At 44.2% G+C, this 285,631-nt stretch overlaps 9 protein-coding genes, 2 long non-coding RNA genes and 1 other non-coding gene across 29 annotated transcripts in view; 6 read left to right on the top strand and 6 right to left on the bottom strand.

Moving 5' to 3' along the window:
- LOC121074501 (IQCJ-SCHIP1 readthrough transcript protein) overlaps positions 1–100,660 on the top strand; it is a 139,369-nt gene extending 38,709 nt beyond the window's left edge. The window contains 11 exon segments of the mRNA XM_040566633.1: positions 4,063–4,127; positions 5,007–5,087; positions 6,949–7,096; positions 66,338–66,808; positions 66,810–66,947; positions 93,969–94,087; positions 97,102–97,219; positions 97,898–98,095; positions 98,216–98,339; positions 99,335–99,428; positions 100,025–100,660. Of these exon segments, the coding sequence (XP_040422567.1) occupies positions 4,063–4,127; positions 5,007–5,087; positions 6,949–7,096; positions 66,338–66,808; positions 66,810–66,947; positions 93,969–94,087; positions 97,102–97,219; positions 97,898–98,095; positions 98,216–98,339; positions 99,335–99,428; positions 100,025–100,076 (1,608 nt within the window). The 3' untranslated portion in view covers positions 100,077–100,660.
- Positions 54,571–57,560, top strand: LOC121074502. The gene is made up of 2 exons (XR_005822385.1): positions 54,571–54,811; positions 54,945–57,560. It is a non-coding gene; the product is annotated as an uncharacterized LOC121074502 (long non-coding RNA).
- A 10,618-nt stretch (positions 100,661–111,278) lies between the features above and the next one.
- On the top strand, positions 111,279–114,076 carry IL12A (interleukin 12A). The gene is made up of 5 exons (XM_040567316.1): positions 111,279–111,740; positions 112,708–112,815; positions 112,924–112,965; positions 113,069–113,164; positions 113,554–114,076. Exons 1-5 carry the CDS (start codon positions 111,279–111,281, stop codon positions 113,707–113,709), a joined length of 864 nt encoding a protein of 287 aa, XP_040423250.1. The 3' UTR covers positions 113,710–114,076.
- Positions 114,077–116,507: 2,431 nt separating this feature from the next.
- Positions 116,508–128,590, bottom strand: LOC121074757. 6 transcript variants are annotated; one of them, XM_040567243.1, is made up of 17 exons: positions 128,516–128,590; positions 126,289–126,320; positions 125,989–126,076; positions 125,273–125,350; positions 124,690–124,740; positions 124,166–124,195; positions 122,918–122,968; positions 122,769–122,836; positions 122,617–122,666; positions 122,048–122,268; positions 121,718–121,968; positions 121,002–121,136; positions 120,543–120,681; positions 119,953–120,006; positions 119,748–119,831; positions 118,220–118,492; positions 116,508–117,680 (listed from the first exon to the last, which is right to left on the bottom strand). In XM_040567243.1, exons 3-17 carry the CDS (start codon positions 126,026–126,028, stop codon positions 117,664–117,666), a joined length of 1,542 nt encoding a protein of 513 aa, XP_040423177.1. In that variant the 5' UTR covers positions 126,029–126,076; positions 126,289–126,320; positions 128,516–128,590; the 3' UTR covers positions 116,508–117,663. The 6 variants fall into 6 exon arrangements, with proteins under 6 accessions (XP_040423177.1, XP_040423176.1, XP_040423175.1 ...); XM_040567242.1 differs by lacking the exon at positions 128,516–128,590 and adding an exon at positions 126,766–128,175; XM_040567241.1 differs by lacking the exon at positions 125,989–126,076 and having other exon boundaries at positions 128,516–128,587.
- Positions 128,591–132,893: 4,303 nt separating this feature from the next.
- On the bottom strand, positions 132,894–136,048 carry LOC121074582. Its single transcript, XM_040566886.1, has 2 exons — positions 133,356–136,048; positions 132,894–133,112 (listed from the first exon to the last, which is right to left on the bottom strand). Exons 1-2 carry the CDS (start codon positions 134,058–134,060, stop codon positions 132,894–132,896), a joined length of 924 nt encoding a protein of 307 aa, XP_040422820.1. The 5' UTR covers positions 134,061–136,048.
- LOC121074583 lies at positions 133,109–138,344 on the top strand. The gene is made up of 2 exons (XR_005822421.1): positions 133,109–133,311; positions 136,040–138,344. It is a non-coding gene; the product is annotated as an uncharacterized LOC121074583 (long non-coding RNA).
- A 2,648-nt stretch (positions 138,345–140,992) lies between these two features.
- IFT80 (intraflagellar transport 80) lies at positions 140,993–188,446 on the bottom strand. 4 transcript variants are annotated; one of them, XM_040566882.1, is made up of 21 exons: positions 188,291–188,446; positions 187,610–187,824; positions 186,263–186,343; positions 185,298–185,519; positions 177,615–177,725; positions 175,249–175,317; positions 170,001–170,110; positions 169,342–169,431; positions 168,376–168,513; positions 159,325–159,504; positions 156,539–156,657; positions 155,596–155,670; positions 153,838–154,001; positions 151,359–151,423; positions 150,661–150,796; positions 149,995–150,142; positions 149,058–149,229; positions 146,555–146,644; positions 146,284–146,456; positions 145,034–145,157; positions 140,993–142,222 (listed from the first exon to the last, which is right to left on the bottom strand). In XM_040566882.1, the coding sequence occupies exons 3-21, from the start codon at positions 186,297–186,299 to the stop codon at positions 142,109–142,111; spliced, it is 2,337 nt and encodes a 778-aa protein (XP_040422816.1). In that variant the 5' UTR covers positions 186,300–186,343; positions 187,610–187,824; positions 188,291–188,446; the 3' UTR covers positions 140,993–142,108. The 4 variants fall into 4 exon arrangements, with proteins under 4 accessions (XP_040422816.1, XP_040422818.1, XP_040422819.1 ...); XM_040566884.1 differs by lacking the exon at positions 187,610–187,824 and adding an exon at positions 186,906–186,912 and having other exon boundaries at positions 186,263–186,341; XM_040566885.1 differs by having other exon boundaries at positions 185,298–186,343.
- Positions 188,447–188,995: 549 nt separating this feature from the next.
- Positions 188,996–225,981, top strand: SMC4 (structural maintenance of chromosomes 4). Of its 7 annotated transcripts, none has more exons than XM_040566912.1 (25): positions 189,026–189,232; positions 190,223–190,406; positions 190,990–191,181; positions 192,323–192,498; positions 193,107–193,298; positions 195,029–195,205; positions 208,538–208,702; positions 209,750–209,877; positions 210,371–210,511; positions 211,333–211,483; positions 212,729–212,893; positions 213,115–213,348; positions 213,918–214,103; positions 214,965–215,126; positions 215,799–216,024; positions 216,123–216,202; positions 217,274–217,426; positions 217,574–217,700; positions 219,151–219,340; positions 219,669–219,813; positions 220,488–220,661; positions 221,860–222,042; positions 223,154–223,386; positions 224,059–224,242; positions 225,619–225,981. In XM_040566912.1, the coding sequence occupies exons 3-25, from the start codon at positions 191,052–191,054 to the stop codon at positions 225,790–225,792; spliced, it is 3,876 nt and encodes a 1,291-aa protein (XP_040422846.1). In that variant the 5' UTR covers positions 189,026–189,232; positions 190,223–190,406; positions 190,990–191,051; the 3' UTR covers positions 225,793–225,981. The 7 variants fall into 7 exon arrangements, with proteins under 7 accessions (XP_040422841.1, XP_040422846.1, XP_040422845.1 ...); XM_040566911.1 differs by having other exon boundaries at positions 190,985–191,181; XM_040566910.1 differs by having other exon boundaries at positions 189,027–189,232; positions 192,320–192,498.
- A 1,538-nt stretch (positions 225,982–227,519) lies between these two features.
- TRIM59 (tripartite motif containing 59) lies at positions 227,520–233,610 on the bottom strand. 2 transcript variants are annotated; one of them, XM_040566916.1, is made up of 3 exons: positions 233,546–233,610; positions 231,850–231,986; positions 227,520–230,833 (listed from the first exon to the last, which is right to left on the bottom strand). In XM_040566916.1, the coding sequence occupies exon 3, from the start codon at positions 230,828–230,830 to the stop codon at positions 229,595–229,597; it is 1,236 nt and encodes a 411-aa protein (XP_040422850.1). In that variant the 5' UTR covers positions 230,831–230,833; positions 231,850–231,986; positions 233,546–233,610; the 3' UTR covers positions 227,520–229,594. The 2 variants fall into 2 exon arrangements, with proteins under 2 accessions (XP_040422850.1, XP_040422849.1); XM_040566915.1 differs by lacking the exon at positions 233,546–233,610 and adding an exon at positions 232,999–233,224.
- LOC121074598 lies at positions 232,113–242,382 on the top strand. 3 transcript variants are annotated; one of them, XM_040566918.1, is made up of 3 exons: positions 232,113–232,792; positions 234,152–234,237; positions 235,582–242,382. In XM_040566918.1, the coding sequence occupies exon 3, from the start codon at positions 235,693–235,695 to the stop codon at positions 236,611–236,613; it is 921 nt and encodes a 306-aa protein (XP_040422852.1). In that variant the 5' UTR covers positions 232,113–232,792; positions 234,152–234,237; positions 235,582–235,692; the 3' UTR covers positions 236,614–242,382. The 3 variants fall into 3 exon arrangements, with proteins under 3 accessions (XP_040422852.1, XP_040422853.1, XP_040422851.1); XM_040566917.1 differs by lacking the exon at positions 232,113–232,792 and adding an exon at positions 233,703–233,852; XM_040566919.1 differs by lacking the exons at positions 232,113–232,792; positions 234,152–234,237 and adding an exon at positions 233,607–233,852.
- A 110-nt stretch (positions 242,383–242,492) lies between these two features.
- On the bottom strand, positions 242,493–267,750 carry KPNA4 (karyopherin subunit alpha 4). The gene is made up of 17 exons (XM_040566914.1): positions 267,408–267,750; positions 260,054–260,098; positions 259,189–259,278; positions 259,073–259,102; positions 258,939–258,991; positions 257,154–257,249; positions 256,948–257,033; positions 254,268–254,354; positions 253,226–253,395; positions 253,083–253,127; positions 251,587–251,718; positions 251,224–251,352; positions 249,502–249,606; positions 247,831–247,902; positions 246,962–247,124; positions 246,216–246,310; positions 242,493–244,404 (listed from the first exon to the last, which is right to left on the bottom strand). The coding sequence occupies exons 1-17, from the start codon at positions 267,474–267,476 to the stop codon at positions 244,306–244,308; spliced, it is 1,566 nt and encodes a 521-aa protein (XP_040422848.1). The 5' UTR covers positions 267,477–267,750; the 3' UTR covers positions 242,493–244,305.
- Positions 250,570–250,881, bottom strand: LOC121075207. Its single transcript, XR_005822810.1, has one exon.
- Positions 267,751–285,631: the final 17,881 nt, after the last annotated feature.

Genomic DNA, 285,631 nt, shown 5'->3' with positions numbered 1-285,631 from the left:
CAGCTTCTGGTGCTGGCAGCTGCCGGCGTTCAGCTCTCTCCTACCAGCCGTGTCATGCTGGGAGAGGAACCACCAGTGGGCGAGTGCTGTGGGGAAGTCACAGACGTGCTTTAAAATGCTGTGGAGTGTTGGGGTGGGGTGCCGAGCTCGCTGGCAGGAGCAGCTGAGAGCACTGGTGCTCCTCGCTGGTATTTGTGAATTAAGCTCTCTGCGTAGCGAGGTAGGCTGGTGACATGTTCTCCTTCGTGGTCGTGGTTGGGCTGAGCCTGGTGAGTAAGGGGAGGAGGAAATGTGTCTGAATAACCTCAGTCTAAAATAACCATTGGACAAAATTTCAATTAAAGTTTGGAAGCACATCAGCGAAATAGAGAGCTACCCAAAGCTGACATGTTTGAATAATTGCTGTACTTGCTCTTAATTATAAAATGGAAAAACAAACCTTTTCTGCTGCTGTTTTTGGGCTGTGGTTCTACTAAAACGGGAGCTTTCTGCTCCAATTTCCATCTCTCTGACCTCTCGGGAAGCACCATGGTACCTTGGCTCGGCAGCGATGGACAGACCTCTTAGGCAGAGATGCTCAAATAATAGCACGCGTGTCCAAAAAGGATTTTGAAAATTAATTTTTAATATGTGGCCTCTGCCCTGATTTCTCTGCGCTAGTATAAACCCACGAGTATAAATAGCTCCACTGATCTGAACGGATATTTTGGGGGCACAGCAACAACAAAGCCTTGTTGCCTGCTGTTTGAGGTAAATATGTATCCAGGCGTGATTTAATGCCTGCACATTTCTTTCCTTTGACTTTACACCAATAACAGCTTTTTTTGAAGCATGCTTCTCCAAAAGGAATTTAGGGACTAGTGCATTTAGATTGTTTGAATATTTATTTCCCAAAGGAACCCGTGGCCTAGAAACATCTGGGAAACGCGTTCCTTCCTCAGTGGCCCTGCGCACAAGTCACCGCTCTTTGCCTTGGCCGAGCAGGAAAGGAGGGCCCCGAGCACGGCGGCAGCAGGATTTGCAAACTCAGCACCGGGGGGCCTCCACACCTGGGAGGTGTCGGTGCAATGCAGCACGTGTTGTCCGTGGGCTCCTGGGCTTTATGGCTTCAGCACCTCCCAAACACACTTTTGTGCTCCTCAGCATCTGGTCCGGCCCCAAGCACCCCTCATCCGCCGTCTCCACGGCTGGTCAAACGTGAGACAGCTTCACCGTGTGAGGCTCGACAAGGAGCAAAGTCTGTGGCAGAGCTGTTTTGCTCTACCTCTAAGCTCTGGCAGCAAAGCCCAGGCAGGCTTTTGTAGCATGAGGACAGTGCTGGGGCAGCTCGGTGTGGCTCAGGACGGCTCCTCTGTGCTGGGTCCTCCCTGGTGCGAGGCTGCAGATCGAGCGCCGTGGGCTCCTCTGCCCGGTAGGGTTATGGGCTTTCCCGTCACAATGTCATTGCAAGAGCCTGGGTTCCTAAAAGTGCACATCTACAGGCTGAAAAATAATTAATGCATAAACAGAAATACACATTGAAGGCTAGAAAAGCCATTTTAGTTTGCTTTCCAAACCAGTCTTGCACTTCGGGCTTTCACTGCTTTTTCTTCCTGAGGTGCCCACGTCTGTCTGCAGCTCCCCGAGCGCCGCTAATGTCTGCATCCAACTGGAGTAGGAAAACGAAAGCCGCAGTAAATTTTACAGTATGTTTACATTATAACAAGGTTTATAGAGGCACTGTAATCCATGGTGTGTTCCAACAGAAGTATGGATCTCTTCCAGTTCAATTTTCCGAAGTCCGAGCTTGCAGCTGGGTCGCTCCTGGCGAAACGTGTGCGGCGCCGACCCGGGGCTGCGAGCCCCCAGCAGCAGCCGCCGTCCCCACAGCCACCAGGTGCCACACCGGGCCCCAGGGCACGGCGTTGGCCACGCTTTGTGAGGACTGGCTTCATAAACTTGGCTGCGAGGAGCAATAATCAATACTTCGTGTTTAATGATGCAAAACTGAAATTAGTATGGATTTTATGTCTCCTTCTCTTCCCAATTATGCAAACGCTACCGTGCCTCTTTTGTCGCTGCCTTATGCTACGGCTTTTATACAGACTGTCTGGTGATGTTTAATTGAAAGACTGAATAGTCAAAAATGTCACAACCAATTTTAGTTTTTACTTTTTTTGTTCAGTCTTCACCCTCAGGTTAATAGAAAATGATGTCAAACACAAGAAATGATTTATGTAAGTCGTGCAGCTTTCGTCACCCAGGGCTATATATAAAGTCAATTGCAAATTGTTTTCACATTCTAAATTACCTTCCATGGCTCTGGGATACACTGAAAAAATGACCAGTGGAATAATAAGGGAGAGTAAAAGGTTATCTTCTGAACTGAACTCTGCTTCAAAGAAAATAATTTTGAAAGTTGCTTATTTTTAATATGTCAGAAGATGAAGTTCCTCAGAGCAGGCAAAAAATAAAAATATATTCAAAAAGGAAGGCAAAAATAAAAAGAAATTTCACATCTGGATCATTTCCAATGGTGGATTATCGGGAAGCAGCCAGGCCCCCTGAACCGCGCGTGGTGCTTTATCAGCTTCGGCGTGTCAACAGGACGGCACTGCAATTAGAGGCCCAGAGGGCCAAAGACTGGGGCAAAGACGGAGGAGAAATCCAACTTGTCAGCTTGACAAATCTAGGTTATGCATAAAACATATTTTGCAGTAATAGCCCGTCCAAGGCTGTGAGGGAATGAAAGTTGCATTAGGAGTAAATCAGCTACCAACTGTGATCTCGTTTCATGTCGAATGGCGCAGAACCTTGTACAAGATTAAAAAGCACCAGGTAAAATTTCTCTGTTTCACAAAATCAGCTGTATTTGACAAAGCAGGCAGTAGTGCTGGCTGATCTGCTGGGCCCCTAGAGACAGCAATGGTCTCATTGGAAGCAAAAATGTTGGATTCATCCCTGGGTCCGATGAGCTATACGAGGTGAAAATACCCTCATTTTTTCCTTTTGTGGTCTCAGCCTTCCTAAGAATCCCACTTCTGCCTGCAAGCTGTTGGTCTCCTGGCATCATTTTAACACAGCTAAAAAGCGACAGTGCTGCCCCTTGGAAATTCTTGAGCAATATATTTCTTTTATGTATTATGATCAGGGCAGAGAGATGCACCTTTATGAGTAAATTGGGTGGGAATGGAGCAGGCAGCCACCTCCACCAGTGGCTTTGGGAGCGAGCCAAGCCAACGCTGCAGGAAACGGCTCTGCCATGTGGCCTGGCATTCCCCGTCCTGCTGTGAGCCACCTTGGTGGCCCACAGCTGTGTTTCAGTAACAGGAAAACAATTTAATGTGGAATACAGCCTGCTTTTAGAATTCTGTGTTTGTGCCTGCTTTCTTTAAAAAAATGCTATTTATTTTTAATTATTTTTATTACATTTCATCGGTAATTGCTTACCACATTTTTCAGTTTTAGGTCAGTTACAGATCTCCCCCATCCCTCAACTCTTACCCCTTCTGAACAGCAAAGCCAGACACAACTTAGTTTTTAAGCCCTATCTCTGTGCTGAAATTCACGGGGGGATTTGTCCCGGCCCTATAGCATGGAACCCCAGCTATGCAGTTCAGTCGGTGGCATCTCTTCTGTTGAAACAGGATCTGATGCAAATAGCCTGGTAAAGATATCAGGCTGTAAATCTCAGCCGGTGACACTCTTAATTATGCAATTGAGTACAGTTTGATTGCAGAACAAAGAGAAGTGCCTGTCAGTACGGCTGGTGCTTGCTTGCCTCGTACCAAGACCATCTCCTCCCAGATCAAAGCAGCCACACACCTAACACATGGAAGAACACTCTTCTCTTTCGCCCTGCCTGTTGTCTTTGTAGGTCTGATATTTTCTTTCAAAGTTACCTGCTGGATACGCTGATAAATGCCTTGGTTTCTGCGTAGCTGGTTTGGATGTGTGGCTTGGGAAGCGCGCCCTGCAGATGTTACCTGAGGGAACACAGCGATGGGAGCTTGAGGGAAAATCTCTGGTGTCAGACAAGGGCACTCCGCAAGCACATTGAAACCTTTTTTTCTCTTCTTGTAGGAAGAACTCAAAAGGCTCCAGAACACCCTGGAACAGGTCAATGATGGCAAATACTTGCTTCAAAGGTAACTGTGTGATTTCCGCGATATCTCGCTTGTGTTAAAGTGAAATGGCTTCTATAAGGCAACACGCCCTCTCTGAGGCCTTTTTGCTGTAATTATTTTTCACTAGGTAATATACTGAATATTCAAGATTTTGCATCTATTCCATAAACGATTCTTATTTTTAGTTACAGGAGGATAATTTCTGAAAACTGCTGCTGACTGAGTGATGTAATTAAGTGTCCAGTAAAGTCTCAAAAAAACTCCACAGGTTGGGGTCTAATCTTACAAATTTCCATGCAAAGGCCTTTCATTCATGTTTCCAGTCCCATCCTAAGCAGCGTCCCAAGGTGTTTGATTTTTATCTTCTAGAATTTTAAAATTGCTTTCTCAAAGCAATCAGTTTGCAGCACCGATTCCTTGGTCATCATTTATTACAAGGAATTTTTTCTTCATATTCTCGTATGGCTTTTGCTGATGTAATTCATTTGCTACCAGCATTACCATTGTTACCTTCCATTTTACTCTCCAGCTTTTCAAATGTAGCCCCAGGGATACAAGTTAATTTAGCAAGAATATCTACTATATTTGCCAGTGTTTTTATTTGCAGCAGCTTCTTTGCTGGGTGTGCCTGTCTCTGGAGCTGGCATCTGGAGGGTTTAGTGCAGAAATCTGCAAGGATTCAGGGAGGCTTCAATGTGAAAAGTGGGTCCAAATTCCTACTTTTTGTTAACAGCCAAGCGGGGCTGGACACGGGGACCCAGATGCCTTTCCCCAAAGACAGCAACACTTTAAAATAAGCAGCTCTTGTATGGGCCTGTCAAATTTTCTGAATTAATTCACAGTGATTGCAAAAGTGTCATGCTGAGATGCATTAAACCCATTTTCGTTTCTTTTTCATAGCCATCAGCTTGCCATGGATGAAGAAAATAATATTGAAAAGTATCACATCAACTTACAGCCCTTGGAATCAAAAGTGAAAATGTAAGTACCCGAGAATGGGGTTTCTGCATTTAAATGCAGCCGGGTTTGTCAGATTCCTGAACCTCGGAACCCAGATTGCGTCCATCCCAGATTTCTGTGTAACTCTAAGTATAAAAAAGTCTCAATTCAGGAAGGTAGTTAAGCTCTTGGCTGGAAGGTGAAGCAGCAGCTAGCACTCAGCCACAGCGCTCACCTGACGCTAAGAAGCTCCTCCAGCTTCCCAAGCGCCATCATTTTATCCTTTGTAAAACATTTCCCACGTGTTTGATAGTTTACCATGGGGTCAGTTATTCTAAAAGGCTTGTCTGTGCTGTGTCAGGACACGTGGAATACCAGGGATATAAATTAGCACGTACACAGGTATCCATCAGAGCTCTGTGCTTCTGCTGCTGGTCTTCCCAGCAGAAAGCTGGAAACAAGGCTTCACTTGCCTCAAAAATATGAATGCCTTTATGCTGAAGCCCTAAACAATTCAGTGGCAAAATTCTGAGACATCAGGCCCGGGTGTAGTGCTGCACAGAGCCGTATGCCTTGCTGCAGCGCATGCTGAAGTTCGCTTCCAGTTGAAAACTACAGCTAACTCGCTGTAAAAGTGGTTAAAATATTAATGCTGTGTTAAAATATTTAAAGGACAAGAAGTTTCAAATTAAAATCCAGCCAGTGTCTTTTAGTCATGCAAATTTAAGGCTGATGAAAGAACAAATTTTCAGAGAGTTTTTGAGAGGGGTAACTACACCTTATTCTCATGCTTTAAAATGGAAAGTGTGTGTAAATACGTAAATACCGCTTGATTATATTTTGCAGTGGAGCATGGAGCTGAGACAATGCAAAGTATAAATGCTTGAGGTGTGAAGATGTGATTTTTTATAAAAAGCAAAGTGTATTTACTGCAATACAGTTTGGCTGGGTGCTGAGCGTGCCGAGGCCATCGGGAGCACGTGGGGCAGGCGCAGGCTGGCTGGTGCCCACATTTATATTAAATATTTTCATATTTATTTTGAATAAAATCTCAACTGCTTAAGCATCCTACAAGGAGCTTTTTCAGCCCTGTTATGCTGCAGCAGCACAGCTGAGTCTGGGGTCAGAATTTAGCTCTGCGTTCCTGCCACTGCTGTTACAGGCACGGATTTGCTGGGCAGCACTTGCATCAGGAGGGTGTTGGAAATCAGCAGAAATTTCTTAGAAAGAGTGGTCAGGCACTGGGACAGGTTGCCCAGGGAGGTGGTGGAGTCACCGTCCCCGGGGGTGTTCAAGGAAAGGTTGGACGTGGTGCTTAGGGACATGGTTTAGTGGGTGACATCGGCGTTAGGGGGACGGTTGGACCAGATGATCCTGGAGGTCTTCTCCAACCCTAATGACTCTGACTCTGTGATTCCGTGATCCCGCACTGCCACCTGCCGAGCCCGGCCACGGCTCCCCGCTGGCGGCAGGTTTGGGGTCCCCAGCTACAGCAGGAGGGAGCGGGTTGTAAAGGATGCTGAAGTTCCAGCCGTGTCTATGTTGCAGTACTGAAAGCTGATGTAAATAAAAGATTTTGAAGGCTGTTCACTCTTTTAAGCAGATTGTTGCCTTTTTCTTTGCAAAGTGTAAGAGAATTGCTGAGCTAAGCATAGGCTCAGATTTAAATCACTTCTGTGAGTTTAAGGATTCGAAATAAAGAATTGCTTCCACTTAACAAGTATCTCAAGATCTGCTACTAGTGGCTAAGAAAAGGTAGCCGTGCGTCGTAATTTCCCAAATAGGAAAACAAAGTGCACAAAAGTAAAACCACCAAAAACCACCTCTTTCATTGAGAATGTGTATTTTAAATCCTTCTTGCTGCTGCGTTCTCCCTAACGCTGTGCTTTGGTGTTCGGCCCAGCATCCAGCGAGCATGGCGTGAATACCTGCAGCGCCAGGACCTGCACCACCAGCAGCTGGACAAGCGCAGCCCCTCGCCGCCCTCCCTGTCCTCGGACAAGATGAGCAGGTCCATCAGCATGAACACCTTTTCCGACAGCAGCACACCGGTGAGTGCCGCGTCTGGGCGCGTCTTCCTGTTTCCTCCTTTTTCCTGGGTTCCTGGACTTCGGATAAATGAAAGCTGAACTGTTGGCTAAGCATTAAGGAGAGACTTTTACGGCAATAGTAGTGTCTCAAATGAACATGCAAGTAATGTGCCCCTTTCAGCTACAGCTAAATGTGTGACCATGCCTTGGGCTTGCGTAACTGGAAGACAGATCTCAGCAATATGTAGCAAATTGTGGTGTTTTTCCAGCAAATCAACATGGTTTCCGGTATTGTTTTGTTTCACTAAAAGAAATGTAGAGAAGTTGATCTAGGGGTTAAAAATTAAACTTGTTTTTGGAAGAAATACAACACCTTGCATACCGGGTGGCAACTGGCTGCGGGCTGTAGTTCTCCTATTACTGTGACTCTAAACTGGAAATCCAAATATAAAGCCAATTTTTGAAAATAGTACGTGGCTTTGTGACTGTCCCAGGAGGGGGATTTTTAAGTCAATAAATCAGCAGAGAGATATAGACTCTGTAAACGTTGCTGTCAGCTTTGAGACAGAATACATCAGTTTTGAGGAAGCCGTGGACCAGAGTGCAGAAAATAGTTCAATAGTTTCCAAAAAATACAGGAGATAAAATTTGCCATGGTGTGTGCTAGACAAATAAATAAAAGAAGATAGATGGCACCATTTGACTGGGCCGTGCAGGATGGATGTGAGCGGGTGCTTTGGGTCCTTGCTACATGTGCGTGATGGTCAGTTACGTGAAGCTTTGTTGGCAGTCACGGGGCAGTGCTTGGTGGCTTCCAAATTCACTAAAAGTCTAGAAATCGTTGCTAGTGGGGTTCTCAGAGTAGCTGAAGCCTCTGCACAAGGAGGTGGTCATTGTTAGTTTAACTCTGCCTTCACTTTCAGAGTCACCCAGTTTAAAACTGAAGCTAGGTGAACTGTTTCCAGCTGCCATTGTTTTTGTGGCGCCTCGGTTAGGTGGGCTGCGCTGGATTTGAAAACATTTACTGAAATATTACTGAGCATCGTTTTATTTTTAGATGCCTCGTGTTCATAGCTGGAGGCGGGGATGATGAACTATGTCTCAATATTGGGCTATGCGCTGATGTCTCTTGTATTAAACGAGCTGAGCTGCTGTAATGAGAGAAATAGATGTGGGTCTCGTTTTTATCCGCCTCTGGAGCGGCTCGGCCACCACAAGAGGTCCCCCAAACCTAGCGCAAGAGACTCCTGGAAGCTCTCAGGGCTTCTCCATCAGCAGCCGCCTTTGGAAAACTGTTTTCGATGCTTTCAGGTCTTTCGGGAAAATGAGTACATCTGGGAGTTGCATGTTTGTGTGGAAAATGCAGCTGGAATGCCGGCGTTGCTGCTTAGTTGGCACTAGCACAGCCAATCACCTCACTTCTGCATCGCACTCGTTTAATGCAAAGGAAGACAGCAATATTGTTTTACACTTTTCTAGCGCTGAGTGCCAATAACCTTTGAAAAATCAGGGACCATTGCTGAAGGCCAAGAAAACCCAGTCCATTTAGTGCGTCCTTGACTGTTGCAATTCCTGAGGCTTTTTGACAGCCCAGGTATTGACACTGTCAGGTTTCGGGCAGGGCGGGCATAAGGCCAGAACAAAGCAGGGACAACTAACCTTGAGTTGTTGAAAAGTGGATGGGAAAGTAATTGATTGTCTTACACAAGTAAAAAGACTTGGGCTGAATTAAATGCACCATTTGGACTGTGAGCTAAGTTTTTTGCTCTATCATAAGGTAAATTGAGGAAGGAGAAAGAAACTTCTGAGCAGAAAAACCACTGCTGGAGCAGTCTGTAATTCTGCACTCTCTTGAAGTTTCATGTTTAGAAAATCCAAGCTGGAAGCAGATGAGCAGAGTAAGGAAATTACCAATCCATTTGCCAAGTCCTCAATTTGGCCTACATTCCAGAACAAGGACTTTGAGAAATGGGGCAAGCTCATTACAACTCCATTTCTTTTGCATAAGCAGTGTTGCTGGTGCACTAAGAAATATACTTATGGTTAGCTTTTTGTGTAAAAGTACACTGTGCTGAGCAGTATGGAGTCTCCCAAACAAATACTGGGAGGAGGGAGAAAGTCAAAATGAAACCTAGACCCTCTGGGGAGGTTTTCCTTCTCTTTTCCAAAAAGGCAGAAAGCAACTATGCCAAAACTAACATCCCAAAATATGTTAGCAATAAGCAGTTATACAGATGGGAGAGAGAAATTTATGAAGTATTTTGAGAAACCGCTGTCACAACAGAGCCACTTAATTCAGCTGAAATCTAATCCTGGTTTTCAATTTCCTTTCTCAGTACAAGCCTCCCAGTGCTCTGCCTTGCTGGGTCCTCAGCTGTATCTTCAATGGCAAAAAAGTAGTCAGCTACTTGAATAATGAAAGACAGAAAGGATCTCATGTCCATAAAATAAAAAATTGTTATCCTACGAGCTAACAAATGCAAATTACTGCAGCAGGATGTGTATCGAAACTGTGGACACCAAACATCTGTTTGTACCAGAACGTGGGACCAGCAGTTGTGGCAAGGTAGAATTTGCAACGCTGGCCTGAGTCTTGGCAGATGTAGTGCGGGCACGCTGGGCATTGCTAATATGCTGACACTAATTCATTTGTAATCATTAAAACTCTGTGATATTCCACAACTTCCATGTTAGCAGTTTTCATATGATGGAGATGATAGCTGGCAAGTGGGCTTTGTCTCTTGCCACTGTGAGTTGCCAGCCATGTAATCAATCCATTATGTATGGACTGATTCATCAATCTCTAATGTATGTGGCTTTGAAAAGCTGTAGCTTAGCCCTGCTGGCTGTGGTTACCACAGTTCAGCCCAGGAAGACAACATAATTGTGTGTTTCTAGGACTCAGAAGCTTGATAAATCATTAATTATGATATCATTGAATTGACGTGCTTGAACTTGTTTTGGTTTAGCTAGCTGACTCCACAATTGCAATAAACGTATTTACAGATGAAATAGTTTAAGAAACAGAAAGATTAGTACTACTTTTCTGGGATGCAGTGACTGAAAGAGCAAAATGAATGATTACTATTCTGAAAAATTACTTTAGGAGTATATATATATACATGTTATATTTTTAGCTTAAGTACACTAGATTTGATCTGATAATTTGTCACTAAAATATTTTTTCTTTGAGACTCACATCCAATCTACACGTATGTCTGTTAAAACTTAACATGCGTTCATCTGCCGTGATTCAGGGATGTAATGCAAGGCATAATAAAACAAGGCACAATGAAGGGCACTAACAATCCCCTATCAGGTATGTAGAAAAAAAAAGAATAAAATGGTGTACTTAGTGATCAAACCCACAACCAGGTAAAATGATTTTAACCCAAAAGTATCAATACTTACACATGGCTGAGAGTGGGCAGGAAATAGTGAACTTAAATATCAAAGGCATAGAAAATTTTCTACTCTTTGGTCATGCAAGGTACCATAAACCACTGAAGGGCAAATGAATGCCTTCTGTGTCATTGCTTATAACTGCCACTACAACATTTTTATATCCATTGTAGAGTTTATGAAGTCTAGAATTTCACTTTTTAGTATTTTGGAGATAAACTTAAGAGGATAAAGATCTGTAAGCATTCACAATGTGATTTCATCTCATGTTTCAAATAAATTGATTCTCTTTTTAAATGTCAGGCCAAATTACCTAAATGTCTGCTAACCTGCTCTTATGTGGATTTGACTCCACTGGTTTCACCCATATATACCAGTTATATATTAGTTAAGTCCTACCTGACAAGAACAGATCTCCCTCCTTTTTTTTTTTCTTTCCATTTGGCTTGCTCCTTTGTCGTAAACTACATTGGCCAGCCACAGCAGGACTATCACAAAGGCTGTCACTGTCTTAAAACATGTTCATGTGCTCAGTGAAAGCACTGTTAGCTCCCTAGACTCCTGCCAGAATGCTTACTAACCTCTTACTACAAGAACCTTTCAGGTAGATCAAATTATCAGGTAATGGGTCATGCTTTCTGTGTACAAATGGATAAATCATTCTTGACAGTGGGGGAAAAAAGTGATGAGGCCAACTCAGAGTGTTTGTGCCATAGTACACAGTGTTCCCTTGGGCCTGCCTCCCAGTAGAGAACAGATATAATGGGCAGAATGACAGAGATAGGACATAGCTTGAGTGGTGAGAAGGGAAACACTTTTCCTGTTAGGCTACTACTTTGTAGGCCACAAAGAAGGGATTTGCCAACAACGTGTATGTAGTACACAGTACAGGCAGTTTTCTCACTGTTGGAAAAGACCTGTTGTCAATCACTTGTTAAATTATTGTATCAGGAGTACGGAAGTAGTAACTGGACAATCTTCAGTTGCTTCTGTTTCCCTTTTGCGTTTTATTTTTAATAAGATAAATAGAAGTAACAAAAATAATAGATTTGAAAATAATGTTCTTTATTTCATACTACTGTGTAGAAAGGAAGCAAAATTTACCTTCCTGTGTGGTGTGTGGCTACGTTTCTGCTTTTTTCCCCACAAAAATAAACCGTATCTATAGTTACTAAGAAAAAATGATGATGCCAGATATGTCCTCATGAGCATGTGGTTGTGGTTATGATCTGTCTTTGTGATATCATCATTGTCTCTCTTCAAACGCTTTGGTCTCAAAGACATAATCTGTGAATGCCACAGAAAACCTGATAATCCTCAACAGACAAGCAGGAGCTGGTGTGAGACATACCTGCATCCAGACTCGTAGAGAGTTTCTGTGGGATGAAGATTTTTTTCTTAATTTTTTGCTCAGCACCATGGACAGCGGCCCCGGGCCCTTCTTCCGTCCCCGCACTCACCCTCCCATACCAGGTTCCTTCTGACGTTCCTGAGGATGGAAATTATTGACTCTGTAGAATGGTCATTTCTTACCGGAGCACAGTGCTTGGGTAGGCTGCTGTCAACTAAGAAATCCTCTTCTTAGAGGTATAAGCACGTTTCACGTGCTTTTCCAAATGTGACCATATGATTATTTTTCTAGGCTTTTTCCACTGGTTGAAGTCAAAGATAGTAATTTCCAAGGTCTTTCTCCCTCCCTCCCTCCAAGCTGGAGTAGCTGCAAATTCAACATAAAACAAACCCACATTAAGCATGAGATTCTGACTTTGTCTCACAAAATATCTCAACAATAAAAATAATATTATTGTCTTGACAATAAAAGTAATGTTTAAGTCCATTGAAGTGTCCAGTACCTAATATTCATCCTCTGATGTTCAGGACAAGAGGCAATGAGCACAAACTGTAGCACAGGAGATTGTGTCTGAACGTAAGGTAATACTTTTATACTGTGAGGGAGACTGAGCACTGGTACAGGCTGCCCAGAGACATTCTGGAGTTTCTCTTTTCTGAGATATTCAAACGCCGTCTGACATGGTCCTGGGCTACCTGCTCCACGTAGCCCTGCTTGAGCATGGGGTGGGACCAGGTGACCTCCAGAGGTGCCTTCCAACCTCAGCCGTTCTTTGAGTCTGTAAGATAATGGGAATGAAATAGTCGGACTTGGAGCATAATGTTGAATCAAAGATAATACAGACAACTGCAAACAAATGTTTGCAACTCTTTGTATTCATAATTAAGTCTCTTGTCTGGCTGAATTTATTATCTTCTAGCTTTGGGAATTTGGGCTGTAATAATAATAAAAAAAAAAAATAAAAAAATTTCCACTTAGTAAGAGTTAGGAGATAATTTATTAAGCCTACTATTGGAGGAGTAAGGGATCATTTATAAAATAAAAAGACACAGGTGTTTGATCTATGTATAAAAGTTTGTTAATATTATTTTAATACTGGTACACTTGCAGATTTGCTAGGTTCTACCACTTATCTTGTGCGTATGTCATTTTCTATACTACAGACTTGGAATAGTAAACTTTTTGTGCAGATTTACTAGTAAAATCCATAACTACTTACTGTGGGCAGAATTTAAGTTACTATTTTTCATTAAATCGTAAAATTTACAATGCGCAAGTACTCACAGTGTGTGGGCGGGTATCTCCAGAAATTCAGCAGTTCAGAACATTTTCTTCATAACTTCCAAACTTCTGTAGATGGAACGAAGAAAAAAAAAAAAAAAGAAACAGCTAGACTGTTACCACATGCTGATCACTGAAAATTATTTAACTCTTTAATAGCAGTTACCTTCCCTTTTAGCTATTTTATCATGCTATATTTAAACCCTGAGTCTCACTTGGATTAAATATATTCCCTTGTTTTAGTACTGGTTACCTCTGGTGATCTGGGACTGCAGAGTAGCCTGAGAGTTCAGAAATATGGCGTTTTCTAGAGAAAAAAAAAAGTCTTGCACAATGCTATGTGTTTTCAAATTTAATTTGCTCTATTAGAAGTTGTCGCCCTTGTGGCTTAGGAAAAAAGTGTCCTGAACAATTTATAACATCATATATTTATAAATCATGTCACCTTTAGCTAAAGTGATCTTGGCTTTGTATACTGCAATGCAGTGCTATTTAGAAGCAAGAAAAAGGTCTAGAGTAAAATGTAGCCTCCACTCACAGCAGCCTTAAAACTCCTCTTGACTTAATGTGGCCAGAGTCCAGCCCCCAGGGCCTGTATCTAGAAGATGGATGTTGGGATCTTTTTACATTAAAATTGCATATATATTTAAACCAAAACCCTTCTGGAATTTAACATACAAGATTGAAGAGATCCTTTCAGTTTATGAATTCATGCTTTTTTCTCACACTGATGGAAAATCATACATCATCCTGCCTGACATAATTTTAAACAAGACATTTTCAAAAGAAAGCTGCCTTCGATCAAAATACTGCTTTTGAGATTTAAAAGAAAGGACTTGCAATAGTGATATTTCTACCCTGAACTTTCTGATGGGGTTTGGACCCTCTGGCCTGTAGACAGATTGTCTCATTGTTCCCATCTATAGCGTGGGTTGCTTGAATGTTCATTTCACTCATTCTGGAGGCTAAAAATATTTCTGTGTGTTGCGGCCATGAGACTTTCATGTGTCCTGCTTTATCCTGTCTGAAAGGAACTTGCAACATACTGTAGTTAAAACAGAGGTATAAAAAGGGGAAGTGGCAAACCCAGATGCCACCATGTGCTTGCTTGCACAAAAGCCTTAACAGATGCTACACAAACTGCAGGGTCCTCTCATCTCTATTGCTGACTCCCCTAGTTGTCCTGCAAAGCTGTGGCTGTGCTATCCTGCTCCTTAGTGTCTTCCTGAACTTTAATTACTGCTCTGACATAGGACTCACACCCTGACACGACGACACAAACCATGGAGCTTTGTAGTTCTTACTAGATAGATCAGTGCAGGCCCCTGAGCTTAGAGTCCCTTGGATGCTTTGAAGCTCTGCTCTAATAACTGACTGAAGATGGTGCAACAAGAAAGAGGCCAGGTTAATCAAATCTGGTCTTTGGGGCTTTCCTCCACATCTACAAAAACTAACTGCTTTTTCTTAGCCACACCTCATTCCTCCACCTCCCATTTTTCCTCCCTTTCTGTTACCCCCTACCCCACTCTGCTTTCTGCAGCCGTGCAGTAACCCCCCGCTACATCCTTGCCCTGTGTGAAACTGAATGTTTTCTGTCTTTATTTGACTATAGCATAGGTACTAAATAGTCCTCTCACCACACCTTCTCCCTCTTGATTGAAATGGTGACCCTCAACTGATGCTTTCCCCCTAATTGTTTTTCTTGTGGAGTCTTTTCTGTTCTGTTCCTTCCATCTGCTTAAGCAATTCATACCGATCCTGCCCTTGTATCCTGCTCAAAAATAAACAGGAGGGTACACTCTAATGCATTAATAAATACATTGACAAAATTAGAGTTCCACACTTGTAACCAAAAATCATTCTGAATTTCCTTGTCTAACTGAAGTCAGTGACTTTCCCCAGGCGTGTGCTGAAACTGGTTACAGAAGCACATTTTACACATGTAGAAGCGATGAGAAGACAGCAGAGGTGAAAGGGAATATCAAGTTATTTAAGCGAGTGCAATCATAACAAGTAATGCCTTGTGTTTACAAAGAGAGGCATAAAAGGAAGGGGAGCATTACTATGGAGAGCAGTGTCTCGTGTCTATAAGGCTGGCATTGTGAATCTGAGAGCAGCAAGAGGGAAAAGGAGCTGTCTTTGATAAACATTTACAAAGTGATTTCTGTAGAACGTAAGAATGCAAATCTTTGCATTTGCTGTTGAATAACATAGATGGAAATGTAATTAAAGATCAGGAAGACAAATCCAGCACTGAAAAGAAAAGGGTTTAATTAGAAATCAAATATTTGATGATTTTGTGAGAAACATTAGTGCTGGTGTGGGCTATAAGATAACGTTTGAAATGAAGTGAACATGGAGACAAATGTTATTTTCGATCCGTTTAATTTGCTTCAGATAATTTTAGCCTTGAATGTAAGAGAGTCTATGTGATGCTTCTGGCCTAATATGGCATTTATCTTTTGAACAGGCATTTTATGGAGAAATAGTTCCTGCCACGTGTTGGTTTATATACGTGTACACACAGAGTCATTCCAGATTGTTATATGTACATCTAACGCTCTTACAAGTAATTTCCCCTGGGGCTTTTTAATGCTCTGATACAAAGGGACCATCTCAATCTGTTTCTGCTGGTGGTAGCAGAATGCCAATAGATTTTTTTTTCTTTGTGTGTGTATATTGAATGTTGACTATTGATGTGGTTAGTCAATTTGATACATTTCAGTTTAGTAGCAACAAAATCAATTCAAAAATGATCTCAGTTGATGACAAAATGTCTAACAAGACATTTCTGTACTACGCTTCTGCAGGAATATTCAGCAGGGGCATGCTGCTTGAGAGAATTAAAACCTGTCCCAGTGTACTGGCTGGCTTTGGTGTGACATCTAACAACAGGTTTACCGTGTTTGGTATTGATGCGTTTTAAAAATAGCAAGTTTATTTTAGAACTTGGCACTTTAGAAAGTAAGGCTGAATGCCTCATGTATGTTTTCTATGCCAAAGAATTAGAGAAAAATGCTAACTACAGTATCTGACGTATCCCCACTTACAATCCGCTGAGAGCTGAGTACTCTGGTTGTCAGTGGCAGTTTGGGAGCCAGGCAAGGATGAGGAGGGAATACAACAGAACACGCTAATCCCAGTTCTGGGGATGTGCTGGGGCAGAAGAGGCCCTGCCAAACCCCAGCCAGAGTGCCCTGGCCCTTCCCACACCTTGCGGCACAGGAGGTAGACCAGCCAGACCAATTCCCACAGACAAAAATTTATGTAACAGGCAATGCAGTTATGATTAGCAGGACCAGAAGGAATTAAATATGTAAAATACATGTAATACAAACTTATTAATATGTAGGGAGAAGCCTGTTGGAATAGACAGAGCCAGATCCAAATTAAATTAGTGGCTATATCAACACTGAAATGTGGCAGCATCACTTTAATGGTGTCTGTTACAAAAGAAGAGCGTATCTTTCCAAGTGTATTCAGCTTATAACCTCCCAAAGTAGAGAGTAGTTATTTCTGCTCATAAAATAAATTTTATATGAGATATACTGGGAAGGTGTATTTTTACCTGAATAAATACCAACAATGTTAGCTGTTTCTATCACTGTCACAAAATTAAGCAACCAAATAGCAAACACTGTCCTGGTCTTCAGGAGATTCTAAATCTATCTCAGTAACTGCATTTTTCAAGCCAGCTTTACTGCTTACACATACGAAACAACTTCTTAGGGTCAGCTAAAGTTCATTAGTACGACGTATATGACATTTTGGGAGGAAGAATGTGCTGAATGTTTCTGCCAAAGGAATATACTTAAGGAAAAAGCCCTTATTTTCTTAGGTAATTTCTCTGCAAGCACTGAATTATTTCCCACTGGAAGAAAAGCCATTGTAACGTTAGCAGGGACAAACCCAGCGCAGCGGAGAAGTGCCTCACTGCCGGTGATTCATTTCCCATCTGCTCCACACACTGCAGAGGTAAACCCAGGCCAGAAGGGCGCTGATTTTGGGGAGACGTGGCAGCTCTGCCAACTGCCGAGCAGCTCAGCGTGCCTCCAGCATCACAGCCCGAACGTGGCTCTGCTACATCCACAAGTGGCACAGAGAGCAGTGGAGGTGATCGGCCGGCCCCAGCACAGCCTAACTGAGCACAGATCGACTTTGTATGAACAGCGTTTTAGGAGCTCTCGGTACTTTTGAAAAGGTCTTAATTTTAACATTAAGATGATGCATAAACTTTCCATGCAAGAATTATCCAATCTTAGTCATAACTTGAATTTGTTAAGTGTAAATTGCTATTTGGTTGGCTGACCTCTTAATGTTATCTATCCATTTTTCCTTTGGTCAAATTCCAAGAACAAATTACTTTATAAAATCAGCTTGATCCAGACTGTCTGTCAGTTTTTCTATTAAAAATGATCATACATTATTTCTCTGTGCCACTAATGTGCAGCAGAGAATCGTTTCAAAAATGAGTTCTTGCACAACTGGGTGCCAATAGTAATAGGTTTGTGAGCAGAGCCTTTCCTGAGGTAATAACTTTTTACTTAAATGGATTAAGATACAATTTTCTGATGTATTTGGTCATTGTTTTGTTTGAGAAGTGATATTGTGGTTATAGGATATGAAATTATCACCTAATTTCCTTGGTTCACTAACACTTGTCATGGATATGCTGTCACAGATGACCTGGGTTTAAATAGCATATATTTTGGCTCTGTCCCCTCCACCCCATGCATACAGCCACTACACCACGTAGCTCCCCAACGTGGAAAGCAGCAGCACATGGGGGTAATGGGGGCACAGGGGGCCGTGACATTTTGTTGGTGATGGCCAGGCTACCTAAAACCGTACTCAGGCTGATGGCACAAACTCTTGGCTTCCTCCACAAGGAAGGAAACTTCAGGGGTGTCTTCTGATATTTTAGATTTCATTCTGCCCTTTTGGAGTGGTTTTATCCTTTTTAACATCTTACCCTTTCACTTGGATCCCATCCTTCGCATTGCTCTTTGCAGAGGCCTATGTTGCCTGCTGGGTTAGCCGTGCCAGCTCTCGGCCCACCTGCCTGTGAGACAGCTCTTACGTAGGGCAGGCCTGGATCTCTCTAATTGTCCCTTGTTGGGGACATTTAATTAAACAACATTCCTCCTGTTGGACCAGGGCATTTGCAGGGGCAGCAAAACCGAGCAGTTAACATCAGGAGATACATGGGTACAAGGTATATAAAGAGCCATAGCTAAACTCTAGAATATTGCTGTATATATTATATTTGACATTTTACTGCTCTGTCTAATAATGCATTCCTCACATCTTGTGCAGCAGTCATGTTACTTCATTATTTCAAAATTTAGAAGCTTTTGTTTTTCAAACTAAGACCCATGTTTCCAGTTCCTCATTATGGTGCTGGTTTAATTGCATTATTCCTCTCATTGTGAGATTGAATATGGCCATTCAGCTCGAAAAATGCTGCTAGAATAATGTAAATGGTCGAGCTTTGGTCTTTCCAAGGTATTTAAAATTCTATTGCTGTTCCCATAAGCCACAGACAGTGGGTTATTTTTCATGGACAGACAGTACATCCTTCTCTTGGGGCTTTTACAGACAGACTGTATAAAATGATAACGGAATGAATGGGGCACCTGCCATATTCTATCAGCTGCCTAAATCAGATGTTTCAGACAGAAATTCAATATAGTAGAATATGTTTCAAATAGATTTTCAGGTATAAGGTATAACAAGGAATTTCAGGAGTGTTCTTGATACATTTGCACCAAGATAGCTCTAAAGACATTTATGTTGCTTCAATAAAGTTGTAGTTAAGATGCTTTCAAACCATCTTCAAAATAATAAAACGACTTTGGTACTCTGAGGAGCTAAGAAGAATATCATATTATTATATTTGACTATGATAGTGTCCAGAAGTCTTAGATATTGTGCTGCCTGTTGGATAAAATATTACCATTTTAGTGAGGAGTAAAAGGAGCATATTGTTCTAAAGAGCACTTTGGGGATGGAAAGGAAATGAAGGTTTTGCATGCAGGAATAAAACCCTTCCTTGTAATTTTATTCTTAAGTAAAATAAGCGCAATGGTGGACTATAAGTAGATCAACATGTGGTAATACTTTACATGCTAACTGCATGGTATATTTCTACAATGCAGAGCTGTTTATCCTAGCTTGTAAAAACCTGCTGCCCACGTTCCTGGTAATTCAGCAGCCCAGAGTGCTCATTATTTACATTGTCTCCTGTGTTTAATTTCCAAACTTGGAGTGAAAATCCAAAGACTGAATCTTGAAGCCAAATTTCAGAAACAGCCTTCCTACCTGTAAGGAAATTGAAGTGTAATATGGATATGCTATGGAGAAATCAGAGGTTTTCCTCTGGAACTATATTTGGCATCATGCAGAGTGGTGCAAATGATGACCATGACTTCTCTACCAACGACAGGCAAAATGCTGCAGACAGCATCCCTGGAATTCCTGGTGTGGCTTCTTGCCCTCTTGGTGCCCATTGTGTTGTTTCTCTTCCTGATGGTATGATATTTTCTATACTTTGTTCTGAGATCTTTTTAAATTTTGAGTAAGTACTTCATGAGGTTGAGTTACCTTGGTTGTCAGGTGACTCTGCGTGTGTATCGGTCCTTTCCCATTTCATAGCATTCTTGAATTTGACAAAAAACACCACCAACAACAACAAACAGACCTTCACTGAGACATAAATCTTCTCTAAGACAGCATGGTAGGAACCAGTGAGGCTCAGAAAAGCTTAGATTTTGCACATACAAACCACTCACAGTTCGTGTTTTCCTTTTCCATCCAATATGTTTAATCCAAATATACTTAGTTGCTAATTATATCTGCAGTAACTTCTTCAGTCTCTTCTAATGAAGCAGATCCTTTCATGATCCTTAACCATAACGAGAGGAAACTTGGCAACTGGTACTTTGAGCACTGCTTGTGACCTTTCCGTCAGGAGAAACTCTTGCTCCCTCCTGGAGAAAGCTTTTGAGGGCACAAATCACCTGCAAATGCAAGCTTGAATCATCGTGTTACTAGACATCCCCAAACCCAACTTGAAGCAGTAAAAATATCCCAAAGTTTCTTAACTGACTTCCCTGAAGGAGGATTAATGATCCAGAAAATTAAGAATATTCACATTTTGTCAATGAAGAGATACTTTAATTTTAAATGTTCATACTTCATTTCCCTCACAGCCTTCAGCATAAGCGCAGAGCTTTATTCCTGAGTACTGTCTGTGGTATCGCTGTCCTTTCAGCCGTCCTTGTCTTTGGGAGTGTATTTCTGCATGCCCCATGCCACGGGCCTGGCTCTCACTTGGACAGAAAGGCATTATTTCATGTGTTAGGAGGCACACACAGCAGAAGAGTTGGGTTTCTGTGTAGTCATGCCAAAGAAATTGGAGGCTGTTACTGCATCCCTCTCACTGCAAAAAAAATAAAAAAATAAAAAAAAATGCCAGCCCCACTGGCCTTCAATGCATGCATTTTCTAGCATCACTGAAGGGCATTGTTTGGGCCTTCTACAGTATCACTGTCTTTTCTCTTAAGCATTTGCTGTACAGTGGAACTCTTGGGTGATCAAAGAGTTGACGTCAGCAACGTGAAATGTGCTGGGAATTGGTGGGATCTCTTTCTGGATGCTTGAGCTTCACTGCACGTACCGTGTTATTGCATCAGCACGAGCAGAGTGCGGTACTGAGAGAGGTAGGTTGGCAGGGAGCGCTCACTCAGGACATGCCAGAATTCATCACGTCTGGGCAGGCTTGTTTCAGCCTGGGTGTCTTGGTTTATTCTCAATTGTGGCTCTTCAAAGAGGGATTTATGTTTTTTTTTTTTTTACCATTACCATTTTGTGCAAGGCTAGACTCAATAGGTGGTGGGGTTAAAAGTGATTTTTATCATAATCTCATGTTTTTCTCCTGTTTTCCCCCTTGATTAGGACTAAAAAGGAACTTGAGTGTAAGTCTGATACCGCATCAGTTGTTTTATTCTGTATAGGGTGCAGTTCAGCGTGTGCCCTAGTCACTGAGCAGCAAAGTCAGCAGGGATACGCGATATTTCCAGTTCTCTCAGTGCTTTTACTGCAGCGCTGTTGACTGGGTATTATGGATTGATTGCTCTCTGAAACTGAACTCTTACTGTGCTGGCTCTTTGGCTCCTCCTGTGTGTTTTAAACATGCTGTCAGCTGTCCCCTCGAGCCCCAAACCACCACACTCCTCTGAGTTCAAGCATTTGTACTAACCGGGCATCCCTAAGGAGCTGGGAGAGTCTCTCCGTGTTTATCTCCTTTGGTAAATAACAACTTGTGCCTGAGATAAGTCTAATTTCTGTGGAACTTCATTTAAAGCATGAAAATGCATGAGTTTTTGAGAATTAACCTTGATGTAACCAATTGGAAAATGTAGCTGTATTTTAATAGAATTATTTATAGCTGAGAAGTAATTTATAATTGCATGAGCAAGATGTTTTCCTATTCCATATAACCTGCATGGAGATGTGCAAAACACAAACAAACTTTTTTTTTTTTTTTTGCATTTTCTTCCTCCTTTTCTTAGGAAGTTGGCACATAATCATGTAATCATAGAAAGGATTAGGTAAACGTACATATTAGAAGAAAGAAAATATGCTTTGCATTAAAATTCCTCGTCCCTGTGACAGAAACCCACATGACCTTTTTGTCAAAGTAAGCTCTGAACAGAACCAGTGTGAATAACATTCCCAGACAGCACTGCAGTGCGTGTGTTATTTACCTTGCTGCCATGTGGCCTTTTCTCCACGGTTACAAACATCATACTCGTATCACTGTTGGACTGAAGAGGTGTGATAGCAAGCTCCTGCCCAAGCTAAGTTTCACTCCTCCCCAAAATGTGACCAGGGCTGGTCACCTGCCTCAATACGAGCAGGGTAGGCGTGGTGGATGTGGTACGGGGGTCCCCAGCCACGCTGGAAATACAGTTTTTAGAGTCTAATGCTGTGACTTAGGGTAATAACAGGTTAAACGCTAACTTGCAAAGATGCGTCTGTGAAAATTTAGGGTTAATGCAATAGATTAAGTACCAGGAGAAAAAAATGACACTGTGCACCGACTTGCTGCACTAATTTGGCAAGCCTAAATTGCAAATAATCAGTGCTGGAGGTAGGACTGAGCGTACAAACAGCAGTGAACAGCAGAACATCAGTTCATTTTTCAGCCTCTCTTCATTGATTTCTTATAGATTTAAAACCCCAAAATCTTACAGATTTGAAAATCTAGCCAGACATTTTAGTACAAGACAGAGAAGAGGGTGTTTTTCTGAAAGAGTTCTGAAATAGTCGGAAGAGAGTGAAGTCGTTTGCAGCAGTAGGGTGTCTCGGCTTATACAATTGTGAGGAAGTTATCTATTTGGAACTAATGTAAAGAGTTTACATTTCATAGTTTTTCTTTATTGCAGAAATATTTTATGCAAATATTCGGGGTAGAAGGATGTTGCCAGATGGAAATGCAATAGTTGTGGAACTCTTCCTGGCGCTTTTGACAGAATATATAATGCCGAATGGCTTTATGCTAATGCCTTGCTCTGGAATTCATATTTTATAGCTACTTTGAAATGCAAATTTAAAAAGTTTTGAAACTGAAAACCTTGCCCTCTAAGAAATACAGTAGTATGCAAAGCAGTATTGAGCTGTGTTGGCCCCTAAGTATTGTCATGGCAGTGTGTAAGGGGATGATCTTCGTAGTATGAAATGTGACCTGGAAATCCTAAGTGCCACCTGTCCTGCAGGGACTTTCTGCTTTGCTGGGCAAGTGCCACAGGAAGCTATCGAGCTTTGGAAGAGCATCACTTCTTTCCAAGGGGGCTGCTGAATATTAAGGATCCAAGAGATGTGTAAATACCGCCAAATTAATGTGCCGGGTAGTTAGCAACGACCTGATTGTAAAACTGCCAGCGTGGGCACGTGGGGTATGCTCGCAGTGATCCAGCTTGTAGGGTCAGGGTCTCAGGTATCAACTAACCTTAGATATAGTATTGCAGTGGCAAGTATCAAGATATTGAAGATCTGTTTTCCTACGTGTTATATCTTATGTGAATTACTGCTAAGGTGAAGTTTCGGGCAGAGTCACAGCAAGAAATAACAGCTGCAGGAAAGCTAAAAGGCAACAGCACTTTACCGACTCACAGCCCGGTCCCATTCCCACATCCCTCTGTTCTCCTGCTCACACATAAAACACTAATCCCTCAACGCATGTGGTCAGATCTGTTTAAGAATTATTTACACCCTAACATAAAAACTTTTCAAGCTAGCTTGAGTTTATGTGGTGACTGCAGCGAGTTTCCCTGTAACCTAATGGTACTTAATCCTGCCCAATTCTCAAGCCCGTATTTACCAGAGCAGCAAAGGGATTTGTAGCCTCTCCAGCATTTATTGTATCCTGGCCCCTTGCTGCAGCACTGGCACCAGTTCTGGCAAGGCAATTATCTTCAATCCTCGGTGTTTAAAAAAATTATTATAATCCAAAAAGTGGAAATCTACACATGCCATCCTGCTGAGCAAAGTAGAGCCTGAAGTATGCTGAGGGTGATCCAAACTTGAGAGTTTCTGGACTGGCATTCAGCCACGGCAATAAATTGCAATTCATAATCTGCTAATACAGTGCCAAATCATGGCTGGGTTCTCAGTTTAATTTATAAAGCGACTATTTCACTGATGTGTAAGGGGTATTTTACACGCCGGAAGTATTAATGCTCATTGTGTGCATGATTTGCTGTTTCAGTATGGTGCAGTCAATTCATTCCCCATCAATGAGCATGCAAAATTAAGAGCTGACAGAAATGAAAGTATGTAAAAGTGGGAGGAGCCTTCTAATATTCACCCATATTGTAGCACAGATTTTCCAATTACTTCTTTAAAATTGTTTTGCCGGAGCTGAAGTTGTGAACTCCATGGGCCACAAGCAGAACTTGTACAAATTACTTCAAAGCAGAAACATGATATATGAGGAAATATGTTCTGTATTTATATTTTATTAAAGTCTTAACAGTGGGAAAAGCTGAAGTCACGTTTAAGTTGGTTCATTGCAATTTTTTAATGGAATATAACTAGTGTATACGCTGCCAATCTGCAGATGAGGAGAGGAAAGGACTCACAGCATCCTTAGTTGCTGAACCAGTTATTTGTCACTCCAAAAGTCTTAGGACAAAGTCAGAATTCCCATTAATTCTTAAACAGCTCAGAAAGCAATGGAAGAAAAGACCCACCTGGTCATTTCACAAGGAAGTGGTGATTTTTCAAATTATTTTTCATAGCAGAACCGTAATTTCACACATCTGACCAACCTCAGCTAATCAGGAATGAATCGTGCTGCATTCGACACATTTGAGGTAAATTAGGGATCACCATCTGGCAGACAGATTCCCTTAAAATTGTTCTCCTTTTTTAATTAAAATATGCTTTAATTAAGAGCAGACATGTCAAGAAGTGCTGTGCGTCAATTACTTTAGTGACAACAGTTTCCAGTTTTGGAGGGGCACATGCACTAGGAAAGGATTTTTTCTTGGGTAATATTGGATGAGATCAGGACAAGCATGGGAATAGCCTACTTCCCCTAATCTTATGGTACATTAGCATAATATGTAACATAATCAGTGACCGTTTACCAGAACCCAAACTAAACAGGACATTAGGGATATTACTAGTGAGAAATTGTAACTCTATGTTTTGCTATCTTGATCTCAAGTGCACGAGACTAAAAGTGCGGGTGATGGATTCCCAGTGCTCCAACTGGCTTTAAAGGGTGCAGCGTGGGGGGAAATGTGCTTTGGACACAAACTATGACCAAAATTATTAAGATAGCGTGACATTCATAGCAACCAAATGTGATTTTTTTTTTACACATTTCATTAATCATCCCACATGCACAGTGGCTGCTGCTGCCCACGCAAATAATAGCTGTACATGGAAATTAGGCAGGGATGTATGTATGTTCTGACATGCATCGCTTTCAGAAAAATTTCTGTTAGGTCTGAAGCTCTGCAGCAACATCCCCATTTCAGGCTGGCACAGGATGCTCCGTATCAACTGCAGGGAAGGTGCATAAATGTGTGCATGTGCTTCTACAAACACCAGGAATATGCCATTTTTTATACTCGTGTGTAAATTATTCTTCAACAAACCACAGAAGAGTGATCTCACCTCATCCAAACGTTAATGTTTTGCTCTCCTGCTGTGTTTTATAGCTGACTACAGCAGGCTCTAGGACACAGCGGGGCTCGTGTAATGCCATCCTTCCAGCTTTGGTCATCGTGGTGATGCCCAAGCAGTTAAGCTCAATGCATTTTCAGATGTGCCATCTCCATCTTTATCTCAACCCACCAACTGCGAGTTTCCCATGTTTTCTGTGCTGTGGTCATCACAGTGTTAATTAACCCTTTGTCACTCAGAGCAGGGAGAGGGTAAATCAAAAGGCAAGCTGAGGCTGTTGGGAAGGGAGGCTGCACACTTGCTGACGTGTTTAAGGCAAGTGCTACATGCCCTGAGCAGTTAGCAGTTTATTTCAGCAGTTCCTTTTGAGAAAGTAACCCTAAAATATCCTTAGTTGAATTAACAACCTTATTTATTGTTGGTGGCACCAGTCATGGAATAAGATGACCTAGATATCGTAGCCTGGAAGCAGATTTTTGAGAGCTGGCAACAGGATTTATTCATTCACAAAATGCTGATTTATAGCATTTGGAAAAAACATGACAGAAAATATTAAAATCCAATTGTTCATCAAGTATCCTGGTGCAAATGATCTACTGGTGAGAGCGGGGGGGATTAGGGTTGTTAAAAGCAGAGCTGTCACAGTTTAATCTTCCTCACTAGCTGAAAAGGTTTGAATGTGGAGTTATATTTATTCAAATGACCCTCAGAGCTCAGACACCTTCCCTGTTCCTCCTTGTGCAAATAGTATTTCATCTTCTCATTTTAGGAGAGTGAAGCCAATAAAAAGGAATAATTTTAGAAATATTCTATTTTAAAAAATTTTCTTACTTAATTACTTGGGATCTTCAGAGTAACAAGGTATTTAAATACCGATGAGAAACTCACTGTACGTATTCAATTTACTTCATACCTGTTGTTCTGAAAGCATTTTACATATGTAGGTATAGAAAGGGTTTGTGGAGCTCTCTTGTCTTTAATGGACTTGCATTTCTCTCCCTGATGCATTAAAGCACGAGGGTGTCTGCCTGGTTTCTTGTCTGTCAGGCAGATCTGTAGTACTGTTGTAGTAGGTCCTCCACCTGCCCGGCAGTGGCGTCTTTTCAGTTGTGGATGATTCTTTCTCGTACGTTTCATAATTCTCCAACATTTCTGCATGGATCAGAGGTAAAGAGGTGGCATTTCTAAACTCTGAGGAGTTTAAGAAAATCAATGATTTATCACCAGTGGTTCTTTGATGTTGGCATGCTCTGAGTTCTTTGCATTTTCTCTTAAAAGACAAAAAGTGCAAAGGTATTTTCATAAGAACATCAGGCCCTTTTTTCCTTTCTTTCATAAAGTTCTGAAATATAGGGCATGAATCAATGGCATTGGAAACCAGTAAAGATATCTGCCTCGTTGCGCAGGCTGACGAGATGGCTCAGACAGCAAGAAATAGTTATATCAGAACAGAGTGAACAAAAGGCATCCATCTTGTCATTATTACTCTAGGAAGTGATATTATGTGTCATCACATTACGCTTTCTGAAGAGCTCTGAAACTCATTTACCAGGTGCAGGCCTTGGAAACTTGGAAACCACCTTGGGAGCCCATTTCTCATCCCTCTTCCCTCCCTCCGTTAGGGCTCGCCTCGTCCTCTACCTCTGCACAAATTTCTTCCCTCTCTGCACCCATCGTGCACAGGTGAATTGTCAGCGGGAAAAGGGCTGCTGCATCCCTCTCCATCCTCTTCATCCCTCTGCATCCCTTGAGAGAGGTACAGGAAAGAGTTTGAATCTGTCCTGTGAGTGGATTTTCACTTAATACCTGAATGCAGCCCACGGTGTGATAGGTAAAACTGCATGGAAATTGTTAAAAACGTGAGGAGAAAAATACTGTTCTCAGAGCTGACAGCACAATGCTACTACTCTGTTACCAGAAAGTCAGTTTGATAGCCAAAATTAAAGTGTGCAGGAGAAGCAGAAATTGATGGTTGCATGGGCGTCAGGGAGGCTGGGGTTTTAACCTGCTGGAATACCTTCATTATGTGAAGATTTTTATCTTTTCTTTGGTTTCCGTCCAAAAATATTTCACTTTTTTCATTGTGATCGATGATTTTACAGTTGAAAAGTTTTGGTTTTAGTATATAAATACTATAGATAGAGCACATGAAAAAAAAAAAAAAAAAGAGGAAAGTTTGGCTCTGCTGTCCTTTCAGTAACCCAAAACGTCTTTTGCAAATGCAAAGAAAGAAAGAGCAAATCAAGAAAACCTGTATGAAATTGAGATTAATGGGAACAATGCATGAGCAGAAGAGGTTTAAGTGATTCAGACGAGAAAATCCCCTCCTTACAGGCTGGAGAGCCCAGCCGGGGGTGGTCAGCGCCCGCTGGCCTCCCACGGAGCCTTCCCAGTGCCTGGCAGCGGGATGGTGTCGGACCAGGGCTTGGGATGAGTTCTGGGATGTGCTTCCCTCCAGCATCCTCCTGCCTCTGTAACGCAGAGATCTTTCAGAGCAAGCTGACCTTGCCTGGTGGCTGGCAGGCAGCAAGACGTCCCACATTTAAGTAGCTAAATTAAACGATGTCAGAGCCCTTCTGTGTGCAGCTTGGTAACTGGGACAAAGAAACCAGAATTGGAAATCATAGCTCCTGCAGCTTTTAAAATGTTTGCTATGCTCAGTAAACTGAAAAACCTGAATTAATTAAATAAATAAATAAAAAACAGCTGGTTTCAGTGATCAGCAAGCTGGACAAGGATATGGCCATGGTGTGGAGGTGGGGAAGGTGCAGTGAACCTCTCTGATCCTAGACATGAAACCTAGAAAAATGTTTCCACAATGATACTAAAATCTTAATAACCTGTCAAACGTGCTGTTCAGAAGACATTTGGAATGAAAAATAGCTCAAAGATTTCCAGCTGAACAATGCACAGTTCATTATACATCCATCAAAAGCCAAACTGAAAGTTAATTTAGCTCAAGTCGCTCTGCTGATGAAAGCCAGAGCCTACTTTTTAATGTCAGAGACGAAAACTGGTGGCTTCAGCTGTGACTTCCTCGCTGCCCGTGTGTACAAGGAGCGTAGCAGTGATTATGCTACGTTCAGGGAGAGATAAATCTCGCTGGGAGTGGCCAAGTGCTGGAAGGTGTTGCTGTTTCTAGAAATAACTGCTACCTAAGTGCACAGATGATGGGGGGGAGAAACGAGAAAGGAGAGGAGAGCTATGTGAACTGCTCTGTTAACTGCTTCACGGACCTGACAGGTTTAGCTTCAGAATCACACTCCTCAGGCACCCCTCAGGCAATCCTTTTGGACAACCTCATTAGCAAAAACTGATCCTCTAAAATATAGTGCTGAGACTAAACAGAGGAGAAATGCGGAAAAAATTCTGCTGCCATCCAGAATGGCATTGATACGGCGGTTCTGCTGCATGCCCGTGAAGCTGGCTGGACCTTCCCGGCAGCACGAGCCCCATGGGCAGGGCAGCCAAAATTTGTGTTGTGTGTGATGGGGGGGGGGGGTTGGCCTCAGGTGCTCCAGGCTGGGCACCCGTCCTGTGGGTGCTTTTGGAGGTGCTTCAAACTATCAGGCGAATGGGGTTGTCCTCGGGGAGTTTGCCTCTGAGGATGGGAAATCCATGCCCTTCCCTCGTGTTACATTTGCACAGACACTCGAGCTTTGCATTTCTGCCTGGTGTCACTGTGTTTTACTTGCAAGTCCTTACTTTGGTTTGGGAAAGCTGATGTGGTCACGGAAATATTCTTGCTTTTCCTTAGAAGTGGCGTGTTTGTTTGTAACAGGGACTTCTTAGCAGACCTGCTGTTCAAGAAAAGAGACGTTTTAGATCCAGCTGAAAGATGGTTTTAGTGAGAAAACTAACAACAGAAGCAGACACACTCCTTGGTTATCCCATTAAGGGCAGCAGCAGATCTCTGAATGCTTCAGTGCCATAAGCCCCAAAGATAACTTTTGCAAAGGGAATCTTTAGCAAGGCGGTACGGACAAATCGGACAAATCGGTGACTTACCTTTCGTGTAATTAATAGCTGCTATCTCTAAAGTCTTTGGCAGAGAATAAATTAGGTGGGGACCTAGGAGAGGAAAGAGCCATTACTCTTTAAACAGGAGGTTACATTTCTGAAGTGCGCAAGTAGTTAATTAGGATGTGGAAGCTAATTTAACAAAACGGGAAGATTAAATGAAGGTGCTTAGCTGCAGATGAAGCCAGGAAATTTGAGCTCCTGGAAAAGTACAAATAAAATATTAACGCTGAGGTTGCACTCGCCACCCACAGTCTCCCCATGCCCAGGGGGAAAACATCCGGAGCAGGGCTTCCTCCTTCCTTCCCGCTTTTGCCTCACCAGCTTCTGAGTTTCTTTTCCCCAGATTGTTGCTGTTTGTTTGTACACATGGGACACAGAGATAGCTAAGCTTACGATGAAATCTCTTATTACAATGCTTGTAGAAAAGGTGCAAATTAAGGGTTTGTGCTACGCGTTGCGTGTGAATGACAGATAGATCCTGCCTTGGGCTCTTGCTTTATAATAAAGATATTGGAGTAAGAAGCTGATTTAGTTCCAGCGCACAGTATTAGGTACAGTACACGCTATATTTCAGGAGATAAACTACAGCTAGTGATGACTCATCCCCACCGCAGCAGTAATTATAGTTCAGCCAGAAAAGATGTAACAGAATTAATTCAGGAATGTTTAGCCTGAAGGCATCTGACAGCATTTAGAAAACGTGTGAAATGCATTTTCTTTGGGCAGCGTTTTTAGAACGAAGGCTTTTTGTAGATTGGCTAATCTGTGTGGAATGACCTGAAAAAAAAAAAAAAAAAAAAAAGGTTTCCTACCTACCCAGCCCCAAACCAACTCTTTTTGCTGTTTTTAATGGCATTTGCCATCCTCCGACCACGAGCATGAGCAGCAGCCCGGGGGGGCTGTCTGCAGCCCCTGATACAACTAAGTGTTTTATGGGCACAATTAAGTTTCTAATATCTACAAAAGCCTTACCTCTGTGCTATGTATTTTTGTGCTAGATACTTTCCCGTTTCCTACATAAATTAGTTGATGACTGTCTTAGCTTTGCTTTTCAGTAAAAGGATCTTAATTACACAACAGACGGAGCACAAAGCCTTGTCTCGGTGGCCTCCTGACAATGGAAATCGGTGATAAGATGCATTAAAGCCTTCACTGGTATTGTTTACACATTTACAGCAGCGGTTGTGGTCTCCAGCGATAGAAAAGGCAATAAATAAAAGCTGTTAGGATTGTTCTTTTCATTATCATATGATTTTATTGCCTTTGGTGCCTTAACCATCCATGCATAAAATTGACTGATATCACTCGTAATTACTGGAAATAACTACTCTTAATTCTCCTGACCGGTAGTTAAAGCTTTATCTGACTTGGGGAGCCCACCAAGCTGGGAAAAAAGAAGCCAGAAGGAGCGTGCAAGTGTGCAGGCGATGGTGGCAGGCAGGGGGGTGGGTGTGAGCCCAGGCACACTGCAGGGGGGAAGCGGGGGCATGGGCAGAGCCCCCTGCATCACACACAATCCGAAGCTCAGGGCTTGGGGCTTGCTAGCTGTGCCTGGAAAAGCAGTGGAGGATTTGGTTTTTAATGAAAAAAAATAGGTTTTCTAGGAAGAAAGCTACTTTCTATGCATAGTTTCCATTTTCTTTTGAAAGAAAATCAGGAATTGCATTTTTTTCCTAGGCTTTTTAAGGAAAACTCAGGAGTACAAATAAACCCTACCATCATCAGCTTTTCTCCAGCCCTCCCAAAGAAGTCTCCTTGCCTTGTACTTGGAGTAATTGCATTTGCAGTTGTTTCTGAAGTAAAATGTTGAGATGTTCTCACCCTGACACCGTCCCAGTTCAAGTCAGGATCATACGCTGAAATGAGGGTGAAGCCTCCATCAATTCCCTGGCAGGCCATAATTCTTCGTCATTGCAGATTCATCCTTGGATCTGTTTTATGGCTGATGAAGAAGGTCTGATCATTCTAATTCATTGATTTGTTTCCAGCTTATCTGTGACTTTGATATAATCATCGTAGCTTTCCTTCCTGATAAAATTGCAATGAATTAGCCAGATAATAAAATTGCTTAAATGCAGATTAATTTATTTAACCTATTTAACCTATTTTATATGCTGCCTTATTCTTTTCTGCAGAAGCATATTCGCAGGGAACATTGCATATGTATAAGTTACACCAGAAAGGAGGCTTAAATCTGCAAAGCTATGTAAAGTGTATTTTAGTTTTACCTTTCACACAGTCAATCACGCCTGTAAGTGCAGAAATTGTTATAGACCAGCCAGAGATAGACAGTGTCTTTTTTTTTTCTTTGCTGCTTTAAAGTCCTCTCAGTTATTCAGTATTTTGTGAAAAAGTGATGTCTCTCTAGTCAACATAAGGAATGTGGAGACATACTTTAAAGAGTTTACTTTAACAGTTATGCATTTAAATTGTTCCATTAGAGTGGACGTGCTCTCCCCTCCACCGATAAAAATCAGTCTTAAGAGAGCAATGTAGGCTCTTCAAGGAATTATTTTTGCTATTTCAAAGCGTAATCTGCTACCCGTTTTATGAAAACAATGATTTTATACAAATGAAGCAGTCTTCAGTTTAACCTTTCTGGCCACGTATTTGTTTTCTGCGATTGCCATGTGATGTTATCATCTATTATTACAGATTTACTGAATAAATGAGTTAGCAGCAACTTGATCAGGCCCTGAAGGCACCGTATGGATCCAGACTTCTCGATTACCTGCCCCTCATTGCTCTGTACCAGCCAGCAGCAGTCACCAGGATGCGAGTAGTTATTCTGAGCATTGAAAAATAGAGGTGGGATATACAACATTCTCCTGCAATGGCTTTTGTCCATATAAGATAATAACAGGAGCTGAAATAGGAGCAGGCAACAATTTAACACCTGTAGTATTCAGTATTCTAAAGAATTTAAGAGAAATTTAAAGATAAGTTGGGATATTAAAATCCTCTCACAGTAATTCATATGATCATAAAGATATTAATACCTCAAAAATACCTCTACAAAAGTCTGAAGCCAGACTCATTACAGGGAAAGGTGATGTTTGCAGGACTCTGAAGTAAATCTCTGATGCCAGAGACAGTCTGTATTCGCCGTGTTCTCCATAGGACCCAGAATCTTCTGGGCTGCTCATTGGGTAGCCCCTGGAAGACGGCTCTGGAACTCTTATTTCTGTGAGAAAAACAGCTGATATTTCCAATTACCACTTATTAAGATATTAAAATAGATTAAAACAGTTACAGACAGGATCCAGTATTTAAAAAGAAATAAATCAAACCTGCATACTTTGTATTTGCTCAGTGACAGCTAGAGCCTGCCACGGCATTTCAAGTCAGCTAGCTCAATCATATACAGAAGCCCCGAATCCGCTTTGATGGTCCCACTTCTTTGCCTTGATGTTGTTCGCAGCAATCGGTGTGAAAGCGATGTGCAAAGCCAGCTAGACCTTCAAAAAATTGTTAGTGTAAAACTCCATAGAGAAACTTCTAAATTAAGAAGGAGATCAAAGTAAGATATGGCAAAATAAGGACAAGCACATATTTTTAATCACGTTTTTCACCGGGTTTTAATTTGTATTAGCGGTCAGGACCTCATGTTCCCAGCCAGCATCAGACATAGCAGCATTGGGGCATTCCAGGCACACACAGGACACACAGCCTGCGTGCACGGGCATGGACACGTATGCTCACATCCCTGCAGTCTTCCCAACAATACCCCTTATCCCCCAGTTCTCAGAGGAATTTGTAAGGCATTTAAAACTGTCAGTGCGTGCGAAGGAGTTCATGCAGCATCAGCCAGCACGTGTTTTAAGAAATAGGTGTCTGAGCTTGTTCGTGCCCTGGAGAAGCATATTTCTGCAGAGCCAAGGGAAGCAGTACCCGATTCTTCAGACTCTGGGGCTCCAGCAACCGGAAGAATGCTAATTATGTCTCTGACTGCTGTGCGTCCAGAAAATGATCTAATTGTAGGTCCCTTTTCGAACCTCATGCTCCCTGTGTGCCTGGCAGTGCCAGCTTTCAGACAGCATCCTGGTGGGTACCTCTTGTCTTAAACCAAGTGAAGGCAAACCTGCAGGCTGCCACTTTACGAAGCTTCCCAGGAGGTTTGCTCCAGATTCGGCGGCCTTTTTTTGGAAAGCTGCTGTTTGTGGGGGTGGAAAGCAAAGCAACCTTTCCAAGGGAAGACGCTGCAGTGCTCATACCCCAGGTACCCTCCGCTGCCTCTTGGGGCTGGCTGGCCCTGGCTGGCGTGACGGGTGGCCTGCTGTCTTCTGGTGTCCCCAGACTTTCTTGCATTCATCTACGTAGCCTATTAGCATTGTAACTCTTTGAATTATCCTCATTTTCTCTTTCTACCTAGGAAGCTATTTGGAAAACAGATTTATTTTTAAGTATCTATGTCTTTTGATTTGTAGTTCTAATTACAAATAACGACTTGATGTGTCACGTTAAAATGATCGTCCTGACGAGTAAATTGCAAGGTTCAAAAACCGAAGATCTTTCTCACCAAGAGTAGCATTTTCTGGGAAAGAAAGTGTAGAATTACACTGAATGATCATTTTCATTGCTGCGAGAAGTACAGCATCATCCTCTTGTGCTCTCCCAGTAATGTATTCACGGCAAATAGCACTGACTTCACTGCTGGCACTTTCTCCATGATTTAACATAGTTCAACATCAGCCCAAAGTATTGAATGTTTTGGGGTTTTATTTTATTTTATTTTACCTTATTTTTGAAGAGCTCTCTCTTTTGAGATGAGGTGCCAGGAAATGTGCTGTCCTTCAATTAAGAAGATTTAAGACAGGGCAGCTTTGATAACTTTTGTTGGCCAGCTAAACTGAAAAATAAAACAGTCTTGTCTGTCAGGGATGACATAGTAAAGAAGCTGCAAGTCTGAGCACATGGCCATACTTTGACATGACTTGAAAACAAGAAAATTCATAATCAAGAAACAACTAGTTTTGAAAATTTTGCTCTCATTCTGTGCCAGCATGGACCTTTTAGGGTTTTCCATGCGTGGGAAGAGAAGAGGGGGAGAGGCTGCGACCCACCAGAGAGCAGGAGCCACTTGGGACTGGGGACACGTGCGTGGGGCCTACGACTCGAAGACATCATTGTGCTACTCACCGTGGTGGCTACTGTGACTCTACGGTATTTCCTCTTTACACAGCCTCTGCAAGAGCAACCTCCTACATTTTGGCCTTGGAGTTTATTTTAGCTGAACAGGTCTTCTTCCCCACTTGAACAGTAAGCTCCCTGAGTTTATCTTTTAATTATACTCGCTGAATGGTGGTGGTTTTCTTCGCGGAAATATGAACCCCAATGCGGACAATGTGTTACCCGGCGTAAAGGCCTGCCTCAGAAGCAAGGCACACTTTGCTGGCTTTTAAAGCACTTTATTTGAATCTTTTGAGATACCGGCCAGAGGAGAAATAATTTCCTATAATCTGACTCAATTTCCGTAAGAGCCAGGTTTACTGAAGCATCCCGTGCTGGGGGGAAGCGCGCAGCCAGCCCAGCCAAGCGGAGGAAAGGCAAATTCCTCCTCCTGCATGATAAGGGCCTCCTAAGGGTGCTCCGGAAGGGACTGCATCTGCCAGTGGGGGAAAATGAGGAAACTGAATGCCACACGCTTTTAAATAAACTGGGTAGTATTTCTGAGGAGGTTAGTTGGTATTAGCACTGCGATATTAGCACTGCGTTATGTGCTGGCATGTCTCAGGATGTGTCCCAAAAGACCTTCCCTCTTTGCAGTGGAGACCTAGGCATTCCCAGCAGCTCGGTGCTATCCAGTTTTATCACCTCAGCCTTTGGAGCAATGAACGCTTGCATAATTCAGCAAATAACTCTGGGCAGAGCCACTAAACAGGAGGCTATAATTTAGGCAGTGCTGTTTATAATGCATTTTGGCAAGGATCGACCCGAACCTGGTTATACAGCAGCCATTACCAATTGCAGCTTGCAGATGAATGAGAAGGCAAAATTTGAAGGTTTCAATGGGACTGTTGTGCCTGGTGCCTTCCCACCCCCAAGGATCATGTCTCAGCAATCTCCCCCCAGCAGCAGCAGCGAGCCAGCAACTCAGAGGCAAGCCCTCAGCCCGCCCTGTGCTCAGCCAAGGCGTGTCATAGTGAGCGTTTAGATTGTGAAAAAGAAAAAGGGGAAAAAAAAAAAAAAAGAAAAAAAAAAGAAGGCATATATGAAGAGTTATGACTTTTCGGTTGCCATCTACCTTTGATTTTCAGACTAATTTGTTTCTGAGGGTTATGAGTTTCACTTAGATGGAGGATATGCTCTAAATCAATCTGATGGTTTTGCCGAGATCTTTATTTAAAACCTTACCCCTTAAATTACACAGCAGTTACCTGACAGAAAGATGATTGAATTAACGAGGGATTATTACAATATTCTTGATTTGAAAAATTAGAAAACAACACCTCCCTCTGTCCTCGGGAGAGTTGGCTGTTTCATTAACAATTAATAGAAAAAATTGACACTGTGAGAGCTGCAGATCATGCTTACTGTGAGCAATATAAAATAGAGAGTGTTAGTCTCAAATATATTTAAAGTAGTTTCCCCTGAACCTGCCAGCTCTCGTTTGAAAAGGTTCTGTGTCTGCCTGCTATTTTGTCAGACAGTGTATGGAGAAATGGAAACCAGCAAAGTAAATTGCTCTTTTTTTCCCCCCCTGGTGATAAAAAAGTCATTACCGTGAAGATCATTTATCTCTCTGAACAGATATTGTATTGTTTGTTGAGTTTCTTTCCACATAACTTTCCCGGGTAGGGCTGTGGCACTTAGGGTAATCCCAGATACACCACTCTCAGCTGTTATTTATCGTTTCAATGATAGCCATCATTTTACTGAAGCCAGCTTGAAACTGGCTTCCTCCATGGGAAGCTCAAGCGATGCGGGCATCAGTCTCCCAGCCCACTGCAACCCAGGAGAGCTGGGCTGTGAATTCACTGCTCCATCATGCCCATGTGTCCACGACCCGCTAAAATCCACAGGGGTGAAGTGGGACCGAAGGGGGCTCACTGGCACCAGAGCAAATGGTGTCTGTGGAAGATGCTCTTGCCTCTACCACCCGTCAGAGCCTGAGGGGCAAAATAAGGCTACAAATTCTGTAGAGTCTGGTTTAGGGAAGAAAGCAATATACTCCAGATTTCAATATTTTTCACTATATTTAGTGTGTGTATGTGTATATATATATATAAGCCTTTTTTATTAAAAAGAAAGAAATAGATATTACATGTTGTTTGGTGCCTTGCATCATTTTGCCTTTGCCCCTGAGGATGTGATAACTCCATGACAGTGAATCCTGCCTCAGGAAGGGAGGCTTGTTGGAGGACTGCCATTTTCGGTCAGGCACTAAGGCTTGTTATTGATAGCATAAGAAAAAAAAAAAAAGAGAGAGAGAAAAAGGAGAAAAAATGGAGAAAAGTCCTGTGGTTGTGAAAAAGATGAGAAGTCGCTGATCAGGTGCGTCACTATTTTGGAGGTGTTATCCGATGTCTCTGGGCCCCATGCTGTGATCAGGCATCTGTGAGCAGGCAGGGACAACTCCTTTCGTATCTCCTGGACATCGTGTCCACGCCTGAGCACAGGCAAGTGATAGGTGCTATCATGAATTTCTTGGCTCTTTCTCTTCTTAATATTTTATCTGTTCTGCTATGCAAATAGATTCTGGTATCTGTCAGAGGAGTATTTATTGGCACAGATGTGCTGCCCACGGGCAGCTGCACTACGCACCCAGGCAAGGGCCGTGGCTGCAGTTCTTCACAAAGAAAAATCCCTTGATCTAAAGCCCTTGATCTGTGTGGAAGCTGTGCTGGTAGAAGATTTTGATGCAGGGTAGCTTTTCTGGGAAATTTGTAAAGGTGCTGGCCCGTATTTGCACTATTTCTTTTTAGTTGCAAGCACGATAGAACATATTTTGACTCAACCTTGCCAGCATAACCACCACAAATTGTAAGGATGGTGTATTTGCCTTGTCCTTGCTGCAAGCACATTTGCAGTGGCTGTTCCAGCAGCAGAAGGAAGCGGTACCATCAGATCCACAGATCTACCTTCTTTTTAACAGGGAAGGCACAAAAATGCCTGGAATTGATTTTTCTCTTCATTACTGCAAAGAGAAAGGGCTCAGCAAAGTTTCTGTGGAGAAGGGGAGGAAATTTCTTTCAGAAGTATCTCCAAATCTGTGAATAAAATGTTCTGTCGTATCAGCAAATAGTGCTGCCTGTTTATGGGAAAGACTTCTGCTTCAGCTCTGAAGAAGGATTTAAAAACATTTTCAAGGCACAGCTTTTACACTCGCTGCAAATTATTAAATTTCCATGGCCTCTGACAGTGCATTTGATCAGCGTGTTTGATGTCTGACCATAAAAGTGGCAGTCAAGGATTTTTCCAAGGGAATTTCTCATGTGGCTACACGGGTGCAGCAGTACCTGGGCCCAGCATATCGGTACCCACCTGGTCCACCTGAGATCTTTCCTTCAATCTGAACAAGAACAGGAATCCCTCAGTCGACACATCCTGCACATACGCACGCTGTTAAGGAGCAATGAACCCTGCCTGGAAAAAGAAAGGCTCACGATTAAAATGAAAGATCCGTCATGCCCTTGGGGACACCGTGCCAGAGGAACAGGTCCTGGGGGTCACCAGACTCTGATGGGCAGGAGGGCATCGGTGGGAGGTGGGAGCTGCTGGGACCCGGCCAGGGGAGAAGTGAGGGGCAAGGGGCTCGTGCCTCTGCCTGGGAGCACTGCTCCTCTGCAGTGGCTGTGCCTCTGCCCGAGCTCACTTTACATTCAAGCCAGCAGATCAGTTAAAAAGTCGCAGGCTGCTCTACTGCTATTCACATTCATTAAAATTAGGCTACTCCGTTCCTAATGTATTAATCTTAAAGGGAGTAAGTCGATGCCGTATTTTCACTTGGGCGTGATGCCGGGTAGGCTGAGCATTCGCGCTGCGTGCCCTGCACCGGGTGTGCTCACCTCTCCAGGAGGTACCTTATATCTGAGGGCCGGGGGGCTGTAAGTGCCTCCCCATGCTATTTTTTTTTAAATACATGTATAAACACACAAACACTGTTGTTAACATGTGAAATGCAGAGCAGATAAAATCACACTTCAATTTCAGCTGCCTCAAAAGACAAACAAACCCACCACCCTCGCGTGCTCTATTGCTGCGTTTTCCCTCAGAAGCTGCCGCCAGCCCAACGTGCATTTTTCAGAGCTTCCCTTCCCACCGGCCTCCCTCCAGGAGCAGAAGCACCACGTCCCAGCATCGCTGTCTTCCTGCTGAATGCATCGGCGGGCAGACGGAGCCCCCGTGCACGTCCCTGGCAGGCTCACAGGGACAGCGGCGTGCCCACAGGCACACGGCCACGGCTGCCCCCAGCGCTCCCAGTGCTCCCCATGAGGCAGCCGCTGCCTTCCCAGGCTGCTGCGCCACCGAGCCACGGACCCAGAGACCCTGCCTCAGAGCTGCCAGCTGCCAGGATTTGTACTTTACTGGCTGTAATGCCTTTGGAAAATTTCCTTTGGAGTATATATTTGCCCGGAGTTCTCTTCTTTTTCTGAAAAAACGATTAACTCATTAAGGGTTTGCAGCGAATGCTACTAGATGCCTGGCTATGAGAAGCAGATGAGGTGGGTGACAATGCTGGCTGGACTTTTGGGGTGGAGGGTGGGGGGAGCTCTGCTGTGCCTGGTTACAGTATCGTGGCTGGTGATTTCTCCTGAAATGCTGCAGAAAGGCCGTTTGCCTTCATGTTCTTGTACCAGCGAGAGCATCCCCTCCCTGGTGCGCTGTGCAGGGCCTGGAGGGAGGGCAGGCCCAGCCCCCGGGGCTGCGGTCCCTTCTGCCACACCTGCAGCTTGTAATCAGGAGACACCTAATTGCCTTCAATCAATCCTGCTGCCTTCAGTAATAGCATGGAAATAGTAAATAGGGAAGCAGAGTGCGGGTTGAACCTAGAGCTGTGACGGGGTGCGCTGGGTCCGTGCTGCACGGGCTGGTGCAGGAGCCCGCTGGCTTTAGGAGGCCAGCTGAGGGGTGAACGAGGTGGTCCTCAGCTGGGGCAGGTGCGATGGGACGGCGTCTCTCTGAGGTGTGCTGGGGGGTGGATTGCCCTAGGGGCACTGGATGGCAGGGGAAGGCCGCAGGGTTCACCTGTCAGGTACGTGCACACATCTGGAGATGTGAGGCAGGGCTTTGTGATTGTGTTTAAATCACCCTCCCTGATGGGCTTGTGTTCCAAGCCTCAGTTCCCATTTTTCCTCTTGTTTTAAAGAAGCATCTCCTACAAGGCTTTCAGACCCTGAGCGCGGCGGTGCAGGTCCTCACCTCGTGCTACCGAGGGGTTAAGGGAGGAGCAGTAAGGCACCAGAGCTGCGCCTGAAAGGCAGAGGCCTGAGGGATGAGGTTGTACTGGGGAAACTGGATTCACGGGTTGTATTTGTGCATCCAAGAGGCACGAAGCAGCTGTTGTACCAAAATCTGTTTGTTTATGCTCTGAAAATGCCTTTTTCACAATGACAGCTGGAGACTAAAGCAGCATGGGCTTCAGTATTTCTGGGGTTTTGGGGCAATGTGAGCCTGCGTGTTGCTTTACCAAGTAGACTGCCTTTCTCATAGTTGTAATGAAAACAATTAAGTCTGTTTTCCCTTTCTGTTGTTGCTCACAGTATGACGGGGAGCATTTTAACCATCCCTGCAAACGAGCTCTTCAATCACGTTTATTGTTCCCCGATGTTCCCGACAGCATCCCAAGGCTCGCAGCTGCCCCACACGTTCAGTCCCTGGCGTGCAGCGGGGCTGGGCAATGCCTGCGTTAGAGCGTGGTGGTTTAATTACTGCTGTTATAGGTTATGGCTCAGGAACTGCTCATCAAAAATGGTAATGAAATGTGTGTTTGTTTTTCCTGCTTTTACTGTTTTTCACTCCGTATTGTGGAGCTTTTCATTGTTTCCTTTTTTTTTTTTTTTTGGGAGAGAAACAAGGTTTTGACAACAAACAATTGTTGCAAACTTAAGGGGTGCAGGAGCTAGGATGAGGAAATCCGACCTGGATTATCCCTCAGGCTCTTAAGAAGGGATGTTTTTGGAACAGAAGGGTGCGAGTCAGCACTAGTTGAATATACAAGTTTTATTATTATTACTTTATTTTAGAAGCGAGCCAGGAATGAACTTGGCCTTGACTAAAAGGTTTGATGTTGAATTCCTGAGAGTTTTGCTCATCCGTAAGTCTTTTACCAGAGACAACCACACTTTGAGTGCTCGGCACGTCCCTCCGTACTGGCCCGCTCTGCCAGGGACACGGAGGAAAGCATTGGCTAATTGTTGTAAGCCTCGTGGCTGGCTGTGACGTGCTCCTATACATTTACAAGTGCACAAAGTTCTTGGAGTTTTTGCTGCGTGCACCTTGAAAATATACTCTAACAGGTACTGTAAATCTCCAGAGCAGATCAATATTATTTTGAAATCCAGTGTCTTTGATGCATTGCCGTGTGAGCGCGTGGATGTTCCCCACAATACTAATGCGCAGGCATATCTAGGTTGGGCATTGCTCCTATTGGAGTTGATGAAAAATGAACCATTGGCTTTGGAGGTATAGAGACAGTCTCACACAGACCACAGCAGATGTTATTTAAGATGCTTTGCAACGACAAGCATATGTAGAGTTGATGGTGCAATGCTGCAGAAAATGTCTGCTCTGTAGTAAAGAAGCCCCAGCAATATATCTAGTGAGGGAGATAATATAAAAACTTTTCTAAGAAAATACTATAAGAATTATAGGCCCAGATATAGTTTGTACATCAGTGTTTAAACAACGGGTGTTACAATATGGGCTGAACAAGATGTGCAGCTTCACATGATAAAGAGATTAAATAAGCAATGCTAAACAGGCTGCTGCTGTTAAAAGATCTTTACCGTTCATTAAATTATCTGATGCTCCCATCTAATGTTTTAGGATCAATGGTATTTCTGGACTGCATTTGTGCAGCCATTAGTTCTTTGTTGCTGCATTTCCTGTGAATGAAATTCATACGTGTGCCACGTCAACACCATTTCGCACGCTGCTGCTCCTGCCGCCCAGCAGCTTGGATGAACCCAGCGACAGAAGCCCTTGCTAGCTCATGGATTTTCGTGTCTCTAAGCCCATCTGTTCACCTGGTGTCCAGATACAGGACCAGTGCCTGGGCACGGTGTGTCCATGGGATAGCCTTGCTGCTGTGACCAGCTGTTAGCAATGCGTGTGTGGCTGGGAATGAACGAAAATGTGTGTGTGTGTGTTTACTTTCGTTGTTTTCATTTTATATACATAAATGAAAGTAACACTGACAGGGGTCATCCCAATTAAGAGCTTGTGCGTTCAGTTTGGAGCTCTTGCCGCTGAGAGTTTGGCTGTGCTGCTGGCAATGAAGCCGCGTGCTCTGCAGCCCTGCTCTCCACCTACTTGCTCCTTGCTGCGAATGCAGACAGCACGTTGAGGTCGGAACTGCCCCTCTGTCGTAGACTAAGGCAACTTTCGGGGTGATGCTGATCTTGCCTCTGGGATGCCCTTTGGGAAATGTAGGGCAGCTTCCCCAGCAGAAAACTTCCATCACTTTGGGGGGATGATGTGCATGGTCCAGGAGCTCCCTGGCGCACAGGCAGCTTGTCTCCCACCCCATTTGCTTTATGGGGGAGCAGGGACAAGGCCAAATCCAGGGGCTGGGGTCACAAAGGGCTGGACAAGGGGGAGACCTCCCCTTGGCTGTGGGGTTGGTGTATCATGTAAGGACTTCAGCTACCTAATGTACTTCAGCTACCTATGAAACCAAGGCAAAACTTCCCCCCCAGGAGGTAGCATTGTCATGATCATCTGATTCAACTTTTTTGTGTGTTTGTTTGTTTTTATGTTTGCGTGTTTTGTGTTTTTTTTCTCTTTTTTTTTTGAATATAAAGGAATTTGGTAAACATCTTTTTGTCTGTAGTCACTGAAAAGCAAGTGGTGCATATCTCTGGTCATAACGTTTACTCGGTGTAAGCCTCCTGCACCCCTGCAAGGCAGGAAATGGCACGCCATTAAAACAGGTCCTCGTGGAAGCGGGGGGGAGTGCGCGGTGCCCTCCAGCCCCAAAGCATTTAAGTGAGGTGATAAAACACCAGATCAAGCTGTGGCCTCCTGACATCGTGTAACCGCTCGGCATTTACTTGCAGTATCTGTTCCATTACAGCCTGTCGCTAATGTTGGGTTTATTAGGTTAGGGACCTTAAAGGGAAACCAGATTGTGTTAGTCTGTCTGGGGGAGCTGAGGGTTTGTAGGGTTTTCTTTTTTTTTTTTTTCTTTATTCTTTTTTTCTTAATGCACTCCACTGCCTCTTCCTCCTAAGCATTGAATTTCATTTGACTTTCAGGGGCACCAGCCTGGCTTTCCTAGGTCTATGTAATCCCACAAAATGGGAGCAGTGCTGGAGCTCTGCCTTGCTGGCTGTCACTGGACCTGGCATGCCAGGGGGAAAATCCAGGGGAGCAGCAGGCAGCAAGGCTCGGCCCGGGCTCGGTGGCCCTAGGTGGGGACAGCCCTGCCTGGACTCAGCCTGCGGTTCCACTGGTGTCACCCCTTGAATCTGGAGGAAGGTGCCCAAGCGCATTGTGCCTAAAATATCCGCTGGGGAGGTAAACGTGGGTGTAGGAGAGGCAGCTTGAAAAGGACCTTGGTTAAAGCTACCTAAGAAATGGTTACATTTCAATTATTTAACCAAAAAATGCCACATAACGGCATCCTAACGGCTGTAGGATTCCAGTTCTTTAATTCTGCCTGCACAGTATTTGTTTAATGTGGAAATGATTCACATGTAGGATATATTCACAGGTTTTATAGCAGATAGCCAAATATCAATCAGAAAATAACTGAAATTACTGATTGCCCCGTTCCATGTTTTTTTTTTTTTTTTTTCCATATATCAGGAAAAAGTTTCACATAGCCAATTTTTATATTCAATATTAGCAATTTTTGTTACAGCTGAGTCACGCTGGGCTTTTATTAGGGACTTTTATTAGGGATAAATCACCGGTGTGGTGGCAGTGCTTCCCATAGCGGCCGGCGTTTTGGTGGGGGGCTCCGGGGGAGCTGGTGCCGGGGCTGCAGGACAGCCTGGGCACATCCCCAGCAGCTGCTATCGCCTGTACGCTCCCTGGGGACCCCTCATGTGGACCAGTCCCTGGGCAGGGGCTGCCAGGTGAGGGATGAACATTGCGACGTTGCCATAAGGTCTGATCTCAGCACCTGCTTTTTTTTTTTTTTTTTAATTTATTTTTAGGTACAGCAGGTCTTGCTAAAGTAATTAGCAGCAGAGCTCTCACGGGCAGGCTCTTCTTGGTGCTGCTAGGGCTCTTCTTGAATTAAAAAAAAAAAAGGCAATTTGGGGCCCAAACGTGTATCTCAAGGGTCCTTTTTTTGTACACATTTATTACACTAGCTCAGCAATTATGAATTTGGGCAACATTTTAATTGCATTCCCTTCTCTGTAAGCAGCGGTGTAGAATAAGCCATAACACTGATTAATTTTACAGTTTGATTAAACCGTGAAAATGCAACATTTTATTTTAATCAGGCTGCACGTGCACTTACGTACGTTCCCATGGACCTTGCGGTGGGGGTTCAGCAACAACCCAAGCTGGGGGAGCACACACTGCAGGTTCACCTGTGACCATCCCTCATTCAGGCAAGGCTGGCTGCAGGCTCTGCGGCGTGCCCACAGGCACGTGCTCACCCCTGCAACAGAATTACGCCTCCAGAGAGGGCGAACAACGTCTCCTGCACGTTGAAATCCCTCACGCCGCACCAACGGATGGATGTGCCCCCGAGGAAATAAGCAGCGGTTCCAGAAGTTCAACGCCTGTTTTAAATTAGATCTACGTAAGCAGATCAAGCAATTAGCTTTGCCTGCAGCTTCTCTGATGTTGGCATTTTCTCACTTGCATCTTAAAAACTTTGTGCAGATAATGGTACCAAAAGCACGGGGGAAGCAAACCAGAGGCAATTAGTTTGTGTCGGCGTATGGTGGGGGGCGGCACGTGAGGGGCCGATGCTGTCGTGGGGCTGGGAAGGGGAGGTGGGGAAGTGTGGCTGGCTGAGCCACGGGGAGCAATGGCTCAGGTCAGCCAAAAGGAATGAAGTCTTAATGGGTTGTTTAACGTTTGTCCTAAAAATAAAATGCAAACCGCACCCTGCCCGGCTAATAAGGGTGAGAGGCTGCAGGACTGGGCACGGTCAAATTTCCACCGGCTTTGCCAGAGCTGGCTGGTTCGGGCTATTAAAGCCATCTGTTTGCAGCTGCGCCTTTATCAGGGTCTCTTCATGGGTTCCCTGTTAAAAGAGGGTCTTGCTGAGCTTCGGGCCCTGGATGAGCACTGCGAGCCCTCTCCCTGCCTCCATGGGTGTCCTGCTGCTGCGGTCGGTGTCCCTGTGCCCCGTCCCCTCTGGGGCTGGCTGTCAGGGGACCCACATGGGGGTTCTGTCGACGTGGGACACCCCTGCCCACCTCCACCACTCCACTCCCGCACGCCGCAGCAGCCCCAGGGGAGCACATCACACCCCATGAGGTTGGCATCGCTTTGACCAGAGCCCCGCGTGCCATTAAATGGGGCCCCAGCACTCGTGAACAGAAAGCCTAGGTTTGCTTTGTCAGTGCTGCTGAGTGATGCTGCCTAAAAAATGCAAATTAACATGTTTGCTGACTTACTTTTTATAGCTGAATTGAGCTCGCTGATTACCTGAGCTTGCTGGCAAATTAAATATGAATATTTATTTGACTGAGCTAAGAATAGGCTGTTGTAACATTAGGGCAGGAGGGAATACGCATTTACAGTACGTATTCTTTTGTCTCCTGTGTCTTACAACATGATTATCATTTAGTAAAATAGAATTATCCTATTGATTAGATTTGCATCATCTAAAACCAGGTGGCTTTTTTTTTCTGTTTAAGTAATCTGATAAATATAAAATAGGTTTTGGAATAAAATAGCTTTAGGATCAGAAGTTTATTGCCTTTAAATATTCAGCATTCCTCCAGGCTCAAGCAGAACATAACATTTCACCCGTACAAAGTCTTTAATGCTATGAATTTAAACATTATTTTGTCATTCAGTGGATATTGTGAAGTAGAGTGGGGTTTTGGTGTTGTTTTTTGTTTTAAGTTGCTCTGTTTTGATCACTGAACAGAAAAATGGTGTGAAGGGACTTAATGACAAGCCATGCGTCAGTGGCCAGGATCTGTGCAAAAGCAATCATTTGCTTGCACCAAACTGAAAATGAAGTTAACCTTTTATGCTACCTGATCTCTTTTCATTTGCAAAAAAAAGCCTAACGAACTGACCTGGGCTTGCCCTGCTTTTTAAAAATTAGCAGACACAGTTGTGTTTCTCAGTGCTATGAATTCTATAGAAATTAAAATCTCTCTCCTTTGTACAAAGCAGAATAACAAGGAGTTCATCAGAAACAGGAATGGCGAGCTCAAGTACCTCCATGCAAGTAGTTGCTGAACTTTTCCCTCTTTCCATTAAAACTTATGCAAGTGTCGATACAAATCCTGCATACGTTCCCTATTAAGTGCTTGTAAAATGGCCTTTGTCACTTTTTTTTCCAGTGATAAAGAAAAATTTAAATAATGAAAAAATCAGAGGTTTTTGTGGTGGTGGTTATTTAATTTTCAGTGGTTTTGGCCAACAACCTAGAGTTAAATTCTCTACTTTCTGCCCTTTCCCCCCACGACTACCCCGTGCACGTGCACTGGTGCAGCTCTGCAGGAAAGCAGCCCTGCTGGGTGCCATGGGGAAGGTTATGGGCAGCTGCTGTTAGAGTGCCATGGCGGCTGAATTTGAATGGATTTTCCTTACATAAAATTCTAAGAAAAATCAACCAGATGGAAAATAAGTCTTTCATAAGCGGGGCATTTGCTATTACAAACATACGACAGCAATGTTGTGCTGGCGGTCTATTAAAAACTGGCTAAAGACCTGAGTTAAAATGGTAATTATGGTAAGAAGTGATACCTGAAGCAGGGTAGATAACTTCCTGAAGGTTTCAGCATAACCGTACCGCTCCGAATTGGCTTAGGGCAGCCTTGGCTCACCCGCTGGGAGCATCAGGGCAACACCGGCTGCCAGGCAGGTGAACGAGTGCTTAACAAAAAAAAAAAAAAAGAGGGGAAATAGATCTTGTGTAAACATTTACATTTTAATTTTCTTTTAATTTCGTGAGGCCTGTTACGTGTTTATCAAGGCATGTAACAGCTTTGTGTTAACAGCGCAACAATGCATCATTAAGCGTGCGCCAGCTGCTCGCGCTCTGGTTCCTCCTTCCTGATGGCCCTCACCGGTTCCTGTCGAGGGAAGCAAATGCGTGCTTCCCTTTAATAACCAGCACCAGTGCTGCAACACAGGCAGCAACAACAGGAAGGCCCTGACACGTTTCTTGACAAAGCACAGCTCGTTAGCTGAGCGCGCTGAGGGCTGGGCAGCAGGAACGAGGTCCCCGGCCGGCGGTGCTGCTGCTGTGTCCGATGGTGGGGTTGTGGTCTTGCATATCCCAGCGCCACAGTAAGTACTTCAGATTTTGGTGAATGCTTTGAGGAGCACAAAACCGTGTTTTTATGCTAACGTCCCCCTTTGAGACTTTGCCCATACAAATCCTGTAACGACGTGGGCAGGTGCAGAGAGCCAAATAGGGCCTGAGGTCTTGTCAGGAGCTAACGGGGGAGGTTCTGTTGGAGGGCTTGTGAGGGAACCCTCGGCCTGCTTGGTGCCCGTCTCTGCCTGTTGAAAGGAGGGACCAAACCCACCAATTTAGGGCACCATTGAGCAACGTGCTGATGCTAAACTAACAGGAGGGAAAAATTACCTCGATCTCATGGCGTTTGTCTCACTTGGGTTGAGCTGTGACAGCGGGGTGCCAGACAATGTTTCAGGCCATGGGCAGGGCAGACACCGCACCAGAGGGCTTTGTTCCCCTCGGGTGGGCACCAGCGGGGTGGGATGGGTCACCTCCTCCTGCTGAGCACAAAGGGAACCGCGTGACTGGCTTAGATTGGTCATTAATGTTTGTATTAACGATGATAGCAAGAACATCATCGTTACTCACTGGTTAGGCAAGGCTAGTTCGGCAGGAGCTTAGTGTCGTGTTGTATTTCTCTGTTGTTTTCCTTCATTTTGGCAGACAGGTGAAGTTTGTTATCGCTGTCTCACCGGGTCACCTCAAGCCTTCAAACCTTTCAGCAGGGGCTCCTGGCTCCGTGCAGAAGCCGACGACGTGACTCGTTTTTTTCCAATTCTCGTGTCGTGCGGTAGCTGTGGGAAGGACAGAGAGGGAAATGAAAACTCAGAAGGGATGGCAGATGGGGAGAACCGTGGCACAGCAATAAAACTGTGTATTTGTTCAGCTGGAGGCACATGCACATCAGCTCTTGCTGTTGGATTTCTCTGCTTTGTTTTATTGTAACCCAAGTGGCGTTTGGGCCAGATACTTCAGTGCTCACACCGTGTGCAGTTCAGTGGTTGGTATTTGTTTACCATGGAGCAAATAAAGATCTGCAAAACTGTATAATGTTATCTATAAAAGCATTTTAATTAAGCTTAAGCTCCCTATAAAATAGACGTAGCATTAAACACGGGTGGACGGGGTAAAAGTCTGCATTGCTGACAGTAATTGTGCAGCGCTCCTGGGTTTGTGCAGCACTTGCTCTGAAACTTCAGTCACCTTTCCCTTAAACTTGCCATTGATTTAAAGAACTCCTGTTATTACCTGACAAGCTTCCTCATTCTCTGCATTTATTTTGATTTTGTAGAGCTTTCAGCCATGCCTTTATTGCTGCTGAGGAGTAAAATATCTGTTATAGCCAGAACCATAAATCTGCCTCTACCCGAGGACTGTATCCTCGTGACCATAGATCACTTTGGTTATTGCCAAAAAGTGCCATCATATCACATTGCAAATTAGGGGATGGGGAGACAGGGCTTTGCTGATTATGCCTATTATGTGTGTCTGAGGGAAATACTTTACTCCCCCAACTAAGAGGAGACAGTTATAAAAAGTTCAGGGAGAAAATCAGGAATTAATGGGCAGTGGTGGCTCTTTCCTCAGTTTTATCTGAAGAAGAGAACAAAAAAGCCAGTTTTGGCAGCCCTTGGAGAGTTTTAGTGAGCCAGAAGGGTAATGGATGGGGTACTGGGTTAATAACCCTCCTGCCCCCTACATCGCGTCCCCTGGCCAAAAAAAGCTGTGTGATGCTCAGCCGGGCTGGGGCACTGGCCCAATGCGGGGCTCAAACCCTAACAAACAAACAAAAACCAGCCCCAAAAGTGCAATGGCTAAAGAGCTGACTGTCGGAGGCAGCTGAGCTCCTCAGGGTGCCCTTGGGCTGCACAACGTGTGCCTGGCGGGGCGGTGGCAGACAGGGAGGGACGCCTCAACCATCCCCTTCTGTGCAAGGGACAGGGCCATTACTGACGGCTGTGAACCCGCCCCATCCTTCGGGTCCTGCTTCTCTCCATGGAACATTAGTAAAGTAAAGAAATATGAATAAATTAAATGCAACATCAATTATTTACCGATCCGAAGCGTTTCTTCGTGCTTTTTCAGAGCCCAGCATCCCTCTCAACACCCTGTGCAGCACGTCTCTATTTTATTTTTTAAATTATCTAACATTTCTTTCAATTTTTAATTCTCCCACCATTTAACAATTAATGATCTTACTTTTGCTTTAATATTTTTTCAAGCAGCACTGCAGGCCTTGGAGAGACCTCAGATAGGTCCCTTTATTTTTATTCTTATTTTATTTGGAGATTTCTGTCTCCCACTCTTTACCTTCTTTATCACCACCATCCCACATCTATTCTGACTTTTACTTCTTTCTTTCTAAGGTTTTTAAGATCCTTTCACCCCATTTTTTCCTGTTGGTTCCTTGAGCGTGGCTCTCACTCTCACTTCGCTTGGTGGGGCTTCCCACTAGCTGTCTGTGCTGGAGACACTTTGTAGCCAGAATATTTTCCTGATATTTGCATATTTTCAACAGCAGATGGACCTAGAATGCCAAATTATGTGTTGGTGGGTTTTATTTTTTTTAGTGTAGCTTATTTTTGTTTGATTGGGATACATTTTGATGCTTGAAAATGAAAAATCCTCTCTTGAATGACTTTTTCCCCACCCTTTATTAAAACCTTCGAGGAATCTTGACTTGGTTTGGTTTGGGATTTCTTTTCTTGCTTGGACAGGTAGCTACACGTCTGGGTGCCAGCGCTGTGTGAGCACCAATAATTCAAACCACGAGCAGCTGAGGGAAGGGAGAGAGCCACCGTCCTGCACAGCTAACATGCTCGAGAAATCTTCGTGCAGGGAATAGAGCGTGGCAATTTGGCTTTTGAAAAGCGGTTTTCCTGCTCGTTTTTAACACTGCTGGTGGCAGAGGCAGGGAAGGGACTTCTGGCCAAGGTCTCCCCCATCCCGTCCCGTCCCGTCCCACCCCACCCCACCCCGTCCCATCCCATCCCATCCCATCCCATCCCCACACACCTGCAGGACAGGACCAGGAAACCTGACCATGGGCCAGGAGAAATCCTGAACACACGGGCCCGGGCACTTCTCAATGCCTGCCCCGTGAGGCACCACTCAGCAGTTGTAGGAGTGGACTTGATTCATAAATTCGAATTACAGCAGTTTACATAGCAGATAGCATGTAATTGCTCTTTAATACTTTTACATCCTAATGCTGTTACAAAGGACAAAGAATTATTGGGATCTTCCTCAAACGTCTCTTTTGATGAAGGAAATACGAGCTGGGAGTGCTCGGCATTAATTCGGGAGGGCTGATATAGATGGCTTACTGTAAGCTCGGCTTCTGCTGGCAAAGAAGATATTTCAAAGCCCCAAGCAACGCAAAGACACGAAAATGAAGTGACACGGACATGCTGAAAACAGCTGGAGAATAGCTCAGAGAAATAAGACATGGCTTTACCAGTTAAGTCTTCCCAGGCCTGGAAACGCTTAGCCCCAGCGCATCTGTATTCAGCCTCCCGGGTGCCCTCAGAACTTCTCCTGCTATCAGGCAGGTGGGTTTGCTAGCAGAGGGTTATTTTGGTTGGGGACAGCCCCTGGTCAGTGCCTTAGCAGGAAGCCTGAATTTGTCTGACCACAGAGGGACACGCGTGGGGGCTTGGTGGTGCCGCAGAGCAGGAACGGAGTGTGCTGGGCACCCCTGGCCATGCCCAGTGCCTCTGGGCAGCCTCCCCACTACCTGAGCTTGCCCCCGCATCTCTCTTTCTTCCTTCCTTTTTTCCCTTCTTAGCCCCCAGCCAGCCCCGTGCGTGATCTAGGCACCTCCGTGGTGGAGGAGGTGGCCGTTGCCTGTCCCTCGCAGCCACCCCAATGGCACATCGGAGGCAGCGGCACGGCACCGAGCATCCCCAAAGCACCGGGCCAACGTCTGTTGGTGACCCGAGAAACTTTCAGCTCCTGCCCCGTCCCTGCAGGTGGCCAGGCAGTGTGGGAGCACATAGGAAGGCTTCACATCCTGGATGTAGGCTGCACTCTTTAGCTGGAGGTGAGGCTGCACCTTCACACGCACGCCTTCGCTGGGCGTGTTTGAAAGGTTGCTGCTCCACAGCCAGCCTGCTCCTGCGTTACAGCAAGCCCAGAATAAATGGAAGCAGGCAAACAGAGACTGCAGTAAATGCTAATGCATTTTAACCCGCTCCGCTACCTACCTGCCAATTAAATGTCATGATGCACTTGTGATGAGGAAATAAAACATGGAGGCACGAGAGAGGTCGGACGCAGACGAGCGCTGACCTAAGCATTATGAGCGAACTGTGCATTTTTCATTGCAAAATTATTATTACTGGATTCTGAAAGCCTGGAGCGGATGAGGAAACCTGCTAACATCAAAAACTCCAGGGAGAGGCGTAATGACTGGTCCTAATTACGTAGTGAGGCGTGAGCTGGGAGAGCAGACTGAAACGGCAAAATTTTCAGGAAATAAAAATGTCAGTGGGATTTAATTAAAACAGAAGGAACTGCATGAAACCTGTGAACTTCGGGTAGCCGGTGGCTGCCGCCCGGGCTACGTGTGATGGAGAGGCTGGGGAGGCAGCAGCAAGAGGTGGATTTTTGTCTTTCGGGCCATGCCAGCACTGCCACCTCAGCACTTTTAAAGGTGACTGGATGAAATATGCATGCGGATTCCTTCAGGGCAAGCCGGCCACGCTATCAATTTATGCCAGGTCAACTTAGCGAAGCCTTTGGATTAAAGAAACCTGAAATATGATGCGGGTTTCCTTCAGCAATCAGCCCCTGAGCGATGGCGTGGGGTCTGGGCTTGCATTTCCCAAGGTGGCTGTGCTGGTGGGTGGACGGGGGCACCCCGGGGTGCGGGCAGCACCCAGTGCCCCGGCAGGGCAGCCCCCGGGCTTTGCCCCATGTATTTAATGCTCCGTGTCCCCCGTGGTGCCGGGGACTTGCCATGCTCAGCTCAGGCTGCTGCTGGCTGTTCTGTTGTAAGGCTCATCCATTTTGGTCCGGGATGAGGTCCCACCAAGGGGGGGCTGTGTTTTGAGGCCTGCAAACGAGCCTCCTCGGAGGCACCTCTGACACATGGAGCCCGGCAAGGCTTTGTCACTTCTTCCTCGGGCTCAAATACAGCAGGTCAGGCACCAAGACGCCGTGTGTTTTATCCTATGTGTGTGCTGAACTTGTGGCACATTATGAGCCGTTCGTTAATTTTCCCTCACAGCACCGGGTGAGTCAGGCACAAACCGTTCCCAGCCAGGGGGACGGGAGGTCAGGAGCAAGAGAAACATTTTCTGAAATGCACATGGCCGGCGGGCAGGGCCCGGCTCCTCCGTGCGTCCCCCTTCCATCGCCGGATGGAAATCGGGAAGCAGCTCCCAGCCGTGCGGTTGGAAATTACCTCCTGGTTCACAACCAGTGGTTCCTGAGAGCCCACTGAAATCCGAGAAACATTTTCCCAGAGCTTTGGATCACGGCTTATGGTTGCTGCTCGAGGCTGCCTCAAAGCGTACGCTTGCACTTTCAGCTGCTCTGGACATTTGCGTAAACATTTACAGCATTCAAATCTTCTTTAAAAAAAATAAAATCAACTGCAGCACACCAAGACCTGTCCCGCTGACTTCTGCGTGTTGCTCAGGCTCCCCAGAATAGGCTGATTTTTGTGATTTGTTCTAAGACAACCGCATTCCTTCCTCCTCTCTGCTTCTGAAATGCACTGAATTAAAAGCCCTTGTCCCAGCTGGCATAAATGAGCGATTAACCTCAGAACCACCTTAGGGGCATCATGCTGAATAGCTCAGGTTCCCAATGCGTTTCTCTTACGAAGCCAGGTGTGGCTGCTACGTAAAATGGACGAAGTGGGGAATGTGACTGGAAGGGGCGAGCACATCCATTTCTTCTCACTCAGAGCTGCAGCAGCCAGCACGGGGCACTGGGGGCCAGGCTGAGCCTAGCGTCCTCCCGCACTCGCAGCCCAGGCTCCTCGCTAAGCCCACCTCCAGCACGGAAAATAATTTAAGGGAAGATGAAAGCTGTGATGCCGGGCTGGGCTTTTATTGGCAGGAGCTTCCTGCAGCTGAGATGTTGTTTAGCTCTTCAGAGAACGGGACAGGCGATTCTGCTCTGCCCGCCTGGACACGATCAGCGGGAGCTGCGGGAAGCAGCAGCCCCCCGTCGGCACGCTAATTGCTGGATCTGACTTTAAATTAATAATTGCCACCCACGGGGACAGCCAAACCACCCGACTGAGGGGAGGGCGCTCGGCTGCTCCTGCAAGCCTGGCCTGGGACCCGTGCCGGAGAGGTGAGCATCCTCAGGGCTGTTCTGCTCATCCCCAAAACACAACCTGCTCCCAGGACAGGAGTAAATCGCTGGGGAAAACCCTGCGGGCAGCTCCTGGTGTGAGCGGCAGGGACACCCCCCGGGGAGCACAGCCAGCCCTGCCACCCCTCTTTTCCATGCCTTTGAACGTTGTGTCCGTGATTTCCCACCAGCTCTGCTTAAAAAGGAGGAAAACAAGCTGTTCTACAGCACCCGGCACGGCTACCTTGTCCTCCCTTTATTCTCCTGGAAGCCTACCCCGCTTCCCATCACTAGAGCGGCTTGCGGGCTCGGGAAGTGCTGCCAAAAGAGTGAAATCCAAACATGTTTTGCACTGCTTTAGATAGAACCAGCCAGCGCTATCCCTGCTCCCGGAGCTGTTAAAGTGGTATTTCCCACAAGGAAGGACGTGCATCGGGACGGGGACGGGTCTTCTATTAGGTAGATCAGATTAATGCTAATTAATATACCCACGGTTGCGTAATTTTTAAAGAAGCGAGTCGTGTAGGAGAGAAGATAAAAGACGAAAAGATGAAAAGTCATGACATATTAATGATTCAAACCGTATGCCGGGGCTGGCAGAACAGAAAGTATTATGAATAATTCAGACGAGACGGGATTTTCCTTGCAAGGTCGGCGAACGTAACAGGGCCGGATTTGGGAGGCTCGGCTCGTGCTCTCCAGCACTGCCCAGCGAGCTCCCTCCGTCCGCAGGCTGCCGAGGAGCGAAGCCCCCCCAGGGGCTCACCGTGGAGCCCCACGGCTGCCGGGAAGAGTTAAGCCTGCGTCTCGGTGCCAAATGCATTAAGGGCTGCTTTGGAGCCCAGGTCCTGCAGGAACGAGCAGGGCGAGGAGGCAGCGATGCCGTAGGCGGCCGGCGAGCGACCGGGATTTCTCAGAAAATGGCTTGAAAGAGGAGGGCTGCTCTGGAAGATGCACGTGAGTACCCTGCACGTCAGACGCTGGCGAGCCGTGCTCTGCGCTCACGCTGCTCCTTCTCTTCTCGTAGAAATGTAGCTGGGGAGACAAATCCTGTAAATAACGTGCAAATGGCCTGAATGCCTGAGAACGTGACTGGACACCTTACAAATAGCGATGTAAGCCGGGAGGTGTCAGCAAAGTCGGGACAGGAACCCGTTTGATATACGGCGGGCGTGGGTGCAAAAAGCCCTTGCCCCGTGTGAAGGCACTGCTCCTACAGAGATGTATTCAGGCAAACCTGGCAGAGCTTTGGGAAAGATCCTAATTCATCCTAAGCCAACGTTTTTAACCTCATTTGGTCTACTGATAAATTTTGCATGGACTTTTATTTCATAAATAAATATTTTTTTTAATTTATTTCATAAATAAAAGGGGTCCATCGAGGACACGTGGCCTGAAGCCAGCCCCTGTGTCTGGCAGCCGAGATCGGGTGCAGCAAATTACTCCAGCACAGCTTTTTAAGTTGTGGTCATTTGTGTGTGTAAGGGAGACCCTTTGGGCATCTCGCTGCCTCGCAGGAGCCGTTCGGTGCTTGGATATCTCATTGTGATGGATTCTGCTTGGGCAGACGAAACCTGCCCGTGTGTGAGGGGAGCACGTTGCTGTTATTGCTGGGGTTTGGCTGCGTGGAAGTGGCCCACAGCTGCCCAGGGGAGAGCCCCGTGACTCGTGACGGGCGCTGTCACGTGTGCCTAGCGTGGCAGTGGAAGCAGGGGGAAGGGATGGCAGAAGAGAAACCAGGGGGTGAGGGGTTGAGCAACGAGTCCTGCCCAGGAGAGGGGGCTTCCGGGCAAGCGCTACAGGTGCTGGGCAGATGCTCCCCCTACCTGGGTCTCCTTCCAGCAGGTTTTGACTTCAAGGTGCAGTTCAGCTCCTTTCAGCGGGGTGTCAGTGCTAAGGGCTCTTAAATGTAAAATGAAGCTGAATCTCTGGTGTCCCGGAGGGGCTGCATGTCCCAGCCGTACGGTGAGGTCTGTCTGGGGGCAGAGTTGCAATTTCTTGGCTGTTTGTGGCTTCTTCTCTCCCAAGCTGCTTAAAAACAGAAAAATGAAGGTGCACAAGGAGGCAGCCTGCAATTCCTAGCAACCTTCCCATTTACCTGTTTTGAAGCACCACGTGCCTTTGGAGACGAGCACAATTTAATCTGGCAGCGCAGCAGAGAGCGGTGTTTGGGCCTACCAAAGCAATTCCCCGCTTAACTTCACTGCTGCCTTTTATTTTGAGTATGTTCTCATTATTTATGGGTTTTCTCTGTTAAATGGGAAAGCTGTGAGGTGTGCTAAAACTTCCAGATGAGTTTCCTGAGGACGGCAATGCTCACGCTGCTGGGGCAGGGGGCGGGATGGGAGCTGCCCTGGCTGGAGCTGGGGCGCGGGCGCTGCGGGGCTGTGTTTGGGGTGGGAGGGCAAAACCCACAGCTCCCCCCTGCTCCTCCTGCGCACGCCCGGGGGGAAGCTTCTCGCTTCTCCACGGCGTGAAAACCATTGAGAAACACCGAACTGGAGACGTGAAAAATGTCACTTCCAATTTAAATGTCCTGATGGAGCAGAAGCAACGCTTGGGGGGTATTTTCTGGAGCGTGGTACACGATGACCTGGGAAGGAACTCAGATTTGGGGGCAGAAGGAGAGCGGGCCGGCACGAGCAGCGGTGCTGGGGGCTGTGCTGACTCAGTTCTGCTTCCAAGGCGTTTTCTCCTCTGGGTTATTTTAGGGCCCTGGGTTATTTTAGGACCCCTCCCTTCTCCCAGCCCCAGCAGCCGTGCGCTAAGCTTCCTCAATCCCCGCTTCCTCCCGTAATTAATAAACCCCCAGCGAGGCTGAGCTGCCGGCGCTAATCGGAGCGCAGCGCGGGGCTGCTAAGAGGATTGCTCGCTTTCTGTGCCGCTGGTTTCCCGTGTCAATGGGGACACCTCGAGCACTGGGTCAGCAGCGGGGCAGAGCAGAGCACAGCAGCCCCGTGCCCCCTGCTTCCTCCCACCATTTGCTCGTTCAGCGCCTTCCCCACTCCTGCGGCTCTGTTTTACCTACTCAGTACCCATTTTGCGTAGGTCATGGAAGTCAGCCCCAGGCTTTTCTTTCACGGATCATAGGATCGGGCTTCGTAGTGCTGCGAGGGACCTCTGTGCCCTAGCTGCACTAACCAGCCCTCTTGCAGAGCGATGCGGGTGTTGATACCCCGCTTCCTTGCAGCACACTCAAAAATACCCAAGCTGCCTACCTTGCCGCTTGGGAACAGCTGAGGATGAAGTTTGCGCCTCGCAGGACTTCTGCAAAATAAACAGAGCTCTCAGGAGCTGGCTTCCATCTATCACTTCTGCAACGGAGCTGCCGCGCTAGGTGTGTTGTCATTAAGGCATTTAAACAGGCACAGGTGGTTTATTCAAGACGTTATCTTGGAGCAGCCGTGGGAGCATGAAGCTGCAGCCTGTCCGCTGCTCGCGTTGGACGGGGTGTCACCCCGGTGGCTGAAATTTTTGGACACGGGCGTCTGCAGCCGCCCAGGGCTGCCCACCGCTTCTGGTATTCCTCCAGGTGTTTGCGGCGCGCACAGCGCGCGCGTGTGCCGCTCTGCACTGCTGCCTTGCCGAGCCCAAATAGCAGCGCCCCTGCCTCGTTTTTCAGTCTGCGGCTTGAAGCCTTGCTGGGAATTGGATCAGGGAGCGGCGCCGCCAGCAGTGACATCTCTCTCCATCACGCTGCGAGCTTTTCTCCTCCGCTGCGTCGCGGGCTCAGGGCTGGGAACACCACCAGCTTATGCCGACGGTTATCCTCTTTGCAGCCGGGCTCTCCAAGTGCCAGTGGTCCTGCCTGCTCCCCACGAGGGGCTTGGGGGCTCACGTCCCCGCCAGCCCCTCCTGAGCGTTGCTTGTCCTCCCTGCGCCTCACCAGGCTTCGTCCCGGGCACAGAGCCGCTTTGCCCAGCGCTGGAGGGGATCTGCTCGCCCACCCTGCCGCCTGCCAGGTCTGCAGCCCGAGATCCTGGACGTTATCCGCGCCCGCCGGTAACTCAGCCGTGAAATATTTGCCGTGCTGTTACTCTCTGACAGCCCGGGTGGGCGCCGCTCCGTCCTGGTGCTGCTGAGGAGCAATCGGCAGCTGGCAGTGATGCTGCTTTTGCACGAAGCTTTGCCTAAGTGGGTTACTGTCGGAGATTAGCTGGAAATACCTCTGTTGAAATAGCGCATGGATTAGAAATAGACCTTTTCTCTGCAGTAATAGGTCATGGCAATTTGCTTTCTATTTTTTGCTGTCCTGCTCTGGCATTTGTGCGCTGATTTGAGCGTACGTCTGACCCGCAGCTTGGGCAGCGAGAGAGCTCAGGCACGGCTCTGCAGGTCTTTTCAATTCTCAATTTTCCACGTGGGGGGAAAAAAAAAAAAAAACCACCACCACCAAAAGCATGTTTCCAAGTCCCTGAGAGCCACGGGCAGGGTTTTGCCCAGCGTGAGCACTGCCGCTGCCGTGCGGTGACCCTGGCGCCCGCGAGAGCTTGTCCTTGTCCTGCCTTAAGCCGATTGCAGCCCGCGTTGGCCGGAGCTCCTGCACACCTTCACCGCTGTAAAAAAAAAATGGCTTTGCAGGACGGGGGGAAGCAGGGATGCTCCTCCCCGCGCTGCCCCCAGCCTCCTGCCCCTCTGCAGAGGTTCAGGCTGTGGGGACAGAGAGGTGGCAGCTGGCTCTGCCCGCAGCACCTGGCCTCTGTGCGGTGCCCCTGCCGAGCACAGAGGGTGTCCCGGAGAGCAGCGAAGCCAGGAGGGCTTTCCTCCCAGGGCATGGCTTTAGGACGAGTCTGCTCCCGTTAACGAAGTGCCGCAGTAATTGCTTGCTTGCTTCGTCACTTCAATTTCGAGCACGCGGATGTTAAGTGAGGCTTCTTGAGGAGAGGAAGATGATTGTCCCCGAGAGTTACGATCCTGTAGAGAAAAACAAATTCATCAGGCGCGTTTTGTAAAAAAACAATTAACAGTGATTTCACTTGACCCCAATAGCACTAAATGAGATTATGAAAAGCTGAAAAAAATGTGCTCACCGTTCAATAACGTAACTATATTCGGTACCTGCGCTTTTCCCTTTTCCGGGCGGAGGCTGCGGGGAATCCGGCCCCTGCCTGCACCCGCTGCTGCCTCCCTTGTGGCACGGGCACCGGGCGGGCTGGGGGCTGCTGCCACCCCTCCAGCTGCCCTGCGCCGACGGGGATGCTCCTGGGCCCTGTGTCCTCAGGCCCTGCTTGTCCCGGGCCGGGGCGCAGGGGAAGGTTCCCCAGCAGCGTCCCCGCGTCCCTGCAGCCTCACGCTGTGTGTTTCTGGGTGAGGGGCTTTGGGGCCGGAACGGGGACGTTCACCCCGCGTTTGTCCACTGCCGCCTGCAACAGGCTCGGGGATGCGGCAGGAATTTCCAAGCGCTACAAATTATTAAACAGCGGTGATAAATTATAAATGGCGAGTAAAGGACAGCGCGGAAGCAGACCCCGGCTGTTCCTACACCCGCACGGCGGGGAGGCAGCTCCGGGCACGCAGAGCTCAGCGTGGCACGGCATAGCATGGCGTGGCACAGCCCCTGCAGAAGCACCAGGCACTTTTGGTGCTGGAAGAGCTCCAAAGCAGGGCCATTTGCAGGAGCGAAGCCGCGCTCGGAGGCCCCAGCCCAGCACTCGAAGGCAATCAGCTAAAAAGAGCAGTGACTGATGTAACCAAGGCACGACAAAGCACATACAGTTGCTTTCAGGCTAATATGTAGATTTATGCAGAAAACAAATATAAAGAGCTGCATCTGTTGCAAGCAAAGTATAATTCATCATCAGGGAAGAGGTTTTGTTTCCTCGCATCTACATGTGCTGTAGTTACATATTTTATTTTCCTTGGGTTTTTTTGTGCCATGATGTGGTTTTTTTTTGGGTTTTTTGAAGTTGCGTTCCTTATTTGGAATACAGATTAGTAACAAAATCCTTCCCAGAGAGGGCTGAGCGGATTCCTAATGTGGTAAATCAGCCGTCCCTGGCCCTTGGCTCTTTGGTACGCTCTGCAGTCCCCGGCAGGTCCCAGGCTGGCAGGCAGCCTGCGAGCAGCTGCCCGCCGATGGCAGATAAGGCTGGCGTGGCCCTGCTGCGTTTGCAGGCTGGTTATTAGTCCCCCGGGACCCCTGGGATGAAGGAGGGAGAGGCTTTGAACTGTCCCGTAGATTTTGGAGAGCCGTTCGAGGACGGCGGGCACCGGGCAGGCGCTGCGAGGAATGGCTCGGGCTGCCCGTGGAGCTGCCGTGCCCACGCGCTGCTCCAGCAGGCTGCACGAAGCACATCATAAATCATCAGCGGAAAGCAAAGCAGCAGGCCGTGCCCCTGTGAACCTGAACTGCATCGAAACGTACGCCGGCGCGTAAAGACGCAGAGGCAAAGGAGTAACAACAGATAGCTGCCCTTGGCTGCACGCTGGGAATCGGCAGCGGTGGCGGGTTCGGAGCAGGGGTGCTCCCTGGGCCGAGCTCACCAGCAGTGTGTGACGGTGCAGGGGATATCTGAACCTTTTTTTCCCCAAACCGTGGCCTGTGTCCGTCAGTGGGTGAGTTCTCCGAGCGTCTCGCCTCGTTGTGCCCGAGGTGTGCAACCTCCGATCAGCAACAAGGACACCTCGGGAGAAATTCCCGAGCGCTGGCTCCTGCTCCCAGTGTTGTCTCCTTGAGCTTAGCCAGCTGGGCTGGAGGCAGCTGCGGCACCATGGGACCCACGCGCTGTCCTCCCTCTCCTCCACGATGCCACCAGCCCCCAGCTTTGGTGACCTCCGTGACCAGCGGAGCTGACGGAGGCAGCAGCCTCAGCTCCTCACCCACACGTCATTAAGGGGCCGGTTCCCCCCCGCCCCGTTCCCCTGCCCTCTGCTCCCCATGCACACAAAGGAGCAGGGCAGGATGGGTTTTGTCACAGCGCTGACCTTTGGCACTAAGTAACCTCCTCCGTGCACGCTGGAATTTGTGAGTTAATAGGTTTAGGGTGGCTCCAGAAATATCAAGATGTGGCGGTGCTGCTGTGGAGTCATGCAGAACTATTTCAGCTATTTCCTCAGCTGCATTCCTTACCAACGTGCCTGTGAAACCAGTTTAGGAAATGGCATTTTTTTTCCACGGCCTTGGTGATTACACCGAATTCCAGAGGTCCTTGCGGAGATAACGGGGATCCCTCCTGACCTCGCTTTGTGCTTACCAAGTGCGTTTGCTCTGAGTGCTTTGCTGGCTCCTTGTGACTGCCCGGACCGGGGGATGCAGCCCCAGCAGGAGGAATACCGGAGGAAAGGGGAATTCACCACCTCACTGAGCTTCCATTAACCCCAGCAATGTGTCCTTGCTGGAAAAGTATGTGACAGCGGGCACGGTCCTGGTTACGTTGCATGAGGAGGAAGAGGAGGAGCAGAAAGAGGAGGAAAGACCATGTTTCCCAAGGTACCAGGCACATCTGCATCACCCATCCCAGCTCCCCAAGCCCCCAGGTGCTGTGTGCCAGCCCTGGGGACAGTCGGGGTGTCACGGGGTGTCACCTCCAGGCGATGGGCAGGGCCGGAGCGGGCAGAGGGAGGCAGGCATCACACCAAAGGATGAAGGGGAAGGGGGCAGCAGAGCCACGCTCCTCGCCTGCAGAGGAGAGGGCACTAGCGGAGCACTCTGGGGGCAGCGCTGCTACTGGGCTGCTAATAACGTAATTGCAGCCCATTTAGTCCTTGAAGGGTATTTTTTTTGGTAATTGCCTTTAATGCTGTGTTTGCTTTCTACTGATTTCAGCATAATTTCACTTTGACTGTATTCAGGTGGTAATCCCTGCCTTGCCGAAGCGGTGATAAAACCTCTGGTGTGTGTATCAGCACATTTCCCACTGGCTGGGAATAAAATTAGTCATCCTGACCGGCCGCTTTGGCATCCTGAATGACAAGTCTCAAGGGTCTCAGCAGTTTTCTATTCTGCCCTATTAAAATGGCCAAGAAATAATTTTAATTGAAGGGTTTTTTTTCCTCCCTTGTTTCCTCCTTCATAACCCACCGGGAACAGAAAGGTGCGGTAAGTGCTTCTGAAAGCAGAGGTGTGCCTTTTTATTTCCTTCCCCACCGTTATCTTTTTGAGAATTTCCCAGAGGGGAGAAGGGCAATTTGCCACTGGACTTGGCCAGGGATGCATAAGAAAGGAGTCAAATAAGAAACTTAAGAGAGGCTCTCTAAAAATCTTCCTGGTCCATCTGACGTCGCCCTTTCGCTCACCCTCCTGCCTGCAGCAAATTAATTAGAGGGAAACCACTTGGGCACCATTTTTACACTCTCTGCAGGCCTGTTGTGTGGCCGTACCACCAGCCTGGCAGTGCCTGCGGAGCCAGCTCCGTGCTCTCCCTCCCCTCCACCTCTCCTCCTGCCGGCAAAGGAGCTGTAATAAGACCGCAGTCACTTAGGCTCTAGCTGCCGGGCGTGATTTCTTCCTCTCCGTTAACCCTCCCTTATCCCCGCTCTAAATTAAGCAAAGGATTAATTTGCTAAATTTGAATGCTTAAACCTGCCAACCTGCATGGAAACATCCCTGAGTGCTTCCCGTGGCCATGGGAGTGAGGCGCCCTGTGCACTGCCTCCATCCTCTGCCCGGCATCTGCCGTACTGCACGCTGCTCATTTTTAAGTGGGAAAGGCATTGTTTTGTGCTTCAGTGTTGCGGGCAGGTGGGTGGGTGGTTACCGGAGCTGCACGGAAGCACAGGGCTGCCCAGGAAATGTGAAGTAATGCAGCAACCTTGTGCTCCTCGATGAGCAAAATCATCGGGGCTGTGGCATGTGGTAGGGCTGACCCAAGTCTATGGTGACTGCAGCCTGGTATTGGTGGTTTCGAGAGGAGATGGACTTCGGTGATTGAATAAGCAGTAGTAAAACAGGAAAAAAAAAAAGTCTGGAATACCAAATGCAATGCAACCTTATATCAGGTGAGGTGAGTCAGCAGCATGCAAGGGCATTTGGCTGCTTGAGCTCTGAAAGTTCATGAAGGAGTGAGGGGCCACGAGCGGCTGGCGGAGGGCAGTGCACCTCTCTCCTGGATGTACCCGGAGATGTGTTGCAGCCGTCGCTTCAGTGTGAGTGATATGTTTCTTTCCCAGCAGCACTCAGCCTTAAATTTGACCTTTTCCATTCCCGTGCTTATTCTGATGTCTGTGTAAATCATCTGCAGCTCAGCTGTAGCTGGGACTGAGCACCCCCTGCACAAACAGGACGGCGCCCAGCACTGCCGGGCACGGGGCTGGGAGCCCTGCAGCACAGGGGATGAAGCCCCAAATCCCAAATCCTGTTAGCTGGTGGTGGGACCTTGGCAAGGCTCGTCCTCCTCAGGAGGTCCTCCAGGGCTGGCCTGTGCAGGAGTTTGCTGAATCCCTCAAAGAGAGCCCAAGCGGTACCTCCCTGTGCTGGGCGGGCTGCGGGGGATTAATCAAGCAAACGACACTAATAGGAAACAGCAGCAGATGTCAAGCATGTGCTGCTCCTATATATAATTCGGCCTTAAAACACAGATTTCTGAGTTCCTGTTTGATTTCGCAGTACTGGAAGGTGTCTGTCACCATGGTATCTGCCTGCTCCTCTCGGCGCACCAAGCATGGTGCTTTTCCCTCAGAAACGGTGCAAAAGAGCTGTGGGAAGGGGCTGGAGGGGTGGGACAGTGCCACTTGGCTTTCCATTGAAGATGGAGGTTGGATTGGTTTTAAGGAACGACCAGGACTGCTCTCCGGGCGGTCCTTTTCTTTTTTCTTGAAAGGAAATGCAGAAATTGCTGGTGCTCAGAGGAAGCGGGGCATTCCTGTCACGGCAGGGCAGGCAGGGCAGCGCCATTTCCCTGGCAAGGCCCCACCTGCAGAGGGGCAACTCTGCCCCTGCCAAAATTTAAGGTAACCACAATCCAGAAGCATTGGGTTAAGATGTCGGGTGAACGTTTGGGAGCTTCAGGAGGGGACAGGAGTGCTGAACGGGAAGTGAAAGGAAGAGCTGCCACCCGTGCCATTCCTGCCTCTGGGTCTGGGCGCACAGGCCCCGAGAGGCTGCCTGGGCCTTCGCTGTCCCTGCCTCCCTCCTTCCCCTCCCTAACAGCTTCTGCAGGTTAGCATGAGCGAGAAAGCACCTGAAATGTATCTTAGTATGAGGCTAGAATAGTGCCAAAATGGTAAAATGAAGTAAATTTAATAGCTTATGATAATAAGCAAGCTGCCTTTTAAACCGGTCCTGCACTCATTCAGGGGAAGTAGTAAGGAGACTATTTTTGTGATATATTTCTGTTTCAGAATCAACCCAACCAGCCTTGTTTGTATTAAAACCTCCTTTGCACTGAATAAAATAACTGTAAAGCACATTCTTTCATCTACAAGGGCTTGCGTTCACACCCTCCACCCCTTAAAATTCATATGAATTTCAAGTCGTTCATCGCTTTGGAGAAGCAACTTATTTGATGTAGGCTTGTAAAGGAGAAGAAATTACATGTGTGTTGTGAATAACAATAACCAGCTTCTTCTGAAGGGTCAAGTGGAAATGTAGCCCCCGTCTGTAATTAGGAATGCAGAGGGCCTACTTTACAAGGGTAAAACAACTGCATCTGTCTGCAGAGAAAGTAAAAAAAAAAAAAAAAAAAAAAAAGAGAGAGAGAGAAAAACTTAGAAAATCATCAAGCACACGTATTCTGGTTAACCTAACGAGGGAATGCCCGTGTTTGAAGGAAGGCCCGGGTGTGGGTTGGCAGGGACGGGGGACGAGGACCTGCTCCTCGTCTGCCGAACAGCAAGACCCCATTTTGTCAGGGGCCGCTTTTCTTCAGGTATCGTACTGGACACATCTTCCTCTCATGTTTTTTTTCTCTCCTTTCACCCCCACTGAGCTAGTTTCACCTGGAACGGGACCCTTGGAGTGAGACCCCTGGGGTTCTGCCGAGGGCTTGGTGTCCCTGGGACACTCCAGCGGCTGCTGGAGGCCCAGGTGGCAGCGCCACACTGCCAGGTGTTAACCTTGCATTGCGGGGCACATGGCGACTTTTTGTCATGAAACTTGAATGCACTGGAAGTGCAAAGGGAACTCAGGTGACCAGAGAAAGGACCGTGAGCATCCACGGAGTCCTGCCTGGACAGGCAGTGCCCTGAGAAGTCAGTGTGCCTCGTGGCAGGGGAGCTCCCTCCTCTTCCACGCGATGTTAGCCTTATACTTGTCGCAGGAAAGAAAAGAAATCTTCCTAATCAATCATGCGCGCCATGAGATCCTATAAATAAAGCTTTCCGCAGCCTGTGACTACCAGACTGGAACCGATCAGGCTGCTCCCCCGCCTTGCAATACAGAAATACGCTCAAATACAGAAATACGCCCCACAAAATATGTCAAACGCAACCCCCCAGCCACAGAGCTGTGCAATTGGGACAGATTTTTGCACTGTGATCCATTTCCAGGATGGAGGCTTAACTCTTGCTCCCTCCTGTCATTCGTTGGGATTATTTTTACAAGTGCACTTTGCACAGTCACTGATTTTATGAGCCCCACGGCAGGTGCCAGCAGCCGGGGGAGGGAAGCAGGACGGGGCAGGATGGGGGGAGCAGCCCTGGTCACGGCTGCTCTCGGTTAGTTGGAGTGTGCCAGGATTTACTCCGTGCTGGAGCCTGGGTAGCACCTGGTGATGTCCAGAGAGATCCTGTCTTTGTGACCAGGCTTTCACTGGTGCTGTAGCCCCCTTGCAGCGGTACTGAGCTGTGGCTGGGACTCAGGGTCTGCCACACCACCAGGCGCAGGTGTTTCCATCTGCCTAGGAGAGCTCACGGTGTAGGTTTGTCACACCCGGTGTCTATTTCTGGGATCTCTGTGTCACTTGTCCCCTGTCACCAGAGGGATGGGAGCAGAACAGGACCCCAAAATCGGCCGAGCAGATACAATCCCCTAAGCACAGCCACCTCCTTGTGTGTTGCGGATCATTGCCACTAATAAAGGGAAGGTGGTGGCTGCGTCTGAGCTGTGGAGACATGGATTTGAGATCTCTGTGCAGACACTGCTCGCCCACTGGTAGTGTGTCCTCAGCAAGCTCCCCCCAGCATTTGTCATCTAAATCTAAATCCCATCATCTAAAACCAAGTATGTCAGTGCAAGCTCTGGGACCAGCCTGTGGGCGATGCTCCCAGGGGGGGTGGCAGAACCGGGACCTCCGCGTTGGCCCCACGTTCTGTGAGGCAATCGCCCTACGCCTCCCCTGGCTGCTCCGGGAGAGCTTTGTTATCTGCTGGGGATGAATAGCTGCACAGCAAGTTCAAAAGTCATGGGACTTAAGCGGCTGCAGATGTTTTCCTGCTTCCCTTCTTCCCTTAGTGCTGCTCGGAAAAACCAGCAGGGCCGTGCCAGCCCCCCCGTGTGCGAGCAGGGCACGCGGAGCTGGCACAGGGAGCCGTGGGCACCGCCACCAGCTCCGCCAAGCCAGACGTCCCCTCCGGCCCTGTACATCTGTCCCATGTCACACGCATCGGTGTCAGGCACTAACCCCTCAATCCCATGCAAGGTGGCATTTTAAAACCCCGTGCAGCCTTAAGGATGTGCTTCTCCCTCTCTCAAAAAATAAACTCCAAATGTGATTAAATGATGAATTTTAAAACGCCACCGTGATTAAGGCGAGCTGCCCGTTCTCCCTCCACCAGCCCCGGGGGCTTCGAGAAGTTTGGTGTCCCCAGCACCCAGCACCCAGCAGGATGCGGCTCCCCGGAGCCCATTTCGGGATGGGGTTGGGGGCACCTGCGGGTGGGGCGCGCCTTCCCCCCCCCCCCCCCCCAAACATACACGGGGAGGATCCCGCTTTTGGAGCGGGGCTGTTTAGAGGCCCCTCGAGCTGCTTTTTTAAAAGGGGGGAGGGAAGAAAGCTCTTGTCCTCCCCCACCCCCCCCCTCCCCGGCCGCCCTCGGGGCCCGGCAGCCGCCGGGGGCGCTGCGATCGCGGGGCCGGCGCCGCCTCCCGGCCGCCCCGCGGCGGCGTCGGGGCGGCTCGGCGGAGGCTCCGGTGCTGGGGGGCAGCCGCCCCCCCCCCCCCCCACGTCCAAACCCCCGGCTTCTTTTCCTCCCCCCACCCCACCCCGGTGGCCTCGGGTCGGGGCCGGGCATCCCTGACGCGGAGCCTCTCGCTTCTCCCCGGCAGGACCCCCGCGAGGATGGCATGGATTTAGGGAGCGACGCCGGCAGCAGCCGCTCCAGCTCCGAGTCCAACTCGAGCAAAGTGACGCCGTGCTCCGACTGCAAGTCCTCGCCGTCCCCCAGCAGCCTGGACCTGGCGGCGCTGGGCGACTCGGAGGAGGAGGAGGAGGAGGAAGAGGAGGAGGAGGAAGAGGAGGAGGAGGAGAACGGGGGCTCCCTGCCCTCCCCGCCGCCTCCCTGCCGCTCGGCCGATGCCCTCCGCCGCTCCGCGCCCGCTCCCCGCGGCGGCTCCCCCGGCTCCTTGAAGCGCCCCCCCGCCCCCGGCGCCCCCCCCCCCCCCGGAGCCCCCCGCCCGCGGCCGCACCAGCGCCCCCCGCCGCTGCCCCCCCCCCGGCAGCAGCGGGGGGGCTCCGGGGGGGGTGCGGCGGGGCCGGGGGGGGGGCGCCGGGGGTCGCGGAGGGGCTGCGGGGGGCGAGGGGGGAGCGGGGGGAGCGGGGCGCAGCCCCCCCCGGGACCCGCAGCCACCGGCCATGGACTGGGCGGCCCTGGAGAGGCACCTGGCGGGGCTGCAGTGCCGGGAGCAGGAGCGGGGGCAGCGGGCCAGCCCCGCCTCGGTGAGTGGGGCTCGGGGGTCGGGGGGGTTTGGGGAGGGCTCCGGGGAGGGGGGGGCCCGGCGAGAATCCCCCCACCACCACCCCCCACCCGCGGCCGCTGCGGGAGCCCCGGGGTGCGGTGGCAGCGGGGAGCTGGGAGCGAGCCCCCGGCGCCCACGCCCCGCAGCCCGGGCTCGGTTCCTCCCGAGGCTGCCTCCGTCCCCTCGCATCCTGTGGAGTCATCTGGCCCCCGGGAGGTCGGGGGTTTTCCCCGAAATCCTCGGCTCGCAACTAATTGCGGAGAAATCTGGGCGGGTGCTGGCAGGGATGAATTCTCTCCCAGAGCAGCGGGAGGGCGGCCGTGCAGGGCTCTCCTTCCAAGGCCCGAATGGAGTGGCCTCGGTGCTCAGAGGAACCTAGACAGGTAACCTTCATTCCTGCCATTCGTGCAGAAACTCAGCTTTTTCTTTTTTTAAAAAAAAAAAAAAAAGTGCTTTTCTTGTGGCTCGGAGGCTTTCCTCTGCAGCGCTATCAGATAAACTCCTGCTGCCCCGGCTGCCGGAAGCAGCAGCGCTGCTGGAAACTCTTTGCCTCCAGTTACGTGCTGTGCGAGGCGAGGTGTCACCTAAGGAATCGTGCCCGTAAGGCTTTTCCTGGGCTCACCCCGCCGAGCCGGGGTGTGTGGCCGTGCCGTCAGGCCCAGCACCCGGCGCTGTGCCCACAGAAGTTCTCCTTCCCTGCCCGCAGCCCGGGTTCCCCGCTGCACAGTCTGAGCTCGCAGCCCAGGTGGAAACCCCCCCGTCCTCGGTTTTCCACCCAAAGCCCGAACAGAGTTCTCGGAGCCCCAGGAACGACAGCTCCTGTGGTTTGTGGTGCTGCGATGCTCTTGCCCCTCTCTCTGTCCGGGCACGCTCCAGTCCCACAGGAGCCCGGGATGCTCCTGGAGGCTCCGGGACCGGGATCCACCCACACCCAGGACGGGGGGAGGAGGAATCCGAGCTCTGCTGCTCTGATTTCCCCGCTGGAGAGGTGCATTTGCTCTCCACCAAAGTCCTCTCGGGCCCTGCTGGGGTGGGACACGTGGCCGGGTGGCACCTCCTAGTCCCACAGACCTCCCGTGGCTCGGGTTCGGAGTGATGGCTGATGTCAGAGGTGACGCCAGGACGGGGGGGATGCAGTGCCTTAAAGGCTCGCTGCCATCAGCTTGAAGAGAAAATCTTTCTGATTGTTTGTTTTTATTCGTGACCCTGACATTTTCCTAAGGTTCGGCATCTTGCTGTTTATAACACGATGTTGTCTTTGTCTTGCCTGATGGAAACCCCAGCGTTTGTGAGCATGGAAACCGCGAGGTGAACCTAGGCAGTAAGACGATGGGCTAGTTGGCTCCAACTGCGAGACGAATAGGTTTGAAAAAGGGAAAAAAGAGAAATTGCAGCGTTAAGGCCTTGGTCGGTGTACTCTAGAAGGATCTCGTCAACAGGGACGAGGTGGGGAACTGCTGCTGCTGGGAGCGGAAGCGTGTCTTCAGCTGGCATACGTTAACAGGAGCCCAGCGTAGATGTTTTATTAAGGAAAACGAAATCCCGAGCAACTGTGAAACTGGAGAGGAGTTGTTTCTCTGCAGGTAGCTACCTCTAGTTGGGTTTCACTGTGCTCCGCGGGGAGGCTGTGCCCTGCTGCAGCCTGGTCCCGCCGTGCCACCATCGGACGTGCGGTGGTTGCAGGGTGCTGGGGAGGGCAGCAGGCTGTGCTTCTTGGCTTCACGGCTCTGCCGTGTCTCCTTTGTGACGTTTTTCGAGAATGAGACTTTTTAAAAAAAAAAAAAAAAAGTCCTTGAAAGCTGTCAGTTCTGTTACAACGGGTGAGCGTTTCCCGTCCCTAGCCAGGCGAGGTGGAAGGGAAGGAAGGCCGGGTGGAGCTCACGGCGCCTTGCTGCAGCGGGGCTGTGCATCCTTCCCGGCTTCCCAGGGGACGGTTTCTTTTGGGATAGGCCTCGCCGACGTGGTGGGGCCACCTGCAAGCCCGGTCTGTCGAGCCAGGTCACGCTGCGTTAGACGGCTCTCCCGCCTGCTGGACCTTGGTCTGCTGGAGGAGAAATCCTGTCAGTTCTAAAAGGGGGTTGAAGGTTGGCAACGTGCTCGGACCGATCTCATCAGGCGGCTGCAGGAAGCCCGCTGCCGGGGTTTCTCTCCCTGCCCATCTCCTGCCCGTACCAGAGGCAGGAACAAATGTGCCGTGCCACGATTTGTGGCGCTTCGGGGCTGCGGAGGTGCGCAGGAAGCAGTGCCTTGTGCTCGCAGTTTCACTACTGCTTCTAACGAAGTCAAAATCAGCATTAATAGCTTTCATTTTCTTTCCATTGCATCTCCGAGGATGGTAATTACAATCAATGGCGTGTATTTTCTGAAAAATAATACCTGCACGTTCCGTAGTCAATTAAAAAAAAACCTCCCAAGGCAGGAGATGGCTCAGGTGGCTCGTCTCCGTAACGGGGCTTCAGCGCTGCGACGGCGCGGAGATGGATGGCCGTGCCGAATGAATGGTGCTGCCCGCAGAACAGGCTCCTTGCAGGCAGTGATAAAACCTTGTCCCTGCAGCCTCCAGGACTTGTGCACGGGTGGGAGTGTGTCGGAGTCTGTATTTTCCCTTCTCATCGCTGGCATGTTCCTACATAAGCTGCCGAGACAGACAGATGCCAGATACCCGGTACCTTTGGCGGTATATATAACACGTCGTGCCTCAGCACGGTCTGCCCAGGCTTGTACCTCACCCTCGGGCGTGTGGGCTCCTGCTTTCTGCAGAACATGCTCGCTGTGTTGGGAAGTTAAATTTGTTTCCTTCTGAATCACTTGGCTCTCCAGGCTGTCGTGATTTAGAGGAGATGGGCGCAGTGCTCCTGCTCCGCTCCAAGGAGCGGTTAACCGTGGCCTGCTGCCCATGGAGACGATTTCAAAGTATATATTATGGTCCAGGATTAAATCTTGGAATGATTTAATAGTTGGCCAGGGCAGGGTCTGGCTCTGGTAGAGTGTCTGGCTGTCGGTCACGGGCCGGGGTCAAATGGGAGCCGCGGTGCTGCTCGCTGCAGAGCTCTGTGTGCTGCCTGCGTGCTTCGTCTCTGGCATTTAGGGAGCAAATGTTTGCTTGGTGAGATTGGCAGTGGGTTTCTTCTCACTTAAAATACGTAGGAGCTGCTTGATGGAGCTCACTTTAAGTGTTAGGCTCTCCGTCCCTTGGTGATGTGTGATGCTGGCTGAGAGCAGGGAGCAACCGGTAGGGCTGCGATGCCCGGCAGGCGTCTTCCCCCGACGAGAACTGTCAGTGCGTTAACTTCTGACACACTCATTTTCAAAATCAAACTCGTGGCTTGCAAGAAATCGCATTTCTGTCATTCCTGCGACGTAAGAGCACTGCCAGACCTCCTGTCCCCACCTGGCAGCAGTTGCAGCAGGGCTCTTCCATTTACCAGCTTTGACCATTAATTCCTCCTACGGCGATTGGAGAGAGGAACGTGACTGTTTGGGTGAGAGAGGTGCTCCGGGGTCAGCCCATTTGTTTCGGGGCCCAGCTGACGAGGCAGGCACACCTTTCAGACAGAGGTGTAACTCGGCCAGGCAGCGGGCTGGCTGCGCACGGTGTCCCCGCGAGGTGACGTGCCGCAGCGAGGCTGTGCGTGGCGGCCGCCTCTGCATCCAACTGGCAGCGTACTTTGGCCGCCTTCCACCCAGCTCAAAGGTTAGGTGAGGCTGGCAAGATATTAATGGTTCTGCCAAAGTGTGCTGTGTCATTAAGCTGGGAAAACAGCTCCAGGTACTCTGAAGGGCTTGTTTCAGGAGGAGCGTCAGTAATTACATGGATGGGGGAGATGTATGTTTGCTGCTGCTGAGACCCGTCTGGGCAAAATGACCATGATCAATAATCCTGGGCAAAAACTCCATCTCCGTTGCTGCCGCAAAGCCTTTCATTATAGAAAGTGCTAAATACATGGGGTGACAGCATGCGGATTTCTTTCTGATGAATGATTCTCCTTTATCTGAGTATTAATATTATGGTAACTACGCTGTGTTATGGACACCAGCAAGCTGGCGGTGCTCCCTGGTCGTTTGGTAAGTGACTGTTTCATACATTATGTAGAAATCACCAAAACGAGCTGAGACGTGGGGTGAGTGAAATGCTGACAGCAGCGAAGGCAGCAGCAAACCCTCTGCCATGTGCTTGTGTGCGATGCTGAAAAGCGCCCTTCGTCATGCTGCCTGTTGTAAGGTCGATGAGCATATTTTAAGCATATTTTGGGGTATTTGGTATAGAAAATAGCAAACGCTGAAGGTTTCTAAAGAGAGAAGTCAGCTTTTTTGCAAGTCAAAATCTGGATTGCCTTAGAGCAGGGTTTTGCCAGCGTAACCCCGAGACGGAGCCGTTCTGCCGCAGGAGCTGCGTCTCCTGCCCTCCGGCGCCTCCAGCACTGCCCCAGATTTCCACTTACACAGAAGCGATACCTGGGGTTGAAACAGCAGCAGGCAGCAGGAACACTTGATAGGATAATAATTATGTACTTAGGCATTTTTTTTTTCTTGCATATTGGGTGTGCTAAGTGAAGGGGTTAGCGGTTTTCAGCTCTTGGAATTGGCCTGTGCTGTGCAAAACCCGTTATTTTACCGCTGAAGGACAGTAGTTACTGCAGGGCTGGTGCTTACCCAGGGTTGGTGAGTGTGTAATCATCGTGTATGGGAAGAGAGAAATTATAGGCGGAGTGTATTAACAGGCATATAAAGACCAAGTATTTATTCAGTGCAACTCAAAACACGTTTCGGATCTGCGGAGGAGCGCTCCAAGGCCAGGCGAGCTGCAGGCCAGGCCTCATTGCCAGGGCCGCTGCTGGCAAAGCCTTGAGCCCAAGGCGCAAGAATACAAATACAGAGCCCACCAGCCCCTCAGACTCATGTGGGAACGTGGCAAAAGAGAACCAAATAACCATGGCAAGCGGGAGGGCCGATGTCTGAGCCGGCAGAGGCTGCGGGAGCTACGTGGGCAGGGCACCGGGCACAGGGCACAGGGCAGCCGCTGCCCTTCCTGTGATCCAGCACCCATCCCGCAGCAGCCTCCTCGCTTATTTTCCAAAGTTTGTGCCCAAAGTGGAAGGAGGGCAAGGGCTGGGGGCTGCCAGCAGAAGGCCGGGCCTGGTGCGGGGCAGGGAGCCCGGCGCCCGTACCCTGCTGAGGCGGGCGGCTTCGTGGCGCTCCCACCACAACCTGGTCTGATGAACGGTGTCTGGGAGAGGTTAGCACCACTGCGTCTCCCCCAGTAGCAAAAAGGGGCATCCTGCTTTCCACGTACCTACTGCCACCGGGGGAGAGGCTTTGGTGGCTGTGCCATGGAGCACTGGGCCAGGAGCGAGGGGCGAGCGCACTGCCCGCAGCGCAGGCCGGGGGACGGACGGCAGAGCAAAGCACCACAGCACTCGGAGAAGTGTCCCGTCACAGCCGTCCCACACGATTTATTCTCCGTGTGGGCACACATGCACGCAGCGCTGCCCTTATCTGCACACAAGCACACGCTGTTTTCTCCCTCTTGGCAATGAACTTTTCTCCTCCGTGAACGCGGCCCGGGGCCAGCGCCTCTCGGGGTGGCTGCCTTGTGAAGGACGCTTGGGGTTTGCCTCTCATCCTGAGAAAGCAAAGGATAAACAGAAAGCGAGGATGGGCTCCCCTGCGCTGTGTGATCTGTTTTGTAAACGCTAATACGTGAAACAAACCATTTTCCAGTATTTTGGCTAAGCATGTAAAATAAGCTTTCTGAGCGCCCAAGCGCTTTGTGTTCAGAAGGCTGTGCGACTCCCCCTGCTGAAACAAAAGGATTTCTTTCTTGCCTTAAGAAACTTGTGTTTGGCAACTAGTTTAACAAATAAACACGTAGGTTTTGCCATGCAAATTGACCCTCCTCAGGGCCTGCTGCTTGGGATTTCCTGCAGTTGGAAACTGCTGCTCAGCCACGCGTGGTAGCTGCACCCAGGTCTTGTAGGCAGCACAGACCCAGCCATCAGTGCCCACTGCCAACACAGAGGGGCAGGAGCTGCTTTAAGTATTAAATTTAAATGAAATGGGCATTTTACCAGACAGCACGATGTATTTTAGAGGTTACTTTTAAATATGACATGCTTCTAGGAATGCTGCTTTCACAGTACCCAGTGCTCCATGTCCTGCGAACCTGGCAGTGCTAAACAGGTCTGCTGAAAACGTCGTATTTGGTCAGAAAAAAACAGGCTTTATTTCTGTTTTTCAAAGGGAAAGGCTGTTGTTAGGGTATATGCGCTTCCACGGTGTGGTTATGGAAGTCAGCTACAGCTGCCTCTGGAAGGAAGTCTGCTATCCTGGTTTCTCCCCGTGCCTCTGTATAGATATTTATTTCCTACAGCAAGTAGCTGCTCAGGATAATCACATAATTTGGTCAGTTCAGTGATTTCCAGCGTGTGCCAGTGTGGACGGTGAGTTTCTATGGCTGCAGGCTGTTGTTACAGTAAGGTCACCCAAGCCAGGCGGAGCAGGCATGAGTAGCGCAGAGAAATAATACTTCTGAGCAGCGGCTGCAATTTCTCCAGCAGTGGGGCTCAGTACGTTTTGGCCGCTAATTGTCGGATAATTCCACTTTTGCATGAGAAGCGTCCTTAGGTATAACTGAAATAAACCAGCGCCAGCTTTGGAAATATTTCTTCCAGCTAACCTTTATCCCAAATCAATCCTAATTCTGTAAGCAAAGCGTTAATGGCTTTGGTGGAAATGAGTTCCCGGGTTGCGATACCTGAGCTGCAGTTGTTGCCTGAGATGGGAGCACTCCGTAATAGCTGCTGTCTTCAAGGGTTTCCGGCTTTTTCAAGTACTTGTATCGTTTTCGTCCACTTTGTCTTTCCCTGTCACGCCTATGGAGTCATTTGCGTCACAGCAGTAGTAGATCTTATTTATATCACCAATTTCGGTTTCCTGCTCAGTGATCTATAGATCTCCTTTAAATGAGAAAATTGCACTAAAGCCATTTATTTGAACCTGTCTGTGCTTTGTTAAAATGAAATCCAAGCGTTCACTTGAGCTGGAGGACATAACTGCAATCCGAAGGGGCTGGGGAAAGGGAAGCGTGGGGATGAGATGTAATTCTCTCGGTTAGTAGGTGGCAATGCAAAACAAAGAGAGAGAGAGAGAGAGAGAACTATATTAAAGTGCTTAATTCTCTCTGCATACAAAAGCTGGTAGTATGTGCGGTCCTTAGAGGATTGAAATGCTTTTAGTGAGTTATTAAAAATTTAATCTAAACTTTTTATTTAATGTAACTCCTGTATTGAATTTATTAAAGAGGGACCTGGGGAAATACCGGGATTCTGTACCTGGGTCATGTGTGGCCATCGTGTTCCCTGTTTTCCGTGCCCGATAGGAATTTGATGATAAACTGATCTTCGCAGTTTAAAAACAAGTAATCTGTGAATCATGTTTCCTTACTGAGTTCTCTATGCGTTGCATAGAGACATTAATAGTCAATGTCCAATAGCTTGGCGTGCAGGCTGACACAAGCTGACTGGCCTTTTCTTTCTTCTGCTGCTTCCTCATCTTTTATTTGTCAGGCTGAAAACTGCAAAGCCAACTTCTAGCTGTGACTTGCGAAGATGAAAGAGGCCTTTTTTATGGGGAAGAGTTTTTATGGGGAGGGTTGGGTGTTTTTTTTCTGTGTTGGGAATATGAGGAGCTGCTCGAGCCCATTTAGTTACAGGGCTGCACAGCCGGGTGTGGGAGCGGTGTGGCCATGACACCGCAGAGGGCTGAGCACGAGTGACTGGCAGAGGACGGGTGGAAGTTTTCACCTGGACCTAGTGAAATAGGATTTTCTGTTGGGTGAAGGCTTTGTGCTCGAGCCTTAAATGCTGTTTGACTCCAACCTTCCCCTGGGCAGACAGCTCTAACGAAAAGATTGATGTCATGCCGCAGCAAAGCGGAGAACAGAAGAATGTCAAAGTGCTCGAGAAAAGACGGATGCAAATGTGCACCCTTCTTCCGCAGGGCAGCCGGCAGCTCGGCCGGCCGAGCACAGAGGTGCGAGCCCTGGTGCTTGCACGGCAGTGCTGGGCTCCTAACTTCAGTATCTCCCAGCTCGTCACTTATGGAGGCTGACCTGGGAGCTGTAACCTTGAAGAAACATCTCCAGGAGCTTCTCAGCTGCCTGGTGGTCTGCAGTGGAAAGTACATGATAATCAGGGCACGCACTGAAAGTCGTGTAAAATATGCGTTCCCTTTTGCAGTGCTGCTCCTGGGCAGTTTCCCGTTCTGGCCTCCCGTGTGGAGCTGTTTTAAGGACAAGATGCTGTCCCTGCAGAGCCACCCTGCAGCTCCAGGGTCGCTCCCAGCTCCCATCTTCTCCATCAGTTTGTTCACAGTCCCTCCTACCTTGTTAGCTGCACATTTGAATACTAATGAAATGGATTTGGATGCAGAATTAGCTGAAGGTTCATAACATTGAAACTACTGATATTAATAATAGATGCTGGTGAGCCTCTGCGGCGCCAGAAAGCTCCTGGAGAGCTTTGAGGAGGTGGCCACTGGGTTTAGTGGCCATGGTGGTGTGCACGGAGGTGTCCTAGGAGCTGGGACAGCTGGGTGGCCACGTCCCCGCCGTCACGGCTGAAGGCACGGCGTGTGAGCACCCTTCCGTGGGTTGCAGAGCTCTCGTTGCACGTCCTGGTCCTGAGGCAGAGCCTTCTGGAGCAGGGGATTTATATTTAAACTTACTGCTGATGTTGTCTGTAGGACATGACATACTGCTTACGGTATGTCTGCTAATTACTCTTATGTTTGTGTTTCGCACCAAACAAAACTGGAACCGAGCCCGGAGCTGTCCGAAATCTGGATCAGCCCCTGCCCTCCCGCGGTGCCGGAGGGACAGGATTTCAGCCCTGAGACAGGGGCAGCTGGCTCGAAGCGGTAACTGTAGCTTCATGGGAAGTTTTTTCCTTGATGAAGTAATGTGTCTGGATGAAACCTAGTGAATGAAAACATCCAAGAGCACATGTTTCATGGGGAAATAACACCCTCTGGTAAAGTGAACTTGCCAGAGTGCAGGCGACCAGAAATACCCAGCATTTTGGCCATACCGCTGCCGCTTCCCACGTTGCAGCAGAGCTGCTCTCCCTGAGCATTGGGGACTGATACCCGCCTGCTCCCAGGGCCGTTTATTTTGTAACTGCGGGTTGGCATTGCTTTGCTGTAGTAGCCAGCATTATCATCGCCTTCTCTTTTTCCTCCCACGGCTCAGGTACTTGCCCGAGAGCATCGCCAGCCGTTCCCCTTTTCCCCCATCAAAATGAAACACAAGCAGTGCCACCAGCTTCAGGCCAGGCCTGCTGCCTGCTCCAAGCTGGTGACGCGCTGGGGACAGGTCCCTGCTGCCCTGGGGGCACTTTGCTGGGCGATCCCAAAAGCCCACGCCTGCAGAGGGGCTGCCCCGTAGCCAGGGGCTGGTTTGCAGAGCCCCCAGCCTGGTGCAAGCTGCAGTGGGCAATGTAGCTTCTGCCTGGTCAGTGCACGTTAAAATGCCATTGCTTGGCCTTCTGCTCATGGCCCGTGGCTCCTGTCGGGGGTGATGGGGAGGGAAGCCGCGTGGCACAATGAGAACCTCCTGCCCTGGCCGTTTTCTTCCCACGAGCAGCTTTTCCCCCCATTCCTTTCACAGAGGTAGCCTGGTAAAACACAAAAAATACAGCCTGTCGTTTCTCTGTAGGGGGAGTCTGAGACATAGAAACAGCTTCTGATAAAGGCATATCAATAGCTGTGCTGCTGGCTGATTGCTGCGGAGCTCCAAAGGCTTTGGAAAAACACGGGTTTGTTTGCCAAAGGTGTGCACATGAGTTCCTCTGAAAAAGGGGGCTGGGGAAAGGAACGCTGCCTGCGGCTCCTCTTCTGCTCGGGGCAGCCCCCAGACAGGCAGCAGCCGGCCCCTGCCCGGAGCAGAGCGGCAATTCTCTGCTTTCTGGCCCGGGAACAAGGAGCTGCTGCCTGCCAGCCCCAGGCACGTTTCCTTCCCTCCAGCTGAGCGTCGCCGGGGGAGGCCGCAGGGCCGGGGCTGTCACCTGTGTCCCCTGCGGGCACGGCCCTGCTGGCTTTGGGCCTGGTCGGGTGGAGCCGGGCAGGCCGGGGCTGCTGCTGGGCCTGCAATTAGTGCCCTAATTGCACTAATGGGGGGAGGAGAGGGGGGTTAGGGCGCTGTCACGGCCTGGAGGGGTTAACCCGGATCATTGGTGTTTGGTTATCGATCCACCCCTCGGCTTCAGGAGGGAATTCAGGAAACACCACAAAATTCAGGAAACACCACACGGAGGAAATACCTCACGTCACACCTGGCCCTAGAAACCCGCAGGCAAGGATGCTCTGTGGTTTGTAAGAGCTGCGGGCTCCCAGAGCTCAGCCTGCTGGCAGCAGAAGCCTACGGCCAAGTGGGGGAGTGAAAAATGGGAGCTGGGAGGCGAGGAGCATCCTTCTCTTGCTCTTATATGGAGCTGCCTCGCCGCCGGCTGTGACTCCCTCTCTCCATGACTAACGAGGCTCAGCTGGGATCCACCCTTGCTTATCCTGTTATTTTTAGAGTTTTCCGTCCTCACGCTCGGCGTGCCGGCCCTGTCAGCAGCTCTCACAGCACAGCACGCCGTGCTTTCGGCCCTCTTGTGCCTGTCTGCAAGTCCTGCATGGGGAGCTGAGGTGCCAGGCCTGGGCACGGAGCTGCTGCTACCGGTGGCATTTCAGAACGTGCCCCTCTCCTAAATGTGATCCCAAGATTTATTTTGCTTTCTCAAGTCGGGAGTCCAACTCGCAGGACTGACTTTGCAGCCGTTTTCTTAAGGATCGCAAATGTGAAACAGACGGCAAGAGCTGGGTTCTGAGGGCTGAGATCTGGGTTTGCTCCCACACGGCAATCGCGGACTTCCAAAAAACCTCGATCTCAACAGTTCAGGGGGGTGAAGCTCTGTGAGGGCTTATTAATTTTTGGAAAGGTATGTGCATAGTATAAATAGACCAAAAAAAAAAAAAAAAGGTAGATTTCCGCTAGGCTTTGTCAGCAGGAGCTGAGTTACAGACACTGAACTTCAAAACGGGGCAAGAAATCCCCGCCTGTTTATTTCTGTCGTGCCCGTGACTCAGACGAGGGCTGTTCTGGTACGCTCCTGCTTGTGTTCAGGAAGCAGTTAGAGGGCACTGCTGTTATCTGCGTGTCCTCGTGCTCCGTGTTTATAGGATCTGGCTGGGTTTGAAAAAGAAACTTTTAATTTCCGAGTGACTTGGTAGCGTGGTCTGTGTATTTCTTCAGCCTCTAAGTCCCTGTTCCGGGCTTTTACCACCTGCTTGGCAATTCAAGTGAGTTCCCATATAAAGCCAGCCCCTACCCGAGCCTCCCAGACGCTCCCTGCTGGAAAGCAGGAGGGGAACAGAATGGGACAGGCAGGCTCGAGGCGACCGATACCGGAATAATCCCAGAATAATCCCAGAATAATCCCAGAACGGTGCTGGCGCCACCCACACGTGCTGCCCTCATGGTCCTCTGGGCTCAGGGCCTTCGCTGATAACTGGGGGCTGATTTTTGTTATCAGACAAGAGCAGCTACAGCCTGCTGGCATGCAGCACGCCGCAGACAAATTAATTGCCTGTGGGTATAAATGCAGGTTATACGTGTGTCTGTGCTCCTGCATGGCCGGGCTGGAGTTTCAGGGACGTTGTCACAATTTAAAGGTTTTAATCCCAAACTTGCTCCTGGCTGTCCTGGTGCCGCATCCCCAGGCCGCTGAAGGGCTGCTGGGCGCAGAGCTCAGGGTATGGGGTTTGGGTTTCTGCACCTGACTCATGAACGTCTCCATGTAACTCCTCGTGTCCCCGTCTGGGGAAGCTGAAGGCCGCACGGTTCTTCATCATCTCAGGGGAAATCTCTCTCCCTCTTCCCCTTCTTCTCATACCTTTTTTTTTTTTTTTTCCTTTTTTCTCATCATCTTTGGAAAATGCTCCAATTCTTCTCCTAGCGTGCCATCAAAATGCACATCTTAGTGCAGAAAATGGGCTTTACTGAGCAAAAACCCGAGAGTGAGAGCTGTAAATGCCCCCCTACTTTCCCCTACTCCTTCTCGCCATCCAGCTGGAGATTAGGAAAGCCCGTTTATTTTGCCTCCCTACCACTCCCCACCTTTGGGCAGGACTAATATAGCCTAGTTTTATTGGAAATCGAGCAGCAGGGCACTAAAGGGGAAAACTATGATCTTTGGTCAGTGAAGTCGTGAAATTGTCTGCAGAGAGTGCTGAGGGTGCCTTGTGCTTGGTGCTGCCCTGCATTTGTGCTGCGGGCGAGGTTTAATTTTGGTTCGGGTGAGAGGATGTAGAAATGAGGTGCTGGGACCGACTGGCCGGGGCTTGTGGCAGCTGGTCCTGAAAAGCAGCTTTCCAACATGCATCAGGTCTACATCGTGTGCGTCTGTGGGTACGGGCCAAAAGCGCTGGAAGTTATTTGTAGCCAGTGGAATTCATTACAAATCCTCTCCCAAAGAAATAGCGCTGCAGAGCAAGGTGGATTGTAGCATTTTAATTTATTTATATAAATACAAAACCTTACAGTTTTATATTGTTCTGCTGGAAAGCTCGCGTTCGCCATAGCATTTTGCATAAGGCGAATATTGCATTTCTGAAGGAACAGCTCATCGTTAAGAACATAAATAAAATTGCAGGGAGGCAGCGATAGCTTTTCTGTTGCTATCTCACCGTGCTCATTAGCAATGAGAATGGAGAAATGGTTCTCCATTCATTAGCAGTAAATAACTGGTGGGATATCATACCTACTAATCATCAGGCCATTTGTAAATTCTCTATTAAGCACGTGCGAGCCAGCTTATGAACTGCACAATTGAAAATTAAGCCCATGCAGCTGTATCAGCGCGTCTTTCCAGATCAGCTCCATGGAAAAGTCTGAGAGTTTGCTGCATGGTTCCTCACTTTTGGATCACCAGAAAGTTGTAAACACTTGGGTGGCTGAAATTAATCACTCTAATTCACCGTAAAGCATTCACCATCCCGTGCACGGGGGGGATCATAATGGGAGAGTGAAGTTTCTGCAGCCTTCTGCTCCATGTTTTGAGGGAATAGAAAGTTGTGGTTGGGTCGTGTAAAGCCACAGGTGCTGTCTGGGGCACACGTAGAAAGTTTTCCGCGTAAATCTCTTACCTCTGAAAATGGCCCACAAGAAAGTTAAGATTGCAAGATGTGCATCATAACCTCTGCATAACTTCTGCATCAAAATAAGAACACGACAGAGGATTTTGTGAAGCACAACAACACAACAGCACCTTTCCTGGTGCTCTTTAATTCCCAACTCATATGAATTCCAAAAGAATAGAAATTCACTGAAGAATGTTTTTGTTTTTGTTTTTTCCTGTATTTTCCTGATAAAGCCATATTTGGCCTTCTAAGAGGAAGAAGAAGAGTTTTATTCTGATGTTTCATTGCACAAGATTTTATCCTAAATATTTATCTTTGGCACCCCTGTGCTTTGGGAGGGTTTTGTAAAGCTTCTTGCTGTAAAAGACTGCAGAAACCTCTGTGGAAATAAAAAGTCCATGGAAGAGAGACAGGCATTGTCTGGATTTTTAAATCACCTGAGGATTACCTCCTCATAAGGAGGAGTAACATGTCCAAAATGATGGAAAACAGCTCAGCATCGTCTTCCCTCAGTAAAGAAGCAGTGGTCTAAAGCATTACACATGAATGTAATCCAAACAAATATTCCCCTTTCCAAGGAGATTTCTAGTATTAACCGATTAAAAAAATAATCTTTTTTTTTTTTTTTTTTCTTGCTAGATTTAAACCCCGGAGAAGCTTTAGCTTGGCTTAAAGAGGAGCTAAATCCATAACTCCCGGTAAATCGTCAGCAAATGTAGATGAAATCCCGTGATGCCATATGGGATTCCCAGTTGTGTGAAGGCTGGGGCAAGCCATCCTGTAGGAGCTCTGTGGGGTTTTCATCGGGGCAAAGCAACCCCAGCGCTGGCCCTGGCTCAGTGCAGGAGCGGTGCTCGCGGGGGCTCAGCACGTGGTGTGGGGCATGCATAAAAATAGATGCGTGGGGCAGGGGGAAGTTCTGAATACATAAGGAAAGGGCTGGCTGCGGCTTCCTGTGAGGTACCCGCATTTCTTCACTTCCTTCCCACGGCGGTGAGAACGTGCCCCGCTCCCTGCCCGCCCCGGCTATGCGGTCAGGAGTGCTCGGCTTTCCTGCGAGGGTGTAGCTGTATTGCAGGGTCTGCTCCCTGCGGAGCAATGGCTTTGGGAGTGCTGGGAACCTGCGTGCGCTGTCCGGCTCCATTGCCGGTGCCCTGGGGCTGACCATGGGCAGCTCCAGGCATGTGCGTGCCCCACGGGTGTGCAAGGGGCCAGGGCATGGCGATTAAGTGATGGCTTACTGGAAGGTTAAAGAAAAAATCCTGGAAGATGTGCACAGAACTGGAAATTACATATTTTCCCCCAGAACTGGGGATGCCGGGTGTTTTCTCCTTCTGTAGGGGGATAAGCAGTGAAGCCCTAACGTTTAACCACGGGGATTTCAGTGTCTGGTACAGCTGCATTTTCTTTCCACGCTGGGCAGAGGAGGAGCTGTCCCCTCTGCAGCACAGGCATCTCCCCACTCCCCAAGCCCTCTGCAGAAGAAGCCTCAGTAGGAAACCCAAAAGCAGATGGTGCAAATGCCCCCGGGCTTCTCTCCCCGCCTGGCAGGGCTGCTGGGGGTCCTGGGGTATTTGGGGGCTTCCCGCTGGGTCGTGCGTCTGCAGAGGGCAGCAGTGCTCGGTGCACCCAGGGGCATCGTGCCACGCTGACCCGCCTGGACGGCCGCCAGCAAGCTTTCCCTCCATTTAATCAGGCCTTGCATTAATTATTACCTACCCGCCTGACTCGCTGCCGAGCGGGCGATGGCAAACCGGCCCGGAGGAGAGGAGCAAACCCCTGGGCTGAGGCCGATGTCTGGCCTCTTCCGTGTGCTCCCCGTGAGGGCATCGCGGGCCTGGAGGAAAAGCCTGGCTGCAAACCAGGCTCTCTTCAAGACTTACTCACAGTATGGTTTTTTCTTTTGAATTTGTTGAAGTGAGGCCCCAATAACTAGAGCTGCCGACACTGTGGCTCACTTTATTCAAATGGAGCAGCCATCTGAGCCTGTGTTCGGGCCATTTGGGGTACTCGTCTTTCATTTTTAAACCTAATCCCAAGAGACAGAGCTTCCATGGCTCTTTTCTTTTATTAGCACCTTCCACACGTGGTGAAGCTGCCGATGGGGTGTGCGCGCTCCTGTGCTCACTTTTCCCAGGGGATTTCGGGCTCGTGGCTGGGTTGAACCCTGCTGTGGTGAGTGGGAGCAGTGGAGCTGGGGTCTCCTCTCCATCCACATCACCGAAATGCACAGGGACCAGGGCACTGCATCCGCCCACCCCTGCTCCGTCTTCTCTGGCCTGGCTGCACGAAGGAGGAGCCCAGAAAGCCAGGGCAGGGCCCTTTTCCTACAAAGGCCGATTTTTCTGGAGGCACATCTGGTGCGGGGAATCAAACCCGAGCCGCGCTGTGAGCAAGTGCAGCGTTTCTGCAGTCATTTACATTTCTAACTTGGCCACAGCTGGCTGCGGGAGGAGCAGGCGATGGCTGGTACTGCAGCACGCAGCCACCCGAGGACGGAGGGGAGGCCCTGGGGTGCCTCCAGCTGCCGGCCAGAGCAGCTCGGGGCCTGGGTCGTGGCGCCCTGTGGGTTCTGTGGGTGTTTTGGTGCTCCTGGGATGGGCCCCATCCAGCAGCAAGCAAGGCTCAGGACCTGCTGTGCCCCAGGCCTTGCGCTGGGGCTCTCGGGGTACCCAGCACCCCAGGAAGCAAGCGGCGAAGCCGAACCGGGGCTGATCCGCAGCCCAGCAGGCTGCGGGTGCAGGGATGGGGGAACACCCGCCTGGGTCCCCATTTTCCCCACTTTTAGGGGCCGTCGGAACAGAAGGCCGAGCCGGGGGTCGGATCCCTCCAGGCGCCAGCCTCCGGCCTGCGCTGGGCAGCGTGGCGAAGCCCCCGGCCCTATTTGGGGCGGCGATGGGGGGGGGGGGGGGGGGGGGGGTTGGTTCTGAGGAGGGCAGGGCCGTGGGGGCACCGGGGGTGTCCCGGGGACCCCCTCACAGCCACTGCCGTGCCCCCCGTGCCCACCCCCATCGCGAAGAGGCGGGGGCAGCGCCGCGGGGGCGTTGCTTTGCGCAGCCCCCCCCGCCTCCACCCGGCGCTCCCGGGGGAGCTTTAATTTATTTATTTTTCCCCCCATTTTCGCTCTCCCCCTTCCCCCCCCCCCCCCCCCCACCGGCGGGCTCGCTCTTTGTGTGGGAGGGAAGGAGCCGGCGGCTGGCGCTGGGCCCGGCGCCCCCTCACCCCCCCCCCCCCGAGCCCGGCAGAGCCGCGGCCGGCGCTGCGCAGGCGGGGCCGGGCGGCAGCGTCCATCTTCCCCGCGGGATGCTCCGAGATGGTCCTGCAGGAGAGCGGCCCCTACCAGGTGCCGGGGGGGCCCCGAGCCTCCGGGGGAGGGGGGGGGGACTGCGGGGCTTTCGGGGGGGTCCCGTGGGGAATGGGGGCCGGGGAGGGGCCGGGCTTTTGCGGGGGGACACCGGGAGGTGCGGGGCAGAGCAGCCGGGGGGGTTGGGGAAGGGGGGGGGGGGTTGAGGGGAGGGGAGGGGGGGGGGGGCTGCGCCTTCCCGCAGCTTTTTGGGGTGCGGGGGGGGGGGGCCGGGCTGGGCGCCGCGAGGGGGCTGCGCGGTGATGCTGCGGCCCCGCTGCTTCCCCCCCCCCCCCGCCGCCCTGCAGCGCAGCGCCCCCGGCCAAATGCAGGACCCCCCTCCCCAAATACAGGACCGCCCCCCCCCCCCCCATGCCACATGCAGGTGCTCCGGGTTAGGGCCCGCCCCAGGGAGCTGCCCCCCCCAGCGCCCTGAGCTCCCCGGGGTGGTGCTGAGGGCCAGCCCGGCGGTGCTCAGCTCCAGCAGCGGCCCCCAGCAAAGCGGGGGCGGCCCGGGGGGAGCCAGGATCCCGGCCCTGAGACCCCAACAAGGCCAATTCCAGCCCCGGGGGGGGGGGGTCAGCAGCAGAGCTGGGGGCGCAGCGGCGGTGGCTGTGTGTGCCGAGCATCCTTTGGGTGGGGAGAGGGGGCTGGGGGCTGCTGTGGCTCTGCGGCCCCTGGAATAGAGGGTCGGTGCTGGGGAGGGGGGGTGCACCTGCCTGGGGAATGGCATTTTGGGGGCTTGATCGCCTGGGGAGGTTGTTGCCCCCCCAAATATCAGCGTGCTGCGGCGGTGCCGAGAGACCAACGCGTGCGGACGTGCGGTGGAGTGCGTGCTGCAGAATGCCCCAGGGGCACGGCCGGCCGGCGGGGATGGGACCCGAGAGACCGGGCTCTGGCCAGGGCAGCATCGCAGCCTCGGTGTTCCCTCAGCTGCATTTAACCCAGTTTCAGCCCGTGTCTCAAGACAAAATGCCATCATTGTCAAATACATCACGAAGCGAAAAGATACCGCTGCGAGTGTATGTATATGTAGAGAGAAAAGGGTTCAGAAGCTTTTGCAGTGAATGTTTTCAACGTAACAAATGCTTCTGGAAATGAATTTCCCTTTTCAGCTCCTTTGGAAAAAAAAAAATAATAATCCCGTTTATTCATTCCCCGCTTGAGGGGATCTGGTTTTTCTGCAGCTCCGAGCCTGTTGCTCTCGTCCCTCAATAAATGGTGCCATTGTTTCTGCCAGCACGCTGAGACCTTGGGGCTCCCGGCTGCCTCGCTGGTCCCGGGGGAGCGGGTGCCCGGTGCCTGGTGCCCGGTGCCCGGTGCCTGGCATCCAGAGGCCGTGCCGGCCTGTTCAGCTTCCCTGCGTGCTGCTGCCCCCGGTTTTGTGGCGTGGCAGCAGCGCTGCGTTTGATCTGTTTTAATCTCCGCTTGTTTACGAACTGCTTTCTCTCCTCCGGAACGATAAATATTAGAGTGGAGGCAGGCAGAAAGAATGCGGAGCTCGCGGAAACGGTCTTTTGAATGTAATCTGTCCCAAAACACTGCGAAGAGACAGAGAAACCCTGCCCCCCAGGCCCATTAACCTACAGGCCAAGTTTTAATCCCCCTGCGGCTGATGATCCCGGGTTTGGGATCGAACTGGAGACAGAAATGATGGGATTTTGGGCACCACGGGGGGAGGAGGGTGGCGGTGTGTAGCTGCGCTCCTCGCATCCCTGCCCACATGCCTTTCCGGAGCTGCTTGGGATTTATGAGAGCTGCAAAACAAATAGAGGAACAAGCCAACGCGCTGGGAGAAGCCGAGGACATGTTTGGTTTAGAGGAATTCAGCAGAAAAGCTCTGACCTGAGCAGGGCTGGGAGGAGAGCCCCGCACCAGGAGGGCGCCAGGCTGGATGGGGTTGGGGACCCGCTCGCTTCGAGCTCAGCCTGGTTCCCCCATGGCCAGGAGGCCCCAGCGCCTTTCCTGGGCCACTGCCCGGTGTCAGCAGGTGGCCGCTGGCCTCTCTGTCCCTGGGGGCCGGGGCCGGCAGTGCCAGCTCCCATCCAGCTGCACGCTGGTGTGCCCATGGGGCTCCCAGCGACACCCATGGCCACCACCGCCTCCACCAATGGGGATTTTCTAAAAACTGATGGAAGAACGCCCCGTACAGACCGCTGTGGGATGGCTGAATGAGGACACGCAGCCTGAAGGCCACAAATAAACCCAGCGTTAGAAAAAAAAGGAAAAAAGTGATTTCCTCTTAGCTATTTCTTTCCCCATTTCGTACTGTTTAATTTTCCCGTGCCAAATATTTTGTTCAGGGCTCCATTTTTCTCCTACTGTTTGACAAGAACAATGCCAGCTCTTGCATGTTGGGTAGGGTTCAGTGAGGTCCTGAGCTTGCACAGAAGGAAAGCGCAGCGTGCAAATCCAGACTTTAACACTGCCATGAAGGTGAAGTCGTTTGCTTTTGTCCTAATGTGTGTTTGAGCAGCGCTACGCTGGCTTGCAGCCTTAGTCGGCGTTTCAGCTTGTCGTGTGAGCGCATATTTTCAGCGTTGCCCAAGAGGTGCACCGTTGCAGGCCTCAAAACCTGGCTCCTCAGGCTGTTGCTGGCCTCATCCCTGCTTCTTTGCCTTTCGGCAAAGCATTGGATGTGCTAACGCTCAGGTAGGCGTCTGCAGAGGGAGGGCACGGACGGTCTCGTCCCTCTGCTTGCAGTGCGGTGTTTTAACAAATCTCTGCAGTGCAGGGGCACGGCAGTTTGAAGGGACTCCTCACAGGAGATTTATTCAGACCTTTACGATGAAATAAATGTTCTGTGACGTGGTGCTGCTGAGATTTCTATGAACGATCCACCTCAAAAATACCTGTGGGGAGGGTGCACAAGCGGCCGGTGCTGTCTGTGTGCAGACCGCGAGGTGGAGGCCACCTTTAGATCCCAACTGGGCACCAACGCTGGCTTTGTGGGGAGAGTTTTGAGTGTTTTTCGTTGAACTTCACTGGGAATTTGGGGTTTGTATCTAGTAACTCGGTAACTGGCGGTGTTTGGAAGCTGATCCTGAGCAGCAAGGGGCTGGAGGCTTTTCTTTGAGCCTCCCCCAGTGGAGGAGGCCGACATGTGCCAGCAATGTTTAGGAGCTTCTTATTGACCCAAACAAACATTACGTATGCGTGGCCTGGTTAAATTCAGATACTCGCATGCTCCTAAGCGATCGGCATGTTTCAAGTGCATGAGACACGAAGCGGCCTGTTTCCTTGCCTTGCCCGAGCCGACTGGAAGGCTGGCCTCCCCGGCTGGCCTCATCCTTACCGCGGGGCCACCAGCAGCACCCAGCAGCACCGCTCCCGTTTGCACAGCCCCGAGCCGAACCGCTCTCGCCGTGCCCGTTGCAAGTTTTCCTTTTGTGCTATAAAAAGCAAAGCGGCCTCAGGTGGTTCTGGCAGCTTCTCCCCAGCGCTCCCATCGCACGTCGCTGAATGGAGGAGCAGCCGCTGTAACCATGGAGCCGCCTCGCAGCTGATGCAATCTGACGCGTGCTTCCCCGTACCCAGGAGGGCTCGGCAGCCAGCGATGCCCAGGCCGAGCGTACCTTGCAGCACGGCCCCGTGCCACTGCTGCTTTTGTTCGTGTGAGCCTGCGGTGGGTGCTGTGGGTGCCTCTCAAGAGGACGCCGGTTGCCGGAGGGAAGGCCGTGGGGCTGGTGCCGCGCATCCCTGGTGGCCTTTGGCGTCGCGTGGGGAAGGAGCGGAGAGCGGTGGCTGGCTCCCTGCGCTGGGACACCCACCGAGGGCCCCCATCTCGGGGCTGAGCTCTCTCCGGAGCTCAGGACGACTTTTTCTTTGGTTGTGGGCAGGCGGCTGCTCCCAGCCGCCGAGGAGGACACCCAAATCCCCCCTCAACAGGGGCGCGGGGGTGCTCCCACCACCACCTCCGGCCACGTTTGGTTTCCCTCCCGATGCCGTGCGCCAAAATGCTGGCAGATCCGGGCTTTTCCCTGGGGATCTGGGGACCCCATCTGCGGGACGCTCTCGGACGTTCCTCCTGCACCAGGCTGCTCGGGGAGGGTCCCGGGGGGCTGCCGGGGGCCGGGCAGCTGGCAGGGCCCTAACACGGGGCTGCACGGCTCTGTCACCCCAACGGCACCGCAGGCTGCGGGATCCCGGCCGTAAGCCCTTCTTCCCCTCCCTGGTGCGCTGCCTTCCCTCCCTGGGAGCTCCCAGGCCGATCGTGTCTGCAGAATCCAAAAAAAAAAAAAACCCTTTTCTTGAAGAAATGAGGGCCGGGGCCTACCGGCGCGGTGCCGGTGCCGTAGGCCTCATTGTACTCCGAACAAAGGTGCTCGGAGAAACCAAGGCACGTTATCAGAGCGGACGTCAGGGTCCCCATTGTCAGGAGAGGAAGTTAATTTTAGGAGCAGCGGGAAATGACACGGTGAGTCAGCGGTGGGGGGGCCAAAAATAGTGAAATGCCCGGATAGCAGCAATTCCCAAGCGAGGCGAGGAGCGACAAAGCACCGTCCTGGGAAAGTAGTTGGATTAAACAATCCTGCGTGGTGTTATTTTTTTTCCCTGACGCTTCAGGGCAGAGTAAGGCATAATTTGTATGTCAGCGGAGCCGGTGAACTCCGCACGATTTGCGTTTGGGGTGGGATGAAGTCCGTAGGGCCTGGCTCCGCCATTTGGGCTGTGGGGCTGTTGCAGCTGGCTGTGACAGGCCCGCAGCTGGGTCCCACCAGAAAGCAGCACCTCTGCGCCGGGAGCGCCACGTTCGGAGGCTCGCGGGGCAAACAGGACGTGAGGTCCATCCTCCGAAGGGTCCCCTGTAGAACTGCGTGTCCGGAGCTGCGCTCGCACGCACCGCTTCCGTCCAGCTCCCACGGGGCGGGTGGCGAGCCCAGGCTGCTGGGGCTCCGCTCGCTACCTCCTAGAAACCTTTTTTTTTTTTTTTTTTGCACCTGAAAGAACCGCTTTGGGCCGGGAACGCCCTGCTGGGAGCTCCCTGCTACCGGCGAGGGACCCACGCCCCGCTGCCAGCTCGTGTTGGGACGATCCCCGCGGAGAGAACCCGGGGAGAAAAACCCCATCCCCTGGCAGCACCGGGCCCTGGCTCTGACATAAGACACCGGGATTCTTCCTGCCCTTGCGCAGCCGGCGAGGGCTTGGGGCTATTTTTACCCGGCGCTGCCAGTGGCTGGAGGGAGCCCTCGGCTTTCCTCCGCCGGCTCCCGCTAATCAGCCCCGGCCGCTGCCTTTGACTTTATTAGGGCAAGCCGCGGGCAGGGAGGCGGCGAGGCCCCGGCGAGCGAGGCCCCGTTGCCGGCGGGCGGCAGCGAGCGGGGCGCCCGGGGCCACGCTGCCATGTCCCCGCGGCACGGCGGGGAGCGGCGGGGAGCGCCCGGCAGCCGGGGCCATGAGCGGGGCCGGTGATGGAATGGCTGACATCATCGGGCAGGCATCCGCGCGGGACGTGGAGGGGAATTATAAAAAGGTAGGGGACAGAAAGGAGCCTTTTGTCTGCACGCTCTGCGCGGCCGGGTGCTGCCGAGCGCCCTTCGCTGGGCACGGGGCCGCGGGGCTCGGGCGCGGGGCTCGGGCACGGGGCTCGGGCACGGGGCTTGGGAATGGGGTTCGGGCCGGAGCTGTGGGAATGGGGTTTGGGCACGGGGCTTGGGAATGGGGCTTGGGCACGGAGTTGCAGGCACGGGGCTTGGGCACGGGACTGTGGGCATGGGGTTTGGGCACGGAGCTGTGGACACGGAGCTTGGGCATGGAGCTGCAAGCCTGGGGCTTGGATATGGAGCTGTGGGCACAGGGCTTGGGCACGGAGCTACAGGCATGGGGCTTGGGCACGGGGCTTGGGCACCGGGCTATGGGGCATGAGGCTGCAGGCACGGAGCTTTGTAGCGCAAGGAGCGCAGAGCTGGGCCGCCTGTGGCATGCTGGTTTCATGTGCTCGCTGATGCCCTGTCCCCGGTTTGATGTGCTGCTTGGCGAAACTCCCCCCTCCTCTGCGTGTCCTCGTCCCAGCTTTTCCCTAAAAGAGCTTTCCAAGCACCTTCTCATACCGCAAGACCTGTGATTTTTAAGGCACCGTGCCACATGGCTTGAGAGAATGTGAAGGTTTGACCTTATTTTGTATTTACAGCAAATCCATCCATCGAAACAAGTGTTGTATAATTACAATTTCTGTTGGTAAATCCAATCATAGCCTTTGTACTTCACTGAGATAAAAAAAGGCCCCGTGTACGGGCCTGGGACTTTAAATATAGTAATTGTCCATGTCTGGTAATGACAGACCCTGGCAAAAAATAGCGTCCGTGGCGTGGCTGTGCCTGGCGCTCCCGTGGGGACCAGGCAGCCCTGGGCTGGTGGGGCAATGTCCCCCGATGTCCCCTGATGTCCCCCACCTTCACAAACCCCTTTTAACCCCTCGGTCGGACAGGAGTGGCACTGCCTTGCAGGCGTTTGCTCCTGCCTGAATATTTACAGCGTTCATCGGCTTGGTATTTGCTGCGTGGCTCTTTCCTTCTAAACATTTTGGGCAGCGTACTAACAACCCGTGCCCGTGCTTGTCCCTGGCTTGTATCGATCAGCCCAGCCCCAGAAACGTCCCTGCCAGCCGCTGCTGAAGGTGGATGGTCCCGAAGCGCGATGGTGGAGCCCGGCAAAGTGCTGCTACACCTGAATCGCGGATAAATATTTCATGTGCACTCTTGCTTGCTATTTTGGGTGACGTCTGCAATGGGGGAAGGCCGCTAATACAGTGGCCTGCGTGCTAAGTAAGCCAGCCAAGCGGGGTGGACGAACAGAGCAGCCCCGTTGCTGCTTCTCGAGGGACATAAATAATACAGCCTGGGGGATACGGGGTGGGCTTCTCTCGTCTTCCCGGAAAACACAGAAATCCTGTTAGGATCGCCTCGATGCGCCCCGAAGGACACGGCTTGTGTGGGAAGCAGGCACACGTTGGACAAATTCGGTGGCTTGGCCAAAGACGGGATTTTCTTGGTGCCTCCACATTTAAATCAACATGCCGTGCCTACGGGTAGATAGGCGTGAACGTCTGTGTAAGCCGAGTGTTGGAAATTCCCGTGCTCACCAATTGTATGTGCAGGAGAAATATATTAAAAAATGGGTCAGGAAGGGATAAAACGGGTCAGGCAGCCGTAGCGGTCTAACGCTGACGAACGGGGCAGCACTCGGCCCCTGCCACGCAGCCCTCGCCGCCTTCAGGCCCGGCCCGAGCACCGGAGGCAGCAGGGTGCTGGGACAGACACACGGCCGCGGGCAGAAAGCAGCAGAAAATCTCCCCGTGTCCCAGGCAGGATGGAGGTTGAGGCCACCAGTTGTTATAAAAGCGATTAAAATTGAAAGGGCCGAGAAGTGGCCCGCGCAGGACGGCAGGGAGGGACCCTGGCAGCATCAGGAGGGTGCCACGGTGCTGCCGGCCGCAGGGCACCCCGAGACTTGTGTCCAGATTTGTGTCCTCAGGGCACGCGTCCCACGGGACCACTCCAGGTGCCAGCTCAGAGGTGCGGAGCTCTCAGCTTTCCGACACAGCGTGAAGGTGTAAAGTCCTCATAAATTCACAACTTCCCAGATTTTTTTATCGCATCAGCTTCCTATCAGATATTTTTCCTGTTTATCAACCCAGCAACTTAAAAAAAAAAAAAAAAAAAAAAGATATATTTTTTTAAATCTTTTTCCCCACCGGCTGTCCTGAGGATGGCTCTCGCCAAGGAATGGGGGCCCCGCGATGCGTCGGGGCGGGCGCACGTGGAGCAGAGCGGAGCGGTGATTAAGAGCACAAATTGCTCTGCATCATCAGCAAACAGCGGAGAGAAAATTGCAGTAGACGTGCAAGCAGCAGTAATTGCAGCGTGCGGGGCTGGAGGAGCAGCGTCTGGCGCTGCCGAGCCCGAGCTCCTGCCTTCCTGAGCAGCCTCAGCTTCTCCTTCATCTCATTGCCTTCATCTCGGGGGGGCTGCACAGCGCCGCACCTCTCTTGGAAACGCTCCCACCTGGTTTGGGGACCTCATCCACCGGCGTGGGGAAGCAGGAATTCCGCCTTGGCCTGTAAAAACCGCAGGCTAACAGAGCAGCCTTCAGCGACACGGCAGACCCCCCTTTTGGAAACGCGTGTATTTTTCATTTCAGTGTCAAAATGCATATTTAAATAACACGGTTTTATATTTTCCTTGCTAGTACCTTTACATTTTATTCAATACGTTATTTTTTATATACAAAGTGAGTATGTTTGATAGTCAAAAAAAAAAAAAAAAAACCACGTGCAATTTTCCTTCTCGATTTCCAGTTTTCAGTGCTCAGCTCAGGATGTATAATGCAGCTGGTGGGTAATTTATCTAAAGCATAAAGTTCAGTTCCCTCAGGCATATTATATTTCTTAGTAACTGTTCCCTATTTTATAATAACAAATAGGGCTCTCGATTTCTTTATGGTCATTATCCCGTGTCTGTTTTATAAAATGGGATACGCTGAGTTCGGTACTGGGAATACTGTTATTTAGTATCCTCAATAATGGCCTGGAAGAGAAAACAAATTGCACATTGATTAAATGTACAGATGTCAAACGGGGAGCAGCTGCAGCCTCCTCGGGACACGGAGCAAAATTATAAAAGGTCTGGAGAGAGAGCACCGTCTGAAGGGGGAAACATGCGTGAGAGTGGTCCGTAGATCTGTGGGTTTTAATGCAAAACGGCGATTTTCTGTGCGTGCTGAGGGGTGGAGGGTGGGATGGGGTGGGGTGGGGTGGGATGGGATGGGATGGGATGGGGTGGGGTGGGGTGGGGTGGGGTGGGGTCCTCTGTCCACCAGCAGCCCGTGGAGGTGGCTCTGGCTCCCGGTGTCTGGGCGAGACGAGAATGTCTGGGCATGGAAAAGAGGCAGATGGGAGGGTAAGGGCGAGGATCGCCTCAGTGGCAGAAGGGGGGAGGAGGAGGAGTATCCGTGCTTTCATGAAATATTAACGTGCCTTGGGGACGTACCCGGGGATGCATCTGGCACTGGGAAGCAGCTGAGCTCAGAGCCGGGTCGTGAGTAACCTCTGTTTGAAGCAGGGAGGCTGCACGGTGTACATTTCCCGGTATTGCTTCCAGCCCTGCTCGCGTGTGGCCGGGGGCCGCGATGGGCAGCACGAGGGACACGCGTGGGCAGCCCCCGCCCTGCCCTTGCTCCACTGAAAAATCTCTTTCCCCTGCGGTACGTCTTGTTGCTTCGCCTCTCCTTGGTTGCTCCTCGAAATAGCGGCTCCTCTCCCGAGTTCCCCGAGGGCTGGCAGGCTTCCAGGCCGGGAGCATCTTCACTAAACGGTGGTTTGCATGGGGGAAAAAAAAAAAAAAATCATCTGAGGGTGTTTGCTGCGTGTTCTTCAAGCGTTGTCTCTGATCGATTGTGACTTTTGTCTCTGTGCTGCTACCGCCAGCAGGGCTGGCTGTGTTTCCTCAAAATGCAACTCAGTTCGGGATTGTTGGCTACCGAAAGCTTAAAAAACAACATAAAATATATATATATATCTAGGCGGTCTAGGTGCAACTTCCAAGAAGAGGAGCTGAACTTGGAAAATTCAGTACCCCTCGATGCCAGGGAGGTTACTTTTAATATTTTAAGTTATTTGTAGCGGTGAAAGAGGAGTTAGGTTACAAATGAAGCATGCCTTTTGGTAAGGGCTTGGCAATGTAGCGGGCAGTGTGCTGCTGTAATACAGGCGGTCAGTAGTGGGGTTACATTAAATGATCAGCTATTTTTAGTTAATAATTCGCATTTCATTCTATGTCGCTTCCTTCTGTCAGGTAAAGATACTTTGTTTTAGTTGGGTAAAATACGGGAGGCACGTCTATATTAGCAGCGTGGATTGCGGTCCGTGCCTGCCTGGTACGTTTTCTGCCGTTGGGTATCCCTGAGGAGTTGTTCTGTGTTACCTTGAAATGAAATGTTTCAGGGCTTCCAAATGTTCCTTCTGCCAATTATTTGCCTTCTTTTAAGAAGTCGTTGTCAGCATCGGCGCATAATCCGTTGCCGACAGCCACCGGCGTGGTAGTGCTGTTAATTTGGGTGTGGATCTGTGATTCTCATCTATTGCACATCGATTACTCACGCAGCCCTCTCCGTAGCCATCGATGGGTGATTCGTTGTAAATCATTTTGTAGCCTGACTTTATCCCAGATACACGCACGTGTGAATGCATTTTTAAAGCCATGGATAATTTGATGGCAAAGGTTAAAACCCCCCCTGCACATCGGTTGCCCAGAGGGCCGTGCAATTTCGGAAGGTGCCGCTGGGGGAAGTGGAGGCACTGCTGGTGCCAGCACGGCCTCGGTGGCTGTGTGTACCCCCAGATCTCGGCAGATATAAGTGCAGACGTGCATCAGGAAGGCTCCCCAGGTGCTGAGCCCCCTTGTGCACGGGCCTGGCCGCGTCCCGCTGGGCACGGTGACCCCGCCGCCCGCCTCACGCCGCCCCGCGCTCCTTCCCTCGCAGGCGCAGAAGAATGAGCGCGAGTCCATCAGGCAGAAGTTGGCGCTCGGCAGCTTCTTCGACGATGGCCCGGGACTGTACACCAGCTGCAGCAAGAGCGGCAAGCCCAGCCTCTCCTCCCGGTACGTGGGGCGCGGGTGATGGTGGGGGGAGCTGGGGCTGGGGCCGGGAGAAGGGCTGGGTAGCGGGGTTTGCCACGGGAGTCTCTGAGTTGAGCTGCAAAATCCTCAGAATTTGAATGTTGTAGTGGAAGATGCGCGTGCCCGAAGCAGGAGGGGCTTGAGAGTTATTCCTGGGTTAGCCTGGTGAAAGCTCATTAAAAAAAAAACCACACTCGGTTGTGAAAGCACGTCTTCTTTTGGCGGTTCGGGAGGTGGTGGCCTGCTGGAAGCGGATCTCTCTCTGATAATTACCCTGGTGGTAGCATATCGGTGGAGCACAGCGAGGCTTCTCCTTTGCTGAATTTACCTTCAGCTGCCTCCTGAAATACCTGCAGCGTGTGTCGTCAGTGTTGCCCATGGGAGACAGCAAGGTCTCCGGCTTTCCAGACAAGAAATTTGGGGAAACGAGCGTGCGGGGAGCAGAGCGGCAGCGTGGTCCTGGCCCGGGCAGCGGCCTTGGGGGCTTGTGAGACGTGGCGTGATGGGGACAGGCCCCAGGTGTGCCGGGGAGGGCCTGGACGTGTTCGGCTGCCGGGGGGGTGCCCACAGCACTTGGAAAGCCTCCCACGCTTGGGCCCCATGCCTTGGCACGGCCAGGAAAAAAGCTGGGAGAGGCATAAAAGCAGGAGGAATGCTGCTAGTACAGCAGAGAGGTGTGCAATTGCAAAATCAGACTGGGCTGCAAGGCATCTGAAAGGGAAAGCTGTTGTGCGCTTTGTAGTTACAGCTAAACCAGTAACCACTACCTCGTAATTATGGTGCAGGTCTAATTAACACTGCGTAGCAGGGTTTGGCAGCTGTGCCATGAGAAAATACCAGGTGTACCTGAATGCTTTGGCATTTTGTTAGTATTTATAGTCCAGGCGAAGAGCTGGTACACGCTGCACGTGTCAGGACACCTACAGGCTTCCAGAACCAGCAGAGGCTGACCTGCTCCCGGAGAAGGGGCTGGCACCGCTCGGCTTCCCGTGGGCCACGTTTCAGGTGCCACATGGACGCAGGCTGGATGTGAGGGGGGTGGCAGTCCCTGTACCTCCACATGGTGCTCCCAGTCCTTGTCCCAGTACCATGAGGCAAGCACAGGGCACAGCCACGCACTGTAGCATCCTCTTCCAGGCCGGTCGCTGCCTCCCAGCTGCTCACCGCTTTAATCCAGGCTTTTTACAACATGGCCAGCATCCTGTTTCTACCGCTCCCGTGCTCCCAGAGGTGCCTCGTCTGCCTCTCTGCTAGGAGACGTGTGGTTTGGGCATTTAGGTCACGCTCTTGACACGCGGGCATCCCGCAGGCCCCATTTTGCACTTGCTCTTCCCTTTCAGCGTGAAGCAGTTTTAAGCCAAGCCGAAGGCAGCATCCTGCTCCCCGTCCTGGGTACCCACATTTATTTAGCCTGGCTTAAAAGCTTGTGCGTAATTGTTAATGCTATCATATAGTGATAACGAATAAAAAATACCACTAAACCAAATGTAAAATTAGAGTTTGCTGCCTGTAAGTACCGATATAATCCCCCTTGTTGCAGAGCTTGTGCGTGGGCCTGCCCCATCTTAGGCACGTGATGGTGGGGCCTGGTAGTGCTGACCCCAGAAACTTCTGCTTCCTAGGGATATTTTTTAATATGAATTTGGAATAAGAGCAAAGACCGAGCGGGATCTGTAGGAGGCAAATGGGCTCGGCCCTGACGTCAGGTGCCTGGGACACGCAGCGGGAAGGCTGATAATTGCAGTCATCGGCTGCTGGGCCCCATGAACGCCAGTGTGGGGCTTCACAAATACGGTTTTGTAAAAGGAGTCGTTTCCTGGTGTGCTACGAGATGTTTATCTGACCAGAGGCACCAGATGGAGTGGTTTCACCCGGTCCTCGGTGCACCACGTCTGCTGCTCCAAACCTGCCCCGGCCAGTCGGCGGCACGGGCCTGACTGGGATGGCGACCTGAGGGAATGGCTGAACTGGGAGCAGACTGCCTGCATTCAGCAGGGCCGGTGCTGGCTCCGGAGGGGTCAGTGCTTGGCCTGAAGCTACTGAATGTGGTCATCGATGAGCTGGAAATAATTGCAATATCACAGCTCGAAACGCGAATGGTAGTGGGAGTGAAATCATCTGGGATTTGGGCGGCTGCGCTGGGTGACAGGGGTGTCTCCCCACCTCCCTCCTGCCCTTGCCTTGCTCAGCAGCAGGGGTTGGGGCTGTGCTGCTTCCCTTCTCCCTCTCACTTAGGAGCATATTGCTAACTGTGGTTATTTGGGCGAAAGCCGGGAAGGTTTCAGCTGTAGAAGCAGCCGTGCGATGCAGCAGTGCCTCTTGGCCACGAACAGCATTATTACCCTCCTAAATAAATCATTTCGGTCATCCCACGTTATTTTGTATTAAAGGCCACCCGCGATGACGAAGCTCTGCGGTATCTCAGCAGTTCTGAAGTTCATCAATAGATGGTGGTAGAGGCTTTATATCGTTGTGGAGCCGGGCGTTTTCAGTCCCTTGGGGATGCCCCTTAGAAACGCTGGCCTGGCTCAGAGGAGGCAGCCTGCCTGGGACCTGTCCCCATCAGCACCAGCATTTCGCCCTGGTCTGCTGCTGGTGGGGCTTTGGGGCTGCTCGGGGCCGAGCAGGGCATCGCTGTGCTGCTGGTCCTCCGCGGGGCATGGCCACGGGGGAGAGGCAGCTGCATCGGGCCGCAGCCTGGCACCGAGGTTGTTCCTCTCAGCGCGTGAGAGTTGAGGTGAAAGGGCATGTTTCCACATCAAATAATAGCTCTGGGACCGTCTTCGTAGGGAAAAAATGTGCAAGTGGTTATATTTTTCTTAGGTCAATGCAAAATCAGGCAAGCCGGGCCTGCAGCTTTCGGTGCTGCAGCACCTCGCCTGCAGGCCTTGTCGACACGGTGGGGAGAAGCGCAGGATCCCAGCACAGTGTCCAGCCCCATTCCTGTCCCCGTCCCTGTCCCCCTCCCCGTGTTGTCACCTCTCCTTCCCCTGCAGGCTCCAAAGCGGGATGAACCTGCAGATCTGCTTCGTGAACGACAGCGGCAGCGACAAGGACAGCGACGCCGATGACAGCAAGACAGAGACCAGCCTGGACACGCCTTTATCGCCCATGGTAGGTCTGGGAGCGCCTCTCGCAGGGGTGTAGGGCACAAAAACCTTAACGCCGTCCCTAATGGAAACCCGTGGAGAGCTGAGCCTATTAAAACAGCAGCGCTAAACCCCAGAGCAGCATCTTCAGTTGTCAATAAAAGAAATGGAAGGTGCCGAGAGGCAGATAGCACATTGCCCTTGCATAGCAGAGACTTGCTGCTGACACCAGCCGCCTCCATGGGCAGTGTCCCTTCTCTGCCCTCCTTTCTCCATGGGTCTGATAATTGCCCGGGCAGTAATGGATTCGAAGCCGTATCAGCTCCCACCAGCTTTCCTCTCTTCTTTTCCTCTGCGAATATAACACAGAGGCCCCAGACATGTGCTAGGCTTTCCTCCAGCTTAACCAGCCCGTCCTCTAAACACCTATTGATCTGCTTGGCTCTCCTTTGAATTTCATGTGCTCAAGCTGCTGCTGGTACTCAAAGGAGGCAAAATCACTGTTTGGTTTTTAAAAATAATCTTGCAGATTTAATTAAAAAAATAATAATTAAAAAAAATGTATGTTTCACCTTGTCTGTAGAAATCATACCATTTGTGAGTGTACCAAAAGGCGATAAGGTGCAAGCCAAATGCTTTGCTCTGTCCCCGCTGGCGGCGGTGGCGGTGCCGGGCTGTAACGGCTGCGTGTCTGCTTCCCTAGAGCAAGCAGAGCTCTTCCTACTCCGACAGAGACACGACCGAGGAGGAGTCCGAGTCCCTCGATGATATGGATTTTCTCACCAGGCAAAAGAAACTCCAAGCCGAAGCCAAAATGGCCTTGGCTATGGCAAAGCCCATGGCCAAAATGCAGGTGGAGGTGGAAAAGCAGAACAGGAAGAAATCTCCGGTAGCCGATCTTGTAAGTGCGGGGCTGGGACCGCTGCCCATTGCTCCTCTGGCTTTATCGTAAATAATTACAAATAAAAACAATTACAAATAATTCAGGGAAATAATTAAAGAGTTGAAACTTTATTTCCAGCTGCCACATATGCCTCATATAAGCGAATGCCTGATGAAGAGAAGCTTAAAACCCACTGATTTGAGAGACATGACTATCGGGCAGCTACAAGTGATAGTCAATGATCTCCACTCGCAGATAGAAAGTAAGTGGTATTTGTTTAATTCTTCTTTGGCGTGTCCCGTCTACTTCTGGGTGTACGTAAAAATGTTGGTAAATGTACAATAACACAAATACGAGCTGCACTGCAGAAGCTGGAGGTGGATTTTTTGCCAGATTTGGCTCCTTTTTCCCTTCTGTTTTTTTCCGCAAAGCACTCGGAGTGCTCTGTAACATAGGGATGGTGGTGGCAGCATTGCTCCAGCACCTGATGCATTGTTTGTAACTCAAAACCTTGTCAGGTAAAAATAGTCTCGGGACATCTGGAAGCTGCTGCCAGTTCTATGGCCTTATGCAGCTTTATGGCTGCGTTTTCCTATGGTGCTGTGCTGTGGCATCAGGAACATCCACAAGTGGAGAAACTCCAGTCCAGTAGGCAGCCTGGGCACGTAGACTCTGGTGAACGTGCTGCTCAGGCAGCTTGCAGCGAGTTAACATGTTTCATGGGGCCTTGCATTTGCCTCCTTGTCTGTCTTTGCTCTCTCCAAAGGATCCAGGGTTTTTCCCCCAGGCATCTCCACCTTCCAGTGCCAACAATTAATTAATCTTGGAGGAAACTTCTCTGGTGGCTGTAGGTCAAAAAAATGAAAAAAATGTTTATTGGGCTCCCTTGCTGCTCTGTAATTGCTCCCGTTCATTAATTAGCATCCCTCCTGGCAGCCCCGCAGCCCTGTGCTGGGGATGTTGAGCTGCTCGGTGACTGCCCCTGGTTTCTGCCTGCAGGCGGGCAGCAGCGGCCGCTCCTCTTCCCATGTTCACACGACAGGCAGGGATGCTGCCCGGGGTGCAAGTGGTGCCTAAATACCCCCAGGCTGGATGCTTGCTGCAGTTTTTATTGCTCAGAACTCTTCTCCATGAATACACAAAAGCTGTAGCACTGGGGCTCGAGCCCCAGAAGCACCAAGAAATTTATTCAATTACAATATTACAAGCTTGCCCCCGGGTACAGCTCCAACTCCCCACCTTTCTCTCCGGCCCCAGGCTTGAACGAGGAGCTGGTGCAGCTGCTGCTCATCCGGGACGAGCTGCACACGGAGCAGGACGCGATGCTGGTCGACATCGAGGACCTGACCAGGTGAGGGGGGGCCTGCATGTGTTTCCCTTCACTCGGGACCTGGCTCCCTGGTGGCAACATGGACGGAGCTTCTTTTAGCAGAGTTTCAGTCCTAGAGGTTTTGGGTTGGCGGTGACAAAGCACTCAGGGTTTGTGGGACAAAATCCCACACGAGCAGGAGCTGCAGGGAGACAAGCGCCAGAACAGCAGGCTTGATCCTGCATAGGTGTCTCCTGTGCTTTGGAAAACACTTTGCTTGCAAAGTGCTGTGAGCAGGGGTTCAGTAAGCAGAGTTATTTGGCAGCCCGGTCAGCGCCGTGGTGGCGGTGCCGCATCCTGGCATTGTTTGCGGCTGGGGACGCCTCAGTTCCCTGCGGAAGGGGAGGAAGTGCCCGAGGCTGAAGCAGACCCCGCGGGGAAGGTGTTTCCTGGCCGGGGAAGTGTTTCCTTCCTGACCTGGAGCAGCCGGGCCAGCCCTCCCGTGGCCTCGCTCGGGGCTGCATTTCCTCGGGAAGCGCTGCCAGAGCGGCGCGGCTGTGGCCGTGCCTCCATCGGTGTGGGTTTGCCTCCCTCCCACTGAGTACCAGTAGCAGGGCTGCTTCTTTCCCTCCTCCCAGACATGCCGAGAGCCAGCAGAAGCACATGGCAGAGAAAATGCCGGCAAAGTAAGCCGAGACGCCGTCAGAGCAGAGATGGAGCTCGCCTGTCCTTCGCTTCTGTGTCTGTACAAATGCTGATGTCCACGGTGGCGCACCAGAAAATCAGTGTTAGTCATTGGTCGTGTCCGAAGCTTTATGTCCGGTGATTGGCCTCTGCTTCTTAATTTATTTTAATTTTTTTACTCGTGCCACTAAATATCAGGCATTTTAATAATATTATTACAGAAAATGTACAGTACTTATAACATTATAAATCATGGATGAGAAGAGAGGGTAGTTTAACTTTATTTTTGTTTGCTTAGAGATTTTAAGTTGAACAATATTTTACCATTGACTACTTTTTTATCCTTCACTGTAGTTTTAAATAAAGAGACTGTACTTGACGGTGCTATACAAGTCAAAAAATACATGCCTGCCTCGTAGTGAAGTTGTAGCTTTCAGTAATATGTACATTTTAATCAGTTTTCAACATTTTGTGAATGTTGACTACCTGACATTCATTTTTAGATGTGCTATTAACATTCAGTTGGATTCAAAGAGTTACCTTGGAAGTTTTATGTATAAAGATGTAAAATAAAAATTTAAAAAATTGTTTCATATGATATGTCTTTTTGTTGACTAGTGGTTGACTTGGTGATGCACCAGTAATGTACTCGTCTAACTAAATGTGCAATTCCTAATTTGCCATCACCAGAAAGAGCCTTTTTTGCCGATCACATAAAACTATGGAGAGAAGACAGGATTTTTGTAGAGTTATTTATTTGTAAGTTCATAATGTATGTATGACATGGACTTAAGATATTCTTCTATAATAACATTCACCAGGCCCTAATAGTGTGACTATTGTTAGAATCAGCAGGCACATACAGTAGATGTTTTTATATTTTATTGTCTGGGCTAAATATTTAAATGACTCACCAGTGTCAGAAATAATAATAATAATAAAAGAAAAAAATCTATGTTAAAAATCTAAGCGGCATATTAAATGTATTATATATGGTTATTGCTCACCTCTGCCTTTGGGCTGGCCTCACGTCTGCTGTCCGTCCCCGTCACCGTGGTGTCCGTTGTGCCCCCCTCTGCTGCCCCCCGTGTTTTTAGGAGGACGGGCACTGGGCGAGCTGGGAGCTCTGTCTCCAGCCTTAATTTCTCTGTCCCAGCGCCGGAGCAGGGCCCCAGCGCCCACCCCAGGGCTGGCCGTGGCCGGGAGCAGAAAGCTCCGCTGCCTGCACTTCGATTGTTTTCCTCAGTGACAAATTCCTCTTAACCAAGTGTTGGGCTGATGACTCGTTCAGGGTGTTTGCAGCAAAGCATGAGCTGCATTAGAATTCCATCCCCTGCCATAAATGTGTTTTACAGAAATGATTTATCGCTATTTATTTTTCCCCTTCTTTCTCAGAAGCGGCGCAGGCCAGGTTGTGTGAGTGCCAGACCTGCAGGGCTGGGGTCCGGGACCCTTTGGGGCTGCCTTGCCTTGCTGAGGTGCTTTCCGAGCCCGCTCTGACGGCAAGATGCTCGCCTGCAGGCTGGCAGCGTAAAATCTGCTCATTTCACTTGCATTTTTAGAATCTATGCAGAAAAAAAAAAGATGCCTATGTTTGGGGGGTGTTTGCTTCCCTGCATCTCCTGGTTGTCTTGCTGCTGTTACCTGCATGTGGCGATAGCTGGCTGCTGGTTTTGTATTTCTGCTCTGTAAAACGTCCGTGTTTTCACCTCTGAGGCCAAAATCCCCCCCCCCCGCGGGGCGCAGAAAAGCTCGGGCTCAGCTTTAAAACCGAAAAGCCCGGAGGCGTGCCAGTGGGGTGCAGCGAGCGGGGACGGTGCAGGGTCCCCACCGCCCCCGCGCCCTCCCCGCCATCGTCCCCGGCACCCCCGGCTCGTGCTTCAGATTTTCGGGCACTTGGGTCAGGAAGCCTGGTCAGCCCGGGGTTGTGCTCACCCGATAAGTGCCTTTAACTTGCTGGAGAGAAGTGAACCGCGCGCGTTCCGCTAACCTGCTGTCGAGGACGGTCAGCGGTTTTTCCATCTTTAAGGGTTTGGTTTTTAACAAAGAAAAAGATTTTAAAAAAAGAAAAAAAGAGTATTGCTGGGTAACTGCATCTTCTTGGATCTCTGTCCAGTGTACTACGGTATCGTGCTGGTGTGTATGATGGCAATGCTGTGGAATTAATGGATTAAATTACGTTTTTGAAAGAAAAATGTGTTGTGTGGTTTCTGAGCTGCTGCCCCAGCCTCAGGATTTGCCTCCGGCTCCTGTGTGTGACCGGGGCCACCCCTGCACCAGCGGCACCAAGCCGGAGCGTGGCCAGGCAAATGCTGCTGGAGCCAAACTGCACAAACCGTGTGGTGCAGCCCGATTCGGTGACTCCAGTCTGCTGTTTATTCAACACTGAAGTAATGAAAAAGATTGGATGATTTGCCCATGCCTTTGGGAAGCCGGGGGGGGAACTGAAGTCCTTGCCTAAATTTGCATGTCAGGGTACCTATTAATTAACGTAAACCTAAAAATAGACTTCCCCAGAACATGTACTCCGTCATCCATTCCTTTCCCAATTTTTCAGTCTCCTGCGTGTTTTCAGTTCCCCTGCACTGCCTCCCTTGGGCTGTTTCTCAGCCCGGAAAGTTTATTTCTGTCCCTAGCAGCTCATTGATGCTGAGGCTGTACCGGGCTGTCCATTGCCGGAGCCTTGGCTGCCGTGATGCCCGTACGCCCACGGGGAGCTGCTGCTTCCTGCACTGGGGGAATTTGGGGTGCTTATGCGCTCCAGAAATGTGGGGATTATTTTGTTTTCTTTTTTTTTTTCTGACGTAGCTTTTTTTGATGCTTTCCTTCTATGAATGGGGCATTTACACGGTTCCACTTAGGACTCCCATTATCAGTACTCTGACCATGGAGCCAAATTCCCCAAAAGCGATTGAAAGAGCCCTTGGTCAGACGGTTTCTTTCGAGGGGGTGACATCAGCATGGGTGGTAGGAGGTGGTTTCTGTTCCGACAGCAGCAACAGTGCCCACCCGGGCTACAAGCACTCAGCATCCCACCCATGAGTGCCCAGAACAACCCCATTGTCCCCCTTGCCCACGGGGACATCATCGGGAAATCTTGATTTTTCAGGCAAGAGCCCCCAGATGGCACAAGCAACACCCAGCAAGTTATGTACAGGAGCTGCTTGGGCCACATCCTGTGCAGATAAATGCAACCCTCCGCTCAGATGTGGCCAGCACCTGCCCTTTGCACCATTGCCCCATCCCACCTCATCTTGAATGAGCAGAAGAAAACGTCCCTGGCGGTGGCTGTTGAAGGAAAAGGGGTTTGGTGATAGGCTGTAATTTATTTACTGCAAGTGGTTTAATTCCATGTGGATAAAAGCAAGCACACACTGCACAGCTGCCCTCCATTGCCTTAGGACACAGCACCCTACGAGCCCTTCACTGCTGCGGGACTTGTGTGGCCCCGGTGGGCCCTGTTGCTGCAGGGGCAGTGACACCACAGAGCGGGAAACAACTGGAGGCAATTCCAGAACTTGTTTTTAGCTATTGAAATATATATTGCCTTTATATTTGTATATATATTTGTGTTTTTTTTTTTTTTGGTTTGTTTGTTTGTTTTTTTTTTGCATGCTAGTAGAAAATCTGCTGACTTTTCATATAATCATAGAATGGTTTGGGCTGGAAGGGACCTTAAAGCCCACCTAATTCCACCCCTCTGCCAAGGACAGGGACACCTCCCACCAGCCCAGGTTGCTCAAAGCCCCATCCAACTTGGCCTTAAGCACTTCTAGGGAAGGGGCAGCCACAGCTTCTCTGGGCAACCTGTGCCAATTCCTCACCAGCCCTGGAGTGAAGAATTTCTTCCTTACATCCAATCTAATCCCTCCCTCTTTCAGTTTAAAGCCAGTACCCCTGTCCTATCACTAAACTCCCTGACAAAATTCCTTGCTTGCCTCCACCTGGTCTCACAACAGAACATTTCATTTTCTTTGTGTTTTAATTCTGTCTCTTGGTCCCAAACTCATTTGTGCTTGAAAAGCATGAAATGGTGCACTCAGTAAAATAAAATATATATTGTTTTATATTTGAGACAGCTGCAGGGATAACTTCCCTCCAAAATTAAAGCAGTCCTTTGGAATAGAGATGTGCTTCATAAGCCAGCTGCTTCCTGTCAAGCAAATATTGCCATTTAGGTTCCCCTTTTTTTTTTTTCCTTTTTTTTTTCAGCCACAAGCATCACCATGATGTGCACGCAGGCCAGGGAGGCCCGGCCCTTTCTGCACATCATCTCCCTGGGCACTGAGGTGATGTGCAGGGAGTGAGGGGAGCATGGAGAACCACAGCAGAACATGTGTGTGAGGTCTTTTGCTGCTGTTGTTTTCGTGTTCGATGGGAGAGGAGCGATGGGTGTGGAACTATCGCTGTGTGGCCCAAGAGGAGGAGCAGCCCCACGGCAGGGCTTGCGGAGGGCACCCCCAAGGAAAAGCCGTCAGGGAGCGCTTACGGTCCGAGCTCGCTTCCCTGCAGGAGCCCACGCCCAGCGCTGGGAAGTTTCTCTTCCTTCTTATTGTAAAACAAAGCGAAACCCATGCGTGCGGGACCCTGCAGCCTTCGCCTGATGCCGGTGCGGGATGCGGGGCCGGCTCCTTGTGGCTAACACCGAGCAGCACAAAGGCAGCGGGGAACACCAGCTGCAGGCCCTGCGGCTCGGTACAATGGGCTCTTCGTCTTCTACGGGCCTGCTCAGGCTGCCACCAGTCTGTCAGCACCTCTTCTTGGTCCCAAAGCTCAGCATCTGGTGGCAAACCTGGACCCTGGTGTCTTTGCCAACAGCACCGAGCTCCCCTCAGCCTCCAGGGCCTGCGGTCACTGGCTGGAGCCACGGGCAGCAGAGGCTGGCCACCGCGCCAGTCACCGCCGTACCCACCTAACCATTGGCTTCCTAATGGCAGCAATTCTGGGGAAGAAACATGCTTTCAAAAGAAAAGTGAAATACGTAGCATTTTATGAAAAAGGGAATTGCAGAGTTTCGCTTGGATCGGCTGGGCCGGCGGCCCACAGCAGCAGGCGTTTCCAGTCAGCCTGCTCAGCACTTCTCCGGCGGCCCGGCTGTGAAACCGCCTGCAGATGTGGAGGTGTGGGTGTAGGAATTTTCCCAGGTGTCAGCTCCTGGAGGTGCGAATGTCACAGAGACCATGCAGGGAAAACTCCCAGCTCCCTTCTCATTTTGGGCTAGCAGCCGTGAGGGCGGGTTGTCTGCTGCCTGCAGGTACACACAGCTATGTTTGAGCTTGGCATCACCCTGGCAGCCTGCCCTCGTCCCATCCCACACCAGAATGACCTGGCTCTTTGCAAAGCAGGTCTAGCAGCTAGATGTAAGTGTAAGCAAAAACAAAGCCTCTATGCTCTTGGTGCCTTCACAAAGGTAGAGACGTCGCCTGGAAGTGCCACCAGCCCCCTCCGCATTGCAAACTGAGGGCTTCTTATTCCCTAGGGTTGATTTTGCTCCTTGTGGTCACTGGTTTTGTGCCCCGAGACCCCCCCCCAGGACCTCCCATCCTGTCCATCATTTTCTCCTGCCACACCATTTACCTGGACTGTGCCACCATTTACCACTGTCCCCAGCCAGGCAGCTCCCCCTTGCACCACCCCAGAGGTGACACACAGGACCCGCGAGGGTCACAGACCTGCCCCACGCCGACCGCGCTCACCGAGCCTCCTTACCGGCAGCGGCTTCCTTTTCCAGCCTGCTCTGCTCAGGAAGGCTCAAAAAAGCAGCAAGAAAGGAAAAAAAAACCTCCCACCACACACATACAGCTCTCCAAGGGCTCCTGGTTTCAGGACCGTGGCCACGCAGCAAGCGGCAAAGGGCTCCCGGCCACCAGCGTCCCGGTGCCAGCCGTCACCTCCCTGCCACCGCCTCCCACTGCCGCTTCCCCCGAAACAGCCGCCGGCCGCAGCCAAAGCTGCCGGGAGCTCTGCAGCGCGGCCGGGCTCCAGCTGCACCCAGATGCTCCGTGGCAGAGCCGTGGTGACGACATGGAGTGAGTTCTGGTTTAAGTGCAGCTGCAAAGAGGTTAAACAAAGCAAACCCGGACATTCATGTTGCTTTGATTACCTTAAAGAAGTGAAACAAAACTTGGTGTGCCTACATTAAAAATAATTTCAAAATCATGTCTGTTAAATCTCTGTTCTGTGAATCCTTTTCCCCTTTTTTCAGCCATTGCTGTCCGTTCCCCCAGCACACAACTGGCAGACAAAGCTTGTTCTATGGTTTGCAAGTGTCTAAGTTGTTTATCTGAACTTATTTTTAAGCTGGAATATAAATAAGAGTAAAATGCAAAGCGCTCTGCTGCCTTGTGGTGCCAGAAGTGTAGGGTTTCTCCTACAGACAGACATTGCTTTCTTCCGATAGTTGCCTTGGTGCCAAAGCACACGGTGAGGTCCTGGGCACCCCCAGCACAAGACTGGCAGAGCATTTCGGTAAGGATCCGCATGCACTGAAACACCCCGTCCAGCCCAGCATCCAAACCACAGATACCTTCCATATTCTGCTCCTTCAGGACGAGGGCAAAGGCCTGAATTCATCACTAACATGATTTAAGCAATCCTGTTGCTTTCGGGAAATGCAAGAAGTGCCGCACCTGTGCATCACCTAGCCAACAAACCTCAGTGCCCCTTCTTACGGTTTGCTTTAACAAGCAGCACAGCCGAATGCCTGATTTTCCTTACCACCATCCCTTTATTCATTTCCAAGTTTACCTCCAAAGGGCAGAAGTTCTGCTTGAAGGACAAAACCTTGGTAAGCATGAGAATTGCTCTCAAGAGCAGGTGTGTCCGTGCTGGACACATGCAGGGCTTTTTGTGAAAAGCCCTTTTTTGTGAAAAAAAGCTGAACTGACGAACGCGGACCCCGCAAGAAGGAAGCCAGGCTGCGCTCACCCTCTCCGTGGTTACAGCCGTCCTGCGTGGCTGGCAGCTCAGAGCCACAGAGCTGAAACTGCGTGAGCTTTTGCACCCGGGGACGAAAGATAAAAGGGACAGATGAATGGAAAGAAAAAAGCACCGGGAGGGCAGAAACGCGGCAGAGAGTGGAAACAGAAAGCGAGATGTGCGGAGGAAGTGAAAGCCGTGCAGAGGCAAGCACCCAGCGCCGCGCGCTTTCTTCTTGCAAGCAGCTCACCGGACGCAGCCCCTTTTATTTCTGTTTGTGTAGCCAAACTTTAAACCAAAAGCCCCAGGGCTGGACTGGTTTCACCCACCCCACCAGCCCCGTTTCTGCAGGGAGGGCTCCTGGTGCTGCCCACGCCTTGCGGAGCCTGCACGGCCCTGCGCAAGTAGGGCAGGTGCCGCGGCTGGCACCAGGCTCCCGGCCACGGGGAGGGGCAGGGGCAACCAAAAAGTTTGAGATAGCAAGAGTCACCGTGCATCTCAGCCCCTCTGTGCTTGGCCTGTGTTTGTTTTCCACTACAGAGATCTCTCTCATTCAGCTTAATACAGATTTTTCTTCTCAACGGAGACTAAAAGAATCCAAGACCGTTCATAGCAGCGACTCAGAAAATTCTTCATTTTTTTTCCATTTTCTAGAGCACTCCTAGAACAATCCTGCCACCTGCATATGAGAAGTTACTCATCCCAAACGCGACCAGTGGTGTACCTGTGTGTCTGCACAGTGCTCACCATCAGCTCCGTGCACTGCCCCAGCCAGCCGCCCTGGGGACACAAAGCTGCCAAGAAGGAAGCTCGCTGTCAGTGAAGCCACTTTGGTAAACCACTTGAACATTAACCTTCCCCCAAAAAATACACAGGAGCAATAAAACATTGCCCACGACCCCGCATATTCCAAGAGCTGCAAAAAGTACAAAAATTAGCTTTATTTATTAGAGCATCCAGAAGTCTGGTTCCACACGAGTAGTGTCTGCCTTGGCGTTTTGCAGTTCTTTTTATGCAGCAGCGATCTACAATTAACTGCCAGCATGGCTGTGATTTATTTTTATTGCAGCTTTACTTACATATATATAATTATTGCATAATTATATACAGGCACGTAATTATTACATAATTATATATAATTATAATTACGGGAAATAGGACTTTCCTACAAACAACCCATCTCTTCCAGCTGAAGACAAGGTACAAGTCCACGTGCGACACAACCTTCACGAAGGGCTCGGGATTTGGCCTTCTAATGAAGAAAATTCACATCAGTGAGACAGAAGCAACACGACATAACTGGGAGGCCCTGTTGGGGCAGCTCAAACTCTTGCCCCTGGTGCCAAAACACTTCCCAAGCCGGTGAGGTCTCTGGGAACGGGTGGGAATTAAGCAGTAAAATGGAAGATCGGCCAACAGCCGGGACTCGCCTTCTGCCCAGAGCTCTGGAAAAAAGGTGATTTTTTGTTTAGTTAGCACTTGGGAGAGCAAGGCGGAGGCAAAGAGGAGAGTCCTGTTTGTAAGGGGAGAGAGAGCAAGCCAGGACTGACACAGAAGGTTAGTATCACAACCACTTATGTCATCGCACATTTACAGGAACTTCCTAGTTTTTTAGAACAGTGTGGCTGGAGAAGATCCTATTTCTCATCACTCGCATAGGCAGCCCTCAAAACTAAACTGAACAAAGATCCTCGGGGTTTTGGTTTTTTCTAATTGGGTTTCTTTATTATTATTATTTTTCCTTTCTTTTTCAAATAGGATTTTAAAGTATTGTTTTGATTGCATGCAGCATGGTGAAGAACACCATTTAGCCCAGTTTTGACTACAGGAGCATCCTGAAAGGCTCCTATTTTTCCCTGGAAGTTAGTTTCAGCATGAGCAACTTATGACTGAATTAAAGGCAGGGAAATTACAGTTTCTCATATAAAATCATAGATCTTTTAACAGTTTTTTGATACACAATCATTGCACTGTATTGCTAAGTGCATACGTGGTGTATCCCTATACTTGTTGCTTTAAAAACGAAAGTATTGCTCCACCTTCGTAACCCTTCTTTCACCTGACAAAATGGGTATCTGCGACCAAGACAACATATGCAATAAGAAGTACATGGATTCGTGGATTTTTCAGTTTTACAAGAACTTAGGGGTTGGACTCAAGGATCCTCGTGGCTCCCTTCCAACTTGGGATATTCTGTGAGGCTATGAGGCTATGAGTCTACAAACTTGTTTTTCTTTTTTGGATACTGGTTCCTTGCACAAGAGCACTCTGCACACAGTCGGTTGTGGCTGGGCAGGGAGCACAAACATGGCACAAATCAGGCAAAAGCAGCAGGAACTGGCCAGGCTGGACCTGCAGCCGACCCCAAGCAGCAGAACAAGAGCTGCTGCATCATGGTACCCCAAGTCAGCACCCGTGGGTCCCACAGCAATATCTGTGGGACTGGTGCTCCAGAGAGGTTTGGGTCAGCACAACATCATCGCCAGTGCTGGAGCTGCTTGGATTTAACATTTCTTACCTGCAGTAGGTGTACAGGGTCTTTGTCAGACCCACATGGCGAGGGCTTCAGGTTCAGGTGAAAAACTTCACTTGAATTTATTTTCCTGATAGGAAAATAAATGAGTGCTGACAATCACATCGGTTGGGCAAGGCTCTTTACACATACTCGAGAAACAGCTGTAAAACATCACATGCAGCAACACCTTCCATTAGTCCTTATTCTACCAAGGGAAAGAAAACATCTCTGAGCAACGCTACGGCATCCCTGTGATTAAGATATTTCCCATTTTATCAGCAACTGTTGAAGCACACCGAAGGGGTGGGCTTCTTGTGCTGGTGCAGCAAAACCAGGCGCTGCTCACCCCGCAGAGGGACTCTGAGCCCCACGAGGCAGTCGTGGCACGCTCGGTGCCATTCAGCGGTTGCATGCAGAGCCCCCGCCCGTCTTTGAGCTCAGCATCACTCCTCTCACCGATTTCCCCGTGCTGTGGAGCACTGCACGATTAAATGCAGCCCAGGAACTCCACGAACAAGAAGGTGTTGTCCGAGCCCTGTGCCAGCACCTTGGGAGAAACCTCCCCCGCCTGCTAAAAGGCAAGGCTACAGCGGAGAGCCGGGCAAGGAAACCTGGAAAGCCAAACTGGTGCCTTTTCAAGAACGTGCCTGCCTATTCCCAAAGCCTGTTTCACTTCGTGGTGAGAAAAACAAGTCTCCTACACAAGATTAAAACCACAGCCCACAGCTTAATGACTAGCACAGAAATGGAAAACACACAGTAAAACTGGAAAATCATACGGCACTGGTATGCTAGCAGGCTGGGGCTCTAGACACACCACAGCCTTCTTAGGGGAAATAAGATGTCAATTAAAATAAAAAGAATCTGAGAATTCAGTAAAAACTCTTGATTCATCCCGCTCCCTTCTAGGCTATCAGCAAAACTCCCGTGGACTTCATGGCAGTCCTGGTGGAAAACGTTTTCTGCAGCCTTGTGGCCAGGCTAAGAGCGGCCGTGTAAGCATGCACTTAAACACCAAAACATCTCGTGGTTGTGCCAAGCAGGTCAGTAAAAAACAACTTCCCTGGCAGGTTTGTATAAATCTTCATCAAAGCCATGTCATCGTTAGAATTTTTAGTAATAAAAAATGGAAATGCTTATCTACGTGTCATACGAATACTTGAAGTAATTCTGTTTTTTCCTGAAGTTTTCCTGAAAAAGATTTTTTTTTAATGTAAATTTCAGTTAGCAACCCAGGGTGCGCTGGTGGGAAGAAGCAGAACAGCAGCGGCTCGGCAGCTGTGATGCCCTGGTGGATGCAGGGAGGGCTCAGTTCTTGCTGCCCCCTTCACATACCTCACTTTTTGTGCTGTGGGAAGGGAGATGAAGACCGGCGTGGGACAGCGGGGAGCTCAGCGCCCGCTCTTTGGGTGCTGTGCAGGGACTTGTGCAGCAGGATTGTGCTGCCAGGTAAGGAGAACAAATCCCAAAATCCCAGAACGGCTGAGTTGGGACGGGCCCTCCGGAGATGCTCTGCTCCAACCCGCTGCCCAGCAGGGTCACCCGGAGCACCTTACGCAGGACAGCAGCCGGGCGGGGGCTGAGTACCTCCGAGAAGGAGACCCCACAACCCCTCTGGGCAGCGAAGGACTGTGCAGAAATCACTGGCGATCCAACAGGTGGCCTTTGAAATTCTCTTTAAAAGGGTGACACTGGGGCTGCTGTCCCGCTGCCCCTCTGAGCGTGGGTTTCGGGGGGCTCCCGCAGACCTTGCCCCACCTGCTCCCAGCGCAGAGATGCAGCGGGCGCGCTGCTACCCCCGGGCATCCCCCGGACCCCCCGCACACCCCCGGCCCCCCGCGCACCCCCGGCCGCCCACGGGGGCTCTCTGGGTGCCCTGCGGGATTCCCGGCGGCCCCGCGGCTTTCGGCTCCCCGCCTGGAAAGGAACAGCGCCCCGGGGAAGTCCTGCTCCGCCGCCCCTATAAAGGCGGCGCGGCCCCGCAGAGCAGCCGGAGAGCCCGGGGCACAGCCATGGAGCAGCGAGGCACCGCCAGGGGCACCGGCACCGCCAGGGGCACCGGTACCGGTACCGGCACCGGCAGGGGCTCGGGGCGCTGGGCGCTGCTGGCCGCGCTCTGCCTGGCGCTGCCCCTGCCCGCCCCGGCGCTGCCGCCGCCCGTCCCCAGCCCGGTCCCGGAGCTCCGCCGCTCCCGGGCGCTGCTGGACGCGGCCAGAGCCTCGCTGCTCAGCCTCAAGGTGGGCGACGGGCAGGGAACGGCCGGTGCCCGGGATGGGGCGGTGGGATGGTACTTGGGATGGACGGGTGTTAGGTGGGGGGGCCCGGGATGGAGGGATGCTCGGCAGTGGGACCCAGGCAGGTAGGGGATGCTTGGCGGTGGTACCCAGGATGGGGTGGTGGTACCTGGGATGGAGGGATGCTCGGTGGTGGTACTGGGATGGCGGGATGCTCGGTGGTGGTACTGGGATGGAGGGATGCTCGGTGGTGGTTCCCAGCTGGGAGGATGCTCTTTCTCAGCTCCCTGCCAGCCTCTCTAACTGCTCCTCGCACCTTCCCCGACTTTAGCACCTGGGTTTGGGCAGGTGCCTTTCTCAGCTCCGCCTTTCTCAGCGCAGTGGCAGCCAATTGCACCGCTCCCACTTTGGAACATAGTTTTTCTCTGGTGCTGCTACACAGCTGGCTCTGGGAGTACCTGCTCCCGACCTTGGCGTTGCGTTTGCATGCTGTCACTTTGCTGCCCCAGCACCCTCCTGCACCAAAGCCGCCTGGCAGCACCACCAGGGGGACCTTTTTTTTCTTTTTTGGCTAAAATTCCCTGCTATTGTTGCAAGCTTCATCTCAGAGAAGCCCTAAAGAAAGCCACTAAATAGGTGTAGTGTGGTTGGACAACGCTTGTGGTGTGTCACTGAGCACTGCTAAGTGTGGATGGTATTTGCTATTTCTGACTTCCTAGGAGAAAATTTTACATCTGAAATTACAGTGACACAAAGTTCTCCATGGATTCAGTGTCTGAGAGAACAATTTGTGCTGCTAAAGTAATGGAGACATGCATCCAGCAACAGCACACAGAACAAAGCTTGAGCGTGTTTAGCACAACTGCCACATTTTCCTCAACTTCAGACACTTGGTTCATTTGCCACCTTCTGGAGCTGAATCAATTACCCCATTTATTTATTTATTTATTTCTCTCTCTTTTTAACGCAGGAACATGGGACACTGGGATTTGAATGTACCCTGGAAGAGGTTGATCTCAAAGATATCACTAAGGATCAAATCAACACGATAAAAGCTTGCACATCTGAGGAGCCAAGGGTAAAAAACAAATGATCAGGATTCAGCAACCCAGTGTCATGGAACAGCCATGAGGAAACTCACATTTCCACATTTTAATGCATGTATCATTTCTTCCTTCATTTGCAGACTGGAAACTGTCCAGTGCTGGAAAGTTCTACTTTTGATAAGGTAAATTGGAGGTTTCTCAAAAGAACCACTTATTTTGCTTGGTTTGCATTTAAAGCTTTTAGCAACAAATTCCAGCATTTCTTAACAATTCTGACTTTTGCAGCGTAAATGCCTGCGGGGGATCTATGAAGATCTGAAAGCCTACAGGGCAGAGCTCAGCGATCAGAAGGTGCTGACGTCCATTGACGAGATGATGAAAGTAAGCGTTTCTGTCTCGGTCCTTTCTATTATTTCTGCCTTAAACCAGAGTTTTAACCCAGAGCGTTCTGTTCTGCAGTCAGTTGTAGAGTGAATGATCATTTCTGATAATTTGGAAAATTGTCACTGGTTTTTCTAGAAGGTAAAGGAGGCAGATATTAAGGGCTTGTTGGGTTTGCTAGCTTAACAAAAGCTGATAGAGGGGAAAAAAGAAAAAATCATTGCCTGTGCATCTTCAGAGAGGTTGGAGAGCCTCACCACCGCAGGGCTGACTGCAGAGAGCTTCTTAGGGATAGTGGGAAGAGTCCGTGTGCCCCGATGGACACCTTGGTCTGGGAGGATGTGGAATTAATCCCTGTCCCCCCTCCTAACACTGCTGCCCCCCTGCAGGCCCTGCAGCCGGGCAGCCCGGGCGCGCTGCAGCCGCCGCCCAGCGCGGCGCTGACCTCCTTCAAGGACCGCATGAGGCTCTGCGGCGTCCTGCACGCCTTCCACATCCGCGCCGTCACCATCGACAGGATGATGAACTACCTGAGCGCCCTGTGAGCGCCCCAGGCAGCGCCCGAAGCCGCCTTGGAGCGTTGCAGGAAGAAGACATGGTGCGGTGGGTGTCCTGCGGCTTGGCTGGGGGCTTTGTAGGAAGCAAGCACGTCCCATTTTACCGAGTTTCTTATAAGGCGTGTTTTAGTGAGCTATTGCCAGTGCCTTTTAAGCTATCTTGTTAAATTTCTACACTTCTAGACAATAAGCTATATCATGCGATAATGTTCTCAGACCACCGAACACTCAGCTGTTACCTGTCTTAAATGTTTTATTTATTCAGGTTTCAGAAACTGAAACGTATTTATAATATTCCTGATTTATTTATTATGAAGTTCCTTATTTATTCTATTTATTGCCTAATAAAATTACACTTTGCATAAAAAAAACACGGTGACCTTTTCTTCCTTGAGTTATGACACGAATCGATAAGACAATTGTATTGATCAGACTCTTAAAGTGCTTGCCTACTGTCCCCATCTAAGCAGTGTACCACGGTACCATCCAGCCCTGCGGGGCAAATTCAAGAATCCAATTTCCCTCTTGTTCCTTCCACCAGCTGCATTTCCTGCGGATTGTCTCTCTGGACTGAGCCATTCTTGTTCACAGCCATTTCCAGCCCCTTGCACGGTTTCCTGGGTGAAAAGCCTGGCCCCAGGGAAAACAATAGCTGCGCTGTTTAATTCAATGGTGCGAGAATTTGGGGCAGAGCTCTTAAGGGCAGAAAGGATGACTGGGTGATTATTGTCCAAGTTCTTCCTTCCAGTGCTAAAGCCAAAGCCGGCCTAAACAGAGGCGGGGTGGGAGGAGGACTGCTCTTCTCAGCTTGTCTGAGCTGATCCCAGCAATGTCACTGCTGCTCTTTGTCCCACCAGCATCAGTGTCACCTGCGTACCGCGCCGGCCCTCGCAATGGCATCCTATAACCTCCCCCAGCTTGCTAACTGGAGTAGAGCCATGGTCCTTACCCCTACAGCGTGCCCGTAATGCAGACATAAGGCAAGAGCAGCCTCACACCTGGGTGCTCTGAGGGCCCTTTTGTTGTATTGCTTCCATTCCTCCTTCCTGCAGGAAGGGCAGTCACACAGACAAAGCCAGAGCTGAAGAGCACAGAAATACATGTGTTTTCAAAAGCTTCTTGATTTTGATTTAAAGAACTGCAGTGTTGAAATATTGTATCTTTGGACCATCTGCTGCACTGCCCCCGTTCCTACAAGCAAGCATCCTACTTCCAGCTGTGTTTTACCCATTTCTGCTTTTGGCCAGGGAGTCCTATCGGAGCACTGCTTGTATCAGGTATCTTACAATTTTCAAGTGCTGTGTAACTTACAGATTTTGAGAACAAGATCTTTTAGTTAGCAAGCAAAATCAGCTAGCTTTAAAATAAGAGCCCCGTTGGAACTTTTTTTTTTCCTTGAGCCACATCAAAATTATGAGCTGAAGTTGGCTTTGTAGACAACGAAGCTTCTTGCCAAAGAAAACTTTTTTTTTTGCTTTTTTTTTTTTTTTTAAAGCAACTTACCTTTTTCTTTCTAAAGCCTGCATCTCGTCCCCTCTGCATGCCCTGGCAGCTCTCGCAGCAGCTGGGGCACACAGAAGCAGCCTTCCCCTTCCTCCTTCTCCATTACAGGCAAAGTCTTGCTCAGTTTTTGCAAGCCCCTTTATTTTGCATGCTCAGAAAGACTCATTTTTGAGAATCTAGCTAATTTGCAACAAATCACCACCAAGTACATGCAAATAGCTGTGAGCCCAATGCAGCCTGCCTAAGAGATCACCAGTGTGAGGGGCCTGTACGTTCACAAAATATACAGTGTGGGTATGCCTTACCTTTCTAAACTCACTAATATTTTCCAACAAAAGCATTTTGTGCTGTAATTTAGCATCTGCACTCAATAGAACCATTAGCTAGCAGTAAAACTAGTATTGACATTTTGGAGAATTATCCCCTTAATGTTCCCTTTTATGGGATAAATTGCTTTATTCATTAGTAGAAAAAAACAGATAATGACATCTGCATTTTTATTATTAGTGGATAAGCATTGCATATGTGGAACAGCACGTGTTTAATCACTACATAGCAAAAAAAGAAACCCCCTTGCCATTTTGAAACAAGACCTGAGGTTTAAATTGAAAACCCAGGGAGGGATGTGGGGACAAACACGCTCCCATTCCCTCTTCCAAGCTCATCACTGCTCCGCTTACTGACACGGGTTTCCCACCACAAAAACAAAAAAGAAATAAACAGTTTTCACTGCAAAAGAAGCGAAAACTGGCAACTATGATGTGAGGAACTGCAACCAGCAGGAGACTGCCCTCGGAGGGACGGGGCTGGGGACACCAGCCCCATCCCAGCTGCCCGAGGGTGGAAGGTGAGAAGTGTCCACCAAGGCACCAAGTGCCCCCAGTGGCAATTTCTGTTTGCCTGGCAGAGAAAGAGCCAAGGACAGCTCTGCATCCACATGGGGAGGTGTACAACACACCTGGCCTGGTTTTCCCTAAACCCCCCATCAGCAGAAGAGCCCACGAGGCTTGGGGCACTGCCACAGCCTCTCCCTTGACCAGCGGAAACCTCTCCGGACTCTCCGTGGAGAAATCCCTCCTGGAGAGGGATGGAGAGAGAATGCTATTGCTGCGTGACAGCTCACGAGGGCTGGCAGATGTGGACGGGAACGTGCCCTGACCTGACAGCGTTTGGCACAGCAGCACTAAGGGTGGACGAGATGGCCCATGGCAGACAACCAGCAGGTAACCTCTAAAAGAGGTGTATTTCATCAAACACTTAAAATAAAAAATGACACACAAGCAGTGTGAATGTTTCCTTTTTAATCCTGATTTTTAAAAGTATGCTTTTCCTTTCATAAACATACACAGGGGAAGATGATCCATAGAATTGCGTGTCTTTAAAAATAAGACAATCAGGTAGCTGCTCTCTTCTGCAAATGACATTATTTTCAGATCTCTTACTACTGTACTACTTACAATACTACAGGTATTGCCCACAGAGTAACACTCTTCTTGGAAAACCTGAGTTTTCCAAGTTGAGTTTTCTAAAACTCAAAATATGAGGTGGTTTTTTTTATTCTTTTTTTTTTTTCTATTTCAGTTTAAGCACCTCATTCTATTCAAGTTAAAATTGTTCATGTAAAAAAATGTATAAAAAGTTCATAATACAAAAAAATACACAACAAAAAATATAAAAATTGAGACAGACTATACAAGACAAGAGTGAACAAGAAAATCCCACAGAAAATTCAAAGCTGCCTGTGGTTAGTAGTAGTGCTACTCTGAAAATGGTCTTTTTTTTTTTTTTTTTAGAAAACAGAACCACAGCCCAACAAAGGCTGAGCATGCACGAATATATACAGTGGCTACATATATACAGCAATTATGCAAACAACTTTGTCTGCAAATTTAAGAGTATTCTTCCCTGATCGTAAGCATCTGTATGAAATGTAACTTACCTCATGATTTTGACAGTTCCATTATTTTTTAGGGGGATGAAAGTTGCTGCACAACTCTTCTCCCTGTCTTTCCCTGATGTAAAAAAAATGTTTCAAGGTAATAGTCATATACCCAATAAAGGTAAACCAATTTCTCCTAGTGTTCATTGTCTTTTAGGACTGGCTCAAACAAGACAAAATTCTGTAGCAAATTTGGGGCACGTGAAGCCTGGCACTTCCATCCTGACTCGACGGCTGCGATGACCGGCATCCAAGCGCATGAGTAATTACTCCTGAAAAAGCCACATGAGTAATCACTCCTGAAAACACTTCTTGCACTTACATCAGTGCAAAATTTCATTCACATTTCTTTCATAGACTGTCTAAACTTTCCACTGACTGATTATGACTTGCATCTTCATTACTGAGTCACAGTGAAATGCCAGGGAAACAGCTGGAGAAGTTTAACCATTTGGATGGGGAAAGTTCCCGAGCTTTTTATCAGCTTCTTCTTGAACTCATCACTGAGCCATAAAGCCTGGGGAAATGAACACACACAAGCACATTAGCATTTTAATAACTTCTAGAGATCAAATAGTATATACTTTGAATAATGTGTATAAAAACGTACAACAATGCAAGGTATGGCAATATACATGTTTGCAAGGGTCAGATGAGTGAGGAAACAGCAGCAGTTGTCTTCCTGTTGGAGGCAGGTTGCTTTTATGGATAGCAAAGTAAGAACAAAGTTTTGCCTGTTCCAAAACCATTATTTTTTGGACTTCTTTGGGCTTCCTGATACAAACCAACAACTTGCTTGGGTATATAATGCCAATTAGTCTGGTCACAGTCAAGTATTCTGAACAGTCAATACAAAAAGGTTACTCATTTTATATCAGTTTCTGAAGGGAAATATACAAATGCTACAAGAAAGCAAATCATTATTAATGTTAGAAAGGAGACAATTTTGACCCCCACAATAAAATGTGCACTAGGTATTTAGTAAACTCTGAAGTGAACTCTTAAAATACATCTGAGACACAGTGATGAAATTAAACAAATATGAGAAGTGGATACCTTCTAGTAATTGTACTATATCGTATGATACTTTTTCGCTGAGTCTGTTGTACAAATTTTGTGCGGTTCCGTTGCTTTGCTCTCTTTCTCTCCACTTGCTTAACAGCAGAAATTTTTGCATATTGACTTCCTGTTCCTTCGCCTGAATCTGCTGAATGTCTTTCATTTCCATCTGAAGGCATTCAATGGCGACTTCTTTCCACTCTGCACCAAACAACTTTGCGATCGCCATCAGCTGTTGATCGGTTAGTAAGTTCATTGTTTTAATTCCATCTGTAAACACACAGAAAAAAAAATCAGATCTATTATTGCTCTTCTGATTAGCCTTCTAACTAAATGACACTATTGGCTCTGTGCAGGGCCAGGGGACATATAATGAAGGGGACCTTATTAGTCACGCAGACAAAACTGGATTATAGAATCACCTAGAATCACTTAGGTTGGGAAAAAAATCCTACCCTCTAAGATCGTCAAGTCAAGCACTGTAGAAAATCACCTGAAGAATTAAGAAGCCTGGCTCATAAAGATGCTAAGTTCTGATTTTGTGCTGTATGCTCTAAAGGCTTTTTTTTTTCCCCTCCACTTATAAGCAGCTATTCCTATAGTAGAAAAACTGTACGAACACAAACCTCCTTCGGTATGTTATGTTATGTTACCAAGCACCCAGAGATTTTGTGATGTATAACATCAAGGCTTAGCATTAACATGCTAAGCATTCGCCATCACCTGACTACTTCAGATGACTGCTTTTCCTCAAAACCTAACAGTGCTCCAGGAGGTTGAGGTTTATTTTTCTTTTAATTACAGTAGCTAAGAAGTCTCAGCCTACATGGTTATATGGACTAAGCCGTTTTCTGTATCACCATTTAAAAATGAAGTTTTGAATGATGAAAGCTCTCCCTCTGGTGGCTACATGCACCCATAAATAAATACATACATCATACATGATTATTTTTGCTGACATGTGAAGCCTGATGCCAGCTATATTATTTGATTCAGAAAGTGACCGTGATTTTTTCTGTTTTTTTTTTTTTTTTTTTTTTTTTGAAATGACTATCAGTAAATTAGTAGTTTCTCTCTGGGAGCTCCCAGACACCAAGCATTTCTGAACATCAAGACATTATATGTCAACAGGAGATGGCAGCTGATTTTTTTCAGCCTGTTATAGCTAAGGACATATTCCGAGTACAAAATCTGAGACATGTAGTGGAAACCCCTTTTAAAACTGGGAAATAAGGGATGCTTTAAGAAGACAACACCATTTTAGATGCCCCTTATAAGTCAAGTTTCCTAGCTGTTTCTCCACATTTACCTGTTGAATGAATGGCAGTGTACAGAGGTATACAAGTGAGGCACACACAAATTCTGTAGCTACAAAAGCAGCAATTTCTCCTCCTATATTTCATGGTCAAGTTTGTGGAAGTGTATAAAAAACTCAGCTTCACTTCAAATCATGGGATTAAAAAACAGAAAACACACAAAAAACACAACCCAAACTCAGTATTTTAAATGACACAGAAATGCTTACCTGTAGTACTGTTAGACCTTTGCTTTTTGCCACGGTGTGTCTCTTCTTCGGAAAAGCTGTTGGTTGATTTCCGTCTTTTGATGCCTAAGGAGCAAGGAAGAATCGATGTTATTTCATTCATTTCACTTGCACATCAGTTGAGAAACAACAGCAACTGAGGCACACAGAAGACAAGCAACTCGGAATTATCTTCAAATGGACTTACTGACTGCATTTCGTTTTAGCTCATTTTTGTTCTGATCATAATGTATCCAGTCACCTGGAAAACAGTTTTCAAAGAAAACAATAGGTCAGGGCACAGCAATAGAAATTCCTACCTATGTCCAACCATTGCCATGCATGAAAACAAACTATTAAGTGGATTCATGTTGCTGAGCTAAGATTCAAAAGAATGAGATGATTTCTCCCATTTTACCATGCCACTTATGTAACGTATATTGCTCCTGGTACATACAGCAGAGCACCCTCTTGTCCCACCCCACAACACTGACACTTTTGCCTGCAGGCTGAAGGCACCTGCTCCAGGTGACACTTTTGCCTGCACAGGCTTCAAAGACACTACTTTGTCCATCGCCTTGACGTCTGTGCTGCGCAGGGGCTTGTGCAGGTTACTCCAAAATCAATATGCAACCTCTTGGATCTCTTCTCTTCTTATCACTTCCAGTTCCAAACCTTGCAATTTTAACAGCAGTAATTGCAGTTATTTAAAGAATTTAATCTACAGGCTGAATTGCATCCCAAACCACGCTTCTTTTCAGCGGGAACAAACTGCTACTCAAAACACAAAATACCTACTTTCTCTTAGCTTTGCTTTCCATACAACTGCTTCAGACTCCAGTTCAATCAAAGACAAGGTGAAGTCTTCATGTTTCTCCAAATAGACTTCAATGTAACTTTTTAGTTTCAAAAGAGATCCATCAACAAATTCAATTTCCTGTAAAATGTTATGTTTAAAATAAACATTTATCCAAACATAAATTAAACAGGACGTATTTGGCTGGTGGCACTGATCTGATCCAAACTCCTGTCTCCCCAGAGTTTTGCCATCAGCTTCAGCAATGTAAAGATTTCATCCCACAGTTTTATGTCTTTAAGAGGCAAACGCTTTCTGTAGCAATTGCAAATGGATGTGAAAACTGCCCTTAAAGCCAGAGCAAGCCCCGCACTCAGCAGGAGTGCAAAGGAAAAGCTATCTTCTATCATGTTTCAAATCAAAATGTGATGCACAACATGACAGTTACATGAGGAACTTACCTCCGGAGTTACTTCAGCTTCTGGTTCACAGAGTAATCTGTATCTCTTTCCTTTCTGTAGTAATTTTTGGCACACAGGGGGCTTGTCGATTTTAATGAACTTCTTTTTTGAATGTTTTACTGCTTTTGCTATATCCTGAAATTTTAAAAAGACAGTCTGTTACACCTCTCGGTGAAAGGAGTCACATTTACAATCTGCACTACTTGGGGCTCCTTGTGTTTTTTGCCACCACAGGTCTAAGAAAATGGCCACGGCCTGTGCCACACAGCGAACCTTACCAGATGCTGCGTACCAAACCCAATGCTTGTGGGGGCAGATGTCTCCATTCCTCAAAATAAATAAATAAAAATAAAAAATGAATTGTGCTACATCAGCGAAATTAGAAGGGTTCTGCAAGCCAAATGAAAGCAAGCGTTGTTAGCTGCTACCCCCTTCTCCTGCTGGGCTAAGGGGGGATTGGTGAGAGGGGACAAGTGGTGCAGATCTGAGCCCTGCTCATTTGGTGGCAAACATGTTTCTGATGTGTTGTCATTTTTTGTACTTTTCACAGCAGCATGTGAACGAGCAGGTGGGCGAATACAACTGCTTACTTATCAAACCCTAATGTGCCAGAGCCTTTTTCCATGTGGAAATGCCACCAGAGCTTCGCATGCACAGACTGCAGGGAGAGAAGGGCACCTCTTTGCCGAAGCACCACCTGGCTTGGCGAACCCCACCTTGATAAAGGATTCGTTGTTCGTGGCCACATAGACCCGGAACAGCAAGGAGGGGTCGCTGTCGACAGCCTTGTACAGGACAACAGCGCCGTGGTAGAGCAGGGGCTCCTCGCTGCGGATGAGCGGCCCGACGGGCGACAGTGAGCTGACCAGCCACCGCACGTGCGAGGCCGAGTAGTCCATGGACGGTTCGATGGCTGCGCCCGCGCCCTTGATGTGCAGCACCTTGAAGGCCGGATGGGAGTCACCATCTGTGGGGACACATGGCGTTGGTATCGGCACCCACAGCCTGGCCTGCCCCCACCACCCACACTGGAGGCCGGTACTCACCGCCAAGGCACAGGGAGTGGGGGAAGGCGATGGAGGTGAGGGCGGAGGCCGCCTTGCAATGCACGTCGAAGAGGGGGCCGCCCACCACCCACGGTGGCTTCACCAGCCCGGCGTACTTGCTCCAGGACAGCAGGGAGTAGCTGATGGTGACTGCCTCGGTCACCTCAAAAATCAGGCCCGTGACGCTGCACTGGTACGTGCCGTCCGCGTCCAGCTTCAGCCTGCCGGGACAGACCCGCCGAGTTAGCCTGGTGCCCGCTGCAGAGCAGGTGCTAATTATTATTATTAAATAAATAATGAATTATTTGTATTGTAATCATTCACAATTATTAACTAACATTAATTATTGCAACGAAACAAGACGCACAAGAAGCCACCCTGAGGGCTGTCCTGGACCGTCAGCGCTGGCAGCTGGTGCAAGTTGTTTGCTCTCAAGGACTTGGGGGCATCTCTTGTAATAGCTACAAATGCATTTGTGTAGCAAATCTTTTCCCCGCTTAATCTGAAGAAGTATCTCGATGGGAACAACAAAAATGTATACCCATTATATTAAAAGAAACAAAACATACAAATATTGTCCTCCAGCAAGTCTCCTAGGGGTCACCTGCTCCCTCTGGGCCTATATAAATAGATAAAAACATATTTTAAAAGCTCAAGAGAAAACCTGCAAGTTGTAATTCTATCTTGTGAAAAATACATGGCTTTCTTTTTCTAAACATACATTTTCATTTCTGCAATGCTCACAGTGGGGCAGACAGTTCACTCCTAGGGAGAAAACAGGAAAATCAGCTCATTAAAATCAAAGCAATTAAATGCTCAGAAAAAAAAAAAGTGGGGGGGGAGGGGGGAAGAACTCCAGAGCTCTCTTACCACCAGATTCATTGCGGTCTGGCTGTGATTCTTTCTTTTCTTGCTCTTCATCTACATAAAGAAGTTTTAAAGGCACATATTAATACACATAGTGAAAGAGCTCCCTGAGAAGGGCCATCTGTGGCTTTTACATAACAAAAGGACAGTGGGGACAGACGTCTCTGTTCCTGGTTCTGCCCACCCCAGCTTCCTGGGATTTCTAGTATTTGCACCCCTCTCAGTGGGGGCTGCAGTGATGCATGGCCTAGCAAATTCATCCATCAGCCTCCAGGCAGGTCTCTGCTCACATACTCAGCAAGGACAACCCACCAATTTCATCTGCTTACTTTAGAAAAAAACACAAAGGAAAATATTCTTAGGCCTACTGTGCCTGCACGCAGCTTGGGGATGAGGCTGGGCACCAGGATAGAAGATTTGTCCAAAGCTCACAGCTTGCCCAAAGGCCTGGAAATGTTCATGGCGAGGGGGAAACCTCTCCCCAGGACCTCTCATCCTGCCAAGTACAAACGCCAACCACCTGCATGGAAGCCGTGCACCACGCTCCCCAGCGAGAAGGGAGCCACGCTAGAGCAGCACACTTGGCCCTAAACGGGTTTTGAAACGCCTGAATCAGCCTCACCAAGCTCCAACACAAAAGCAAGCAAGCGGAGCTGACACGAGGCAAAAGTTTTTGGCCTGAAGGTTCAAATTGTGCAAACGTGACTGGCAGAGCTCACGCCACAAGGTGTGATGAAATGCAACCGCTGCTGCTGCCAGCCCAGCAACACCAGGCTGCGGGCAGGCCCTCCCTGTCATCCCGTCGTGTCAACACCTCCCAGGTAGGCATATGTGGGAGAGGAAGAAAATCTGTTATTATCCGACGCTGTGCTGAGCTGCCTGGAAGCCATCACAGAAACACCCAGGCCATGACAGCGAGCTGGACCCCATCCTGGAGCACTATTTTGGGCACGGAGCGGCCGCTGGCATTGCTCCGAGCCCTGCGCAGGAGAGGAAGCCTGGCTGAGCTCCAGCAGCGCTGCTCATTAGTTAGCAGTGCTGCCATGTTCGCACACACCACGCATGCACTCAGCCCGCGTGATAATGCCCTCCAGCAAGTGTCTGTGCCAGAAGAAGGGGCCCTGGCTGGCAGCGGCTGTGCCAGCGCTCGGTTGCTGTCTGCCTGCCCTCACGCATCCCGGTAAGAAGCCGTGTCGGCTTCTTAACACTTCCAAAGGCGGGTACAGGAAAGGAACAAAGCAGCACACTCACCTGACCGTCTTGTATCAGACTCCTCAGTATCTGATGGAAAAAATAAAAAAAAAAAGCTTTCTAATTCTTTAGTAAAGACTCTCAGTCTCGTATGAAAGCAGAATAAACTGTTCGTGGTGTAACCCGCGCAAGTGAAAACCCACACGCTTTTCATCAACGGCAAACACTTCCTTTAATTCTTTTCCTGTCCATCCTGTTTTGCCACTTGTGCTGCCAACTTTTATGCAGATTTATAGCCTCTCGGTCTTTGGACGGCTACTGCGGTGTACAAACATCTGCAGGCATTGTGTGAGCGAAGGCCAGTGCCACACGAGCAGCCGCTCCTCTATTATTGCAAGGCTCAGAACTGAGTGACTAGGAAATAATGTGCTCACAGAAATATCGTTCTGCTTTTCCACATTCAATCATTGAATTAACAGCGCTGTACAATAACTTCGAGACTATTCCCATAAAGAGCAGCATATTTAAATCAAAGTTACATTTTCCAAAGAGGGAAATGAAATAAACTGGAACACAACACTCACCTGAGTCATCTTCTGAGCTACTGCTGGAGCTGCTTTCGGAACCATTCTCTCCTGAACAAAATCACACCCCGTTAGTGGCAGGAAGGAGTAAGTAAAGCTATGCCACAGGTAAGTAAGGGATACATTAAGAAGTTTAAATACATTTGTTTGGTGGGCAAGTTAGGTAACACGACAGAGTAAGAAAACACTGAGCCGTGCTTAGGCATAGACTCACGTCCCAGCATCGGAGACTTCAGGGGTCACACAGGCCCTCCTGAAGGGTACACGTGATGTTCAACACTTCATTTTGATCTATGATGTCCTAAACAAACCGGGACTGTTCTGGGCCCTCGCTTCGCCCCGGCACATCCCACTTCCCCCAGCTGAATCACGGTTTCCCACGGCACGCACAAGAGCTGGCAGAAGCATCGGCGGGGACGGGTGCGTGCCACCAGGGAGTGCCCCGGGCTGGGGCTGTGCCACGCACGGCTCTCATAAACCACTCGTACAAACGTGAGTTGAAGAGAAACCAATATTGGAAAACAAATGATCCGGTTTCCAGCCCCACACGGCCGGGATGGCTCCTGGTCCTGGTGCTGCTCACCTGCTGGGAGCTCCTCGGCACAGCCCTCGGCACAGCCCTCGGCACAGCCTGCTCCTTCCTCGCAGGAGGCCTCCAAGTCTGGAAGAGGAAACCGGTGGGTTTTACGCGCATGTTTTGCATGAAAAAAAAAGGAACTTCTGAACACCTATAATCAAAGTCTCTGGGGTTGTCAGCGTCACATGCTTCACACATCCTCAGCCCAGAAAAGTGATGGGGCCACCGCTTCCTGTGCTGATAAAACCCAAGCAGATTTTCTTGCTTTGAATTAAACCGGCGTCTGCATCGGTGTGCAGGGCTTTGCACCGAAGGTGCAAAGGCAAGGAGGGAGCAGCACACGGTGCACTGCAGGGCAGAGGGGCTGCAAGGACAGCCACGGACCCCCCCTCCCACGCACCCACCGCAGCAGGCAGAGCAAAGCGCCAGCCCACGGCTGCCGACTCCCAACAGACACGAAAAAATGTGCCCAACACCAGACTGTCATCGCCAGCCAAGAGGAACCACAGAGATGCAGCGAGGACCGGTGTCCCACGTCCTCCGCCCCACACCAGATGTCCCAGCCAGACCGCCTCGACACGCACGCCTCCGTGCTCCGAGCAGGGGTGTTAAGAGATTTCACAGAACCATTTAGCAGGATAAAAGCTCTCTCTGCATGATCATGCACTGATTTTTTTTTGCACGAGGTCTCTGGCAGGTCCAGCTCTGCCCATGGTGCTCACCGAGTGCTCCGGCTTGGATGCACGGAGATTCGGCAGCCATCTACTGAATTTTCAGTGCAAGACTAGCTCTTCTCCTGGCATTTTTGCACTATGCAGATAAGAGGAAAAGAATAAATAACAAAATAACATGAATTTTGTAAACAAGTATAAAATCTCAAAAATCTTATCCATAAAACTAAAGCATTACATTTATTTTTTTTTTTTATAGCCAGTAGTTATCAAATTGTGATTTCTTTCAGAAGGATGGGAATTTCTAACAACAAACCCACTGAAGCCACGTCCTTCACAAAGTTACTGTACCTTGCTCATCTGCAGAGAGGGATTCGATTCCGCTGGAAGACAAAACGGGAAATGCATGAGAAGACCTGACAATCTTCTGCCACCCTTCCATACAAGCCAGGGAATTTGAGGAAACTGAGCAGGTTTTAAGGCAAGTTAAGCAGTAATGATGGGGGGGACGGTGCTTAAAAAATGGATTTTCTCAATGCAACCAGACCCTGGCTCTTGCCCTTGCTGCAGGGATGCTGGGGACGCCTGGCTCTGCCCCAGGGGTTCCCACGAGGACAAGCCCTTGATCCCCAGCCCCTTTTGCAAAGCCAGGCTCTCCAGGACACAAACAGCTGCTCTGACAAGCAGCCAAGAAGGTTATCAGCACTCCTAGTGCAGGGAAGCATCAGGGTGAGTACAGCAGAGCAAAGGCTTGCTCAGACAACAAAGGGAAATAAGAGGAGAGAGCAGGAGCAGGAGCCTGTCCACAGCCCCCGATGTTTCTGAGACCTTTGTTCAGTCTTCAGGCTGGGTGGAGCAGCAGGATGCTGACATTATTTATCTTCTTCAGCAACACATGGAGCTCAGACAGACTTGATGACCCCTAAGTGCCAAGTTACTCCAATCTGATCACCTGTTGGCGACCCACGGCAAATCCAGACCCAACTTCATTGTCCTTTTTTTGCTTGTAAAGGGGAAATTTGCTATTTTTATCTTTCATGGATCTTCATCGGATCTGGAAACCTTTCCAGGGAGCTCCACAAAGCTCTCTAGCGCCATCCCCGCTGAACCACCACCACAAAAGCATCCGATTAGGAAGGGAACCGCTCCGGGTGCAGTTACCACGAACCAGCAGGTGACATCCAGCTCTGCTTCGCTTTGGAATCGGAAGCCAACACCATCCAGTATCTCTGCTTTCCCAGCAGCCAGCCCGAAGCACGGCATTGTGCAGGCGACAACAGCAGCAGGAAAACAACCCTTAAAACTGGGGGCTGAGGAGCGAGGAAGCGACGCAAGGAGAGGTCCGGGCGAAGCGCGGCGGGGCGGGCGGCTGGGCAGGGACACTCCCACGCAGCCCGAAGCGGGAAGATTTCTCCATCAAGGCCAGGGAAAACAGAGTTAGACGCGGAGAGGAATCTGTGTGAGAGTCTCACTGCGGGCAGGAGCGGGAATCGTACCCAAGCTGCCTTGAAGAAAATACACTGGGAGTATCTGCAGCGTTGGGAAAAAGCCTGGACAGAGCCCAGCGCGCGCCTGAGCCAGGGGCTGTTTGTGCAGCCGTGCACCAAGCACTGCCCTGCTAAATAAGGCTTACAGATGGCTTCCAGCCCCGCGCTTTGCTCCTCCTAAGCTAAAAAACACGCGGCGAGGAAGAGAAACAGGCCTAGTCGGGCTAACAAATTATTGCCCACAACCAGTTAATTACTCGCGGGAAGAAATGCGCTTCCAGCCTTATCTCCTGCCGCGCGAGAGCTGCGCGGCTCTGTTGTTCGGCCCCTGCTGAACCAAAACCAAAACAGTTTAACCACGCTGGTGCCCACAGCTTTGCAGGCAGGAGATAAACACGCTCGCCTCTAGACCGCCCCAGCTGCCGCCCGTTTTGGGAAGGGCACGGGGTGCAGCGGGGTGCTGGGTGCAGGGAGGCAGAGCAGGAGCGTGGTGGGCTCGCCGAGCGCTTTTGTTTGCCGGAGGAGACGATGGCGAGTGGATTTGAGGATGGCGGGCGGCTGCACGGCCGGGCCCTGGCCTCGAGTGGGGGGCCCGGGGAGCCCCCGCTGCAGGTGGCAGGCCAGGATCCTGCACCCCACGGCCCCGCAGACGTCCTGGGGGGTGCAGGATGGGTGCCCAGCGGCCGGGCCATGCGCCAGCGCGGGATGGGGTCTCTTCGCTGGGATCCAGGCAATGGGGGGGCATTTGGGGATAGGGGGGCGTTTGGGGACGGGGGGGATAATGGGATGGGGGGGACAATGGAGAAGGGGCAATGGGGAGGCGGAAGCAATGGAGGGGGCAACGGGGAGGTGGGGACAATGGGGAGGGGATGATGGTGGGGGGGCTGCAGAGGGGGGTGAAGGAGGATGCTGGGGGGAGCTGGGGGTTGTTGGGGGATGCAGATGGGGACCACGCTGGGGAGGGGGGGGGAATGCTGGGGGAATGGGGCTGGGCTGGGTCTCGGAGTGCGGGGGGCTCGGGGGTGGGTGGAGGTTGATGCCGGGTAGCGGAGGGCTCGGGGGGGGGGGGGGGGGGTTCCGTCCCCGCTCACCTGTCGGGCTCCTGCCGGCGGCGGGACATCGCGGCGGGCGGGAAGCGAACGGGGGGGGGGGGGGGAAAGAGGGGGAGGAGAGGGAGGAGGAAGAGGGGGGAGAGGGAGGAGGGAGAGAGAAGGGACCGCCCCCGGCCCCCCCTGCCCCTCCCCGCAGCGCGGGGGGGGGGGGAAAGGGGAGCGGGGGGGGTATTTGGGCTCCCCCCCCCCCCCCACCGGAACCGGGGGGCCCTGCAGGGGGTCGTGCCTCTGCAGGTGGTGCTGGCACAGCTGCTAATGCGCCAAAAAAAAAAAAAAAAAAAAAAAAAAAAAAAAAGGAATAAAGAATAAAGCCGGCCCAAACTTGCAGCAGCACACCAGGGACGTATTAATTAAACAAGAGGGTGATAGGTAGAAGCTTCTCCACCTGGCGCGTTTTGGTGGCAGAGTGCTCCCGGAGTCCAGCAAACACCCGGAGCCTCCTGCCCTGGGTGCCAGCGGGGGGGTGCTGCGCCCAGAAAAAAGCCTCCTGGGCTCCGGTTTGTGCTCGGGGCCTCTGCTCCTGGTGCTGGGCACCGCTGAGCTCTGCTCTGGACTTGGGGGAGCTCCCCAGGTGCCACCTCCTCTCCAGGCTGAGCAGCCTCAGGTCCCGCAGCCTCTCCCCGCAGCCGAGGGCTCCAGGCCGTGCTTGGTGGCCCTGCGCTGGGCTCCAGCGGCTCCACGTCCCCCTGGCACCTGGGAGCCCAGAACAGGAGCCAGCACTCCAGGTGCGGCCTCACCGGCGCTGAACAGAGGGGCAGGATCTCCCCTCGGCCTGCCGGCCGTACGGGGCCTCGTGCCACCAGGCACCACCAGCCTTCTTTGCCTGAGGGACACACTGGTGTCCACCAGGCCCCTGGGGCCGTGGCTGAGCCCTTTGGAAGGGGTGTTACAGGAAGTGCTTCAGGCGCGTCCATTTTGAGCTGTCCCGTTTGCCAGGAGCCCCTCTGGCCCCGATCACACAACCGTCCTCCTTCCGTTGCATTGCCCCAAGCATGACAACCTCTGACCCTCTCCTCTCCTGTCTCACACAACCGTCCTCCTTCCGTTGCATTGCCCCAAGCATGACAACCTCTGACCCTCTCCTCTCCTGTCTCACACAACCGTCCTCCTTCCGTTGCATTGCCCCAAGCATGACAACCTCTGACCCTCTCCTCTCCTGTCAGCAACAGGGCACAAAGTCCTCCACGGGGCACTGCGCTGGCGTGTGCGAGCGGGTGGCGCTGTCTGGTGGCACTGTCCCCTCTCACAGGCAGCTCCTGGGCACAGATGGGTACCGCCGTGCACACCCCGCTGCTCGCGCATCTGCCCCGAGCAAAGGACAGAAAAAAAAAGATTAGCTGTATAAATAAGCACAAGTATTTAAGTAAACACAGTCTCGAAGGCTGCTTTGGCGCCTTTGAAGTGCTCAGCTCCCATGCCCTCCCATCCGGGGGTCAAATGGGCTGGAGCTGGCTTCGGGAGCCCCCCCGGCACTGCCCCTGTGCCCTCACACCCTGCCAGCCTGGCTGCTGGGTGCGGCCGTGCACGCCGCCAGTATTGTTACCCCAAGGGTCTAAATAGCTCTGGAAAATCCAAAATGCTCGTGCAGACATTGCAGGAACAAGGTGCAAGGCCTGGGCTGCGAAGACCGTTCATAAAAGTGTGATGGAAACCCGATGAAATGAAAAGCAGCTTCACATGAAACACCAGAAAAGTGACGCACAGGGGTCAGTTTGGGAAGAAGGAAAAGGATGGCTGTGTTGCCATAGGAAATCCCCTGGCAATCAGCACCGGGAAGTCAAGCCTGTAACAGAGTAAAAGAGGCAGAAGAAGTTCAGTTCCTGAGCGCAGGAGCAGGAACAATGACATGGGTGTGTAAGTGACAATAAGTGCTCACAAAATAGGATACAATGAAGAGTAAATAAGAAAAGCAAGACAGAACAGGAGAAATGAGAAACCAAAGACAGCCATATAATGCACAGCATTTGGGCTTGTGGCTTTGCCTTTCCCAGAAAGGCTGTAGGCTAGATATAATCAGCCGTTGAAGAAGAGCAGAGTGTTTATTTTACAGCGAAATTGCAGGATACTGCTGGCATGTCCTGCTGTCAGACACTCTCGGGTGGGAGAGCTGGAGGTGGTGCACGGGGCATCGGTGGTGTGGGGCTGGCGTGCTCCTGGGCCAGTCATCAGTCAACCCAACCAGTGCTGCTGGGGGGCTGCGAAGTGCTGCAGAGTTGGACAGGGGCAAAAGCAGAGCCGATGGTCCTGGCGTCATCCCTGGCTGCCGAGCAGCTTGCTGAGGGTAGCTGTCTGGAGCCATTATTTTCCCGACTTTTTCCAGGCACCCTCACACAGAGGTGAAGAAATATATCCACGCAATAAACACCCTGATAACTATGCCAACACAAAGTATTCTTAAATTATCCCAGGGCAGGCCCAGCCCAGCACACATTGTTTGTAGAGTCACAGAGCAGCTAGATCGCCTTTCAAAGTGCCAGCGCCCAGTCCAAAACACTCAAACTAAGCCTTTTCCACAGCGGGCATGATTCCCCAGCACTGGATACTATTCCAGCGTTGCATCAGCAACACTTCACCAGTTTAAACTGGAGCCACGCAGCAGCGGAGCAAGGCCTGCATTCAGTTTTGGAGGCAGAAGTCATCTTTCTTTCCAGGACAGCAGACAATTAGCGGTGATTTATGGGCAGCTGTAACGGCACTTGCTCCTTCTGAGCAGCTGGGACCGGGAACACGTGCCCGGCTGGCCGGCACTGCTTGCAGGATGGTTTTCATCCTGGAAGAGGCTTGGGGTACCCGAACCTGGGAGCTGCCATGGGCCAGAGCCCCAAGCTGCTACCTGCACCATGGGCACCTTGCGGCAGGGATCTCCTCGCCAGAAATAAATATAAAATAAATAAATACGTACTATCATATATACTACTATATAATTATTATAGTCAGTCTACACATTTTCTTTCTGAGCAACTAATGTATTTGTCAATATGCTGTAAAAAAAGAGAGGGAGAGGGAAACACAAAGAAACTGCTACAAACGCTCCCGACTAGTGAACTTGGTGGTCCCAGAGATGTTCCTGCCCAAGCCAGCCCCAGAACACCAAGTCACAGCACTGCAGGATTTTCAGAGCTCCAGTTCATTGCCTACCTCCACAGCGGGCTCATATTTTTTTAAGAAAAGCTAAGTCAGCATTTGATTCTGCTGCTGCTTTCAGCACGCTGTGCACCAGCACAAGGGTGCGTGTGTTCCAGAGATGTATGGGGGTCATTAAAATGTATGCAAAGTGGGAGAATTTGCCTGAATGTACTCAAAGAATAGTGGCTCACATATTCATTCATACAGGCGGCTGTGAACGCGTCCTGTGCCAAGCTCGAGATGTGGGCTTTATTGTTCGCCCAGGACAGTACGTTGTACTGTGCTGCTGAGCGCCTTCTGTCAGAAAATCCAGATCTTTTCGTCCCAACGACAAGTGGGGCACGCAACTTGCACAGGAGCCCTTCGCTGCTGGCTTCGGCCTGGAACGGGCTGCCTTCAGCTCGGGAGGCAGCGGCCAGGAGGCCTGCTGGAGCCTGGTGCTTCTAGATATAGGTATAGGAATAGATATAGGGGTATAGGGGTAGGTGTATGGGTATAGGTATAGGTATAGACATAGATAAAGATAGATTAGGTATAGGTATAGGTATAGGTATAAATAAAGATAGATTAGGTATAGGTATAGGAATAGGAATAGGAATAGGAATAGGAATAGGAATAGGAATAGGAATAGGAATAGGAATAGATAGATATAGGTATAGGTATAGATATAGGTATAGGTATAGGTATAGATATAGATATAGATATAGATATAGATATAAATTGATATAGGTACAGATAGCTATAGGTGTAAGTGTAGGTATAGAAATAGGAAGCCTGACAGCTGGCGTTACCAACTCACCCCTCCGCTCTGCAGCCCGCGCAAGGTCCCGAAGTTCCCCCACGAGCCCCCCCGGCCGCCCGGTACCGCTGCAGCGCCGTGGCAGGGGGCACAGCCCCGGCCCCCCCCCGACCCTCGCCTCCGAACCGCCCGCGGGCACGGCTGCAGCCGGCAGGGGGCGACGGCTCCTCGCCTGCAGCACGGCTCGGCACGGCTGGGGCCGGCACGGCACGGCTCGGCAAGGCTCGGCATGGCACGGCTCCACGGCTCGGCTCGCCACGGCACGGCACGATTTGGCTCGGCACGGTTTGTCTCGGCACGGTTTGGCACGGCTCTGCACGGTTTGGCATGGTACGGCACGGCACGGCTCTGCACGGCACGGCTCGGCACAGTACGGCATGGCTCGGCACGTCTTGGCACGGCGCAGTTTGGCATGGCTCAGCACGGCACAGCTCAGTTCGGCGCGGCTCCGCGGGGCACGGTTCGGCACGGCCTCAGCACGGCACGGCTCGGCACAGTTTGGCGTGGTTCAGCACAGCACGGCTCGGCTCTGCATGGCTCCACGCGGCACGGCACGGTTTGGCACAGCTCGGCTCGGCACAGCACGGCTCGGCACGGCTTGGCACAGCATGGCATGGCACATGTGGCAGCGGGGATCTGCAGGTTGTGCCCAGCTGTCAGCAGACCGGGGCCTTCTGGTTCCCTATTTTTTCTGTGGTTTCAGGCCCGACCCCAGGCAGCGCCGAGCCCAGACCTCCCTGGTGGGCAGGTGGCACCCGATGTGCACCGCAGGCACTGCCCTCTGTACGCCCTGGCGTTTGATAGATCAGTCCCACCCTCTCCTTTGGCGACAGCTGGACCTTTGGGAAGAGTGCTGTTTATTTATTAATTTAATGATAACAATAATTTGTATTTCAATGAAGCACCAAGGTGCTGCAGGCTCGGCTCTCCTGGCGGAGCAGGTGCTGCCGGGTGGAAATAACGGCAGCGAGCTGAGACCTTTCTGCTGCTTTTGGTGCTTTTTAAATTTATTTTCCTTAAATAAAAGGCAGGGACCGGCTGCTCCTGGCTGCTGTGGGCAGGGAGCGGGAGAGCCAGGAGGGGACAGAGGGCACGGCGAGGGGAAAGGGGGCCGGGAAGGGAGCGGGGAGCAGCAGGAAGGACGGACAGGGCCCGGCCACGGCCCGTGGCAAACAGGAAGCCGGGCCGCAAGCCAGGCCGCCTGCACACGAGGGGGAAATGAAAATGAAAAGAGGAAAAACGGAGCTCTAGCCTCAGACACATCGGTTTGATAAAACGTATAGAAAGGGGCGGCGCTGGGTTTGGGGCAGCCGTGGTCAGGGAGCAAGCGTTTCCCATCCAAATGTCATCCAGAGACCCCCAGGAGAGCAGGCAGTGGGATGAGCAAGGCCACGACAAATACCTGTGGATTTTAGCTGAAAAAATACCACTGATCACAACGAGTTCATCTGCCTGCTGCTTTATTTCTGATTCCCTGGTTGCGTACAGCCATTTGGACAATCTACAGGCGCTAGCTGTTGTGAATTTCCACCCTCTGCTCCAAAGACTGGCTTTTGTCTGGCAGGCTGCAACTGAGAGCATCACACATACATCACACATACACCACCAGCCGTGACGGTGTGCGCCCTCTTGGAGAAGAAATCACCACCAGCCATCAGCTTCTGTGAGGTGAAAAGGCCAGAATTACGTTACTCCAGTTCCCGGTACACAGAATGGGATTACGAAGTTAGCAGTGTACTGGTCAGGTGGCAAATCAATAGGAGAGACGTTTAATGATGGCTTTAAAAAGGCAGTGTAAAAAGCCGTGTAAGTAATTCAGCCAGGGGCCAAGGAGGGGATGCATCCATCCTGCCGGGACCCACACGCTCAGCCCCAGGAGGGGACACCCACTGTGTCCCTGTGCAGACCCAGCAGCTTTCCAGGGTACCAGGCCCCTGTTTTCAGCTCCTCCATGTATGTGGTGCATCACTGCAGCTGCAAACATCCGATTTCTCCTGCCCTTATAGCCCCTGCGCCCATGCATGGTGCCAGGTGAGAACAGGACCGAGCTTCACGGCAGAACCCTTTACACAGCATCCTGCAGTTTTCCTCTCTCAGCAGCAAAACCGTGATGCATTTCACATATTTTTGTCCTGACTTCCCGAACATAAATGTCAGCTGCCCCAGATGTGACTGAATTAATAAATCCGGCGTGTGCAGAAGCCCAGGGCCGGTTCAGAGGTGGAGGGAAGATGGCAAATCAGCTATTTCGGCTTCACGGGACCCACGCACCTCATTTCCCAACCCTGAACGTTTGCCCTTTCACAACAGGGGCTCAGCACCCCGTGGGCTGCCAAAAACAGCCCCGCTGGAGCCCTGCTGGGTGGTCACCGGCAGGAGCCCACGAGGACGGGGGGCCGGGGGCCACGCCGAGGCCTTTCCTGTTTTTGCGAGCCGATCGCATCCCCGCTGCGCCGCCTCCGTGCCGGCATGGTTAGTTACGGCGAATAACGCCGCGGTAAAAATAGCAGGGTCAAACCACCCCCGCCCCGCCGTCCTCCCCCGTGGAGGCCGAGCCTCCGTTCTGCCCCAGTCACCGCAGCCTCCTCGGCCTCGCTGCTGAGCTCTCCGTGGTTTTATCCAGCAGCATCGCGCAGGGATGCTTTCCGTGGGAGCGAGGTGGGATAGCCGCCAGCCCGTGCCGGGGCTGAGCACATCCCTCACCTCCCACTGAAGCCAACCGGCATTTTTTCTCCTTTTTCTGATTTTTTAACATCCTATTGACCTGCTACTCAGGTGATGCCCTGACCTGCCTCGTTTCGGGTGGATGTTGGATTTATCCCCAGCAAAAACCCCTCTGGCTGCCGCATCCCAAAGGGGATGGAGGTGGTGCTGGCAGCACTGGGGTGGGAAATGCTCTGCTCGATGAAAGCATCTTAATGCAGAAGGGAAGGGCAAGAAGGGAAAAGGAGAGGTTTTCCAGCTTGCCTGGGGCATTGCCCAGCTCCTGGTGACCCCCTCCTTGGCAGGGATAAAAACTGGGGCACCTGAAACCCCTGCACGGGGATGCAGGAGAGTACGGCCGGGACGCGGCAGGGGATGTGGAGCCGGAGGAGGACAGGACCGTCCCAGTGTCCCCGGGCTCGTGGCACCCAAGCTAACCCCCGGTTGCGAGCAGACAGACATATTTCACCTCCCGATGCTCGGGGTGACCTCGGGATGTGCGAATGCAGCCAGCGAGGGCCTGGCCAGATGGGAACGGCTCCTTCGTGTGCCTTCTGACTCATGCGATTCGTGTGGGTGGCAGAGAAACCGCTCCGAGGAGAAAAGGAATGGGAAAGAATCCGCTGCTATATTTAACCACAAATAATAGGAAGAGGCTGAGCTTTTGGACTAAGTTGTAAAAACCAGTGAGATGAAATCATCTCAGAAATTCATGACTGTATCGCTGCCGCCCCTTGAGAACCGGCGTGACTAACGAGGACGTGGCTTGGAAAAAATGTGCCCCCTGTTTAAAAAAAAAAAAAGATATTTCATTATTCCAGGCCACGGCAGCGATCCTTCCAACTGTGACAAATTGTTCTTTATTGCCCTTTTAGTTTTACCGCGCTTTAATGTATTTCAGCGTGGTGTGTTGAAGTGAACACCGCGGCCGGCAGCAGTGCCCGCCACGATGGGCTGCCAGCAGGGGCCTCGAAAACGAAACCTCTGCTCCTGGACGGTGCTGAACCCCGGCCATAATCCTGGATCATCTGCAGAAATTAATACCTTGGCTCAGAAGGAAAACAGCATGGGAGCAAATCGTGCCTATTACACAAGAGCGACTTTATTGTGCGAGAGTGTTGTGCGAGGAGCCGCTCGCTAGTTGTACCGCTGGAAGCCTCGGACAAAGCCGGTGAATGAACGGGAGCCTTCCCACAGATGGAAGGGTTCGAGTCCCAGTCGCAATGAGGTATTGCAGGGGGAGAACTGGCACGATCCAACCTTTGCTGATGCTTATTTTGAATAGAAGGAATAAAAGGAGTAAGGTAGTTAACTGCGACATGGAAACTGGGATGCCGACAGCACACTGATATCGATACAAGTTTGCTGCGATATTTCACATTTTATTTATTGAAGAAAACACATTTTGCTTCTGGAGAACATCCAGAATCGTTAAGCAGAAGAAATGACCTAGTCTGGGAAGGAATCGCAGTCATGCATGAGTGTTTGAGCCTCTCTCTCTCACTTTCCCTTTTTTTAATAGTCTAAAAAGAAAATATTTGCTGGCAGTAGAGATTTCTGGGCTGTGAGGTAATGGCTTTTTTTTTCATACATATGCAGAGTCATCTTCTTGTTTCCTAAGCCTTATTGCAGTTACAGATGTGCTCAGAAAATATGAAGTAATAGAGCCCAGCTATGTGTTTTTAATTCAAGCAATTCAGAGCTCGCCCGAACTGAGCAGCGCTTGAAAGCAAGCTGTGGCTGGGCATTTTTATGAGCTTCTGTTTTTACAGAAATTTTTAAAATACTTGTTCTTTGGCAAAACGTTTTGAACGTTGTGAAGACCTTCAAGGGTTGAGCTCGTTTCTGTCACAAACCTAGATTGTCATCCATGAGCCACGGGATATTACTTCTCACAGTGCTGCTCCCTGCGCTGAGGCTTCCAGGGTCTTGCCAAAAGGAGAAGCCCCTGCTTCGGCGTGCTTTCTCCCAATTAGTTTTCCCATATTTGGAGGAGACATAAAAGAAAAGGAAAGGCAGATGTGAAGCATCGTTCCAAAAAGAGCATTTATGCAGCAGGCTCCTGTGAAGACAGGTTTGGAGTTACACAAGTGCCAATAGTCGCTGGGAAAATTAAGCCCACTATAAAATAATTATTGTGCCTGGTCAGCTCTTTGGCACCATTTGAAAGATCTGGAGGTCAAGTATTTAATGATCTGCTGCTCCAAAGGGATCAATGCATTTCTGCAGGGGTCATTGCAGGATCGATAATTGCGCATCCCCCAAAAAACTGGAGGGAAAGCGGACTTCGGCGGCTCCTTCCCAGAAACCACTCAGCAGCCCGGGCATTTGCTGGAGCCCCGGGCACCTGCAGCTCTGGAGGACAACGATGAGCTGGCGATGAGTTACTTGTGCTCAGCTCGTTGTTCGTTGCAGCCTCTGCCCAGTGCTGTTCTGTAGGGAACCTTTTCTCACAGTCCCTGATCCTGAGCCCTGCAAAATCTGCAGCAGATACGGTCGATGTGAGACTACCCAAACGTGAGGATGACAGCAGGAGTATCGCTTACGGGTATCAGCACTGAAATCACTGCAGGTCAAGTAAACAGGACAAAGGAAGCTGACCCGGCACACGTGACAGCACGTAGGTGGCTAGCTGCTGCGTATCAGATCTGGCCTGATCGCCTAAGAGGAAGCCAAGCAGAAAAAGTGCTGGTCATTTTTTGCCATGTTTAACGTTAGTAAGTTTTTCCATGGCTGGAACAGAGCTCTCGCTCCCCTCCCGGTTGCCTGAGGAGTTTTGCAGTTGAGCTGATGGAATCAGCAAAAAACATAGCTGAGGTCCGGGGTTATGTGGAACACGTGGATGGATACAGGGGTGGAGCGGGCCCCCAGCAGCACGGGCACTCAGGGCTCAGGCACTGCTCATCCCCGTGCCCTTGGGTACCGCTCAGCCCCGCATCCTCGGGTTACATCCCCATGTCCTCAGGTACCGTTTGTCTCCACAACCCCAGGCTCATCCCCATGCCCTCGGTACCACTTGTCCCCACATCTCCAAGGCTACTGCTCATCCCAGTACCTCAGGTACCTTTTATTTCCATGCCCTTGGGTACCTTGGCAGCTCCCATCCCTGCCCCAGCCCTGTATTTAATGCCTTGAGTCAATCCTGAAATATTAATACATAAATAAATGATTTTTTAAATCTTTTTTTCCTTCTATTTCTAAATACTACCAACATTTACCAAGAGATCTGTTTTAAAAGCTGCCAGCTCTCCATTATTTGCTATTTATAGCTTTGACTATTCTGAAGTGAAATAAGGCGACTGAAAACAATGCGGCTTTAAACGAGCCAAATTGGCCTCCCAGCGTACCATGCTGTAATGTAATTGAAATTTGTCCCCTTTTCAAGCGGCAAGAACACAGTTGGGCGCTGCTGGGGCTGCCGTTGCTCACCTCGCAGAACTTCACCTCTGCTTCTGCAGCGGTTTGCCTCGCGCCCCTTGCTCAGCCTCAGTTGCGGGAACCTCAGTTGCTGGCCTCACCCAGCTGCGCAGAGACAGCCGCGTCTTGCCAGAGCGCTGCCTTCTGTTCTTACGTGGGTGAAAATTCCCAACTTCTTTCTTCTCTTTTCCGAAGAGCTAAATGGTAACGGAGGTTTATCATTTCAGTCGAGCTGGCCCAAAACAAAACACCGTGGGGGCTCACGTTAATTTTCAGGCAGGTTTGCCAGATGTGCCCCCAAAATCAATGTAACGGCTGGCACCAGGCCAGTAGGATACGGCTCTCAATTACTTCACTGCTTGAAGGAGTGGAGTTCACAGCTTTGAGGCATTTTCCATTCCTAGGACCCACTTTGTCAGTGTAACAGCAACTTTTCAGTTCCTATTTTGCTTCTTTTGGAACCCGAAGCACCGACACATCATAATTCTATGGAAGGCTCTTTTCTGTCCCCCTTCTACCATCAGTATTTCCATTCACTGTTAAATAGAAGCTACGTGCTTTCTGAAGAAATAGCAAGACCAAGTCCCACAGGATTCAGGACATTTTTTGCTATCTACAAGAGCGGAATTTTATCTTTTACCAGAGTGCAGGCTGATAGGTTTGGATGACATCCCAGTGCAGCTTAAGGCAGAGCCGGGGAGGCTCCCTGCACAGCTGTGCTAACTGTATGCATCTCACCGAAGCCCCTCGCCTCTGAAACCCGGGTCAGCTCCTTTCTGGGCAGTTTCTGTTAAATTCAGCGAGAGCTGCACAGCTGCAGCTGTACTCTGCTTTGCCAACCGATCCCTTGGCCCGTCAATGGTCCTCACCAACTCCGCCAGTTTCCAGCAGGGACGAGGATGCTCCTCTCCAGCTCTCCTGGGTAGGGCCAAGCTCAGCGGCACGGGGAGCCTGGTCCAGCTTGTGTGGATGAGCATCTGGCTGGATGAGCACAGGTGAGTGACTTCATCTGTCCATAAGGGAATAACAATACCGGCCATCTTCATCACGTGCCATGCCATTCATTAAGATTTCCTGGTTGGAGGGTTGAAATCCTTCAAAGTTATAATTTGCCAGCCTTTCCGCTGTCCAAGCACATCACACACATTAACTTCTTGGAATCCCCAAACCCACGCTGCAACAGCCAACTACAGGGCTCCCACCTGCAGACGGCAAAAGTGAGGCTGGGAGAGGCCACGGAGAAGCCACAGGTAGAGTGGAAGCCTGGAGCTCCCAGCTCCCACCTCTCGCTGCTGTTGCCTCTCACCTCCCTCAAAGCTGCTGCTACGAGACAGCTTCTGGCCCCCTGTACAAACACAAAATACCTACAGTCATCTTACCATTTGCAGCACCTGGAATAAGCGCAGCCAAGATGGTAATGAAAGCTAAACGTGATGCAAAGCAATGTTAAAGCAGTAGTTCCTTTTATATTTTTATTTATTTGGTAATCCACAAGGATGTGCCTAAAACCTCTTGTCACTGCTCTTCATCACAGTCACCACTGACGCCTACTCTTGCTTTCATATTTCCTTCCAAAACATTTAGTATATAATTTTCAGCAGTTTACCCCTTCAAGTTTGTCAGCTGGTCATAACATATAGCCCTCAAGACAGCAACACTCAATGAGCAAGTTGTTACCTACAATTTCTTTGTTTTTCTATTTAGCACAAACACGCTCAGCATAGCATTGTAGCTCAGGTCTGGAAGAGCACAGAAAAGAAATGAATCTCAGTGGTAAACACCTTTAGGTCTTCATTGTGCTTTCGTCTAGGTACAGAACCACCTTTTCCATCCCCTAAATATACAACACTTCTTCATACTAGACATGGAAAACCAGCTTGCAGTACTGCTGCATCACTGTGGACAATGCAAACATCAAGCTGAAGGGCAGACACTTTAACACAGGATCTTTGCAAGCACGACATCCATTCCCTCATTTTATCTCAGACTTTACAATTGCTAATTGTTGCACCAGGCATTTTAAGAAGCTGAACAAATTTGCTGCTTCTACTGCATTTCCAGCTGGCCCAGGAATAGAAGAGCAAGACTGAGTTGAGATACTGAACTTTTTATCACCACTAGCTGGTTTTCACAAATTGCTTACATTGCATCACAAATATAAGCCAGGCTTTATAAATCTAACATTAAACACTTGCCGTTAGTGATATTTTGGGCTCAATTCTGGAACTAGTAAGTGCTCTCTGCAAGTCAATGGAAGGTGAAGAAGGTGTTCGCTGTCACATGTACTTGATGCATTTGGGAGCTTCAAAGGAGCTACACCAAAATTGTTGTTTTATTTAGCAACAAGGCAAATCATTTAGGAGATCGCCTAATAATTTATCTACCAGCTACATTAAAAAAGCCCACACTTATTTGATTATTTTTATTAAGAAAATGATGAACTGTGCAAAAGAAGTGTCACATAGTCATTTATAAAACACAAGAAATTCACCTGATATATACTTAACATTTCGATGGTAACATTTGAAAGATTATTCTAAAACATCAGTTCTGAATAACCTGCTCACATTTTTATACTGCAAAGGGCTCCTATAAAGAGCATCTAACATATGCAGTCGCTTTCTTATGTAGAAGACAAAAAAGTATGTACTGATGAAATAGCACACATGTAAAAACAATATTTTAAAATCAAATGCTTTGGGCAGAGAAAATACGTGTAAAGCTCTTGGCTATTTTAAGTGAATATGATATTTTAACCTTTAGCTCTGAGTATCATTCTCAATTGAATGTGCTAGATGCTACAAAACCAACCCATAATGCTGTTCATTACTTCAAACAACAGTCAAAGCAACTTCCACAGTATATTGAACAGTTTACCCTACCTTAGAAAATACTCTTTATTGTGAAATTGTTTGCTAAGAGACAAACCTGAGTTGCTGAAGCAATCTGAAATCATCTATTGAAGAACTTGCTAATAGATATTAGCAGAACTATGTACTACCAGAACTGTATAACTGCAAGTGAAATATTCTGTAACTGACAAGCGCAACCTCTTTTTTTTTAATTCTCAATGCTTACAGCTCATTTCAAGGCAATTTAAACACGTCTTCTCAGAGGCTCCCTGAGGTTGCAGAAATAACCAGATTACAATACCCAGATTATTTAACTGGTTGCTTAAACAGGGAAATCAGTACTCACCTAGGGGCAACCAATGTTAAACAATTTTAATGGCAATGAAAATTTAAAAGCCAATAATGGAAAGACAAAAATTAACTTCCCCTTTTTTCTTGTATGTACTTATTATGGACTATAGTGTAACTATTCACTGGAGTTAGGGCATCAGAAAGTAAATCCAGCCCGAAGTGAGACTGTAATAAATAATTCTGCCTGTCATCCAACAATTAACAAGAACTACATCAACTCGAACTCCCGTACCCTGCAAAATGTTTGTTGATTTTTACTTGTTTGTCAAAATATGCCAGTACAAAATACTCAAGAAGCACTTACTAATATTGCCAAAAGGACAGTTATTGCTGCACAGTCACACTAGCTCTCACTGTGGCACTGGCTGCTGCTCGTTCTCTTTCTTTGGCAATTTCCATCTCTATTTTGGCTTTGATTTTATTCCAGTCAACTTCCAGCTGCAAGAACAGAAAAGTGAGTACAACAAGGTCAAATAATATGTATAGATAGGTCAGACAGCTATTCACTGGCAGGAGAATCTGAAGTTATGAAGTGACCTTACTGATCTTTATATAGCTCTTCATGGATGTCAACTTACAGTAATGGAATGTACCAAGGCACAGTTGAGTTCTAGCAAACTGAGCTTTCCACCTCTAAATTAAAAGAAAACTTGACATAATTTAAAAAATATTTACATCTTATTGTGTAAAGAAAAAAAAACACCAACAACATTAAAACAGGAAAATAACTTGGATCATCTTACATCTAACTTAAATGTAATGAAATGTGTCCTATTACTCAGATTATACCTTTATCAATAATACATGCAGTAGCATCTTTTGACTGCACCTAAAGTCCACCAAGTAAACTGTTGGCATATTACACTAGTTATTTAATATAACAGAAATCAGACTTCTGTTTGAAATTTGTCTTCTATATCAAGAAGTGTTTTAGCTTTATTTAGGCTTTTCTCCAGCAGCAGAAAATTGTTGTCTTCTGGTTGTATTCTACTTCAGTGAAACTTGAGACAATAGATACAGTACAATATCCATGGTACAGCTGGGTACAATAGTTGTCTTTGTGTCAAAAATGCCTGACAAGAAAGCATGGATCATGGTGCATTTGATGACTACAAAAACATGTCCAAAAACTGGACAAAAAAGTAACTGCAAAGTTCAGTTTCCCTGCTGGAGAATGAAGACTGTCAAAGATAGGATGGGGAAAAAATCTCAACTGCTGCACAGGGAATTTCCAGAGTAGCTGTTATCCTGTTAACTAAGTCATGAAATAAGGAAGATTCTCTGCCAGGGAAGATGTAACTGCAATACCCACATTCTCATGTGAAAAGGTTAATCCCTCAATTCAGGATGCATTTGCTGGGTCCAGGTGCTTTGGATCTGATGACTGAAATCTTTATGGAGCTCTAAGAAAGAATGTGTTTGCTTTAACAGATGTCACGCAGATGCTAAACATACCATGGAAAGGGCTAATTCTACCATCTAGCCCAGAGAGCTACTTGCCAGTGAAGCCAACAAGCCTTGCCAGTGACACCTAGTAACTGCCAAGATATGGATTCTCAGTATACATATTAGGTACATAATACCTTATATATAAAGATGTGAGATATAACAACTAAGCACATTGTTTAGATTCCGTATCTGATCGCAGATCAGTGGTCTCAGCTGCAGTATAGAAAAGACATAAAGACCTTGGTTCTTAAGCCTGGAGGAGTTTTTGGTGGTGAGAAAAAAAAGCGAGAGATCTTTCTTTTCCCAGGGATGGAATAGCAACGCAAAATCTTGATTTTTCTCTTTGTCGTCCTCATCATTTTATTCTAAATTCGCTGCTTGAGTTTGACAGGCTGCATTAGGAATTTAGTTACCACAGTAGCCAACAGCATCAAACTGACTTCATTAGGTAGGTCCCCTCCTAGCTTCAGATCCAGCAGACAAGACCTCCAGGACATGGACAGGGAATACAGCTCAAGGACTTGTTGACTCCAGGAACTTCCCACACTCTAACACCCAATCTTCAAGACCGAGTGTAAGGTGAAACCCCTGCATAGGCTCTACTCACATCACTCTGCTCACACCCTGTCACTGACAAGATGTTATTGCTTAGGAACCCTTCCAGCTCTCTTGATGATTTAAAGACAAGACAGTATTATCTAAAAAGTGTCTTTCAGAAGCATCAGGGGATTAGTATGATTTTTGCTCAGTAATGGATCTGAAGTACATAGAAGGCATACTTTTAGCTCAGCAGCTGAAAATGCTGCACAATAAGAGTGGTTGGAATCCGTTCTGTTATTTTTCTGCATTTCCTAGGTAAAGTACTGTAGAGCAGTTCATCAGGCAGCTAGATATTGTGCGGATTTTTATTCTTGTTTATGAATTGAAACATCCTCAGAAGTGCTAAAAGTTAATGACTTACATTAGAAATCAAACTTTATTGCAAGTAATGGGCACTGTCCAATTAAAGGATCTGATCTAACAGCTCAGATGCAGTTCCTGATCCATCAGCTACTGTGGCTGAAAGGATCTGTTGAAGTACACATCTCTTTTCATAGCTGCACCCTCAAAATGCTTAGAAACAGCAAGGGGAAGAGCAGGAGGGACATAAGGGCTGCTCAGTGAAATTGCCATCTAAGGTACACAAGCGGTACCTCTCATCAAGGTAACGCACTGAAGATACTCCGGTGGAATCTGAGATACTTTTAGCTTATGAAAAGTAAGATCTCTCCTCAATCTTTAAGATCTGAGGAATGCTAATATATTGAAATAACCAATTGATTATGGAGAGATTTTCCAGAGGTTTGAAGAAATATTATATATAGCTATTTATCGTATTTGACGGAACAGTTCATAATCCACTCTTAACATATATATGGATACTTTCAAAGTTTGTTATTGTTGCTATCCATAAAAGTATGTAAAAATGCTGAAGACATTTAAGAGGTCTACATTTAACCATACTAAGTTCTAGCTCCCTGTTTATAGAAAACAACTGTGCCTTCATTTGTACAATCTTTGCCAGATACTAAATATGTACATTCCATATCTGTGCCTTCAAATAAAACACACGCACAATGATGACTAGGCAAGTAGCCACACATCAAGCCATGAATTTGCACTCAATCAGATGTAAAATCTTGAGATTTGTGTCCGCATTTGAACCAAAGAAGGAAAAATGCAAAAATAACTCCACCCTCAAAATGGCTACAAAGAACAGGCTGACCTAAAGCTGTAGGAATAATCCTGAGGAATACTTACACCTTCTGCATACTGCAAAAATCTTTTGTTTGTTTCTTTTTTACCAAAGTCCTCTAGGAACTTCTGTCGATAAGCCAGGACTGTGTCAACATGTGTCTTGTGCTTTACTGCTAGCTCTAGCGCCCTGGAATAAAACAGAAACGGGCTTGTCAGGCTATATAAATGTTCTGGCACAACTACAATCACCACGGTTTTGCAAAACAATATGCTGAACAGCATTTGGGCTGCAGGCAAAGATTCTTAATCTGTAGTGCCAAGCGGTTTCACATTAGTATCAATCACGGGTTGATGGGTTAAAAGCAGTCAGTGAAATGTGACTGTCTACTTTATGATGCATGCTATGAAAAATATCCAACAATTTATTTCTGTTGACAACCTCATCACATCATTGGAGCTTGACAATAAGAATCTTTATTTCAAGGAAAAAGAATAAGAATGCTTAGAGTTCAGCACTCGATAAAAGGGGCAAAATTAATCATTTTTAATAACTTTATAATAGTCAGGAATTAACATATGTATTTACAGCATAGGCTACACAGCATTTAAGAATATTATATAGGTAGGAAAGATTAGCCATTGGACTAGGATAATTGCCTACCCTCATGTCTGCTTTCATTTGAATTGTATAAGGAATACTTAACACTTGAAAAGTTTACTTTTTACATGATGCATATTAAGCAACACGATCAAAAATACAGATATGAGGGGGAAAAAATGTTTTGCCCACAGCAAAATGCACATAATAGCAGGGCAATTAGTAATAAATAGCCTCAGAAGATTCTTTTAGAAAACGTGGGGTTCTTGTTTAAAGGAGAAATTCCTACTTTGTTTTCTCATTCCTAATTCATATTTCATCCACCTACACAGTGCTGGGAGTCTGAACAGCCACATACCTATTTTTAGCAACAAGACATTTCAAAACAGCTTTAGTTCCTTGGGGGTCACATACAATTTGAGGTATTGCTAGGGACTTTTCTGTGTTAACAATAAAAAAAAGTAAAACGTTACTTAAACATGCTTCTAAGCATGTTTCAGACTTCTTATCACAGAATAATTTTATCTTCTAAATCTGATAGAAAACAATTAATTTTACTTCTTTAGTTATTGTGATCATCTTTTTACAGCTTGGGGCAATTACAGACAGAAAATTAATGAGGAAAGCATCTGCAATAACACAGTTGAACCAAAAAAATTTACAGGTTACCTTAGTAAGACTGCTTATAAACATATTGTGTTTAAAGAAATACTACCTATCCCAGTTGTAAAGATTAATGTTGACTTGAATAGCTTGATAAATAAGGCCTGTCTGAAGAAGCAGGGTTTCAGCTTCTTGTGTGTTTCCACTGAAGAGGAGTATATGAGCCATCCTTGACTCTTTTGATGGAAGATCTTTGATGGAATTGATATACTGAACTTTGTCAATCTGTTAATGAGATTTATAATAGTTTAATAAGGGAAATCAATTAATTAAATCATTTTTGCAGCTATTTAACTCAGAAATAGTTAACTCCATTTTCTTACCTCACCAATTGATGCATAGGCAATTTCTGCTGTAGCCATATCTTTATTGGCAACTGCCATAGCTGCTAAACACGCCCACATAGTTTGATCCTGAAATTAAAAAAAAAAAAAAAAAAAAAAAAAAGTAATTCCTCAAACTTCAAATATTTAGCATTATACCAAGAATGACTTCTCAAAGCAAGTATATAAGTCCTGAAAATAGTGTAGAAAAATACAATATTCCTCCGTATGCCATTCACTGCACTGTGGTCTAAGTCTCTTATTAGAAATCCCCTATGTAATTATTTTTCAGAAATTCCTTACTATAATAACTCTGATGTTGTGATCAGCTGAGATTGACAGTGTGGCCGAATGACTCATTAGTTTTCACCATCTCAGCCAGTAATGAACTCTTGCCATAGTATTATTTTACGACCTTATCATTGGTGTCCCCATCACTACTTGTGGAACTACATTGGACACCAAGGCACTAAGGAAGGTTAAAATAATTATTTTAACTTGGTTCATACCAACCTGGCTACACAAATAACTACTGGAACCATAATGCTGACAATAGCAATAATTGTTCATATATAGTATGCTTACGATAAAGGTAAGAGAAAGGAACAAATACTTGATAGTGGAACAGATTATGAACCTGCTGAAAAGTAAATAAGAGCTTCAAAATTTCCATCTCCTTTGTGATATTTTCAGTTCATTTTATATTTAGAATTAAGAATTAGAAAAGCTTGGTAGTAATGGTAATAATATTATACCCTGTTCTCTATTTTCATGCCTTTTGCTTTTTTTTGTGCATTCTTAAGGAAACCCCACAGACTCAGAAAAACATTTAGGAAAATCCTAACATTTTCATGTCCTCCTTTTTTACATTTAACTACACTACAACAAAAGACCTACTACTTAAACATCTTAGAGTATCTTAAGATACAATATCTGAAACCAGCAGGTGGTTATATATTCAAAAATGTAATTTTGAATGCATTTGTCAGTCCATATGCACTCAGAATTAAGTTGTTTTTAATGTTTTTGTAAAGTATGTTTGATAGTAAATTTGAAAATAAATATTTTTTGTAATGTAAATATGTTTTTAAAAGCTGCAGAGAGAACTGCTGATTTAAGTAAGAATAAACAGCCACACTGAGTATGCTCTAAACATATTCCCATATCCTGACTTATAATCACTTTTGTATGAAAAACTACTGGTAAGACCCGTAAAGTCAATGAAATACAGAAAAGTTTACCTACAGCTACAGCTTCACTATCAACAGAAAGAAACAATACTATTAATATTACTACTTATACAGATGTTTTGTTTTCTATTTTTAAAGATGCTGCAATTAGATTATTGAAAAAGTTAACATTATACCATATTGAAAATCCCAGTTCCCACTCAGAAATACCAGAATAGAAGCCTACTATTAGAAGGGCAACACAAAAAATAATTATACTTCTCAATTGTTTGGATACATATTGATTTATAAAGCAAATACACGTTTAAGGTCATGATAATCATACAGAAGTGCTAAGCTCTTTTCTAGGAGTAGCAAGCAGAGTAGCTAGAATAGCTAGAGCTACTGTGCTCTCATGAGCTTCCACCTGCACTACTGCGTCCAGCTCTGGGGCTCACAGGCAAGAAAGAGACGGATGGACCTGTTAGAGCGTGTCCACGAGGATGACCAGAGGCTGGAGCACCTCTCCTATGAAGAGAGGCTGAGGGAGCTGGGGTTGTTCAGCCTAGAGAAGAGGGGACTCCGAGGAGACCTTATGGGGGCCTTCCAGTACCTAAAGGGGGCTGCAGGAATGCTGGGGAGGGACTGTCAGGGAGTGCAGTGACACGACAAGGGGTAGTGGCTTTAAACTAAACGAGAGTAGGTTTAAATTAGATATTAAGAAGAAAATCTTCACTATGAGGGAGTGAGGCATGGGAGCAGGCTGCCCTGAGAAGCTGGGGCTGCCCCATCCCTGGCAGCGCCCAAGGCCACACTGGATGGGATTTGGGCAGCCTGGGCCCCACAGCAGGGGCTTTGAGGTTCCTTTCAACCCAAACCAGTCTATGAATCTATGATTCTGTTAAATAGGGGGAAGGAGGCATGGTTTAATGGGATTTTTCTTTGTTTAAAGACTGCCAGACTCACCTCATCTGTTGCTGTTGCCTAAATATATACAAATGAAAGCGAAGGAAAAAAAAGTGAAATAGAATATGAAAAAATACTAGACAACTGTATGTGGAGATACAGAATATTTTTAATCAGTTATATTTAAGGCCTAAAACTTAAGCTTATTACTAGCTTCTGTGAGTACCTGTGCTTAATCCATTGGAGGTGAGAATAAAAATAAGATTTATATAATTTTTCACCACCAGCCCCCAGTCATCAACAACAAAGCAGAATGGAAATAAGATCTAACATCTTACATGCAATCATCATTATTAAAGTAATATTCGAAAACAAACAAAACACATCAGTGAAACTGTATCTGAATGTTGCCAATTATTAAAATTTACCTTGACGAAGCGACATAATCTGACAGCATCTTCCCACTTAGAACTACTAACATACTCATGAAGAATCACAGGGTAAGGTGAAATATTAAGGTGAATAAGTGAACCATCTGCTCTTCTAATTGTTATTTGATTTCCTACAAAATGTACAATCTGGGGATTTTTGCTAAACTCACTGTGTAGAGAAAGAAAAGTCAGTTAATATTCACTTCTTTTGTACTGAAAAGAACATTAGCAACTTAAAGGAATCTTTGTTTATAAAATTACAGCATGATTATACTTTATTTTCAAAGCATATACAAATTTAAGCACCTAGTTATTCAACAGTTATACCTATTGTAGTTCTATTGTTCTCTAAAACTAAAATGATAGCTATGCACATCCACTGGCTGTTAGGCAAATGCGAACCGTGTATTTGTGCAAAAACTAGTTTATATATATTTTTTCAGTAGAAATATATTTAGGCTCCCATAACTCTTAGAATGAAATTATGAATTCAGGCATTCTTTATGAAAAATTTCCTATCACATATACATGCTGAATTAAACATGGAAAGTAAACACGGTGAGATAGAAATAACGTTATGTGTGACCAGATGTCCTGATACTATTGATTTACAACAGATACTTTAAACTGATCAATTTTCTTTCTTTAAACAACTAAGACATCATTCTGAGATATCTGATTAAAATTTTGCTTCTGCATCAAGATGTTACTCTACTTTTAAACTGCGCATCATTATTTCAACTCCAAACTTTATGGTATACTTCATAAAACACTTTTTCCTCACTTCCTAATCAAATAACGTTAACACTGAAGTAATTCTGAAAGATGCAACCTGGCTTCTCCTCCTTCAACTGCCAAAACTAATATAATCCTTTAAGGAATGAGAAAACTAGTTAAAAAATATACTATACTTTGATCAAAAAGGATATATTACCTTGCATCTTTTTCATATAGAGTTTTTGTCAAAAGATCTTTATCTACATAGACCGTGTTGGGGTAGTACCAGACTGTAAAACGGGTATCCTGAATCCCACAAAGTATGTTAGATGTGTCATTCCAAGCCAACGTTTGAACCATTGTTCCTTAATTTAAAGGTAACAGAATAAGAATCAGTTGCACAAGAACCTTCAAAATAAATGTATACTTCTTGAAACTCTACTGGAGGAGTAAGTACTTTGTACTTACTGGATCATGCATCTGTCTACAGAATTTAGACTTTTAATTAAAAAAAATATAAACCGAAGTGTTTGCTTTTGCAAGAAAATGTCTGAAATATTCTGTATTCAAACAGCTTGAATTATTCTGAAGAATACATCCTTCTGCTATATCCTCTTAGTTGCTCACCCTGTTATGCAGTAACGAGCAATTAAATGTTAACAACTCCTTTATATGTAACTGATGAAAGAGTTACCAGAATTTAGATAAAACGTATTAAAATTGTTGCTGTCACTGTATCGTATGAAAGCCACAGAACTATTCCCAATGTTTATTTAAGTCCAATCTCACTAATAATTACAAAGCAAAATTTTGTCTCTTATACTAGATAAAATCTGTTTCCCTGGTAGCATGCTGATTAATGTTATTTAGATTTTTTTCTCACCTATTTTGACAATCTTCTGTTCTTTCCCAAACCTTTTAACTGAAGTGATATAAAGGTCTCTGTTCTTATCAATAAAAGCTATTTTTCTTTCACTTGTAAGTCCTTTCTGGTCCAAAGCAATCTCCACGATTTCTGTCTAAAAAGAAATATGAAAATATCTAATTTTTATTTTGGAATTTCATATCATGGAAAACATGATATTCAAACAAATGATTTAATAAAAACAAGACACAAAACTCTTGAAAAACTGGATTGTGCAGACACTTTTTTGTGTGTGTTTTCTCTGTTGAATGAAGCATTACATAAATTGAATTTCATGCAGAGTAGGACAGAACTGCAGCAGAGAAGAGTTCAGAGTTTAGGAATTTACTACAGAAGACTACATAAAAAGAAATGGCAGTCCAAAAGTAAAAGCAACATAAATGTTGATCCCCCCTGTAGTTTCAGTCTCTCATGTTTAGGTGAAAAACACTACAATAACTGAATACAACTAAGAGTAAATCCCTTGGTACACGAGCACTGCATAGAGAATCTAAATTTTTATTTTATTTTATAACAGTAAACTAGAGTTGTCAAGCTGCTCTGTATTAAGATCATAAATTTTAATAGGTTATTAAATATACTAATATCAGGCAAAGCATTATTGATTATTAATTTCAAAATATAACAAAAAAGAGACTTTCTAGCTTTCATCTTACCTTATGGGTTAGAGGCTTTCCATCACCCAGTGGTTTTCCAGACAAAGCATCAAATATGTAGATAACTGAAGGACAAAAATATGGTTTATTAGTTAAAATCAACAATTTTTTACAGACTTTTCAAACAGTTCCATTCGTTTTCAGAGTATGATAGAACTGTAAGTGGATACATATTACTGTGTGCTTAGTTTACCAAAAACTTTCACGCTCTGGTCAAACAAGAATCTTAGTTTGGAAAATGCAGTCATCGTAGTCTGCTGAGCACAGGCAGGAATATTCTCATTTTGCAGTCAGAGTATTCTGTGAAAATTCTCAAACATTGTTATTTTCAGGGCACTGATAGCCACTGTAATACATAATGAGAAAATTAGCACTTTACTCCCAATTTAAACTCCAATTTAAACACTTGATTCAGCATCAGTTCGTGGAAAACACAGATGTGACAGCATTTCAGATGCTTGATAACACATCCCACCTGAGGATTTGACGTGCTACCTGTAAGCACACACTATAAAATGAACATGCATGCTCACTCCAAAGGATGGCGATGTTAACATGTTAATCCTGCTGCGTCTTTCTCTCACTAGGACACAGGATGTTGCTTTGAGGTCAGTGGTTATTTAGGCAGGAAAAAAAAAGAAACTGTAAGAGCAGGTGTTCGGAAAGCATCGGTCGAGTTTGCAGAGGAGGAAAAGAAAGGGTTTTGCACAAGCATTACTCTTGGCAGCTGGTTAAATATACAAAAGAAAACGAGTTGTTCCTGAGAAGTGGTATTTTTCTCACTTTTATGCATGGCTCCCTGCATGAGGTTTATTTTGATCTTGCTGTACAAACCAATTCTGCTGCTACTATAATAGCTATAGGAAGTGAGATTAAGGGGGGGTAAGAGAAATCTGCTGTACCTAGCTGGCAAGTGAAATTGATTAACTTTTTCTAATCTACAATGCTTATTATGATATTTCAGGTAAGTGCGATTTTGTGTATGTGTGTGGTTTTTGCTTCTGTTTTTTTAAATCTTGAAATCTTAACATTACTTAGAAGCTAAATTATCTCTTTCACCAGTCCGAGAAAGAACAGCTCTTGTGTGCCTTCAACACACACGTATTTTCATGGAATAGCTGGTCACAGCTAGGGCCAGGAGCTCCTTTTTCAGAACAAGCTCTCCTCCCTCCTCCAGCTTCCCTAGAGAATGAGGAAGGGCACTAAGTGCACAGATACACGTCTTTTTTTTTCTGGATTACTGGAAGAGGGAGAGTATCCACATAACGACACTGAAGTTATGCCTGTCTGTGTTTGGGAGTAAATGGGCTTGTAAAGAGCTCCTGGCTCTGATGTGCAAACTGCTTCCTGCAGCACGCTCAGCTCTTAGATATTTCTATAATGCACTGCATTATGAAAAACAGACCTGCCCTCAAAATAGGGCAAAGAAAAAAATGCTTCTGCTAGGGTGAGTTGAGAAGAATAAACAGGCCTAGATAAGCCACAGCTTCCTGTGCCAAGAATCTGTTTTCCCATGTGCTGGCATATTGTAAGGCTTTTTACCACTACTGGTGGGATTCGTAGCAAGAATAGGGAAAAATAAAAATACAAATCCCTACTTATTAGCAGAACAGAAGCTGCTATCAGTACTTTCATTTGGTGAGCTTATTTTGAAAACATAGCCAGATACCCAAGCTCTGTAAATTACAATTTTGATGAAGATCAGCCTATGTGCAGAACTGGCTGACAAGATTTTCAGGACACTAATAGCAATGATTTGGAGCTGGAGATGCTCTTGGGTTTTATTCAGGATGATGGCCAAAGGAACAGGGCCAGAGAGTGGATTTCCCATCAAAATCCAAAGTTTGTGTAGATACAGATACAGACAGCAGTCAGTATTCTTGTATGAATTTTCCATGTTTTCTTCATTTATCCATAATACTTCTACTGTTTTTATCCTAACTGCATCAAAGGTGTCAATATGGCAATAAAGGCTGTGTTATACATACTAATATGTAAAAAACCATACATACACTTGTGCATTAGAAATACACAGAGTAAAAAAGACCAGAAAAAATCCAACTTTTCACTTACCTGTTTATAATTGTTTTGAAAACCACTTATTTCTTCTGAATACATTTCACTAAAACATATTGTTACTTATAAAAGTTCATTTTATTATTATGGAAGAGCCACCGTGCAGGTATTTACTGCAAATATTCCATGGTTTTCCAATGCATTACATGCAGCTGGAAGTTCGGAAACATATATATATTCTCATTCTTTTTTTTTCTAATCAAAGGTATACAAGACCCGTCATTTTAAGTCGTTTTTATTATATCATTATATTTGATTTATACCATCAATAAATTCTTCATGCTCTATGCTTACGTTTTATAATAATTATGCTAGGCATGGAAAACAAAGTTAAATGCACAGATGCTGAAAACTTCACAATAAATTATTAGCAAACATGGAACTATCAGAACTGAGAACTTACCCTTTTCATCAGCTTTGTCTTTTACTGCCAGAGTATCATTACTCAGAGATACTGTCTGGGCATTTAAAATGTCTGTTCTCATTCCTGGAAATTTTGGAGAGGAAATTAATCTTCCTTCATAGGAATATAAATAAAGTCCTCCACCATCTACAAGAAGAAAATGCCTAAAAAAAAAAAAAAGCTAATTGTTTAATAATATAGAAAAGAAGGATGACCATTTCAACCATTTGAAGACAATTGTCTAATATTCTGCAAATGTTTTCAGTTAAATGACATAATTTCTAAGCCTTACATAGTTGACATTCTGAAAGCTCTGAGCAGATGACTTCAGTTTTAATGTGAATGTTATCTTTTTCCATAAGAAATATTTATTATCTGGAATTACTATGATTTTATCAGTTATAGATATTTTAAGCTTTAATCTTATGATGCCTGATGACACAGCATATAACTACACAAAGTATTCCCTGCACATCACCACACGTGAAAACCCTGACCATTGGTTTGTGTACTTTGTGAATATATTTGAGAAAAAGTCCTAATATTTACAGCTAGCTTTGAAATAGTATTATCTGTATCGTTTCCTTCACTATGACTGGATTATAACGTAAAGAAAATAGAAGACACTGTTAACAAACTGCTTGCCATCTATTTAGATGTAGAGCTTCAGTGAAATAAATTATTTGCCAGAACACGTTGCAATCTTTTATATAGAATATAAATACTTCTGCATAACAATAATTGTTTGTTAAGTACAGTATCTATAGTTCATAGACACAAAATACATCCATAAAAAAAAAAAACAGTTCGTAGACTCCCAACTATTGTAAATATCATTGCCGTTGGCACCAAATGAACCACCATCTGTTTGCACACAGATCTGCCAGCATAGACATATTTTACTAAAATTTTAGGTTCAGTTCTGTGGAGTAGGGATCACCTTCACTGCCACAGAACCTGTATCGTGTTTGCAAACTATACTTTTAATTAGCAGCACAAAACTTCAAATCTAGAATTCGATCTTCAGAATCCTGGCTACTTGCTTCCCCTTCCTGTACTGCAGTCTCTCTGCAGTCCAAGACACACGTGTTTAATCTGGGGCACTCAAAAATGCAGGGAGTATTGCACTGCATTATGCTGGAAAAGTTGTCCAAGAATACTTGCCCAAGAGAATTAAGACTAAAATTGAAACTGAAGATTTTTGAATTCTGCTCCTATTTGTAGTCCTTCAAAAGACTCTCCTACAAAAGCACACGTAAAGATCTCTGACAAATGATTTTCAGGAAATACAGACTAAAACATTTTTAAACTGAGAAAAAAAAATGTAATTTCTTGTAAACATAGTACATATATGTAAGAAAAATGAAAGCATCATTTATTTTTTATTTTGCATACCTGGCAATGTTTCTAATAAAACTTGGAGGCCTAAGATAATTTCTATAAAATATATTCCACTTCAAAAAAGCAATATAGAACATAAAAAAGAGACGTTACTGTAATAGAGGAAGGTTTACTTTCTTCCATAAATAAGTATAGCCATACACATGTAATATAGGATAAGATTCATTACCACCATTACAGATGTATGTCAAATACACTGGCTATGCCTTCAGAAGCTACTTACCAATACTGTACATTTTTGTCTATTTCTAAAATCTCCTGTGTGTTATTTTGTTTTGTTTCCTAAGAACTTGGTGGCAAAGTTTTTCAGAAACACATCTTAAGAAGTATCTAATAATGAACATTACAGTAAGCTACCTTTCTGCTTGTAGAATCAAAGTGACTGTTCCTTCCTTCAGGTCAAAGATAAGTGGTGTATTCCAGTTCTTTGTACTACAGGAAAAAGAAATTCATCATTTATTAAAACCATTATCATAACATACCATTGTAAATACAAAGTTGAATTCACTAAGTAAAGCATGCACATTTTAATCATTTAACATTTTTATAAAGGGAGATTTTCAACAAGGAAAACGGCATGTAAGAAGCCAAGTAACACTGATAACTGTGCAGTATGATCCAGTAACACTTCTGCTTTCTTTTTTGCATCCCTTGACATTAGCTGTAGCTAACCTAGGAGCCTGACTGAACAGCAAAATCACGTTTATATGAAGCAAGTACACTTCTAAAGTACTTCTAAATTGCAGCTCAACTCTTAGAGTGATCTGGAGTCCGGATACACGCCCTGTTACAGGCTGGATTATTGTTCAACATCAGTCGTCTCACTGAGCTGATTAGTTACTTCAGCAGTAAACTTTAGATCTCAGCATATGAAACAGAATATCACGTTCTTAAAAAATGATGTAGGATTGAATCATTCTGATTTTATTCCAAAACAACTGGCATGCCAGAAGCAGTATTCAAATAAAGTCACTGGATGGAGTCACCTAATGGGGACAAATACATTTGCATCCAGCCATCATTACTGCTGCCTCTATCTGAAAAGAGCAGAAATTTTTGTAGCCACATGTTGGTGCACTGACTGGCTGTACAAGAAGCTAGAAGAAGCTGGAAGAAAGGATGACAGAAGGAGGGCAACTGTACTCAAATACATTTTGTTGTATATGATGCTAGACAGAATATTTCAATTAGTTTCAAAAACAAATAGGTCATGAACTACTGTACTTCAAATAAAGTTTCTGCTGCTTTCTTACAACAGTTAAATAAATTCAAAAAAGCTTCATGAATACGTATTACTTACGAAAATACGTAACACTGAAGAGAAGTTGAGACAACCAAATGCCCATAGTTCAAAGAGGCCTTGATAACCCTATCACGGAATTCCAGCAAATCAACTGCATCATTAATAACATTGTGCACCTAATTGAGAGAAATCTTTAGATGAATAAAATGGCAATAAATGAAATGAAAGTTGTTAAATATTATATTCTTTCTTATTATAAGCACATGCTGATACTATTATACCATTAGTAGAAGAACACAATTATATTGGAATAGGCACTTGCACAGTACTGGTGGAAAACTTAAAATGCAAAGGTTCTATAAACTCTGAATAAACAATGAATATGCTTTTGAAACAAATTTTGGGAAAAAAAAAAAAGAAATTTTGCTTTAAACGTAATTTTTATCTGTTAATTTTCTGTCTTTGTGAATGGATGTTCTATTCAAAAATCAAAAGCATAATCACAGCTGGGTACTCCAAGAGTCAATTGTTAAAAACAGAAAAAGCACAACAGCAGGAATGCTCAGGGAATAAAAATTACTCAAGAGCTGGATAGACTTCCTTAAAAGAAAGGAATGAATAATTAATGCTTAATTGGAACACAGAAGGTATAAGCAAAATATAATACATGGAGTTGATAAAAGCATCTGTGATCAAGGATGTCGGAAAGTTCCCATTTCAACACTCACTGTTCAGCTGGTTAAACAATTTGAAATGTAATAAATACTTCAGTGATCCCATCATGATCCCATCTGAACACTTAGCAATAACCAAGGTTTTGATAAAGATATGCTGCCTAGTTATTAAACAGTTCTGGCTATTTAACATACTTTAAGAGAAATTTAGTATATGACCTTGATAAGTAGGCCATGTCATTTCTGTGAAAATTTGCTCAGATGACAATGTTACAAGAAAATCAGTTTGCCTGTAATCATCACAGATTTTTGAGCTCAAAGATGTCTTTAGATTGTAGCTGCATGAAATCTACTAAGGTGGTAATTTCTCCTTGATTTTCTCCATTTTTCAACCGATTGCAAAACGAGGATTGAACTCAATTATTATGGAAGTCTAGAACGATTTCCAAAGGCATATTAATTTTTGTGTCCACTGCAGTGATATGTCCATAACTAACTTTCCTATTGTAATAATAAGAACAAAAGAATGCATCTAGAAAGTTTTTGTGGGTAAGATTTTTCTATATAAGTATATAGGAATAAAATAAAAATAAAAAAAAATAAATAAAAATGAAAATGAAAATGAAAATAAAAATAAAAATAAAAATAAAATAAAATAAAATAAAAATAAAATAAAAATAAAATAAAAATAAAATAAAAATAAAATAAAAATAAAATAAAAATAAAATAAAAATAAAATAAAAATAAAATAAAAATAAAATAAAAATAAAATAAAAATAAAATAAAAATAAAATAAAAATAAAATCTTGGATCAGGGTTAGCTATCCTTCCTCAGTTGTTTGCATATTCAAACTCCCTGGAGTTATTAACAGAGCCCATCTGTTACGAGTCGATGTCTGGGAATGAAAGAAGAAATATGAATTTTTACCTGCTAATTTGTCTTCTGTGTTCCCAGACACTGACTCATATTATCCCACCCACTAGACACAATTGTTATACAGCATTCCTGTTGTTACAACTTTTCCCAATTACATAGTCAACATGAAAGAATTGAGACCAAAAAAAGGGCCTAATTAGGAATTTAGGAACTTGAATTTGATATTGAAAATATTGGCCTGGTGTCTAATATCAAATGTGTAATTTGGAAAATTTGTAAGATGGAAATTTTATATTACCCCACTGTCCACTGAGCAAATGTTGTGAGTCAGTGTCTGGGAACACAGAAGACAAGTTAGAAGGTAAAATTCATATTTTCGTATTAATTCCCAGATATCTGGTAACCTAAATGTGGATCCGGGCCAAGATTTTTCAAAGGAAGGATCCTGAGCTTAAGCTCCAGAAACCACATGTAGGGCCTGCTGGCTTCCAGCAGCGCTGAGACTTGGCAGCTCCCCCGGAGCTCGGTGCCTATGGCTCGGCACTCAGGGGCTGGAAGCACCAAGCGGGTACCTGATGTGTGATATATGATGCATGACAAAGTTCTGTACCTTTGGAAGATCTGGATCTAGGCTGCAATACAGCATGTGGTGCAGATAAGCAGCTACAGCCAGCAACCAAATGTATCTGGAAATTTGCTGAGACAGCAACATTCATCACAGCTTCACTAACGACATGGGCACAGCACACCTAGCTAAAGAATCAGCTGTTACGAGGTGCATCAGTCCCTCCAGCATCTTATGAATGCAGGTAAGGCAAAGAAAGTTCCTCTGTATTGTCTACACTTAGTCAGGCAGCTTCATCTTTGCTGACAGTTACTGTAACACTATTGAAATAATACCATGCTTTGGTTTTGGCCCACATACTTGTATTGTTTTCTGCATAAACATTTTCATTACACTTGAAATTATCTCTCATAAGCTGTCTCCCACAGCTAATTTCACATGTTCTCCAAATGGGCTTTATTTTATTCTGGAGGATAAAGTACTTCTGGCTCATCTGGCAGTATGGTTTAGTTTACAGAGATCTGATCTTCTGTACAAGGGATAATTATTTATATTATTTGCTAACTCTGGCCATTTTATGATCTTAACATTTTCAGTGATATATACATGGAAATAAAGGATAGTCAATAATATTTGTTACTTGGGGATTAAAAATTCAAATCTTGTACTGAGAAAAGCCTTAGAAAGCGACTACTCGGGATGTAGAGTTCTGCATAGTTAAGATTACCTGCATGGTTCTCCTCTTAATCAATGTTATTTCAAAGTTCTTCCACTCCCAGCGCTGCTCCACAACGTGGGCAAAGATGACGTGTCCATTGCCACATGCTCCAGCTAGCTGAGTGCCGTCAACAGACCAAGCAATATTAAATATGCTGCCAGTGTTGGGCTTCTCTAAAGCATAGGACCACTTGCAGAAAAAAAGAGAAAAGAATTCTTAACCATTTTGTACTTTTTTGGAAATAATTGATTGTAACAAATAGTTACAGAGTTATTCACATTTTTTAACAGAAATGTATCAATGGCATAACTTTTTATCACAGTTTTAACAAGCAAACCAAAGAGATTAGATTCTTAAATTAGATTACTTGAAAAGCGGGGACACAAAAAAAGAAAACCATCAGATACGGCAGAAATGAAGAATGTCCCAGTGCCTGAAGTACATTAGGTAAAAGTTAACTAGACACAGTATATTTAAAGCGTACCTAGCCATCCATAAACCTAGGCAATCACTACATGAAAATTAAGGAAGCACACTTAGAAACAATGACACTGGTTACACTGGTACAGTAGGCTACAGTCCTAAGTGTGTGCATTCAGCTTATGCTGCAGTGGCGGCCGTTCCTGCACACAGAACTAGCAATGCCCAGGCAAAATCAGCTTAAAGCAGCCACTGCTGCTGCACAGAGAGCTGCCGTTGCCCCTCACCATGCTTCCAACCTAAGTGGATGAAGAGAAGCACCGAAAGCGATGCCTACGCATCGTTCTCCTCCTAGCACAGGAAGATGCTAGATACCTTGCCGGGCCTTTTCCCTAGTCTCTGTTACTGTTATTTTGAAGGGGAAAGATGTATTAACGTTTCCAGTTGCTATGCCTGCAACAAAAACAAGAAGTTGAAACATTACTGCAACCGCAGTCTGAGATCTGGCCTAGCCTTGGAGACAACTAGAGCAGCTTGCATTTAATGCTAAGCTTAATTTTATTCCTTTCCCATATTTACGCTTTCTTCAGTGAAAACCTTTATTCTCAAATTCACTCAGCCTTATGTGCAAGACTCCTCTAAATTTAGGTGGATCCTTGTCAATACACTCTTGTCAAAAACTAGAATTATCAGACCAAGACACCCGTCTTCTCTTTCTTGCATCTCAGACACGCAGTTCAAACAAGTCATCCCAAACCTGAGAACAAGCGTTTCCCTGAAAGTGGGTGACAAAAATGAAATAACCTTTTTATGGACTTCTAGGAAGAATTTAAACCAGAGTTTAAAAGGAGAAGCAAATCTCAACTATAGCCCCTTCAGAACTGTATAACAGAATATTTTTAATAGCATTTAGCTCTTGCAGAACTATCTGAATATTCAAACATATTTGAAAACTTAAGAATCAAATCATTAAGAAAAAACATGTGATCGAAGTTAAATGTAGACATTGGATTCTCGTGACTTTCAGATACATGATATTACACCAAAGGGGAGACAGCTGGAAGAAAATATTCACCTAATGTTTCTAACACATTTCATACTCTGATTTCTTTTGCAGTACCCATAAGACCAAAGAAATATGAAGTCCTTCACACAAAGTCTTTGTATGATTTATCCAAAATGAAATCACAAAAATCATATTAAAATAAAGGTGTCAGAGCAACTTTCAATAGCAAGGAAACACAATGGGATGAAATTCAAGCTCCCAGTTGTGCTAACGATGTGCAGCGTACTCTCTGAGATGACTTACTGAGTTACAGCTCTTTTACTGCCGAGGCACACAAGGGCAAGTGAAAGACAATGTCAGCACTGACTGACTTTCCAATTTCAAGCACTCAATTTTAAGGTTTCAGCTTCCATGCCTCTTGGCTCAGACACACCATTCACTGCCTATATAATCTGCAGTTGGGGAAGGTAATTGCTTTTTTACTTTTCCTTTTTTTTTTTTTCTTTTTTGGAGAAAAGTCCATAACTTACTCTTCTGCCTCAACAGGATGAGCTCTGTATGAGACACTCCGTAGTAATTAAAAGCATATCTTTAATTTGTGTCTGACATCCTTACATGGGGAATGAGTAAGCTCTTGAGTTCCAGGGCCACGCAATGATTGCAACAAGCACACTCAGAATGCTCTACAAGTCCTCCTACATCTGAGACATTTTTCACAGCTGGCCAGATGTGGTCTGAAAAGAGTGTGAAGAAGCACTATTTCAGAGCTGGGTATTAGGATCTTCTCAAGCAGACGAGTTTTTTTCTAAGGCCATTTACGTCAGATAAAGGCTTCAAGCCATCAACTAAGAACCACATCATGGAGCTTGAAGCATCTGGCTTTAGGGATAACTTTTTTATGCAGAGCAGATAGACTGCACCTCTGAAAGAGAATACATTTCCCAAATTACCTCTTTATAAGATAAAAGTCTGCTTTTCTTTCAGGTATTTCAAACACTTAGTAACATGTTTCCAGATTACAACCTAAAATATATACATTTTTAAAAATATAAAACAGTTAGAAAGTTCTATTTCCTATTCCTTTCAGAAAGCACCTGATGTAATTCAGAGCACTCCTGTGATCCATACTCCCTGAAGATGTCTGATACATCATGCACACAAAAAGCTCCAATAAATAAAGATAATTTATCTCTGCATTTGCAATACAGAAACAATTTCTACAAACTGTTATGCATCTCCTCAATACACTGAGTTAAAAAAATCAGGATATGGCTATGACTGTATGAATGACTGTACGAATGTTCTTCCAACATTGTCTGAAATGCTGCAATATTATCCTGTGGTATTACTCTTTGGCTTATACTTCTCCTGTGTCATAATTAATTCTTTATTGAATTCAATTAACTACCCTCAAGAACAAAACCAGTAGTTATAGAAGTTTCATTATACTAAATGAATACCTAAAAGCAATAACTTAAGCTTCCCTTTTCTGATTACACAATGTAGTAAAAATAGATGAAGCACTGCAGCCATTGAGTATTGTCTGACTTCCAGAAATGGAAACGGAGTAGGCTCTTGAGACATGGGTCAATTTTAATGAGCAAATTCAGAGGAACAAGGATAGCCTTTCAAATGCATAATATTGATAGATCAAGACTCAATATGAAGGATCGAGTTAGTTATTATTTCTGGACTGAGTGCAGTAAGTTAAGAATGGTTATCCACATAATACCAGTGCATAAATACATTGAAAAGAAACGTAATGAAGAAAGAGCATTCTGTTATATTTTAAATAATAAAAATAATACTAATGTCAACCGTGGATGGTTCGTTGTTCCTGGCTGGTCTCTGTTCAGGGTCTCTTTACAAGTGCGCAGAGCTTGGTGCAGGGAGCACTGACACAAGCTGAACTAAAGCTGATACTGCTGAGCCTCCCCATGAAGTCAGAATCTGCACAACATACCTAATCAGCTGGCTTTAACTATCATCTTTGCTAATTTTGCCTTTGTTTACAAAAAGAAAACACACGATCTCCCCTGCAGACCATTCCAGGATTCATAGAGCAGAAAGGACCAAGAGGAACCGCACGCTCTTGGCCCCACACAGCCCGACCGGGCTGACATCAACAAAGGCTCAGCTCCTGCTAAATAAGAACTTTTACCTGTTTATTTTAAAGTGAAGGACCAGTCTGGCTTGTGCCCTGCTGGGGAATTCACATTAGTGCACTGGTAGCTGATACCTCAAAACTTATTGCAGTCTGCATGCCCATTAAGGCTGGCAAGTGATGTTTTAGTGCAAACTGCCTGGAAGCTTCGCTTCAGAAAATGCCTATTAATTTTATCATACAACAGAAGGCACGTCAAATATTACAAGATTATAAAATCAATTATCCAAAGCAAATCTATACTCGGATGCTTTAGAAGCACCTGAATATTCATACACATACAGACCTAGCTTGTAGGATGCCTATGTCTCTATATGACTCCACCCTTATTTTACTGAGTATAAAACATGAGGCTTATTGTATCAAAAACACCCTTATCAGGCTTCCAACTCCCACCACACCAGCATCCACAGAAGATCCTACAGACCACAGACAACATGCATAACTGGTGGTAAGGAATCCAGAGCTACGGGTGGATATACAGCAATTTACTACCTGAGAAGGAGAAACTTTCCTCAACGTGTGACTTGAAGAAAGCACAGGACTAAGAAGGGTTCCTGTTGCCTTCTCAAACATTTGTTGGACTTAGCTCTAGTAATTAAAGTTAATTATCAAAAAAACGACTAAGCCAGTACCTCCAGGGGAGGTATTATGCTGCTTTCCAAAAATTCTCCTGAAATCCAAGCACGCTCTCGTAATTATTGGACCCCAGAAGAACTAAAAATAGGATGACAAACTGTCCCATATAAATTCTTAACCTTAGAAAATGAAATATTGATGTAATTCTTTATATAGATTATTACTTCCATAGATGATCCACATGTTTTCATTTTCTTCCAGAAGTCACATTAGCCAATTCTAATAAATTAAAATATGTCAGTTTGGAAAGAATTGGTCAGCAACATAACTCCATGGGAAACCCATCTGTAAATTTTTTTTATTTTATTGAGCTACAAAGAATTCAGAATCTTGATTGTTAATAAAGGTAGATGAAATAGAGACAGTGCACAAGAAAAAACACAAGAACTTTTTTTGCTACAGTGCCAAATGCATATCTGTGTGAAGCAAGACTAAATGTAATGGGATCAAAGCTCATTGTAACTCTATAGGAAAACAGATTTGCTGTGATTTCTACAGTGCTGTCTATAGGACAATTCTGAATAGTATGAAAACACGCATTGTATACAGCCACTTTCAAAATCTTGCCATCTTTTTTATATTAGTCTAATATCTAATGGTAATATAAAGGACATATTATAATGTTAATTTTACAATAGTCACACAATTCACTGTCCTGAATGGGAATCATGGTTTTAAAGATAAATCTTAAATTATTTTCAAAGCTTCTCTGTAGATACCTGCTACACTGTAGTTTTAAAATCCTTAGATGCTTTTTTTCCCCTCATTTATCAATAGTTTAAAAAATAAGGAAAAAAAGAACACCGCTAACTATTTAACATATAGCCAATTCTGGATATCAAATAATGCAACAAATAATGCAATAACTCTCATTATATTTGTCTTCTTGAGAAAAAGCTGAGAAGAACCACGTAACAACAGAGCTCAACAGAGCCATAGCACCATACTTCCACTTGCTTTAAATGGGGTGAGGAATAGCTGTTACACTTGCAGATATTTTTCCTTTATTTTCTACAGATATTAGGCAATGTTCCCTAAATTTTATTACTGTGGTTTTTATATTATTCTTCTACTCTCCAAAGCATTCACGACACAACCTGTCTTAGGAGCAGATGGGTAGGGTCCATTTTCTAAGGCACTTATGTGGGAGTGGAGTGGAGAAGGAGGAAATCAGTGAATTTCAGTCATTCTTACCATCTCTTACTGTGTAAATATTTTGACCTGATCAGTAATGTCAAGGGAAGCATGCAGAGCCACAGGAAATAGCTTACATAAATGAACTTTTTAAGCATTGCCCTCCATCCAAGTGATTAGATTCGGAAAAGCTGTGAACACCAGGAGGGTTCAAGTCTATCTATCAACACATCCAGCATTACATTTCGATATTTATGCCTTAAAATTAATCTTAGTAGCCTCTACAGGATTAATGATCACAGACACTTAGGGCAGACAACAAATTCCAACAGTAAATATATTTTGTTTGTTATTCTGTACAGCAGCCATAATAATTTATTTTAGATAAACAAAGCTATCAAGAGCAAAGGTGATTTTTAAATGAAGAAATAAAACTTTTCTAAGAGTTACTGTTATATTTTTAGTTTTCTTTCTTAACGTACAGCTGCCAGAACAAAGTATCCAGGAAGAAAAAAAGAATAGGAGAAAAGAACATACACTAACAGAATTTAATTTAATTATGTCCCAAAACTGAACACATATGCTAGAGAAGAGTTAATGATATATATATCGCCTGATGGCTCCCTAAGGAGCAATTTGCCAATATAGCTCCATTACATCAGACATAATAAAAATGTCTATGTTGACCAGTAAAAGCCAGGTCTGGTTCTCTTCAAACTCCATCACTCTGGTGGTATGTGAATCATTCCTCCTTTTCTCCCATTACTAGCAAAGCTAGTTCTTTAGTAACTATTTACATTTAATGTCAGGAAAGAAACTTTCATTAAAAGTCACGACTTTTGAAGATAATAATTTATCATTGCTAGCTGCTAAATAGAGAAAAACATCTGGCACTAGCTACTGTACATGCCTTTATTTCTTTGGGAGTTGAGAAATAAACCAGGTAACAGAGCCCTTAATTTTGTGAAAAAATAAACCTATCTACATTTTTTTAAAGTCCACAAACAGACTTATTATTATATACTGATTAAAAAATTACTCATTTTTAGTTAGTAGGAGTTTCAACTGTACTTACAATAAATTAGATTATATAATGGCTAGCAAGAAAAACAGTAATGCCCTGGGGATCAGAAACAAAAGCTATAAAAAACAGCCTACAAGATGGCAGAAAAAAAAATCTAGTATTTGTCTTCCTTTTCCAGTACATCAATCTTCGTCACATTTAAGCTTAAATCTATGTTGAGTGCAAAATGTTATTTAAATTGTTGGCATCACCCACAAAAGAGCATATGTATTTCAGTTTACCATTTGCTAATATAGCTCCGTAATCCCAGTACTCAGAAAGGAGGCAGAAAGTGGTTGTGAAAGAAGAGAGCACGGTTTAAAGTGCTCTTTGAGGAAGAATACTAGTGGTAACGGCTAGTCTGGTTGTTTAAAGCACTGTGTTACATAACATAGTCCAACACAGATGTAATTGTACTAGCATAAATATAACTTATTTGGCTGCAAAATATGCTATATGCATAGAAACACTTCTACAATGGCATATTTATATAGGGAGATGGAAAGGCAACAGAGCAGGTTACTGCTTTAATTACATTTTAAATAGAGTTATGTGGCATATTAAATGGAGACAAATCCTCTTATCCACTTTGCCTAGGAAAAAACGTTTGGGGGCAGTCAAAAAGACAATGCCACACTCTCCACGCCTAACATTAACCCGACCAGAAGGATGCCAGGGAGAAGAAATGATGTCCCCACTGGCGGTAGAGCCTGTGAACAGCTATCTGAATGTCCCACCATCTGACAGTTGAGAGGTGACCGCACAATCGTTATGATTGCATGCACAGAGTATTTATCCATTTTCTTCAGAGAGGCAGTATTTAACTCTGAACAAAACATAGGCAGAGAAATCTAACAGTAAGATATACCTTCTTTTAAAAGAATAGTTTCAATGATGAAAAACATTACACGATGGAAATTGTAATCTGTTGTAACAATGTTTGCACTGTTTAATATGCATTTTCTCTGCTTTGTATAATCCACGTGAAATGTGAGGTGATAAAAGGAAACTTCTCACAGTATATTTGTTCTCAAAACATATACCAAAAAGAGACAGGAAATATCTTTTTTACTTCTATATTTTTTATACCTACTTCAGTATCTTTTTTTTTTTTTTAAACCTATGTGAAAGTTACCTGTTCTCGTTTGCACAAGTTAATAAAGCTCCAACTCAACTTTACTCTTCTGAACTTTCTAGTGTGCTTTTAACACATAGGTGATAAAAAAAATCTCCTTAACATAAATATCTGAAAAAATCAGATATAAATGAAGCATATTAAACAAAAAATCTGCAGAGTAATGCTTTCCAGAAGAAAATTGCATGTGAGGTGTTTTCCTTCAAGACAACTATACACAAATTTTACTTATACAGATTAAGTAGCACGAGGAATTTCTCAAAGCAAGAGGGAAAGGCACAGAAAATTGAAGCAATCCCCGCTTCAAATTTAAAGGCCTCAATTACATTTATTTTTTTTAGGGAAGATTACCAAAATCAGAATCAGTACAGAAAGTGAAATACGAAGACTCAGAGATCCTACCCTGCATGCCTCTTCTCGTACAATTTTTAAAGGCTGTTCTCATGAATGTAAAGCTACCTGAAACGTGCTGTCCCAGTTCACAGCAGGGAAAAACCCAAGGTACTGAGGATGCCCCAGACACCACAGCAAACGCTGCTTTCCCAACCTGAGCAAAAGTGCAATGAATGCAACAACAAAAGAGGGGTCAATGGGTCAATGAAAGTCCCAAACCGGCAAGGTTTGATGCAATTCGAGTCTGAACAAAAAGATGCAGAACCACAGGAAATCCACAGAGACAATCAGGTCAATCTGTGCTTTGGGCTAACTTTTTTAGAATACCAGCGAAGGCAGATGAAACCACATTAATTTTAATTGGAGACCAAGTTGGAAGAAAAAAAAATACTAGGTCAGCAACAGCAAACTCGGAGTAAAGCTGCAAGTCAGAAAAAAAAAGCAAACGACAACAACAAAACGAGAGTTAGCTCCTTTAGGTGCATCTTTCTACAGTCAGGTAGTAATAGAGAAGCTCAGATGAGAGGATTAAAGTATATCTTAGCTAGAATAATTATGCCCTGTCCATCCATTAGAAACAAAATCATAAATGTTCTCTTAGCTCCTCTTTTACTACTGCTTTAGCGTTATCATTTCTGATGTCTGACAATTGCATTTTGTGATCTTATAAAATATGCCTGTCAATTCTTAGAATTTTTTAAGGAAAAATAAGCTAAATAATATATGCATAGGAAATTTTATTCTTTTTTTTTTTTCCCATGGACATTGTTCTTTTACCTCCTTTTTTAAGACAGCTCATTGTCATTCACTACTTGCTTTTTACAGTTAGTAGCATTTCATTATAGCCTTACAGGATATGCTTGTAAATTCTTACAGTTTTAAAGGAAAAATATGTAAAAAAAAGCAAGCAAACAAACAAACGAGCAAACAAAACCAGAAAAGTGTAATGTCCTGAAAGACAATATTATTTAAAGGATTTTTACCTACCAGAACATATTTAGATGTGCAGCTAGGCAGATCAAGAAGTATAACCCCAGGAATATTTACTGTATTATCAATAAATTTGCACAGTTCTACATCTGCCATTTCTCAGCATTATTACTTACCCCAGTTTTATCACATAGACGTAAAGTATGAAAAGACCCCACAGCAAATAATTCTCCATCCCCAGACCAAGCAATGGATGTTATAGGATATTCATGGGGCTGTGAGCTGTACAGTAGATGCCCATAACTGTCCCATACCTTAAAAAAATATATTAAAAATGTTATATGACCACACCTTGAGTGCACCTCTACATATTCTAGAGCTAACCCTCACAATTACAAAAGTTACAGAAATACAGTCTCCTAGTTACTTTAGTGTATTGTTGTGTAACTGGAAAAAAAAAAAAAAAATCACACATCGTATTATAGTTCATCTTTCATTATAGGCTGCTCCTAATCAATATTGGTTAGTTTAATGCAATGGACTTGACTTTGCTGCTATGGCAAATATTACATTATTCTCCATATAAAATATTTTGAAATAATGAGTTTTGTTTCCTGTACTTTACTGTAAGTCTGTAACATAACGACAAGGTTTATTTTATTTGCACTTGCTTCCCAAAAATGCAAGGTACTCCTCAAATTTCTAGACCAAACAGATTTTCTCACTGACTGTAACCACTAGAAGACCAAGAAGTCAATTAGTAGCGTCAAGTCATTTGCAGTGGCTTTACCTCCTCTAATTTTGTCATTACTCCTTTCAGATATGTCAAATATGTCATAGGTTACATTATTCCAAGTACTCATTTTTATAGTTCTATGTATTTTCCTGTAGGAGTTTATTTCAATTGCGTTTTACTAATTTTTGTTCTAGCATACCTTTTCAGACACACTTCTAATTTTATGCTACTAGACAGAGTGAGGCTTAAAAATAATGTAAATAGAGTAACAAGTTTTTCTTGAAAACTGAAAGCCTTCTCATTTAATTTTGAGCTTCTCAGTGTTATTAAGATTAGAAAACTTCAGAATGCCTACAAATATGTTTTTGATAACTTAGTTTCCCCGAAGAAGTTAACCAGTACACACCTTGTATTTACAGTCTTCACCTGCAGAAAGAATAAGTTCATTGACTGAGTTCCAGTCAGTTTTTAAAATAAGGCCATCGTGGGCTTTCCACTGAAACAGAAAAACAAAACAAAAACATAAATGCAACAAGTCTGAGAATTTCTATGTTTAATACTTATCATTAATTATCATTTAGTAGTATTCACACACTCCAGTGTAGATCAAGGTTTCCAACAATATAAATGCACGGGCTTATTCTCTTCTGTAGAAGAATAAATTAAAGACAGCCTGGAACAAGGCCGAATGAAAGCCTAACAATCTGCACGAAAAGAACGTTCCAGAGGATTGCTGCTGTATCTTTCAGCCTTTTTCTAACAAATGGAAAGGCTCTTGCATCTTTCTGCTTCCTCTTTGTTCATTTCTGTAAATTAAAAATTATTTGACAATTTCTATTGTGGATATTCTTCAGGCATGTGATTAAGCATTTCCCTTTTTGTAAATACTTTCTCTCTCTCTCTCAAAAAAGGAAGTTTTAGTTGAAATAGGAGGTGGACAGAAAAAAAGAGCCACATGCACACTGCCTGGAAAATTTTAGCACAAACGTTCAATGTTTGGCAAAGCTATAGATAACTGAAAAGAGTTTTCACATGGGAAGTGAGACCTTAATGTATTAATGATACCTGTAAAACTTTAACATTTGGTTGGAGAGGTTTAATAATCAGCTGCTTTCCTGAAGTATAGAGAACCTTTTCAGAATCAGGTCCCCAGGCTACTGAGTACACCGGTGTTCCTGTAGACACAAAGAAAACATTTCTTATGACTTAACTGATCAAATTATGCAGAAACTGCAACAGCCACTTCAAACTGGTTACTTCAAATCACACATCAAAGATTCAGGAGTAGGAGAAAGCCAGCCTACAGGCAACCATTTGTCCTCCACATGTGTCTGTCTGCACTCACAGCCACGTTTACTGGTTCACTTCATGTTTTAGACAGCCATGGGAACAGCAGTAACATGGACACAACCCTGAAAACCAGCCCTGAAGACCTTCAGCTCACACTGCGCAGCCTTCCCACACTCCTCAAAGGAACAAAAACACATGGAGTGAAGTCCTGGCAAATCCACTCGAGAGAACCAACACCTACCACTTTCAGTGGGACCACTCTAAAGTGACCTCTGAACAAAACATCTACACTTACAAAAACATATAAATAATTGATGACTTTTCCAATGCTACACCTGGGTTACAGAAAAATGTATATGGATTTATTACTGTTATAGGTAGTTTTGTATTGCACCAAAAATATTTTTTAAGATGCCCAGGATCCATAAAGAATCCTCTAACATAACACATTTTTTTGGTTTGCTGCACTTATAAAACAAACAAGCATTGCACATACAAGCAGCTTACAAAATCAAATGACAAAAGATAACACTAGAAAGAGTGGCCTGCAGACTTCACAGATTTTTCCCAATTAACTGATTTTTTTTCAGGTTGAAAACTCCACAACGAGGTATCTGGAATCAAACTGACTGTTCTGTTTTAAACACATGTTATGTTACAGTTTTTAAATGACCTTTTTTGAAAATAGAAGAAAGTGAAAAATTGCACTGAAAAAGCATCCAGGAAAAAAAAAATCAGACTTGCCAACTATGCAAATATTTTCCGTAGTACTTGACAGGATTAGTCTCCCCTCAAGAAGAATCAAAGTATTACCCTACTTGATTCCTTGCAAATAGAAGTAAAAAATTAAGTACAGAGCATGTCCAAACATTTGTTTCTATCACAGCAAAAGCCCTGTAGCAATGAGCAGCAAATTTCAGCACAGCCTCAACATTACAAGACATGGAAACTGTGCATATAAAAGTGCAAGGAGAGGGACTGGGTAGTAAGTCCCCGTCAGATCATTGTTCCTTTTTGTAAGACTTGCTTCAGCATCTTCTGAAATGGGAAAGAGAAGCCTTATTTCGCACCTGTTTTTCACCTCCTGACTGAACATCCTAACTGGCAGAAATGAGGCCCTTGAAGACGGGTTCGGCTGCCTAACATAAGCACCCAGAGCGATGTGATGTGCCTGGGGTACTCCAACAGAGCCACACAGAGCTTCCAGGCACCCCACGGGACCTGACGAAGGTCCATCCCCTCTGGAGTTCGGCAGAATAGCCTGGCTAACCTCCAAGGGTACACCTGTATGTACGCAACCAGAGCTGTGCCCCTGAAGTTCTACCTGAGAAATAAGAAACCTCAGAAAGAGCAGTTGTTACATCCTAAATATTTGTGTTTGACGACTTCATAACTTTAGAAGAGGAAAACAGCAATTCTCCTAAATTCTCAGAAGCTGCACTTCTAGGGATTCCTGCATATTTTAGCTGATAACTAATTAGCAAATTGATCAAATGAATTAATATTGAGTAAATAAACCATTTTTAGTATAGCTATCATTTATGGTAATTAAAAAAACCAAAGGCCTGAGAAATGCTCTTAGGTGGTAAACTTTCCAAATATACTTCTGGCAATTATGCTCCATTTCAAAAAACAAATGACTTAGGTATTACCTCTTAATGTGAATATTTTGAGATTTAGACAGCTAAGTAATTGAACTGACATATCGACTTTCCTAAAATCATCTAATATCTTACCACTTCAGTCTTCAGATGTTCTCTCTGAAGAGAAAAAGGTTTTATTATGGCAACGTCAATTCAACACACTAAACTTGATTCGAGCTTCCACATACTCAAAAGTCTAAACTGCAAGTGATGTCATTGTTCCTGAATATTTCTGTACCTTGTGCATTTTCTTTTATGAGGTCATTTATTCTATGTTACTTAGAAATATAGGATGATGTAATTTTTGTTGTCAACAATGATAGGAGTCAACTCAGAAACATACAGCATGCATTAAGCAAATCTGGCACTAGCTATTATCCTATTGGCAGCAATCTATGCTTAAAATGACAAATTCTGTCACCAGCTGCACAGAAATTCTAAATAAACTAATTTTTGTCCTGCTCTGATGCTGATTTAACAATCAGAAGACTTTTAGATTTAAACCAAATGTTTAACTTTTTTATGATGGCTGACTACTTAACCACAATTTCCAGGGCTTAACAGCAGGAGCTAAGTTAACTCATTTCCTTCTGCACTTAACAAGAACTTGGTTGGGAAAAGACTGCCAACACACTGCACTGCTGTGCAGAGAAAAGTTCAGCAGGACAGAAACTGCAGTGAATTGTACTGGTGATAAATAGCTTGAGGACAAAGTACTGTGACAAAAGATGTGATAAAAGCAGACAAGGTGGACTGAGGGAAGATCCGAAGACGGAATATCAGCATGAAGCATACAGGGTGGGCTTCTTCACATCTCAGTCCTCTTCTTGCAGATGTTAATCCCCAGTGAATCATCCCAGCGGCCACTGTGTGTAGCAGAGAAGGAGCTAAGGTTGAGTGCCAGAGTGATGGAGCAACCACTCAGACACTTTCAGCCACAGCAGATACTTTGGTATTTACAACAGCAAGTCTGTGTGAGACCTCTCCCATTCACAGGAGTAGAAATATTAATTCATACAATGTATGTCTCTATTGCAGCACTATAATAGGAGTGTCATTTTGAATACATTTTGAGTTTGTCCCCTAAAAAGTAAGCTCCACTTCATAACACCTTGTAATTAGACTGTTTCCAGTTCAGATGTTGTCAGTTTGCTTCCAGTAGCCAGAAAGGTAAAGGAAGAAGATGAAGATACTCTACAGGTGAAAAAGCGAGCTTGTGCTCAAAGAGCAATACAGCCACGAGAGAAGCACACGATGGCCAAAGGCTGGATGCAGCAGAGGCCGTGGGCTCACACGAACTTGACTCCGTGCATTGGCACAATGGAAGGACACGCGGCCACAGCACTCCGTATAAGTTCCAAAAAAGCAAAAAAAAGGGGAAAATATATGTTCATGTTTTTCTAGTGAATGAAAATCCAAAGATAGAACAGGCACGTAGACCATCAACCAAAGATAAGAGCCTGAAAATTTATTCCTAATACAAAGAGTGGAATGACTAGAATGTTAGCAACAGTAATCCTTGCATTTCTCAAGATTATCGATAATGAAGTGAAAAATTAGCTCAAACCCAATATAACTCTCTTAAACTACATACACATTTCTGCAGAATCCTACTCTGACCTTAGGTATGTCAGCAGCTTACAGAATGGTCTGTGGGAATCTGATCCTATCACGTTTAAAGGGCTTTGGAGCCTCATAGGTCCTTATCTTAAAACACAAATACATAGATAATTATTTCAAGCAGACCCAATTCTTATAGCGTACCAGAAATTCTAACAAATCAATGGAAATTCAACTTGTATATTTCAAACTAGAATGTCTCCTACTTTAGAATCTACATGAAATCTCAAATAAGCATATAAAAACACACAAAAAAACTTGAAACATATAACAGAAAAATAAAGATGAGTTTGTGCTTCAAGCATTTTTTTCCAAAAGTCACAGTTCAGTTAGCTTACCTTTTTACATTGTAAGCATGAAAAAAAAATATTACATCTGAATATGAACTTCCTCAACAAAATTGAAATACATTTTACATTCACTCCTGTGGTTAAGATGCCTTCAACAGGTTGAAAGAATTTAGATAATTTGTTTTAGAAAGAGATAAGGGTCTGACATTTAACCCAACCCCAGGTGCATGTGGTTTCTTAAAAAATGTCAAAAAGTCACATGATCTTAATGTATGAAGTCTGAAAAACAAAATCTAGCTCAGTATCTTCACTGAAATAGTACAGAAATGTTAGAAATTGTAATTATAAGAAAATAGCATTTCAAAAATACCAAACTTCATTTGTATAAATATGTATTTTCAGCTTGCACTGTTGTATTTTTACAATAATGTAATTTTAAATTGATTTAATAAAAATAACTGAAATGTTCTACTATGCATAGAACTGTAGTTGCAAAGCCAAGATCAAGGTTAGGTCTCCACAGCCCCAGTTCAACAAAGAAATGAAGTACAGGAATGGTTTCACTTCTGTAAGACTGTTTGCATATATTAAATTAGTTACTGGGTTAAATAGGGCTGTTAAGAGTTTTAAAGGGCAGAGGAACTAACCTATATACATTTTGCATCTTTCAAGCATTCTTGCAATGCTCTTAGTAACTTTTTTCCTCAGTTTCGCTGTAAGAGTCTGTGGCTTAATATTTAAAAATGATTCTTCTTATTTTTAATTATTTAGTCTCTCCAGAATCCTTAGCGTGGAACTGAAACTGTTGTCTGAAAATATTGCAACAGTACATTTAATTTTACCTTTTTTTTCTTGAAAAATATCTTATTGAAAATTCAAGCTACACAGTTTTTCCTTTAAATTTATCATATAAAAACAACTGTTTGGAGGGAGGGATCGAATACAAACCATTTCAGATGAAAAGCAAATGTTAAAAAAAAACAAAAACAGGAAAACTGGAATCTATAACAAACTATTTCACACTCATAACAGAACTTCTAATCACAGTTGAGTAATAAAAATTAAATATATATTTTTGCCATTTTCCTTACATCTTAGCAATTTATCTAGCCCAAGACAAAACAAAAGGCAAACACCCACTGAGAAACTTCTACAGGTTGTAGTTAGCATGTCAGGAGGAAAAGGTGATTGTGCCCTATCCTGAAAAAAAATAATCACTTGACAAAAAATTCATAAGAGATATGATATTAAAAAAAAGACAAAACGGATAATAGAAGCTCTTCTTCATTGCAGAGAAGCTCCTGCTTTGAAAATATTTGCTGAAAAATGCCATGATTTATCTTTAATTTTAGTGAAGATTATCTGGGCCTAAAGATCATTAACCAAACCAGGCTTAGGGTCTGTTATTTAAATATATTTTAGATGCCTCAAATTTAAAGTTCTAACTGAACTTTAAGAAAATTAACTTACCTTGCTGAGCTAACGTGGATCTCAGCATTCCACTTTTAGACCAGATTTTCACTTGCCCATCTTCACCAACTGAAAAGTTATCACAGAAATCAGCTTAAAAGCAGTAATAAGTCTAACAATCGTGGCAGTTGTAAACTTATGGCATTTATTGGGAAGTACTGAAGTTAAAATAAGCCTGGATCTTTATACAAGTAATATAGTTTTTACATAGTCTTCCTAACATGCAAATAGATAGTATTTTAAAGAAAAATATTTAAGTCCTTTTCTACTGTTATCAACAAGTCTCTTCCTCTCCTGAAACTCCTTATGGTCTTCTTATCTGAAGCTGCTCCTAGCAAGAGAAAGTCCATCCCTATTCAAGTACTCTAAGTTACGTATTTGCTATTTAGCATCGCTAGTAGTCTACATCTATTTACAGTTCAGTGTCCCAGAGGGTGATTAAATGAATCTCTTAAGAGTCCAAAGAGAGAAGGCGCAGATTTTAAGTATTAAACTGGAGGCTTCACAGTTGATAAATGGTGAAACTGAAGATAACTGGGGGCTCAATTTGGAAGGCTTAAATTTTATAACATAACTTCATGCTACCAAGAAACTTAATTTACTTATTAAAGCTCTTATGTGTTATACAGCAAATTTAGTTATGTACGTATAAAAGAACAGAGATTTTCTAAGGTGTTATCATATTTAAAATGCACAGTTCTTTGCCTTTATTTAAATCCCCCAGATTCGACTGATCGGGAAAAAGGTGCACCTGGACCCTTGATGCCATTCTTTCTTTTGAAGGTAATTTACTTTCAAACTTCAGGTTTTTATATATGGAAGATTTGCCTCTTAAATAGTATTAAAAGTGTAACAAAAACAATGAAAAAAATCCTGTGCCCATTTGATACTGTAAAAATAGAGCCATAAAGAACATTTTAACTGATACAGTATCACCAACGATTCTCTATTCAACTCTCTTGTTGCAGGAGAAGGGTGGTTGACCTCAGAGTACGCTATTTGGATGTGGAGGTGAATTCACACATTCCCCATAAGCATCGTGCAGTTTTTCAAAAAAAAAAAAATATTGAAAGGCAAGTTTGACTTTTTCTTTGGAGAAATTTGCCTTTAAAAAGAACAATATTTCTATCCCTCTGGGATTTAAGAGGAACATGCCAGACGGAGTCCCTTAAAGCACCATTTTAGAGACAGACTGAGTCTGGAAACAAGCAGATCCAAAATTATCTTCAGTACTTCTGGACTGGGTTGGATCTTGTCCAAAGAAATCAGCTGTGCTAGATCAACAGGAGGCTGCAGAAAATTCTGACACCAGCAGAAATCAAGGAGAAGTCTATCACAGGAAACATAATTAGCTTCCCCTTAACATCAAGATAGGTTTTCTTGAGGAAAGTGACAAAAGCAATTAATTACCAAAAGATTTAGGGGAAAAAAAGACACGTAGAGATGCAGACACCAGGAGATCACTCTTCCAGCACCGACAGAGAAAAGAATTAGACAGCAGCTAGACTGCGCCACTACAAACAGTCAAGGAAGAGCTGCACAGGAACATCGAAGATGCTCATGAGGCCTCAGTAAACTTTGCTGGCCAAAAAGCTCCAATGACATGTGCAGGTATAAACGTGCCAACTTAGCAACCTTTTTTTTTTTTTTTTTAACAGACAAGAGAAAAACACACAAGTATTCTCCTTTACGAAGTACTCAATATTTACAAAAGCCTCTAAGCATTGATATTAAAAACATTTACTTTCAAGTAAATAGGATAACTTCTAATAAACAGCATCACAATAAAACAGAAATGTTTTTTACTCACTTTTGTATTAAGGTAGAGAACCATCTTCTAAAACAGCATTGATCAAACAGCACAAAATTAATTTATATTAAACAAAGTGATAATACCTCGAGTGATAACAAAGACTTTAAAAAAATGCAACTTATTTTGGCACACTTTACTTGTTACTGATTTTGTGTTTCCTTTTCCCCCCTTTCTCACAAGGGAGCGAATTTCAAGCTAGACCAGTATGTGAACACTTTAATAGACTCAGTTTTATTAATTCAAATTCAATATAACAAGAATACCTGCTAGGAAATCTGGGACTACATCTTTTAAATATATGTCAGGGATTAAGCTATGTTTCCAAAACACTTTGTTGGGTTTATCCTATAGAGTAAAGCTCTTACGCTCTACACATTTTATTACGTACTGTTTCATAAATTTTAATATTACATTTTTGTACCCTTTCACTTCTTCATGGCATATCATCTATGTATATGAAAAAAAAAACCAAAAAAAACAAACAGCTTTATTTTGAGACCTCTCTCCTCTTATTTCAGCTTTCAAACCGCTTCATTTGCTCAGGAGCGCTTACCTGTGGCCAGAGCTGTTCCCTCGGAATTCCACCTTCCTGCAAGCACGGCTCCGCAGTGGGCTTCCACACTTTTCTCTACTCTTCCCGATTTGGAAATTAAGTGGAACTTCCCTAAACAAAAGTTCAATACAGAAACTGAGTACCTATTTTTGCGAATCGGTATTTACTTTGTTCTCTTCTGTTAACAATGCATGCGCAAAACGAGAAGAAGAAACCAACAAAAACAAGCAGAATTACATTGTTCACAACTATGATTTGCCCAAACAAATGAACATTTGCAGAAGAAACATTTGTAAACTAGCTAAAACATGTTTCTTTTTCCCCTTTTGGTATACGTAATCTTTGTTTCGCCTACTCATTTTGCTTGTGCCCCTCTAAAGTGTGCGTGTTTCTCTGGGGACGCAGCCGCCTGCTGTTATTTCATTGTCCGAAAGCTAACAAACAGAGGTAGGCACGCTGCAGCCCAGCAGAGTCCTTGGGTTTTCTTTTTTTTAAGATCTGAAAAATCACTCAGCACCAAAAGCATAATGGAAAAGCTCCTACAATCTGACCATCAGCGAGCACGTTTCTCTGAGGAAGTCTTACTGCTTGCATTATGGGGCTGTTATGGAAATTCACAGAAGCCAAAAAACAAAGCTATTAATGATTTCAACAGAAGCATGAGGAAGTCTTTCTTTCCAAATGAGGGATGTTGCTTAAATCCAGGAAGATCAAATTTAAACTGGACCAAAGAGCAGACAAAGGAGGACTTGGAAACATGTGACAGAACAAATGTGTGGCTTAGAATAGTTCAGCAATTCAAATTAACTACTTTAAAACCAAAACTCTTTTAAAATTATTTTATCTAATGTCTGCCAGTAAGCCCCTAAAAGCTATTTTCATTGTGAGCAGAATTCTTTGAAATAAATACTACACAGCTACCTCACACCAAGTGCACGCAAATGCTCCGTCACTTCAGATGGGATCAGTTTTCCATTAATAACATACACATATGACATGACACATATGACCCTCCTGCTGAGAGTATGAATTATAGGACAGGCCACACCTGGTCTGGTTAAATAGTGGGATCCCAGAACGTATTGAGAAAACACAGAGAGAAAGGGGGGGCATATTTTGAGTTAAGAACAGCGTGGAAATAAGTGCCTGAAGGTATTTTTGTTGGTCATTGCCCTTATGACAAGCTTGAGGGGGAGGAATGGATAAAAAGAAGGCAGCTTAACCTGTCAAAATGAGGTATCTCCTGTGCAGAAGAACTAGATACCTAGTTGGAACTACAATATTGACATCAGCAAAAAGACCCTTCAGCAGTCACCAGCTAATGGGAAAGCTTCCAGAGCACCGCTGGGCTCAGCGCTCCTTAAGGAAAAGCGCAGAAGTTGGCTGCCTCTTGCAGGAGGTGGAGGAAGGCTCTCTGACCTCAGGAAAGCTGCTAGGGTAGGCTACGGCCCCTGAAGTAACTGGATGATGGAAGCCATCAGCAGAGGTGCCAGAAGCATCTCTAGAAAACCCAGCAGCAGTGAGACAGGGCCCGGCTGAGTACAGGCAGAGGCGGCCGCGCCACCAGCATGGGCCGGGCCTGGCACAAAGAGCTGGGGGCAGAAAAAGAGACTAAAAACCTGTCCATCTTGGCAAAGAAACATGTTATCAAGGCAAGTATGTGTGTGCAGGTGAGAGTGGAGTTAACTACGAACCACACAGAAAGTAAAACCTTAGACACCACCACACTAAACACACAGAAAAAAAAACAACACTTCACCAATCTTGGCTACTGTGCAAGCGGCCTGCGCTTCCAGGAGCCTGAAGTGACTTTTATTGTGTCTTATTTTGCACTTCAATTTAAGAAACAAAACAAAAACAAAAACTTGAGAACAAAAGCAGACTAAAAGCAAACACAAAGCATTCTGGTAGATCTGTCAGTAAATAAACATCAGGCGGACATCAGTGCTCTTCCTAGTATTATTCAAATGAGTACAATTACGCTTTGTCTTCATTTTCAGCATATAAACAAAAAGGCACAAGCATCCAGCCAACTCTCTGCCAATGCAGGATTTCCAAGCTAAGGACTTAATACTGAAGAAAAAGAATGGTTTGTATAAATCAGTTTATTTGAACAGACCATTTTAAAGATCATACACTGAACTACACATTTTGGCTTTTCATTACCACTCAGTAAAGGCCTTGGTACTCCTCTAAGAAGCCCCTGCAACCTGACACATACCAGGAAAGAAACAAAAAAAGAACAACAACAAAAAAAAAGACAGTTGGCAAGCGACTGAGTATTTGGGTTTAAGTCACATTATCGGGAAAACAATGGGCCATGTCACTGTACAGGATAAAGCCCTGTGACACTGGGAGGCATTCACTCGCTGATCCATCTTCTGCACCCCTTCCAGGTCTGCCAGCTCCTACTTTTTCAGAAGATATCTTCCAAATAATAAAACGTAGCAATTTGTGGCCTAGTAGGAAAGAATATATTTTCAAATAAAAACAGGTCCTTCTTTGGTGCTAAGAATTCATCTGGAAAGAGGACCATGTGTTTAAAAACTGTACACTAATACTTAAGCACAAATCAAAATTTTCAAGGTTATCATCTTTATTTCTGTAATTTCTTTACTTTTCCAACATGAATTTACAACTTACGATAGTCAAATCAATGGGACTCATTAAATACATTTTTTTCATTGCATTCTCACATAGAAGTTGCTCCAAAAGCAAATTTCAATGGATTTCTCTGCCTTCTTCTCTCTTCTGTTCTTCAATTTAACATTCAAGTAGTAGAGGCTTTCAAATAGAAGTTATTGCCTTCTTATACACAATTAAAAAGGGAAAATTTTAGCTATATGCTTAGAATAGATAGAAGTGATTCAACTTAACCTTACTTTAAATCTGAGATTTGTAAAATACTGTTCCCTGATTTTTATGAAGTACTGAAGCCAGAAGCTGTCCTCAAGCCTAAAGTGACTCTCCAGTTCTGGAGGAATTTCAAGTGGGAGATTAGCAGCCTATTTAAATACAGAATAAAAAAGATGTATGTTTTGTTCATTACTTTTCACAGACTCTTAAATGCTGACCTAATGCAAAATTATTAATAAAAAAAGAGTTAAAAAATAGGTCTATTCCCTCATGATTTGTGCTTAATATGCAATTTAAAGCTGAACATATTCTTTATCTTTGTAAATAAAGTAGTAACATAATCAATGTAAGTAGGAAGTAAAAGAACAATATCCCACAAGAGATGAAACTCAGAAGAACACCCAAGAGGATTAAATTTACATTTGCTCTAATTTCACAAACATCTGGAGTTGAACCAGGAATTAAATGCAACCCTGTAAAGACATTATACTCAATTTCCATCAGATTCAGCAAATTTCCAGGAATCCTTATCATAGAGATGAATTAGCTGCTGCAGGAAAATTGCAGGCTTGACACATAAGGCATGATATATATGTAGTAGCTAAACAAAATTTAAAATTTTACTATTAAAAAAAAAGTAATTCAGAAACAAAACTTGATTATACACTTACAATGCAGTAATTCACTCACACATGCATAAAAAAACCCAAACCTTTGCAAGATAAGTTATATCCATTAAAAGTGCTAGGTTAGGTTACACTAGGAGAAAAACTGAAAATTTCTGCATAAAGATTTATCTCCATTTATTCTTTTCCAAATTAGGTTAGCACTGTTTTTTTTATTTCTATTTCATTGGGTAAAATTGAACAGAACTATGATTTTTTCTGACTAATACATTTCAGGAACAGTTTTCCAAAAATCAACTTTTCAGGCTGAATTTACCACTCATTGCTAGGAGCTTACCCCTTAGTCTGAACAACAGCTACTAGGTTAAAAAAAAAGTCTGTGAGAAAGCAGATAAAGTGCTAACTTATACAAGACAAAAAAAAGTGAATTAATTACGGAAAAAAATAATTAATTCCATGAGTAAGAGCAAAGCCAGTCAAATGTTACTGCCTAAGAAGGGAATTCAGCTGAATCTTCCCATCAGTGGGGGCATGGCGACAACTCTTCCACATGGACTGTCACCAGCCCGTGCCACAGCTGCCCCTCGTTACGGTGTTCACTAATTCAGTGTTTTTTCATCACATTGCTGCCCCTTTCCATAAAAATTGTAGGGATGGAGGGCACTCTCTCTCTCTGGAGCTTGTTCCAAAGTTATTGATTACCTGGTAGCAAGCCCCCTACAAGTCTGACCGTGGAGTCCCACTTTCTTTCTTTTCTTAGGGAGCAGGAAAAAAAACTTTCTAGGTTTTCATTTTTTTCATTTAGTTTTGTTTAAATTTAGACTCAAAGCTTATATACAAATTGGGATTTACTCTATTCAGTTTAATAAAAACTACATCCTATCTTCCTTATGCAATATCCTATGTTACCCTCCTAGCTCAGGGTATCTACTGCTCTGTACAACCTTCTGTCACCCGAGAAACAGGCCAGGCCGGGAGACTTCAGACTTTGAATGGACAGTACCTATTCCAGCTGTAACACCATTAAGGTGATAATCCTTAGGAATGTGCCGAGAACTGTACAATCCAAAGGGCCTACGTGTTTGTAAAAAGAAAAAAAAAATCCCACTGAGCAATAAAAAAAAATCCCTCTGCAAGTTGGCAGAGGCAGCCAAATCAGTTTATACTGCATGCAAGCAAGAAACAGCTGCATTAAAAGAAAGTGAAAGTTTATCAAGCTGATCTCCAGAAGCTGGACAATGACAGTTTACAGACTCTCAAGTGCATATGGATTCTGAGACAGAGTTACATGATTGTTTACATGTTGTATAAAAAAAATCCACCCCCCCCCTTTTTTTTTTTTTTTTAATATGGAAGAGACAGCATTCTTCCTGGCCCTTTTGTCTCTATTCCTTGCAGCTGAAATCTTTACGAAGTACTCCACCATTAGCTAGAATCCCAAAATGACAACTTTAGGCTAGACAGCATATGTTTGGTAAAAGCTACAAATGAACAAAAAGAGTCTTATCAAGGAAAATGCAGATCAAGATTAAGGGACTGGTTTAGAATTTGTTGGTCAGACAACTAAAATCTCGTGCAGCAACAAGAATCATCTGCTAGGCTGCAAGAACCCCTCACTATAAACCCCTGCAAATTGATTTAAGTCACTTAGAGTAATCCCAACCTCTAAGAATTAAATGACAGCCTTAAAAAGCCCTAACAAATCCCAGATAAGATTCGGGGCCCTACCTATACATGATGTTATTCGCGACTCTATTGCTAAAGGGTAGCTCTGTTGCAGTTCAATTAATCCACTTGCAGGAGAAGGGCACCCATACCTACTAGACGCTACATCAACTAGAACTGCTACCTTACCTAAATTTGCATGGGGTATAGACTAAAGCATGTCAGAAGGGATGCTACCAGAACATGCTTTTTTCATTTTTTATTTAAGACTTCTCAAAAAATAAAACCAGATTTTCAACCTTTCAATTAATCTATGGAGACAATTTATTTTTCCTCATGTATCTTACTGATACAAAACCCAGAGGAAAATGAGAGAAAAAAAATTGCATACCGGACTTAAGTCATCTTTTTCATGAAGGTATTTGTAGCCCTTATCTACACACCGAATACCTCGAAGGGATCGTGGCCTCCAGTCTGTGAACTGAACTTTCAGCCTTCCTTACTGTTAAGTGCAACCATTGCTAGCAGCCAGAGAAATTGACAAAATTTCATGCAAGGAATGAATTTTCCCTGCCTTCTTCAAGCAGGTGTTCTCCCTCCCCATCCATACAGAAAGCCATGGTGGACACACCAGCTCCAGCCTGCTAATGCCCAGTAACAAACCCTCTGTTCCCTACCAGGCTCACTGGGAAGCTAGGCACACAAGCAGCCCTCACAAAGGAAACATACTAGACCCACAAATCCAAGGTTCTGGCCACAACCTGGGCAGAAGTTAACTGGAAATCCTCCACCAGTCCCACTGAAACCATCAATACGTCCCCGTGAAAGCGATCGATAAGGTCAGGGACTGATGGCCATTATTATTCTGATGGGAACTCTACAATTGACCACGATCTGTTCTGCCTGAAAGAGCTGGCAGGGATTTAAAGCAGCGAAGTGCTTTGAGTTCACTGCTGAGAAACTCCCATCGCTGCCGTTTTTGTCGGAACGCAGCTTTACCACCAAGACCTCTGACCGTTGGCAGAAGAATATAAACTCAGTTTAGTAGATTCGTGTGATCTGCTTCTTTGTGCACATAATTAACGCTGTCAGCAGGACAGTTAATTGACTTATTCTGAAACCTTTCACTGTGTTTTCAACGGAATAAAACAAAGGTACAAGATGTTAGGATCTATGTAAGGACTGCTCAACTTCTGCAAGCCAGTCACAGAGCTTTTCCAAGTCTCCCATTCGCCACGTTCTTGGATGCACCACATGGTAGTGTTAGAAACCCTTCCCAAACTAACATCCCATCAGCAGGCTCACGGTCAATAACAAGGTCAATGTAAGATAAAATAAAAGCAGATTTCATAAAGGATCAAACACCTTGTAGTCTTAGTTTTAAAATTGACAGGTTCAGGAAGAAACACCCTAGTCTAAATTACTTGGTTTCCACACCGTAGGTTCTTTACAGCAGAAATAAAAAGGGGGTGGATGAAAATGTCTCTTTGCTGTTATTTTTCATATTTTCTTTAAAAAAAACGGAGAAAATCATCCAAGTGTTTTACTTAATGAAGAAAAGGGATAAGAGAAGAAGAGAAAGGGAAAATATATGCAGAAAACTGTCAATGGCATGGATCATAATCCCAATTGCAGCACCAGGAAGAAAGGAGACAAGTCTGACATGACTTGAATGGACTGCTTCATAATAAATGTAAAATAATAATGAAGCTAGTTACCTAAGATTTCTTCACTGAAACAGGGATATGAAAAAACTGCCATCATACAGGAAAAAAATTTTGACTGTGTTTAAGTCGGACAAAAATTAATGTCTCTTTGGGGAGGAAGAAAGAAAACAAGCTATAATAATCAAACCTCCTAGCTCCTGCTTCCCTTCCACAAAGCAGAATCCGCGCACTGGAATACAGTCACTACCGTCACTACTGTCATAAAGTCCAGTCCGGTACACGACTACACTGGAGACACAGCAGCACACAGCAGATATATGTGTATATACGTCTGCCACCATGGCAGACACACAGACTAGTCTTACAGATCTGATGACAGCCAGAACTAGCTGCTTCAGAGGGATATTCAAGACTCCAGAGAAAGCAGATACAGGACGTGTTCTTGTAGTATGTCCAAGATATAGCCTACGTTGATATTAAACATAACAATTAAGCAATTTCAGTATCTTCTGTTTTGATAGCTATAAGTGATCTGGTATCTATGTTGGTGAGTAGTCCAGACATATTTAAAGCTACTGGATAACGAAATAGACAAATGGGAAATGAGCTGCGAAATATGACAGAATTTGACTTTACGTATAAAATTATGCATCTGCTGACAGAAGTATGTCTAATAATGTTGTATCAGTGAAAACTATACTAATACAATGTATTAATTTCGAAACATCTATTTTGTTACATCAGTGCAACTCCTATATAGGTATTTGAAATTGTTTTATTGCAGATTATTTACATGCAAATAATTCTGTAAGTATTTGAGACATAAGCACAAAGTTGTATAACATTATAAGTATCTTTAATTGACTTACCATCAGAACTTGTAAGAACAAAGCTCTCAGCATGGGACTGCTTCTTCCCACCTACACTTCTGGGAAGCCAGTGAAGATCTATGGGATACGTATCATCTGGGAGTTTCACTACTCGAGTAGTCTCACTAGTTAAAAGGTTCCATTTCATAATTTGGTGGTCATCACTGCAGGAATATAGCTCATCAGCTGTAGTCCATCCCACACAGCTAACTAATTCCTTATGTTTAATTAAATTAAGGAAATCTGAAAATTTTAATCATTAAAAATGGACATAAAATATCTCAGTACAGTAGCATTATTTTCATAAGATTACATAAAATGTTTTGTATATAGGAAACGTAATTCTTCATTTTTTTCTTTGCTCTTTTGTGTCAAGGAAAGAGATGATAGAAATTCACCAGGATATAAAGCAGACAAGCCATATCATGTAAAAATAGAATTACTATGATATATATTTATTTATTGAAACATTGCAGAACCGTTGGGTTACACCTGTACAGCATCTTAGTGAACAATACAAGTGCAAATCGCCCTGTTATTGTTCACATCAACACACGTGGTGTTGGTTTATTAACACCACAATGTATTTAAACTGTTGACGTATTTGTTAAGAAATGTAATATCACGCTTTTGTTTGTATCTGCTATGTGTGCATCCTCTTACAAGCAAGTATATAATATCACTACTCCTATTTACTGTCTTGGAAAGATTTAACATCACTACAAACAGGAAAGGAAAGAAAAACTCAAAAGTTAGTAGCAAAACATTGACAGCTTCTGAAGAATGTTCCACATCTCTTAAAACATTGCCCTTAAAGACTGCACTAGATGGTGAGATTAAAAAAAAGCCACCTGCAATTTACAAATATTTTACTACAAGGTTTAAGATAAATAAAATCCTTTCTAGAAAAGAAACTAAACACAAATAATATGTTTTTCTGTGGTTTATTCTGAGACAAAGGATATGCTTTGGTTCCTTTAAAAGTGAAGTCTTCAGTCTCATTTCAGTTGTTCAGATGTATCATTAAAAACGGTACGTAGGTATAACTGTAATAAAACAAAGCAAACATATATAAGTAGCCAAAACTAAAAAGGAAGATACCAACAGCAAGACAAAGTTTTGAATGACCAGTATTGCATTAGCACTGTGCCAAAATGAACCTGAGTTTTAAGGGAATTCTGTTTGTACAGTACCCAACTGCATACTTAACATGATTGCTGAGTATAAACACTGGGCAATTTAAAGAACAACTCATGGTAGGAGCATTTTGCTGGAATGTTGTAAGCTGAAACACCGACGTTGCCTTGTGCAGACATATAGCCATGACAGTAGCAAGGGAAAACCTGGAATCACAAACTTTTCAAGAAGTTTCGTGCTTAGTGACAGCACTATGAGAAAAGCTATGTTATGAAAACAATCTTGCTGTGACCAAATTATACAATATCTTACTCTGTCATCCACCGCTATTTGTAATGTTCATGATACTTTACTGCAACGCAGTAATTCCATAAGCAGTTCAAAGAGGGCCCGCGGTCCCATCCCCTTCCCTCTTTTAACAGCAAAAGCCTTGCGAGTCTGTGCCTGGACAGGATGGAGGCACTGATCCAGGTTAAAACTCATTCGCCCTTCAGGATGGAAAGAAGTGAGTGCGAGAGGTTTGGGGCAAACGGTATGCTCCCAGGAGAGCACAATGACACACAATGCAACCTTCTGAACTCCTGGAATTTTTTCCATCATAAAAACGATGACATGTCAAACAGGTACTATGCAGAACTTAGGAAACATTAAAAGGATGCCCAAAGGATAAAATAACTTAATTTTCAACGCTACTTAACTACTGAATGTGTCAATCAATGTAATTTTTAAATAATTCTCTCTCTCATATTTGAATGTCTAATTTCGTTCTCATGCCTTAACCAAAAACCGCGTGGCAAACCTCACCATGCAGGCGTTTAGAAGGGGCCTAAGTCTGTGCTCAACTTCCAACTTTTAATCAAGTCCCTGACTTCCACATAGCGGTAATGCCTTTGCTCAGCAGGGCCATATACCTGTTCAGCCTATGCTGCAACGTTTTCCACACTTAAACCCACCCTTTCAGCTGCTGCTTTGTAGTTTTTAACTTCTTATTTCTCACTTCAGAGTTTCAGGAGACACGCTGGTATGGCCAGCTTCCACCGCAGGGACGCCCCAAACAAATCGTCATGTGAATTTTTTTTTAAAAAATCACATTAATTCTGTTAATTTACTTTCAAGGAATGAAATAATTATTGTGATTTTTGAAAAGGCCAGTTTGAAACACTCCTTGTGTGCACCTGAATGGCACGAACGCTTCCCCTTGCCCGAGATACTCGCAGAGCACTCCGCGGCCGTGCGGCTACACCTGTCAGCGCCAGGTGAGGTGTTAGGGGCACAGGACAGCTCGGACAGCGGCGACTCCTCTCATCCTACACCCTTCGTGCATGCATTCAGGGCAGGAACTCAGCAGAGTCTAACTGCTAGCGCATCAGCTGAAAGCATTTCCTAGAAGCTTTTAAAAAAGATACGGCAATAAGGAGGCGGCTGGGCACCAACTGCAGGCAGCAAGTTGCTCTACATGAGCTCGGCTCAGCTTCTGCCGGCCTCAAACTGTTGCCCTTTTTTAAAAAACCACCTCAGCCCCGTGCCTCCTCATTGCAATTCCCATCCTGCGCTCTCCTCCCCTCAGCTGCTCTCCCTCCGGAGCTGCTGGACGAGAAGTGAGGGCTCAGAGAGGGCCGGAAAGGTTGAGCAAGGCTGTGCGCGGCGGACAGAGGGAGGCAGAGGGACGCGGCCCCCCCTTTTCCCTCAGGGACAGGACCGAGGCCGGTGCCCAGCTCGCTCCCCAGCGGCCGCTCCCTCCCGCCAAGCACCCCCGTGGAGCCGGGGGACCACTGGTCCACAGCCGGCCGCCTGCCCGCGGCTCTCCCCGCACCCCCGCGGGTCCCAGCTCGTAGCCCCCCTCACATCGCCTTTACCTGCGCCGGGACGGGGAGAGCAGAGCGGAGACAGCCGCGCCCGCTCCCTCAGCGGCCGGCCTGAGGCGGCCCCCGGCGGCTCCCGCCTGCCTCCCAGCACAGGCGGCGTCTCCGCGGCCCCCCCGTCTCTATAGCGACTTCCCGCGAGACTTCGCCTTCCTCCTCCTCCTCCTCCTCCTCCTCCTTCTTCTTCTTCCTCCCTCCTTCTCCTCCTCCTCCTCCTCCCCCCACCCCACGCCACCTCACGGGCCCGGGGGGGCCGTGTCAGACCAGGTGATGCGGCTCCCCGCGCCGCCCGTTAATTAGCGCCGACTGAAAACCCCACTCCATTTTTATTATTATCACTTTTTTTATTAATTATTATTACGTTTTACTCGTAAAAGCCCCGTCCGCTCGGCCGAGCCGTCCCGCCGCACGCCCAGGCGCCTCCCACTGACCTACTTCCAAAACCCAAACGACCCCTCCGTCCCCTTTGCACGGGGAGCGGCTGAGGCGCCTCAAACACCACCTATCGCGCCTCAACCTCCCTTGTTAAAAAGCCATAAAAAATAAAATAAAATAAAATAAAATAAAAAACACCCCAAAAACGGCCCTGAGCGCGGTGAGGCGCCAAGATGGCGCCCGGCGGGGCTTTTTTTTTTTTTTTTTTTTTTTCCTTTTTTTTTTTCCCTCCTTTCAAACGCGCGGCGGGCCGGCCCCCGCCCCTCCCAGCGTGCCCCGCGCCTTTCTAACGAATTTCGGTTCGAGTTCGCCGTTTGGGCGCCATTTTCGAGTGTGGCAGCCGCTGAGCCGCCGCGGCCAGCCCAGCCCGCAGCCCCGCTGCCGCTCCGAGCCGCCCCGGCCGGGGAGCCGGCGGCCGGTCCCCGGGGCAGGGGGACGCGGGGGGCTTCCTGAGGAGGAGGCGCCCCTGAGGAAGGCGAGCGGCGGGGGGTCGCTGAGGCGGTGAGGAGAGCGGCCGGGAGCGGGGGCGGCGGGCGCTGCCCTTAAAGCCCTGAGGGGCGGCGGAGCCCCCCTGGCTGTGAGGGGCTCGGTGCCCGGCCCCGCTGTGTGAGAGGTTTTGGGGGGAGGGGTGGCAGCGGGCTGTCCGCAGCCCCGGGGGTAGGGGAGGCAGCGCTCCCCCTGCGCCCTAGGGACCGGCGGGGGGAGCGGGGTGCTGAGCCCCGGGGTGCGGAGGCCGGGCTTTGATCCGCTTATACAGCGGGGACCTTCCCGCAGCCAGCTCCGCTGCTCCTCCGTGCCCCGAGCCCGAGAGCTAAGCCGCTTGAAAAGCCCGCGGCGGGGCTGCAGCCGCGTCCCTCAGGGCGAGGGGTGGCTTTAAAGGCTCCGAGCTGCTCGCTGACACCGGCTCTCGGCCTCGGAGCCGTGAGGGAGCCTTTCTGCCCGGCTCCTTCTCGCCCTGCCCGGGGCAGGGGGTCGCCGAGAGCTGCTTTTAACCCGCACCTCGGGGCTGGCCTGAGAGGGGGGCTGGGCACGGGCTTGGGAAGTTCGTGAGGGAGCCGGCGGCCGCTTCATCGCCGTTTGAAGGCTGAGGTGAGGGATCGGGCTGGTCCCTCCTGGTGAAGCCTGTGCGGCTTGGAAGGGGCCGATAAGGTAGATGGGTCCGTATTGCGCCATTCCGCTTGAGTGGAACGGTTTTGGGGGGAAAAAAAAAAATAAGTAAATCTGGTGCTCTGAGAGCTCTAATTGTCTGAGACAGCCATTGCGGAACACTTCTGAACCGGGGCACTGACTCAAATTGCCTTAAAATGAGATCTCTCGCTCGTTTCCCCCCTCCCCCATTGTCCCAAATGAAGGGCTCTCATGAGAGTGTGGGCTGGGGGTAGGTCTGAAAACGTCAAATGATTGGCACCAATTGTAAGATGACTTTCTAACCACGTCAGTTTTTTATCTTGTGAGAAGTAAACTTTCTCATGTCTGTTTTTTTCTGCAAAGTAACTTCGCCACTTGCTGCGATTTAAACTCTTTGGGGAGAGTTTCGCTCCCGCGGCCGTCTTTCTTCGCATCGGTTGTTTTCTATTTCTACTTTTTTTTGGGAGCTGTGCTTAAGTGCCAGCTGATGGACTTTTGTACCGCTTCCTTCTTGATCAGATAACTTGAACATCAGAACTAGATGAAGGTATTTCGTCTTGCTTTCTCTGTTAAATGCTGAATGCTAGCAGTAGAGGCTGTTATATGTCGTGAAACGAGCGTATTGATTTAAACCGCTTAAGAGCCAAGCGTTTGCTATAATTACACGGCTCTTTTTGTTTGTGTACACGCATACAGCCAGCATGGAGCGTTGAAAGTAAAACGGGTGTCAGGTCTGAAAGGTGTATGTGAAGAGCGCTTCCAGGAGAGGGGAGACATATGGCTTTTCAGTTTGTTTTGCAAATGCGTCTTTAACTCTTTGACCCCCAGCATCACGGTTGCTTTCTCTGAGCATGCTAACTTCACTGAACATGGCCGTGTGAGTTTTCAGTAGGTAGATTCATGCTGTTTCTGCAGATTAGGGTGGGTCCGTTGTTGTTTGGGGTGATGGGTGATATGTTTGCGAGGCTCAGCCTTTGTTTTCGTTTCGAATTTGGATTTTTGCCTTGAGAATACATCTAGTCTTTAGTTTCCACGATAGTCAAACATCTGGATTAACACATAGGTATATTCCTTAGGGGATTGTAGTTCAATGCATAGATCACAGGGTTTTCTTGTTTATGTCAGAAAAGGAGGTAGATCCCTTCAGTAGTTTGATTGCTTGGAGTTGGAGGGGAACAGCCAACAGATAACCATGGCAAGCAAGAGCACCAAAACATCCACAGCAGCCCATCAGAAGGGCAGGAAGCCTTTAGAGGATTCCACCAGTGACATGGAAGTGGAAAAACAAGGAGGCAGACAGCTTGGTGAAGTACGACCACAAGGTAGGTCTGAATTTTGTGGTTCCGATGGCATGTAAACTAGATGATAGTGCATATTTAGCAACAATGCTCAGTTGAATTTACTGATTATGCCAGATGGGGATTCACTCTTTTCTCGTCTAGAAAGGAATATTGAAAGCCTTGACTCCTGGCAAGTTCAAACTGCTTTTAAAGTGGTAAAGAGGGTTTGCAAAGAGTTAAAGTGTTTGGACCAGTGACACAGTACAAGTGCAAAAGCAATTTTGTAGGTTTTCTCCTAATAAAGCCTATTTCGTATTCCTGTTCTATAACATTGTACTTAAGATTATGGTACAACAGCAGGATTTTTCAAATTTATATGCAGCCAATGGTATGGGTTTTCTTGGAATGGAATAAATGTCAAGTTTATTTACTTAACTCTTAAAATGATTTGACTTTCTTTTTCATGAATCAGTGTGTTTTCTTGTGTTCCTTGAGGTTGTTGTTGAAAATGTCTGGAAAAACAGCAGCGTGTGTCTTTTTCGGTAGCCAGATAGGCAATTATTAAAGCAAAGGTATTTGATAAATGGATTGATATGTTGAAATTGGTGGCAAAAACTGCTGTCTATTTGAAGAAAAAGTTGCTAGTAACTGTTGAAAAGCTGCTTTGCTTACAACTAGCAGATATCCAGGGGGCCAGTTTGTTTTCGTAACAAACTTCCTGTCTTTGCAGAGTAGTTGTGCTGTCATTACAGCTTTCAGAGCATTGTGCAGCGATCCCCAAATCTTGCAGAGTGACTTGCGAGCACGCTTGAAATGTGGCTTTGCACTTATTAATTAGAAAGACTTTGCCTGTTTCAGATTTGTAGGCTTATTGTGACGGTTGTAGCAACTGTAATTACAGAGTGCCTATTAAAGTGTGTTAGAATAAGAATTACATAATGAAAGAACAAACCCACTAGTGAATCGATGGGACATCTTAAGTACCTCTTTTTAAAGACTCAGTTCATTGGAAGAAGGATTTTAATACCACTTAGCTTATTTTAATAATTGCACGCAAATGTACAGGTCTGGTTAATATAGAAACGATGTTTGCTTATCGAATTGAACACTTTACAAGGTGTCTAGTCATTGAGAGCTTATAGTCTTAATTTTCTTTCTGCTTATTTTGAATGGTTTTTAGCAGTCTCAGATGAGGTGCTTGAAAATCGAAGTTTAGAAGAGATTTTGGGTAGCATCCCTCCTCCCCCACCTCCAGCAATGACCAATGAACCTGGTGCTCCTCGTCTCATGATAACTCATATTGTAAACCACAACTTCAAATCCTATGCAGGGGAGCAAACTTTGGGACCTTTTCATAAGGTATCTTTCTTTTACCTTAATCATTTTCTAAATGAAGGTAAGACTTCACTGTGCTGGTATTCCTTCCTGTATTTTCACATAACCTTACCTCAGAAAAACTGAAGAATATTTAGGTTTTAGAATTGCTTCTAGGGTGATATTCTGTATTTTAGTTGTTGGACAGAAGAGAAAACAGTTAAGTGCAACTTTCTGATAGTGTACAATTTTAATTTGTCAGTAAACCTTAAAAAGGCACACTTTTCTCTTTATTTCGTTTACTGGGGAATTTTTAGGGGTAAGTCTGAAGAATGAGAATATTTTTTAGTGCCCACAAGAGACTTACGTGGCTAATCATGAAACTTTCCTTGCGAACATGCTTGCTAAGTGCAGTATCGTTTTGAGTTAACAAGTTAAAATTTAGAAAGCTGAGCTGAGTTGAGGTGTTTTTTTCCTTAAATAAGTTGTACTGCTCTACCTTTGGCAGTGCAGATTAAGCTATCAAATAATCTGCAGTTTTCTTCACTAGAAATAGCTGTGTTTTAAACTATTCACAAATGAAGCAGATGATGTTACACTGGCCAGGGTCTATTTCCCTTTGACTGTCACTTTTTTTTTCTTTTACTATGCAGCGTTTTTCATGTATTATTGGGCCAAATGGCAGTGGAAAATCCAATATCATTGATGCAATGCTTTTTGTGTTTGGGTATCGAGCACAAAAAATCAGATCCAAAAAACTCTCTGTGCTGATCCATAGTTCTGATGAGCATATGGACATCCAGAGTTGTTCTGTGGAAGTCCACTTCCAAAAGATCGTTGACAAGGTATGTATTCCTCTATTCAGAGCAGGGGAGACTTATTTTCTTTAAGGATTTGACGGCTTTAATAATTGATTAGTCTGAGCTGGGGAAAACTTCATAGCATAATTAGTTTACCATTGGGATGTAAAACATCAATTCAAAGTTTAGAATTAGCTTAAAAAATCCTCTATCGAGTGGTGCACTTCTTGAAATATTAATAGGAGCTCCTCTCTTTTTTTTTTCTGCAACACTAATATCTGGAACATGTTCATTTTAAAGCTACTTAGAAATATATATTAGTCATTTTAAGAAATCGTTTTACAGTTGTCATTTCTTTTACCTCAAGTAAATAAAGCTTTTTTCTGAAATTAACAACACCTCTAAAAATTTTTAAGTCTACATTTGGACATGTTGCATATTCTTAAGCTTATATTACAAGCATATAGATTAAGAGATAAAACCCTTTTAAGCAAAACTTTTCAAACCAATTGAAAGTATTTTAGAAAATTTAGAAAATGTAAAATTAATCTGAAACTCTTATTTACACTTCATATACTATAAACGTGCCTGCAATTTTAAAATAGATTTGTCGTAAAAAAAATCTACACTTCACACCCTATGACTAAACACTTTTGAACCTAATATTTTGTTTGAATGAAATAGAAAGTGTTGACAATTTTAAAAATATTTATTTTGCTTGCCACTTCACAAATTGGTTAAAATCTTCTGTACAATTTTGTTGACAATTGTCTGTTGCAGTTACAGTACAAACAATTTATTTTACTTGATTTTAATTTAATTTTTGTGGACACTTAGTCTAGCTGAAGTATCATCTTGAGTTTGAGGTTAGTCAATATAGAGGGAAATGTACATTGAAGTTTCAAAACTTGTGGCAATAAGATGACAATATATACAGTCTTTAAAGGAACTGTTTTAAAACAGAATTTTTCTTTGACTTGATCTACATTTACACATCTTTTGCTTCTGTCTGTAAGAGCCTGATTCAATAATTATTTATTCTTATTTTTGTCTTGACTTTGTTAACATCTAGAAGCTAAATTTATGATGTTAAAAACTTCTGAATGCATTATATACAAATTTCATTATGCTCTTGGGGCTTAATCTGGGAAAGTGGCAGGGCAATTTTAGTCTTTACAAGAAGCATGCAACAATTTGAACTTTTTAAAAGTATAGTACCAGCTTTACTGTAGTTGCTGCTTTTTAGGTAAGTGCTTTTGAAGCTGATGATATCATATTTATCACATCTCTAATGTTTTGCTTTTTTGTCTTCTACAGTTTCTCTTTAGAACTCCTCAGCTAAGAGTAACTTCTTTTCCTAGCACTATAAAAGAGCTTAAATGTAGACGGTGGCAAGTCATTCAAGACTTCCTAAACTAAAATTAAAAGGGCAGAATATCAAAGGCACTTTAGAGTTGAAGTAGGCTGTTTCTTTTGTGATGTGAAGCAGTGGTAAAGAGAATAATTTACGTATTTTCAAAGCAATAGCTTCTGTTGGAGATGGGAAAGGCATAATAAGAGGGCCATGCTGTTTAAACAATTTGGGGTATTTTTGTCCAGTTCTCAAGATATTTTTTTGAGGTATATATCTTTAAGACAGTTCCCACTTCTATTGGACCCCAGAGTGCAGTAAGCCTAAGCCTTAACATGATAAAATTTCTGTGCTTAATTGTGAAATATGAGGTAAACCTGTGATATACTAATTGTTCTTTTGGCATTGTTTTTCCTCAAAACAGGAAGGAGATGATTATGAAGTCATTCCTAACAGCAATTTTTGTGTATCTAGAACTGCCTATAGAGATAATTCTTCTGTCTATCACATTAATGGAAAGAAGTCAACATTCAAAGATGTTGGTATTCTTCTTCGAAGTCATGGAATTGATCTGGACCATAACAGATTCTTGATTTTACAGGTTGGTGTATGAAAAAAAACAATTTTAAGCAAAACGGTCTTTCCAGTTACAGTTACCAAAATACTGTTTAGGATTTGAGTCTTATATTTGAGGCCTTAAAGTACTCTAGCAGCACATCATGGTTTGCATGCTCTAATAAAGATGCGAATCATTATTTGCTGCTTTAGAAATTTAAGGAAGAGAACCAGTTGAAGATGCTAACATAAATTTTTCTGTTAATGAATTTGTGTTCCTGACATGTGGATGAATAGAAGAGTTGTCATACTTGTTCCGCCCTAGCAGCACGTAAATATTGGTGTAGTAAAATAAACCTTAAACCCCAATATTATTGTGCTGCTTAAGCGTGGCAGAGATTCAGCAACTTGTCTATACTTTAGATAAAAGTGCATCAATATGAACTTAAATCTTAATGATTCTACTGTTAAGTTACGTACAGTTCTCATGTTATAGGCATGGTTTTTACTGCGGAAGCATGTATATAAAAATTAATTGCGTAAAAATCGACTACAAGAAAAAAGCACATGAAGTGTACTTTTTATTTACATTTGTTTACCAACTCCAGGGTACTCAAAGAAGAGCAGCTTTATAGCCAATTCAAGATATGTCTTAAAAACTCCAGTTTACAATGCATACTGTAAAAATAATGGAATTTATCAACATAATTTATATTTGCATTTGGGCTTAACATTATAAGGCTCGCTGGCATATATTTGCTGTTTAAAAGACAGGCTGAAGAGAAACGCAGTAATTTTTCTTGTGCTTAAATAATCTAGAATTTTGCTAGTGCCAAAGAACTACTTAAAATTGGGTTGTAGTACTTCATGGAAATTTTTAAATAGTCAACTGAGTAAATATATGTGCAATTACCTGTAATTATTTCACTACTAAGTCCCAAATCTACTCTGAAGGATCACGGCCTAGAAAATTAATGAACGGCGGAAGCCTCCCAAGATCTGAAATTTTCAGTAGAGATTATTTTAGGCCTGTTTTTGTCAAAGGAGCTTCCAGTTCCCCTCTATCAAAAAAAAAAAAAGGTTCTCTTTGCTTCACTTCCTCAAGTCTTCTTGTGCCGTCCTTTTTTACAGTTACACCCACAAAAAGAGGATATATCTGTTGTGAAGTCTCCATGCCAATTAATTATTCCATCCAACACCTTACTCCTATTTTCTGTTTTAAGTTGGAGGGAGAAGTACCTCCAACCAAACAACTGGTAGTATACACTTTTTTCTCTCTATAGCTGTTCTTCAGAAGTATCATCACAGGAAAATTTCTAACAGGGAGAGACTGCAGTGAAAGATTAAACTTTGGTAGAAATTACGGTGCAGAAGTATCTAAAGCTTGTTGTTGGAGAGCATGCCCTTCCTCTATTGGGAGGGGAAGGAAGCATTTTACAGGGAGTTTTGCTAAGCAGCTTTTTTTTTTAAATGTATTTTTTCACCTAATTTGACTTTTCTTCTCCCACAATCATTTCCCAGGAATTTACCAATGGGAGGAACATACCTACTCCTAAAAGCTTGAGTTTCATGTTTTTCATGTGCATAATGGAAAATCAGGGGAAGTATAATCACTATTAAGACATCAAGAGATGGTTCCAACCATGTTTTTCATTCCACTGAGCTTTGTGGATAATGTGTTACAATGAACTGCAGAGGAATCCCCATAGATATTTTTTGTTTCTTAGTGTCACTGAGGCAAGGGCCTTTTTCTTTTCATGTAAGTTTGTGTCATTTTTGTTTTTAAGTGAAGTCTGTGGATTGGGCCATACAGAGTTGAGTACTTTCCATTTGGGAAATGTGGCAGTGTTTGCCACATAATGACAGCAGAACTTGAAAACCCAAACACTGAAAATTATAATTAGAAGTAAATGAGACCGTGTCAGAAAGCTAAGGCTACATACTACTGTGACAAGCATTGCCCATTTTTCCCTAATGTTTTTCAAATTAAGTTTGAAGAATAAGTGACAGTTCTATTATGCTTTTGCTTCTCTCATGTTATAGTTCAGTTAGAATGGCCTGGTTTAGTTCAATATCAAGTCAGAATAATTTCCCATTAAAATAAATCACATCTCTGATTTCTGACTGTCAATAGGGTGTAATTAAAATATTTCACTTTTAATAGAGGTTTTGGGAAAAAATATTAGTTAAGCGTTGTCAAATGCTATTTTCAATCTGTTAGAGTATTCAGTAATACTAAAGGAAAAGTTGTTAAAGAACAGGTTATACAAATAGTAACAAACACTTCTAGTTACTTTATTAGTATCCTGCTAGCATTTTTAGCATTACTCAATAGCAAATATGTGTTCCAGAAGACTCCTTTTTTTGTTTGTTTGTTTCTTTACCCACCCCCATTTTGCAGTCTTTCTCTGACATAGCAGACTTTGGTGCTTTTTAGGATAAAGTTTGAAAGCTTAGGCCAGATCTTTTTAATTATTATTTTTTATTTATTTTAAATGTTGGGTAAGGCAGGATATGGGTACTTTTGATGTTGTACTGAAAATATTAAAATCAAACTGATGACTTCTGAGTAACATTGCAAAAAACACCTGTGAAAAAACCAGAATATATAACACTAATTGAGCAGTTCTATAAATATTATAAGTTCTGTGCCTGAACTAGCTAATTAGAAAAATCGTATTTAAAAAAATATATATTTTTGGTTACAATGAGATGTTGCCAACATTTAACAGAAATTTGTTGCTTGTGATCTTTAGGTTCCAACGCTTGCATATCTTATATTTTTTAATAAATTGCTGTATGCTGTTTAGCACTTTGGGAACAGAAAACTGTTCAGTGCACCATTAATGAGCTTGCCACGGTCTGAAACTGCAACAGAAAAAAATGCTTCTTGTCGCTTTTTTTTTGAAAGTATGCTGAGCACTGCGGTAATATCTATCATCTTGCTGCTATTTTTTCTCTCTTCCACACTTAATAACACAGCTTCAGTAACTTGTATATCTCTAAAGAACAACAAATAAAATCATAAGTCTTTTAGCTTTTCTTGAATGCTTGGAACATCAGTGTGCAGAAAACCGTGGGTTCTGTGCACTAACCGGGTTGGGCAAAGCTCAGAAGGTAAGTGTGTTTGCTGTTGCTCAATAGTGACTCCTCCAACAGGTTAATCTTGAGGCCAGACAGAAATCTCAGCTTCTTTATCATGGCTGGCTTGTCTCTCCAGAATTATTAAATAACTAGGGAGAACTTGAAGGAATGTCAGTTAAGGACATCTGTGGGGTAGGCACGTCTGGGGAGTAAAACAAGCTGTGAACAGTAACTGTTAACACCTGCTGAAATGGGCTTTTGATATATTTCAAGGTAAGAGAAGTATAGTTAATATAAACTTTTTTAAAAGAAAGTGGATTTTCATAACCAATGCCTACAGAGCGGCTTTGCAGATGAATATTGTGGAAATAGTAGTAAATATTGCAAGATTTTGAATTGCTTTTGTGCTAAATAAAAGAAGACTTCTATGAGTTGAAATCAATTTACTTTAGACCTTTATCTCTTTCAAACTGAAAAGTTTTAAGTAATTCTTTACTAATTAGTGTCACATGTTTTTGATAGACAATTAAAATACTCCCATGTAATCTTAAGCAAGTATAAACAGCTACAGTGATTTTTATATGCTTTTTTTTAACTGATTGGAACAGTGTTTTTAATGTACTAATAAGTCTTATCCTATGGCAAATTTGTGTTGCCAGAAAGGAAGTTTAGTCAAGTTTTTCACCTGCTGCTTTGTGGAAATAACGTAGGAGTCGCTCTTCCAGTGTATTTGAGAGGAAATGAGGGGGAGCAGATTTTCTTTTCACTTTGAGATAAGCCAGAAGTTCCCAATTGTTGAGGTCTGCTTTCCTAATGAGACACACCAACACTTGAGCTAAAGCATCTAAGGCGAGCACGAGCTGAAAAGCTCTACTGGGATTATAAATGGACATCTATGCTGCCAAAGTTGGTGGTGAAGAGAAGTTTGTTCTGGAAAGGTCAAGGACAGTTCAGCTGAAGTGGTAGGGAGAATTAAAACAAGTATGATAATCAAATGAAAACAGATATTTTTGAATAAGGTGTTATGTAAAAATAGAAGCTTCACACTTGATGCGTAGAGTACAGAAGTAATTTCACTGCTTAAATATTAAGCTTTGTCCTGATGTGAATACAGAGCAGTATAAGATACGCTGATACTTCTATACTTGCAATTTCAATATGAATTCTCTTGGTATCAGAAAATTTGTTGCTAGTTTACATGATTTTTATTTTGCAAATTCCGAACGAACACTAACCAATGTTTATTAAACTTTTTTTGGAAAAATAGGGAGAAATGGAAAGGACGCGAAAATGTGCTTTCTTGGTGTTATTGAGTGATCAATTAGGTAGTTTAGTTAGAATGTACCAATAATCTTAAAACAGTCAAACATTGTACACTGAATTTGCAATAGCTGACTTAGATTCCAAAGTGACTCTAGACTTGCACTCAATTTGTATTCTTGTATTGAATACAAGAATGTCCTTAAGAAAGCTTCTAAAATTAGACGGATGTGCAAACAGCTTGACAAAGGCTACTTTTAAATTATTTCCAGAATGCAGAATAGTACTTTCGTGCAGACAACTGAACGCTGTATAACGGGCTAATTCTAAGTTTTTCCTCCATCTTTGGACAGTAGTGGCATTGTAGATTTGTGTACTTTATTACTTCTTTCCCTTCCTTGATTTCCCACCTAGTTCGTAACACTTTCCTTGGACGGCAGAAAACGAAGTTGAATATTTGATACGTAGTCTTCTGCTTATTTGTCATCTGGTAAAATTGAAGGACAGTAATGAGAGATGACTTCAAGCATTAACAGCAACAATAACACGGAATTGGAAGAAAGTGTTGAGGCTTACAAGAGGAACTGTGCTACAAATTTCCAGGAGAAGAATAAGCTTGCAGAAATTAGTTATCTATGTACGTAATTTCAAAGGCTCAGTGTTGTGTAGGACTAGAATTCATAGTCAAAACTTTACATGGAGAGTGGAGTATGGACACACTGTCAAAGTTGAGTCAAATTGAAATGACCGCTGTGGAAGACTTGAGGTACGCAAATTTAGCGCTTGGTTTTTGCCACTTCATACCATATTCTTGCTTAAAAAGTGAGATACGTCATTTTGATAAAGTGAAAAATAAAGTTGTGTGAGCACTGTCATGCGAGTAAAACATAAGAAAAACATAAGAAAAATAAAAAAACGGGAGAGGGGTTGAAAACAGTGCAAGTAGCGTACAGGGAAATGGGAAGACTCATCTCGCGTTGCTACTTAGTGGCTCATATTATGTAAGATAAAAGTGCAATCAGGGCACCTTTGTTATCAAGGAACTGCATAAAATACACTGGAAAGAACTTTGTGAGACAGCCTGTGTCAGAGAAACTAAGAATTAATCAACTTCCAAACTAACACTTACCAAGTGATACAAGTTGATACTCATTACTGCTTTTCATCTAATTTTATTCCTGACTGCAGCAGTTCTGAGTTGTCAATTAAACATGTAGAACTGGAGCTGCACAACAGAAGAGCCCACACCCTAGTAGCAGCAGTTAGTGTTAGTCCTACTTCTGATGTCAGTGTTAAGTGGGTTAGAATAGAAGACAACGGATGGAAAAACACTAACTGGAATATACTGTAAGTAGTCTTTGTAGAAATATGGCTCTTATAGTAAACATTCTAGATGTTCTAATGTGGCTTCTCCTTCAAGCAAATCCCTGACATTACTGGTTTCATTCCGCTGGCTGCATAAGCCCTTGCTGTTCCTTATGCTGGTGATGCTAAGAAGTTGCATGTGCTGAATTTTCAACTCTTGTAGCTGACTGATGGAATACTTAGAAAATCTCTTGTCCACATTCCCCTTGCCTGGGAGAAATGCTTTAAGGGAGAAATGGAAACAACCTGTGTTCTGTAAAGTAAGATTCAAAATTCTAAACTTTAATATTATTTTAAGAGAACTTTGTCTTTTGCCAGATCGCTTCTGTCTAGCATTCCACGTTAAAAAGTTAAGAATGGAAATCAAGTTATGACTTTGATCACATGCTTTTCTTCAGTAGGAGAAGCAATGACAGATTCAGACTACTGCTGCTATAATCCACTACAAAACTTTGAATGAGAGTTGGTTGATGTAACTGCAAGTACTATTTTCTCAGCATTCTGGATGTGCAGGCTACAAGTCCACTATTCGCTTCAGTTCGGTGCTTAAGGGACAAGTTCTGTTGACTACCTGTTGCATAATAAAGACAATCCTATTGTTTCTAAGCTTAATGTGGTATGAATTTTCCTCCTGGCTTGAATAGCCCTTTTTTAGGGGGAAACAAATATACTTGTTTAAACCATTTTCCTCTAAAATTCAATGTGCTTACCTTAAATGTTATGCATGCATATATAATACACTGTCACAAGCATCACAGGACCATTAATCTTTTGTTGCTTGACAAAGTTAATGCAATAATGGTCTTGACTACTGTCTAGATTTCTGCATCACTTAAGTCAGTGGGATAAATGAAGCAGAATTGGTTATTACCATAAAGTTGCAAACTGTAATTCACTTAATCAGTTAGTTTAATAACCAAATTAAATATACCTACCGATAGTATTGAATAAGTTGCAAGATTATTATAATTGTGCTGTAACAGGTGTTAGATTCTGGATTACGGTGTAGTCTGCAGATACTCATCACTCCAAGATTTTGGGCTTACTAACAAAACTTAATTTTTGTGGGTCTTTAAGAAGCCTTAAAAGCTAATACGTCATCAAGGATGTGCCACTATTGCAGTGAAACCAACACAATATTGTTCTGAATGTTTTAAAAAAAAAAAAAGTGATTGCCTTAAAACTACCACTGGCTATAGCCAGAGTTGTCATATTTAAAATTTTGTGAAACAAAATTACCTGTTTTGAACATAACACTAGTCAATAGATTTCAGTCTTTAAATATTTTAGCACTTTGGTCACAAGGCAGGAGTTAGCAATTGGACAGACCACAGTAGCTAGGTTTACTTTATCTTTCTTTACTCCAAAGAGTGATAGCAAAATAGTTCTGAAACGGCTGTCCCGTTTATTGATGCAGAACCACAGCTAGGTAGATTGGACACCCAGGTTTAGGGGGTTAAATCCGACTGCTGAAACTTCAGGGGACTTAGTATGGGAGGAAAATACCCAGGCTGTTACAGGAGGTGCTCCCTAGTTGCAGTGGTCATCCTTTGTACAGTTTGAAGAAGGTGGCTTTGCTGCTGCCCAGTGCCTCAAAGGTGGGGAAAATATAAACAAAAAGAAAAGCTGTATAAAGAATTTATCTAACTTACTTGTATCATGGAAATACGTGATTTTTTTTTCTTTTTTAAGCCTGGCTTCAATATACAAAGCATGTTAAAGTTCCATAAAGGATTCAAGAGCCGCCTTCTGTGTTCTACTCTAACAGTTCAAGTGCAAAAATGAGGCAAATAGGATGTCCTGCTCTCTAAGATAGCGCCTCACTTGGTCTCAGTGATGTATCAAAACATGAGAGGTTTTTCCAACATAAAGTATTGCATCCTGGAGGTAGTATTTTCTCTAAAACTTTCTAATGAGTATGACTGAATATAAATTTCAATTCAGTTAAGTGTTACACTACTCCACTTCTGAATTTGACTAATGTAAAGCAAACAAACAAACAAAACGACCCTGCCGCAGAAAATTCTCAAAAGAAAACAATCACAGAATTACCCAGTACTCAACCCAGAATTCTGTTCATGTTTGTCTACTGGATGGCAAACTACAAAATATTCCAAAACATGTTTTATTTTGTCTATGCTTTACCGTGCTTCTGAAGTGTTCTCAATGTGTGGGTTTTAACACCCAAACGTTAGTCTAATTTGTTAGATTGTATAGGACCATGCTAATTTATCTTAAGTTATTCAGCACTTTGTTTCACAGCTTCAGACTATGGCATAAGAAAATGACAACCCCAGATCCTGGAAAAAATATTTTTACCTATTTGCCACTATAATTCTTCAGTGGATGTCTTAGCAAAGTAGATGTCATGTGTGCTGCATTAACGGTTTAGTTGACAAAATTTTGTGTTGCAAGACACTGCCTTTAAAAGTTATTTTTCACAACTTTTCATGGATGAGGAGGCAGCAATTGGTAAGCAGGCATCTTTCTCTGTAGGCTCTCCAGAAGCCACTAGTCATAACGCAGATAAATTTTCACAACAAAGAAAGGTATTGTTTCATCCTTCATGAGAAGTTTTAAGACTGCTTTCAGCAATCTTTCAAATTAAAAGACTTACTAGTTTCATACCACAATTTCAAAGGGGAATCTGAGAGCTGTTTTCTGAACCTCCTTAATCCCAGCATTACGACAGATGGAACTACTTCTGTCTCTACACAGTGCAAATTAACAACCTCTTCAATTTATCACCATTTGGAGCTGGATAACGTCAGTATTAGGATTAGTACGTTACAGCCACCGGTCAGACTTAGTAGCTTTAGGACTAGAGTTTCAATTCACAGGCCCTACTCTCAGTCTAAAGGGAGGTTGCAGGAACATGATGCTACTGTCTGCCAAAATCAACAAGCTAGGAGTTATCTGCAAAAGTGAAAAAACTCTGATTTCAGGACTGGTGATAAGAGTTGCAGAAAGGCAGCTTAATGAATGGGTTGGAGCAGTTTGACTTTGCTTAAAATTCAAATTTTTATGTGGATAAACTCTGGGTAAGCTGATTTAAAGCTTTCTGCTCTGCGGAATTAGTTGTTTTAAGAACTGAATGTATGATTTTAGAGAAAACAGAGGTGGCAGTTCTAAGAAATTAGGTGATGGAGAGTTTAGGCATTTTATTGTCGCACCTTTTGAGGGCTACGTGGCAGGTGAAATTCTTGCCCTGCACAAATTGGTTTTAGAAAGGTACATACAGCAGCGGAGTGACTTCTCAAGTAGGCTGCCTGCACTGAGACATGCTTGCCCTGATGAGAATTTTAGTCTAACATGCATACAGAAGAGTGCATACAGTGTGAAAACTGAAAATTAATGGATTCAGCCTATATTAGATATCTTACAGTGAATGTATAGCATTCCCCAAATACTCAAAGGATGCAAGTTTAACTTCTACTGAAATGCACAGAACTCAAAATAGACAGACCCCTGACTTGGCAGTCTGATAACTCTAAATAGCGATAGATCACAGTGATTTTGGCACCTCTTCTGGCAGTTCAGCAGACATCTTCATGGTACCCACCTACCGTGTCCTCATGGGCTTGAACTTGACAGGCAGAGCAAGTCCAGGCTCTCCTGTGTAGGGTATTTACTGGAGCTTCTCCACCCTGTGCTGACCCCCTCAGTGTCCTTACCTGAGGCGTTGGTTTCAAATGGTTAATTTGAAACTCTTATGTTGGTTTTTGAAGGCTTTTACAGTTTACTTGCCTTAAAGTTTTTTCTCTGTAACATTACAATAGAAATTTGCACGTAGAAAGTATCTTAAACATCGTGGCAGTGAAATAATTCAGCTGTGCAAAGGAAGGCAGAATCTTCTATTTCAAAATTCCTTGAAGTTATTCCTTGTGATTTTGACTAGAGGAAATGGCTTTCAAGTGAGAAAGGTTCTTGCTTTTTTAAATATATATAATTTGGTAGCCATCTGTCACGTGAGTTTTCTGATTATTTGCCACAGCTGTCAGAAATTTTTTACACTGATTGACTTGTGTTCTCCATCAAAATGCACCAATAATTGTTTTCTGATAACTAATCTGAGACGTTCTATGGAAACTGTTCTTTATGTTTATTAGGCAGTGTTTGAGTTGACCACTTCTGGCACTAGTAATGTGCCAGCATCCCAATAATTTCAGTCTGTCACAATGCAGAAACTGAGAAATTTAGTTTGTACTTCCATTTAGAAATTTTGCACTGAATGTGCAGCCTTCTCAAAATGTCAGTTGGATATTTGGTGGGTTTTCATACATATTTGTATATATGTATTTCATGTGTATATATGTTTCATTATATATTTCATATATACACATACACAAAAAGGATGTTTTGTCCTCTGTTAGCTGTTTGTCAGCGTCACCAATTGCTTAATGTTAACATCCATTTTGATTGTCATCTCAAACAGAGGATGAACTTTTTTTGCACGTTGCTCCCTCTTCCCTTGTGAATTCATGCCTGCAAGTGAGAGGAAGGTAGCTGAGGCAAATAGGTAATGTGTATTTCCTGGTGGTCAGTTTTGAGACTTCTCAAGTGTAGGTGTGACAGCTACATTATGAAAATACGCTTGGGCGTGCTTTTCAACAAATGTCTGCCTGCTGTCTTCTTAGTTTCACTTTCAGAAATGCTGTCCGTGTTTTGAAAGATCTTCTACTAGATAAATGAACGGCGATATATTTTTGATACAGTGCAGATAATAGTGGATCAAAGTGTTTAAAAAATTAGAGAACAGTTAAATTGACTGTATCAAGTTTTAACAGAATGCAAAGCTGCAAAACATTTTCTCCTGTTGCTCATTGTCATGACTACTTGCAAGAAGAGCAGGTACAACTTTTTCAGTCTCCTTTATCAATGCTAATAACTGGATACCTTTTGATTTCTTAGCGTGCTAACTATAGGGATAGCCTAAACTGATTTCTTAACAGAAAACTTGGTGAGTAATTTAAATATTAAATAATACTTCATAGTCTTAGGGTTCAGTTATGTAAGTAGTCCAATTGTTTTCACTTTTACCCTTCATAAGAATTTAAAAATGTGAGTACCTAGTACTATCTGCATGTCTTTACATAAGATCTGAAGACTATGTAATTCTAAACTTGTTTCCTTTTTTAAGGCAGAGGAGTTGCATATAAAATTGGCACTACTCAGCCCAACAAGTTCAGTTTGTGTTTATCATCTTCTCACCAGTACCCAATTCACTTCAACTTCTCAAAATTTTGTTGTATCGATTGCCTAAACTTTATTCACGGGTAAGGTTGTATTCCTTGTTATGTGGTGATGTATTTATTCACCATGTAGACCACCAAACCTCTGATTTCTTAATTTATGAGATTATAGACTCAGATACAGTAGGGTTAAGCTTCATTACTAATGTGCTATATCATTAAGCGTATTGTACTGTATTCAGCTATATTTAGTGAGCTGTGGAGAACCCTCACAACTACGTTATCTTTCTTAGTCAGTCATGATTTAAAGAGGGTTAATTATACTTACTAAAAGCCATGTTATGAAAAAATGTTGCTTTACGTTCCTTGCTTGTCCACTTAGAGTAAATTACAATTGCTCTGCTTGTGTTAAATCCAGCATCATTTTGTGGTTTGTGCCCAGTTTAAAAAAAGAGGAGGGGGGAATAGAAGAGGAAAGCAAGTGCGAAGTCAAACTGCAGCACCTACCTTGGGGGTGTATAACATGGAAGATGGATTTTCAGTGACAATTTTTTCTTGGATGTAAACAGAGGAATCAATTACAATGCAAGAAGAAACAAAATGGAGGTTTATGTGACAATTCTGCGGAAATCTGGGAGGTTACAATGAGTGCCCTGTCCACGAGCAACATGGCACTGACACATGGTTTTGGTAGAGAAATCATACTTACGTTGCAAGGAAACAAACGTAGTTGGAGTTGTACATAATGCAGCTGCAATTATTAGGAAACTAATTGTTTGCCTTTTTAATACGCATAAGAAGTAAAAATTGAGATTTTTGTGTCTTGGCAAACCTATTCACACTTCTTATGAAGAGTAATTTTCAAAAAATAATAGCTTAGGTGCATTTAACTTCTAGAATTTTAAAATAAATTAAAAAAATAACACCTTGGCTTCTGTGTTTTAGCTTAACATGGGAATTTCTTATGTGTAAGGAATTACTAGTTCTCATTTTTAAAATTTGCAAAACTTCACTTTTTCCCTTCTACTCAGCCAAATGATATTTACTGGTTGGAAGAAAAACAGGGCCACTAGGTGTCATTGTGCACTGAGTAAGTGGAACAAAGTTACTCTGGCAAAAAAAATCTAGTGCATTCGTTAGTCAACCTCCAGGAGTACCCTGTCCTCAGCTCTCCTAGCTGCTTACAGCTCTGATTCATGATGCTGGCCTAGAAATCCTAGCCGTTGTCGACTTCTGTCAAAGCAGTCCCTTCTGGTTTTCCAGCAGTCTTGTTAATCACTCCATCTTCTGTGTGTTCTTGAGAATTTTGTCCTTATCCATACTTTGTAGAGACTTGGCTTCAGCTCAAGCAGCAGACAGTGACAACTAAATTCTCGAGTGCGTTTTCAGTCTGTGGACGTTGACTTACAGGCCTTTTTTACATACATAGATTGGATGCTAGAATATAAATCTTGTTTTTAAATCTTAACAGTTCTAAAACTAAATTAAAATCATATTAGAACTTTGTTATTTCACGGGTTTAAGTACGTCACAAAGGCCGATACAATCCTGCAATATTGTGTATCTGTTTAACATAGAAGGTGTCTCTTGTATGCCTAGCTCTCCAAATTTTTGAGGAGTGAGTAGTTTGTACTTGGTCTTCTTTGTTTAACTTTTGCAGCTTCCGTCACATCTATTCTTGCTTTATACATAACTTTAATATACGTATATTCAAATTCATGTCTTTACCTTCAGATATATGGCAGGCTATTTACAAAATATAATCCGTACTTTGAAGATTTCATGCTGCTCTGTCCTAAGCATAAAATACTTATAGCGGATTTTTTTTTAATTAGCTAATGCTAACATCAGTAAAATAAGCCATCATTGTCTCAGTTTAATCTTTGTTAAATCTTATTTTGTAAAAATCAAATTACTGTTACTGTTCAGCTTAATAATGTAAAGCTAATGCTGTATATACAGGAAAATGAAATAAACGAAGTCTAACACCTAAAGTGTTTTTTTTTCTAACCATCAAGTCTCAGTTATATGAATTACAGGTCCAGTTCATCCATGAGACATGATTTTGTGGACCTTCTGTTTTCTAAAGGGAACTTTCGGGGACTTCAATCCTGATTAACGACTATTGGGTGCTACATGACCTAGAGGGCATGCTTTATTCTCTTCTTCTTTTTTTAGGTTGGGGGAAAACATTTTGAATATTTAGAGCAATGAAGCAAAATTTAGACCTGACTGTGGGCTTCAAAAGAGATGCTGTTTTTCACGCACATCATCATGCACTGCTTGGAGGAAATCTGTTCATTTTGATCTTTCCCACATGTTGCGACTATGATCAGTCAGTTCTGACTATTTTGTTCTTTCATAATGTTAGGATGCGGCCATATACGTGCGTTCCAAAGGCATTTGTGTGTTTTCAGAATGCTAACTCTTTCCCTCAGAAAAAAGAGTTAAGAAAATATTAAACTTTCTTTTCCAAGGGGGAAGTTGAACAGATTTCAATGATGAGACCGAAAGGCCAGACTGAACATGATGAAGGCATGCTCGAATACTTGGAAGACTTGATAGGGTCTGCACGACTGAAAGAACCTATCCAAACTCTGTGTCGCAGAGTAGAGGTTTTAAATGAACAGAGAGGAGAAAAGGTGAGTCTCATAAAGTTTGGTTTGAATTATAAGTTGAAGATATAAACCTGCAGTGTTTCATTATTAGATCTTTTAGAGAAGAAGTTAACATAAAGACTTGTTGGGTAAAGATTTGGCGCTCTTTACAACAGTAGAAGTACCGTGAAACTTAACTCTATTGCATTTGATATTTCTGTCGCTAATAAAAGTGGGCAGTCAATGTCAGTTGCCTTTCTTTAAACACTTACAAAGCCGTTGGCTTCTGATTCCCAAAGGTTTGCATGAGTTGGAACACAAGATTTTACCTGCTGAACATCTCTGATCACATCTGCATGTGTTAAATGCTTCTGCTCAGTGACTGAATAGCAAAACAGATTGGCATTAGCTGAATACATACAGATATAGCCCTGCCTGAGTTGTATTGCAAAATAGCAAGTAGGAGAAGTAGGAGGGAAACATAGCACTGCCACCATGATGCACACCCAACTGCATGAGGAAACTTACAGAAAATTAGTCAGGACTTGAGCTGCACAGATCTGTTGCAGAAATTGCTTTCATAGCATCCTACTTATGCATTTAGTTCTAAAAGTAGTAAAATATCAAAGTTCATTTTTATTTCACTTGATGTATCCTTGGTAAATCCTAATATGTTGTAGACTTTTTTCTTTTAAGCTGGAAAGGAAAACAAAAGACGTAGTCACGGGATTTAACTTGAAAGGGGCTCGTGAAAATAGGTACAGACTGTCTGTGTAACTCCTTTTTATTGCTCGCTCACTTTTCCTTGGTTTGCCTGAACTGTTCCTAGCATCTGTAGGATTCCTTTTTAGTTTTAAACCACTGTTTGAATTGCCCTAAAATACAGTCTCTGCTCAGTCTCTGCTCAGGAAATAGTGATCTCTTATTTCAGAAGGTTTGCAGTAATAAATAGACTTGCAGAGTTACTTGTGGGACGGCATCTCTCCAGAGGTGTTATCTGTGTGTTATAAAGGGTCTGGAGCTTATTTTTCTCACGGTTTCTTCTTCTGTCTCCTAGCATTAAAATCAGCTTTAACTGTCTGTTTTCTCTAGTTAAATAGAATTAAAATGGTGGAAAAAGAAAAGGATGCTTTAGAAGCGGACAAGAATAAAGCCATTGAATTTCTTTCTTTGGAAAATAAAATGTTTAAAGAAAAGAATCATATCTGTCAATACTACATGTAAGTACTTTTCTGAAGTTTAGATCTGGCTTTAATGTGGTAGTGGTGGAGTTAAACTCTGCGTCCATATCTGTAATAAGAAATTTTTCGTTTTTCTTGACAGACATATCAGCTATTCAAAGTTAGTTGAATGGTATGTGGCTAGTGATTTTTAGCTTCAAGTGACAAAGTTAATTCTCAAATAACGATAGATCATTTTCATTAAAACCTTAAAAACAGAAGAAAACCTGCTTGCCAGCTTCTTACAAACAACGCTAGTTTGGCAGATTAACCTCTTACAGCTTTATACTTGAAATGAGAAAGTAGATAATTTAAAGATTATTTTTATCTGAAATGTCAATATTGTTTTGAATTAAATTGGCAATGTTAATGGATATTAGGATATAATATTTGACAATCATTTTATTATCCGTCAGATTGTTGGAAATATATATTCATTAAGAATGTTGATTTTATCGAAAAATGATGTTTTTGTAATACTTTTTTTTTCTAGCTATGACCTACAGAAACGAATAAATGATTTGGAAATGCAGAAAGAAAAAACACAGGAAGAAACAAAAGATATTAATGAGAAGAGCAGCAAACTTGCAGATGAAATGAAAGCCAAGAATAAAGCTGTAAAAGAACTTGACAAGTAAGTATTTTAGGTATGGATTCATAAGCTAGGAGTACTGTGTTTTATATGCTCTGCATATATATGGTGTTAGAATTACCAGGATTTTCAGAAAAAAAACAGATTTTCCCAAGAGTTGGACTCAACGATCCTTGTGGGTCCCTTGAGTCACTTATAGTATACATAAAGATTTTCTGGCATGTATCAAGTGGTATTTTACACAGAAATAAACTTTAATATTTTAATTGGATTGATTTGGTCCGACACTTTGCTTCTCTTAGAGAAATCTGTGTAATATCCACAGTTAACAATAGGAAAATATCTGGTTTTTTTATGAACATAGAAGTACATACTTCTTTTTTCATGCTAACTGTACAGAAAAATAATTGGAATTTTGTTTCAGTTTTTTATATACATATCTATAATGCTTAGGTACATGAATGGTAGGTATTTTTCTCTGATTTCCATATGAAACTCTAATCTTTGAATTGAATTTCCCTACAATTGATTTATCTGGGTACTATTCTTCAATCTGACTACAGTATGAACCTTCTCATCCTCTGAGACCATAGTAATTTGAGAGATGTGAATCACAAATATTATTGTAGAAAAAGATAAAGTTTCTGAAAATGTGTTTAATATTGCTTTTACTAGTAGATCTTTGCTGATTAAACAACATTTACCTGGGGAAAACACTGTGAACACAGTATATGTTAGATACTGTTTTTCGCAAAAACTGACTTAGTATTGTTTTAAATCCTGTGTGCTCACCAAGCCAAGCTCTATTGAAATTATTTTTTTTAAGATACAGAGTAGATAATTCTTTCTTCTTTCCCTTCTAGGAAACTCAAAAAAATTACAGCGTTTGTGGAGGAAAATAAAGCAAAATTTACAGAGTTGGACTTGCAGGATGTTAAAGTAAGGGAAAAATTAAAACATGCTAAAAGCAAGACTAAAAAATTGGAAAAGCAACTTCAAAAGGACAAAGAAAAGGTAGCGTGAGCTACAACTTGTTTTACTTAAAGAAATGTAATTGGTTGCTGTAGATAAGAACATCTTTGTGAAGCTGGGTAAAGGTAAACAAAAAGGACACCAATTCTACTTCATGCAGCAAAGAAAACCTAAAAATGTTTTAAATTTTTCAGCCAGATATTTTCTGTCATTTGGCAGCTGGGGTTTTTGTTTGCAAAACTGTGATGTATTTTTTTTATCCCTTAAATAACTGTTCCTTGCACATATTACTATGGGAGACTGGCCAGCAGTACCAGGCTGTTTCCTGCCTACAGGCAAAGTCAGAAGCTTTCCTGTTGCTTCTCAATTCTGTTGAGTGGTCTCATGTCCTGAAAAGCATCTTTTTGCTATATTTGTTGAGATTACAGGGATATTTCTTGTTCTCAAAGTTTTTACCCTTTTAAACATTTTTTCTGCTCTTTCCTTAGTTAATTACATGAACTTAATGGATATATTTTATCAAGTTGGCTGCTACCATTTGTTTTAGATCTCAAGTCACTCACTGAATCAAAAAATAGCCTTTTGAAAGTAGATATGAAAGAATTAAGCCTTATTGTGGCTCAAATACTTCTGTTCTTATGCGTGAAGCTAGAGCTTGGCTCTACAAGTGAACAAGCCTTGCAAGTAAAATCCAGGCCTCTTGCTCGAGCCACGATGCATCTAATCTTTAAAAAAAAAAAAAAAAAAAAAAAGTGATCTTCATTAATGTGGTACTGCCACACCATACAGGCTGATTAAATTCAAAAGTCTTTGGGTTCTCTTAATTATATTCTTGCCCAGTGTGCCTCTGAAATGTTGAGAGAAGCTTGTCAGTACCTTTAAGGAATCTTCTTTTGAACCTACTCTGCTGTCCAAAAGAAGATAAGATGCCTTGTAACTAGATACAGAATATAGAAGCCTCCAGTATGCTAAAGACGAAATGATAACTGCAAGATGCATGCTGATTACTGGAGCATAAGGCAATCCGCAGGATATGTATTCTCTCTCTCTCTCTATATATATTATTATTATTATATATATATATATATATATATATATATATGGTTCTTCATCACGTCCTGATGCCATTTTCCCTTTCCATTCAGTAGATAGAAATACCAGGCAGAGTCAGCCTATTGGGCCTCTCACTTTGGCTTCCACATAGAAATTGAAAGGCGAGGTTTAAAGATAAGGCGAAAGTGTTTTGTTTCAGTGGGAGAGAAAGATAACAATCTTTTCCTTCTGTAGGTAGAAGAACTGAAAAATGCATCCTCTAATAGTGAAAAAAGTGTCAGCGATGCAACATCTAAGAAAGAGCTTCTTGAAAAGGCAAAAGACGAAGAAGAAGAAAAACTCAAGCAGGTTATGAATAGCCTTCAGAAAGAAACAAAAGGAATTCAGCAAGAAAAAGAGGTTTGAACTGTTTTGATTTCGTATGCTCACTGTATTACCCAAGTTTGTTAATAAATTCAGATAGACTTGATCTTCTATTTAACTAACAGTTTTCATATCTGTTTTCTGCTACTAAAAAGAACGTGCCTATTTTCTCATCTTGTTTTTTTTCATATAGCATGATTGGCATAATAAATTCCACAGTTGTCTGTTTCGACTGAATGTAACGTTCATTTTTGCAGGCCAAAGAGAAGGAGCTTATGGAGTTTAATAAAACGGTGAATGAAGCACGTTCAAAGATGGACGTAGCACAGTCAGAGCTTGATATCTACCTCAGCCGTCACAACACTGCTGTGTCTCACTTAAATAAGGCAAAGGAGGCTCTGACGTCTGTTTCTGAAACTCTTAAAGAAAGGAAAGCTGCTATCAAAGACATATCTGCAAAATTACCCAAAGCTGAACAGGAATTAAAGGAGGTGAGACCTAACTTTCTCATACGTTATTTCTTTGAGTTATAATTAAATGCTGTGATATACAAACCAAAGTCCTAGTGTTTGTTTTAGAAGTTATCATGGTGAAAATAAATTAAAAACTTCCTCCAATAAAATAGCATTAAAAAATACGTTTGGATACTCAGTTAACAACTGAAGTCTCTGCTTTCAAATGTTTTTTTGCATTAAGAAAATGGTAACATTAAGTACGGGAAATTAAATTCTGTGCATCTCAGCAAGGAAATCAGTTTAAATATAATAATTAGACATGGTGAGGTAAATAAATGGCTATGTTTTGGAGCCATTTGAATTTCACTTCTTGCTCCACTCTCATTCCCCACAGGAAAAAATCCCGATACCTTGTTCTAAGCCCAATTCATAAGCTATTGTACCATATCAGAATATACTAAATCTCAGCCATTAGCCATTCTTCTGGTTTTGCTACCTCTCCTTGTCAATAGCTGGTTTCATTGCTTACACAGTCATGAATCTAAATGTCCTTGAATTCAGTAGGTTTTCTGATGCTAAGATAACGTCTTTCTTTTAACCGTTAGAAAGAGAATAGGCTTGAGAAGCTGGGAAGAGATGAAACAGAAGTGAAGGATCTTGTTCGAAATCTGCGTCAAAAAGTAGAAGAAGCCAAAAGTTCTTTAGCACAAAATCGCAGTCGAGGAAAAGTGCTCGAGGCTCTGCTTCAGCAGAAGAAGTCTGGAAATATTCGTGGAATATACGGAAGACTGGTAATTTTTAAAAGGCCATTATAGATTTATTCGTAAAATTTATGGCGACAGAGTATTTTTTGTGTAAATAAGTAGAAGGTGTAGAATTCCTCAATTCTCTTATTAATTTGGACAGAGTTGCGAATCCTGTGGGCTTGGTATAAATTAAAAAAAAAAAAAAATTCACTATCCTTGGGACTAAGGAAAGGCAGTGGCTATGAGAAAGCTTATGTTCAAGCCAAGTATACTAACAAAGTCATGTAACCTCCCTGTGCTTTGGTCCTGCCTGTGCTTCTGTGTTTGGGCTGTGATTGACAGCTGGGGTGAATCTGATTCCTTTGATAATTAGGATCACCTATACCATAGAAGTGGAGTGGTGTTTTTATCTTCTGGTACCACAGAAGGTAGAATTAGTTGGTAACCATCCATTTGGTAAATGCCATGTCCGACCTAGCTGACCAATGGTAGAACCATATGCAGAATATGTGAAATGATTTTGTTAGGCCAGACTGCCTCACTAAAATACTGGCATATAAAATTTACCTTTTTCTACAGACAGTAAATACGTGCTAACACATTGCTTTGCCAGACTTACCAGTTTTGAAGCTCTAAATATATGAATTTATCTTCTATCATGGAAACAAGTACATGAGAAATATAAAAGTAGCAGTGTGCAGGAGAGGTCAGGTGTGATACTAATTTGCAAATTTTAACTAAGGTTTAAGTTCTTTGACCAAAAAAAAAAAACAGTTTTATAATTTGTTTTCATCTCATTTCATTTTATGTAAAGTTTTGGTCTTATCTCTCAATACCAAGACAAAACTTTGATGCCAAGCTAATCAGAGTACTTCTGCTTCTCCCCTACCACCTCTCAATTATTAGGGAGACTTGGGAGCTATCGATGAAAAGTATGATGTTGCTATTTCGTCATCTTGTAGTGCCTTAGATTACATCGTTGTCGATACAATCGATATTGCACAGGAATGTGTGGAATTCTTAAAGAAAACAGGAATTGGAGTTGCCACGTTTATAGCCTTGGACAAAGTAAGTATTGGTACTCTGGCAAAACAAATTATGTTGCTGATTTACCCCAAGGTGCACAGTGTTAATACTATATATTGCAGGTATATTATGTATTAATATCTATATGTATAAATATGACTTATATTGATATATTACACTGCATATGTATTAATACATGTAAAGGTAGAATATAAAACATTTTAATAGGATGTTGGTACCGTAGAATATTCTACTAGCAATCAATAAAGTTTAATTACAGAGAATTACAAAGCTTTTTGGATACCTGCATGTGTACAACAAATATTTGGTGTGTCCTTTAGTCTATTATTTTTATGTATGTATTTTATATATATATATATATATATATATATATATATGTAATTTTTATATTCATTTTTTGTTAAAGTAGCAAACTTAATAATCCTAGTAATATAGTAACTATAAACTATGAAACTTAAGCAACAAGTTTGGCAAGCAAAGGGACAAATGAATTATCAGTGAGTTTTTAATTATGCTGCAAGTAAGTAGAGATCCCTAAGGAAGGAAGGTTTACAGTTAATTACCATTCTGAGAAGTATTGTTACACTTAACTAGAGAATGATTACATTTGCTTTAAATCCTTAACGTACCTTACAATAATGAAATGACTTCGTAATTTATCCTCTCACTTGTTTATTTACTTTTTTGATGTAGATGGCTGTATGGGAAAAAAATCTTAAAAAAATTCCAACCCCTGAAAATGCTCCTCGGTTGTTTGATATGGTGAAAATAGAAGACAAGACCTTTCGCGTGGCTTTTTACTTCGCGTTACGTGATACCCTAGTAGTTAATACCTTGGAAGACGCTTCCAGAATAGCCTTCCAAAAAGATAAAAGGTGGAGGGTTGTAACGTTGAAAGGGGAAGTCATTGAGCAATCAGGTATTTAAGTGCAAACTTACGCTTAGATATTCAGCGCTTCATAGGTGATATCTATGCAAAATTAGTACGCTAACTTCTTTTCCTCTTTATTACTTTAGGAACAATGACTGGTGGTGGAAATAAAGTAATAAAGGGCAGAATGGGCTCCTCGGTTGTAATTGATGTTTCAGAAGAAGAGGTTAGTGCATAATCTTAATTAAAAGTGGAATTTCTTCAAAGTTCCTTATGTTTTGGCAGTTCGTACACATATGCCCTATGTCCTTTTAAATCCGTGTGAGTAGTTAACAAGATGCAAGACACACTCATAGTGAGTTATAAAGCTGAAGCACACTTACCCACACTTGTTCACACTCCTGCCATTGTATGCCTCTTTAATTTTTAGTCCCATCATGCAGCCTTTTAATAGCTTGGAAATTAATTGAAGGTAAGTGTGAGAATGTGGAAGAGACAGACCATAAGGAACAGTTGCAGTGCAGAGCTCAGCAGCACAAAAGACAGATTTGGTCCATTGCTTTGTAACGTTATAAGATTTCTCAGGAAGTGGCAGAATTCTTCTTCAATTTTTTTATGACAAGGATATTTTTGAACAAAATCAAAATACAGCTTGCCTTCTGAATTTATTCTGAACAAGGGTTGAATATCTGCTTACCTCTGAGGACACAGAAACAGTAGTTTGCTGAAGTATATTCGTGTCTGTGCCTATCAGGCAGTTCTTTATATGTAGAAAAAGGAAATGGGCTGAGATCTGAAATGTACCACTACTCCTTCTACTCTTGAAGGTGAATTTCAAGACTTGGTCTCCTAGTCAGTGACTACATGCAGAAGCCTGTCTTCCTAACACCAGCTTACCACAACATCCAATGAGCACCAAATCTTACCAATTAAAGAACAATAGAAATTGCATCTAGCTTCTGCTTGTATCTTTTTTGGATTCTACCTTCATTACTGACTTAAGCTTTCCAAGCTTAATCTCTTTTTATTTCCGTGAAGCAATTTTCTGTTACAAGCTATTTTGACAGGGGTCCTACAGCTTTTTTTTCCTTATGCTTGCTCCTCTTTATTTCACTTCTCACTGATCTTCTCAGCAGTCGGCCTCTGTGTTCTGTCCAGCTACAGCAAATTCTCAAGTTTTTACTTCACTTTCATCTCATGCTTTAAGAAATCATAGACTGTCTAGCACACGAATGAGAACATGCTGTGTTTTGTGGTGGTGACACGAGGCAAGTGATCACATCTCATTTTTGTGTAGATCAGTAGAATGGAATCTCAACTGCAGAAGGATTCCAAAAGAGCAGAACAGTGTGAAGAAGAGAAATTGCAACTCGAAGAAGACATACCAAAACTACGCCACAATGTTCGGGAAATGAGAAATACTTTAGAAAAGTATACAGCAAGTATCCAGGTGAACAAGCTTCTTATTGAGGCACTATCTGGCTTCTCCACGCATGTGCGGGAGACCAATTTCTAAGCCTCAAGTTAATACAGGCCTTGTCACTATCAAAGATCTTTTTTAAAGCATGGAGTTCTAACACAGCTGTGTTTTCTGTAGAATTATTCTGAACAAGAGGTTCTTCTAAAAGGCCAAGTTAAGGAACTTGAAGCAAACATAATTGCTACAGCTCCGGACAAAAACAAACAGAAGGAACTGGAAAAAATCATTGATGGTTACAAAAAAGGTACTCGTTGTGGAGAAAGGGGTTATAAATAAAAAATGTAGTTATGATCAGTTACTAATAAAGGAGCAAATGCTACGGCTTTGTTCTTCCAGATTATTGGTGCTGTACAGCATCTTGGTTTGGAACCTCTTCTAAGGGCTGGGAGTGGGGTTGGAAAGCACTTCTTCTAGAAATGAGAGTCCAAACCTTTTTCTTGCAATTGTTTGTGTTTTGGTCAAGCTGAAGTAAACATAAATTTTAGTATGTTTTGATTATTTGATTAGATTTTTTTTAATTGGCTTTATTACATGTAGGAATGCAGAGATTCTTTTAGTTTCGTTAGGAGTAAGAATTGTTAATGTGGATAGTAATGACATTAAAGTCAAGTAAAGCCATTTGCCATGCTCTGATTGGACTATTATATGATTCTATGAAATAAATACTGTGCATTTTGTTGAAGGTATGCTGTACCCCAGGGTTTTTGTGAAATTGAATTTGCTTTCAAAACTTCAATAATAATTCCCCTGAAGAAATTAGTAGCTTAGGAAAGCAAACCTTGACTGCTTGGTTGTATTTCTTACTTGGGGAATAATATGAACACAATAAAAACACAATTCCCTTCCCCCACAGTTCTGCTCTCATAGCATTTTAAGAAAGAGAATACGAATTATTGGGTACCCTCCATGCCTCTTTTCAACGATATAATTTCAGGAGTGTAGGAATGCTTTACTTTTTCAGTTACGCTGAAGTTTGAGGTTATAAATATCTTCTCAGATATTTCTGCCATATGATGGAGAGAGACAAACCTGTGCAGTCCTCTGGAGAGGTGACTGCCCTCTGCCTTTGAAGGCTCTCTGCTTTTCCTCTTCTGTCCCCAAAAGGAAATTATAAATCTGTAGCAAACTTACTGTGAGACTTTTATTTTGTTTTCCCCTTAAAATACCATGGTGCCAGGTATCTTGATTTTTGAAAGCTGTTCAACTCACCAGGATGGTTTTGTTGAGTTGCAAGTATAAGCTGAACAAGGAAACGATTCTACCTTGAAGGTGGAGTAGGCTATCGTACTATTTGGCATGAATCTAACTAAGTGATGATACCAGCTACTGAACAGTAGTGACTAGTTCTTACAATTTTGCCCCTCGGAGCATTTTCCAATTAAAGGAATGCAAAGAATGAGCTTGGAACATGTTGCTGCTTCTGTATTATACATGTATTTAAGTAGTATATAAACATTATAGTGATGTTTTACACCAAAAATGCTTTGGTGGTGTAACAGTTGTCAGAAGGATGTGGGTAGTGTTTTTTGTTGCCACATTAAAAAAAAAACATTTTTTGCAGTACAAAGAAATACGTACATTTCTCAAGATGTTAACACAGCAGAGCTTTTTGTCACATGAATCTTGATGTATTGCAACAGCCTGGTGCTCCTAGAGACAGCATAATGACATTAACCCCATTTCGTTTGTGACAGATTATGAGCGTGTTGCTGAAAAAGCTGGTAAAATGGAAAGCGAAGTTAAAAGATTACATAAGCTCATAATTGATACCAATAATCAAAAACTTAAAGTACACCAAGACAAACTTGATAAGATCAACAAAGAAATAGATGAACATACTTCAGCTATTACTAAAGCCCAAGTGGCAATCAAGAGCGCACAAAGGTATGGTAGACATCGATGTGTTCAATTTTAAAGCCTAGCAATTTTGTATAGCCACAAGTCACGTCTGGTTACCGTTAAATCTTCATCTTCACGGGGGAGATTTGTCAGGCCAGAGGAGATGTGTCTTCACTTCTTTATGGCTAGAGGAAAACTGAGGGGAGGAGGTCATAAGCTCTTTCTCTAAACTGACTTACCTCAAACTGAGACTATTTATAACATTTGGGTTATCAGCAGCTAGCGAACAAGCTTTCTAAGATTGTGTTTCTGGATTATGTTATATCGTATTTGTACTCGTGTAAAGTATACAAACACCTTGGTATCCATTCAGAAACCTGAAAAAATCTGAAGAGGCTGTTCTTCGCACTGAGAAGGAAATTGGAGATAATGAGAAAGAAATTAAAGACTTAACAGAAGAGTTGACTGTGCTAGAAGACAAAGCCACTGAGGTTATGAATGAGCGCAGGCAAGCTGAAGTAAGCATAATGTTTATTTGGTGTGTTTCTTCATAGAGAATGCACTCTGAAATAAATTGTAGATAGTATTTGTTGTGCCGAAAGTGTCCTCATTGCTGATGTCTGTTAAACTTCATCCTGAGACATTCCAGGCAGGCCTAGCCATATGGAAATGGGTTGATTGCATTAGCTGATAGCTTCATTTAAAAAGCAATTTGAACTTCAGACTTGATGACACTGTCCTAAAATGCTTTTTTTCTAAGTTACTCTACTACTCATTCTCCAAAAATTCATATGGGAATTAAACAGCAAAGAATGTTCTTTTCTCTGTCCAACAATATATTGTGTGCATTCTTACAAAATTGATCGTTAATGAAAAATAATCATTAATGAAAGGTGATCTTTAAATAAAAAATAAATAAAAAATAAAACAGTCCTAGTAAATGGTCTGATCTTCAGGTAAGGATTTGTTTAATCCAGATCTAGATTAAAAACGTAATCTGTGGCATATTTTCACAAGTGGTGTTCCAGAATTCAGGGATCAGGTCAACCTAATTACAAGAGTGTATTTGGTTACATCAATACTTAAGACTGTGGAGAGTAAGCTCTGTGAATAATATAGTGAAAACAAACCTGAGAAACTGGTAATGCTTCACAGGCAACTGATTAATGCATTTCTTTTGTCATTTCTGTAGGAAGCACTGCCAGCAGTTCAGGAGGAGCATCGCAGTTTACTCCAGCAGATAAGTGCTATTCAAGAGGATGAACATGCACTTCAAAGGGAAGCTCTCAGTGTAAGACTTAAAATTGAACAAATTGATGGTCATATTTCTACACACCAATCAAAGGTTAAATACTGGCAAAAAGAGGTAAGGAAATTGTTTAGTTCATAAAACTTGATCTATGAGATCCCAAAAGACTAATATGTTACCATGTAGTAGAAAACAGATGATTTAGGCAAAAAATGATATTTAGCTCATGATTTATTGGTGTTTGAGCTATAAAAGCCAACTCTAAAAAAGATAATATGCATGAAATGGTTCAGCTTCTGACTTTTTTTTACTTAAGAAAGAATGGTAGGCTACCTGTAACTGACGTAACACTAAGACTAATTAAGAGCATTGAAGGAAAATTGAGGAGTGTGACGCTGATAACTAAAAGGCAGGTTATGTATAACCATATTCAGTGCTGTATCCACTGAAATGCTCTTTAGAACACGCTAAGACCTTTCCCTTGAAAACATCTCACCAGAAACTTGCAGCCCATTTGGTGCAGCAAATTCACTCCCTAGCTGTAGATATGTGGGCCAATAGGAATTCAGTGGGGCCAGGGAGAAACTCTGCTAGTCAGAGGTCACTGCCTGAACCAGCTCGTAAGTTAATTCAGAGCCAGTAGGAACAAGGAATTATGAACTCGAGGTGCTACAACAGCTAGCTTCTTGGATTTGGGGTTGGAGCAGGACTGCTGACAGCCCGCACTCAGTGTGAACACAGAGGTTGCCTTTTTACAGACCTTGTTGCTTGCCACTCAAAGCCCATTATGTCCGTTTTGACTGTTTCAGTTCTTAGAACAAACCAGTTTTGAGCATTGTCTGATTCTTGGTGTGTTAATTTCATCAAAAACATCTCTGATCAGCTTCGGAGTAGGGTTTTAAATTTTTCTGGAAGCAATTCTGCACAGAATCCTGACTTTTTTGGCCCGTAGGCTAGTTGAGTGTAGAAAGTCAACAAGAGACTATGGTAGGGGTGGCTTTGTTTTGTTTTTCCTGATTTCTGGAAAGAGCAAAGATCAAGCATGTGCACAGGGAGACGTGTTCAGGAAAAACAGGTCAGTTAGTTGGAATTTTGGAGATCATAAAGATACATTGTCATTGTAGTATGTGTCTTTCCTACTCCAAATTTAAATCTGATTATTAAAAATAAATCTTCATTTTAAAGAGAATTAAGTGAAGAAACTTGGAATGTTTGGAAGGTTCACTATATGCTAATACAGAAAATGTTATAGAAACATGTTCATGTGATAACTGATGTGATCTTTAAAGTTTTCTTGTAACTTTTTGAATTTTAGATATCAAAATTATCACTGCACGTCATAGAAGATGAGCCACCTGAAGAACTTCCAGTGCTCAGTCAAGAAGAGCTTGAGGCTATCAAGGATCCAGATATCATCACCAATCAGATAGCTCTCCTGGAAGCGCAGTGTCATGAAATGAAACCAAACCTCAGTGCTATTGCAGAATTCAGGAAGAAGGTAAGCTGAATTACTATCGTGTAGTGGTAGGATTCGCCTTTTTGATACTGCACTGCCTGTCAGCACAATAGCATGGTACACCCCGCCGCTAGGGCAAGGCTCTGTACGTGGCTTTATGTTTTCCACTGCGTAAATCTTGATATTAATATAATTATTAATTGGCGAAGTACAGAGGTAGCTTTCCAGTCGTGCATTTTTCTTCAGGTGACTGCTCAAATGGATCTTGCGCTTGAATTACATGCAAAAATACACTCCTTAGCTAAGTGACAAGGGAAAATACCTATAAGCATACAAGGAAAACGTGGTCCTGTTCTTCATTTCCCTTGTGTTGCACCTGAAAACTAAAATGGAACACTTGATTTTTTTTTCCCTTTTCTCCTCTGCATGCCGTGCTGTTGCTAGCACGCGGGATATTTGTTAGCTCATATTTAGCTACTTGTGCAGGTTGCATCTAGGAGCTTACAGACTGCTTGTATATTTGATGCCATAGGTGCTAGGTGAAGACAAGTCTCTTATGTGAAAGTTTGTTTATTTAGAGTCAACTAGTTTTGACTGGACAGATGCACACTGTACTAAGGTTTCTTTCTTCTCATGTACTCACTTCAAGCTGCTGGACCGTTCAACAGATTATTTTTTTTAAATGAGGATTTTCTATCTGCTCTCCAGAGCCATCTCACAAAAATATGAAGATCCTTATCATTGCTGGCAATAAATATAAAGACAAAATAAGTTATTTTTAAAAGCAGAGCCAGAAGGATTTTAATGTTCCTGCAGAATGTTTGAGAGATGATCTACACCAGCTACACTAGTTTTTACGAGCAGAGAGTTCGTGAGCTATAAGGTTACCTGAAGCACAGAGCTACTAAAATAGACACTCGTTTAATGAGGACTTCAAGTTAATTAAATGACTGTAGGAGTCCGTTTTAGAAGTGAACAAATAAAAAAGGGAGGGTTTGTTCTTGTCTATTTTTTTGTTTCAAAGCTGTTAGTCGTTCAGGGGAAAATGAGTTTTCAAATAATATTAAAAAAGAAAAAAAGGCTTAAAATCTCAAATAGAGACAGTTTCTTTAACTGCACTTTTGTTTGTTTTGTGTTTCTTTTTTTTCTACAGGAAGAGTTATACTTGAAACGTGTGGCTGAATTGGATGAAATTACCAACGAGAGAGACAAATTTAGACAAGCTTTTGAAGATCTTAGGAAACAAAGGCTAAATGAATTTATGGCAGGATTCAATGTAATAACGAATAAACTGAAGGAAAACTACCAGATGCTTACTTTGGGAGGAGATGCTGAATTGGAACTTGTAGACAGTCTGGATCCCTTCTCCGAGGGAATCATGTTTAGGTTTGTCAAAATACTTGATATTGCTGTAATTCTTTTGCTTTATTGCTTTTTTGACTTTCTTTAAAGTAAATTTTCTGTGGTCATCAGCAAACCAAGGTAGTCTTACTTAGCAAATACTGGGAGATGCTGACAGAAGCCAAAACTTTTTAGCATTGAAAAATGAAGAGATTCGTTTCGCTTGGAGAAATAAGTAACTAGCAGCAGTTAGAAAGCTTTGACTTCAAAGTAATTTCCCAGATTTCTTAATTCCCAAGTCGTTTAACTCTGCCTAGGGAATCATGTCAGTCATATGGGTAAGTGGGGATTGTTCTGTCATAAATGGTCCTAAGAGTACGTTCATTACTTAATAGAATAGCACTTCTGAAAGATAATTAAATAGCAATTCTTAAGTGTTAGGCCTCCCCCAGAGAACAGCTGAGTGCTACAACAGCTCGAGTTCAGACACCAGCTGACCGCCCAGCTGTGTGAGCACCCTGAGAGCTACCCCTGGTGAACAGCTCAGTGCCTCCCGGTTGTGGAGGACTGAGTATCGAGCAGCTCATCCGTGGTTTGTCTGGCTTCTTTAGATGCCTGTGTCTTCCAAGAACTCCCTCCTGTCTTGACTCGCTTTTCACACAGCACGTTTATTTTGATCGTGAACAGAAATAATGCACAAACTCTAACTTGTTTCAGTGTTCGGCCTCCAAAGAAAAGTTGGAAGAAGATCTTTAACTTATCAGGAGGAGAGAAGACTCTAAGTTCACTGGCTCTAGTTTTTGCGCTTCATCATTACAAGCCAACACCCCTTTATTTTATGGATGAGATTGATGCAGCACTTGACTTCAAAAATGTGTCTATTGTAGCATTTTACATATATGTAAGTATTTAACTACTATAGCCTATTTTTTCCTAAGATTTTTTCTTCTCTGCTCATAAAGACAAAGTGGTATCACAGTTACAAAGAAGAGTTAACAGTTCTGAATGGTGCACTATTTCCAAATCACTGTGCAGAAACTACGTACTAAGCAGATTTCCAGAAAGGTACTTAGAATGTAGCTCTCTGCATATTTTTTTCTAAGCTGCTAAGTTTGTTGCTGTCTCGAAATGAGGCTACTAACAGGATATACAGGTTGTCTTCCCTCTGACTGTAGTTTCAGAAGCTGTCTAAAGAGTGCTGGAGCTTGCTGGTGGTGCTGTATTCCAGCCTGTCCTTGCGTTACTCCTTCCTCTTTAAAATACACTTTCGCTGATCAGCTCTAGTCGGCGGAGATGCCCTTAGTGTAGGTGTTCACGTACCCAAGCTCATGACTTCACTCTGAGGTGCAGCCGAGGTTCCTTGGTTTTATGCTTCCATTTCCTTAACACGAGCTGTTTCCCTCAGGCTTCAGGGAGGAGGCTCCGTTGATCTGTGTCTTGGTGCCTTTTCTTTCAGGCCCTTAAAAGTTCTGTCATGGCCATATTTAAGCTGAGCAAACATTTACATGGCTGCATTCCTGATTGCTGATTTAAACTTAAAATTTTCAGAATTATCCAAAGTATAACCACTGGTTTTAGGAACAGCCTAGAAGTGCCAAAGATTATGACTTAGCTACTTAAAATCAGGAAAGCAATTCAACGATACCTATCTGCAACTGTTATTTTAAACTCTGCCTCAACAATGCATTACTGTCACACTTGTGAATTTACACTGTTACTCCTGGGTTCCTAAAGAAAAATGGTGGTTTTATTTTTAAAGCGCTAACAAATCTAGGTATTTTACCTGTTTGCGCCTTAGTGCCCCAGTACTACAAGCCTTCAAGGCTTGTCCTCTTTATCAAAGGGTGTGTGGAGATAGGTTTGTTTTGCTTTGCGTTCCTAAAACAGCCCTTGTTAGAGCCGTTCAGGTAAGTTAGCAACTCCCACCTTCAGTAAGCCTGGTGGAGTTCACATTAAAACTGTGATGAACTGCATGTCTGCAAAGCTTTATGTACGTTTACATTTAAACGAACTCACTTGAACAGGTCATGTAAAAGAAGAAAACAGGGGAAGCTCATGCTCGAGTCAACTGCAGTGCTTTGTGCTGAAAGCCAAGCAAGCTAAGAGTGTGTTGTGAGGTTTTTAGCAGTCATCAGCCGTAGATCTGTTAACGATACCGTGACTGATCGGCGTATTTATCGCCAAGCATCCACAGCTCCTAAAACCTGCATACAGACACCATGCAAGAACATAGCTGTCTGAAATCCTGTGAGCTAATACAAATAACTTATTTTTCAGGAACAAACAAAAAATGCACAATTTATCATCATCTCCCTGCGAAACAACATGTTTGAGATTGCAGACAGACTGATTGGAATATACAAGACTCACAATACCACAAAAGGCGTGGCAACCAACCCAAAAGTCATTGCATCTAAAGGACTGGCCGAACCTTGGCAGTGTTGTACGTAATATAAAAGTAGCATGAATGAAAACAAGAACGAAATACTTCCCAGTGTCTATTTACATTCTTGTTGCTGCTCACTGTGTCTTTTCTAATAAACCTTTGTATATTGAGATTTTTTTTTCCTTTAGTTTTAAGGCTTCTATTTGAGCTTGTTAATAAAACTAGTCTCTAAATAAATTCCTTTATCATTATTATCCAGTCTATGGGGGTCTTAATTATATGAATTGATTAGAAAAAATCAGAGCTTTCTCTAATTACACACCTAGCTGCATTCTAATATTCCATGGGCAAGCTTTATGTCAATGCTTGGGTTCTGCATGAAGTTATAAAGGCCTGGTTTTGGTTTTTTGGTTTTACTGTAAGTAAACTGCTTTTAAATGCTATCAAAGAAAGAGCATGCTTATTTATTAATCCCGCAGTAACTCACCTGTTGCTCTTACCATCGTTTCACAAAGGGCTGAACGATTCCTGCTGAGGAGGCAAGGTTGTTCAAATCCTCACCCTCCTCCTGTCGCTCGCCCAGCTGTTACAGGAAGTTTTCCATACTTGGTGTCAGCACTTCAGTTCACATGGTGTGCTTTGAGTCAGAGTTTTTTGTACTTCAAGTACTGGAGCTGTATGTTTTACTCCACAAGTCAGGCCAGTATCTGGCACCTTTTCACTAATAACTGATCCCTGAACTAGACGTGGCTCATACGTTGGGATGAGATGCTTCACTGCTGCGTGTCAGAATCTCCTTTGGTCAAAAAATAATTGTACGTTACGTGCTACTTAAAGTCACTGCTGTTAGTCAGCAGGGCTTAGCCAAATATTTGTTATCACCTTAAAAAAATAATTAACTACTGATGTGCTTATAAAATGGCTGTTAGTAGAAAAGCTTGCTAAGCACAGTTCTAGAACAGCAGTTTGTTTTTTCTGTGCTTAGTCCTTGTTTACATTTCCAGCTCTTTGCCATTTTCATACTAAGCGCAGTTAACAAACCTGAGTTAGTTTATCCTGGGTTTTGTTGTCATGTCCTCAATAGGGGAGTGGCGCACCCAGTGAAATACTGCGTGAAATCACAGCGCAGCAACAGTGAAGCGCACAACAGCAGAAGACAAAAATACAAGGCATTTCCTACCCATCCTAACGCCAGCCATGCATGCTGTGCAGTTTTGAGGTTTTTCTCCCCATCTCAAGCTGACTCTAGAACACCTTGAAGTACAGCTCGAGGCTCAATTTATGGTTTCAGTTTGGTTTTAGTTCTCACTATCTACTCCCATACCAAGTAGCAGTCATTTAGTCTTCCCCAGGGTGAATTGGTTTTGGCCGCAGCAGTAATTGCTGTGTGACGCCCCTGCCCTTACCTCAGCCCTCAAGCTCCTCCGCCGAATTTTGGCCCCGTCCTTCAGAGAAGGGGTGGGGAGCTGACACCCAGCCGAAGCGAATCCACCACGCCATCGGGCAGAAGTGAAAGGGGCCCAAGCTGGACAATGCAAAACAACACAAAATCTGCATCAAGCAACTAAAGGGCTTGCTGCATCAGAGACCCTTCACCACGTCTGTACTACAAAAAATGGGGCAAGTGGAAGAAAAGGAAGCAGACCCAGCACTGCCGGATACCCACGTTCTTGCTCCAACGACAGTTGCTGCTCCTGTCGCGTGGCTCCAGCTCAGCCCCATGCTCCAGCTCTGTTTAGGATTAAAGGGAGACGCTGTACAGTAAAGAAATCAAGGTGTTAGCCATCCCTAATGTAAGAATACATTTTATTTGTATGTGCATTTATTAAAATAGATAGTACATAAGTACAAGTACTAAATGTTTCAGTGATAAAGGCATCTTATAAATTCGTGTTGTCTGGAAAAATAAAATTTCGTTATAAACTTTTCATAAGATTTTTAAAAGTTAGGAAAATAAAGGACAGGCAGGTAAGTCAAAAAAGAAGCCTCGTGGTAGTAGGCATACGGTTAGCACCAGGATTTCAGAGACTTACATGCCGAATGCCAGCCTTCTAGCAGGGCTTTAGAGAAAAACAACCAGCCCGATTCCAAAGTGTTACTGGGAAATCAATGTGCCGCTTTATCCAGTCCCAGGATACACCTACACACTATTTCAAAGCCTGACCAGCGGTATCACTGGGATTTGACTCTGTAACGCTAAAAGGCATGTCCAAATTACAGAAACCGAAATTACAGAAACAGGCAAAGGCCCACTCCTCTGGAGCACTGCTTGTTCACACCTTTCAGTCCAATCCACGCAACAGAAACCCCCAAGCTGCAGAAGGGTGCTACACAACAGCCCTTCGGTTACACTTCACATTTTAGCAATGCAGCAACAGCAGGACATCAGTATTCGTCAGACTTCACTTGGGCTTAAGGAACGCACCAGCATCACATCGGGGACCTGAGCTGGCTCTCACCTCTCGCTGCAGTCAGTGGCAGCGGTTGCTGTTTCGCAGGAGCCCCCACCAGTGTCTGCTGGTAGCAACACACAAGTTTGGGTTTGCGCACAGGTTTTAACGCGTCACGTAGCGAAAGGCTACCCACAGAACTAAATCACTATTTAAACAACTCGTATATTTTTAAATAATAATAGATCAAGCACCCAAGGAATGCTGCTATCCTAAAACACACTATTATGTTTATGAAGTCAAAATTAGACATATATAGAGCCCATTTTTGGTTTTTATAAATCGTTAGTTCATTGTAAACTCCTCTGTGTTCTGCTGTGTTCTGCAGCGCTTAAAGGCTGTTGGATTACAGCTGACTCGGTAACAACTGAAGGTCAAGGGCTGCTGCCACTGTGAATTTTTCTGAGCACAGCTTAGTACCTCTTCAAAAGAAGTAAAGCGTGGTACCGATTATTTGATTGCAGAACAAAATGCTGTCATTTTTTCTCCTAGGTCAAGGTAAAGACCTCCACTATTTGTGCTGAAAGCCTGAAAATTTACTCATTTTCAAGTTGTTTAAGGGCTCTTGACATTTGAAATCCTTACACCACCGATTTCATAGGGAATTTTGCTACTTTCTGCAATATGTATCTATTTTCACCACATATTAATTCTTTCAGCAAAAATTCAAGGCTCTTTTTAGGAAGTGCTGCAAATTCCCCGTTAGCCTAAATAAATACCCGATTTGTGTGTAGGTGGCACTAAAACCCGCATGCAATACTTTACCACAAGTCCTGCAGATACTGCTCTGTAAACTGGAGATAACTATTTAAAAGAGATTTAAAAAACACAGATTATAAAAAAGGATGAAATCATGGCACTAGTAACCAGGAACATACAAAATGAAAACGAGGTCCATTAATATATGACTTAAAGACTACAGATCAGGTATGTCAGTTAAATTACCTTTAGAAAGAGGTCAATAAAACACTAAATGCAAGCTTTACGTACACCAGAGCTTGTAACCGACTGACTTGTCTAGGACCAGCCACTTTGCAGCCTGAGGTGCTTTTTTTAAACTTTTAATGTTGTGGTGTTTTTATTAAAAACATAATTAGATTATGTTACCATTAAAAAAACGTAGAGGGTTGAAGAGTTTTTACAATCAGGAGGCTGCCTATAGCTTCCTCACAGACATTACTTCTGCCTAGCTTCCAGTTTTACCAACCACCTACCTACTTGCTGTGCGAGCAGATGAACACGTCTTTTTGGTTATAAATCTTCTCATTTAACTAAGAGTTAAATGATGAAACCTATACAGAAAAAGGAAGAATATGGAAAAGAAAGAAAAAGCGTATAGTTTTAACAACCCAGCTATTAAGTAGAAACGTCAATTAAAAATAAATCTTGGGGATTCCTGCAGTAAGTTCTAATTTAATCATTGAAATAGCCAAAGAGGAACAATCATCCCTAAAAACCTCACCAGTAGATTAAATTTACGGCACAGCACATCCACTATAGTCTGCAACTGAGCACAAAAACCTTGATAAATAGATAGCAAGAATTCTGAAATGTAAGTGGGAACAGTTTCAATTCCAAATGACGATACCAGTTTGGGAAATGCAAACAGAGCTATGGCTACTATTACAAAAAGAAGCATGACTGTTAGAGGATTTACAGCCTGGAGGAGTTCTTTAGATTTTCCTCTTTCTTTTTCCTTGCTTTTGCTCTGTAATTTCCTTTTTGGAATCAGTTTTATTTTTGGAGTAAGGATCTTGTTGATCTGACCAATTTCGGTTTTAGACCACACATCCTTCAACAGGTGCCCAACCCTGGGGTAAATCTCAACAGGTTTAACATACGGTAGCTGCTTCTCTTTCAAAGCCTTTATCCGTTGATATACACCATCCACCTTCTCAAGAAAAACAAGTGGGGACTCTTCTTTCTGAATAGACGTGTTCAGTGACATTAATTCAAGCTGTTCTTCCCTCATTTTTTTTAAATTCTCAATGAGAGGATCATACTCTTCCAAAACCTGTCTGTTGATTTCATCCAGTGCAGAGAGCAGAGCTTGTTTTTTATGCTCCAATGTATCGCTAAGTTTCTTAAAGTACAGAACCACTACTTTTTTATCATCTTGAACAACGCTTTCACACTGGGATTTCTGTTCTTTCAGCTTTTCGATAAGCAAATATACATCAACCCAGTGTTTGTCAGTCAGCTGCTCAAGAATTTTTCCAGAAGACTGCTTCTCTTTTATGTAGGCACTGTAAAGGTCATCTATGGGATGCCCGTTGTGTTTTCCTATTGTAAGGCAATGGCCACACACCATTTTTTTATCCAAAAGACAGTAAACGTTCAGCGGCTGCCTATAATGTTCACTGCAAGTTGCAACATCAGAATGATCTTCCTGACGGTATTTCTCAATAATAGATTTCAGTGCAAAGTTGATAGGCAGCGATTCAGTGCCAGAGTCAGGAATCTCAACAACGCTCCTACAGTTTGGACACTTCAGAAGAATTCTCAAGGGTCTCCAAATGGAAAAGTTGCCTGACAGATCAAGAACACCTTCCAGACAATTTCTACAGAATGTATGGGAACAAGGCAGAACACGGGGATCTGTAAACAGGCTGTAGCAGATGGAACACGTTAACTCTTCCTCAAAGTGATGCATGTCCTACCAAAGAAAAAGAGAAAACCATCTGAACTCTTCTTACAATCATTTAATGTTGTCTTATTAACCTAAAGGCCTCAGTGTGAAATTTAATAATCAGTAGCCTAACCTACACTGGCATTTTCATTGCCAAGGGGAAAAAAGACGAAAAACTGTAAGTGATTGATGGTTTCAAGAGCTAAGCTAATGATCTTCACATAGATGAACACTGTCTCCTGACATATTTCCAACTTCTGCCTTAAAAAGACAGAAAAAGCAACTAATCTAATACACTGGCTACGTAAGGTTTTTTTTTATTATTATTAATTACTGTAGGAAACACATTTAAATGTATATATTGATAAAGTTATTGTGAATCTTAGGAAAGTTACTTCAACTTAACTAAATTTTTAGGTTTTGCTCATGGTTAGAAAAAAAACACGAATCCTTAGCAAGTACCCTCATTCATTATTTTCTCCCATAGATGCGTAAATAATACAAATTAAAAAACCCTCTATGTCTAACACCACTTCTTACCACCACCCCCCCTTAAATGTAGGGCTGTAAGTTCCCTCCAAACAAAATGTTCCAGGAGGGAAATTTTCTTTACAAAGCGTAAGTGTCTACATTATTTGATCTACGTAAAAGGCAAGATAAAATTAATCTTCAAAAAATGGTTTTAATTGCAAAGTACCTGCCTGCTACCAGAAAAACGAAGGAGCCAATTTCAGGCTTTCCTTAGCACTATCACGAAGCACCTCCAGGCTCTGAAAAGCAAGCAGCTGCTGGCGGGGCAGCGCGCAGCCCTAACGGAGGCACGCATCGCAGCACGGCTGCTGGAGCTGAGGCAGGAGCGAGTCCAAGTCAGGCCAGCCCTGAGGCCTGCGCGGCTCCGCTGCCCGTCGGGCCCCCGCTTCCTCCCCTTCCAGGCCGCCTGGGTGGGAGCTGCCGCGCTCTGCAGCGCTGCTGCCCGCAGCCCCTCTGGCCGGGCAGAGACCAGGCTCCTCCTGCCCGGTTATTCAGAAGTTTAAAACCATTACCCTGATTGCCAGCGGTGATCCTCGCTGTTGGTGCCCTGTATTGTTTCCGTTCGTTCTAGATGATTACTCAGCAGCTGTGCTGGGGAAGCAGAAGGTAGAAGTGCCTAAATCACCGGCAGCAGCGTGGAGAAAATAGCCTGCACGTCAACAACAGGGGAAATAAGTTAGTAGATGGTTATCAGATACAAAGCTGCTGGGAATGCCAAGGAAAAAAGATGAAGATGACCTAACACCAGAGTTAAGCAAAGAACAAGAAAAAAAGTTTCCCAGTGAAAGAAAGAAAAGGCAGGAAGCTCATAAACGTTTTCCTGTACCAAGCAGATATTTTTCTTAAATATTCCAAACAACTCTGGTAGCAAATACACACATGTACATAGGTACTTATACTAGGAGAGTCATTCAGTGTAAGCAAATCACAAACCAGAAGATATTACAAAAATTCAAAGAGTAATTGTGCCAGTAACACACCAGGTTTCAGAAATCTCCTAACAATAGAAGGCCTACTTTGTGGCATTTTATCCTCTTCTAATGAGCGATACAATAGATGAGATGAAAGCATATAATGCAGCATACCTGCTACAGCTACGTTTTAAAAATGACTAGTCTGATGTTCTTAGTACAGACTTCATGGGTATTTTTTTCCCCAGCACAGCTTTCATTTAAGCAGGTCAAAGTAACAGAGCTGCGTTCACTGACAGCACTGCATTCCTGACCTAGAGAGCCAGACACCCTTCATCTCGTTAATTATGCAAGCCATTGTTTAGAAACAGTTCTATCTGGAATCCAGCCTATCCAGCGGTTAGGTGGATAAGTAAGTAACCACTTTACAATAACAATCAGCTGTAACAAGCTGACAGACCCCCTTTGGCTCCGGAGGGTTTTAAAAGATGAGTTTGGCAGCAGGTTACAGCCGAGCCAAGCAAGGGAAGCGTTGCAGTGGAAGGTGAGGCAGAGCTGGGTGCTGCCGGGCTCCCTGCACTCCGACAGGGAGGGGAAGGGACCACGGGCCTCGCCGCGCCCTGCTGCGCTTCAGCCAGGCCAGCCTCAGAAACCCCCGAGCTGCAGGGGGCCGTGAAGTTCTCCTGTACCACCAGCACAGAAGCCCAAACAAGAAGCGAAGCGACACACGGCCAGCGTCTCCCCACTTACAGGCTGTTATCACAGTAAAGGGTGACAGAACTCACTCTCCGGGAAATAAAAGGCCCGGTTGCAGCTCCAGTACCTGTTGAGCCGTCAGGACAAACGGCATCACCGTGCAGCTCCCAGCCCCGGTGACTGACCACGGGCCGGGCACCAGCAGCCACCCGCAGCAGCCACGGCTCGGGGCTTTCTTCCCGGCCCTGCCGAGCGGCGTTCCCGTCACCCACGCCACAAACACCCCACGCCCCGTCACAGCACTTCCCAGCCGTGGCCGTTCTGCTCTTCGTCCCCGTTCCTACTGCAGGAACTACAACTCCAGCCCGCGTTTCTACGCCTTTCAGCTCACGGGGAGCGGGGAAGTAAGAAGGGGGTGCGTGCAGCCGACGAGCCCCCTCCTTTACGTTACTCCCCTCGGTTAACGCACGAACCCCCCGCTGCCCTGCCCTGCTCCTCCGCCGGGCGCCCCCTCCTCGCCCACCGCTCGTCTCGGTGCCGGGGGCACCGCTCAGAGCCCCCCGGTCCCCTCGGAGCCCCCCCCCCGGTCCCCGCCGCTCACCGCCGCCGGCCCGGCCCCGCCGCTCCCCTCAGCGCCCCGAACCGCGCATGCGCCCGGGCGGCGGCGCCCAACGGCCCCGGGCCGCGCCGTTCGAATGGCAACGGGCGGGAACGGCCCCTAACGGCCGGTAACGGGGCCGTAACGGTCCGTAACGGCCCCCCCGCTGCGTGTGGGGGGCCTCCGGGCGGAGCGGGAGCGGGCCCCGGGGCGGCTGACAGGGACTCAGCTCCCCTGCGGGCTGGGACGGCTCCTCAGAGGCTTTGGGGCTGGACGCAATGGTGCAAAACCGTAGGGGTGGGGCCAGGAGGTAATTTGTGATTAAGAAATCATCTGGAGTTAAAATATATATAAGTGTATACATACTATGTACTTGACTGAATTTTCGAGGTTGAGGGAAAGAAACACGTGTATGGCAAGACACAGGAGAAGGGCTAATCAGGAACAACACACCTGAGGTCTTCATCATCAGTAATGAGGCATTCATGCAGGCAAACATGAGGCATTCATGAAAAGGGAAACACCTCGGCATACAGCCCTGTTTTCCTTGTCCACACCTTTGCGTCAGTGTTGCAATCGGTGCTTTACCAAAGCCCTTTGTCTTCACAGTATGGGATAAATTCACCCTGAAGCTGGAAACTAAGAGAGAGAAGTCTTCTGACATCTGCTTCAGGGGGACCAGGAACAGGCCTTCGGCAAGTACTAATCAGAGAAATACAAAATAAACAAATAACAATAAAAAAAAGGAGGTAAGTATTAAGGTTCAGTTTAATGTTAGGCTTGTTTACCTACCTTGGCTCCTAAAGGCAGTGAAGGTACTTTAAGTGAAGCAAAACTGCCACTGCCATACTTTAAAAATGAGCAGTCATAATGAAGACTGTAGAGTTTGTCTTCTCCTTGAGCAAAACCAGAGATTGCAGTAGAAAGTGAAAGGATTAGGATTACTGTTACTGACAGTGTTTTACTGCCATCTGTTACACTGGTAAATCAATTAAAGTACCCAATGTGTAGACTTCTTTCATACTCCAGAATATTTCATGCTTATTTACAATCCATTGAACTACACTAAACCAAAACTGTAAAGGTGTTACTTTTACAGTGCATCTGAAAAAGGAATTCCTTTAATGTTGTAATGTAAATCATAATACGTCATCATTCAAAAGTTACCTAAACATCTGTCTTAAAACTGGCATTTAGAGGACCTTACATAAATATCTGGGAAACATCTGGAATTATGTTTGGAATAATAGAAATATCACACTATAATGAATTAACCATCACACTTTAGCAGATAGGCATGCAGTTTATAATTTCTACTGTAATCGGTCTTTGTGGGGGGAAATTCATTATGATAATACGAGCCTTAAATTCATTCGATATTAGTTACACCACTTCAGTATCAAATATCCAACAGTTTTAACTTCTTTGTATCCTATCGTGTAGAATTATTCACTATTTTCACCTTGAGTAGTGCTTTCTGTCACTGTAGCACTTTCTATCACTATCTACTTGCAGAAGTATAAAGGCTGTCATCCACGTGCAACAAGCTCAAAAGGAAAAAGGCTCTAAGGAAGTATACATTTTCTAGTTCTTATATCGTTTCATGGTGTTTGTTACAAAAACTCTTGGCTGGTGATTATTTCTGCTACCTAAATCTAATTAGTTTCTAATCCATGTTCCTTGTGGTCATGCCTTTGCCTGCTCTGGCTTTCCACACAGTCCCCACAGAAGGTAGGTTGCTCTTATTTTTGCATTCCAACAGCAAATGTGAAAGGATTAAAAATATACCCCTTTTATTCCCCTCTCGGTGACAGAGGGGAAAAAATACACAAATATTTTAGTGACACTCAGCTAATTTGGATGACCTAATATGAATATCATGTGCGATTTGACGTGTTACCTGGCAGCTCCAGTTGCTTCTGAGTATGCCTGATACAGGGCCCGGGCTTAGAGCACCACTGGGCATATATCACGAGGGTTTTCTCTCAAGGCACAGCACTTGCTCTCAGCAGGACTAACTGCTTTTCTCTCTTTTTCAGCACCGTGCTTTTCCTGGAGTTGTTGACCCAGCAAGGCCTGCCTGTTCCACCACCCAGACAGGCTGAGGAAGGGCCGCCCACGGGCCCAGTGCTGAGGGCCAGGACGCGGCCATGCTCCCCCCTTCCGAGCCACCATCCTGCTCCACGGAAGGGGCGATGTGTCCCGTGTACCTGCACACCAAGAAAGGCAAAAGGCGAAGGGGCAGCTTGGAGGCAGCTGTAGTCCAGAGCTTAGCCCTGGGGGTGACGTGCACAACTGCAGCCTACCCCAGCTGGGTTGTGGTCAGAGTCGACTCGCTCCATTTCGTGCTGGGCATTATTTGTGTCCTTAATCACATAGAGCCCTCTTCCAACTGCCACTTCGTGGGCCGTGCAGGACTCGCCTTTATGAGCTTGACAGCTCTCTGCTGCCTGCTGGCCCTCCTCAGCAGCTGCGGGGCCATGCTGCTCGACATCCTGGGGCTGAAGCTGGGCAGGGTGACTGCCCCTTTCCTGCATGGCCTCGTTGTCCTGTTCACTGCCATGGCAGTGCTCTCGTCCTGTGGTCTCTGGGCACTGACGAGGCACGGCCTCCGCACCGCAGAGCGCCCACAGCTCTTAGGCCACTCCTCGGTCTTTGGCTCAAGCTTCTACTTCTGTATCCTTGCTTGTGCCCTAGCAGTCGTTGCAACTGGCTGGAGCTACACCGCCTGGGCACACGTTGATCTTTCTGTGACCCTCTGCCTCGCCAGCACCAGTCGGCAGCAGACACACCCGGTCCCTGTGGATGAGCACGACAGCGCTAACAACATACACTGCTTTGAGACTGGCCTACCCCTGGCCGCATGCGTTGCCTTCCTCCAGAGGGAAACTGAGTCCCAAGCGGAACCAGGTCTGCCCTCCAAGCAAGAAGGAGCTGAACCCCCAGCAGAGGAAGGTGCCCACCTCACCCACGAGGAAACCAGCCTCCAGCTAGAGGAAGGTTTGACTCCCAAACAAGAAAATACATGCCCAGATGTCACCGAGGATCCCCATCCTACAAAAGAAAACTGACTCCAGAATGGAAGAGGGTTTTTCCCCCAAAACAGCAAAGACAACATGGGAGAAAGAAATTTCCATTTAATAGAGGAAAAGGCTAAATGACACAGGCAAGAGCTCCTCTCTTCATGGAGGTACTGACTACATTGCCTGCTGAGACCTGCCCACTCAACTATCCAGACACTACGCAGTAAAATATTTATCCAAACCTTATGCGTCAGAATTTTTCAGTAAAATTCTTGCTTTTCCATGAGAGGGACTTAAGATGCTGTAAAACAAAGCCCTCCTTAAAAAATAAATAAATAGTGGTTTGGAGAAACATTAGGTCATTCCTTACTTGAAAACAGGAGTAAAATGTCTTAAAATCTTCCAAAAGAAGGCATCCTTCCCAGAAGGGATGCAGTACTGCAAAGCGAGATGAAGAAAAAAAGTCAAAATACTTAATTCTAAAATAAGAAAGTTTAATTATAAAATTTCCAAAATATGAGATATGGTTCTTCAAATAATTAGTTCAGTTTAGGTTTGCCTTAGATTTGTGGAACTGAAACAGCGAAGGTTAAAACAGCAGGAATTTTGTTACGCTGGCTTTATTTCCATACGGGGGCAATTTTGCATATTGGTATTATACAGTAGGATTGTATTTTATATGTTTGTTTTGCAAATAAGTGTTTTTCTTATTGTTCAAACATGGTATATTTTTTCTCAAACTGTGTTGCTTCATTTCATATTCCATTTGACTGCTCCGTACATCCCAAAGCAGAATTGTTGCTAACAGCATTCCTTTGGTTCCTTCGCATGCCCAGACCTTCCCCAGGAAGGGATCAAAGAGGATGCCGCAAGACTGCAGGTGCACGGTACATTTTTTCCTATCATGCTTGGCATGAGATAAAATATGACCAATCCAGAGCTGGTGCTAGTTGTTGCTTTCCTACTTTACCATGTAAATAACCGGTACATCTGACAGCATTAGTTTCATAGGGATTTGGGGGTAAACTGCAAGAACTGCCACCCGCAGGTCCCCCTTTACTTTTTACCACCTTACAGTCTCATCCTTTCAAGGCAGAAAACCGTCTTAGTTGAAATCACCAGGTTTTAGAAGTTGATTATTTAGTCAAAAATCATTCTTCAAATCCTGGTCTTCCCCTCATTTACAGGTGGACAGATCCCTGACAACAGCGCTCATTTTGCCTGCTCACGGTACAGGGACAGGACCTCCAGGTTCTGCTGGACTTGCCCCCTGCCTCCACCTCCCCTAGCAGTTTCAGAACGTAGGCCAGTCTGCGCCTATCACACAGTTATTAGGATTCCATAATGCTCACGCAGCTCTGTGGGCTTGCTAAGTACCTAGCTAAAAACTAAACCAGAAAACTGTTTCTCAGAGGACTGATGTACTGGCTGGAGGATTACACCACATCATCATGCCAGATGGGTCATTACTGAACCAGCTGATGTGGGTTTGTCAAGACAATGATAGCTCATTTCACAGGAAGTCAGAGATGAACCTCCACACAGAATGGGAGCACTCACTAACTGATCACTGAGAGATCTGTAATCTACTTTCTATTACAGAAATATCTTAAATATTTTATTTACTATTTGAACAAGAAAAATACTAAGCCAGATACACAAATCTTTACATCCAAAAGTTTCTTCTGTCCTTCTCTCTGATGTACAAAGGAGGCTGCAACCACGCGGATGTTCTGTTGCTAGCATTACATTAACTGCATCACAGTGCAAATCTTTGCAAATTAAATTTAGGGAACAAGTTGTATCTTTGAGCAGAATTCTGCATCTGACAAATTGCTATGAACAATTGGCCACTGCTCTATCTGCACAGCTGACAGTCTGCAACGTGGCCGCTGTGAAAGCATTAACCTGAGACAGCCCCCTTCTAACCGTGTTAGTAGGATCTGCTGCAGTAACGACCTGCTAGAGAACGTTTCTGCGATCTAAATTGGATGAAATATGAAAATTGTAACAAAGTTTTGAAGATGAGTAGCTAGTAAAAAAAATAGGTATCCCACAAGTCCACAAACATAAAATAGGCATAGCAACACGGACAGCATTTGTCTCAGCACAAATCAAGTCATCTGGAATACACTTCTTTAGGGGGCAAACCACTGAAGTCTGTATTTCTGTATTTACACAATTCTAAAAGGTGTTCATGGGGCAAAATGCACACAAACAGCAGTTGAAAGATGAAAACGGTAAGAACAAGTGATATAGTTGGAGAAAATGCAACACTCAGCAAGGAAACGCTTCTTCAGGCCTAGGGTACAACCAAGCTGCAACCTGAGGCTTTGGTTCCACCACAGAAGTCTAATTGCTGGCTACCACGCTTCTGGTTTGCTACAAGTCAGTACTGTCAAAAGTAGAACACCAGGTATGAACTGCGTGGTCTGAGCGAAGGGGTCCAAAGCTGTCAGAGTGACAGATTCCAAACAGTTTAAATGAGAAAGCAGCAAACTGGGCATGCAGCTATGGAAAAAAAAAGTTTGTAAGGAGGGGAGTAACCACCTCAAAAGTTTACTGTCACGGTATTGCTTGGACAAGAGTTTTAAAGCTTTGTACCGTGAGAGCCATGCACAGAACTTGATTGGTAACAGATAGTCACTGCAAAAAACCCCTTGCAGCTGATGAAGCACTCAGACTTTGGCCTTGATTTCAATGCCAAACCAACTACTAAAGTTATATGGGCTCCTCTTTCCATGCAGAAAAGATAACCACGGCTCCTGGGCTAGCGAAGTCTGTAGCTGTCCATGGTATTGGAGTGTTTCCCCACTCCCCTGCCCCAAGCTCATGAAGGTCTACGTTTCGATTTCATGTTTCTTGAAAGAAGATTCTCCATCTCCTCAATACTCTAATTTCTGTGGTGACGGATGAGAACATGTTGCTACTTTACTAAGGGACCTACGCTAAGTCCACTGCAACAGCAGGAAACACCTCCTCGTAATCCACAGTGCCCGAGAGTCCAAACGGCACGGACACGCAACCTGGAAGTCATTTTGTTTCTGGGGTACAGGCATTACACAAGATTGAATAAAAAAATTATAATTCCCCCTGTACTACTTCTCACCCTGAAAGTCTTAAGGAACAAGTTACAGAAGCAGCAGCCCAACCAAGGGAGCTTTCGACAATAATTTACAAAATAACTGATGATCAGAATAGAATGTAATTAGTTTATAGCCAGTTTATTCTTATGTACTTAAATAAAAATTCTCAAGATAGAACAACATTTAATGTTAAAAACTACCAAAGAATGACATTCTTTCTACTGTGATCTAGCATTGCCAATACAAAACCTGCCTCCAGACCACATGCTTTTCCATCAAATTGCAAAGCTTCTGTAACGGATTTACCAATAGATTGCATTTAGAGCTTCCCACACCTCTCATTTTCTAGTAATAGTAACTAACGTTGTTTTATAGACACTTAGAAGTCTATCAAAGGTATTTTCCTTCAAGCTATTAAAACTGTCATACGTAGGAGTTCTCTTTACCTTTGGAGCACACACCAAAGACGTAGAATAAATACAGGAACCCCATTTCACAGGATTTACAAGTAAGAATGGAATTTCTTTATGGAAATTAAGTTTCCAGTCACTATTCTGTAGGTACTGAAGCAATGTTAACTCTTTCAATGAAGCCTGTGCCTTCCAAGTTCCACTCTGGCAGTAGCTAAAACTTGCTACTACTAGGAGTTTGTAAACTTTACACATTTTCTGCTACTAAGTTTCCTTTCATAAAGTCTATTTGATCCAGATGCATGACTTCTGTAATTGTTTCCAGCATTGTGACCAGCATTCCTGCCAGTAATTTGGTGACACGCAGAGTTGAGGAAACATTTATAGTTAAAAGTGGCAAAGAGTCTGCAAGTATTAATATGAAGACATTCTTAATTTTAAAACAGCTGAAGCAATTCAGTAAGTTATGCAATAAACTGTGTGATAGGAGTTGTTAACAAATATATGCAGATTTCTTCACTGTCAGTTAGAAAAAGGCACCCCCCCCTTTGTTCCTGGCACATTCGCTGTTTTCAGGAGGGTTTTGAAATTGTGCGAAAGCAGATTGCTTGTTAGAGAGAAGCGATCAGGGTCTCTTGCTCAGGACCAAGTTACCTTAGCTGCCAGTTAATTTTGCTTGACATCCTTTTACATTGCTTGGTAGCTTAACACACTACCCAGAAGTTGTTTTAAAATAGCAAGACCAGCCCATTCCACTACCCAAACAGCAGAAATAGACAACTTACTGGGAACACTCGTGATCCACCCAATGATACAGCTGTACGAAGGAAAGATGAACGGTATTTCTCTGCTCAAGCTCCATGTCTCCAGTGAATGGCTCTCCTATGCTGAAACGCCTCACACAATCAGGGACTATTCCACATCCAGTAGTGGGAGAGAAAGAAACAGGGTCAGCTTCTCTTGAGCTATTTGTTCAGATTAAATTTAATATTCTTCCCTTCACAGAACTCTTCCTCCTGGCTAAGTCAGCTAAGTCCAGTCCTAAAACCCCAGGAGAACTATTTGGTCTTTGGAGTAAATATTCTACCTGGAATCATTTATACTAGGGACTAACTTTTGACCTTTTAACGTTTCAGGGTCTTTTTTTTCCTCCTCTCCAGCTCTCTACTATCTTAAGTTCAACATAAAAGCCAGTTTTCTACTTCAAAATACTGACAAGGCAGATTAGTGTACAACCTCACCTCTGCACGTCTGGTTATTTATATTAGAATTGAACAGTGACTAAGAAGTTATCAACTGCACGATTACAGACTCTAATTATCACAGAGCAGCATTCTGCTAACAGACAGCTTGAGAAGCATACCCAAAAAAAGAAAAAGTTCCTTCTGAGTTCCTTCTGCAGATGAAGCATTTCCACCACTCAGTAAAGTCAGAAGCTAAAACGTATCCAACATCACATGAAAGCAGAGAATTAACCTGGGACTCGTATCACAGCAATGCCAAGTTGTACCCTTAAGTAACTCTGCCTTGCTTTTTATTTTAAAGTCTTTGTCATCCTGACCAGGCTCCTAAAAGTGAACCTTAAGGTGAAGTTATTCCTTGTTTGTATCCCAAACATCCCATGCAACTCCCCTTTCCCCAGGAATTTAATTACCTTACACAGTAACTTTTGGGGAAAAAATGGCATTATAATTTCATTTCAGCTTTGCTGCTGAAGAACTCTGTACGCTGCCCCCTTGTGGATGCAGGAATATTGAAACTTCCAATAATTTGGCGTATTAGCAAGTCCAGCATCTGCTGTGAAGCAGGTGACAAGAATTTCCTGCTTTTTAAAACAAAAGCAAACCACTATGACAGCACTATGTAAGAAAGGACAGGCTGTAGGTAGCACAGCATTGGGTTAAAGTAAACCTATTTAAGTATGTAACATCTGAGGAAGCGTCAGGAGGAAGCATTTACTGCTCTATGACCTTGCCACAGTGTTGGTTGATTCTTCCCCCTCCAGTTTCAAACACACAAATTGCTACAAACATCTGTTTTTCTCTTACTCCAAGAACAAGGGTCTCTAACAATGCAGCAATTTTCTCCAGTACATCCTTCATAGGCAGTTTAGTGTGAAGTTAGTAAAAAGAGTAATTTTACTTACAGTGCATCAGCTTCTTTTAAAAAAGTCACTATACCAAGTTAACCCTTCGAGGAAGTAAAATGGTTACTTTGATTTTACTATGTAATTAGGTAAAGTAGCAATCTATACCAAAAAATATTTCCGTCAAGCCTATGTAACACACTGCACTACACTATGCTTGGCATGTAAAAAACAGTCAAAGATTTGGAAATTGTAACAGCAACACAACATTCTTCACATAATCTTCAGCACCTTTTCACGAAAACTGGAGCATATATACAAAAAGACACACCGCACACAACACCGTTGCAAGTTTTAATGTTTATTTCCCCAAGACAGCCTAGCCTGCACTCTACTTGGATAAATTTCACAAGCTAGTTTCCGCTGCTTCTAGTTTTAAACTTTAACCATGTTTCTGATGACAAGGAATGCTGCAAAAATACTCTAGTCCAACAAAGAGTTATGATCACAAAATAATCTTTATCCATTCTACAGTGTTTCAGAATTACCAGTTGATTTTAAAACACAAGGTAGATATAGATGCTAATGGTGGCTAATCTGGTATGTTTTATTATAGCAAACTGTTGTTCATGCAACACTTGTGCTCAAAGGGGAAGGCACAGCATTTCCTACAATGAGCCACCTTATAAAGAGTTCATTTTGTACAAATTTGTAATGTCACCTTTAATTTAGTGTGCAGAACCTCAAAACTGAGGCATTACTCCAATTATAAAAACACTTGCATCCCTTTTGTGCAAGTTTTAAAAATACAAAGTTCTCTCTAAAGTGGCTCAAAATAGATTGTTCATGGCTGCCTACATCTAAGATAAAAAGAGTCTAAAACAATTGGATTAGGCATATTAAAGGTGTTCAAACCATGACTTGATTTGTACATCTATTCACACCTCTTTTCGGTCTTTATTCGGCAGTACATATGCACCAAATTCCATTTTTAGAAGTTTCCATATCATTTTCATAGAAAACAAAGTTTGAAAACAAGTAACATTGAAACACAGCACGGTATTCTACCACAACGGAAACATTTGGTTACAGGACTCAACAAAATCTAAAAATGAACTATGCTGTAGATTACCACATGCAAAGGTCTTCATGTTATCTTTGAAAATGAAAAGGATGAGATTTTATTAACCACATTTTACTGCTTTCTACTATTATGGTAACTTGTGTACTGCAACACAGTCTATTTGAAGGGAAATGTATGATTTTTTTCATGCAAAAATCTACAAATTAGTTTTGATGATATGGAAAGCTTTTCATAACATCAAACATTCATCTGGTGCAAATGCACAGGGAAGCCTTCCTGAAATTCTGACTTTACAAATAACTAATAAGCCATACAGGAAAGAACTTAAAAATAACTAAAAGAAAAATAAGAGGGGAAAAAAACAACAAAAAAAGAAACACAGGCTGCAGGAGTAAACCAGAGTCTGCTGCTAAACCGGTCTTTGTTTTTGTGTCCAGTGTAAGTTAACACTTATGAACTCATTTTGATGATTTACTAGGTTTATTATCAGCCCCCTGAAGGCGAATCAAGCTTGCATGCGTTCACATACAGCATCACAACCATACTCTCGTACACACGCCACTCCAGGACTAGGAGTCTGCTTCATGACTGAAGAGCCCCAGATTTGAAACATGAGCCTGGCTCCACAGCATCGAGTCCAGACATTCATTCAATGTTGTCCATTCACACGGTGCTTCATAGCAAGGCCTGGGCTCATTCTCCTTGGACTTATATGGGCATCCTATTCTCTTATGCTTACAAGGCTTGATGATGATAGCACTGCATTTCCCCCCAATTGCTCTAGTAAGTCATTGTTCCTTCTCAGGCACTGAAGATCTTTGACCTGTAGCCCTTTTTCTTTGAACAATCTAAATAAGCATTCAGTGTGAAGTTTTTCATTACATTTTGCCACTCATTCTCACTCGCACCCACTCGCCATCTTGACTTCATTTGGGCTTTTCTGTGATTCCAAATGAAATCTTCACATTTTCTTTCCCGATTTAATGCAGCAGCGGATCCCATGAGCCAAGATTGATGGATCAAACCTTTTTTTTTATTCAGTGCTGCATTGTACCTAACTTCCAAAATACCACTCTAAAACTGGAACCCTTCTGCTGGTACATTGGCAGATGAATTGAAACCAAACGTTCCGCCTTGTATTGCTTCTGGTACAAGGCTAGGATCTTCATCAATCTGTTGAAAGAACAAGAACACCGTAAGAATGAACAGAAACACAAAAGCCTCACTAAAAAGAGACGGATAATCTTAAAGAACTTTTCTCCCTTCAATTGATCTCCTTCATTGCATAAATTCTTGTTGATCTTTCTCAACTTAGTAGGAGTACTATTATGACACAGTAAGTTAGCCTGAAATGGTTTAGATTTTATTTAGTAGACAGGCTACGTAGCACCCAGTAGTCTCACTTATGAAGTTTTCACTCTTCGCAAGCATTCTGTCAGTCAAACATCATACTTATTGCCAGTTTATAAAGTGTCACTGTTCTTAGAAACAACCAATATCACTAAATCAAGTAAGGAATAAGCTGAAACTGCAGTTTCAATTTAAATAGGTAGTATACAGGTTACCAAATTGGTAGCATATTAAATTCCAAGTCCCGTGGTATACACAAAATCTGAGTTCCTAAAAGGGACCTCTGTATTACTGTTTGCATAGAAATGGGACACTAACAAAAAACACCACCTCCACTTGCAAACATGCCCTACCGAGTTTTACCATTTCTGCAGTAATCTGTTCCTGAAAGCTGTTCAGCTAACAAGAAAACCCTCGTTTCATGATGCAGACCGACATCATCGTATTCCCTTTCTATGCAGTCAGCTTATTTTATGATTTAAAGTGCATACAAATCTAAAACCCTCTTTTGATTTGTATTACATGTTTACTACTATATGTTTAAGCTGAAAACAACATTCTTGATCAGCCCATCTTTATTTTCACTTGATGTACCCTTACTTTCACTTGACACCTACCTCTGCAATTACTATTCAGAATCTTTTTTTCTTAAGAAGCAGAATCTCAGACTTGGTACTCAAGTCAGCAGGGAGCTTATCAGATGTGAAAACCAAGCTTAGTCAGAAGCTGGCAGTTCAGCGAACTATTTGAAGGCTAGTCTTTCGTTCCCTCAGGATGCAGCTTAAATTGCCTATCAGAACTTTCGATAGGTCATCACGAAGAATGGAAGATATGCAACAGGTTACACAAGGGGCTCATTCGTCACTGACTCTGATGAAGTTTTAAGCAACTAGTTCATGCTATTGACACCAACTAATCCAATGCTATGACACTTCATTGAGTTGTCCACTGGCATCCTGCTTTTCTCATCCAGACTAAAAACAGGCAAGCTTTTCAGAACCCATGGTTATAAGCACAAGATCTATGCAAGTAACCCAAACAGTGAGGGCAAACCTTCAGCATAATAAAGTTGTCCCGCTTAAGGCCAGAGTAATTCATATTCATCGGTTATGGTGGTAACATCCAGCAGGCTGTTTACATGAAAACTCATCCTACTTCCACTATCTATGCAACTGCACCACTCAGGAATACAGATCAGGACAAGGCTTTTTATTTATTTAAACAGATGTCCTTCAAAATCCTAAAAGCCTCTCATCATTGCCTATAATCAACTATTCAGAAAGGCTGTGGCATCCAGTTAAAAATTCCATGCGCTTAATAGCCCATTTTAGATTTTTATTCAATCATATTTAGAATTAGTTTCATATTCTGTCAGTACTGGTCTGATGGAATTTTAATAAAGAATGCTAGCTACAGTTTCAATGAATGCCCTGAAATAAGTCTGTAATTTTGCGTACATATGTGCAGCACTGTTGTAAGTGCTCATCAGTGAATTGGGTAGAAAAAAATTCTGAAAAAAGAACAGGCTCTTTTCTATAAAGCAGTCTTTAGAGCTGTTGTCGCCCTTTTGAACCACGTCTATGAAAACAACCAAACGATTACAAAAACAGATTTCAGAGCTATAACATACTTACATCATCCGAAGAGAAAAACTGATCAATGATCTCATAAGCCAGTTTGTAGATGTCTTCATTTTCATGATTTTGTAGCTGTTCGATTTTCTCCAGGCCTACAGGAAACACACAAAAGACAGTCAAGTTAAAATACTGAGTTCAGACAAAAAACCATCCCTCTCTGTAAGGCCTCATCATACAAAATCATTAAAAACAAACCTAGGCATAAAGCGAATCTCAGTAAGATGCTATTAAAACCCGCTTGACATGCTTAAGCATAAAAGCTTCTTAGAGATTCAGCAAAGTCTATCAGAGGTAGAGGAATACACACTACAACAAAAAAGTACATCCGGTCATACTACAACAAAAAAAAGCCGTAAGGTCAATTCCAGCAATTATTGTTTTCTCTTCTCCCCCTATGAGTGGTTGGGGAAATCTTTGGAGATAAGGGGGAAGGCCGGGGGCAGTAAGTACTAGGTCATACTTCCTTTTCCTAGAAACATCTTTTCAACACCTGGTGTGGTTGCCATGACCTGTGACATTCCAAATCCACATGTTTTTGGAAGCAGCAATACACACCATTTACTGATCTGTAGCTCGATTACACAGCAAGTAACTCCAGCATGATGTAAGTTATTGGCAGACAGGTGCAGAGCACACAAGAATAATTTGCTTAAAACACCTGCGCCAATACACACAAAGGCAAGTGGCAGGAGGCTAAACAATCAATTTCTGCAAAACAGTACAAAAACAATTAAGCACCATACCTCCACATTCTTCTATAAGATTGGCTATGGTTTCTGCTTCATCTTCAGCCATTTTTAATATATTACTTAGTCCATCCAGAACCACTTGCACTACTTGTGCATCTTTCACTGTTAGCAAATTGCAAAAGGGAGGAATTACATTTTGTTGAATTAAGTATGCCACCTAGGGGGGGGAAAAAAAAAAAGTAGTGATCTCAGGAGTGTGACAAACAATGCACCGGAAGCACACAAGCAGACAAGTTTAATGAAATCAAAGCACTCAGTTACCAAACAGGATAAGACTAGTTTGTAGCAGTCACTTTCAGATTTTTTTTTTTATAGCACGAAAAGGTAACATCTATGAATTATGTTATTTGGGTATATTATATTATATATTATTATAGCAACATATATATGTATATTATAGCAATATATGTGTATACTGCTTAAACAAGTAGTAGATACTGTAAGTTTTTCAGTATTAGAAAAGTTTCAACCTCATCTTTGAAAGACACACACCCTCGATTTAATATTCTGGGTTAACAGGGAACTAGTGTATTTCTACTCAGTGGCTGCCATCATTATAATTATGACATTCTTTACCAAACAGGAAAAAAAATGGAAAAAAGGTACTAGTGCCGAATGACCAAGATTCTTATCAGAGCCTGAACGCAATTATTCATACCTACTAGGCCCCATCCCAACAGAAGTGTCTCCACCCAAATCCCCACTGACATGCCTGATCTCAGTTCATTCCAAAAAGAGAAACTAAATTCACTCCTAAATCCCTTGTGGAAGAAGGGGAAAAAAATTACTGAACTGGAGAGTAATCTACACATTCATAATGCTGGCACAGAAGTCTAAGGACCTTTTCTTAAGGTTTGACTCACTTGGTCTTTTCTTCCGCTGATTGTTAAGTTGCTTATTGCCCAAGCAGCTTCTTTCTGGGTACCAAAGTCACCCTAAAATTACAACAGTAAATAGAAGTAAACATTCCAGTTCTTATGTGACATAGTATTTTAGTAAAAGCTTCAACTCTCCACGGTAACACCATATCAATTTTCGTTAAGGAGGGAAGTTAACTAACAGATCCCGTAGATGTTTGAGTCTACTTGCAGCGTGTTCGTCCCATCCCTGCAACCATGTTTTTATTGATCTTCCACGGGAAATTTGTTTGTAGCACAGTGAAGAAAAAACATAGCACTCCCCTCTCTCACATTCCTTATCAACAGCTGTCATATATTACAGGGAGCGATAAGTGGCAAGTGTCCATTTTGATAAACATACCCTACGTACTATATTAGTACATACTATAACTGTCTGCTTCTGAAGTTAGTCAAGTTTTCTAACTTTTTAAAAAAAAGAAGTGTCCCATATGCTTTTCTCAGTGACCAGTAAGTTAGCATTTATGAATGCTAACAAGAAAAGACAAGTATTTCTTCAGTCTTAACCCCAGCCTTTATTCACGTGCAAGACATTCCATCTTTGTCTTGGCTGAAAACATCATGAGATTGGTATTTCCAGCTTCCTTCCACACTTCAGGAAAGAAAAATCAAGTCATGGGCAAAGCAAAAAGTAGGAAACTTTTGAAAGATAATAACGTGGTACTGTTTCCATTCAAAAGCATGCTTTTAGCTCCCTTCTTTCTCATACGGCAGATCCTTGGAAACACAATGCAGTTTGGATACTAGTGTTTTAAAAGACACCAAGGTTCTACATTTGAAATCCAAAACAGGTATTTGAAGCCCAGAAAGATGACTGATTAGCATTCAAGCCCTGGTACTCAACAAGCAGTGAGAAACTAGAAAAGCATGAGAAAAGCATTCAGAAGTGTTTGATAGCATCTACGTGAATTCACTATTTAATAAAAAGGGCAATAAAAGCTTCATCTCCGCAAGCTTATGTATCACTGAAAAGCAGTGTACATCTATACAGGCATACAGCATGTTGCCATTTCCGCAAATAAACAACTGAAACCCACCCACAGTTATTTCCTACACCCATCTACTTTTTGTTGATAGGTTTACTTCTTAAAAAAACGGACGGGACATTCCCATTCCATGATCTACTATTACAGTATCATTACTTGGACTACTCTCAGACTTGATAAATGTCGCAAATGAACAGGTTAATAAATGCAACTGTTGAGCATGTCTTTAGGTTCCCAGATAAGGCAGGGGAAACACAAAGGAGAATTAAGTCCTTAAACTCTGGCAAAACATTGGGAACTACCTTACTGTTCCCCATCCGTACCTCTTTGTGTTACATTTGGGCACAGAATTCTGCTCCCAGTCTTTACAAAGATAAAAAAAAATTAAACAAGACTAAGAAGGAACCAAGAAGGATTGATCTGCTTCTTTCCCCTAATACATTCAACATGCTGTTTGTGAAAGATCATCCAAAACAGTAATGTACATCTTGCAACATATGAAAATGCTAAGGGTAGAAATTATCATTATCACCCCCCCCATTTCACAGTACTATGTAAAACAAAGCAATGAATTCAGTGTCATTTTCCCCACTTAAGGAAATGAACAGTTAAATCCTTCTTGTTATCTAACCTTATCTAGAAGATGTATTATCATTGGAACAAGGTTTGCATCTATTACTGCCTGAACTTGCTGCTGATTCCCTGCAGTGATGTTAGATAGGAACCACACTGCTTCCTGCAAAATAAAAAGATTTGAGAAATCATTAATTCGGATACTATTGTATACTGTATTTTATTTCCACCAGCAAGTTTTTACATTCATATTTTTTGGATCTGCAATTCATGCAATACTCAAACATAATTAAGAAATGATTGTACGTATCTGAATTCCTAATGCAAACTAGACTTACAGGAAACAAAGATGACAGTCTCGCCTTGGGAAATACTGCAAGACTCTTCAGTCTTTCACTGTAACCAAGTTACAACCCCAAATCCACAGACTAAGTAGAAAAAGTATTTAACAAGGCTACATATGAGCATTTCTAACTGATTCTGTTACTGAGGACGGTACAGCAGTTTTCAGCTGATGGTCAGAAAAGCTCCAAAATACAAACCAGCACATTTTCCAAACGAGTGGTAAAAGATGTATTCTAACTGCTCCACAACATTTCTCATTTGCGTCAGTCATTAAGAAAATGCACTACCTATCATTTAAATGCTTGTTTTTTTCAGGAATGCTGTAAAGTTGAAGGAGCTTTCTATTAGCCCAAGACGCCCCTTCAACAACACAAATGGAGGTGTCTAGGAAAACGTTTAAGGCAAGTTTTTCCCTCCCTTGCGAGTATGCCCTCCCAGTCCTCACATTTAAATGGTGAACTAAGCCAAAGACTATGTATGAATTCCTATGTTAAACAAGGAACAAGAGCCCTTCCCTGCCCACCCACCTCCTAATGCGAAGCCTATACTTTAGTCAAAAATAATAAACACAGTTTCACATAAAATTTGTCAGTGTATTCAGACTATCTCCTTGTTTTAATCTTACAGTTGATATACTTCGTTGCCAGAAGCTTCCCACCACTCTCTCGGTTCCCCTCTCCTCTCAACTTAACCAGGATGAGAACTTTGTGGACAATTATTTCTCTCAAGATGAGATTCAGAAATTCACACATTCCCGTACTTGAAAATTCAACTGAGTCTCTTGGATCAGATCACAGGATCACTTCTATTAATGAACCTGTTAGAGATTTAAGATGCCTAGGCCTGTCTTGGTGAGCTTGTTTTGGGCTTTAATCATCGGCAATGTCGGAAAACAGGACCCCAGAATTTAACAACATGCCTCAGATGCACTCCGGAATCAGCACTTCATTATCAGTGCCCCCATTTAAAGCCTCTCCTATACACGCATGCACACACACACTCACTTCCCCACCCACCCACCCCATTTAAATGCTATTTATCACACACTCGCCATTCAAAGAGACATCCAATTATCTCTATTTCATCACTTCCAAGAGAGTCAGTTTAATTAAAATGATGTTTCACGTATCAAGAATTCTAACTTTTAAGTCAACAGCCAGAATTACAAGATAAAGCTTGAATTTTTATGAAATTAAACTAGAAGAATCAGAAAACAACCCTTCTTGTCAAGTACAAGTTCGCAGCTCCTCAGAGATTTTCCTACAGATCTCAAATTCAAGAAAAAAAATATCACCACCCTATCTGATCTTGACATAAGCTGGTATTTTGTAATTAGTTATTCAAATCTCCACCCCACTACATTAAGTGGGTTCCAAGAGAGCTAAGCTGAATATAAAGGAGTTACCAATCGGGTCCAAATTCTGCAGTGACATACCTTATTAATTTTTTCTTTGGGATGTGTCAGAAGTGCTGGAAAATGTGAAAGAGCTTCACAATTCAGAACTACTTGTGTCTGTTCATCGGTACCAGTGACAATGTTTCCTACAGCTCTCAGTGCAGCAGTCTGAAACAGAACACATTCACTTCATTCACACAAAAATCTTTTAAATGGAAAGAACGAAGATTTTTCTAACTGAGCACATTCTATACCTTCAAATGGTTAAAAAAAATTATACAAATGCCACATCACACAGGAAAAGGTACTTTTTACACCTTAACACAGTCTATAAATAGAAACCAGCTACTTTCTCTAGTATTACATTTTGAGTAACGCTTCCTTCAAGTTATCCGAACTTACTTGCACTTTAACTTCTTGATGACTGAGAAGAGGAACCAAATGAGGGACTATTCCAGAGTCTATCACCATCTGGATCTGTTCGTTGCCAGCATCCGTTAGATATGAAAGCGCCCAGACTGTATCTACCAATATCTAACATAAAAAACATTTATTTGTAATTAGCACAGGAGTATCAGTCTTACAAAAAATATATTTAAACCAGAACTAATGAAATACAGCAGATTCATATCCATAACCTACTTTGCTCCACAAACTTCATACCTTTCACTCTAAATAATTCAGAACTAGACCTGCTATTTGACCCGTTCTAGCTCCTAAGAATACAGAGACTAAAAACAGCTGAACAACAGCTAAATCACTGATTACAGCTAAAATTGTAAAGGATATAAACACCATCCAAACAAAAAAAAAATCAAACATCTGCCCTTTTCATGAAGTACTGTTGGACAACATGAGATATGAAAGATGGTCCCCTGGAAATAAGAGAAAGCCCTAGGAAATAAACTAGGGGCATTCAGCATTCTAAAGCAAATGCTCCACACGTCATGTAAGATCAAGTTACTTTTCTTGACATCATGCCAAAATGTTTAAGAAAAAAAGCTAAAAAGTTTCTTGAAGTCTGGTACAGCAGCAACTTAGAATTTCTTTTGCTTAAATATTCACACAGAGAAGCAAATTTCAGCAACAGTAGATCTGGATATTTCAAGTGACAGCTTACAAAAAATGACTGAGCTAACAACTTCTAACTGATCCACAAATACAACGATCTCAAGATACTTGTATAAGCTTCATTTTCACCTGTTTATATACACAGAATTAGCGTATAGTATATTAGCTTAAGTTCACATTTTAATTATATTTAAACATTTTGGTAAAGCAGTGCTGCCATAACTTAAACAACTGAACTACAACTTCAGTATAGCAAAGATAAAAACTTAAATAGTTCTGACTTAGGTCAGCTTCTTGCCGAAACAAATCTCATAATTTTAGTGAAGTCATTTACTTCAATATTAAAATAACCTAATGACCATACTTAATGTCTCAGGTGTATTAACAACACCTAATACTAGCTAACATTTAATATTTTATATATGCAGATACCCATTTTTTTCTTCTTGTTCACACAGATTTTTCATTACAGCCACAAGTTTAAGTGCTAGTCAAAAATCCATGTACATCTATTAATAAATGCTCGCAGAAAAACAAGTGAAATCGCAATCTGATTTCATATCAGGATGAACTTAGAAAAACAGAGAAAAGCTGGGAGAAATGTAGGGAAAGCACATTCAAGTAAGTACTTGTAAAAATATAGAGAGAAATATAAGGCAAAATTGTAACTGTTGCTTAAAAACAGAGATATCAAAATAAGCTTACCATAATGTGAAGGAACCTATTTATCTTTTTAAAGAAGAAAGTTACTCAAGTATGGCAAGCTTTATGATTCACGTAAAAAACTACACCAGAACACAAAACTGTCTCCAAGTGGCATTACTTACATTTACATCTGTGTGGTGAATTAAAACACAGAGAGCTGGAAGGATCTGAGGAGGAAGAGAACCATTAGACAGTTATTTTTAAGGCATTCAGACACTCAGCTTCACTTCAGTTACACTGACTGAGCAGTGAGTAATTCAGTCACCTCCTGAATGGTTTCCATCGGCGGAGGAGGATCTTTGTGACGGCACAAGTTGACCATGACCCAAGTAACATTTCTTAAGAAAGTTATGGGAATAGATGGGCTGATAAAGGACAGCAGTGGTTTCACTACTCCAAGACTAATAACGTAATCTCTACACTGGGGTCCATCACCTGTTTAAGATACCAAAGCAGTATGAAGACAATGATCATCACATTCCATTCACAAGAAGAATCACCTCAAAATTATCCTCTTAAATTAAGAACAGGCTGCAAATCCCTAAAGATAACCTGAAGACACTGAGTTGTAAAGCATAATGTATGCACAAGTCCAACACCTTGTTGTTTGGGAGACTGAACTGCATCACCTGGTTCTGCATACATCCAACAAAATAATATCTAAAGAACTATTAATAATGGCTACTTAGTAAATAATACTGGATCCACTCTTCAGCATCCATGCTTATGAAACAGTCAGTCTACTGTAACTTTTGTGTATTTAAAACTCTGATTATTTGCAATGCATACAAAGTTCAAGAATACGAGCTTCGGAACTATGTAGATATACGTATCTAGATCTATCAATTACACACTTATATAAAGCCTCCAGCCTCCTGTCCAGTTGCTTCATTTTGAACCACTCATTAAAAACAACTAAATTCTTAACAGAAAAGTGTTAAAGTTTGCACAAAAAACACAAACAGAAGACCAAGTGATCACAACTCATCTAGAATTCTATACAATGTATGTGAGCTGAGGCCAAATTTCAGAACCCAAAGCAAGTTTTCATTCTAACAATCTGCATGCCTGTTTGCCAATAATTTGTTTTCCTGCACCTGCAATGAAAATGTGGAGGCATGTTTTTGTGTGTATACCTTAATGCATGATAGAGAAAACAGGAAGAAGTTAAGAACAGGGCGACTGCCAGCAACAACTGCTTTTTATCTTACAGTTGTACACCTCCAAGTTCTAACACAAAATCCTAGTTAGTTTATTCATTCAATTTCAAAAGGAACTTAGTTTTTAGTGGCAGGAGTAACACAAACCTATGATATTTCCTAAAGCCCACACAGCTTGTTCGCAAACATTTTGATGAGGTGAATGCAGCAGTCTCAGAAAAAGTGGCACAGCATCTGAAAAATACAAACAGAAGTCCATGCAATTGTTAAGAAATATATCTCTCAAAAGACAAAATAGTTGACATACTTAAATAAAATTTCAGACTGCATGAGAAATTTCTCCCTTTGTTGAGTATTGGTCAGAACTTTAACCTCCCAGATGATACTGAAATAAGTCACTGTGTATTTTTCCTCTCGTATTTCCAGACTCTACACTCAGCATCTTTTGACAATCCTTATGAAAGTATATGTACTGCAACAGTGGCTGTTTCTGTGAAGGTAGTCATCTTGGTCTAATATGGATACCCCATCCTCAACTTTAAGTCTCATTTTAGACCACTAAGTTCCAACTGTATTCAATTTGAGAGCTGTAATCCAACATACTGGGACAACCTAGCAGATCTCTGCAGAACAGATGATTTCAAATGCTGCCATTACATGACAAAAAAGGGAGTCAGTTGATTGAACAGTAACAAGGTTCCAAATGATAACACACAAACTCCCCAAACTCATCAAGGCAGCTACATTTCTACCTCATGCTGGGGTCAGACAGAAGAATCCTCCTAATGTTTAAAACTAAAGCTGAACCAATATTTAAAGCACATTCTGTGTGCACCACACCACAGTTAAGTAACTAGTCTCTTTTCTTTAACCCTAGCACTAAAGATGTTTGCTTACATTAATGACAAAGTTTAATCTGAAACAAACACTCATTTACTTTAGATCACATGAAATTTTAAGAGACGCTGGTATTTTGTAGTAAAACTTTCAACATAGAACTTTTTTTGAAAAAAAAAACATCACAAGAGAATTCATATTTTCTACTAAAGAGGTATTTTACAACGCCTACAAGCAAGAGAAAAGAGTCGTCCCCAATAACTATTACGTGCTTTCAGAAAAATGACAGACCATTTTTTTTAATTAAAGCAATCGTTACAAGAAATAAAACATACTTTCATACGTTTTAAATATTAGGTCAGCTAATATAGAGCACACACACAGACCTAGCTAAAAATCAAAGACCATCACAAAGATAATTACTGTAATTGGCACTCATCTTCAATCCATCAACAAGCTAGGTTTAAAAAGAGAAGTGTTCTAAGTCATCAAGAGGTGTGGAGCAATATATACTAATTAGGTTTCCTAAAGAAAATTCTAGATGCAACTGCAAATTACAAGTATTAGCAATGATACATACTGTGATAAAGCCTGGATTTGACCCTTAAAGTTAACAGGCTCTTAACAGAGTTTGTAAAAGCAAGGGTAACCAATCTTGCCAACTATGCAGTCTTAAAGCACACATTCATTTAAAAGAAGTCCTTAGACTGACGTCACCTGCCTTAACTTCCTTCAAATTTGCTATTGATAATTAACCTATTTTTCCGATTAAGAACTGATGAAACCCACCCAGCCATCTAACAAACAAGATGGTGCTGGTGCTAAGAACTTCCTTATGAGAGAGGTATATACCTCTTACTTTAAAATATAAAGCCAGACAACACACAGGTTGTGAGAAGCCTGTAACTGCCTAGCACTAACAGTGAAAAAGAGACAATCTACCTCAATCACTCAAGTTAAACAGTCAGTCATGGAAGATGTGGAAGAAACTGGTACTTCATCACTTAAACCACAACACACGTTTTAGAGTTACTTAACAAAAGAAACATTGGTATTTCATCACTTAAACCACAATACACATTTTAGAGTTACTTACTACTTCGAACAGAAGTTCCAAGTAGTCAATATATAATGGTGGTGTTGGGGAAAAAAAAATTAGGTATAATTCTGGGTCTTTTCATTGTTGGAAGCATAGCATGTTTAACAGTATCAGCAGCACAAACTGCAATACAACACTAATTCCAACCATTAAAGATAATGGTATCTCACGTAGTGCAATTCTTGTGTATTTCTTCTTTGGATTTTAGACAAAGCTTTGTTTAAATGCTTGTTCGATTCTTCCATGGGTCTCAAGGAAGAAGCTCTCATCACACTTCTGTTTTGCCCCCCCCCCTTTTTTTTTTTCAGATCACTTAGGCCACGTTAGAAGTACAGAAGATAGCTTGCAGTACTTGGCAATTCAGATTTCAAGTACAATTCCACCCCAAACTTCAGATTCCTCAAAACATGAAGGCCAGTGTAGTGTTTTTGCTTCAACTTGATTTTGGAAGAGAGCTGGATGAGATTTTTTTTTTTTGATTTTATAATATTTGAAAACTGAAAACCAGCAGAGATAACTCTGCTACAAGTGTGAGTTCCCAGAAGAGATTACTCACCATCATGAAACCCAACTGAATTTAAAAATCTGAGAAAATGAAGAACAAAAGCAGGTGTGCACTTCAATTGATGCTGCTTGCCAGAGAAGAAGTAGAACTTCTGGCAGGAGACTTCATGGGCAGGTCCTTCAGCGACGGGCCTGTGATTGACAACTCAATTTCAACCATCCTAGCTATCTCATGAAAGGACCAAGCCTATCACATGGATTGGTGAACATGCTTGAGATACAGAGAAACAGGAGTGTGGATGTTCTTTACAGTATCATTCAGATCTTTTTATTTTTGTGGAAGCTACAGTGCATGCTTTATCAATGATCAAATACTGTTGGACTTACTAGATTGAACTACGGCCTGTGTTTGTTCAGAGGTTCCAGATGCAATGTTTGTCAAAGCCCATGCAGCTTCAAACTGTAAAGAGGGACTACAAAATAAGAAAAAAAAATATTGCAACATGAGTTTTCAACCAGAACTCACAGGCACTTTAGCTAAATTCTGAGAATCCTCACAACAACATAATATTCCGAGTTGCAGAAATACTCACTTGTCATCTCTTTCAAGACAGTGCACTAAAATAGGTAATATTCCGGATTTTATTAGATCATCAATTGGTGGATTGCGATCACTGGAAAGCAGCTTTCTGTTTAGGAAAAGAAACCACAAAACTTAGACAAATCATACAACAAGAAGTGAGGACTAGAAAGGATCTCAGGAGGTTGTTTAGTCCAGCCTTCTGTTCGAAGTGCAGCTATTGCTAACGCTTAATCAGGTCAGTCATGGCTTCAGATAGTTCAGTTTTGGAAACCTCCGTGCAGGGAGATTCAACAACATCCCTGGACAAACTGTTCCAGTGTTGCACTATCTTCTGGCAGAGAATTTTCTTACCTAGTATCTACCTCAATCTCAAAGATGAAACAGGATTGTTTTCAATAGTAAGGGAAAATAACTAAGCCCCAAAATTGAAATTACTGAATTACTGGAAAAAATGAAGTTACTACATTCATTGCCTTTTTCAATGACCATGTTTTCTCCGGTAATAAACTTCAGAATTAGTCAGTCAGTAAAATATAGATCACCAGAGTAACTCAGTTACACCCTCCTGCAGCTTCTCCCTCCCTCACCCACGAAAGGAGATAAGACAATCCTGGCTGCTTTGACAGGAACAGCAGAAGCTTGTTTCTTCTTCTTGCTCAGTGACAAAACAGTCACAGTGCAGACTATTCACAAACCACCTGCTCAAACAGGCAGAGAATTCTTATTACAAGAGTCAATTAAAGCTTCAGGTTTTGGGAGTGTGGTTTTTAAAAATTTATTTAAAAAAAGCATTTCTAATCAGTTTTCTATTCCTGTTATTCCAGCTGTTTGTTTTGGGGGGTTAGACGTGGGCAAGATTTCTCCTCCCTGCTCCAACTTCAGACTAAAGGGTGGTACAGATTAATTAAGGCTGAAAAGCATTTGTTTTCCTCTAAAAATACTTAAGGCCATTCCAACAACTGTGCTGACTTAACACTTTAATTTTTTAAAATTGAAAACTAATTTGAAGTTAAGACATTCACATGGATGTTCCCATTTCCTTTTAAAACAGGCTTAATCCACTATATTTCAGCCTAACTTGCCTTAGAACAGCTCTATTTACTACAGTGTTGTTCTACACAATACTACCCTGAGATGATAAAGCTTTTTGAAGAAGGCAAGTTGCCTAATGGAAACAGGCACAGAAACTGCTCTTTCCCTTATCTGTTTTAAATACATTAACTCCCAAACATCAAACTGACTTCCAGATACAAAAGAGAAGTCAGGTGAAACGGAAGTCTTCCCTTGCACATCCCCCAGCCACACCGGGTAAAAATGCAAAGCTGTAGCTCTCTGCTACAATGACAAAGCAGGAGGTTCAAGAAACAGCAGTTAAATACTGAATTTATGCAAGCAAAATTTATACAAGTATTTTAGGACGCTTCAACACATGCAACTACAGAGAATTCCTCTTAAAACAAGAGGTGGTTTTAGTGGCCTAATCCACGACAGAACTAGCAAAAAGGATTTTGCCAGTTCTTTCTGTATTTAAACGTAAAGACTTTGTAGCCCTGCTAGCTATATTTTACTGTACTATGGAGTACTGAACAAAAATGAATCCTAGTATTTATTTGTACATAACAAAAATTTTGACTGCTTAAAAGAACCAGGTATTTTATTTGAAGTTCTATTTATCATTGATTTTAATTTTTTAATCAGTAAACGACACACTTTTTCCAATTAAGCTGGAATACATTGTTTGAATTCAAGCGCATGGTAAAGAATGAAAATAGCATATTTGAGAAGAGCGTCTTACCTTGCAGCCTGCACAGCACTTAACTGTATACCCTGGTTGTCACTTGAAGCATTCTGAAAGACAGAATTTAGACCTTTCAGAATTTATCACCGTGATATGTATGATGTTCAGACAATTTCTTTTTTTTTTTTTACCTGTACTATTGCTTCCAAAGAAGTGTTTTGCTAGAAAATAAATAAAACACCAGTTAGAAATCAGAAATCTCTGAAGTAAAAGTAAAGACGTGGTTTCAAGTTAAGTTAATTCTTACCACTCTAAAGTCACCATCTATATCAGAATCTTCACAGATATCCTCATGAGGTACATTTCTCCTCTTCAGAAGATGCTCATCTCTTTTGTTCTTAAAGAGAAGGGGGGGGTTGTTAAGAATGGAAGAGAAGCTTCTTTTTTAAACCAGCATCCTAGACATTCTTTCACCGCTACTGTTAAAAGTTCCAATGTTCAAGAAGTTGGAAAAAGCAATAGAGGGAAGCGCGTTTTGGAAATGGCTTTTGCTTAGAAAAATTCTCCAACTTTATCTACAGCATTAACTGTACTTTTGTTGGAAGTTTCATATTCACATATCCATCAGTGACACTACAACTTATTTGTCAGTATTTATAACAAGACAAGGCCATTCCCAGAAGCTACTTTTCTGTTCATCCCATAAGTAATTCAAGTTATGACTACATTTCTCAGGAATTATATTTCCAATGACTACTCTAAACAGTGCTGAACTACAGTTTTGGGAAAGAAAACAGCTTTGTCTCCAGACATAACACCTGGTTTTGAAAGGAAAAAAGGTAAGCCTTTTAAAATCTTTAAAGTTACAATCCTTAGAAGTAAAATCCTTGCTGCAAAAGCAAGAATTATTCTCCTCAGTAGATTACAAATACAACTCTGTTTTTCTGGACAGAAACTGTGAAATACAAAGCTTCTAGTACTGGGTATGGTAAGTCTAGAGCTTCCTTCTAAACCAAAGCACCTCTACAGAATTAGCAGAGACAATTAGTTTAACAATGGTGTTCCTGGTGACCTGCAGCAGAACACACAACAGGTTTTGTTTTAATTTTTATTTTTTAAAGAGCCAACATAGCCAAATAGCATTTTGTCGAAACAATACTAGTTCATCTCACCTTCCTCAACTCCACAACGACTTCATTCCTTTGTCTTCTCATAGTCTGAAAAGAATCAAAACCAAAGTACATTACGTTCTGAATCTATTTCAAGTGATTAAGCTTTTGCACAACTATTTCCAAGTTCATGCACTTTAAACAGTACTTATACACAAGAATTCATTTTCACTATAGAAGTAGCAATCAAACAGGAAGTTGAAATAATTATTTTTGTCTGTATTATTGCATAATAAAACAGTCTCTCCTAGGTCTGTGTTGAAAAAAGAAAGTATACTGAATGGGAGAATAAACAACTGTCTTAAAGGGCAATGTTGAAAGGAGTTGTATATAAAACAGAACAGCACCGAAAGTATTACAAGCACCATGGCAAAGTAACAAAGCACACTAAGTTTGCCTGGTATTCATGACCCTTTCTTGATTCAAGAAACTATAAACTATACTGAAAAAGCAGGCTGAAGTTCAGATTGCGCAGGTAATCCTTCGTATAAACAAAGTACAGCTGCTAAAGCAACAACTGACAGTAATTAATTCTTCAGAATAAGCAGACCCAGACAACAGCACGCCCTTTTCCACATGATGCCACCAGGCTCCTCGTACCGGCGTACCCGTGAGCGTCCTCTGCCACACGAGACATGGCTGCTTGTACCAGAGCTCTGCCTCACCCCAAGGCCAGGCTCCGCACCACCACTTGACTCTCCCAGATACTGCAGCAAATCCACAGATTTCAGCTGTGCACGTTCACTAATGTACGAAACAGAACTAGCTTGGTGCCTTGGGGAATAGGTTCCTAAACAAGTTCAAATTAAGAGACCTAATAAGCACAGTTGAACTACGAAAATATTATTTAGAAATGAAAGCCACATAAAACCCTTGGTACTGTAAGAACAAATCTGTTTGGTTTTCTACAGTCTCCCATTTACAGTACCCAGAAGAAGATGGAATTGTACATATACAAATTGGTTTACTAGTGCTTGTGTTACCACAGTGTGAACAGAAAAAGAAAAGTCACTTGATCTAGTCTATAGTGATTTTATTCCATACTTCAAGCTCTACAGTGAACGAGTAGAATTAAAACAACTGCGTTTTTACTGAGCCACTGGCAATTCCAGAGCATAAGGGACTGCATTAACGCAGGACGCGAGGAAGAGGAGCAGCTAGGATGGCTTCTGGATGGTGGCAAGAAACAGCTCTGAAGGTAAGGTTTATGGCTCAAGTTTCAGGATCGTAATTATTTTTATTGAAAGGAATGTGCATTTTATCAGAATCAAAACTTGGATTCTGAGCAAGATACTTTACCGTCTCAAAGGATGTAATTAAAGGAAAAGGGAGCAAGAAAGCATGGGAGTAGAAAAGCAGGCACGGTTCCCCACTGCTGTGGAGGTAGAGCCCTTCATCATCCTTCATTTGAGGACCAAAATGCAGTTCATCATGAGAAAAACAGGCTAACGACAGTGGTGAGGAACACCCACACCCAACAGCTTCCCGTGATATAAAAGGCAAGGCACATGCCTACCTAATGCAGCTGCAGCACCTGGAACCACCGGGGCAGAGGCACAACAACCAAGTACACACTGCCTGTCCCACACTGAAAAGCACCAAAGCAAGTAGCCAGAAAATATGTGCATCTTCAGGGACTTATTAGGTCAATCAAAACTAGAATTAATAGTGGAGTCCGACGCTGCTTAGATTCACTGCTAGGACTTGCTCTCCACAGCAGATAAGCTTTTCAGATATTTCTTAGAATTCTTCAGATGACCGTGAGAATCTCAAAAGTGCAATCTCTAAAGAGGGGAAAGAGTGTACTTGATAATAAATCTTTATGAATCCAGCTCTGCACCGCTGTAATACTTCTCTTACAAGTACAGAAATGAAGCTTTAACATTTCGTAGTGGCTCCAACTCAGGCCTATACTGACACAAAACGCAGAGAAGTTCCTTCAGCACCTATCTCCCCGCACGTGCCCTTGTTAAACGCACACTGCAGGCCGCTGGCACCGCCACAGGGCAGCCCATGGCCCAGCGCTGCGCAGCACGTCACGAAGCACACATCACTTGGGCACGGGGAAGTCCCTGCCTGCAGCGCAGGCACCGCAGGATGCCGTGCCCACGGGAGCCGCGTGCAACTCGAGCCCAGCAGAGCGTGACCCCGGGATCCCAGTGAAGATGAGCGGTGGCTCCGAAGACCAGAGGTGAAGGCGTGAAGCTCTCGGTCGTTTATCCGCGCACAAAGTGCTGCTGCCCTTCCAGAGAACCTGATGGCGGTCACACTCCCGGATGCCACCAGCCACGCAGGGGCTTTGGGAAGGCGCTGCGACGTTACAGCCACGCATCCTGCTGGAGGCTCCTGCTCTCAACCTCTGCCCTACGTAGCGTTCAGCGTAATTTCTCCAGAGCCTACTGACCTGGCACGCTCAAGTAGAAAATAAAATGAGGAAAACTCTCTCAAAAAGACTGCAGAATTGTACCAAGCCCCCGTGATCTCACACAAGTGAGAATGACCAAACACCTTTACGGCCATAACAGTTACGGCCACCTAACGAATTAGCATACATAAAGATGGATCGCAAGACGACATTCTCCTTGCCATACTTCAATAGCAACGTTACCGTTCAAGCCCTTCAGCTGATCACCCAAATCCCGTGTTAGCTGTGGGATCCTGACACGTTCCAGTGTTTTTCACAGCAGCACCTGATTCAGAAGCATTCCACCCTCAGGAACAGCTCAGACCTGCCAGCCCTTTCCCAGGATACTGGCACCTACCTGGAGCTTGTTCTCAGCTGACGTGCCCTGACCCCTCTTCTACTTCTCTCTGCATCCCTGCTCCTCAAACACCCAACCCTACCACGCGCACAGTCTGTCTCCATCCTTTTTGGGGCGACGCTACTATAAAGTATTTCACCTGAGCAGCTGTTTGTGCATCTTCAACAAGAAAAAGGTTTGACAGCACACATAAAACTATCAGTCAAACTTCACCTATGCCCCATTCCAAAGGCACTGCTCCTATAGCAGGACTGCACAGGCACGAGTTGCTGTAGGGCAGAGCTGCTTCAGCCATCTCCCTCCCTAGAAAGCTGCGCTAGCACCAGGCTGGTCTGCGACCCCGCTGACAGACACCACGGGGGAGTGGGGGAAAGGGGGCACTCCTCCAGCACCTTCGGCGGGCTGTACGGCACTTTGAAGCTTTTGTCAAAGGCACCACTTGCTACGGCCCTGTGCCCGACTACTGTACAGTTCGAGAAGGCTGGTCTGTAAGCCAGGCTGCCCAGCGCTGCGACTACGAAACCCGGTCTCATTCTTCACAGAAATAAATTGCACTCAACTGCAAAACTAGGGAATTACTCCTCAGAGGTGTCTGCAAGCTCACATCTGGACTTGGTAAAACTCCAGAAAAGTGAGTTAGGCCCTCCCCTATCTATTATTTCCCTCCTATACTAACTTGTGTCATTTGCAGACCACGGCAATAAGTCTGCTCTCAAGATCACAGATTAAAACCCCACAGAATTTTAATGCCCACGGTCTCTACAAGGCGCCACCTGAAAAACACATCTCAGCAACTCCGCCTGCTCTGGAGTTGTAACAGGGACTCTCTGTTACAAAAAGAAAAAGAAAATTAATGACATGGTGCATGCTGTCACTCTAGTTTTTCCTGGAGAAGTATGACTTTTTAAACAAAGCGTGTAAGCTTCATCACAGAACCGCAAGTCAGCATAATGGAACCTATTTTTAACTAGCTCAGAGTGAAATTCCTGCTCTCCTTCAGTTCCTTCCTATCGGAATTGCAACCAAAGTATTCTGTGTGGGACACAGAAAAGGTTGAAAAGCTTCTAACCACCTGGGAGCCAGTATCTCTCATGACATTACCTTCCTTTCAATCCTCTAAAGCTTCCTCGGTGTTTCCAAACACATCGGCAGTATTACAAGCCCAGAGAACTCCAGTGGCAACCCTTAAAAGTCCTGCCACAGCTAATCTTCAAGCATCCAGACTCGATAGCTGCTCCAACATTGGTTTTGAAGTACCCTGCGTCACAACGCTAGCCTCATTTTGCATCACGCGTTTCTCAGTTACAGAGCGGAAAGCTGTTTGACGCTTCTCCTGTGCTGGCACTATTAAAGCAATTCTTAACTTCTCACCCAACCACACAGGCAAGCGAGGGAAGAAAAGGGCAGCATAAAGTCACCAGTTTCTTCCAGTCTTTCCAAAGGAATAATACGTAAAAAATACAGCTTTGATTTCATTTCAGAAAACCTAAACGTCAGTTAAACTTGAATGCTGCAGTAAGCAACTAAAGAACCTAAAATTTCTAATCACCTGCTAAAACAAAAACAGCAAAAAATTCTTTTCCACCCTTCCCAGGAGCGAGGTTATTTATACTTGAGACCCCAGCATGCAGCAGCAGCAAACAGAATTACACAGGAACAGCTCATTCACAAAACTCTTTCTACTGCAGATGCAGTGACCAACTCGCACTTTTTCTTTGTAGAAAAGAGAAAGATCTAGTATTTGATTCCAAGGTCTATGGTACTACAATGAGAAAAATGTTAGAAAATAAGATTTCTTATCACAAAAAACAGAAAACAGCTCATCCATTCTTATTCAAGGAAAAAAAATAAGGCCAAGTAAAACCTGTTTCTCATGGAAGAGGAAAGATGAAAAAAGTAAAGTTACCTTAGCTAGCTCTCCTAGTAAACGAGCATTTGCATAATTTATTATAAGACAACAAATAAGCACTCTTTTCAGTATGATTTTGGTTTTTTTTGATGTTAACAAGTGACCATTCCTGCAGTTCTCTAAGGCCGTCTCCTTCTCACGATGGAAGTGCAATTTCTTTTCCCCCCCCACAGCTCTGACTTAAATCTTGGAAGAGCTTAGCAGCATCCTGCACCTCCTAACTGGGACTCGTACATAGAGATACTGCCCTGTCAGCTACAAATTACTGCTCTCCTGCCACAGACTCCTCAGATACTGAGCATAATAACCTTTTAAATCCCTAATCAGTACTATAAATAAGAAAAAAGAACAAGCAAACGGTTTGTGTTTCTCTATTCCCAATGTTGTCACCAATCTGTCATCTCAAAACACATGGCAGCAATTGCTCACAAGGTGACATGTCCGTGCACGCATGTTTACCCAACGCTTAATTGTATGAAGGAATTGCACTAAACGCTACGTAAAACACGTGTTTTTGTTCTTTTTTTCAAGGCCAGACTTTGTATTTTTAGAAGCACGTTGATATGGACTGGAAAATGAAAGTCCAACTTTAACTCAGTAAGTATTCAAAAAGCTAAATAAATGCTTAGCATTTCTGAAGCTAAAACACTGAAAATCCCCTTTCTGTCTTTTATAAGACACACAATAACCTTTCTGGGAAGGGAAGACCTGGAAGCTAAGCACAACGTGACAGCAACTGCTAAGCATTTAACCATAAATGGGCTGATTTGAGCGATGTGTAAGCATATATATGTTATTTTATAAGTCTGTAATTTGCAACATGCCAGCCCTCACAGCCTCTAGAATCACCTGTGAATTTGGCATTCCCAATACCTAATACTGGGATAATTCAGTTTTTCTCATATGCCAAATGGAGGCAAATTGGCATAGAACAGAAGGATCACCAGTGCTGAACAGAAGTAACTAATGGCTAAAAGCACAACCTCAGCAGAGGTTAAACGGGGGAAGAGCGAAGGAGGCAAGACGAAGGGAAGAGATAAAGATCAAACGCTGGCTTCCTATGCAAAGTAAATAAGCCATCCTTCTGCTAGAAGCAGCGCAGGATCGCCGGCGCTGGGAGCCAGCTGAATATACTCATTAGCAACTGTTGCTGCCATAGGATACTTGGCTGGGAGCAGACATCACCCACACCTCACCCGCTAACGACACATGTGGCGCGGAAGCAGTTAACGAGCGATAGCCATAAGCCTGAGCCATTGTATGAAAAATAACCATCCCGGCTAGTTATTTTAAGTAGCAAGCGTATGCTCCAAGAGTTGCTGGGTAGATGTCAGTGTCTAAAATTTAACACGGCCTACCAGGGCTTCTGTCACGGTGCAGAAGGCCGCTTAAATGCTTCAGCAAATTCAGAACAATACTGAAGAGGCTACCTGCTTCCTGAGGCACAAGTGCCCAACTGTTTTTTTTTTTGTGTTTTTTTTTTTTTGTTTGTTTTTTTTTATTATTTTTTTTTTGTATGTGTGTGTCCACCTTGAACGTTCCCACTTCAGCTGATTTACCTCAAACCTCAGTACGTAGGCACCACAGGGTAGAACACACCGATGAGCTGCAACCTGTATTTTCCCATTGCTTTCATTTTTAATGTGCTAGCACGTGCTTTACTGTGCACCCTTCTAAACTCTCCCTGCTTTTAGAGTTATCTATTTGATGATAACAAGACAGTTTATACAAAAACAAATGAACATCTTAGCAAACAGTTGCTAACAAAGCTAACAACGCTATCAGTAAACATTGCAGCAATTATTCTCACTTCCAACTTTTTTGGCATCACCGAGCGTTGTATATAACTGAATAATACGTTGTTTGATCAAAGTTATAAACTGAGGCATTACTGATTACCCAAGTGGGAAACGTGGCAGATGTCTTCATGAATGACAGCAACTCAAACGCTGCCCTTATTTAAAAAAATACCGCACTCTGTACGTCACGTTTAAGGCTAGGATACGGTGTCACGCTAACCACGGGGACACGCAGCGAGGCCGAAGGAAAGCAGAAACGGGAAGGCCAAGGCCCGCTGCTGGCTCACAACCTCACCACGCGCAGGTTTCCCCAAAAAGGGCTGCTGGGCGAGGCGTGGCGCCCGGTTTTACCCCGTGAACATCTGCTAGGGCAGCCCTAACTCCCTGCTCCCCTCTGCTTCATGGCCGGGCCGCGGGGCTGCTTCCTCCAACGCGTGCGCAGCAGCGCGGCCGCCCAGAAGTTCACAGGCCGGGCAGCACAGCCTGCAGCCGCCTCCACCGCCACCCAACCGGGCGCTACAACACCGCCGCTCGCCCTGTTTAGAGGGAAATGAAGCGGGTCGGGGTGGTTATTTCTGCGATAAAGAGGGGATAACAGGGAATTTACGGAGGCTCGCGGCGCCCCGGGGGAGGCCCGGCGGGGCTGGCGGCGGGCCCTGCCCCTCGCTGAGGCGCCGTGTGGCGGCGGGGAGCGCAGCGGGGCCGGGCCGGGCCTCCCGCAGCCGCCGCTGCCCCTCACGGCGGGGCCCAACGGCCGCGGCCGAGCCCGGAGCGCGGCCTCCGCCTTCCTCCTCCCCCCCCCCCCCATCTTCTCCTCCTCCTCCTCCTCCTCCTGCCAGGCGGATGCAGGCAGGGGCAGGCCGGGCCGTGCCGCCCGCGGGCCCTACCTCCAGGTCGCGGCCTTTGTTCTTGAAGTTCTTGAGGCGCTGGTTGTCCAGCTTCTCCTGCTCCGCCATGGCGGCGGCGGGCGGGGGGGGGGGGGAGCGCGGCTCCTCCGCCTCCTCCTCCGCCTCCTCCGCCGCCTGCCGGACCCGAACGCGCCGGGATGGGTTCCTCTCCGCTTCCCCTTCCTTTCTCGATCCTTTCTTTTCCCCTCTCCGCTCCCTTCCCGCTGAGGCGAGGCCGCCGCCGCCGCCGGGCCTGCTCCGGGCGCCGCTGCCGCCGGGGCCGGGCGGAACGGGCCGGGAGGGCGCTGAGGGGAGGAGAGGAGGGGAGGGGGAGGGGCAGCCTCGCTCTGGGCCGCCCGGCCGCGCCCGCCCATTGGCTGCGGAGCGCGCGCCCGCCGGCCAATGGGAGGAGGGGGAGGAGGAGGGGAGGGGGAGCGGCGCCGCCGCCGCGCGTTGCCGTGACGCGAGCGGTGACGGGGAGCGGGGGGGGGAGGAAGGGAGGGAGGGAGCGCTGTGAGGTGCTGAGGGCCCGGCCCGCCGCCATCTTGGGTGGCGGTTGAGGCGGGGCGGGCGGTACCAGGCCGTGCCATACCCGGCCCTACCGGGCCGTACCGGGCCGTACTAGGCTGTACCGGGCCGTGCTGTGCCGGGCCGTGCCGCCCCGCCCTCCCCGGCCGCTGCCCCCACCGAAAGCCCCCCGCCGGCTCGGCGCCCGCCGCCCCCAGCGGGTGCTCCCTGAGGGGAGCGCGGCCCCGCGCTCCGCGCCGCTGCTCGAGCGCCAGTTAAAAACAAGAAAAACACAGTCCAAAAAAAAACCACGGTTTTGATCAAAACCTTCCACTCGGGGCCTGGCGGTGCGGGGCGGCCTCTGGAGGGTAAGCGCCCCTGCAGAGCCAACAACCTCCACACGCAGCGGGGCTTTGCAATGTTCTCACCTACACCACACAGCAGCTGTGCTCCAACTCCCCAACAAAATTTAGGGGGAATATTTCTGATGGGGATGAGCAGCATTGAGAGCAAAATTATTTTTCCGTAAGATCATATTTCACAGCACTTCGTAGCCTCATGACATGATAAAAAGAGGCCAAATTGGCTTATTTATGTCCAATATAGGTAGCTGTCAGCTTTTGGATGGCTACCTCAGAATTTTTTACAGGCCCACATCTTACCATCTGATGATGACAGTCAGGTTTTGTGGCAGTGGATTTTGGCCAGTAGTAACTGCTGTAACTCACTGTCAGGTGATGTAGGTGGACACTCTTTTCATACTAATTATGAGCTATCAGGACATAGGTTTCTGCGGTTTGAGTATGGTCATCAGCGTTACATGTTTGTTAACTCTCTGCTTCCTTCCAGGATGCTTTGTAACAAGAAATGTTACTTAGGTGTTACTCAAACTGCCATGAGTTGCAAAAAGCCATTCCTGAATTTGTATTGAACGTATCAGCAAAGGAAATGATACCAGGAAAATTCCGTAGAGGTGCGTTGTTTGTACACAGCTTGAGACATTTTGTTTACACCAAATAATGTAGTTCTCAGACTATGTCCCTGTCTTCATTTTGGTAAATCCTAATATATATATATATATTTGTCAGGAACTCAGAGCTGATAAACTATGGCCTCTTAACAGTGGCTCTTCCAGAAAGAAGAATCTCCCAGTTCCACAGCTTTTCTGTGATGCAGCTGATTAGACTACAGAAAACATCTAAAAGGTAGAAATCAATGATGTTCAGGGAAAAAAAAAAAGGATATAAAAAAAGTATTTTCTTCACAAAACATCTAGTATTTTTTCTTCTCAAGGCTCACTTGGTAATGCATGTGACATCTGAACTCAATTTTAATTTCAGAGTAAAATATGCTCAGAGCAGGACCTGTTACCCCCAGTCTCCCAGAACATTAGAAAAAAAGCTGCTAGCCAAACTGTTTAAGCTAACCTGGTTCATTTTGTTTCAAAGGAGATGAAGAGTACTGAAACGAATAGATTCACTTGTAGACCAGAGGAGATAGTAAATTCTTTTCTCCTAACATAATTTAATTCTATACATAAGTAGAAACGCTCTCTGGAATTTGTAGTCCCGATCATGCCTGCGTGTAGTTTGTACTCCTAGTGACGAGAAAAGTAAGTCAGGAGTTGTGGGGACTCTCCTCTGTTAAGCCCTCTATGTTGATAAACCTCGTGTCATCAGTGGCCTTTATAGTTGTTGAGAAAAGTCAAAGCTATGATAGGAGATGTAGTCTCTGAAGTGTGTAAACTAAGTCACTTAGAGATATATGAATATCAGAGAAGAGAACTTGATATATGTTTTATGTTCAAGAAGACACAAAGATGGTAACTACTCGGACTATGGGCTACCAGGGAGTGTTTTATCTTTGGGAGATTTTTCAGTGGATGAGGCTCCGCTGACAGGCAGAGAGAGTTCCAATCAAGACTGAAAGTGACAGAAGTCCGAGTCACCACAGCCACATAAATATAGTAACAATGTCACGGCAATATGGGTAGGGTAAATTAGGCTTAATTAGACCTGATGTCATTCTATATAGGCATAACTAGTTGTCTCCCAATATGTAAACCATCTTGTTCAAAGCTGGCTTTGGTACAGCAACCCCTACGTGTTGTAGTCTGGATAGACAAGAAAGACATTTTCTTGACATGGCTATTTGCATTTTTAAAAGTAATGCTGTTTATCCATTTGATAATGATTCAGGAGACTACTTAGAGAAAAAAAAAAAGGAAAAAAAAAAAAAAAAGAACATCTACTTAGCTAGTTCTCATTCATTTTTTTGATAGCACAGCTGGCTTAAGAAAACAGGATGTTTTAATGCTATAACCATGCCAATACCATACCTCATTGTTTCCTAATTAATGTATTTCAAATTGATGCTGTCATTTCAGAAGGAAGTCTTTACTAAAGAAACAAGAAAAATATTAACATAGGTAAAAAGTAGAAATGTGTGAAGTCTGGGAAACAAGAAATTCCATCAGCCTGTTCAATTTTATAACAATTGAACAGAACTGACAGAGTGTCTCATTAGTTTTAGGTTCTGCATTTACTGTTTTAAGGAAATGATTAACAGGTAAAATATATTGCGTTACCGAATCGGAAATCTCTTATATTTGCTGTGGCTTTTGTTACACCAAGTAATCCTGTATTTACATCTGAATGGCTTGAATTAGCTGAAGTGAAACTCCCTAGATTTAATTTTCAGGCATATCTTAAAACAGCCGCCTCCTTTTGTGATGAAAGATTGTCGTATGTTTCACAGGGACATGCAAGATCCTGCATCTTCTTCATTCTCTGTCATCTTTGGAATTTCCCTTTCCGAACATACCTATTGTAGTCACATTGTTGGTGTGATGGAAGTAGTATTACACTGGTAACCATGCCCTAATACTTTTTGCCGAACCACAGCTTTTTTACATAATAAGAGTATCTTGAAAGGAATACCTAAAAATAAAAAAGGTTTAACTAATAAATATTACAAATAATGTGAAAATTCAGGGTGGAACACTGTGAATCTCTAATTCTGACTGGCTGATCTGTTTGTGCAGCTAAAGTTCAGCTCCTCCCGAGGAAATTATGCACAGATAGACGGAAATACAAGACTTTTAAAAAGTGGAATAGCTCTAGAGCTTTGTCTGAAATTATCACTTAAAATATTGAAAAATTAACTGTTAGAGAACAGCATGAAGTCATTGGTCTCAAAATTAAAACAAGGACACACCTATCAATAATATACTGGTTAGTTCTAACATCACTTCTTTTGAGAAACAATTTTAGTGTCCCTGAGAAAGATTTCTGCAGAGTGATTTTTAAATTTTTGTGGTCCAAAAGTTTTCTTTGAGAATCGGTATCTTAAGGCAAAGGAAATTCCCGACCATGCCTTAAGATCACAAGTAGTCAGGCTGTGAAGGTGGGGAATATACAGTGTCTAAGTAGTTTGTGGAAGGGAAAGAAAAAATTTTTTGCCCCATCGCTGCTCCTGTCATAGTTACCCTTTCCTTGTCTTCACTAACCCAAACATATTGAGTTATTGCTCATCCCACTTCTGCCACCTCCCTCTGTCACCACGCTTAGCAATAGCTGATGATGTAGCATGAGGTTTGGAAAAGATGGAAGTGGAAAGCCAGCACATTCTCTAGCGACCAAAACTGACTCAATGCCCTAACTAGTAACGATGACCTTTTAGTGAAGTCATCTCTCTCTTAACCTTCCCCCGTGTTCTTGGAAAAAGATTGACAGAGACAAGGACTGAGCAATAGTCATGTCCTTTCATGAGTAACCATTTGAAAATAACTGAGAACCACCAAGCTGGTGTTCCTTGTAGGATCTTCCTTCAAATTGACACCTGTCATAAAATCCCATTGCTGCATCACCAGATCTAACATACCCTTCTGGCGTGAGGCGTTTTCTTACTGTGCATCCTCGCATGTCGTGTAAGAACAGGCTCTGCTCTTATGAAATTATGTTCGTTTGGAGGAAGACTGTCCTTCATCAGTCTTTGATCTGCACTTCTGATCTGGTATCATCTGAAGAAAAATTCACGGTCTGACTTAAGTGAAGACATAAACGGAGATTAATCAAGTGCATTTTGTTTAACTGTAGTCTAATTAATCTGTTTAGCTCTCAGAGGAACAATTACCGAGTTATTTTTTATTGGTTTGATTTTACCTCAGATGTGCAGTGCAAATCTCCCAGCACATGGAGGAATAGTTCTGAAGACGAGTTCCCTTCTGAATTCTTGATCTTGTGGCATTGGTCTATCTTGTAACAAAACAAAACAACAACAAAACACAGGTATTTTCATTCTAAATTAGTTTGTCTACAAGGATGTGGTTTGGTTTAATGTAGATACCTACAACATAATAAATTATGCACATAATGCAAATTCTCTTGGTATGCTGATGTTAAAACATCACATGATATTACAACCCAAAGCTGTAATCTTTTTCATGTTTTTGCATATTCCTCAGATTGGAAAATAATACTAATGCAAATATAAAGTTGTGAATTAGGTTTTTCTCCTCTTCCAGTCCTTCAAGCATTAACAGGAAAGATGCTGAGAGCTGGCTTAACCTCTTATTAATGAGTGGCTCCTGGCACCTGAACATAAAGTTAGGGTAGCTTGAGGTAGTTACAATTTGTGCAGGATTTGAGCTCTCTGGGACTGTATAGGTGGTAGAAAGGAGATTCCACTTGACGAGGAAGAATTTTTCTCCAATAGGAATTCCTTGTAAGCAAAGAATTTGGTCACTTTTCAGAGCTCCTGACACAGAGGGTTTGCTGCTTGCGCGTGGTATGAAAATTCTGCCTTGCCAAGCACCTACAACATGGAGAGGCCATGCTGATTTATAGCAGTGATCCCTTGGACCCTCAGGCGAAGGCAGAATATGTGGGTTGGAGATGGCTTTTAGCCACAGCTGTCCCTTACCCCGGTTGTCACTTCCGTGCTGTGCCTCCTACGGGGTGTAAAGCAGAATTGGTTCTTCAGCGTTCCAGGTCATGCTGCGAGCCTCCCCTGCTCTCAGATGTTCACGTACCTAGGTAACTTTGCCGAGCCAGGCCCTGGCCTGCTTCGGGTCTCCCAAGGAATGGTGTTTTATTTGCTGGGTGGCACAGCGGGCAGTTGGGCCCTCCTGCACGTTCCCACTTCCAACATCCTTTCCTTGGGGCTGGGACCATGAGCAAGTGCAAGCTTCCCAGCATCATCTGGGAGCTCCATTTCACAGAAAATACAAGGAGGAGTACTCACTATTTTGAAGCCGCTTTATTCTCAGTCTGGCGTAGTAATCATACTTTAGAAAGCTAGTCTCCCTTTATTTTTTATTTTTATTTTTTAATTCTTTTCTTCAGCTAATAAACTTTGTTATACAGGCTACTGAGCTTTGTGTATGCATACATAGATGCATCAGAAATAGTTTACATTTACAAACTTGTAACGTTTATAATTTTGAACTTTGCACTTGATTATACAATTAGAAAATGTGTGATTATCAAGTTATTATATTGAAAATCTCTTTCGAGTAATAATAGTGATTGATCTGAAATCTTTTACTAATGTATTTTGCCCTAAGCATTCAATAAAGTAACATGAATTACTGAAAATGGCATCTCATAGCCAGCAAACTGTCTCCCTAGGACGAGAAACAAAGTATTATGTGAAATTGAGAAGATTTGTTTCACAAATAAAAATGTTTATTAATCCTGGGGTTTATCTGCCTTTCCAAACTCGAAACGGAATAGCTAGTATTAACAAAAAAGTAGATCACTGGACTGCTGGTGGGATATTTTATGACAATCTTTCATCTGGTGTGCAAACGCAGCTAGTTGTTTTCATTTTACACACATCATCCCCAAGCCTGGAATCCAACCGCGCTTGCTGGACGTTGGAACAGCCATATCACATAATACCTAAACTTAGCCTGGGATCAGCTGTGAATATTGCACCAGATGAAAAAGGCTTAAAAAAGCTGTCACGCAGAAACAGTAAATACACAGAACTGAGCATCATAGAACAGGGACTTTGTTATAAAAGGGACATTATTACAAAAAGCAACTGCCTAAGATTGAACAGGACCAATTCAAGTAAGGCACCGTGGATTTCTCGGGCTCCATGAAGCAGCTCAAGTTCTTTTGCTGCTTTTTTTCTTTTTCACCTTTCCCCAAAGTAGCTCTGTAGCTCCTTAGCATCGAAAGCCTTTTCTAGAAAGAACTTGAGGTGCTGACAGACATTTTCTGCTGAATGAGAGGGCAGCTGGAGGCGTAAGGACCCCAGAAGCAAGTCAGCATGGAGCCCTTAGCATCAGCTCATGCAAACCCCGCACCACGCAGCAATAGGCTGTGAACAGCACTGCTGTGCTTGCATTTCAGACCTCCCCACTGAAGGAACAGCAACCACAGGCTGATTTCAGGGGAACTTATCCAAAGTCACGCTGTTGCAAAAGACAGGACGATTTTTATGGTTAAATCTAGGAAAAAGAGATGATTTCTACTCTCTGAATGCGACTTTTGCATTTAGTCTTTTATGTCATTGTGTTAGAATCATGCCATTAAGCAGCAGCTGTGTCTAGGATCTCACCTTTTAGTAGTGTTTGATTTTATTCGAGCCTCTATATTCACCTCTGCTGTTTTCTTATTTTACCCATTTGAACTGTTTGAGCCAGACTGCAATTTTTTCTCTCTTAGAAAGCATTCACACAAGCATGAAGTTCTTTTCCGGACTATTGCTTTGTTAGCTGATTCTTTATTAGTTGCTCAAATTTGCTTTGCTCCAGTTGTAAGCCATTTTGCGGTGAAAGGCCGTACATCGAGTATCTGCAGCATCTACAGCAAATCCACAAGAGCTTCTGCTGTCGCTGCTGACTCTGCTATCCTTGCTTTACTCTTGCTATTGTTTAGAGGCATGCAAAAACAGCAGTGTGACGGACTGTGCACTGAAGACACATCTGGTGTGGGTGCGTGTCATCCCTTTTGAGCTGCCGTCTTCTTGGACAGATTAACCCTAAAATTAAATACAGCATTCTGCCCTGCTTCTCTTCTCACTTAAAAAAAAGAATTGATTCGCAACCATTTCAGCTTATTTTTCTACTTACTTTTCAAATTGTTACCCTAACAATTAACAGTTTTAAGTTGCTTTTTGATGGAAGTTGGCTTAAGTGCTTTGCATGACAGTAGGAAAAGCTGTGGACCACAAACTCTTGACTACACATAATACGTAGTACAGTAGTCTAATGCTTTGAAATTTAAATACCACTGACAAGTGTCTTTGTTCCTTACAGGCCTAGAAAGATACCACAGTGCTGCTCCGTGGCCAGGGCTGGGAGATAAATGACTTACCCTGCTTTGAAAGGTAATACAGCCCATATAACCAATGACAGGTGCTACTCTAGAGCATGAACAGAAAGAACTTTTAGGTAGTTTTCTGCAAGTAGTTGCAGCTCTCATATCTTTGGGCTAAATTCATTCTCATGCAGGGGTCACTCTCCTGCACAGTGGGACACTTCTGTTGTATTCAAAAGCTGCAGAGTTCCCACACATGTGTCTCCTTTATTTTTCGGTGTCCATTTTACAACCAGGATTTAGAATTATTTCTTATATTGTATTTTAGCTTTGCTGTATTTTGAAAAAAAAAATGTATTTACACGTATAAAAACTACCCTTTAGTTGGAGTGGTACTTGGAAACCTACTTTCTAGCAGCACAATTACTCAGAGTAATGAACTGCACAGAACCGAAAAAGAAAATCAGCCTAAAATATTCTAATATGTCCAAAATTCAGTAGGATTCAACACCTTTCCACTTATAACACTTTAATCATGTTGTACAATACACTAAAATCACTAAGAGATGTTCTTGAACTTGGTTTCAGTAATGGCCCATATCAGATGTTCATGAAACCAGAGGCTTGTTGATATCACTGTGCCAAATTAGTTTTAGTGGTCTCACTCATTTGACACTGTCCTTCACCAGGCTTTCTTTTCTGTGCTTACTTAGGACCCAAGCATTATAGATGCCTTGAGGATGTCCTCCTACATGGCCTGTTTGAATTCGAACTGTGTTAATGAGCACTTTTGTCTAGTCAAAGAGCTCTAGATATTTTCCTTTTTCATTTTTTTGGAAGCTACTGCATGATTGGTTATAAGATAATGCACAATATTGTTTTCCCTCCAAAACAGTGCCTGCAAAACAGATCCCCAGATGGTACAAATTAAAGGTAGTTCCTCTGGCTTCAGTGGCAGTTTGCTGATTCACATCAGCAGAACATCTGCTCTTGCGATTAGAAAATAAACTTAGGGCTCCCACATGACTGCAAACGCTAAGCAGCAGGCAGTCGTGTTAAAATTTATGTTCAGAGTTTCAGAGCTATCTCTGAAATAGTACACGAACCTATGTCTGATCTTAGTTATTCTGACTTAATTTAACTTTAATATAACCTTTTATTTGAGGATTGCTTTTGATTTACCTTGGTGATTTTTTTCTACAGTTCTGCTTATATACATTCAGCTCTTAATGCATTAGATCGGATCATTTGGAGACAGACTTACAGATTATGAATTGACCCTTGCTAAAGAAGTTTCTTGGTGCTGGAGCTGGAGTTGATCACAAAATTCATCAGCTGCAGACAGCCAAAAAAAAACAGGAATCAAGCATGAATCAGCAGATTGCGGGGCTGCATTTCCTGTCTTTGTCTTAGCAGCTCTACCTTTCAAACAGAACAATTTCCTAATAAGTGCAAAGCAAGAAAATTTCATTTGGAATAAAAAGTGAAGAAACAGTTGGCTAAAGGAGGTGTTTCAGTGTCCCTAATATCCGCTCACAGGACTGGAAACTTCAGTATTCTGAATTCTGTTCTCCTTGAAGGCTGGCTGTCTGCAGCAAGGGTAGGTCACATATTCTTAGTTTCTCGGCCTTTCAGATGGAAGGGTGATACTCAGATCCGTATTTTTAAAAATAATATATACAATATTGTTAGCTAATTAAATACCAGTATGAAGTATTAGGTAGTATGAGTTTCACGTTGTACATGAAGCACTCGGGCACTGGAACAGGCTCCCCAGGGCAGTGGTCCCAGCACTAAGCCTGCTGGAGTTCGGGAAGCATTTGGATAATGCCCTCAGACACAGGGTTTGGTTTTTGGCCAGTCTGCATGGAGCCAGGAGTTGGAGTCAATGATCTTTGTGGGTCCCTTCCAACTCGGGGTATTCTATGATTCTGTGACTAAAAGGATCACAGAGATAGAGATGCTTATGGGAGCGTCTAAATTGTAAGCTGTCTTACTTCTGGCTGTTAACAGTGCCAGCGAGCAGAATTTAGCGTATAAAATGGCATTGGATCCAAGATGCCTCTTTTATGCAACAAAAATGTAAATGTCCAGATGCAGATTGCTATTTTCAATGCTGTGTTTCAGGCTAATTTTGCAAGGAAACTAGAAAATATAACTGACTTAGGAATTTCGGAAGGCTGAAGGATTGATGTTGAGTAGAGATGCGAAAATGCACTAACTATGCATCTCTCTTTGTTAAACTCTAATGAAGAAAATGAGTACTTCTGAGCAGCAGCACTAATGAGGCCCATTCTCATAAGGACTCGAGACTGATCTCTCCTTGATTTTCTGATGTCTGATAAGGGGTAATATTTCTGTTTCAGCTTTTCTTTTGGAGGGGGGATAATGGCCACATAATTTTCCCGAAATATGTAGAGTTTTAGTACCTTTAAGAACTCTACACCTGTCAGATCACCTAGATCAACTCTTTTCTCTTAATGTTCATTACTTCTTTTTATATTAAAATTTCCTTTTAGGTACGAACTGTAATTCAAGGCTCTTATAAATCACTACCTCCTTCATGCGAAAATTCATTTTAAGGTTAATGGCAATTCCGATTTAGCAGCACATCATTATAATCTAATAAGCTGGGGAGTAACTATTGTCCTTTCTCCACCATGATATTCAGAGTCTGTGAGACAGGGTGGAATATCGTTGAGTTCCTGCAGGAGAATAATGCTGCTGGCACAGTGAAGGAAGCAGAGGAAGTGAAACTGCTGAGGAGTGACAAGGGGCTGGGAGAATGGCCGTCTGGCAGTCCAGATGCTGTAGTGGCCAACAGAATATTTTTTTTCAGTATTTTAGTAGACTATGAGTAATACTTGCCCACAACCTAGGAAACAGAAAACTGAAGTAAAGCTGGTTGCACTCCCATCTGTTGCATGGAAGACTTTGAGGCAGACTTACCTGCCTGAGGATTTGAGTACATAGCTGCCGGTGTACGTTTTACTCTAATGGTAAAAATTGCTTTAAAACAAACAAACAAAAAAAAAAAAGAAAAAGGAGAGAGGGAAAGAAGAACGGAAAAGGAAAACCTCACAGTAGCCAGTTAGGAAGAGAAGCAAGGGTGTCTGCAGACAAGTTGCTTCCCGTGGGCTCCTCTACAGCGCAGCGCGTGTTCCCCCATAATACCTTTCCTGTAGAAATGAGAGAGTTTTCATTCAGATCCACTCAACCCCCTATTGATTGTTCCTGCCTTTGATGCTCTTGGTGCAGACAGGAGCACACTTTAATCGGGAGCATGTGTTGCACACTAATGGGTTGTTAAGCTTTGGCATCTATATTACTGGGTAATGCATATCGAATATTAAATGACTATTGTCTATTTCTCCCCCCCTTAGTGTAAACCAAAGACTACAACTGAGAAATGGAAAAAGGATGGGAAGACTAGGTGATTCCCACCCTGGTGACATTGCCTCCCTTGGAACCCACCCCAACAGTCATTCGGGGCTTGTAGGTGCACAGCCGTGAGAGTGATGGGACAAGGTTTCTTTCTAGGGAGGTAAGTTTGGTACAGTCGGAGGGGGGAGTAGGTTGGGATGAGTGCTCTTGAAGTTACTAACATGAAGTAGTACCACATACCGACAGCTTAGTAGTCAAATAGTAAGTGGAGTTTCTTCCAGAGTTATCTTTGGTTCTCTGTAACTTTGAAAGATGTTTCAAAAGAATGTCAGGCTTGTTATTTTGTTAGCCTTAGCTCATTATTCATCGTAAGCTATCCTTGATTTGAAAATCACTATTTCTCCTATGGAAAAGATTGCAGGAGGGATTCCCACGAGATATAAACACTGTTTTTAATCCTCTCAGCATTTATATGCTGTAAATACATCAGAACCCTGTGAAGCAAGTATGAAGAACTTAATACAATTTGCTGTCTATATGAATTATATTGCTAACATATTTAATGGACTTTTAATTACAGTAAAATATACAATATCTTTGTGCCCGCTGGGTTAGTGAGGTTGGTAATAACAAGCTCCCCAAAGCAAATGAAAAAGCATATAGAAGAAGGTCCTGTGTTACTGCTGCAAATCATCACGTTCAGAGTCTCCCTTGTCTCCAAGGGTGTTCTTTTGGCAGCTGGGTGCTAGTCTTTCCCTCGCTGGTTATTGCTTTCCCTAGCTGGTGGTACTATGGGTTGGAAATACTGAGAAAGGAGGAGATGATCCAAAAAACTAAAAAGTTAAGGTCAGAGGCTATACTGCTGCGGTACCTTTTTCACATTAAGGTATTCTTTCAGTGTGTGATACTATTTGTATTTATTGGCTAAACAAGTTTATGAGAAAAGCTACAAATACTGATTTAACTATAGCTCATCTCAAAAATGTTTGCCTTTTTTTTTAAATGAAAGATTGAAGTAGAAAACAACAGAATAATAAGACTTGTTAATGAGATAATTGTCAGAAATAATTTCCTCAAAATAATTTATCTTTAGAGAAATTTTTTGACAAATTTTTTTGAACATTTGAGTCTATAGAGTTTCGAGTTGAATTGGAATATTTAAATTTTAAGGGACTTAAACCAGCATTTTTGGGATCAAATAAATATTAAAGCATACGCATTTCTCTGTTTTGACACACTTCTTTGAGAAAACGGTAATTTGGACATCACTTGCTGTTATGAAGTTTCTGTTCTCCAAAGTGCTGTAGCTTTGAAACATTCATCTTAATGTGGAAAGCAATGTACATATTTCCTAGAGTGCAGAAATTAGAATTTAAGAAATTGTTACCATTGGGTTGTAAATACTTCATGTCTGAAAATGTCTGATCAATGTTGTAATTAGGAACTTTGGGTTGAAAAAGTGAGGTACAGATCTGTGACTTAAACTTCTCAAAACAGAGAGATCTCAAGATCATGTTGTTGCCATTAGAATTTACAATCAGCTTCATTTTTATTAACTGCAGTATGTCTTATGTGCCACAAGATGTCTCAGTGCAGAAATACTAAACTTTATACAAGTACTTTTACAGTATTACTCAATTTAGATAAGAATTTCCAGTATTTGGCCTGGGTTTTACCTAATACTCAACAGGGGCTTTTTAGTAGCACATGAGAAAGAGAAGTGGATACCTATTTACCCATTAGCAGAGGCAATAAATTATTATTTTAAATGGTTAATGAACAAAATGACTCATTGGAAAATCATAATTTTAAAAAAGGAAGGGCTGAGAGTATAGCCCTGAGTGAGCAGGTGATAGCTGAGAAACATGAATGTTTTCCTATGTAGGTTAAATGGAAAAACAATTTTTAACTAGTATATTTCATTTCCACATTTGATTTTAATAAGATGTTACATGTTTTAATTAATCATATTCAGGATTAATATTGTTTGAGGTTGCTATAGGGAGTTGACTGTATAACATTTTCTCTAAGGTGACATTATCTTTGGGGCCTAATGTTACTAAAATCTATGAAAAAAATGTCTTTTGCATGTAATATATTTTCAGAGAGAATACTCATGTAGTTACATGTATGAACAAAAGTAGGAATGCTTGCCTCCATTAAATGTTTATTTTAAAATAAAAAAAAAAGAAAAAAAAAAGAAAAAAATAAGAAACGGCTTCTTAACATACTTATTACAAGAGCAGAATGGGAAGTTTTCTCAATTTTTCTTTTTTCTATCCTTTCCCATTGTGTTCTTCAGCTTATCTTTTCTCACTTCCTCTCCTGCTCAACTTTTTATATACTTTCTCTGTAGCAGACTATTTCTTATTTTATTTTACCTTCTTAGATTAGGAGATAAAATAGAATAATTCAAGCTGTGTTTGTATGCACTCATGCTGGTGTGCAGCAGGTATAAATAACTGATGAATACAAAAGCATTTGTATTGTGAACAGCTGTATACATTTTAGGTACGTTGAACCTTTCATTGTAAAGCCTGAACAACGGAAAAAACACGTGAATTCAGTCAAAAGCCATTGCATTGTGCTGTGGATACGTGCAATGATAGTAGCCAGCGGTGGAGCCCCAGCATTATACCCAGCCCATAAGGAGAGTAACATTAGTTTCTCAGAGAGCTGTTACACTGTTCACACAAGGCCTTTCCATTTTGCTTTGTATCAAAATGAAAAGAGGGATTTTAGCATGAATCTATGACGGTCCTAAACAAAACTAGAACATTTCAGAATTATGAATCAGTTAAGAGAAGGCTGCAAGACTGGCTTTCTTTAATGATTAACGTGTATGCCTTAGATAAAGTAACTGAAAACTATTGATTAAGGCACAGTTACCCTTTAACAGCCAAGCGCAGTTGTTAGGGAGATTAGCTTTTCTTTGGATCAATGAAGTTGTTGCTGCATTCTCCAATTACATTTGCTAAAAAGGAAAGGCTCAGGTTTTAGAGCTAGATGATTTATTTAAACTCACAAAATTACGTATTTTAGCCAATGTTCCACAAGATTTGGGCTACTTATAGCAGTCGTATATGGTCCAGAAACTCTTCTCATCAGTCAGGCACAACAAAAAGATGATCTTTGGACCAAAGACAGCATATTCTAAGGCTAAAAGGGAATGGATGAATAAAATAAGGAATACAAGGAAATAATAAAAGAACAGTCTACAAAAAAATATGGGCCAGGGCCTTATCATAAAAGTGTAAGAGCTATTGTCAGGGTTTTTTGCATACATCATGGGAAAGGAGTGCTTTAAGGAAGGACCTGGAAGAAAACAATGAAGCAATTTTGTAAATGTGTTTGGTTTATTGTTTCTAAGTATAAGGAGCAGCATGAAAGCAAGCACAAAAACACCCAATGAAAATCTAATTAAAAGACCACAAAAACTGTCATCACCATTCTGACAGCTATTGAAGGACAGGGAAAGTGAGAAAATATCAGCTGTGCAAAGACCTGCAAGTGTCACTGGCAAGGGGGGCACAGAGGAGACAGGTGAGGGGAGGTGTCTCGATGGCAGCCCAACTTAGCTCTAGACGTGGTACGATTGCATTGCAAACTGTGAACCAGTACAAGTGGTTCAAGAACATCACGGTTTGAATACTGTAGAAACTGAAACACAAGATAAAGCATGATTTGTTAAAATTGGATGCATTCAAAATAAGGTGTGTTTGTAATTGTTACTGGTTCATGAATTTATAATTGCAAATTTTACCTGCAGCTTGGTATGTGCTTTTTATGTAGGGTCTCCACCCACAAGAATTTGCATCCTGAATTACAGAGGCTTAAATAATCTATTGTGTGATCTGATGAGATATATGTCCAGAATCCTTATGCCTGGAATACTTGAGCTAATTCTAAGTGCAAGAAGTCTAATTGTAGCAGCACAGAACTCTGCATGGGACATTTACTTTGGCAAGAAAGCCTACTTCAAGCAGTTTAATATGCATACGGGGCTTTTAAATATTGTTTTTCTACACATTAGGCTTAGAACTAATATTTGATATTTGAAAGTCTTTCCTTCGGTTGTTTCAGTTAACTTCTTAGAAATGAGGAGGAGATAGCGACAGAGGTGTTTGGAGTAACTCGACCAGCTCTAGAAGCTTGCATTACCTGACACTGAAAAAGCCTTGTCCTGCGTTCCTTCTACATGACACTTCCCTTTGATTCCGCAGAGTATTCGGTTACTGGGAGAGTGGTCTCCCAGACAAAGGAGGAGGGAGTGTTACTATCCAAATTTGTCGTGGTTTCTTATGCTGTTCCCTGCCTTCCCTTAAAAAAAGCATTTGATCCTATTGGAATTACGTTCAATCAGCTCCATGACAGCTGTTCCAAAACTCAGAAAGCTCATCGTGGTTTTATACCAGGGTCATCTTATCAGTGAATGGTCAGAAGGGCTATTCCCCATATTCTGGATTTGTTAACTTAAAAATTGTCACACCCAAACGTGGCCCAGTGGATAAACTTCTCGAGAGGGGCAGGATACAACGTGCCTCAGGATTCACAGATCCTGCCCGTTGTGTTTCACAATCCATTTATTTATTCAGGGATGGTTGTTCTGTCAACAGAAACAAACAGTTACAGCCAACTTTGTGTAAGAAATAACAGCTTCAGACATGATATCCCCTTTCCAGTCCTGTTCCATTACAGGGAACATTATATTTTTCAGCTACACAGTCAAAGGATCTAAAGCTCTCCATAGCAGGATGAAGCAGCGAAATGCCTTGATAACTTCCTTGCTGTTGACTGCACCATTAATGTGCGATGGGATCAGATATCAAACAATTTCCAGGCTTCCAGCAGGGACAAAACAGTGCCTTGGCGTGAGTATATGCACAAGGGCAGAAGGCACAGATCCTGCGTTCAGTGGCACGGGGGGGTCCTGCTCCCTGCCTCTGACAACTGACCTTCATTCAGCACGAGCCCGTCTGGCTGTGGGCCAGGGCAACGTGCCACACTGGCTGCCAAGCGCGCACAGCTGTGCTCTGCTCTGTATTCCTGCAGAGCTCAGACAGAAGTTGCACTTCCTTTGCACCTCCCTATCCATGTAATAAAACTTTCCAAGGACCTTTACACAAAACATGCTGGATATTCACGGAAATGCTTTGCTCCAGGTGCTGGAAGGAAATTTTAAGCAGTGGAGTTTCTATCCACTAACTCCTCATCCTAAAGAAGCCCCCAGGTACGCTCTTTATTCATACAATATAGGAAAAGACCAGCTAGCTCCAGGAGCAGACAAACTAATTAAGTCTGGGCTCTGGGGATTTATGTGCTCTTGTTGGCTCTCTTGCGGCTAAAATGGAACATTTATCCCACAGAGATTAGTCTCTTGTACCTTATCAGCCCTGCCTTCACCGAGGGCACCGGTGTGGTCACTTTTCTCTATCTCACTGATTTTTTTAATTAAACTTTCAGTCATGTAGTCCTTTGAGAATCCTTCTCTCTGTCCAAGCTGATTGATACTTAAGGCTTAAAAACTATTCAAAAAGGTAGGGGGCTCCATGGGCAGATAAAATGGCTATGGTTTCTCATCTTTAGGAAAGCTCACAGAAAAAAAAAATTAAATTCTCGATATTCTGTAAAGTGAATGGAATAGAGTCCATTTCCTTTGGAGTGTAATGTATAAGATTTTCTTCAAATCAATGTGAGCGTTGTTTCATCTATTTTGATAACCTGAAGAAGCAACTGTTTGCCTGAAAGCTTATTCTCTATTCTTGCTATATCAGCTGGTCTATATGTTGTTTCTCCCTTCAGAACTTGCTTCTTGTCTAATTAGAGACCCCAGTGCACTCATTAAATCTCTCAAGGGGTATTTCTCCTTGAGGAAGTCCTGAGGCCAGTGAACTAGACTCAGATTTATAACAGACTATAACATGATTAAATTAAACTAGTGGGAGAACTAAATGTACCACACACATGCAAACGTTCATAAATTTCTTGTTCTGAAACAACATTTTTTATCACTGAACTGATGGGTTTAGAAAAAATAACATTACCATTGTTGCGGACTTTTTCAAAACCTTTTTTGGGCAAGAAGATGATATTTTATATTGACCATAAATCTTCAGACCAAGCAATGGCGAGTCTAAATACTTGCTCCCCTTTTAGAAACGTAGGCTCAACATGACTCAGGATTTAGCCCACAGTAATTACTGTCAGTATTAATAACAGCTTCTGTTGGGAAAGCTTCCTTTGTTCACTATTACAGCAAATTCACCTGATGACTTCTTGGCTTTGAATAATGTATGCATGAGACAATAGGGTATGTCTGGTGCTTTTCTTGCTGCTTCACCCTTCTGTAACTTGAAATTCCTGCCTGTTTGTTAGTAAGGACTAAATGTAAACTTCTCACGTGAATTGCTCGACATGGTCATTTTGTCGCAGGAGAGAGGCACACGAGCTGACCTTTGCCACAACTTTTTCAAAGAGCGTTAACTGGGAAGTTCATTTTGCCAAGGCACAGGGTGACTGAATGACTTGCTTACGGTCAAGGATGATGACAGAGGTAGGGGAAAAGAAATCCAACTATCTAAGCAAACATCCTAACCAATGGAGCATGCTACCTCTGCAGACATTGCTCAAGAAGGCAAAAATAAATGGGTTGGATTTTCTGGGACCGTATAACCAATAATTAGATGGTCTTTTTTTCTCTTGCTTTTAGAAGAACTAAGTCTATTAACTTCTCTGCCTTAGCATTTAAACTTCTCATGGTTGATACCATTCAATTAGTCTTCTGGTTAACAATCCATTGTTGCTTTAATGGCATTCAGAATACTAATTCATTCCGCCATGAATCAGTAAATCTCAATGGAAATTTCATTTGAAATTTTTCTCTCCAAACTGTAGTAGAAATTGTAGTTTTATGCCACTCCTTGTGTCAGATTTAAACAAAACTAAATTTATCAGTAACAAAATTTAAAGTGGCTTCAGTACAGGCAGGACAGGATGCATCAAGATCTGTAAAAACTGACCAAGCAGCCTGTCCCTCCATTCCTCCCCCACCACCATGATTCC

The sequence above is a fragment of the Cygnus olor genome, chromosome 9 (assembly GCF_009769625.2).
Source record: "Cygnus olor isolate bCygOlo1 chromosome 9, bCygOlo1.pri.v2, whole genome shotgun sequence".
In the NCBI taxonomy this organism is placed as follows: domain Eukaryota; kingdom Metazoa; phylum Chordata; class Aves; order Anseriformes; family Anatidae; genus Cygnus; species Cygnus olor.
This window is presented reverse-complemented; position numbering and strand designations above follow the sequence as displayed.

Bases quoted from the DNA above. Each gene is read 5' to 3' on its own strand.
- IFT80 (XM_040566882.1), bottom strand. From the start codon at position 186,299: ATGAGACTGAAGACTTCACTTTTAAAGGAACCAAAGC. The intron at 169,432-170,000 runs GTATCATTAATA...TTTCTGTTTCAG, and splicing joins CAAATGTTAAAGTTTTACAG to TGGAAAGCCCACGATGGCCT. The intron at 142,223-145,033 runs GTAAGTATTCCT...CTGTTCTTGCAG, and splicing joins TTTTGCAGTATGCAGAAGGT to CTGGAAGTTGACTGGAATAA.
- IL12A (XM_040567316.1), top strand. From the start codon at position 111,279: ATGCAGCGGGCGCGCTGCTACCCCCGGGCATCCCCCGGACCCCCCGCA. The intron at 111,741-112,707 runs GTGGGCGACGGG...TTTTTAACGCAG, and splicing joins CCTCGCTGCTCAGCCTCAAG to GAACATGGGACACTGGGATT. The intron at 112,966-113,068 runs GTAAATTGGAGG...TGACTTTTGCAG, and splicing joins AAAGTTCTACTTTTGATAAG to CGTAAATGCCTGCGGGGGAT.
- LOC121074582 (XM_040566886.1), bottom strand. From the start codon at position 134,060: ATGTGTGATGTATGTGTGATGCTCTCAGTTGCAGCCTGCCAGACAAAA. The intron at 133,113-133,355 runs AAATACAAATTA...CTGCTGACAGCT, and splicing joins AGCACCTTGGTGCTTCATTG to GGGCACAACCTGCAGATCCC.
- LOC121074598 (XM_040566918.1), top strand. From the start codon at position 235,693: ATGCTCCCCCCTTCCGAGCCACCATCCTGCTCCACGGAAGGGGCGATG.
- SMC4 (XM_040566907.1), top strand. From the start codon at position 191,052: ATGGCAAGCAAGAGCACCAAAACATCCACAGCAGCCCATCAGAAGGGC. The intron at 216,203-217,273 runs GTTAGTGCATAA...ATTTTTGTGTAG, and splicing joins TTGATGTTTCAGAAGAAGAG to ATCAGTAGAATGGAATCTCA. The intron at 223,387-224,058 runs GTTTGTCAAAAT...AACTTGTTTCAG, and splicing joins TCCGAGGGAATCATGTTTAG to TGTTCGGCCTCCAAAGAAAA.
- KPNA4 (XM_040566914.1), bottom strand. From the start codon at position 267,476: ATGGCGGAGCAGGAGAAGCTGGACAACCAGCGCCTCAAGAACTTCAAG. The intron at 259,279-260,053 runs GTGAGATGAACT...CTTCTCTTTAAG, and splicing joins TCGTTGTGGAGTTGAGGAAG to AACAAAAGAGATGAGCATCT. The intron at 251,353-251,586 runs GTAAGTTCGGAT...GTTCTGTTTCAG, and splicing joins ATCAAGAAGTTAAAGTGCAA to ACTGCTGCACTGAGAGCTGT.
- LOC121074757 (XM_040567238.1), bottom strand. From the start codon at position 126,379: ATGGAAGGGTGGCAGAAGATTGTCAGGTCTTCTCATGCATTTCCCGTT. The intron at 122,837-122,917 runs GTAAGAGAGCTC...GATTTTAATGAG, and splicing joins AGACCGCAATGAATCTGGTG to CTGATTTTCCTGTTTTCTCC. The intron at 120,682-121,001 runs GTAAGTTCCTCA...AACATTTTACAG, and splicing joins AAGCTGAAGTAACTCCGGAG to GAAATTGAATTTGTTGATGG.
- TRIM59 (XM_040566916.1), bottom strand. From the start codon at position 230,830: ATGCATCACTTTGAGGAAGAGTTAACGTGTTCCATCTGCTACAGCCTG.